The sequence below is a fragment of the Chionomys nivalis genome, chromosome 6 (genome assembly GCF_950005125.1).
Source record: "Chionomys nivalis chromosome 6, mChiNiv1.1, whole genome shotgun sequence".
In the NCBI taxonomy this organism is placed as follows: Eukaryota; Metazoa; Chordata; class Mammalia; order Rodentia; family Cricetidae; genus Chionomys; species Chionomys nivalis.
Genome location: NC_080091.1, coordinates 38,185,248 through 38,471,600, shown reverse-complemented (window position 1 = coordinate 38,471,600; position 286,353 = coordinate 38,185,248). Strand labels below are relative to the sequence as shown.

Below are 286,353 nucleotides of genomic sequence, written 5' to 3'. Positions count from 1 at the left end.
GTGTGTAAGAGCATTATCCCTCAGCATTTCCCCTTCTTCCTTTCCAAAAGAAGAACTCTGAATCTAATCTCCTTTGTTTAGCTTTTTTCCTGACCATTATCCATAACAACTGTAACCAACATTCTAAACAAAGACAAACTCCATATTCCATTTTTTGGGAATGTGGACATAGTTTTCTAGGCTACTTCCTGCTGATTGGGGGTGCTTATAATCTTATGGGGACACAAAGAAAATTTAGGATTATACTTAAATCATGACTGGAGTGTTCCATGAAACTTGATCATCTCAACCAGCAGCCTTAAAGCTACTCTGGGTACAGAGCTCAGAAGAAACTGCAACAGAGGTGCTCTGAAAGATTGGATCATCTGGGCATCCGTTCCCATTGGAGATTTTTCAGGGGGTCTTCCTTGATCAAACTTTATTTTTCTTGACCAAAATAAATCCAAAGGCTCTCATTTCTTGTGGAAACAAAAGCAAAACTTCTTCTCCAAAGTAACATATCTTTTGACTTAAAATTTTGAAGTCAAGGCATTTTCAAAATATATAGGTTGGATTAATCCAGCAGCATTTATGATCAAATGTCTTTTAGCAGTTGTTGCTCCTTCCTCTGCAGTCAAACAATTGAAAGACAATAGAGTAACACACAGTATCTAGACTGTCTGTATATTTTCCATCTTTATGTGGCTTTTTAAAAACTCTATTTCTAGGCAGGCAGATCTCTGTGAGTTTGAGACCAGCCTGGTCTACAAGAGCTAGTTCCAGGACAGGCTCCAAAACCACAGAGAAACCTGTCTCAAAAAAACAAAAACAAACAAACAAAAAACTCTACTTCTATTTTATTTTATTATTATTATTATTATTATTATTTTTTTTTTTTTTTTGGTTTTTCGAGACAGGGTTTCTCTGTGGTTTTGGAGCCTGTCCTGGAACTAGCTCTTGTAGACCAGGCTGGTCTCGAACTCACAGAGATCCACCTGCCTCTGCCTCCCAAGTGCTGGGATTAAAGGCGTGCGCCACCACCGCCCGGCTTATTATTATTTTTTTGAGACAAGGTTTCTCTGTGTATCTTAGACTGTCCTGGAACTCACTCTGTAGACCAGACTGGCTTCATACTCACTGACATCCACCTTCCTCTGTCTCCCAAGTGCTGGGGTTAAAGGCCTATGCCACCACACCCGACTACTCTATTTCTCTTTTCTTTTCTTTTTTTTTTTTAAATATTTATTTATTATGTATACAATATTCTGTCTGTTTGTATGTCTGCAGGCCAGAAGAGGGCACTAGACCTCATTACAGATGGTTGTGAGCCACCATGTGGTTGCTGGGAATTGAACTCAGGACCTTTGGAAGGGCAGGCAGTGCTCTTAACCACTGAGCCATCTCTCCAGCCCCCTCTATTTCTCTTTTCTAAGGATTTTCTCTATCCTTTTTCTTTTCTCTCTTAAGTGTATCTATATTTTTAAACACACTGTAAAGCATTTAAAGGGTTTTTTTTTGTCTAAATTTGTCTTTACTGTATGTCTCTGTCTTTTTCTGACTGCATGAGTCTTTAATCTGGTAAGCAATATGGCTAGGATTAGAGCTGTATCTTTGGCGGCTGGTTCTGCTCCATACCTTGACCTCCCTAGAGTCTAACTTGATGGCAGAGGCACTGCTAGGAGTCATATCTATTGCCACAACTCTGTAGAGTTTCTAGGTCCATGCCCCCGCCAAGAAGCATGCCAGTGGTTGCTCATAAACACCATTTACATCTTTGGTGGCAGGGTTTCTTAAAAGAGTGGCAGGGTTTTGCTGCTAATGCTGAGTCAGAAAGCCTTTCTTACAGCAAGCAGAGCCCACCCAAGAAAATGCTGCTACCAAGAAGCTGCACTTGACTGTGCTCTTTTATGTCTAGAATCCCTTCTCAAGATCTCTCAGGTTTTATGTGTTTGTAATTGCTGAACATTGGGTGCCATTTCTAGTTGGAAGTTTCTGTCCTGCCAAGTCCCAAAGAAACACACAGAGGCTGATATTAATTAGAAACTGTTTGGCCTATTATCTTAGGCTTATTATTAACTAGCTCTTACAACTTAAATTAACCCATAATTTTTATCTTTGTTTAGCCACATGAGAAATTTTTATCTTTGTTTAGCCACATGAGAAAAGGTATCTTTTCTCAGTGAGGCATTCTCATCTTGCTTCTTTTGTGTCTAGATGGTAACTGACTGCCTTTCCTTTTCCTAGAATTCTCCTAGTCTGGTCATCCCATCTCTACTTCCTGCCTATCTACTGTCCAATTAGTGTTTTATTAAACTAATAAGAGTGAAAAATCTTTCCAGGCTACAAGAACATTATCCCGTAGCACTGTCCTCTACAAGAGCACCAATCTTAATTGCTTAGTCATCTTTCCAGCCCCTTAAAAATGTTCCGAAGTGGATTTTCAGTTAATTAATCCTTTTTTGTTTGTTTGTTTTTGGGGCTTTTCCCTCCCCAGGCAGAATTTCTCTGTGTAACAGTCCTGTCTATTCTGGAATTCCATTTGTAGACCAGGTTGGCCTGGAACTCATAAAGATCTGCCTGCCTCCGAGTGTTGGGATTAATTAAAGGCACAGGCCATCACTGTCTGACTAGTTAATTAATTCTTACCTCAGTATATATTAGAAAATCAGCAGCTTACATGCAAACTTTATACATATATGAACTGCATATCATTTCATTCAGCCCAAAGATAGTAGGGTTGACATACGAATTTGTGTATTTTCAACCCTAATGCTGAGAAAAACCACTATCTCTGGCAAGATGCGGACTCTCTGACTCAAAGCTATTTTTTTGAATTATTTTTTAATTATGCGCTTGTGTGTATGGGATGTTTGAGTTGTGTATGGAGGCCGGAAGCAGGGCCTCCAGCTCGAACTGAACTTGATTTACAGGCTGTTGGGAGCCTCCAAGCGAAGTTGCTAGACACTGACCTGAAATCTACTAGGAAAGCAGGAATTGTCCTGTTTGAACACTGAACTTTTATCCAGCCTCTCACAGATCTCTTTTGTTTGTTCTTTGAGTCAGAGTCTCACTCTGTAGCTCTGACTGTTCTGGAACTCACTTTGTGTACCAGGCAGGCTTGGAACTCATAGAGATAGACGCTCCTCCTTCTCCTGCAGTTAAAGGAGTGCCCCGCCAGGCCTAGGCTCCCTCCATATATCCTATTCAGAGAAAAGCTAATTACAATTTTCCCCAAAGCCTTCATCACCTGCCAGGCCGATGAACTTTAGGAACTATAGGTGTCTAATTCTAAATCATGTCTGTGATTTGGGGCAAACTTGATTATTCTATGGACATATTTAATCCTCACAACCTTTTTTTCTCATCCTAATCTCTGTTGGACACTTCTTTTTTTTTTTTTTTTTTTTTAAATATTTATTGATTTATTATATATACAATATTCTGTCTGTGTGTATGCCTGAAGGCCAGAAAGGGCACCAGACCTCATCAAAGATGGTTGTGAGCCACCATGTGATTGCTGGGAATTGAACTCAGGACCTTGGGAAGAGCAGGCAATGCTCTTAATCTCTGAGCCATCTCTCCAGCCCCCTGTTGGACACTTCTTTAGGTGCTGTGATACAGTGCTGAAGAAGACAGGTGAAGATGAGAAGGGATAGGCAACAAGGAAGAGATGAAATGCGGTACTTTCAATGCTTAAGTGGCAAAGAAATAAAAAGGACATGTAACCAACAACTTTCCTGGTATATCATTTAGATTTAGTAGTCAGTGTGATTAGAAGAGAATGGCGTGACCTAAACCACTGACTGAAGTAGTTATTAAAAGGTCTCGTGATCTGCCAGGATGGTGGCAGTTGTCCATGTCACAGAAATGGATCTGGTCATAGCATTGGTAACAGTTGGAGACAGGAACAGGGCCAAAGGATGTCTCTTTCTTTCTTTCTTTCTTTCTTTCTTTCTTTCTTTCTTTCTTTCTTTCTTTCTTTCTTTCTTTCTCTCTCTCTCTCTCTCTCTCTCTCTCTCCCTCCCTCCCTCCCTCCCTCCCTCCCTCCCTCCCTCCCTCCCTCCCTCCCTCCCTCCCTCCCTCCCTCCCTCCCTCCCTCCCTCCCTCCCTCTCTCTTTCTTTCTTTGGTTTTGGTTTCTCTTTAGCTTCGAAGCCTGTCCTGGAAACGCGCTCTGTACACCACGCTGGCTCGAACTCACAGAAATCCTCCTGCCTCTGCCTTTCAAGGGCTGGGATTAAATGCGTGTGCAACACCCGCCAGGCTGTGTGTGTTTCTCTTTAAGAGCCAGAGCGATGGGGGCGGGGCTGAATGTGTCGGGGGCTAGCAGAGGGCGGAGGTACGGGCTGGGAAGAGCGGCCCTCCCGAGTGCGCGCGCGCGCGCCGTGTGGGGGCGGGATCAAGACCCGTCCGCATTGCTGGCTGTGGCCCCGGATGAGGAAGTGCGGTAGCTGTAGAAGCGGTGGAGGCCGGAGCGCCCTCGGGTCTCGGCTCCAGAAGATTTGGTAGAGTTGGCGTCGGCGGGGACAGCGGGCACCGAGGCAGCCGAGGCCAAGGTGGCAGCATGAGCACGGGCCGCGGAGCAGGCCACAGGGTAAGAGGCCCAGGCGGCCCCACAACGCCATGGGGATCCTCCCCCGGCCGGTGCTGACTAAGGGGGTCCTGGCCCCCAGCCTGTCGGGGCGCTGAGGGCACCAAAGCTGCGTTGTTAGTGACAGAAACACCCACAGACATCGAGTAGATCAGGCACCACCACGTCACTGGGAGAAAACAGCTTCTCGGAGTCCTGGCTTCAGGGGAAAGAGGCTCCTTTTCAACTTCCATCTGCAGAGACCCCCCCCCCCCAACTTCTCTCCTTGGAGAGGCTGGCGCCCCTCTTCAGCACACGCCTTTCTTCGGGTCAGGTCTGTTTGTCCACGAAGGGAGACCGTTTGTGGTGGTAAAGGGGAATTCTTTATTCTAAGGATTTAAGGGATTATCCCCCAAACGACCCCCACTTTTGGCAGCGTCTTCCAAGTGAAGTAGATTCTCAACTTCCCTAAAAGGTGACAGAGGTATCCTTTTTTGCAAAAAAAGGAAAAAACAAAGCAAAACAAAAGATTTGTCTTCTCTCCATTTTTCCCCTTTTTCTCAAGATAAAGAGAGGAAGGCCCAGAATTTGTGTTATTGCAAGTCCTCCTCTCTCGCCTTCCCTCAATCACGTCCAGCAAAGAAGCTTTGCTTTTTGTGTTTTTATTAGGTCTTCTACTGCTTCTCTTCCTCTTATGGAGTGTGATATTTGCAAGTTTGTGTCTCCCACTTACCATCATGACCTTGACTCTTCGCCTGGCAGTGGCAGCCCACCTCTAACCTGGTACTTTTTTTCCTCTCTCTGAATTGGCATGAGGTGCCCAGTGAACTTTTGGTCAGTTGTAATATTGGTTGGTGAAGAAAGTAAAGTCATGCTCAGAGAAGCAGGTGTTTGCATGACTCTATCCTCCATCACTAATGCTTCACCCACTCTTTCCACAAGGCTTTCCCACAATCCTATGATAAAGGATCTCTCTTTTCCTTTTGGATGCTACTGTACTCTACTCCCCAAGTTAAAGAGAGCCTTAGTGAAAATCAGAAGGAAAAAAAAAAGATTAAATTTTGTTGTTTTTCAAAACAGGGTTTCTCTGAGTAACAGCCCTGACTGTCTTCGAACTCTCTTTGTAGACTAGGCTGGCCTCAAACTCAGAAGATCCGACTGTCTCTGCCTCCTGAGTTCTGGGATTTAAATGTGTGACTAATGTTTGGAAACTTATTATTATTATTATTATTATTTGAGATCAGGTCTCAATGCAGCCCAGTGTGTACCCTAGACTGACCTCCAATCCCTAACCCTTGACAGTTCTTCTGTCTCACTCTGCAGAATGCTGCTGTTTTAGGCATGTTCCATCATGTGCCTCGTTTTCTTTTGAGACAGGGTCTCATGTAGCTCACACTGGTCCCATTTGCTATATAGCCAACTTCTGATTCTCCTATCTCCATCTCTCCAGTAAAATTCTTAAGAGGGAGGGAAGCTTGATGTCACAAGGCAGACTTTTTTTGTCCACCAAATCTTTCTAGATCTGCTTTCCCACTCCCTTCACTTGCTTTTGTGACAGGAAAAAAAAGCTTCCTTTTCTCTATATATCCTTTGCAGCCTCTGGTGATCCTAAGAGAAATAAGACTGGCCTTTCCCAGTATGGGAAGTGGTGCAGATGTTTCCTTCCCCGTTCCCTTGGATAAATCTATAAAAACTTTCCTACGTGGTCTCGTCAATAGACATAAGGGCATTTTCAGTTTTATGCCCTCTGTTGAAAGATGGACTCCCCCCACCCCCCTTGTTAGTTAAAAGGGAAAGGGAAGAAGTGCCTGAGGCCTCAGAGGCTCCCTGCACTGTTCATGTTTCAGTTTGTGTTGAGATCTTGTTTAGATACAGGGTCTAGCCGTGGAGCTGTAGCCGGCCTCACTCACAGTTTATCCAAGTCTGTCCTTGAACTCTCAGCCCTCCTCTTGCCTCAGCCTCTAAGTGTGGGGCCTCAGGTATGAGCCATTAAAGTTTCTTCATTTTCTGTTCCTCAAGAAGAGGCCTCTTCTCCAAATTCTCTCATGGAAGAACTGACTATGGGTGTCTGAATGTCCCTTCCAGAGGGACTGGCTACAGGATCTGAATCTTTGGAAAAGGTGAAAGGGGTGCTAGGAACTTCTGAGGGCCTGCTCATTCTTATATTGTTCCTTGCCACAAGCATGACAGTGCCCAGTGTTCCTTACTTCCATCCTTCTTTCCTTTATTTATTTATTTTTTTTCTGAAACGGTTTTCTCTGTATAGCCCTGGAATTCCCTCTGTAGACCAGGCTGGCCCCAAACTCACAGAGATCTGTCTGCCTCTGCCTCCCAAGTGCTGGGATTAAAGGTGTGCGCCATCACGCCCAGCTATGTGCCCACTGTTCTTAATATCTTCTTTTACATTTGAACTAAAGAGAAGGGATTATTGGGACACATAGTTTTCTGTTCTGCTCTTTGAATAATTTGTTTGATTTGTTTTTTTTCCTCCTGTGTTTTTGCTTTATTGCTGTCAAGTTTTACATCCAAAACTATTATTTGGGAAAAGTTGAATTAATTGATTAGAAGTGTTGCTCTGTAGGATTTTTGGTATTGCAAAATATCCTAATGAGACAGTTCTGATTTTGCCATCTTTTTGGGGGCGGGGGTAGGGCACAGACTTCCAGATTACCTGAAGGCACACTGAAGAAAAGCTTTCTGTCTTTTTTTGGTATGGAAAATGTTCTTAAATTGCCTTAAATGCCAATGAGTACCTACTGAAGGCATTAGTTTGAGCCCTGTACTCCTGTTGATATCTGTTGTAGTGTGTGTGCTGAAACAAAAGAGAAGTTATCCTTTTCATAGTGGGCTTTTCTTGTGATTATTTTGGCTTGTTCATTTTGCATAGAGAAAACAAGCCCAGGAAAGCTCATTCACACTGAAGATGTTCCAGGCTGTGCAGCTAGTGGGTGGAGTCTCTTGCCAGAGAGATTGAACTATTCCCTCCAGAGCTTTGCGTCTGAAACAGATAAGAGCTCAATTATTATAATATCTTTTTCCCATCTTCTTTTTGTTTTGTTTTTTGAGACAGTGTTTTTCTTTGTAACCCTGGCTGTCCTGGAACTCTGTAGACCAGGCTGGCCTCAAACTCAAAGATTCACCTGCCTCTGCTTCCTGAGTGCTAGAATTAAAGGCGTGTGCCTGACCTCTTCCTCCCTTCCTTATTTCTTTTCTTTTTTTTTCCTTTAACAAACTTGTGTTTTTTGTTTGAGACAGGGTCTTCTTGTATAGTCTACTGTGTAGACCTGGCTGACCTGGAATTTGTGTTTCCCTGGTATTGGGGTAGTAGGCTTGTGTTAAGAACTTCATCTTTTATTGGAAATATTTTAATTTATACTTTGTACAAACATTAGTCACCTTACAAATACTGAGATAAATCTGTTCCCTAAAAAATCTAATACTTATTTGTACAGATGGTGAGGGTCATTTTTTTTTAAGATTTATTTATTTATTTATTTTGGTTTTTCAAGACAGGGTTTCTCTGTGGTTTTGGAGCCTGTCCTGGAACTAGCTCTTGTAGACCAGGCTGGTCTCTAACTCACAGAGATCCACCTGCCTCTGCTTCCCGAGTGCTGGGATTAAAGGCGTGTGCCACCACCGCCCGGCTTTATTTTTGTTTTTCGAGACAGGGTTTCTCTGTAGCTTTGGAGCCTGTTCTGGAACTAGCTCTTGTAGACCACGCTAGCCTCGAACTCACAGAGATCTACCTGCCTCTGCCTCCCGAGTGCTGGGATTAAAGGCATAGGCCACCACCACCCGGCTAAGATAGATTTATTTATTTATTTATTTATTTATTTATTTATTTATTTATTTTTCCGAGACAGGGTTTCTCTGTGGTTTTGGAGCCTGTCCTGGAACTAGCTCTTGTAGACCAGGCTGGTCTCGAACTCACAGAGATCCGCCTGCCTCTGCCTCCCGAGTGCTGGGATTAAAGGCGTGTGCCACCACCGCCCGGCTTTATTTTTGTTTTTCGAGACAGGGTTTCTCTGTAGCTTTGGAGCCTGTTCTGGAACTAGCTCTTGTAGACCACGCTAGCCTCGAACTCACAGAGATCTACCTGCCTCTGCCTCCCGAGTGCTGGGATTAAAGGCGTACGCCACCACCACCCAGCTAAGATTTATTTTTAAATTTCATTTTTATCTATCTATCTATCTATCTATCTATCTATCTATCTATCTATCTAATTTTTCAAGACAACATTTCTTTGTATAGCTTTGACTGTCTTGGAACTCACTCTGTTGACCAGTTTGGCCTCTAACTAACAGATCCACCTGCCTCTGCCTCCCAAATACTGGGATTAATGGTGTGTGCTACCATCTCCCAGCTTTAAATTTTATGTATGTGAGTGTTTTGCTTGAATAAGTATATATCTGTGTACCGTGTGTGCTTGGTACCTGCAGAGGCCAGAAGGGGGCATCACATTCCCAAAGCCAGAATTATAGACAGTTGTGAGCTGACATGTGGGTGTTGGGAATCAAACCAGGTTCTCTGGAAGAGCAACAAGTACTTTTAACCATTAAGCCATCTGTCCAGCCCAGTAACAGTCATTCTTAAGTTAATAGGTTAATTTTCACTTAAACCTTAAACTAGATAATGACCTGGTATCCTTCCCTGGTAGCTTGGTTAAAAAGATGTTATGTGCTTGAGTGTTTTACCTGCAATGTCAACAGGCACCAGAAGAGAGTGTTAGATACCCGGAACTAGAGTTAGCAGAAGGTAGCTGCTATGTAGGTACTGAGAACCAAACCTGGGTCCTTTGCAAGAGCAGACAGTGCTCTGAACCACTGAGCCATCTTTCCAGCCTTAAGTTTAGAACTTTTTCTTTTACTTGCTTATTTATCTGTCTGTCTGTCTGTTTATAATGGAGACTATGTCTCACCGTATACCCCTGGGTAGCTTGGAACTCTCTGTGTAGACCACATTAGCCTCAAACTCAACCATTTGTCTCTGCCTCTCTATATTGTGCTGGTTCCCTTGGAAGGTGGTTGTGATTTACCATCTGGGTGCTGCGAACTGAACTCAGGTTCTTTGTTTTTTTTTTTTTTGTTGTTGTTGTTTTTTCGAGACAGGGTTTCTCTGGTTTTGGAGCCTGTCCTGGAACTAGCTCTTGTAGACCAGGCTGGTCTCGAACTCACAGAGATCCGCCTGCCTCTGCCTCCCAAGTGCTGGGATTAAAGGCGTGCGCCACCACTGCCGGCAACTCAGGTTCTTTGTGAGAACAGCAAGTGCCCTTAACCACTGAGCCATCATCTCTGCAGTCCCTAAACAATTGTGTTATTCCAGAAAGAAACTGCGCATTCCCTGTCATTTTGTGATGGCAGCACTCTTATCCCTAAGCAACTGCTAATACTTTACAGATTTTCCTATTCTTGATTTTCATATAAATAGAGTCTTACAATCCCTGGTTTTTCTGACAGGTTTCTTACATTTTTAGCATAGCTTTTTCGAAGTCTGTCAATTTTTTTTTTGAGACAGGGTTTCTCTGTAGCTTTTGCCCCTGTCCTGGAACTAGCACTTGTAGACCAGGCTGGCCTCAAACTCACAAAGATCCCCCTGCCTCTGCTTCCCAATTGCTGGGATTAAAGGCGTGCGCCACCACCGCCTGGCAAGTCTTTCCATTATGTAATCTCCTGGTACTTTGTTCCTTTTTCTGACTTAATAGTCCCTTGTATTAGGCAATATTTTGTTTATCTACTTATCAATGGTCATTTGTATTTTTTTCTGTTTTTTTGTCCACTGTGAATATTTGTATCCAGGTTTTTGTTGACATGTTTGCTATGTATATACCTAAGAGTGGGCTTTATGAATCAAGTAGTAAGTAACTGATAAAGGAAGAGTTTGTTGGGGTTGTTTGTTTTTGTGTTATTGTTGTATTTTTTTTCTCAGTGCTAGGGATTAGACACCCCCCATTTTTTTTTTTTTTTATTTATTTGTGTGTATCTGTGTATATACTTGTGGTAACCTCAGAGGCCAGAAAAGTTGGATCCCCTGGAGCTGAGTTAGAGCAGGTTGTGATGTACTCAAATGTGGTAGCTGGGAACCTAACTGTGGCCCTGTGGAGGAGCAGTGCTCAGTCTGAGCTGTGGAGCCATGTTTTCATCCTACGACCCAGGATCTTCCATGTTAGGCAAGCACTTCACTGAGCTACAGCCCCAGCCCACGGAGACAGAACTGGGTTTTCCTCAGCAGAGAGGCTTCAAGGAAAAGTGAAGTCATCGAGGAAATGAAACACTAGGAAGAGAGTTATGGATTAGTGTTTGAGAACACCCATATCTCCCTGGTAGGCAGGAAAGAACGAGGCCTTGCACACAAGGTGGCAGAGACCCAAGAAGTCTGTGTGCATCCGTAAACTTGGTTTTCTTTAGATGGAGAGTGCCTGTGGATCCCAGGTTGACCACAAACTCACAGTCCTTCTTGGTCAGGTGCTGCAATTGCAGTGTGTTCCTTCTCACAGAGAGATGAGATACACTTGCTTTTTTTTTTTATATTTGTGTATGTGTGTGTATGATGTGTATGAATGTGGGCCTGTGTTCACTACAATGGGTGTGTAGAGGCCAGAGGACAACTTTTTGGGGGGATTGGGTCTCTCCAGTTTGTGAGTTTCAGGGATTGCATTCAGGTCAGCAGATTAAAGGCAAGCAGGTTAACTGCTGAGCCATCTTGGTGACCCATCCTTACAGTATTTTTTTCCTGTACTTATCTAGTTTGTGTGCAGTGGGATAATTAGGAAGAGGAATCCAAACAGAGTTCAAATTGAAGTATTTCCTACTTCTTTTTGGCACCAGATAGCAATTTCAGTTTACTTCCGCTAACTTCCTCATGTACAAATGACCTAAAATACGAAATACCATCAGAAATATCCAGTAGCTAGAGAAGAAAGAAAGATTCTAACTCTAAAAGTGATAAATTAGTGTCAACATTGCTTTTTTTTTATTTTTAGTTGTTTATTTTTTATTTATTTGGTTTTTCGAGACAGGGTTTCTCTGTAGCTTTAGAGCCTGTCCTGGAACTAGCTCTTGTAGACCAGGCTGGCCTCGAACTCACAGAGATCCGCCTGCCTCTGCCTCCCAAGTGCTGGGATTAAAGACGTGCATCACCAGTGCCCGGCTTAGTTGTTTATATTTTTATTTTATATGTGTGTGTTGAGTGCATTTACATGTACCATCTATATGCAAGTGGCTATAGAGGCTGAAAGACAGTGTCAGATCCCTTGGAACTAGGTTTATATGTGGTTGTGAGGCACCACATGGGTCCTGGGAACTGAACACAGGTCCTCTGCAAGAGCAGCAAGTGCTCTTAACTGCTGAGCCATTGTTCTAGCCCCATAGCACTGTTTCTAAATGGAGAATCTATGGTTTTTGTACATGACAGTGGATCTTTCCTAGGTAATTTGGGGCTTTTTTTTCCTTGTATGTTTTTTGAAGCCAGTTTTCCCTGAGTGTCGCAGGCTGGTCTTGAATCCTAGGTTTTCCTAGCTTCAGCATCCTAAGTGCTAGGATTACTACAGTGCTTAATGATTTAGGCAATTTTTATTCATTTTTTAAAAAGTTAATGTCTGTGTGTGTGTGTCCCTGAATTAGTTCATGAGCACCACAGGCATTCAGGTGCCCTCAGAGACCAGGTGTCAGATCCCCTGCAGCTGGAGTTACAGATGTACAGATGGTAGTGCTTATCATCCATCTCTCCAGCCCTCAGTTTAGGCAATTCTGGTTTTTTGGTTTTTTGGGTTTTTTTTTTTTTTTTTTTTTTTTTGAGACAGGATTTCTCTGTAGCTTTGGAGCCTGTCCTGGAACTAGCTCTTGTAGACCAGGTTGGCCTTGGTCTCACAGAGATCCGCCTGCCTCTGCCTCCCGAGGGATTAAAGGCGTGTGCCACCTCCACCTGGCGGCAATTTTGGTTTTATTTTATTTATTTATTTACTTTTGAGACAAGGTTTCACTATATGGCTCTGACTGACCTAGAACTTGCTGTACACACCTGGCTGTTCTCAAACTCACATAGAGTTCTGTCTTCCTCTGACTCCTAAGTGTTAGTATTAAAGGTGTGTGCTACCGCTCCCATCCAAAAGCAGACATTCCCTACATTTTGTTTATATAAGTGTTTAAATTTTATGTGTTTTGCCTCTTCTGTCTTATACCGCGTCTGTGCAGTGTCCTTGGAATCCAGAAGAGGGTGTTTGGTCTCCTGGGACTGGTGTTCCAGATGATAGTAAGCCACCTTGTGACTGGTGGGAACTGAACCCAGGACCTCTTGAATAGGCAGCTCGTGCTCTGAACCACTGAGCCATAGCTCTAGTCCCTAGCCCAAGAATTTTAGAAAACCTTTTTTGTTGTTCTGTTTATTTTTTTTTTTTTTACAGAGGGTTTCTCTGTATAGCCCTGACTGTCCTGGAACTCCCTTTGTAGACCAGGGTGGCTTTGAACTCACAAAAATCCTCCTGCCTCTGCCTCTGGAGTACTGGGATTAAAGTCGTATGACACCATCTCCCGGTCAGAAAACCTTTTTAACTCTTTGTTTAAAAATTTTTAGTTTAAACCAGGTCCATGCCTTTAAACTCAGCATTCAAGATCAAGTCTTACGTGGGATCTCTAGCTTTGAGTCAGTCTATTTAGCTAGGTAACTGTTTGCTTTCTATAGTTTCTACTCTTTAAATTGGGGACAGTTTCTTAAACTATTTTTTTTTTTTTGTTTAGGATAGGAGAAACATTAAGAATTAACATAGAGGAAGTAGGAGAAATGGCTCAGTCATTAAGATCACTGGCTGCTCTTCCAGAGGACCCAGGTTCAATTCTCAGCCCCTCCATGGCAGCTCACAACTGTCTGTAACATCGGCTCCAGGGGATCTGATGCTGTCATGCAAATATACATGCAGGCAAAACACCAATGCATATGAAATAAAAAGAAATAAATTGGCTGAGCAGTGGTGGCAGATGCCTTTTATTTCAGCACTTGGGAGGCAGAGGCAGGTGGATCTCAATGAGTGTGAGGTCAGCCTGGTCTACAAAGGGAGTTCCAGGACAGCCAAACATACACAGAGAAACCCTATCTAAAAAACAAAACAAAAAACCCAAAAACAAATAAAAAAAGAATTAGCTAATCCCAGCACTTGAGAGGTAGAGGCAGGCAGACTTCTGTGAATTCGAGGCCATCCTGCTCTATAGAGTGAGTTCCAGGACAGCCAAGGCAACACAGACAAACCCTGTTTCAATAAACCAAAAAAGAAAAGAAGAAGAAAAAACAATTAGCATGTGACACAGTGTGTGTTCTCTGTGCTCTCCCCATCTTCTCTTCCCACCCCCTCTCTGTGCTTTCCCTATCTTCCTCCATCCCAGCCCCCACATTGAATTTAAGGCTTCATGCATGCCAGGCAAGCGCTCTACCACCGAGCTATATTTTCATCCTTCTTGTACTGCAAAATACTTAGGTGAAATATTTCAGCAAATAGCCTGTTTCTAGCATTCAGTACAAGAAATTTAACCATCAACACAGTGAGAGTCCTCCTGTTCTTCTCTAGTATATCATATTAGGCTTGTCATTTTCCATCTCCTTGGATGTGGTGTTAAGATCTATAACAAGAAGGTGATATTGGCTCAGTTTAGCTTACGGGATTGTTCTGTGAATTAAATGGGTGGTTGCTATAAAAACTCTTGGGAAATCTCAAGCAGCTGAATAAAAATCAAAAAGGATTCTGCTAAAGGAGTTGTGTTAGTTAGGAACTTGCACTTTTCTGGGTAGATTTCAAGTATGTTAAGGAGTGGAATTGCACTTTCCAGTATCTGTCTTCAAAGAAGAAAGGTAAATATATTAAAATTTTCAATATCCTTCAGCGTATTCACTCACCAAAGATTTATTGATAGTAGGATCTGAGTTTGATCCCTGGAACCTATATAAAAATGCCAGATGTCAGCCGGGCGGTGGTGGCGCACGCCTTTAATCCCAGCACTTGGGAGGTAGAGGCAGGCGGATCTCTGTGAGTTCAAGACCAGCCTGGTCTACAAGAGCTAGTTCCAGGACAGGCTCCAAAACCACAGAGAAACCCTGTCTTGAAACCCCCCCCCCAAAAAAAAAAAAAGCCAGATGTGTGGTGGTATCTCATGCCTTTAATTGCAACACTGTAGAGGCAGAGATGTACTGAGCCTTTCTCTGTCCTACCAGCCAGCTCCCAAATAACAACATGGAGACTTAATAATTGTGAAAGCTTGGCCTTAGTTTAGGTTTGTTTTTAACTAGCTCTCATAACTTAAGTTAGCCCATTTCTAATTATCTATGTTCTTTCTCAATGTTTTGTTACTTACTGCCCATCCTACCCATCCTACTTTCTCCATGTCTCCTTATGTCTCTCACATGCCCAGATTCCTCCTTTCTCTCTGCCCAGAAGTCCCATCTATACCTCCTGCCTATCTGTTGGCTGTTCATCTTTTTATTACACCAATCACAGCAATATACTTTTACACAGTGTACAAATATCCCACAACACAGAAGCAGGTGGATCTCTGTGAGTTTGAAGCAAGCCTGGTTTATAGAATGAGTTCTAGGTCAGCCAGGACTACACAGTGAAACCCTGTCTCAAAATAAGTAAGGCGGGAAAAAAAGCCAGGCATCATTCCTGGACAGGACAGGGAGAGATGAAGATTGATAGCTTGCTGGCTATCAGTCTAGCCTAATTGGCGAGCTCTAGGCCAGTGAGAGACTGTCTCAAAGGAGGTGGATAGTATTCCTGAGAATGACACTGAAAATTGTCCTGTACCCTCCGTGTGCACCTGTACACACACAACATACATGTAAACATACAAATCCCTACACCCTTCCTAAGGAGTGGCTAGATGTCAAGTGCCACCCTGGGACATGCCGGTGAACAGGCGTGAAGGCCATGCCTGAAGTCAGCTGGAGAAGCTCCTCTATTTTCTAGTTGGTGTCAGGACTGGCTTTAGAAGCACATTCGTATCTTACTGTGTTTGCTCAATTTTTTTTTTCCTGAATTAAAAAAAATTCTTTGAGCCAGGCAGTGGTGGTGCATGCCTTTAATCCCAGCGTTCAAAAGGCAGAGGGAGGTAGATCTATGTGAAATTGAGGCCAGAAGAGAGCGAGTTTTAGAACAGGCTCCAAAGCTGAGAAACCCAGTCTTAAAAAACCAAAGCGGGGGGGGGGGGGGGGCTTCTTTGAAAGAATTATCTTTTTATTTATTTATTTGAGAAAGGGTCTCTCCAGAGACAGAGTCCCACATTGGAGCACCAGACTACAACCTCAAGGTCCAAACCAGGAGCAGAAGGAGAGAGAGCATGAGCAAGGAACTCAGGGCCATGAGGGGTGCACTCACATACTGAGACAATGGGGATGTTCTTTCGGGAACTCACCAAGGCCAGCTGGACTGGGTCTGAAAAAGCATGGGATAATACCGGACTCACTGAACATAGCGGACAATGAGGACTGCTGAGAAGTCAAGAACAATGGCACAGGGTTTTGATCCTACTGCACGTACTGGCTTTGCGGGAGCCTAGGCTCTTTGGATGTTCACCTTAATAGACCTGGAAGGAGGTGGGAGGTCCTTGGACTCCCCACAGGGCAGGGAACCCTGACTGCTCTTAGGGCTGATGAGAGAGGGGGAGTTGATTGGGGGAGGGGGAGGAATATGGGAGGCGGTGGCGGGGAAGAGACAGAAATCTTTAATAAATAAATAAATTAAAAAAAGAAGAAAAAAAGAAAGGGTCTCTCTGTGGAGCCTGGCATGCAACTCACTCTGTAGACCAGTCTGTCCTCAAACTCACAGAGCGACCCTGTCTCTGCCTCCTGAGTAGTGGGATTGAAGGCATGTGCCACCAGACCTGGCTGTTACTTAGTATGTGTATTTGTGTATTTATATATCTCTGCAGATGAGTGTAGCTTCCTAAAGATGCTGGAGGGGTCCAGCTGCCCTGGAGCTTGAGGTACTGATAGTTTTGAACTGTTCAGCATGGGTGCAGACTCATGTGGGAACCCAACTCACGTCATCTATAGGAACAGTATACACTTTTAACCACTTAGCCATTTTGCTAGCCCACCTTCCACCACCCATATTCTTTTTTTCTTTTTTTTCCTTTTTTATTTATTATGTGTACAGTATTCTCAGTATTCTCTCTGCATGTATGCCTGCAGGCCAGAAGAGGGCACCAGATCTCATTACAGATGGTTGTAAGCCACCATGTGGTTGCCAGGAATTGAACTCAGGACCTTTGGAAGAGCAGGCAGTGCTCTTAACCGCTGAGCCATCTCTCCAGCCCCCCACCCATATTCTTGAGATGGCTCAATGTTAACCCAGCATAGCCTCGAACTCACTCTGTAGTTGAGGCTGTTCTTGCACTCTGTCAATCCTATCTCAGCCTCCTAGATAATAGGATCACAAGTGTGAGCCCCAACACCCAGTGGTAATGGTTAGTTTTGGTGGCGTTGGGGCTGAACTCAGGCTTTATATACCCTGAGTATGTGCTCTACCACTAAGCTATATTATGTGCTTCTCATTTAAGCAATATTCACAAGGCAGTATTTCAGTTAAGGTCAATGACATGCCTGCTGAAGATTAAGAGGTGTGTTTTTCTACAAATTCATTAGACATTTTGGTATCCAAGAATGCTGGCATTTGAAGTTGAATTTGTTTTTCTTTCTTTTCTTTTCTTTTTTTCTTTTCTTTCTTTTTTTTTTTTTTTTTTTTTTTTTTTGAGACAGGATTTCTCTGTGTAACAGAGCTCACTTTGTCCTGGCTATTTTCCGTATTTTAACCGTTGTGAACTGACACAGTTCTTGTGCCTGTCAAGGCTTTAAACTTGTGTCCCTTCCTCTGGTTTGTGTCAGGGTAAGCCATTGATGTAAAAGACTTCGTAATCTCCGACTGCCCTAATGCTGTCATCTGGAGTAGAGACTCAGCCAGTTCTACTTGATTCCTCCATGCCTGCTGTGGTACAGGAATTATACTCTGAACTCTCAGTAAGTGTCTCCAAAGAGCTTCATGCTGAGAAGCAGCCGAGTATGATCCCCGATGTAAAACCTGGAGCCTCAAGCGCTCATGTATGTCAGAGTAGGGCGTCACCCCTGGAGCTACAGAGGACTCACGCAGAAGGCTATTGTGAAGAAACCTTTGAGACCTTGGACTATGGGGGCAAGACTGGGTGGTGCGGACTAGTGGACCCTACAGCAAGAGGGCCTATGGCTTTTGAGATCTTAGATAGGGAAGAGAGAACCAAGAGCATGGAGCCAAAGGTCTTCAGAGAGCAAGGAGACCAGGCCGAAGTTTTCAGAGACCCCTGTGAGGGAGCAAAGGAAGAGCCATGCCAACATTCCACAGCTACTAAAGAAAAGGTCTGCCCCAGTCAGGTAAGAATGAGTCTAGATGCAGAGAGGTTGAGTGTGGGTGACAACACTGCAGAGCAGTGCTGCTCATGATAAGTTACAGGTGCTGACAGGTAGCCTTTGACCTAGCCTCGAAACAGTTTAAAAAAATAGGGATTTTGTTGTTGTTGTTGTTTTTTGTTGTTGTTTGTTTGTTTTTTGAGACAGGGTTTTTCTGCCCAGTCACCACTGCCCAGCGATTTTTGGTATTTTTTTGATGTAAGTCATGTATGTCTATGTGAGGGTGTCAGATCTTGGAGTTACAGACAGTTGTTAGCTGCCTGGTGGGTGCTAAAAGACCAAATAAACGTTGCCTAGCTGTGGTGGCACATGCCTATTATCCCAGGAGGCAGAGGCAGGTGGATCTCTGTGAGTTCAAAGCTAGTCCATTTTACATAGTGAGTTCCATGATACCGAATGTCACAAAGTGAGATCCTGTCTCAAAAATAAACCAAACAGAAAGACCATTGCAAAACAAATAAGGTGGAGATAGAAGACGCCTGACATAAACCTCTAGCTTCTGTATATGCAGGCATGGGGAAGCACACATACATGTACACACACTACACTAACACAACAAAGTGTTTAGTTAGGGTCTTGGTTACAGTTTCATAGGGTGAGTCTCTGGGCATTTTGGCAGGTAGCATGGCAGCAGCCAGGCAGGCGGACCTAGTGCTGGAGCAGTAGCTAAGAGCTTACATCTGATCCACAAGCAAGGGGCAGAGGGATAACTGGGAATTATGTGGGCTTTTGAAACCTCAAAACCTATCCCTTAGTGGCACACCTCCTCCACAAGGCCACACCTACCTCCTAATCCTTCCCAAATATTTCTGCCAATTAAGGAACAAGCTTTGCTGGGGGCCAGTCTCATTCAAATCACCACACTGTTCATATATTTAATCAATTTCTGTACTTCTGTATGTCCCAGCTTCTTGGTTTGTCTCTTTGTTGAGGCAAATTCCTTTTTGTAGTCCAGGCTGGTCCTTTAACTCCTCATGTAGCCAAGGTTGACTGTGTCCATCATTCCAAAAGAGATACTTCAAGAAAACAGACTTAACAGTTTCAGGCTGGAGGTTCAGTTCAGTTGCATCCCCTAGTGTTGCAAAATCAAACACAAAACACCTGCAGTTTGCTGGGCGGTGGTGGCGCACGCCTTTAATCCCAGCACTCGGGAGGCAGAGGCAGGCGGATCTCTGTGAGTTCGAGACCAGCCTGGTCTACAGAGCTAGTTCCAGGACAGGCTCCAAAGCCATAGAGAAACCCTGTCTTGAAAAAACAAAACAAAACAAAAAACAAAAAAACACCTGCAGTTTGAGCAGGTCACTTAGTATTAGCTTAATGGTCTCAGTGGAAGAGCATGTAGCCCTCCTGGGTTTGGTCTTCAGCACAACAGTAAACAAAACATAGAATTGGGATCTATAGAATTGCTGCTAAGAGCTGGGCAGTGATGGCACACACCTTTGATCCCAGCACGTGGGAAGCAGAGGCTTGCAGATCTCAGTGAGTTTGAGGCTAGCCTGGTCTACAGAGTGAGTTCCATGGCAGCCAAGGCTGATACACAGAGAAACCCTGTCTTGAAAAAAAGAAGTATTGCTGCCAAGAAAAGACACTTCATCTAATGATCTGATTGACAGAACTGTCTTATCTGGATCAAGAAGAATTATGCTCTGTTTTGCTGGTCAGGCTACACTAGGGTTGCACACTTCCCTCCATGTCATGTGCACTAATGCTCTCATGGACAAGAATTCACGTGGATGACAGAACCCGAAAACATACTGCTGGAAGCTAGGTTGTTGTGTGTATGACTTAAGAAACTTATGAAAGAGAAGTCAGGATTATATTGGTTTTATTCTTGGTTTTTTCCCCTAAATCTCTTAGGAGATTTGAGAAGAGCCTTCAAGCATTTGGATGGCTATCCAACAGAAGTGAACCTGCTGGGCACAGTCAGACTTATTGGGCAGCATGGGGTAGCTAATAGTTGCTAAGCATTCTCAGGTCATGACAGTCTGAACACTGCAGCCATCTGAGACAAAGAAACATGCTGTTTACACAGCATTCAGGCTTATGGAACCAGACATCCTCAAAGTAATAACCCTTTTTAAAGATAATTAGTCAATCTTATTTTATGTGCATTGATGTGAAGGTATCATATCAGATCCCCTGAAACTGGAGTAACAGACAAGTACGAGCTGCCGTGTGGGTGCTGAGAATTGAACCCCTGTCTTCTCAAAGAGCAGCTTTAACTCTTAACCACTAAGCCATCTCTCTAGCCACCGTAATAACCCTTAATAGACTGGCAGACTACCACATGGTTGAGAGCTGTAGCTAGGCTTGGTGGTAGTCTCATTATTTGAGAGGATGAGGGAGGGAAATTGCTATCTGTTAAAGAACAGCCTGGACTACATAGTAAATATCATGTCAGATAGAGCTGTATAGTAAGACCCTAACTTGAAAAAAGCAAAACCAAACAAACCAGATAAATTAAGAGAACATACTTTCAATATATAATTTATAAATACCCTGCCTTGTACAAAGAGGATTCTTTGTTTTGTTTTTTGAGACAGGGTCTCTATGTAGTACTGGATATTCTGGAGCTTGCTCTGTAGAGTAGGCTTGGCCTTGAACTCACAGAGATCATTCTGCCCCTGCCTCCCAAGTGCTGGGATTAAAGGTGGGAGCCACCATACATAGAGAATTTTTGAACTGAATTAAGAACAAAACACAGCCTGTCAGTGGTGGTTCACATCTTTAATCCCAGCACTCTGGAGGCAGAAGCATGTGGATCTCTGTGTGTTGGAGACCAGCCTGGTCTACAAGACCTAGTTCAGGACAGGTAGGATTGTTACACAGAAAAACCCTGTCTTGAAAAACAACCAAAAAGAAACAACCCAACTGGGACTTGTAGTACGTATCTTTAATTCTAGCATTCCTCTCAAAAGTTAACAATTTAAATATTTCAGTAGCCAGATAAATCTTTGAATCCTTTAGACGGTACATATATCACTCTGAGTTCAGTTTCCCAGGCTTGATGATCCCAGCATTATAGAGGGAGAGAGAGGAATAATGATGAAGGAGCTCAAGAGGAGCTTCAGGTACACAGCAAAACCAGGCCAGCCTGGTCTAGATGACATCTGGTGTGAGAAGAAACATGAGAACGTAAATTAGAAACACTTGAGTGTAAACTAACAAAAAATAATTCTTTGTTGCTTTAGAGTTGTGTCAGAAGGTATAAAATCTTGAACTAGATTTTGTTTCTTTGTTGAGGAATACTTCATTATTGGAAAAGAATTTTTTTAAAGATTATTGTTTTGAGATTATAATCTAACTACATGTTTTCCTTCCCTTTCCTACCTCTCCATTCTTCTATATACCCTCTCTTCTCTCCTGAAGCAGAACGCATCAGAACGTATCAGATGGGGAGATCTGGCCCAGCCTCTCAAAGGCCGTTGGCTGAAGGAGGTTCCCCATCGCTCTCCTTCAAATTTATGATGCTTACTTTTTACATTAAGTGTTTCCATGCATATATGTAAATATATTTATGTTCCTAAATATAGCCTGCTAAGTCTGTATAATGTTACTTGTATGTGTGTTTTCAGGGCTGACACTGGACAACCGGTTGGTGTGCTCTTCCCTGAGGAAGAACACCTTTCCTGCTTCCAGCTTTTATCAGTTGCCTTGTCTTTGTGCAGTAGATGAGGGAAAGTCCATGAGGCCTAAATAAGCCATTACACAGATTTTTTAAAAATTTATGTGTATGAATATTTTGCCTGTGTGTATGTATGTGCATGATGTGTGTGCCTGGTACCTGTGGAGGGCAGAAGAGGGCTTCATATCCTGAAACTGGAGTTACTGATAGTTGTGAGCCACCATTTGGGTGCTGGGAGCCGAACCCAGGTCCTCTGCAAGAGCAACAAATGCTCTTGACCACTGAACTATCTGTACAGTACCATGATCTTTCTTTTTCTTTTCTTTCTTGTAATTTTTGCTTTATTTATTTATTCATTTATTTGGAGTTTTTTGAGGTATGGTTTCTCTGTGTAGCCTTGCCTGTCCTGGAACTCTCTACAGACCAGGCTGGCCTCAACGCAAAGGTTCGCCTGTCTCTACCTCACAAGTGCTGGTATTAGAGACATGTGCCCTACTGCCTAGCATATAAAAGGATTTCTTGTTGGAAATAAAATTTCAGTGACTTAAAAGTGGAAACTCTGGGCACCTGAAGAGATATCTCCATCCATAAATGCTTGCTTGCTATGTAAGCATGAGAACCTGAGTTTGATCCCCAACACTCATAAGAAGCCCAAGCTGATGGCACACTTGTAATCTGAAGAGTCTCTGGGGCTCTCACTGACCAACCTAACCGATCCTTATCACTGAGAGACTGCCTCAAAAAAGGTGAGGGCTGGTTGAGATGACTCTGAAGGTAAAGTGTTTAATGTACAAGCCAGAAGACCTGAGTTTGATACCCAGAACCCATAGAAAGATGGGAGAGAACCAAGTCCACAAAATTGTCCTCCGACCTTCAGGTGTGCACAGAGGCACATGCCCTCCCTACCATCACACACACAATAATAATAAAGGAAAGGAAGAAAATTGAGGTGGATGGCTTGTGAGGAACACCATCAAAGACCAACATCTGGCCTCCACCTGTACGCATGCAAACCCATGGGTGCGTACATACACAATGGAGAAATGTTTTTATAAAGGTAGAAGCAGAATTGATGTTGATAGGCTGTTCTTGGGTCTGCAGTGCTCTGTTGTCCCTAGTTTGCTGTAGCTCTGATCTCATGCAGCAGAGCAGTATGTAAAGCATGTTGCTTAGGTGTGAAAGCTTTCTGTGACTTCACAATCGGTGCCTCACTTGAAAGCTGCAGTTTTTCTGAATTGAGATACAGAGGAAAACTCCTGTAAAATTCCTCTCTCCCTATAAAGGTGTAAGAAACTAGAAGGTCAGCCGGGCGGTGGTGGCGCACGCCTTTAATCCCAGCACTCGGGAGGCAGAGGCAGGCGGATCTCTGGGAGTTCGAGGCCAGCCTGGTCTACAAGAGCTAGTTCCAGGACAGGCTCCAAAACCACAGAGAAACCCTGTCTCGAAAAACCAAAAAAAAAAAAAAAAAAAAAAAAAAAAAGAAACTAGAAGGTCCATCTGGTGATAAATCTTTTCTTTCATTAGAGTGTTAGCACTTGAAATCAGGGCCAGTTAGGCACTGTGCCAACCAGTGCGTCTCCAGCACTATTTGTCTTTCCCAGAAAAAGTCTCAACTCAGTAGCCCAGAGGCTGGACTCTTAACATCTGCGCTTCTTCCACCTCAGCCTCTACAGAGCTTACAAATACGGGCCACCAGAGCCACATCCAGGGGTATTCTTGCTTGCTTTCTTTATTTCCTTCCTTCCTTCCTTCCTTCCTTCCTTCCTTCCTTCCTTCCTTCCTTCCTTCCTTCCTTCCTTCCTTCTTTTTAGCTTTCCTTTTTCTTTTTTTTTATTGAGCTATATATTATTCTCTGCTCCCTTCTTTCCTCTCTCCTCCCCTTCTGCCCTCTCCCATGATTCCCACGCTCCCAATTTACTCAGGAGATCTTTATTTTTTCAAGACAGTGTTTCTTCGTGTAGACCAGGCCAGCCTCGAACTCACAGAGATTTGCCTGCCTCTGCATCCTGCGTGCTGGGATTAAAGGTGTGTGTCACAGTGCATATCATATGCTTTGTTATCTTTGAGTCTGGGTTTGATTTGCAGCACCCATGTGGTTACAACCATCTGTAACTGCAGTTCCAGGGAATCTTGACACCCTCTTCTGACCTCTTCAGGTACCAGGCACACATGTACATTTGTTCAAGCAAAACATTCATACACATAAAATAAATTAAACATGAACAAAAACTGGGGACTGAAGAGTTTTCTCAGTGGTTCTAACCACTCTTAGTATTGGCTGTTCTTTAGAGGTCCCTAGTTCAATTTCCAGCACCCCCAAGGCAGCTTGTAACTTGTTTTCAGTTCTGGGAGATCCGATGCCTTCTCTGGCCTCCAAGGGCACTGCATGCAGGCAAATAGGTAAAGCACTCATGTATAAAAAGAAAATACATTTTTAAATCAAAAAGTCTTTTTAAATTTTAAAGTAATTTGATTTATATAAAATGAAAAGTTAGAACAAAAGTTTGAAGCCTCAATTTATTCGATTGAGGTTTTTTTTGTTTGTTTGTTTGTTTTTGTTTTTTTTTTGACGAGGTTTGACAATATCGTCTTGCTGGCCTGAACTTGCTATGTAGAACATACTGGCTTTGAACTTAGAGGTTTCTGTGCCTCTGCAGAGCTGGCATTCAAAGTCACAATTCAGCCATTAACCTCCCAGTTTGTTTGTTTGTTTTTCAAGACAGGGTTTCTCTGTAGCTTTGGTGCCTGTCCTGGAACTAGCTCTTGTAGACCAGGCTGGCCTCGAACTCCCAGAGATCCGCCTGCCTCTGCCTCCTGAGTGCTGGGATTAAAGGCCTCCGCCACCACTGCCCGGCCTAACCTCCCAATTTTAACCAATTTATTTGCCAGTGTCTTATAGCTGCAGTTCCTGAGATCTGGCTGGCTCCTCCTCTTCCTGTCCTTGTTCTCTCTAACCCCCTCATTAAAGTTAACTTTTCAGAGCTGCTGTGTGAGCTGCATGCCTGAGCAAAGGAGCACAGAGAACCCTTGGAAGGAGGAAAGGGGCGCTGGCCTTCCCTGTGCCGCCCATGCTTCTGTCCTGTACCTGCTTAAGCTGGCACTGCACCAAGTGCACCTGTACCCTCATTTTATTTCTTATTTTCAGAAGGCACTCAGGAGCTGATACATAGCTGTGGTCCCACCACTCAAGAGACTGAGGCAGGAGGATTATAGCTATTTGAGTCTGACCTGGGTTAAATGGTGACCCCTACCTCCAAAATCTAAAACAAAAAAAAAAAGCAAGCATTAATAAGCTTTTGTTTGCCTCTGTTTTAAGTTCAAATTCTAGAGAAGTAATACATTTTACTTATTAATCTGAATTTGAGCTTTCCTTTCTATCTCAATGCCTGTGACTGTTGGCAGTTTTCCTGGAGTCACATTGAGCTCTGAAGTAATAACTGATGTCTGTGAACTCAGGTGCCTCTGCATCAGCCATTGACTGTTGGGTTTTCTTGTTGCAGGATGTCTTCCTGATGCAATCCAACAAAGAACCTGTATGTGCTGAGTTCCCTAGAGATCTGCTAAAGAAAAAAGGTATGATACTTCTTTTTGTTTGTTTGTTTTTTGAGACAAGGTCTTTTTTATGTAGTCCTGTTTGGCTTGGGACTCATAGATATCCACCTGCCTCTGCCTCCAGAATGCTTTTTTTTTTTTTTTTTTTTTTTTTTTTTTTTTGGTTTTTCGAGACAGGGTTTCTCTGTGGTTTTGGAGCCTGTCCTGGAACTAGCTCTTGTAGACCAGGCTGGTCTCAAACTCACCGAGATCCGCCTGCCTCTGCCTCCCAAGTGCTGGGATTAAAGGCGTGCGCCACCACCGCCCGGCCAGAATGCTTTGATTAAAGCATCACACCTGTGAAGATTTTTTTTTTATACGATTCACTTACTATTTATGTGTGTGTTAGCTTAAGGAAGTGTATACCACTGTGTAGAAGCCATTGGAGGCCAAAAAAGGCTGTCAAGTCTGCTGGAACTAGGGCCACATGTGGGTACTGGGTACCCAATCGGGGACTGTTGCAAGAACAGTAAGCACTCTTAATGGCCGAGCCATGTTTCCAGCCCCCAAATTGGGGTTTATTAAGAAAAGGTTTAGTTGTCTTCTTTTGGGTGATATACTCTTAATGGGTTATCTGGTTATCATTTTTACCAGGTTGGGTTTTCTTTTGTTGTTTGTTGTGTCCAGGTTGGGAGGGGTGAATGGAGAAAGAAATAGGATACGAGAGTAAGGATGGGAACTGGTCTGCACGCTTATCTGAGGAGGTACGGCACAGGAGTGCGGGGAGAGTGCAGCCCTGTGCTTACACAGGCCTGCTGCGGCCGTGTGGAGGCTGAGCAGTCAGGCTGCAGGGCTTGTGCTCTTTCCTTCCACTCTAATCTTCTGGTTCTGCGATGAGGTCAGGACCTGGCATCTGACACACAGAGTATGTGGGTGATCTCTGGGGTCTGAAGCTAGTGCAAGCTAAGCCTCTGGGCCTGTAATTTTCTGGTCTTTTCACAGTAGAAACTTGGACTCAGTTGGTCTGCAGGCACAGCTTCTTTTTTAGGACAGGGTTTCTGTGTAGCCTGAGCTGTCCTAGAACTTGCTCTGTAGATTAGGCTGGCCTCAAACTCACTGCGCATCTTCATTCCAGGACTTTTTGTTCACATTCCACCCACCCCCAGCCCTGCCTATCTTTTGTGAGGGTCTCACTTTGTAGTCGTGACTGTCCGGGAACTCTCCGTGTAGACCTCTCCAGACCCAAGTAAGACCTGATTTCCCAGATTTCCATAGCCTCTTAGAACCTGCCCTTGGTTGGACTAGTGTTCCAACATAGAAACCTGCTGGGGACATTTCAGACAAACCATAGCAGTAGGGGCGGCTGATGCGGAGTATCTTGGAGGGGAAAGAAGTAGTTGAGTGGCTGTTTCATAAGGAGTCTGTCCTGTCAGATTCATTTAGACTGGTGCCTTCCATGTCTCTAATCTGAGCAGTGTTTATTTGTTAAAACAGGTTCTAGGTAGTCTCGGCTGACTTTGAACTTGTATGTGTAGATCAGGCTGACCTAAAACACAGAAATCCTCCTGCCTTAGCATCCTGAGTACTGGAATTAAAGGCATGGCCCAGCTTTTGTTTACTTGTTTTTTGTTTGAGGCAGTTTTCGTGTATTCCAGGGCATCCTTGATCCTGCTATGTGTAGTCAGGGGTAGTCTTGAACTCCTGATCTTTTGCCTCTGCCCACGTACTAGAATAACAGGTATGTGCCATCGCACCCAGTTTAAATTCTTAAGAGTTCATGATTTTTGTTGTTGTTCTGTTTTTTTTTTTGTTTTTGGTTTTTTTTTGGTTTTTCGAGACAGGATTTCTCTGTAGCTTTGGAGCCTGTCCTGGAACTCCCTTGTAGACCAGGCTGGTCTCGAACTTACAGAGATCCGCCTGCCTCTGCCTCCCGAGTGCTGGGATTAAAGGCGTGCGCCACCACCGCCCGGCTATGTTGTTCTGTTTTTCGAGACAGGGTTTCTCTGTGTATCCCTGGCTGTCCTTGTTCTGTAACTTGCTCTGTAGTCCAGACTGGCCTCAAACTCAGAGATCCACCTGCCTCTGTTTCTCCAGTGCTGGCATTAAAGTCGTGCTCTATCACAACCCCCACTCCCACTCATTGATTAAAAAGGAAAAAAAAAACTTGAATATTTCTGTTTAATAGAAAATTTACTCTCTCTGTTTTTGTCCTCTTTTTTATTTTTATTAGATTTTTGAGACAGGGAGACAGAGTTTCTCTGTAACAACCTGGCTGTCTTTAGAACTCACTTTGTACACCAGACTGGCCTTGAACTCAGAGATCTGCCTGTTTCTGCCTCCTGAATGCTGGGATTAAAGGTGTGCGCCACCATCATCTGGCTTTTGTTTTATTTTTTAATTGGAAGGGGTGCAGTAGCATGCTGTAGTGCATGTAGTGCATGTGTAGGGTCAGAGGATAAATTTTTTTACCATGTGAGTCTTGGAGATTGAACTCATGTTGTGAGCTTTAGGGAATGAGCCTTTAGTTGCTGAGGCTTTCAATGGCTCCCTTGTCCTCCTGCAATTTACGTTTTTAATTTCTATTTATTCATTTATATTTTGGTTTTTCAAGACAGGGTTTTTCTGTGTAACAGCCATGGCTGACCTGGAACTCACTCTGTAGACCAGGCTGGTCTCGAACTCACTGACATCAGCCTGTCTCTGCCTCCCAAATGCTGGTATTAAAGACATGTGCCACTATGGCTGCCCGGCAGTACTCACTTCTAAAGTAATCTTATAACCAGCTCCTTTGGTCTCCTGTCAACTAGTATCTTTTAGGTTCTAAATTTGCTTGTAGTGTACATTAGTAGGTATTTACCATATGTGGTCTTTTGTGACTGAATTTTCCCACTTTGCTTAAATGTTTGTTAATTTTTCTTTTATGATTTTTGAGATAAAGTCTCAGTCCAGTTTTCATTGCTACCAACAATATAGAGGGGTTATAATTTGTCTTAAATTGGTTGTTTTCTTTTTGAGATGTGGAAAGGGACTTTTTTTGTTTTGTTTTTTGAGACAGGGTATCTCTGGCTGTCCTGGAACACATTCTGTAGACCAGACTGGCCTCAAACTCACAGAGATCCCTCCTGCTTCTGCCTCCCTGGGAACTAAACCCTTTTTCTTTCTTTCTTTTTTTTTTTTCTCTTTTTCAGATTTATTTATTTATTATGTTTACAGTGTTCTGCCTGCGTGTGTCCTTGCAGACCAGAAGAGGGCACCATATCTCATGGTTGTGAGCCACCATGTGGCTGCTGGGGATTGAACTAAGAACCTCTGGAAGAGCAGTCAGTGCTCTTAACACTGAGCTATCAGAGAGGGTTTCTTAGTTCTAGCAGAAGTAACATCTCAGTGTAGCTCCCCCACCCTTGTTTTTTTTTTTTTTTTTTTTTTGTTTTTTTTTGGCCTAGTATACATAAGCAGGTTCCAGACTACCCAGGGCTATGTAGCAAGACCCTGCGTCTGTTTTTTTTTAAATTCTGTTTATTTCGTATGTGTGGGTAGATAGGTATACTGTGGTGTGCAAGTGGAAGCCAGAGGACAGCCTGCTCCTGTTCTCTCCCTCCACAATGTAAATACCAGGGGTTGAACTCTGGTCCTCAGGCTTGGTGGCAAGTGCCTTAACATGCTGAGCTATCTTATTGGCTTCTAGACCGCTTTATGTTGGTCAGACTAGCCTTGAATTTGTAGTGCTTCTGCCTGCCTGCATCTCCTCTGAGTACTGGAATTATAGGCACATGCCCTATTCCTGGCCCATTTTAGTTTTTGTATTCTCTAATGACCAATGGTATTGTGGGTTTTGTTGGGTTGGTTTTGTTTTTGTTTTTGTTTTTTAACTGTGAATGAGTGTTTTGCCTACATTTATGCCTGGTGCCAGAGAATCTAGAAGATAGGACTTAGAGATAGTTGTGAGCTGCCTGTTGGTGTGGGGAACTGAACCTGGGTCCTCTTCAGGAGCAGCCAATGAATGCTCTTAACTGCTGAGTCATCTCTGGCATTTTTATGTATTTATTTTCCAATTACATATCTTTGCTAGGATGCTTTTTGCTTTTTGGGGGGTTGAGGATTCAAGATACGATTTTTCTCTGTAGACCATGCTGTCCACAAACTTAGAGAGATCCACCTGCCTCTGCCTCCCGAGTGCTGGGATTAAAGGTGTTTACTACCACTGACTGGTGAATGCTTTTTTTTGAATTGGTGCTGAGGTATTTTAGATTCACAGAGAAGTTGAGCCTGTTCTACAGTGTGTCCATATCCCCAAAAATGTGTACATGGATAGTGTGATAGTGTGGTGGTTTGGATGATATTGGCCCTATAGGGGCTCATGTATTTAAATGCTTGGTTCCTAGTTAGTGGAACTGTTTGGGAAGGATTAGGAGATGTGACTTTCATGGAAGAGGTATGTCACCGAAGATGGACTTTGAGGTTTCAAAAACCCAGGCCCTTCCCAGTTAGCTCAGTCTCTCTCTGCCTCCTGCTAGTAGATAGGGATGTAAGGTCTCAGCTACTACTCCAGCACCATGCCCGCCTGGTGCGGGAGAATTGTCTGTAATCTGTCAATCATGTTTTAAATAAACGCTGATTGGCCAGGCAGGAAGTATAGGTGGGAAAACCAAACAGGAAGTAGAAATGATGCAAGGAGAACAGGAGAATTCTGGGAAGGAGGAAGCTGACTCCTCCCACTCCTGCCCAGACAACCAAAGCAGCAGGATGTGATCTGCCCCACTGAAAAAGATACTGAGCCACATGGCTAACATAGATCAGAAAAATGGGTTAATCAAGATGTGAGAGTTAGCCAGTGAGAGGCTAGAGCTAATGGGCCAATCAGCTTACAATTTATGGAGACCTATGTGTGATTTTCTTTGGGGCTAAACAGTTGTGGGCTACCGGGCGGGACAAAAACCCCAACAACAAGCAAGCCAGCTCTCCGCCCCCCCCCCCCCCCCCCCCCGTTCGTGTTACACCTGCCTGCCTGCTGCTGTGTTCCCAGCCATTATGGTTATGGGCTCACCCTCTGAAGCTGTAAGCCACAATAAACTCTCTTCCATATATGTTGCCTTGATTGTGGTATCTCACAGCAATAGTAAAGTAACTAAGAAAGATAATTTTGATAATTAATTTTATGGGATTTAGAATCACCATGGAAACAACTATGGGCATATCCATGAAGCATTATCTAAATTATATTAATTGAAGCAGGAAACCCCCTCTACTTGTGGTTACTACCATTCTTGGGATAGAGTCCACATCTTAATGAAAAGGAGAATGTGCCGAACTGAGTACAAGCACTTACCATTCACTGCTTCTTGACTGGATTCAGTTTGAGCAGCCACCTCCACTTTTCCTACCACACTTTCCCTTCCCACTAAGGTGGAACTGGGCACCAAAATAAGCACTCATTCCTTCCTTCTTTAAGTTGTCTGCCAGGCATTTGTCACAGCAGCAAGACAAGGTTATTAATTCAGATCTTAAGGTAATATACTATGTTTTTAGTAGTTAAAAGGCAGTATCGATAAATGATTATTAACCCTAGTCCATACTTTATTCAGATTACTGTACTGAATAACTTTTCTGTTTGAGGATCCCATTTGATCCTCATGTCATTTTAAGATTCTCCAGTTTGTGACAATGTTGGTGTTTGGGGATGATTTTAAGACTGCAGGTATATTGTAGACTGTGGGTGTAGAAGTGAAAGAGCCCATCAGTAATATCAACAGTCACCTTCAGGAGGTGCTGTGTTACTCAGTTATAGTCTCAGTCCGGAGATTGAGGCAGGAGGATTATGAACTCAATTTTAACCTAAGTGAAAATATAAAAATATATATAGTTTGTTTGTTTTGAATTTTTTTGTTGTTGTTTTTCACTTTTCAAGACAGGGGTTTCTCAGTAGCTATGGAGCCTGTCCTGGAACTGTCTCTGTAAACCAGGCTGGCCTCAAACTCACAGAGATCCACTGCCTCCCCCTTCCCAGTGCTGGGATTAAAGGCATGAGCCACTATACCTGGCATTTTTTTGTTTTGTTTTGTTTGTTTTTTGAGAACACAAAGTGTAATTTTTATTACATCTTATCAAAAAGGACACATGCTGTCAACATGCATTAGTGTTTGTTGGTTTTGGATCACTGCACAGTTATTCTCCTTCTTTTTCATGCTTTAAACTCTTAAAAACAATAAAGATGGGGGGCTGGAGAGATGGCTCAGCAGTTAAGGCCCTATTCTGGCCTACAGGCAGGATACTGTATAAATAAATAAATCTTAAAATAAAGATGGTTCAGTGATTAGGAGAACTGGCTAATCTGCAGAAGACCCAGGTGTAGTTCCCAGAACCTACACAGTGGCTGATAACCATCTATAACTCCAGTTCTAGAGGATTCCATGCTTTCTTCTGGCTTTCTCGGGCACAAAGGTATACATATATACATTTAGGCAAAACACATATGCAAAATAAACAAATAAATGTTTAAAAAAATTGTCTTCTTCTGCTTCAAAGTCTTGTGAAATCTCAAAATGTATGTGCATAAAAACAAATCACCTTAATGGGTCAGAGTATTGTTTTCTCTCTAGCTGTGCACAAACTGCTTTCCCCATGCACCTTTTGCCATTACTACTTGAAAGTCGGTGCTCCCCCACCCCTTCCTAATATTCTTGATAAAGTGGAGAATGGATGTGTTCCAGCAAATCTGAACTTCATTGCCTCACACAGAGGAAAACCTCTTCAGGTTTGGGGGTGGATGAAGAATTTCTCATTGTTCCTGGATAGATGTAATGAGGGTACAGCTACCTTGATGCTAAACATATGATTTAATGAATTGCATAGCATTCCATAGAAAGATGAAATAAAATCATGAGGAGTGCTCAGGCTGAGACACTTATGAATAGATTATTCTTTGGGATGATATGAAATTGGATTATTTCACAGTACTTAGTACTGCTTGGGAAATTGAAGGTAGCCATTGTTAGTAATTGATATTTATGTTAAACATCTGGTACATTTTTATCCATCCATGCTAGAGGTCTTGGGGTGTCGTTTAATGGCAGAGCTAATTGTGTGTGCAATTCTGGGTTCGATTGTTAGTACCCAGTTAACAAACTCATCACGCCTGCCACCTCTCTGCTAGGCGAGCCTTGTAACACCAAGTTTTCCCTGTAGCCCATACTCCTAATGTCTTTAAGTGGTGTTCTACACTTAGATGCCATTTTAACTGTCTCATGTCCTGTTAGATAAAGAATCAAAGAGAAAAGACAGGCAGTTCTCCTAATACTGCAAGTACTATACCAGGCAGTGTTTATGTGTGATAGTTAATTTCCATACAGCACTGAGGTAAGTGTATTTTCCATGCTTTCTACAAAAGAAACTGAGGCTCAGAGAAGGACACGCACGCTGGAGTTGAGGAGCTTCCTAGTTCTGGCCGGCCTTGAATTTGTGCTGGCCTCTGGCTCCCTCCTTCTGGCATCACAGGTGTGTCTGTCATTGTGTTCACATTTCGCACATAAGGTAGGTTTTTGTTGTGTGTTCCCTTGCTTTCTTACTGTCATAATGGCAGTCTTCACACTAACTCAGAACTGAAAGGAATGTACTAAACTTCCACGTTCCTGTTACTTAGCTTCAGTAATGATCAGCCCAGCCTTACAGAAAGGCAATTGGTTGTTTATTGTTTTGTTTTCTTCTTTTCTTTTTCGTTATTTGTTTTTCTAGACAGGGGTTCCTTGTAGCTGACTATCCTGGAACTCAAGAGTTCCACCTGCCTCTGCCTCAGGAGTGCTAGGATTAAAGGCGTGTGCCACTACCACCTGGTTCAGCAAGGCCATTATTATAAATCATTGGATTTTAGGACCATTCAGCTTACAGATTAACCATAAATAAAGTTCTACACATAACTGTTCTTTTTCTTTTTTCTTGTTTTTGGCCATCCAGGGGATTGAACCTGTGATTTCATTCATGCTAGGCATGAGCTCTACCACTGAGCTGCAATCCCAGCTCTGATTGTTCCTTTTCAAAGAGCAATTTTATCTATAATATATCTAATTTCAGGTAATAAAATGATCATTCAATGAAAAGATTGTTGTAATGACAGTTTACTGGAGCTATCTAGCTAGATAAGTAGTTTTATAATACCTAGCTCCTTGTGCTTGCTAGGCAAGTGCTCTACCATGGAGCTTTAGTTCTAGCCCTCTGTTCAGCCATTTTTTCCCCTCCTGTTTTTTCTTTTTTTTAGTATTTATTTATTTATTTATTTATTTATTATGTATACAATATTCTTTTTTTTTTTTTTTTTTTTTTTTTTTGGTTTTTCGAGACAGGGTTTCTCTGTAGCTTTGGTGCCTGTCCTGGAACTAGCTCTTGTAGACCAGGCTGGCCTCGAACTCCCAGAGATCCACCTGCCTCTGCCTCCCGAGTGCTGGGATTAAAGGCGTGCGCCACCACCGCCCGGCTTGTATACAATATTCTATGTGTGTATGTCTGCAGGCCAGAAGAGGGTGCCAGACATCATTACAGATGGTTGTGAGCCACCATGTGGTTGCCGGGAATTGAACTCAGGACCTTTGGAAGAGCAGGCAATGCTCTTAACCACTGAGCCATCTCTCCAGCCCCCTCCCCTCCTGTTTTTTAGACAGGGTGTCTCTCTGTATCCTGACTGTCCTAGGGAACTTGCTCTGTAGACCAGGCTGGCCTCGAACTCACAGAGATCCACCTGCCTCTGCCTCCCAAGTGCTGGGATTAAAGGCGTGGGCTGTAAAATTTTATTTTGTGTGCATTATATGAATGTCTGTGTGAGAGCATTAGATCCCCTAGAACTGGAGTTACAGACAGTTGTGAGTTGCCATGTGGGTGCTGGGGATTGAACCTAGGTCCTCTGGAAGAGCAGACAATGTTCTTAACCACTGAGCCATCTCTCCAGCCCTCTTTTCGGTTTTTTGTTTGCTTGTTTTTGTGGTGCCCGGGCTGACGTAGAACACACTTTGTGGCTCTTGACATTCAGTGGTCTTGCTGTCCTGCCTCAGCCCCTGACTAGCTGGTGTTGCAAATTTGAACTACAAGGGCCTGCTAGTGGTGTTTTAAAATCGCAACTTTTTTTTTTTTTTTTAAATAGTTTTTCAACACAGGGTTTCTCTGTTTAGCTCTGTATCAGAACTCACCCTGCAGACCAGGCTGGCCTTGAACTTGCAGATATTTGCCTGAAAATGGTGTCTGTAAGACTAATGAATCAGGCTCACATTTTCTGTTACTCAGTTATATAGTATCATCTGTGATACCAAGTAACATGTTGAGAACAGTTATTTTTCCAAAATTGGCTGCTTTTGGGGGACTCATTTTCATAGTTTGCAAAGAAGCAAAACGCTGGTATGGCTTACTGAGCTTTTTGATTATCTTTTCTGAGTTTAATTTTCTGTTGTTGCCGTTGATGCATGATGAAATTCACTTAGCTGGGACAGCTTTTTTATTTTTATTTTTCAAATTATATCTGATTTGAGTTTCTTTCTCTTCTGTAAAAGGAAATGTACACTGTACAACTGGACCTCTGCCAGAACCCATTGAAAACATACAAGGTACGAAAACCAGTGGGACTAAGGGATAATAATGAAGGACACAGTTGTGGCACTGTGAGTCAGCATCCGTCAGCTGGATAAAATCATGACCCCCATTATGCTTTCGGAAACCAGAGCTTTTGTTACCCTGGAACCTTCAGTCTCGTGGACCCTGAATTAATAAAGCGTTCTTAAAGAAAACCTTGTGGCCTTTAATCCCAGCACTTGGGAGGCAGAGGCAGGTGGATCTCTGTGAGTTCGAGACCAGCCTGGTCTACAAGAGCTAATTCCAGGACAGGCTCCAAAGCCACAGAGAAACCCTGTCTCGAAAAACAAAAAAAAAAAAAAAAAGAAAGAAAAAGAAAACCTTGTGGAACATTACTAATTGTCGTTTTTGATTGTCATTACCAGGGATCTGTGCTGTTTCCACAATGAACAAAGGAAAGAAAGAGTTGTGTAACTTAAACCTTGTTTGTGAAGCAGATGACAGTCACCAACGGATTCTCAACCACTCTAGGGAAAACCCCGGTTCTGCACAGGACAGTTCCAGCACTGTAGGAAGTGAAGAGTCTATAAAACCCGCCGAAGAAAATTCTAAAATTTTATATCTTGCATCATATTCATCTGGCCCAAAATCCTTAGAAAAATGTGTTTTTGAAAGCAATGCTTTGGTAAAGGAATCTGCTGAAAAAATAAAAGAGGTTGATCAAAGCAAGAACTTCTCTTGTGGAGAAGAAAGTAAAGAAGAGAACCAGAGGCCCAGCCGTGAAAGAGGAGGTCTCCTTTTCAGTGTCACAGAACAGGAACAGAATGGTTCTGGTGAAAAACAGACCGTGGAATCCAGTAACCACAGCAACTATTGCACTCAGGCAAGTTCCTGCACAGAGATCTGTAGTTCCATGCCTAATTCTTTTACTGAAGCCACAGAAATAATGTTTAAAAAGAGCAATCTGAAAGTGACTTTAAACTTGCAAGGTAATTTGGTAAACTCTGAGGACCATAGAAAAACTGTCACTGATGTGAACCATCCTGAGAGACACTCTGAGGAAAGCGGGTTTCCCTTGTTGGTGCACGTTGAAGAACCAGAACAAAACCCAGTAAACTCCAGTGCACTAAGTGAAAAGATTTACGGTAAAGACTCTAAGTCTGTAGTCAGCACCCAGAGAAATCTGTGTGACTCTCTGCCAACTAAAACAGCATGCAATGAATTTCTGTCTGGAAGAAAATCCCCTCAGAGTTTGATACCAGCGGATCCAGTAAGTTCTGAACATAAGGAGATATCAAAACCCAAGAAAAGTCCTGCAAAATTACCACCATGTCCAGAGTTTGTTTGCAGACCTGCTTCAGAAAAGAATGTACAGGACTTACGTGACAACATTGCCCATTTAGATGAACCAATCATTGCCTGTGAAATATGTGAACTTTCTTGTAACAGTGAACTGGTTGAACACAAACTAGAACATGAATGTGTTTTAAATCAACAAGTGTCCCTTAATTCTCAAGAGCATGTAACATTACCAACTGACTCTCTGATAAATCTAAACAGAGAGATGCCTTCAGAAACATGCAGAGATGCTCAACAGAGCTGTCATTCTCTCAAGAATGGAGCAAATTTTACCACCAATACTCAAACCATTCCTGCTGAGACAAAATTGGAAGTCACATCTGCACAAGGTGACAGCACCTGTGGGGCCTCTTCAGGCATCCACACCTTAAATCTCACAAAAAGCCCAGAAGGGAAAAAAGAAATGACTGATTCAGGTATCAAAGATCTACATTCCACTTTCCTCTCAAGTGTGAAAGAAACAGCTGGCTTTTCCTTTGTCACAGAATGTCAGAATGTTCAGTCTCAGGATATCTCCAGCTGTCAGTGCATAACAAGAAATGCATCTGAAGAGAACATGTGCTCTGCTTGTGCTGCTCTTGGACCCAGAAAAGATACCCTGAAAGCCAGCAACTGTAAAGTAAACTGTGGAAATACACGGCAGTCTAGCAGGCACTGCTTCCAAAGATCAGAATACTTGGTGGAAAATAGCACCTTCTTGGAGAGTGAACCTGCTGGGCGGAAGACTCAGAGCAGCCTTCTAGGAGGCAAAGTTACAAGCGAAATGGCAACAGGTGTGGCAGGTAGTAGAGTGTTGTTGAACACAACCACTCCCGCTACCAGCCATGTGGAACCCGGTGAGGGAGGCCTGGGTGGAAGGAAGCAGAGTAGACACAGATGCACTGCAGTTTACAGCCACAGCGCCTCTCCTTGTGATACACAGGAGCTGAGCCAATCTACAAACATTCCAAGTCCTGACACACTAGCGGACCAGTCTCTGAATGTTATTTCATCTCATTTTAAAGCCATGTACCAAGCAGCTCAAAGTCTTGACCAGAAAGCAGGTGAAGTGTCTGACTGTCAGAGAAACCAAAATAGTCCAGACAAATGCAGAAGTGAAGGTAAGACAGCTCAGGAAGGACTAAGTGGTGACCCCCGAGAAACTGTCCCTGAGGTCAGCCACAAGGAAAAGGATTTGCTAGTCAGTTCAGGCAGTGAAAACCCTGTGCTTTGTGGTAGTTTAGAGAAAAGCAATTCCAAAGGAGCCTTTGAAACTATTCCTGGCTCGGAAGCACTGGTATACAGTGTGCTAGACGTGGTGTGTCCCGACTGCACAGGTGAGCCTGCAGAGGTTGTACTGGGCGCAGCTAGTCCAGCTGGTCATTCTACAAGCCGAGATAGACTGGCATACCATGAGTCCTTAAGGAGTACCGCACCTCTTCGAGGAGAACTGAATGTTGTGTTTATAGGAACAACTGACCAGGACTCGGGACTCTCCAGTGCTGCTGCCTCTACAGTAGACTGTCCTGAAATACTGAAATCACGTGAAGAAACAATATGCAGATTTCTAAAAGACTATGAAATGGAAGAGTGTCCAGACTCTGCCACTGATCATGAAATAGAATGTGTTGCCAATCAAGAGCCAAATGTAAGAGCACTGAATAAAGGAGGTGTGTCTTTAAATTATATTCATTATGAGAATCAAGGGGAAGGAAAATCTGTGACAGAAGGACTGAGAATAGAAGCAAATTCTGAGTTTGGTGAGAAGAAAACCTTTGGATTATCCTCAAAAGACTCCAGATCTTCTAGGTGCCGAGGTTCTGTTGAGATGGCACAGTCCCGTCTTTCTTCTCAAGAACATTCACCAGCTGGTGTTCTTGGTGAAAAGCCTAAATTGAAGCATCTCTTTAAGCCCAGAGATGGTGAAATCCTTCATGAAAATATCAAGAATTCCGCAGTCCAGTCTGACATGAAGGAAGGAATATCAACGAATATAGGTAACGCTGGTGAAGGAGGTGATACATATGTCAGTGTAAACACCAGTGTTTGCAAAGCTTGTCATTCGCATGAGAATCCCATAGATAAGTGTTTGCCTTTGATAATGGTAACAGCAATTAAACAAAATAAAGAAGAAACTGAAGAACATCAGAAGGGGCCACTGGGTCACTTACCTGTTGGGGAGGGATCCGAGGAGACCATTACCAGAGACAGTCATGTTAATTTTCCTAAGAGTTATCAGACCCATTTGAAATGCCAGAGTGTGCAAGATGTTGCTAAAAGCCCACAAAGCCAGAGAGTTGAGCGTGCCATGCCAAAGGACGAAGATCCATATCAAAAGGGTACGCATGCACTGCTGGAACAGCACACGTCAGTGAACATGCTGTCAGATGAGATGCAAAGTAAGAAACCTGTGATTGGCCAGGGTGAGTCCCTCATAATGGAAGAAGTCGCCCTCAGAAAGCCAACCAGGAAAAGAATGGCTAGACAGCTTCAGAGGTTGGAAGACCCAGAAGAAGAAAGCTTATGTCACCTGTTAAAGAAAGACACCTTATGCACAGGTCCTCGGCTTCCTGGTACCTCTTGGAAAAAACAGGATCCTAGCGCTGCTGGAGGTGGTCAGATACATGGTGCCTTTGTGACTCTGTCACAGCAGCAGAGATTGCTTCCCGTAAGGAAGCAACCTCATCGAACATGTAAGAGAACTTCCTGCCCAGAGCTAGTCACTGTGCAGAGAAAAATAACTAAAGTAAGAAATTCTGACTGTGGAAAGAGTTCCTCTAATCCCATCCCCACAAAAACACACAGACTTCTCAGCCCATGTGCCGTGCCTGCCGCGCCATTGGAACCTGAAGCAGTACCTAGCAAGAGCTTGTGTAGCCACATACCAAAGCCAAAGGCTACTCTGTGCCATCCCTTGAGTCCGAGTTGTAGGAAGCCTACCAAAGAATCAGCCTTACTAAACAAGCTGTCTGTCCTTGCCTCCAAACTGGTTCTGGCTACAAAGCCCCAGAAACTCAGATATCAGCGGTATTCCTCTTCCCTTGTTCCTTTGGCTAAAAGCTACAAGCGCCTCAGATATAAAAAGCTCCTAGATGGATTTTCATATAATGCAATGCAGCTGGACCCATGCTTGGCAGCTACTGGATGGGATAGGAGGTCTAACAGTAAGCCCTTGGCACTTTATTCTCTTGAAGCTGTCAAAATGAGCTTCATAGATCTGAGCAACAAGATGCCATCACTGCTGTTTGGTACCAAAATCTTCCCATTTTCCTTCCATGTGAAATCAGCATCCAATTGCGTGGTTGAGTCCTCCAGGACTTTTCCTGAGCACTGTGCTCCGTCGAGGCTTGCCTTAGCAGAGACCTCCCAGTGCTCATCTCCACCTCCCAAGTGGACCTTTTCTTTCTTCATGTCCCACGGTTGCCCTGGGATGGCTACATTCAGGGAAGATACTGGCCTCTGTAGTCAGACACACACTCAGGCTCCTCCACAGACTGTAGCTCCTCCCCAAGACTATGGAGGCACTGCCGTAGTCCAGACTGGAGCAGACTGCTCTGTCCTTGGCCTTCACACACTTCTAGCACTTTGTTCACCAGGATGTTACCGAATCTGGACAAAAAGACGGAGCTTCACCAATCACATGCCTACCATGCAGAGGCTCTTCTTGACCCAGTTTACACAGGGCTTAAAAGGGTTAAGGTCTCCAGCCTCTCTAGCAGACAAGGTCTTCTGCTCTCTGCCCTACTCAGTGGGCCGAGTGTTGTCCATTTGGAGCCAGCATGGACCTTCCTTTACCTTCCAATTCCCTGCTCTTCATTCCACTCACAGCAAGCAGCAGGGGAGCCTGAGCATCTTGAGCAGGTAAGAGCTCGTCATCTCTTCTTTCGGTGTATTCCGTGTTTGTCTCCTGCCGATGGGAAAAGGAGAGGCGGCAGGTGCTGGGAATGCAGGGCTGTCTACTGGGGGCTTCCTATGTTTACACTTGTTATCCCTGAGAGAGTGGAACAGTAATTCTTGGCTACAGAGACCCCTAATTTGCCCATAGCATCGTCTCATATCTTGCACTATTCTTCCAGTTTTACTCCTTGTGCCATAATCTTTTTATCCCCCTTGCGACAGTGTCTCTGTGTAACTCTGCTGTTGTGGAACTCAGTATATAGACCAGTCTGATCTGCCCTTGCTTCTCAAGTGCTGGGATTAAATTTATGTACCACAGTGCCCAGTGTATGCCACCATCTTCCATTGTTGTTTATTTGTGGCACTATCTCAGGCTGGCCTGGAACTCAAGAACATCTTGGATTGCAAGTATGAGCCGTCATGCTTCAGGGGTTCACATTACATGTCCTGGGATGCTTTGGGGACTTAGTAGAATTCATAGTGAAATGGACAGAAGTTCTTATGGTTTCACTGTTGGAGATAAGGAGAATAATTTGATGATTATTATTGTATCTTCTAAATGAAAATAGGAGAGGACTAGACTGGGGTGTAGCTTAGTGGTAGAATTTATTTATTTATTTGTTTGTTTGTTTATTTAGGTTAGTATAAGACCCTAGGTTCAGTCCAGCTTAGAGAGAAAAGGGGGTAGGGACTTAAAGTTTAAAATTTTCTGTTTTGCTAGAGTTTCTAGAAGGTGAGAGTATAGCTTATGTGGAGAACATGCTTAGCATGAGTTAAGACGCTGGTTCAACCCCCTACATGAAAACAGCCTTCAAAGAATTGCCTTAGATAAATTTTTCTACTGAAATTCTTTAGATAAATAGAAACTAATTATCTCTTGCTGTTGCTACAGTTGAATTTTTTTATTTGTTTATCCATTTACTTTTGTTTTTTCTAAACAGGGATTCTCTGTGTAGCCCAGGCTGTCCTGGAACTCACTCTGTAGGCCAGGCTGACCTCGAACTCACAGAGATCCGCCTGTGTCTGCCTCCCAAATGCTGGAATTAAAGGTGTGTGCTACCACTGTCCAGCTACATTAGAAATTTTTAGCAGTAATGTTTCAGATCAAATCAAACCCATCCAAAACCTGGTATTTCAAAGCCAAGCTGCCGAGGCAAGAAGATTATAAGACCAGTTCAAGACCAGTTTGGGCTAAGGAGTGAGCTGTTGTCTTAAAAACACATTAAAGGGGCAGTTACAAGGATTCCAATTTGGTTTCTCTCAACTCCAGTCCTGTAACTCCAGTTATCAAGGATATAACTAACACCTTTGTCTGGCTTCTGTGGACACTGCATACATTTGATTCACATACATACATGTAGGCAAACACCCATATATGTAAATCAATCTTTTCTTTTTCTTTTCTTCTCCCTCCCCCGTCCCTCTCTCTCTTTCCCTCTCTCTCTTCCACTCTCTGTCCCCTCCCTCCCTCCCTCCCTTCCTCCCTCCCTCCCTCCCTCCCTTCCTTCCTTTCTTTCTGTTTTTCAAGGCAAGTTTTCTATAGCACTGGCTTTCTTGAAACTCATTCTCTATAGACCAGGCTGGCCTTGAACTCACAGATATCCGCCTGCCTCTGCCTCTCAAGGGTTGGGACTAAAGGTGTGCACCACTACAACTAGTTATGTAAAATTATTAAATTCATAAATAGATAGAGAGACAGACAGATGAACAGACAGACGGATGGGGTGCCTCCTGGCAAGATGGTCCAGTGAGTAAACCACCAAGTCTGGCAACCTGAGTTGGATTCCTAGAACCCCATAGTGAAGGAGAAAAATGAGAAGTTGTCTTTTGGCCTTTACACATATGCCATGATGTACACACAGTGAGCTCACAAATACATAGAATACAAACATTCTAAAAATTAAATAATGCTGGGCTGTGGTGCATACCTTTAATCCCAGCACTTGGGAGGCAGAGATAGGCAGATCTTTATGAATTTGAGGCCAGCCAGGTCTACAAATGAGTTCCAGGACACCCAGGGCTACACAGAGGGAACCAAAAACCAAAATAAATAAACTAAAAAAGTATCAGATTGTTTCAATTGGTGGCATACTGCTTGTATTGTTTAATATTTTGGTCTGTCGCTAGTATGTAAGTTGTCATTAATTGCTTTGTGCTATAGATCTGTGGAACACAGCTTTAATCTGTGTTGTGTCCCCTCCATCCCCATTCTTTTTCTTTCTGGTAGCTAATGATGACCTCCGCCTCGCTACAGTAGCCCCAACTCCGGATCCTCCACCTCCCAAGTGCTAGGACACAGCCTTGACCCTTCACTGTTAGTTCCTTACATACTGTGTTGGTATTCAGGATATGAGCCTTGGCTCCTTTTCCCTTCCAGAACTCTTTCTACTTCCTAAAATGGTTTTCCTCCTTGCTTTATATATGTGGCTTTTTATTTTGTGGAGTTTTATACATATGTAACCAAGAACTTGGGATGTTGTTTTATTTCAAGTGGAAGGTATATGGGTAATGTTGCTATAGACTCTACTCATTGACTCTAAAAGTGACTTAAAATCATATGCCTAAGCTCACTTAATTTTGTTTTGTTTTGTTTTTTGAGACAGGATTTCTCTGTATAGCTTTGGAACCTGTTCTGGAACTCACCTTGTAGACCAGGCTGTCCTCGAACTCACAGATCTTCTCCTGTCTCTGTCTCTCAAGTGCTGGGATTAAAGGCGTGTGCCACGACCACCCAGTTTTGTTTTTTTATTCTTTTATTAAACTTATTTATGAGCTGCACTTGGTGACACATGCTTTTAATCCCAGCACTGGGGAGGCAAAAGCAGTCAGATTAGTGAGTTCAAGGCCAGCAGCCTGGTCTACAGAGTGAGTTCCAGGACAGCCAAGGCTACACAGAGACACCTTGTCTCAAAAAAACAAAACAGAACAAAACAAACAGAGGTGATAGATGGACCACTTTTCCTTCCTGAAAAAGCAAAGCGACAAAACATTTCACGTATTGCCGGCAAAATAAATTAATAGCCCTGAAAACAATACTTAAATCAGTTTAATTTGCATAAATTATTTTCCCTACCACTGTGTGTGTGTGTGTGTGTGTGTGAGAGTGTGTGAGAGGGGGGGGGGGCGAGGAAGAGAGAGGGAGGAAGAGAGGAGAGAGAGAGTCAGAGGACAGTTTTGGTGTTAGTTTCGCTTTCTGCCTTTGTGTGTGTTCCAGAAATCAGCTTAGGCTGTCACCTTGCATTGTCAGGCAGTAGGCGCTTTTACCTGCTAAGCCATCTTGTCTGCCCATTTTTGTTGAGACAGAGTCACCTGTTGTTTAGAATGGCTTCAAACTCAGTATCTTTTTTTTTTTTTTTTTTTTTTTTTTGGTTTTTCGAGACAGGGTTTCTCTGTGGCTTTGGAGCCTGTCCTGGAACTAGCTCTGTAGACCAGGCTGGTCTCGAACTCACAGAAATCCGCCTGCCTCTGCCTCCCGAGTGCTGGGATTAAAGGCGTGCGCCACCACCGCCCGATGACCTTATAATAATATTTTTCCTTGTATAGATACTTTGTTGTTGTATTTGGTTTTATGTCTAATTTTTAGGAACGTTTGTTGTATGTGTGCGTGTATGTATGTACATGCGCCATCCATTCTTTTCTTCCACTCTGTGAGTTCCAGACTTTGAACTCAGGTGGTTAGGCTTGGCAGCAAGCCCTTCTATGTATGGAACCAACTTATGATTCCTTATGTTTGAAATTGTAAAGAATATTAACATGTGTACTTTGGGACTTCACCTTTTAATTAAGTTGGTAAGTACATTCTAGCTCCTGTCCTTTCTTTTATGGTCCTTTACTTTTCTTGATACTTTCTCCAGTTAAATTAGGAAGCACTCTTCCTGTTAGCCTTTTCCTACCCAAGGCCGAGCACATAAGCGTGGTTCTTGTTTTTTGGCTGCACCATGTTCCAGAGCCTACAGTAGCATCAGAACCTTTGTTGTTGCCCCACTCACATAACCTGCTGCTTTGTGCTTGTGCTTTTTACTTCAGCCACAACACCATACCAAATGTGCCTCTTCCGGGCATGGGAGCTGTCCACAGCACCAACAACAGTCACCTGAGGTAAGCCTTGGTACACCGGCTTCAAGTGTAGATGGGTATGTGAGAAAGGGCAGGGAGAATACATTTATTCTAGTGTTCTTAGATAGCATGGGTCAGGCATGTCACAACTCTTAACCTCTTGTCTCATTAATCTTAGTATTTATAGGTCTCAGATTAAATATTTCTGAGATTCAGTTGGTTTTATATCACATAACAAGGAATAGGGTTGTATAATTAGCACCATTTATTTACCACAGAATTCAGTAGCCAGTTTACTAGTATCTCAAGCTGTTCCAAGTCCTGCTGCTTCACCAGCCTCAGTCCTGGTCCCTGAACGGGGCTGGTCTCATCTGAGCAGCGTTCATTTGTCTGTTCACTGACTCTCTCCTCTCCAGTCTCCACTCAGTTACATATTTCTATAAAACTGCTCTAACCCCTGGAAAGGACTGACCACATTCTTATAACTTTGCACATGTGTAGAGCCAGGTTGTGTCTAGAGGTAACTGGAAAGCAGGTGGTGGCTGGGTGATAGACTTCTCAATCGGTTAGTTGCCTGCCTTGCAAGCCGTGAGAACCTGAGTTTCATCCCCCAGAACCCACATCAGTAGCCTGCATGGTAGCACACACTTGTAATTCTAGTGTAGGCAGGAAGAGATAGGCAGATCCTGAGGCTCACTGGCCAGCCAACCTAGGCTACTTGGTTAGCTTTAGGCCATTGAGAGACTCCATCTCGAACACAAGATGGATGGGACAGCCAAGGAAAGACATTGTCTTAAAGTTTCTTCCTGGCCTCTACACACACAAGGACATGCACATGTACAGAAAAACTAAGTAGAAATGCTGGAGGTAGAAAGCACACCTTACACAGATTTTATCGTCATTCTGTCTCCATGGTGCTAGGCTGGAGCCTGTGTTCCCTGCCTTGGTGCCAAAGGCTTGCCTGGTGACAGAACCAGCTGTCAGCAAGCTTCTGCTCTCAGCCTCTGAGTTCCAGGTCCCTGGGTTTGATGAGCTGGGTGATGTGTCAGCGGCATGCCCCCGACCACAGAGCAGCCCTGCAGAAGAGAAAGAGGTAAGTGCAAAGTGCCAGGGTCTTGGGTGGAGGCGGCTTTGGGATTTCCATTGTTGACTCCCATCACAGGGTTCGTGTAGACTTGACTCTGGCCTTGGCTCAGTAGCTGGGAGTTCTAAGGTAGGAATTTTCCTGCTTGGCCAGGAAAGGAGATGGTGGGTTTATGGGGTTGTTACCTTTATTTCGGTTTCTTTTCCAAGATGGTGGTTCTTACTGTTTTCTCCTTACTGCCTTTCAACTTCTGAATTCAAGTTGTCCTCCTGCTCCACCAGGCGGGAGCAGGTTATCTTAGTCTGTATTTTTTTCCAGACCCATTTTTCTCAGCAACAGCATTAAAGAGTGTTTATAGAGAGCCTTGGCCCTGAGAGTCTCCTTGTGCATTGAAGATGAGTAAATGATAGTGTCCTGTAGTTCACAGCATCGCCTGTCTCCAATGATTGAGGACTTTCATTATCTCATTTGGAACCGTACAACTCTCTGTTTAGTAACTGAAAACGCAGCTAGAGGAGGAAGGGGAATTGTCATTAGCTACTTTTCAGGCTTATCTGTAAAGTGAGGAAGCAATGTTTTGAGTATACGGGCTCTATTTTAAAATAACTTAACATTTTGCCTATTTTTATTTTAACCCTTAAAAACAGGCTGAGCCAGAGAAGAGACCAAAGAAAGTCTCACAGATTCGCATCCGGAAAACCATACCTAAACCAGATCCCAACCTTACCCCAATGGGTCTGCCTCGGCCCAAAAGGTGAGCTTCTCTAATGCAAAGTGGGTTCACTATCTTGGAAAATTGCCAAGCAAAGTATACTTGTCCCTAAAGTGATTAGTAATCCGAGCTATGTTTTTACTTCTAGGAATTTATGCCAAAGAATACCGTGATTATATGGTTAAATGTTTAAGTGCAAGATATTTTAATACAGTGATCATTTTTATTGTTCTTATGCTAAGTATTGTATGTACATAATCATAGCTTAACCATTGAGAGACCAAGGCAGGAGGAATAGCTTTGGGTACAAAGCCAACCTGAGTTACAGTGTAAGGTCCTCTCTCAAAATAAACCAAAGAAAGGTGCTGGAGTTCCATGATGAGACTCTGTCTAAAAAGAAGACAACAACAAACCCACATACAAACCAGAAAGACCAATCTATTTTAAAAAATTTCTTTAGGCTTATTGATTTTATTGGTATGTGTGTTACCTTGCATGTATGTATGTGAATCACGTGTGTGCCTGGAGCCTTTGAAGGTCAGAAAATAGCATTGATCTCTTGCGACTGGAATTATGTATAGTTTATGGGCTATTGTACTCGTATGGCTGTTGGGAACCAACCCAGGTCCTGTGTAAGACAAGTGTTTTTAACCTGAGCCATATCTCTAGTTCCCCAATATACTTTTTTGTTTTATTTTGTTCTCTGTATAACAGCTTGGCTGTCTTGAAACCTGCTTTGTAGACCAGGCTGGCCTCAAACTCACAGGGATCAGCCTGCCTCTGCCTCCTGAGTACTAGAATTAAAAGTGTGCCCCACCACGCAAAGTCCCTGCATATACTTTATATTGGGTATTTTAAGTTGAGCATTGTGGTGCCCTCCTGTGATTCCAACAGTTGGGAGATGGTAAAGGAGGAAAAAAAGTTCAAGATCATCCTCAAAGTTCTCCAAACCTCAGTTCTTATGCCCCGAGTTCTAGGGAAGTTTTCATTGGTTCCCTTAAGTAACTTAAATTAATTAACCTTCGGAGCTTCTGATAGTCTTATCTGTTGGCCAAGGACGTACCCCAGTGGGAATAGTGCTTGCTAAAGTCTCAGGACCTGCCTGACTACTCTCCCTATACAGCCCAGGTTGGCCTTGAACCCATAATTCTTCTGTCTTAGCCGCCAAATGCTGATATTACAGATATATGTAATATCTTATACTTCTTTTTTGGGGGAGGTGGTTGGGGCTTGAGACTTGGTTTCTCTGTGTAACAGCCCTAGCTGTCCTGGAACTTGCTCTGAAGAGCAGGCTGGCCTCAAACTCACAGCTTTCTGAGTGCTGGGATTAAAGACGTGCACCACCACTGCCCGGCACTATCACCTTCTTTATTGACTACCCTCTTGTGCCGCCTTGAGAAACGCTTGTGTGTCTCAGGTGCCCCACATTAAGTAGTGTTCACTATGAGAATGGCTTAACTTCTTTTACTGTTTGCCTGATCTGAAAGCCTTGTTGATAGAGGTAAGTAGTTGGGAACAGAAAGGCTTTAATGATATAATAGCCTGTCTTCGTTGTTGTTGTTGTTGTTGTTATTTTATATTTGTATATAGAGTAATGTGTCTTATCATGGCATGGTTATTTGTTTCTTTATACTTTATTAGCATTCATTCCCCTCCTGTACCCCCTCTTGTACCCAGCTGGCTCCCTGCTCCCCCAGGAAGCCCTCCTTCTGTCTTCGTATTTCATTACCCACAGTTCCTCACATTCCTCACAGTCTCATCCTCTCTCAGCATCTCCTTTTTAGTTTTATGGCCCTCGTTTGTAATGTGAAGTGTGTGTTCTGCATTCAAGGGAAAGTCTGGTATTTGTCTTTGATGTTCCGGTTTATTTTGCGTAATGAATTCCAGTTATGTTTTTTCTTTAGTCAGCTTTTTTCCTTTAGATTGCCAGCTCATAAAAAAAAAAAAAAAAACATAAAGACTTAATATTAATTATAAAAGCTTGGCCTATAGCTTAGGCTTGTTTCTAACTAGTTTTTTGTTGTTGTTGTTTGTTTGTTTGTTTGTTTGTTTGGTTGGTTGGTTGGTTGGTTGGTTTTTTAGAGACAGGGTTTCTCTGTAGTTTTGAAGCTTGCCCTGGAACTAGCTCTTGTAGACTAGGCTGGCCTCGAACTCACAGAGATTTGCCTGCCTCTCCCTTTTGAGTGCTGGAATTAAAGGTGTATGCCACCACCGCCCAGCCCTAACTAGTTTTTAAAACTTAAATTAACCCATATTTTTTAATCTACATTCTTTTACATGGTTTGGTTACCTTTACTCTGTACTGCTCATCCTGCATCCTCTGAATCTGGCTTGTGACCCTGCCTTTCTTCTTCTCCAAGTCCTCTCTGTCCCCAGAAGTCCCACCTAACCTCTTCCTGCCTAGCTAATGGCTGTTCAGCTCTTTATTAAGCCAACCACAGTGGCACATCTTCACAGTGTAAAGGAATATTCTGCAACATTTTCTTAAATAAATACATAATTTTATTTTTCTTTGCAAACAAAATTCCTTTTTGTGTGTGTATACAGCACATTTTCTTTATTATGTTAATGGACGTATAGACTGGTTATTGCTTAGCTGTTCTGAATAACACACCAGTGAACATGGATGCACAGATGTTTCTGGTGTCACTTAGACACATGCAGGTATATATCTGAAAATTCTATAGTAGGACATTTGGCATTTCGTTTTCTTTCTTTTTTTAAAAAGATTTATTTATTTTTTATGTGCATTGCCTGCATGTATATTTGTGTGAGGGTACCAGAGTCCCTAGAACTGGAGTTACAGATAGTTTTGAGCTTTCATATGGGTACTGGGAATTAAGCCTAGGTCCTCTGGAAGAGCAGCCAGTGCTTAACTGCTGAGCCATCTTTCCAGCCCTGACATATGGCATATCTATTTCAGTGTTTTGGAAAACCTCCACACTGATTTCCATGTTGCCTACAGAAGTTGGCACTTTGACCAGCAGTGCATAAGTATTTTTAAAGATTTATTATTTTTTATTTTTAATTGTGTGTGTGTGTGTGTGTGTACACAAGCACACATGAGCGCAAGTATATACAGAAGCCAGAGGGTTCTGATCCCACTGCAGCTGTAGTTAATAGCTATGGGTACAGGGAACTGAATTTTGGTCCTCTATAAGAAGAGCAAATGCTCCTAACTGATGAGCCATCTCTCTAGCCCCTGTTGTGTTTATCTTAATTCCTCACATTCTCACTTTTTGCTTCCCCATGTCTCTGTCACCTGTGGGTAATTTTTTTCAGTTGTTTTTTTCTGTAGCAAGCAATGAAGCCAGGTTCTGTCAACTGTGTGTATGACAGCATATTTTGTATTGGCATAAAGTATTTTCTCGTGCGGATGCCCCAGAAGATGTGATCTTAGTGTTCTCTCCCTTCTTGGCCGCCACTCACATTTTTTACCCTAATAAATAATGCCACTCACTCACCCCCTTTCTACCATCATCATAATTCTTATTTGGGTCTTTGAGAAAGCCTTTTTTTCTCCCATGTCATTTCTTTGGAAGATTGTGGACTCCAGGCGATTCTTCTGATATCTGAGTCCTTTTATAGTTTGAATTTTGTAGTTCCAGCTGTCTGACTCTGTCCCCTGCCAAATTGAGCAAGGACACTGGCAACCACTAACACTACTCAGGAGACGTATAGGCAATTACCAGGGTACCCAAACCTATTAGGCATGTCCAGCCTAGCATCTTTGACCGTTCTGGGAGCAAGTGGGCCAGGTTGGTCCTGTGAACATTCAAGAAAGTTATTGATCTCTATATGGTGGGGATCCCTTTTCTACAAATCTCCTGTCCTTGCCAGTCTAGAAGAAGCAGCTATTTAGCTGATAGGAGCCAGGTAGAATCCAGTAGCTCTTGAGTGTTAGGCAGGAGTATCATGGTGGTGTCAGAAATGGCTTTGAGTTCTTTGCTTATATTACTTTGGACCAGCAGACAATCCAAATGTCCTCATCTCCTTCTGTCCAGTGTGGAGTGGCTGTTGCCTTTTAGAGCTTATGAGAGGTGGATAACTGCCTAGACATGTAGACTGGGACACCCTTTGTTATGTCTTTTTGAGGAATTGCTCCTTTTATTAATTTGTAGTATTCTTTATCTCTTCTGATTCATTTTGGTTTTTGATCCACTTTATCAGACATCAAATTAACTATATCAACTTGTTTTTACTTGTTGATACATTATATTTCCACTTTTTGTTGTTTATTTTTTTTGTTTTGTTTTGTTTTTCAAGACAGTATTTCTCTGAAAGGCATAGCTATCCTTGAACTCACTCTGTAGACCAAGTTGGCCTTGAACACACAGAGATTCACCTGCCTCTGCCTCTCAAAGTCTGGGATTAAAGATGTGCGTCACCACAGCTAGGCATATTTCTGCCCTTAAAATCTTATTTTATTTTGTTTTATTTGTATGGATGTTTTGTCTTAAGTGTGTTTGTACACTGTATGTGTGCTTGTTGGCCTTAGAGTTACAGACGGTTGTGAAACACCATGTTGATGCTAGGAATCAAACCTAGGTCCTCTGCGCCAGCAACCAGTGATCTTATCCACTGAGCAATTTCTCCAGCCCCCTGGCTTTATATTTTTGACACCTTGACTGTGATGTATTAATATGATAATATGTTGCAGAGCTTTTCTCTGGTTGTGCTTATTTGGGGTTCTAAATGCCTCTTGCATTTGAATCTCTCTTTAAATTAGGAAAAATGATGCTATATTTTAATGAGCCTCTGTATACTTATGTTGTTAACAGTAGACTCACAAACTTCTGGCTCTCAAAATCCTTTTGATCCTCTTTCACAATGTTCCCAAGCCTTAGATGCAAGAATTCTGTTTTAGATGTATCTATTGGGTTTTGGTACTCCATGGTCAGTTGTTTTATGCATTTAAACCAGAACGTTTTTCTGTCATGGTCTGTCTGTTGCGAAAAGAAGTGTCTTTGGTGACTACAAGCTGCACTTGCCTATGGGTATAAGAGTATTTTGGGTGCAGTTCAGAACTGTGCTGCTTGCTGAGTGGCGGTGCCGCACGCCTTTAATCCCAGCACTCAGGAGGCAGAGGCAAGCGAATCTCTGTAAGTTCGAGGCCAGCCTGGTCAACAGAGTGAGTTCCAGGACAGGCTCCAAAGCTACAGAGAAACCCTGTCTCGAAAACAAACAAACAAACAAACAAACAAACAAACAGAAAGCCGTGTTGCTCAATGGAGTACTAGTACTACACAGCAGAAAAAAACATCTTGAATTTTGCAGGCAAATCATTTTGAGTGAGGTACCCCAGACCCATAAAGACAATTATCACATGTACTCACTCATAAGTGATTTTTAAACATAAAGCAAAGAAAACCAGCCCACCAGTCACAATCCCAGAGAACGTAGACAACAATGAGGACCCTAAGAGAGACATACATGAATCTAATCTACATGGGAAGTAGAAAAAGACAAGATCTCCTGAGTAAATTAGGAGCATGGGGACCTTGGAGAGGGTTGTGGGGGGCGGGGAGGCAGGGAGAGGAGCAGAGAAAAATGTAGAGCTCAATAAAAATCAATTTTAAAAAAAGGAAAAAGGAAAGAAAGAACTTTGCTGCTTTAGTTAAAGTGGCAGAGGTTGCTCCTCTGTGATCTCTGACCTTACTAGCCTGGGAAGTTAGGTTTCTAGTACCAAGCATGATCTCCGTCTTTTTTTTTTTTTTTTTTTTTTTTTTTGGTTTTTCGAGGCAGGGTTTCTCTGTAGCTTTGGAGCCTATCCTGGAACTCCCTTTGTAGACCAGGCTGGCCTCGAACTCACAGAGATCCGCCTGCCTCTGCCTCCCGAGTGCTGGGATTAAAGGCGTGCGCCACCACCGCCCGGCGATCTCCGTCTTTTTAAGCAGGCTTTAAGTCCAATTAGACAGCTGTTGGTTACCACCAAGATGTGAGTGCCACTATCTCACCCCTAGGGCTATCTTGCCATGCTGCAAGTTATTGTGGGTAACAGGCAGTTGGCTGTGACAGGTGGTTACTTCCTTCCCTTGGAAGCTTACAAAGCACCTTGTGGTATTATAAAAGCTAGTCCTCGGGCCTTTCAGGTCAGATCCAGCCTGGATCCTCTGAGTTCTATGTCTGCAGTGCATGGTGTCTTCAGTAATAGAACCTTAAGTTCAAACTCTGGGAAGCAGACAAGAACAGTGACAATACCCATATTGTTTTGGGTCTTTCTTGATCTCTCCTGCTCAACAGCTCGTAAGAGGGTTTCTTAAACCTATTTCTAGTCTTGGTTTTGAGTTTTCATTTTTTTAGGCAGGATCTTCGTGCCTTTAACTCATTCTATAACACAAACAGGCCTTTAACTTATGACTCTCCTACCTCAGTCTTCTACAAGAACTGGGGTTACAGACCTGTGGCATTGGGACCAACTGAAAGGTACAGGTTTTTGCTTTGGTTTGGTTTTGGTTTTGTCTTAAGATAGTGTTTCTCTGTATAGCCCTGTCTTTCTTAGAACTCAATCTGCAGACCAGGCTGGCCTCAAACTCACAGAGATCCTCCTGCCTCTGCATCCCTAGTGCTGGAATTAAAGTCAATCACCACCATTTCCCAGCTGAACAATACAGTTTTTAATAAATTTTTACCTTAAGATTCTTTTGGTTGTGGCTGGAGAGATGGTGTTGACCGAGAGCACTGGCTACTCTTGCAGATGGCCCAGGTTTCTTCCCCAGTCCCCACATGGTGATTCACACCATCCATAGCTCCAGTTACAGAGGTTCTGATGCCCTCTTCTAACCTCTGTAAGTACCAAGCAGACACATAGTGCACATACAAACATTTGGATAAAACACTCACACAAAAAATAAAATGATTAAATCAAATAAAATGTTTGGGGGGAGATTCTTTTGGGTTTTCAGATGAAATCTTTTTTTTTTTTTAAGTTTTTTTTATTTATTTATTTATTTATTTATTTATTTATTTATTTATGTGAGTGGTGTATCTGCATGTATGACTATGCCAGAAGAAGGCATCAGATCCCACTATTGATGGCTGTGAGCCACCATGTGGTTGCTGAGAATTGAACTCAGGACCTCTAGAAGAGCAGTCAGTGCTCTTAACTCCTGAGCCATCTCTACTCCCTGAGATGGGATCTCTTATTGAGCACCTTGTCCTCAAAGTAGCTATATACATTTAAAATTGTGGTCCATGTTGCCAGAGTACCCTTTCTAAACTAGAAAGTAGACAGATTTCTTATTGGAGTCAGTTTGGTTATGACCAAATTAATATACATGGGCTCACATGTATATCAAATCATGTAGTATCTTACATTTATTTATTTAGGTTTTTTTTTTTTTTTGAGACAGTCTCACTGTGTAGCCCTGGCTGACGTACAGTTTGTTATGTAGACCTGGCTGGCCTCAAACTTAGAGATCCATCTCTCTCTGATGGAATTAAAGGTGTGTGCTACCATCACCTAGCTGATCTTAAATTTTTCTTTTTTTTTTCTATTTATTTATTTATTTATTTATTTATTTATTATGGATACAATATTCTGTTTGCATATATGCCTGCAGGGTAGAAGAGGACACCAGACCTAATTACAGATGGTTGTGAGCCACCATGTGGTTGCTGGGAATTGAACTCGGGTCCTTTGGAAGAGCATGAAATGCTCTTAACCTCTGAGCCATCTCTCCAGCCCCTGATCTTAAATTTTTCAAAACAATTTTTCTAGATTTTAATCTTCATCTCTGCATCACATGCTTACCTAGAGTCCATAGAGGTCATAAGAGAGTATCGTGTCCCTAGAATTGGAATAATTGATGGTTGTGAAAGACCATGAGGGTACTGGAGAGATAAATGGCTCAGTAAAGAGCACTGGTTTTTCTTATAGAGAACCTTTGTAGGGCCCAATTCCCAGCACCCCTGTGGCAGCTCATAGCCATTTGTGCCTGTTGCTTGGGGAGGCCAGAAGAGGTAGGGTCAGATTCCCTGGAGTTCCAGACAGTTGTGAGTTGCTAGTGGCACTGGGAGTGGGAATCAGGTTCTCTGCTAGAGAAGCCAATGCTTTTATTTTAACCATTGAGCCAGCTCTTCAGCCCCCATTTTTAATTTTTTGTTTGTTTTGTTTTTTGAGACAGGATTCCTCTGTGTAACAGGCCTGGCTGTCCTAGAACTCACTCTGTAGACCAGGCTGACCCCAAACTCAAAGAATTCCGCCTGCCTCTGCTTCCCGAATACTGGGATAAAAATGACGTGTGCCAACACTTCCCGACTCCGTTTTTAATTTTTAGAGGAATCTCCATACTATTTTTGAGGAGACTGGAAAGAACAAATAAGAGCCCTTGATATGATACTCTTCTAGAGACCCTATATTTGTTCCAGCACCCATGTCAAGTGACCTCCATCTCCCTCCCCAAAGTATCTGATGCCTTATATCATACACTCACACAGACACACACATGTACACATGAATAAAAATGTTTAAGATCTTAGCAGATAAACACGCATAATACTTAGAGCAGTGCACATGCCCACCTGTCGTCAGACTCAAGGGAGGTGGTAAGGAGTTGCCTGATTTCCACTTTCTGGATTGGTGGTATTGTGGAGTTTTTTTTTTCTTTGACTTCAGCTTTCTAGGAAATTGATATTACAAATACTCCTATGTCAGGTTTTTGGAGTTTTTGATTTAATTTTCAAATGTTAGGGTGTTTTTCTTTCTTTTTTCTTTTTGCTCTTGGAGTTTGTGCGTCTTATAGAAGTTAACCCTCTCTCAGGTGTGTTATTTACAGGTACTCCTGTTCCCCTTGTCTTTGCTCCACCGGCTCTTTGTTGCACAGAGCTGTTGATGACATTGTTCACGTGTACTCTTGTGACCTGTTTGTCTGCAGTCGTACATTCAGAAACATGCTTAGTCACTTCAATGGCATGAGACGTTCCCCTGGGGCTTCTGATAGTTTCCTAGTTCCAGTCTAGTGCTGACCTATATTCCTGTCTAGAGTCTCAGCCCATGAGTCTTCCAGGTGAGGAGAGACCAGTTACCTTTTTACACCTGGAGTCAGTTTTTCCGGGACCACTTAAAGAGAGTTTGCTTTCTACACTGTGTGCCCTTGTCAACTGTGTTGAAATCATTTGGCTGTAATAGGTGTGTGAATTATTTATTTCTGTATTCTCCTCTGCTTTATTGTCTTCATACCAATACCTTGTTGTTTTGGTTGCTCCAGATTCATAGCATTTCTTAGGGTTTTTTGTTTGTTTTTGAGATAGGGTCTTGTCATGTAGTTCTAGTTGGCTTGAAACTCATATCCCAGCCTAGCCTCAATCTTGGTGCAATCCTGCTTCAGCTGTGATTATAAGCATGCGATATCATGCCTGGACTTATGCATTGTGTTTTAAAGTTGAGTATTGAAACCAGGTATGTTGGGGTGTGTACATTTAATCCCAGCAGAGGCAGGTGGTTCTCTGTATATTTGAGGCCCACCTGGCCTACATAGTGAGTTCCAAGTCAGCCAGAACTACAGAGTGACAGCTTGTCTTGAGAAACCAAAAAAAAGAAAAAAGGAAAAGAAAAAAAAGAAAGAAAAATAATTATATAAATAAATAAAATTTAAAAGTTAGATATTGTAATGCCTTCAGCTTTGTTTTTGTTTGTTTCTTTCTTTTGCCATGCTGGGGATGGAAGCCAGGGACTTACATATGCTAGGCAAGTATCATACCATAAAGCAGTACCTCCCGCTTTGTTATTGTTGTTTGTATTTTATGTTTATGTTCACTTTATCTATTGGTATGTTTGCCTTGTCTGTGTCTGTCTGTCTGTCATCTATCTATCTGTGTGTGTCTTGTCTATCTTATTTGTCTGTGTGTGTGTCTCTTTGTAAGAGGTGAGGTTGTGGGCGTGGGGTGTCCTGTCATTCTCTGCTTTTTTCATTTGGGACAGGATATTTTCTTGAACCTTGGACTCATGTACCCGGTCCTAGCCCCCTTGTCTTCAGGGTCAGCGCTTAGTCCCTTCCATGACTGCTAGGATCCACAGTCTGCTCCTCATGACTGAGGGCAGGTGCTCTATAAACCAAAGTGCCGTCCCACCAGCTCCTTTTTTCCTCAAGATCACTTTGTAACATCATCATTCTTCTCTCATGGATCTGTGTGGAGAATGAAGAAAGACAAATCAACGGCATTTTTTCATTAATATGTTGAAATAAGATTTGTCATGAAGGGCTGTTTTGAAAGACTTTATGGACATTTCTTGTGTGTCAGTTGTATAAATAAATGAAAGATTAAGACATTGATTGCCCCAAAACTGTCTTCAATAAATGTAGAAAGTCCCTGAATGAGGGTGTAAGGTTACTCTGTAGGTGTTAAGTGGCAGTTTGATTTAGCTCTTTGGATTTTTACCTTAGTATCATGTATTGGTTTGAGTACAGTCAGGATATAGAAACTATATGACATTTTAACATAATATAAAATTTCAAACTATAATAGGACAGTAAATGTAATGAGGTTTCCAAAGGGTGTGCTCAAACTGAGGAACAAAGGAAGGACATACTTGGGAGGATCACTAACTCCCCATGGTTGACATTGAGACTGTGATGACGAAGCTTTGGCCGCAACCCATTGCATGACTGGATCACAGAGGCCACAGCAGGCAAATAGGAAAGAACCACATTTTGTAGCACATATAATAAGTGGCTGACAGGCTGTAGTTGTGATTCAAGAGCTGGAGTCTGTGATGTTTATTACAGAAGGGCTACAGAAAACCCTGGACAGGTGTCTTTGAGACCTGGAGGACCTTCTCTGCAGGGTAGGGCTATTATGTTACCAAAGGACTCTTTGCTCTGGCCACATAGCTAAGGTATAGACGTTCAGGGGGTGTTCAGGTGACTTCCAATCGCCCCCATATATGTGTGTCACTAATGGACTCATGGCAGAACTAAAGGAAAGCTCTCAGAACCGGATGAGACGCACCTCATCCTGTGTTGTTCTGCTAACACCTAGCTGAGCTGAGCTTTGTATTGGTATGCAGAGGAAATGCTTCAGCAGCCCAGGAGTCCAGTGCCATAAAGCAGATCCTGATGCTCAGATTTTGAACTTAGGCAACATATTTTGATAAGGAGCACATTTCAGGCAACAGTAAAGCACTGACACATTTTCTTTCCAAGAGGTTTTTTTTTTTTTTTTGCTGGGGATGGGGTTGTGATGCCTCGGAGGTTAATTGTGATACTGATCTCACAGAGATCCCAAGTTTGGTTCTCAGATTCCATGTGAGGTGAGTCACAACCACCTGTGTTGCTCCAGCTCCAGGGGACCTGACGCCCTCTTCTGGCTTCTATGTACACCTGCACTCATAAACAGACACACACACACTTAAATAAATCTTCTTTGTATAATGAACCGGTTGTGGTGGTGCACATCGGTAGCGTTTGCTGAAGGAGGCAGAGGCAAGAGGATCACGAGTTTGAGACCAGCCTAGGTTATGCATTAAAAAAAAAGTATAATGAAATAAATAAAAGATTTGAAGAGAGCTGGAGAGATGAGACAGCAGTTAAAAGCTCAGTATGTTCTTTCAAAGGACCCAGGTTCAGGTCTTGACATCCATACGGCAGCTCTCAAACTTTAGCTCCCCTCCAGGGGACCCGACACTTTGATCCTCCCTGGGCATTGGGCACCACATAGTGCACACATAGGCATGCAGGCCAAATACCATACACATAAAATAAGTTATCTTTAAAACAAAATTATTAAAAAGATTTGAATAAATGAAAATTTATGTGTTCTGATGCAATGGTTGTATAAAAGATAAAGTAGTAATAACCAAGAAAAAAGTTTGTTTTGTTTTTTTGAGACAGGATCTCTCTATGTAGCCCTGGCTATCCTGGAATTCCTTTGTAGACCATGCCGGCCTTGAACTCACAGAGACCCATCTGTCTCTGCCTCCTGAGTGCTGAGATTAAAAGCATTTGCCATCACATCCAGGTAAGAGGAAATTTTTTAAAGGAATGAAATAAGAGTGCTAGTCTCAGAAATTTAAAATAGTAAGTCTCTGGCTGGAAAGATGGCTCAGAGGTTAAGAGCACTGACTTCTCTTTCAGAGATTCTGAGTTCAATTTTCAGCAGCCTCCTGGTAGTTCACAACCATCTATTATGGGATCTGGTGCCCTATTCTGTCATGCAGACATATATGCAGGCAAAACACATTGTACATAATAAATAAATAGATCTTCAAAAGAAAATTAAGTATCAAAAATTAACTAGAACATAAATCATAAATTGCTAAAATAATAGAAAATCTAAACATGAATACCAACCCATACATAGTGAACGTAGTGAGATTTAGTGTTTGGTGAAGATGCCTTCTTAGTTCGATGGTGGAAAGCTAAGCTCTTAAAGTAATTCTGTTGGGATGGTAGCCATTTTAAAGATAATAAAGCTGTTTCTGTATGTCTATCTCAAACATATTCTCAACTAATCAGATCTTAGTGTAAACAAAGCAATCTAAGAACATTTGAAGAAACTGTAGGAAATTTCAGGTTGGAACGGGCTAACTATAATAGAAATTTGTGAGTCATAAAAGACTGAAAAATATACTGCATAAAAATAAAGAAGCTCTAGAACCAAACCTGGTGGCACATACCTGTAACCCTAGCACTTAGGAGGTGGAGACGGCAGGATCAGGAAAGGCTAGTCTTTGCTACATAGGAAATTTGGATCCGCCTAGGCTACATGAGCCCCTGTCTCAACAAAATGAAAGAGAGTAGTGAAGTAGGTTGCGGTGGCACAGGCTTGTAATCCCAGCACTCAGGAAGATGTGGCAAGGTAGTGAATTGTAGCAAACTTGTACTGCGCAGTTGAGACATCCCCAAAAAGCAGGAGAAGCCAGCAAGGGGACTCATTGAGTAAAGGGGCTCGCTTTACAAGTTTTTGATCTGTATTCAGTCCCTAGAGCCTGTCACCTTGTTGATTTAGCATAGAAACAGTAAAGGAGACCCTGCATCACAAAGGAGGTTTAAGAACTGGGTTAAGAGTTGCACGCCTTTAATCCCAGAACTCAAGAAGCAGGGCCAGTTGGATCTCTTGTGAGTTTTAGGCTTGTCTGCTCTACATTGTAAGTTCCATGTCAGCCAAAGCAACACAGTAAAACCCTGTTTCACAAACAAAGCAAAAATAAAAATCACGGTATAAGAGCCTGGTAGTGGTGGTGCACACCTTTACTCCTAGCTCTCAGGAGGCAGAGGCAGGTAAATCTCTTGAGTTCAAGGCCAGCCTGGTCTACAGACAGGACAGCTAGGGCTATAGAGAGAAACCCCGTTTTGAAAAACCAAATAAATAAATAAAAGGTCTTTAAAAGAAAGACAGAACCAACTCCCCAAATGGTCTCTATCCTTCCCACTAGCACCATGCCATTTATGTGTCTACATACTTTTTTTTTAATATTTATTTATTTAGTTTACAATATATGCCTTCAGGCCAGAAGAGGGCACCAGATCTCATTACAGATGGTTTGAACTCAGGACCTTTGGAATAGCAGGCAGTGCTCTTAACCGCAGAGCCATCTCTCCAGCCCCTCCTTTTTTTTTGGTTTTTCGAGACAGGGTTTCTCTGTGGTTTTGGAGCCTGTCCTGGAGCTAGCTCTTGTAGACCAGGCTGGCCTCGAACTCACAGAGATCCTCCTGCCTCTGCCTCCCAAGTGCTGCATACTTTCTAAATAATACATTTTATATGTGCGTGTGTGTGTGTATGTGTGTGTGTTTGCGTGTATGTGTGTGTGTGTAGCTATGTCCCTCTTTGTTTATTGGGGCTGGTGGCATGGCTCAGCAATGTTCTTGCAGAGGACCCAAGTTCAGTCCCCAGCACCCATACGGTGGCTCACAGTTATCTGTTACTCCAGTTTCAGGGTTTTGATATTTTTTCTGACCTCCTCAGGCTCCTGCATGCATATTGTACATATACATTTAAACCGAAATGCACACAGAAAATGTAAACATTGGCATATTTTAAAGTTACTACTTTAGAGAAACCAAATATCAGCCAAGTACAGTGACATGGTTATAGTTTGTCCTACTCAGCTAAGATAGGTGGGTTGTATCAATTCAGGAGTTGAAGGCCACCTTGGGCAACATAGTGAAAGCCCAGCTCAAATAAGGAAATAATGTGTGCCATTCTCAAGTAACAGTGGTAGAACTGGTAGATTGCTCAGACCAAATAGTTGATACTGGACACAGGGTACAAAAGGAATCCCACATTTTTCCTACATATACTTAAAAATGGAGAGAACAATACCAAAGTTTGAGCATATCTGTGGAGCAGAGCACTAGAGATAGATGCACCACTGAACTCAAGGAAGTCCTGTGCCACAAGGCTTACATGGGGAGAACTAATTATTGCTAAGTCATCACAGGAAAAACATGAAAGAAATGAAATGAAAACCGAGCTGCATAAACAAATTCAACATAAAATAAATTGCACATAGTTGGGCATGGTAGCACATGATGCCTTTAATCCCAGCAGCCTTTGTGGGATCACTGAGTTCAAGGCCAACTTGCTGGGTCTACATAGTGAGTTCCAGGACTAAGAAGTGAGATCTCTCATAAAAGAGGAAAAAAAAACCAGTAGATGTGAACCAAAAATAAACATATATTTCTACCTCCCCAATGACCACGACAACATTAAAGAACATTACCCTCTCAACCCTGACAGTGAACGAAAGGGGAGGAGCTCCGAGGAGGTCAGCCATTTTTGTGGATTGGCAGCCTGGATCCATGCTACCAGGAAGGGCTGGCAACCCTAAGCTGAGGTTCTGGTTTACAGGGGTCCCAGGTTGGTTGTTTAGTGCCTTTACCTAGAGCGCTAACAGAAGAGTGCACAACCCCTCCTCACTCTGCACCTGCCAAGTGATGAGGAGCTCCTCGGAGCCCCAAGCTGCAGCCTGGACCTGGGCAGCTGGGACCACACACTGGCAACCATGGAACCTGCATCTCAGTCACTAAGGGTGATGACAAGGTCTGTAAATCTGTCCTTTCCTGAAGGCCTATGTGGCGATAACTGTGTCTGTGGCTCTTGTTCTACGCTTACATTTGGCAGAGCAGGATGACATTCTATAACCATTCTTTTTTTAACATATATTTGTATGTTTGAATGCTTTTCCTGCATATATCTGTGTATATATGCACGCCCGGTATCCAAAGAGCTCATAAGGGAGTGTTGGATGCCCTAGAACTGGATTTATGTATGGTTGTACATTATCATGTAGGTTCTGGGAATCAGACTGAGTCCTCTGCAAGAGCAGCAAGTGCTCGGAACCACTGGTGGTCATGAAAATGAGGTCAAGTGGCTTGGGCTGTACTGGCGGTGCTTGCCCACCCACAGCTAAGAGCACTTGACTCCGGAAATTAATGAAGAGGATGTGTAGTGAGTGTGACCGTGTCCTCAGCCCCATCCCCGGGATATCCATGTGAGGAGGTTTAGCCTCTGCCGGCTTTGAGAACACAGTAAAGCTCTATCAGGAGGACTTCACTGGCTAGCACCTGGTATCCTACATTAATAACTGTACGGTGTGTTTAGTGCCAGCATCTCCTAGGAAACAAACAAGGGTAGCATGCATTGCTTCTGGCTTCAGCTGGAAAAATATCAGGGTAGCATGTTGTGGGGGTTCTGCCCCAGCACCATTTGTGTCATCTAACCAGAGCCCTAGCAGTAGCTTGTGGGGATCCATCATCTGAGTGTTGGAGGTGGATTCCAGTTCAGATCTGCACCATCTCTGATAGTCTACCTGGATCAACCCATTTCCCAAGATGTCAGCTGTGTAGCCTAGAACCCACGAGAGCTAGCGTTCTGCGTTGATGATGGGGATGTAGCCTCAGGAAGTACCAGTGGCCAGAATTCTGACCAGGACTTCCAAAAAAATCGGTAAGTTTTGGTTTGACAAAAAATGCCCCAAGACTTTGCCAATTCCTGGGAGGACCTGAAAAAGCACCCTTGACTTTGATTTAACTTAATTCATTTCTGTTGAGACTTAAGAAAAGGTGTGGAACCACACGGCCATTTTCTGTTTTGTTTTGGGGGTGAATGTAGTGTTCGTTCGTTCGTTCATTCATTCATTCATTCATTCATTTTTGAAACAGTTTCTCTGTGTGGTAGCTCAAACTGTCTTGGAACTCTTTGTAGACCAGGTTGGTCTCGAACTCTCAGAGATCCGCCTGCCTCTGCCTCTTGATTACTAGGATTAAAGGCGTGCGTCACCACGCCCCGCTGAATGTAGTATGTATAATTGTGATCTATGTATGGGAGAAGGTCTGTATGTGTGCCACATCTTAGTTCATAATCACATTCAGTTTTGTTTTGTTTTTATAGTTATATTATAAATTGTCTATAATTCTTGCTTCCCCAAATTGTAGCTAATTCTTGCATTTAAGATATTTCAAAGTTGAATAAATTTTTTCTCCATAATGTCCATTTATTTAGAATAAAGGGATATCTCTTCATTCCCTTAGAGATAGAAAATATATGTAGGCTGGATGTTTTGGTGTATGCTTATAATCCTACCATTTCAATGTTAGAGATTAGAGGGGATCAGGGATTTGAAACCAGTCTAGGTACCAAATTCAAGGCCAGGCTGGGCTGTATGAATCAATGTCTCAAAAAATTAATTGGGGAGCCGAGTGGTGGTGGCGTACGCCTTTAATCCCAGCACTCGGGAAGCAGAGGCAGACGGATCTGTGTGAGTTCGAGGCCAGCCTGGTCTACAAGAGCTAGTTCCGGGACAGGAACCAAAAAAAAAAAGCTACAGAGAAACCCTGTCTCGAAAAATCCCAAAAAAAAAAAAAAAAATTTAATTAATTGGGGGCTGGAAAAATGGCTTAGTGGTTAGAGCAGTGGCTGCTCTTCCAGAGAGCTCAGGTTGCATTCTCCGCACCCACATGGCTGCTTACAGCCCTCTGTGGTTCCAGTTCCAGAGTACCTGGTACCTTCTTCTAGGCTCCATGGGCTTACATATCAGGTGCATCCACATACATTCGGACATACACATAAAATTAAAAATGCAGAAGTAAATATTAAAAACCAAATGAGAAAAGAAATGACTTCCTGAATGCAGTGCCCCATTGGGTGAAGTGCTTGCCATGCATGCCTGACAACTTGGTGTTGACTCCTGGAACCCTTGGTAAGATGGAAGGAGAAAACTGACACAGAGTTGTTCTCTGACACCCAGGTGCATGAAGTAAGCCACCCGTGCTCTTACATCACGTTACACATACAACAATTACAGCTTAATTAAAAGACACAAACCTTGCGCTGAAGAGATGGCTCAGTGGTTAAGAGGTCCTGAGTTCAAATCCCAGTAACCACATGGTGGCTCACAACATCTGTAATGAGATCTGGTGCCCTCTTCTGACCTGCAGGCAGAACACTGTATACATCCTAGCAATCAGGAGGCTGAGACAGGCAAATCTCAGTGAGTTCAAGGCCAACCTGTTCTACAAAGTAGGTTTCAGGACAGTCAGGACATGTTCGGCAGAGAAACCCTGTCTTGAAAAACCAAAACAAAACAAAAATAAATCCTGACCTTAAAGGTTGGGCAGGTAGCTGAGGTGGCTCGCCACCGCCCTAATGCTGCCACCCACAACCATGGAATCGTCTCATTGCTACTTCATAGCTGTCATTTTGCTAATGATATGAGTCATAACCTGTGAAGGAATCGTTCGATACACACTCCCAGAGGGGTTGAGAGCCACTGATGTAATCACATCTCCCCAGATTGTTTGCGGATCTGCAAGTCTATGACCCTTGCAGGGGCATCGTGATGCCAAACCAACCACTTTATGCCAACAAGAAGAAATCTTGCCAACGTAACTTAGACAAGTCTGTTTTAGCAACAATTAAAAACAAACAAGAAAAACATTTTTAAGTTCAAAGCATCTGGGCAGGCTGACATGTACCTGTAATTCATGCTCTTGGGAGGACTGAGGTAGGGGTTTGTGAATTTAAGGATAGCCAAGTATTACGTTATCACAATATAGAAATTACGATCTGTACGGTGGTGGCGCGTGCCTTCAATCCCAGAAATCAGGAGGCAGAGGGAGGTGGATCTCTCTCTGTCGGTTCGAGGCCAGCCTGGTCTACAGAGCTAGTGTCAGGACAGACTTCAGAGCTACAGAGAAACCCTGACTGGGGATGGGGGGAGAAGGAGAGTTTAAAGGGTGTTAACTTTTGTTAACAACTTACAGTAAAGTAAACAAAAGAAAGGGAAACTCAGTTCCACCTCCAAAATCACAGAATCACAGACAGCAGTCGTATCTGAAAAGACCTCAGATAGGAACCAACCAGAACGCAGTAATCACTTGAGGCAACAAAAGTGGACCAAAGCATGAACCGTGCAGTGGCAAGGAACCAGGCAGATTTCAGATGGCGCTAGCTACGTAAAATAGTTTCTTCATATGCTAGATGGAGTTGAGCCCAAACTGTCATGCATGCTAGGCATGTTCTATCTCAGCAACATGCTTTTCTGACTCCTATGTTCAGTGTTCTCTTCATGCTGCAGGAGATTTGTTTGTTGCAGTTTTGACAAAATTAGGGCTGTGTGCAACTCCACCGTGCTCCTCTTGATTTTGGGCTCTGTTTTATTCTGAAAGGCTTTGTTCAATATTTTCTGCTATTCACTCATTGTGTTTTATTCTGTTTAATCTATTATTCATATTTGGAGGGGTTTTTTGTTTTTTGTTTTTTTTTGTCTGAGACAGGATTTCTCTGTATAACCCTATCCTAGAACTAACTTTGTAAATCAGGCTGGCCTTGAACTCACAGAGATCCATCCACCTCTGCCTCCACAGAGCTGGGATTAAAGGTGTGCGAAACTTGGACTGTCTGGGGTTTTGTTTCTTACTACTATCTATAGTTTTAGAAAATTCAAACTCAGGGACAGTCTGGCATGTACTAGACCCTGGGGTTGATTTCTGCTCATAGCAGAAAGATATCCTTGCAGTCAGGAGCCAAGGAATACTACGGAGTCACACTGCGCAACAAACCTCACACAAGAGATTTATTAGGAAAGACGAGAGGGTGGATGCCTCTTCTCAGGAAAGAAGCACCAAAGAACTGAGCGGGAGGCAAGCTTTATGTAGGGTTTGGGGTGGGGTGGCCTGGGGTTGGTGGACTTTTGTGGTCTGATCTTGGGGCAAGCTCAGGGAATAGTGGTATTTCCTGGTCTGATCTTCTGCTTTTATTATTTTCCTTTCCTGCAGTGCAGAACTTGGCTGCCTGTGTCTCAAAGGGCCAGAAATGGCCTTTATGGCTGTTACAGCAGTATTGGGGTGGGCCTGTCCACTCACACATAGAGGGACTTAGGTTCCCTCCCCTTACCCCCTGCTTTTTTTTTTTTTTACTATTGATGAAAATAATCATGGGTTGGGGAAAGGGGAAGACACTATCATTAGATTACTTCCTTTTGTGTGGAAGCGTCAGAGCCCTTGGGGTAAGTTTGATTTTCACCCACAGGGTATAATTGGGAGTTATAGGCCTCTGACTCCGTAGCTGGGGGGCAGTAATCCTGTAATAGGAACTGATTAAAAGTCTGGCTAGAAAATATTGGAACCTGTTGAAGAAATCTAGAGAAGTTTCCTTGGGTTTGTTTGTTTGTTTTGTTTTTTGTTTTTTTGTTGTTTTGTTGTTGTTGTTGTTGTTTTAAGTAGATCCACTGGCCAGAGGCATCAAGCTGTTTCTTATTGTTTGTTTGTTTTTTTTTTTTTTTTTGGTTTTTCGAGACAGGGTTTCTCTGTGGCTTTGGAGCCTGTCCTGGAACTAGCTCTGTAGACCAGGCTGGTCTCGAACTCACAGAGATACGCCTGCCTCTGCTTCCCAAGTGCTGGGATTAAAGGCGTGCGCCACCACCGCCCGGCCCATTTTGTTTTTTGAGGCCATCTAGAGTTGCCCAATCTTGGTGTTTTCTATACCTGACCGGCTGACGTAGTAGCAGCGTTCCCCCTGAGGAAAAGATGAAGACCACCTCTCTCTGCTCTTAGTAAATCTCAGCCTTGCCAGTTTTGTAGCACTGTGGAGGCCAGTGAATCTGTTTGGCCCTGGAGGGTAAGGATGGTCTGAGCCACCCGTTGGAGATCCTTGATGAACTGAGACTCGGTAGCTAAGGAAGTAGTCAGTCCTGCTGCTCCAGCAGTTATACCCAGGACTGCAAGAAAGGGTGGGTCCTGAATCCTTCATTTGTCATGCCATACTCCCACAAACATGGTGATGGCAACCGATGAGTCTTCCTCACCAGGTACCACCCCTAGTTTTGGAAAAAGGAACATCAGGGTACCAAATCCCAGCCCACTCAACGTGTAGGCGGTGGTAAACTTGAGTGTTGCAGAGAATCAAGGTGTGAACGTTTGGACGTAGTGGTTGGGGGTTTAGGGTAGTATTGCAGTCTGGAATCCAGTTTGCCATAAAATGTGTTCCTTGAGGAGCAGTACCAAAGAGAAGGATGCGGGAGAGGTAAGGAGTGATACTGATATTTAATAGGCCAATGGGCAAGGCCACAATTGGTGGTCATGAATTTGACCTGGGAGGGACTAACAACCAACATTCTTCAAAGTAGCCAGGCAGTGTTATTTAGTGAGTATTATGTAGAGGTCAGGGTCTGAAACAAGAGATGGGTACATTAGGGAGGTGAGAACTGTGTCAAACGATACTCAGTGAACTGAGTTAAATGATCCTCGATACAATAGTCTGAAAGAGGGCTGGAGAGGTGGCTCAGTAGTTACAAACAGTGGCTGTTTTCCCAGAGGTTTTGAGTTCGATTCCCAGCAAGCACATAGTGGCTCACAACCATCTTTAATGAGATCTGGTGCCCTCTTCTGACTTACAGGCATACATGCAGACAGAACTCTATATCCATAATAAATCTTTTTTTTTTTTTTTTTTTTTTGGATTGTTTCTCTGTAGCTTTTGGTTCCTGCTGGAACTAGCTCTTGTAGACCAGGCTGGCCTCAAACTCACAGAGATCTGCCTGTCTCTGCCTCCCGAGTGCTCATAATAAATCTTTTTTTTTTTTTAAAAAAAGATAGTCTTAAAAGATTTCTTGAGAATAGACACAGTGAAATTGTAAGGATCTGACACTTCATATCAATGTACATAAAATAAAAAAGTTAAATAAAACCATTTTTAAAAAGGTGGGAGAATTTGTGGTATAGGGCCTTAATCCTTTTCTATTTTGAGAGTGTTTGCTTAATGAGTAGGAGACATGTACCCTGACCAAGCCATTCACCCCCACAACCTCCTGGCTGATTTAGACTGGATATAGGGAGGTAAAAGGGGTCCCATAGCGGAGTAAGAGCGATTAGCAGTTAACTAGAAGCTGCCAGTAGGCTGAAAGTAGGCACCAGGAAGGGTTGATTTGAGCAGCCTGTCACTGAGAAGGGAGAAAAGGAAACCAGGGGTGCTGAGGAGAAGACATCAGAAAGGGGAGCAATAGCCTGATGGGGCTAAAGAAACAGCAGCATTGCAGCTCTAAGGATAGGGAAACAGGCAGGGTTAGATGAAGTGGGCTAACCATAACTTTAAAAACATGGCTAGGGGTACCTCTGCCTCCAAAAGGACCAGAGGGGCACCAGATGCTCCGCAGTCACTTCCATGGTCTCAGGGAAGCTTTTACACCTGTCAGGTTGTACACCAGTTGTCACTAGTGAACGGGGTGCTGAGTGCTGAGTAAGCCGGAAAGTGAGTCTGCTAAGGGTGGACCTAAGATGACGGGTGGGTTCCCAGGGGAGCCCGGGCACCAGGAGCACCTATCCGAGTAAGTTTTAGTTACAGCTCTGAGGGGAAAGGTCCTGGAATGCCACAGTCACACCTCACGTCAGACCGCACACACGAGATCCACTGGAAAGTGTCCTGGAATGCCACAGTCACACCTCACGTCAGACCGCACACACGAGATCCACTGGAAAGTGTCCTGGAATGCCACAGTCACACCTCACGTCAGACCGCACACACGAGATCCACTGGAAAGTGTCCTGGAATGCCACAGTCACACCTCACGTCAGACCGCACACACGAGATCCACTGGAAAGTGTCCTGGAATGCCACAGTCACACCTCACATCAGACCGCACACACGAGATCCACTGGAAAGTGTCCTGGAATGCCACAGTCACACCTCACATCAGACCGCACACACGAGATCCACTGGGAAAGGTCCTGGAATGCCACAGTCACACCTCACGTCAGACCGCACACACGAGATCCACTGGGAAAGACACAGCATGGAAGCTGCCTCTTCTCAGGAGAGAACTGAGTTGGGGTGGGGGGCAGGCTTTGTGTAGTGTTTGGGGGGCTGGGACAGAGCTTTCCAGGGTGGCTTGTGATTGACAGTATTCTGTGGCCTGATCTTGGGCTTCTTTTCTCTGCAGAACAGAGCTTGGATACTGACCCTTATGGTCCTTAGAGTAGTCTGGGGTTGGGGCCTGGCTAATTGCAGTCTTGAGATTTACTGCTAGCACAGAATGTAAGAATAAATAGAAGAGGAAAAGAGACCTAGCTCACCTAATATTTGGAAAAGTAAAATCCTAACCAGCATCAACTAAAAGAACACTGTCCTGCTTTTTGTTTTTATTTGAGATAAGCCAGGGTTTCATTATGTACCTCTGACTGGCCTTGAACTTGCTATATAAATCAAACTGGCCCCAAACTTACAGAGATTTGCCTGCCTCTCTGCCTTCCAAGTGCTGGGACTAAAGGTTTATGCCGCCATGACTGGCTACATTAGATTCTTACTATAATCTGATAAATTGGGTGAAGATAGATGAAGATAGAGGGATTGCTTAGGCTCTGGGTTTACTCATCGGGGCTTCATTTTGTGCACACCTCTAATCCCAGCACAAGAGAGGTGGATAGGAGAATCAAAAATTGAGGTCTTTCTTAGGCACATAAGAAGTTAAAGGCTGAGCTGGGCAGTGGTGGCACACACCGTTAAGCCCAGCACTCGGGAGGCAGAGGCAGGCGGATCTCTGTGAGTTCGAGGCCAGCCTGGTCTACAAGAGCTAGTTCCAGGACAGGCTCCAAAGCTACAGATAAACCCTGTCTCAAAAAAAAAAAAAAAAAAAAGTTAAAGGCTGGCCTAGGCTGAAGATCATCTATAAATAGAAAAACCTATGGTGATTATTGAGGGGGTTGAAGGAAGACTTGATGTTGCCAAGACAGTACACTATCTGGGATCGGTTTTCAGATTTGCTGCAGTCTGTTAAAGAACTAACAGCTTTCCCCCCCTAGAAATTAACAGCTAGGTTGTAAAATGCCTTATGGGAAAAAAATCACCAAGAATAGTTAAAACATCTGGTCAGTGGTAACAAATGCCTTTAATCACAGTACTTGGGAGGCAGAGGTAGGCAGGTCTCTTGAGTTCAAGGCCAGCCTGGTCTACAGAGTAAATTCCAGGACAGCCAGAGTTGTTACACAGAGAAACCCTGTCTCGAAATACCTAATAAAATGAAATAAAAAAATAGTTAAAGCAGTCTTGTAGAAGAACTGATTTATTTTAAACTTATTACATATGCAGTTTACTTGGGTTAGGAAAATGCCTTGGTGGAGAAGATTGCACGCTGTTCAAGCATGAGGCCCTGAGTTTAATAACAAACACCTAAATAAAACTTGAACGTGACTACACATGCTTGTGACCCCACAGTTGGGGGTGGAGTCACTGGATAGCTGTACAGCCTACCCAAAATGGTAAGCTTCCTGTTCAGAGAAAGAGATTGTCTTTATTTTTTTCTCTTAATTATGTGTGTACATGTGTAAGTGTTTAGCCTTCATGTTTGTATGTGCACCATATGCATGCAGGGTCTGCACAGAGCAGAAGAGGGCATTAGATCCCTAGAAAGTGAAGTTAGAGACAATTGTGAGCCACCATGTGGGTGCTGGAATTGGAACTCGGGTCCTGGAAGAGCAACAAGTGCCCTTAATGACTGGTCATTTCTTTCTCCCTGAGAGACCTTGTCTGAAAGGAATAAGGTGAACAGAAATAGAGGAAGAGACTCAATTGTCCTCCTCTAGTTTCTTTTTCTTTTTTTTTTTTTTTTTGGTTTTTCGAGACAGGGTTTCTCTGTGGCTTTGGAGCCTGTCCTGGAACTAGCTCTTGTAGACCAGGCTGGCCTCGAACTCACAGAGATCCGCCTGTCTCTGCCTCCCGAGTGCTGGGATTAAAGGCGTGCGCCACCACTGCCCGGCTCCTCCTCTAGTTTCTACATGCACAAGTATGAGTATATAGCCATGCAGTCTATGTACAAATAACACACACACCAAAAATAAACAGTAAAATTTAAAATAGTTGAAATGGCCAAGCATGGTACTGGCACATGCCTATAGTCCCAGCAGAGTTTAAAGGCAGCTTGGACTATAAGGTGAGATTTTCTTTGAAAAAACAAATGCAATTTGATGGCAGATATCATGCTCTTCAGATTTTACTATAAAAATACACAAAATTGCCAGGCGGTGGTGGTGCACACCTTTAATCTCAGCACTCGGGAGGCAGAGGCAGGCTGATCTCTGTGGGATGGAGGCCAGCCCAGTCTACAAGAACTAGTTCCAGGACAGGCTTCAAAGCATCACAGAAACTCTGTCTCAAAAAACCAAAACAAAACACAAAATTAGATGAAGCTACAATAATCAAGAGAGTATGGTAGTATCCTAAAGGTAACTTTCTGAGGTGATGAGACAGAAGCCAGAAGTATACTTCTAAAATGGATGGATTTCAACAAAAGTATCATGGCCATTCAGTGTGGAAGCGAATCTTTCTAACAAGTGGTGCTGGTTGCTATGTGTAAATTTTGATTTCCATGTGTAAAAGATTTGGTTAAATCAGAATAAACCAAAGATCTAATTGTAGGTACAATAGCAATACAAACAAGCAAATACAGTTACCAATTTGCATGAATCTGGAGTAGGCTACGGCCTTTGCATACATTGAATTTCAGGAAAGTTAGCCTTTCTTTCTCTCCCATCAAATGCTACAATCAAGAAAGTGAATATCAAGTGGCTGACATTGGTGACACATGCCAGTAATCCAGTGTTTGCAAAGCTTTCAGTAGGGCTTTGTGTGAGGCTAGCCTTAGCTTTATAGCCAGACCTGGTTGATTGCTTGGTTGGTGGGAAAGTGGATAAGAATTGGGTGGCTGGAAGGAAAGCGGATGCTAAGAATTAGGTGGGTGGATGGATGGATGGATGGATGGATGGATGGATGATTTGTGGGTGGGCAGGTAGGTAGATTGGTGGATGGTTGATAGAAAATTAGAAGACTACAATCTTGGAGGAAAAAAGATGCAAAATGTACATACATTTAGTTTAAGGAATCTAAGTAAGGACTATTATCCAAAATACGCAGCTCCTCCTTCTCCCTGCCCAGTGGTGCTGGAACCAAACCCAAGCCCTACTGCATGAGCAGCAATGTCCATTCCTCTTTGTTTTTATCCTCAGGCCATAAAGAACTCAAAACTCAGTAAGAAAATGAACATCCCAATTAAAAAATGGGCAAAATTCCTGAATTGACATGGTGTCAAAGAAGAAACCAATAGGAATACACTCCTGAAAGGCCCCTGGTGTGGTGTGTCATTGGGGAGTTGCACCTTACAGTAAGGACAAATGCAGAACCAATGCTAGCTGGGCCCCAGAGCAGCAGGAACCTGACTGCGTTGCTGGGTAGCGTGTAGTGTCTTCAGAATTAAACAGACTAACCACACATTACAGCAGTCGTATTCCAGAGATTTTTGTCCACAAGTTGGGAAGGTATATACCACAAAACTTCACAGACATTTACATTGGTTTTATTTATAACTCTCTAAACCTAGATGTAAGAAGCATGTACTTTATTTAGTAGGGACTGGATAAGCTAGTACATCTAGACAATAGAGTATTTAAATCATTGATCAGGTGGTGGTTGTGGTGGCAGCACACACCTTTAATCCCAATAGTGGCAGAGGCAGGTGGATCTCTGAGTGCCAGGACAGCCAGGACTGTTACACAGAGAAACCCTGTCTCAAAAATAAGACAAAAAGATATGACTCTCTAGTGCTTATACTTGTAATTCCAGCAGTAAGTGGATGTAATCAAAAGCTTGAAGCTAGGCAGGTAGTGATAGCGCCTTTAATACCAACACTATCTCCACAAATAAATAAGTAAATAAGAGCACACTCACACTTGTGTGTAAGGCCCTGGGAGGGACCCTCATCACCGTACAGATAGAAAGGAAATCAGCTGGTGGAGTGGCATGCTCCTGTAGTTCATCCCCTTCAGAGGTGAAGGTTCAAAGGGGCTTAAGGTCACCCTGGGCAACAGAACACACTCTTGTTTCCAAGGAAAATATAACTGAAAAACTATTCTACATGTATTTATTTTGTGTATGGGCACACATGTGCTGTCGCGTGCATCTGAAATTAGAAGACCATCTCTGAGCCATTTCACCTGTTAAAAATAAAAATGTATTTAAAGACTTAGGGCCAGATTTGGTGGCTCAGACCTTTAATCCCAGCACTCAAGAGGCAGGCAGATAGTCTGTGAGTTTGAGGCCAGGATGGTTTACAGAGTGAGTTCCAGGACAGTCAGCTAAACAGAGAAACCTTAAAAAAAAAAAAAAAAAAAAAAAAAAGATCTCTTAAGGGCTGGAGAATTGACCAGTTGTTAAAAGCACTGGCAAGCCAGGCGGTGGTGGCGCACGCCTTTAGTCCCAGCACTCGGAATGCAGAGGCAGGCAGATCTCTGTGAGTTCGAGGCCAGCCTGGTCTACAAGAGCTAGTTCCAGGACAGGCACCAAAGCTACAGAGAAACCCTGTCTCGAAAAACCAAAAAAAAAAAAAAAAAAAAAAAAAGCACTGGCAAATGACTTGGCTTCCATTCTCAGCACCCACATGGATTTGTCTTGACTGCTCAGGTACCAGACAGGCACATAGTGCATAGATGTACATGCAGGCAAAACCCCACATACATAAAATTATTTTATTTTTTTGTTTTTTGAGACAGGGTTCCTCTGTAGCTTTGGAGCCTGTCCTGGAACTAGCTCTTGTAGACCAGGCTGGCCTCGAACTCATGGAGATCCACCTGCCTCTGCCTCCCGAGTGCTGGGCTTAAAGTTGTGCGCCACCACCACCCGGTCATAAAATAATTTTTTAAATAATAGAATAAAAATAAACCCAGCAAAAGTTTATTGTGTTCATTAAATTCTTGCCAGCCAGTAAAGCTTATAATTTCCAAGCCATGAAAAAGAATATTAAAAAACTGGGTGGCCAAGTCAGTGTTAGAGCTCAGCACTGCTGCTGAAGAGAAAGCAGCTGGGTGCAGGCTCTTGTCTGTAACCCCAGCACTTCAGAGGAGGAAGTGCCTCAACCCAAAATGAGCCAGAGAAAGCTGTCAGTCAATGTGCACAGCCGGGTGAAACTGTAGCCGCCCATTTGCTTTATGTGCTGTGGCCTGCCTTCCGGCTGCAGCTCTGGCCACAGGAATGGAGTGAACAGGGTTTGACTTTTCAACTTAAAGCAATGTGTAAGTGAAAGCAGGTGTGAAGAATTCTTTTTTCTCTTTGCAGGTTAAAGAAAAAAGAGTTCAGTTTAGAAGAAATATATACAAATAAGAATTACAAGTCTCCTCCTGCGAACAGGTAACTCCTGTGGCTGGGCTAAGGGGGCGGTGCTAGAATGATTGACACCTCATCTTTCGCACTCAGGCAGTCCTATTTAGCTCTGCCCAGTATTGATTGAGGTTTTGTTGTTGGGGTTCCTTTGTGAGGTACTCTCGTTGTGCAGGCTTGGCTAGTGTAAAATTCACAGATCTACCTGCCTTTGCCTTGGAAGAATTCTGGGATCAAAGGTGCCCCCAATTCTGGCCCAGTATTGGACTTTAGAAATAGCTAGAATGGGGGTTCGGGTTCCAAATCCTTGACCTGGGTCAGTGACATGATAGAAAAGAAGTCTTTGTGGGCTTTGGGCTCATAGATGTGTTTACCTTGCGTCTGTGTTTGCTGAATACACTGGCTAGCTTCATCTGTGCTGCTAATTACTGTTTCAACCGTGATTTCAAGCCCAAATACAGACAAATGTCACTTGGCCACCTTGGGATCAAAATTCAGTTTGAAGCAGTGACAGTTATTGACTGTTTTATCTGGGATAAAGGAAAAAATTCCTGGCATTTTATCCCGGTATTTATACATGGCTCTGCCTATAAGACATTCATTTTCAGGAGACTATTCATTGCAGGATTGCTGAGTGATGGGAAAACTGGAAACAACCGAAAGTGTCCGTTACTAGGATTTCCACTCAACTTTGCTCCATTTTTATTATGAAATATAATATGTGCTGTTGAAAATGAATCAGACAGTATTGTATTCAATGAAAACAAGCTTCGGGGTCTTTGATGGGTAGGAGGAGCCCCACGTGCGGCAGTGTGCTGTTTGCTGCTGTGGAGATACATGCCACCAGTTCACAGTTCTAGGCCCACTCAAAGCCTGTCCCCAAACCACGTGACCCTCCTTCCGCCTCACTGATAGTTGGGATTAGAGACTTGCATCTCCACACCTGACTTTCCTCTTTGTTGATGTTGCTGTTTGTTGGTTTTGAAACAGGGTTTCTCTGTGTAGCCCTCAATGCCCTGGAGCTGGCTCTGTAGACCAGGCTGGCTTCAAACTCAGATTTACCTGCCTCTGCTCCTCCTGAGTGCTGGGATCAAAGGAGTGCAACTCCATGACCCAACCTAACTTTTAGTTTATTTTTTATTTTTTTTTTAACAATTTTTTTAAGATTTTTTTATTTATTATGTATATGGTGTTCTGCTTGCATATATACTTGCAGGCCAGAAGAGGGCACCAGATCTCATTACAGATGGTTGTGAGCCACCATGTGGTTGCTGGGGATTGAACTCAGGACCTCTGAAGAGCAGTCAGTGCTCTTAACCTCTGAGCTATCTCTCCAGCCCCCTAGTTTATTTTTTTTAAAGACCATGCTGAAAGCTGGGTGGTGCTAGCCGCACACCTTCAATCCCAGCACTAAGGAGGCAGAGGCAGGTGGATCTCTGAGATTCTTTTTTTTTTTTGATTTTCGAGACAGGGTTTCTCCGTAGCTTTTTAGTTCCTGTCCTGGAACTAGCTCTTGTAGACCAGGCTGGCCTCGAACTCACGGAGGTCTGCCTGCCTCTGCCTCCCGAGTGCTGGGATTAAAGGCGTGCACCTCCACCACCCAGCTGGATCTCTGAGTTTAAGGCTAACTTGGTCTATAGAGCCAGTTCTAGGACATCCAGGGCTACACTGAGAAACCCTGTCTTTAAAAAACTAAAACAAAAACAAAAAACCATGTGGGGGTTGTACCCAGGCCCTCATGTGTCCTAGACAAAGACTATATCCCCAGACACCAGTTTTTATTTGTTTTATTTATTTATTTTTGGGTTTTTTTGAGATAGAGTTTTTCTGTAGCTTTGGCACCTGTCCTGGAACTAGCTCTTGTAGACCAGGCTGGCCTCAAACTCACAGAGATCCGCCTGCCTCTGCCTCATGAGTGCTGGGATTAAAGGCGTGTGCCACCACCGCCCGGCATTTTATTATTTTTATGGTTTGTGGGCTAATAGCTTTGTTCACAAAACGAAAACTCAATTTTGTGATTGAGAACCACATGGCTCGCAGAAATGAAAAGGTTTACTGTCTAGAGCCTGGCATGGTAGATCAGCATGCCTGTAATCCAGACACTTGGGAGGCAGAGGTCAGGGAGGCAGGAAATTAGGTCATCCTTAGCTACACAGGGAGTTTGAGGCCAGCCTGGGCTGTGACAAAAGGTTTGCTGTTTGCCCAGTGTCTACTATGTTACTTCAGTGTGTCTACATATTAACTTTGGAGAACATACACAAAACCAGCGGTTAGTGGTGTTATACGCACTGGAGTGAGGAGCTAGCCTTAATTGTGCTGTATACCCTCTCTTTGAACTTTTTTCACTTTGTGCACATATTTCTCATATGCATGGAAATAGCTGCTGGCCATAGGAAACAGTCGAGTTGGGAGTCAGCACAGGCAGCTTTGGTGACCAGCTGGGCTCTGTGAGTTCCCGCTGGTGATTGTGAGTTGTACTCTATCCTCAGGTGTTTAGAGACCATCTTCGAGGAACCCAAAGAACGAAATGGCACACTGGTCTCCGTCAGCCAGCAGAAAAGGAAGCGTGTTCTGGAATTCCAGGATTTTACCCTGCCCCGAAAGAGACGCGCTCGAGGGAAAGTGAAGCTGGTGGGCAGCTTCACAAGGGCCCAGAAGGCGGCTCTGCAGACTCGAGAGCTGGATGCGCTTTTGATCCAGAAGCTGCTGGAACTGGAGACTTTCTTTGCCAAGGAGGAGGCGCTGGAGCAGTCAGCGAGTTGCTGAGAACTCTGCAGCCGGGTCTCCATGCTGGATCTTTTTAGACCTCTCTGGAATAGGTTCCCTGATTTTGCCCTATGCCTAAACCACTCAACGATGCCCAGTCCGTGAATTTTTACTTATTTCAAGGTGCAGCCTTTTTAGAAGCTGGTGAAGAAGGGTCCTCTAATTCTACTGCTGAGTATAGAGCCTCAGGAATGCTCCCTTTCTCCTGGGAATGGTCTTGAATGACATCAGGACACCTCCTTCCTGTCTCCCATCACAGGTGGAAGAAACCACACATCCTAAGCAACACTAGGAATCTAAGGACTCAGTGTTTGTGCATCCACATGGAAGTTCCTCTGTTTATGGTGCTGCTCGACCAAGATGTAGAAACCCGGCCTGGGGGGCAACTGGCCAACTGGTGTGTTTCCTTATCTCTGCCCAGGATCTTTAGACTGAGAGAATGTGTGTGTTTGTGTGTTTGTGGCTTTGCCCCATCTTTTCTCCCATCTGTGAGTGTGGGTCACTAGTGCCAGAGGAGCCCAACCAGGCCCCAACGTAAGTTGCACTTTTTTAATGTAGTGTTGATAATTTTCATTTTTTTCTTTTTTGTTTTTGTATTATTATTGCTGCATGTTTGGGGTCTCTAAATGTGATTTTAAAACACTTTGTAAGACATTAAGGAGAAAGGCGATACAAGTCTTAAGAGAATATGTGACAGGCATTTGATCAGCACATGGATGGGGAGTGTCCCCATTTATGTTTCAGGCAGCCCCTCCCCGTCTCCAGCTTCTCATGTAGCTCATTCGAGGAAGCTCTTTTCATCCTCCTCCTCCGTCCTGCCCACTTAGTACACGTAGCTGTTTAGTGGCATATGTAAAAGCAGAGCTCTCAAAAAGATTAAGGTTGAGTGTGGTCTTCTGTGAAATGTTGGTATATGGCAAAGTTGGGACAGTGGTGACAGAGGCTGGCCTGGGGCATTTGCAGCTGCTTGAGTGCCTGCTTTAGGAGTAGGAGAGAGCTGATGGATAGATGAGACCCAGCGAGCCATCCCTCCAGTAAGACCCCAACATCCCAGAGCCAGTTGCCTCTGCGAGAGCCTCACATAGTCTGGTCCTTTGCCAAACCTACTGGAAATGGTTCACATGCTGGAAGTAGTGCAGTTTCTCAGTTTGTACCCAAGGAGTCTGCAGGCAGTAGGCTGCCTTGTCTGGGCAGCAGCCCCAGAGTCTTCTTCCCACTGTGCCCTCACCATGCTCTCCAAGGCTCGCCTTGTGTTTTCTCATTTCAGGATCTCACACTCTTTCCATCTACCCCACAGTTCACGTACAGATAGTTAGCATTCCTTGCCTGATGAGTAGGCTGCTCATCCCAGCCATTGGGTGCCAGTCACCTCTTGCCATGCTCCTAGCTCGGTCCAGGGACGTTTTTCTGTCTGTAGAGAAGAGTGCATGGCGCTGTGCTGAATGTTAGCCACCGCTCCTAGAATTCCTTCGTTCCCTGGCTGGGGAGAAGGGGTGCAGGCCTGCGGTCTTTACGTGCCTATCCTTTGTAGGTTGATGGGCTAGGCCACACTGGAACAGAAAAATAGACATGAGCAGAGGGAAAATGTACCATGACCTTCACCACCTCAGCTGTTAAATAAATTAGCACACAGCTGCTTGTCTGTGGAGTCTTTGAAGGTCCTGACCCCTTGGATGAGAAGAGTGTGGGCTAGTGTGTATGCTGGCCCTCAGTGTTGTGTGCAAATCCCTGTCTTAGCCATGTTGCCCAGACCGTACAGATGTGGTCTTTGTTCACCCCAACGCTTCCCTTCCTGGGGCAGGATTCTAAGGTACTCTGTGCTTCTGAGCTCTGTCATGTGACTGCAGGAAGTGGAGTGGGCTACACATTGTGCCACAAGTACATCTAAGACACTGTACATTAGACAGCTTGCAAGCTAGCAGGCAGTAAACAACCGTTGACCAGTTTCAACACCAGGGTCACTAGGGCATCCAGATCACCCAGAAGACAAAAGGTGAGGTGTACACAACTGTGGCACCGGCAGCATGACAGAGCTTCCAAATTTGCCTGTGACAAGGGTTGAACTGGCCTGGACTGTTGGCAGTACTGGAGAGACACAGCTCCACCCTAGTCCTGGGCAGTCCTAGGAGGGACACTGCAGTTCTCGGCCTTTCCTTGGCAAAGGCTCTTTACTTCAGAGCTAAGAGAAGTTTACTCACTGAGTAGGTCCCACTCGGCCACGCCTGTCTTACCATCCAGGTTCACAGTCGGCCAGTCTTGGAACCTGAGCATGATGGGAGATAACTCGTGGTGGGGATGTCACAGCCGGAACTACAGACCTGTTCTGAGCTGGGAGTTGGAATTTCTGAGGGTGGGGAGCTCCCACCCCAAGTGATAGAAACTGCCAGTAAGCACAGCTTAGTAGCGCTCAGCTCCAGAAGTTAAGGTTATGGAGAAAGGAGAGAGACCTCAGCCCCAACCAGGTTTCAGCCCATTTCCTTTGCTATGTTTTGTTTTTTAGCTGTAGCAGCCTCCTTCCCTCCCGTTAGTGCTTCTCATCTTCTCTTCCTGCTCTCTGTTCAGTCTTTCCCCTCCATTTGTCTAGATGTACCTCATCACCTGTGAAAGCAGATTGTGTGTCTTCTCTGCTGCCCCTGCTGGAAGAGCCGACTGCGAGGGAGGCGCAGTAGAAAGACGTATAGCTTTTGCCTTACTCGAGCTTTGAAGAGCTCGGAAACTCATGCTGTGAATCCTAAACTTTGTGCTCCTCCAAGAGCTGTGAAAATCATGACTTTTTTTTTTTTTTTTTTTTTCACATTTTGCCTGAAAGGGTCTTTTGTGAGGGCTCCAGAGCCAACCTGAGGTCAATTCTAGATCCTACTCCGTGGGCATCCTTCCCCTGGGGCATATCCTCTGCCCACCAGGCTAAGAACAGCAGCAAGTCTGCAGGACTGTGGCAGCAGGCCCAGGGCTGCAGTGCAGCCAAGTGGACACAGCCCTTGGTCTCCCAGGCTGGCCAGGGCTTCACCTCCTCTGTCCCATGAGCATTAAGATCTGCACAAGACAACTTAGGTCGTGATGCTTTCCTCCTGCCCCCGGGGGAGGGGAGTATGCAGCTGGTGCTTTTCTTTAGTCCCCTTGTTTTATTTCTACAGCTTTCCTCTAGTATCATGAAAAGGGCCTTTTTAATGACCACATTATGGGTGGCTGTATCCAAAGTGTAAAGAATTGGCCAGAGGTGTGGAATGACCTCCCCTGGGTTCCTGTCAGGAGAGGGCTGCTTTCCTGAACTGAACTTCTGCATAGAACTGGCTAGGAAGGGAGACTTAGTTTTGTTCAAATCACAATTAATATTCCCTTTTAGCACATGTTGAGCAGCAAAAGCTATCTTGATTGTGAAGCTGGGTTCCTCATACACCCACCATCCAGCACAGCGAGCTGAGTTCAAGGCTTGTTTTGTCCCTACAAGACTCTGGTGTTGAATTCAATTTGAATTCTCAACAAGAGGCCCCCTTGAGCTAGTATCTAAATAAGTTGCTGTCTCATGTGTTCCTCTGTTATCATGGCTAATAGTTCAGTGAAATGTGTCCATCTTTGGTAATACATGATGCCCCTACAGTTCCTTTTCTGTTCGATAGTTTGTGACTCTAAATGCCCACTGTTACATGAATTAATTTATGAAATAAATTTTTCTTGAAAACCTTTCAGATAATTGTCAAGGTTATTTTGTTCTTAGGACTTGGTAGTAGATTCAGATTCTTGTCAGTAATGATCTAAAGGTTAGGTTGTTGTTGTTGTTTTAATTTGACATTCCAGAGCCTTGTATCAAACATCCATTCCAGAGTGGCCATCCTTTCCCTGAACCTGCCCCCTATTCAGCACATGTTTGGAACTTTAGGTAGCTTCCAGAGGCTCACAACTTAGTGAAGTGGCCAGTCATCCTTTCCCCAGAGAGACTGGTACTAGAAACAGTCCTTTGGAGCAGTCATACCCAGTTAAAGTGAATCACTGACAAAGTGTTTTGGTTGTGAATTTTGTTTGTTTTTGGCAATGGGAGTGTGTTATTTGAGACAGGATCTTACTATGTAGCCTCACATACCATAAGACCAAAATAATTCTGAGTTCCAGTTAGGATTCTGCCCATCTTCTCATAGCCTTGGCTGGCCCCGAACTCACGATCTTCCCGCGTTAGCCTGTTGGGATTATAGAAAACTGCAGTGGGCTAGGTGTGGTGATTTGTTCCTGTAGTTACAGTAAGACAATGACAAGCTCAAGGCTAGCCTGGGCAGTAGAGTGAGGTCCCATCTCAAAATAAAACTAGTTAGTAGTGCATCTCACTTTCTCTCAGGACAGAAGAGCCAGTGTGCTTGTAAATTCTCGGGTGAAAATGTTTCCTATGTCAGGACTGTCTGAAGCAAGAGCGGAAATGTAGTAGGCTCCATTCATTTAGTTTTGAGACAGCCTCATCTTCTACCCTGGCCTCCTAGTTGAATGACCTGACCAGTTCATAACCGTGTGGTGAAAACATTAGCTTCCTGGGGTGCTTTCCCCTCACCAAGCAAAAGCAGTGCCTCATTTTCCTCTTGAGCTCTGAGCTTGTGCAGCAAGGAACTCCATCCATGCCGTGTTTTCAGCTAGGGAAGTGTCCTGTCTGATGGCCGTGCTGCTGCATGTCCAAGAGCTCTTACCCGCACACAGCTAATCTTCAAGTAAGGCATTGTTCATTGGTACTAACCACACCACATCATGGTTCCTGAGTTAGCGCGCCAATCCTGATGTAAGACTTCTCCAGATAAGTTTAGATGAAGAACTGTACTCCTGAAGGGGAGAAAACACACACTTGCACAGTCCTTCTGGAACTTCTCTTAAGAAGTGTTCTGGAAAAGTCCTAGTTCTCCGAGCTCCAGGACTGGAGGTGAAGTTTTCATAGCGTCTTTCTCAAGCCTCTGTGCCCCTTTGTCCTCAGCAGCCGCTGCTGCTTTCCTCACCTCTCGCAAAGTGGTGGAAACCATGTGAACTGGCTTCCACCTGGGCCTGGTGTTTGGGAGCGGCTTGGACATGCTCCCGCCTCATCAGTGTGCTTGCTGCTCCTGTGCAAGGGCCGCACCTCCCTCCCTCACATCCCTGCACGCTTGCCTCCATCCGTCATTCAGATCTTGACACTCTCAGATCCTTGATCTTGAACGTGGTCTCCTCCCATTTCATGGCCCCTACCCCACCACCCCCGTCTGTATTAACAACTGTAAGACAAGCTCTTCCATGTCAGGACCTCTTATTTTGTTGGCTCTAGTCCCTCCTGGCCTCTGGTATCTAGAACAATGTTTGATATTTACAGCTGTTTGCCACCTCAACATCATTTTGGTCAATAATAAACTGCATATTACCATAAGATAGTAATGGAGCTGAAGAATTCCTGTGGCCCATCAAGGTCACAGCTGTCATGATGTAATACGGAGTATGACTCAGGTCTTGGTGCAAACAAGCCAGCGTGTGGCAGTCATGTAAAAATGTAGCACAACTGTGTACAGTGCATACTTAATAGTGCTAATAAATGGCTTACTGATCTATGTAAGTTTTTATTGTAGTAGAGTATATTCTTGTTTTTATTTATTGATTGATTGAGAGACAGTCTCACTGTGTAGCCTTGGCTGGCCTGGAACTCACTATGTAGACCAGGCTGGTCTCAAACTCACAGAGATGTGTGAGTGAAAAGCCTACTGGACAACAGCAACAACCCCAGCATCCCATGTGTGGTGTCTCAAGAGGCCAGACGAGGTCAGGAATGTAGTTCAGTGAGAAAGCAGTTGCCTTGCATGTGTAGTGTCTCAGGTTCCATCTCCAGTTCCACCTAGGCCTCCCTCCCTCTGATATCAGCCACACTGAATGACAGGCCTCTACCATCTAGCTTTGTGTAAATGCACTGTTTTTGTTCATAATGTAGCATTTACACAAAGAAATCACCTAAACAACATCTAAGGACACATTTCTTAGAATATGTCCCTGTGCAGGACCAGGGGATGGCCCTCAGAAAAGGTTTCCCATATATCACAGCTGCCACAGACTGGCCCGAGTTCATTTGAAGACCGTTTACTCTCTCATTCCTTGTCATTCCCTGAAGAGCCTGTATAGTGGTTGTTCCTGTTCGCATAACACAGTGTCTGGCTCTGTGCAGTTCCGGAAGCAGACCTGCACTTGCAGGCTTCACCATCTGATTGGCTTGCTGGACGTGGCATCAAATTGGAGTCACCTACTTAGGTATACATGTCAGGATGGTAAAACTGGATACTTGTATAGGATTCCCCCCACCTTTCTTTTTCTTTCTTTCAGAAATACAGAATAACAAACACCCACATTTCCACCCATCCATAATTAATAGTGAGGTTGTAGAGTGTGTGCCTGCAATGTACCAGGCCCTTGGTTCAGTTCCCAGTAATACAAAAAGCCAAAAACCAAACAAACAAAAGCAAAGTCATTAGTAAGGATTGGCATTGTTCATTTGATTCCAGTCAAGTTCAGAAGAACTCAAGAATTACACCCATGCAGCACTTGGGAGGCAGAGACAGGCGGATCTCTGTGAGTTCGAGGCCAGCCTGGTCTACAAGAGCTAGTTCCAGGACAGGCTCCAAAGCTACAGAGAAACCCTGACTCGAAAAACCAAAAAAAAAAAAAAAAAAAAAAAAAAAAAAAAAAGAATTACACCCATGATCAAACCCCTACTAGGCTGTCAGGCCCTGTCATGTCTTACTGCATACATTAGCTGCCCTTCAGTACCTTATCTGCCCTCTCCCTTTTCCTCTCTCTCCCTTTTTATCACTCCACAAATAACCTACAATCCAAACACTATGCTTAACATTTAGCCTCTAGATCATGATTACTGCTGCATCTTCATTGTCCCCCAAGGCCAGAAAAGCTTGGTCTTAGCCTATGGCCCAGGGGAAGATGGCCGAACAAGCGGTAGAGCATGGAGGAAGAAGTCAGTCCCTCAAGGTGCTGTGCCCTTGAAAGGGATGTCAAGACCTGGTCTCCCTATGTCTCGGACTTCTCAGTCACCATGAGTTCAGCAGGTCTTTTCTATCATATGCTGTCACCGTGGTGTATTGTGCATACCACCACAGGTTCAAAGCAATGGCCAAGCTGAAACAACCTCAAGCCAAAGTCAATGTTCCTCTTTCTGTCTTAGACATTTGGCCATAATGACAGGAAGTTTACACATACTTGGCTTTTGAGGTGTTCCTGGGTTGGTAGACAGCTCTGGGGTAAGTCATCATAGAAATGTGATGGAGGATTGAGATGGCTCCATGGGTAAACTGCTTATAGGCAAGCATGAGTTCCTGAGGTCAGATCCCAGAAGCCACGAAACAGCTGAGGGCAGCAGGATGAATCTGTCTTTACCACTGGAGAAGTTGAGAAAGGCAGATCTTGGAGGTTAGCTAGCCAAAATTGTGATCCCCGGGTTCAATGAGAGACCCCGATTAAAAAATATATAGTGGAGAGTGATAGATCAAAGATACCAAACATTGACCTGTGACCTCCATACACTCACACACAGGAGATTGCCCACTCACATGCACACATACACCCCACACACACACTTGAAATTTGACTGGAGAATTTCTTCTCTGATAGTAATTGAGTTGATTCTTTTTTTTTTTTTTTTTTTTTTCTGGTTTTTCGAGTCAGGGTTTCTCTGTAGCTTTGGTGCCTGTCCTGGAACTAGCTCTTGTAGACCAGGCTGGCCACCATCGCCTGGCTCTTGAGTTGATTCTTTTTTTTTTTTTTTTTTTTTTTTTTTTTTTTTGGTTTTTCGAGACAGAGTTTCTCTATGGCTTTGGAGCCTGTCCTGGAACTAGCTCTGTAGACCAGGCTGGTCTCGAACTCACAGAGATCCGCCTGCCTCTGCCTCCCGAGTGCTGGGATTAAAGGCGTGCGCCACCATCGCCCGGCTGAGTTGATTCTTGAATACAGAAAGATTCAGAGTTTTCTGAAGTTAAAATTCAAATTGGATTCCTTTGGGAAATGATTTATCAAGGATTAAGCACATTGTTTAATGATTGGTGTGAGTGGGCCCAAAACCCTGTGGATGGTCACCCTGTTACCAGCTGGTCATGTTCTTTACTACAACAATGTAAGACAAACTGAGATATCCTTCAGATCATCTTTGAGTCACATATACCGTGCTTATCTCCAGAGCAGCAGTTCTCAACTCCTTTAGAGGTCACATGTCAGACATCTTGCATCTCATAAATTTATATTATGATTAATAACAGTTGCAGAATTATAGTTATGAAGTAGCAATGAAATAATTTTATGGTTGGGACTCACCATAACATGAGGAACTGTATTAAAGGGTTTCAGCATTAGGAAGGTTGGGAACCACTGCTCTAGAGTAACCATTAGAGAATGAACACAAATAATAGCTGGTGTTTTGGTTTGAAAGCAAATGGCCCCCAAAGGGAGCCATTGTGAGTTTTATCTCAATAGGTAAACTATGCACGGTGGGCCACACCTGTAGTTCTGCTACTTAGGTAACTGAGTATGAGGATCATGAGTTCAAGACCAGTCTAGTTACACACTCACCGGCCAGCCTGGGCTACCTACCATCACCCTGACTCAGAAAATAAAAATTTGAGAGTTGGAGAGATGGCTGGCTCAGCAGCTAAGAGCATGTCCTGTTCTTCCAGAAGACCTGGGTTTGATTCCTAGCACCCATATGAGGCACCTCACATAGAAACTGCAGTCCCGGGGGTATGCAGCCTCTCTGGCCTCTGTGGGCACCTGCATGCATGCCACAGACCTATACACAGACATATAATTTAAAATAATAAAAGTAAATCTTTAAAAAAATAGAGGCTGGAGAGATGGTTCAGTGGCTGAGAATACTTGGTGCTCTTACAAAGAGCCCAGGTAGTTTCCGGCACCCACAGGATGGTTCACAACTATCCATCCATAACTCTGTCTCCAAGGGATCTGGTATCTTCTCTGTGGACACCATACATGCATGTGGTGCATATACAAACATGTACTAATAATATATAGGCACATAAAATGTAAATTTGCCCTACTAATACAACTGAGAAAACATGCTTAATAGATGCAAAAAAATAGCTTTTTAATTTTGAAGTTCTGTTATCTTTTTTGTTATTGTTGTTCCCTGTGCTTTTGGTGTTATAGCCAAAAAGTCATTGTCAAATCCAGTATATAAATTTTCTTTTTTTTTTTTTTTTTTTTTTTTTTGGTTTTTTGAGACAGGGTTTCTCTGTGGTTTTGGAGTCTGTCCTGGAACTAGCTCTTGTAGACCAGGCTGGTCTCGAACTCACAGAGATCCGCCTGTCTCTGCCTCCCGAGTGCTGGGATTAAAGGCGTGCGCCACCACCGCCCAGCCTATAAATTTTCTTAAAGGTTAATCAGGCAGTGAGTGGCAGTGCATGCATTTAATCCCAGCACTCAGGAGGCAGATGTATGGGAATCTCTGTGAGTTCGAGGCCAGCCTAGTCTACAAAGTGAGTTCCAGAACAGCCAGGACTTCACAGGGAAACCCTGTCTCAAAAAACTGAAACTAAATAAATAAATAGATAAAATAAAATAAAATCTTAGGGGTTAGAGAGATAGCTGAGTGGTTAAGAGCATGGTGCTTTTCTCTTTTTTTTTGGTTTTTCGAGACAGGGTTTCTCTGTGGCTTTGGAGTCTGTCCTGGAACTAGCTCTGTAGACCAGGCTGGTCTCGAACTCACAGAGATCCGCCTGCCTCTGCCTCCCGAGTGCTGGGATTAAAGGCGTGCGCCACCATCGCCCGGCAAGCATGGTGCTTTTCAAGAGAGCTTGAGTTTGATTCCCAGCACCTACACTGAGCAGCTCAAACTCCCCAGAACTCCAATGACAAGGAATCCATTGCTTTCTTCTGGGCTCCACCACACAGGTACAGATGATGAGGATGATGTGTGTGTGTGTGTGTATACTCATGCACACACATTGTTCTAGTTTGCTTTCTGTTGCTGTGATTAAAACTATATCCTGGTCTACAAAGCAAGTGTCAAGACAGCCAGAGCTGCTACACAGAGAAAGCTTGTCTCAAAAAATCAAAATCAAGGCGTGGTGGCGCACGCCTTTAATCCCAGTACTCGGGAGGCAGAGGCAGGCAGATCTCTGTGAGTTTGAGGCCAACCTGGACTACAAGAGCTAGTTCCAAGGACAGGAACCAAAAAGCTACCAAGAAACCCTGTCTCGAAAATCAAAAAAAAAAAAAATCAAAACAAAACAACCAAACAAACAACACATGACCTTAAACAACTTGGGGAGAAGGGTTTATTACATTTTACAGGTTAGAGCCTATGATCATGAGACGTCAAGAGGAGACACCTGTAGCAGAAACCAGAGGAGTGATTTACTGGATTGCTCCCTCTGGCTTGCTCAGCTACCACCTGCCCACTGATCCAACACCACAGTGGGCTGGACCCTCTTACACCAATCAACAATCTAGAAACTGTCCCAGGAACATGCCCACAGGCCATCTGATGGAGGCTGATTCTTCAACCGAGGTTCCCTCTTCTGGAGTTCCTCTAGTCTGCCTTCAGCTGACAATAAAAACTAACCAGCACCCTTCCTGTCACGGCCTCGGAGAGCAGCAGCCATGGCCTTGCGCGACCCCATGGCCGTGGGCCTCAGCAAGGGCCACAAGGTGACTGAGAACGTCAGCAAGTTGAGGCTCAGCCGACGCCGTGGGCACCTCACAAAGCACACCAAGTTCGTGTGGTACATGATCCAGGAGGTGTGTGGCTTCGTGCCCTACGAACAGCGTGCCATGGAGATGCAAGGTCATCGAGAAGCGGGTGGGCACGTACATAGGAGCCAAGAACAGGGAGGAGCTGAGCAGTGTGCTGGCTGCCATGAGGAAGGCAGAAGCCAAGAAGGACTGATCCCCACCCCCACCCCTGCCCCCAATAAACGCTGCCGTGGCACAGAAATCCAACCAACCAACCAACTAACCAACCAACTAACCAGTACATACGGTCACATAAAATAAAAAAGTTTAGTTTTCCCTTGTAGGTTTTTAAGTTTTGCTTTCAAAAAGCGTGTGTGTGTGTGCGCACATAAATTCACACGGAACAACTTTCCAGTCAGTGTTAGTGTTTCAGTACGTGGGTCCAGGCGGTCAGGCCTGCTAACAAGGCCTTTTCCCACTAAGCCATCTCACCAGCACTCTACACAGTTTGAAGTTCAGGTCTTGGATCCTATTTTAGTATAAAGTATAAGTCAAATTCATTTTTTTTACATATGTACATTTTTTAATATTTAAATTTAATTTTTTATATGTATGGATGTTTTACCTGCATGTATGTCTGCTCTCAACTTGCATGCCTGGTGCCCTTGGAGGCCAGAGGAGGATGGGATATTCTGGAACTGAAGTTATAGACAGCTGTGAGCCACCATGTGAGTGTCGGGACTCGAACTGGGTTCGCTGAAAGAGCAACTAGTGCTCTACTGAGTCAGCTCTCCGGTCTTCACTTGTTTTTATTATAATAGTGTTTTTAGTTTTGCTCCTTTTAAAAAAAGGTGTATATAGTATATTTACTCCATGTTTTCAAAAGAATTGAAAAAAATTCAAATTATGTATACTCATTGTATGGTATAGCCACTGTGTTACATAAGGCATTTTAGAAAAGTCTATGTAGCCTTGGTTGACCTGGGATTCAGGACACTCCAGAGAACTGGGATTCCAGCATCATTTTGAAATAATTTACCTCATCCCTTTGAATTACAACACTCAATTCTATACTAACAGCAAAACCACAACATAGGAAGATGTCTCTCTTCTAATACCAAACCTGTGCCTTGCAGGTTTTTAGTGGTTGGTTTTACAACTGAATTTAAATAACTACACAGAGATAATCTCAACACTAATTAGCATATCCTTCCATGTCAAATACCCAGCGAAGACAAAGAAAACCCGGGGCTTCCATCCAACAGCTTTTGCGCCCAAGTTCAACCATTTTTCTAGGGCTTTAAAAAGAGGGGAAAAAAAATGTTCAGAAAAAAATGGTTTTCGATGTCATTGACGTAGAAATACTGGGTTTTCTATTATACAATTTGTGAGCCCTTTGCCTAATAATGCGCCCTTGAGCAACATCTTCACCGACCTCTTTAAAATGAGAGTAATATCCAAGGGCTGGTTGCAGGTCTCCAAGTAAGTGCTTAGAAAAGTGTCAGGCACCACTGAAAGATCATTTCCCCCTCACAACTGAAAAGGACAGGAGCAAGCACCATGACACCAGACAGCTTTCTGCATTCCTACAAGCCCCTCGCCCTCTAGAGCCCTGGGCAGCCAGCACAGCAGTCTAGACTCCCGGCTCCAGGGGATTCAACGCCTTCTTCTGAACTCCGCGGGCACCCGCAGACAGGTGGCACGCACACACAGAGCACAGGATGGCTCAGACTTTTGGGGTGCAGGAGCTGCTCAACCACCAGCGTCAAGCGCGTGCCAGCACACACGCCAGGGGCGCAGCACGCAGACTTCCGGGCCCAGGCCTTCGCGTTCCTGATTGGTCCGGTGACGACGCAGGCGTGCGTCCGAGGGCGGAAGGGGGCGTGTCCGACTAGGAGGAGGCGAGATGGCGGCGTCAGGGGGTCGCCGGTGTGTTCGCTCGCTACCTGGAGTCATGCTGTGGCGGAGCAGGTACGGCCTGGCGGGAGGCTGCTGGGGCGGGGGCAGCCCGGACCAAGCCAGGGTGTGGGGAGAGGAGGAGCCATGTATCGTCGCGGGCTCGCCGCGAGTAGGTCTGACAGGGACAGGAATGACACGGAGCCACCTTTACCTTTGCTCAAGAGCAGGCGCCACAGCCACCGCGTGGACTGTGAAATGAGTTCGGGTGTGGCCTAAATGCTCTCCTGGCCCTTCCAGCTAGGTGGAACAAACTGATTGTGCTGTCTGCCGGTCGCTAGAATGGAAGCGGAGCTGAACCCCCTTTTTCAGGTGTTCGCGTTCGCAGCAGGATGGTGTGTTTTGGAAGAGCACAGCACTACCAAGCGACTTCCACTCAAAGTCTTAAAGTTTTAAAGCTTTGAGGTGAAAGGTTTAGACTGGTTATCTGAAAAATCTGTGGTGGAATTGCGGGCTTTATCCTGCTGACCTCAGATGTCTATGTTTCTTAAGTTCCTAGGCTGCTACAAGACCTGAAGGATCTTGTAAATGCCATTTATTTTGTCTGTTTGAGATAGAGTTTCGTTCTTTAACCCAGGCTGGCCTTGAAGTCACAGCAATCCTCCTGTCTCATCCGCCCTCCAAGTGCTTCCCAAATGCTGGCATTACAGGCATGAGCCAGCTGTTTTTTCTTTCTGGGGGGATTGGGAGAGATGAGGAGTAAGTTCTTAACCCAGGGAGGAGTGAAGAAAGATAGTTCTCTATTTTGCTAAGTAACTCACTTCATAGCCAGCTCAGATTTGCATACATGTGATTGATTGCCTGTGTCCATAGGGCTCTCAAAATGTCCTAGAAATACCTGGGTGTATAGTTTGTGAGCCCCCTGACAAGGATGCTGGAAACCAAACTCTGGCCCTCTTAATTGCTGAGCCCTCTCTCCAGCCCCAACATTGCTCATTTTTTAAAAACTATGTATGTGTATGTATGTACACATGTATGCCTGTGTACCTGTGTGTTCCTGGTGTTCATGGAAGCCAAAAGAAGACATTTAATCCACTGGAACTGTAGATACAGGTCGTTGTGAGCTGCCATTGGGTGCTGAGAATTGAACCCAGGTCTTCTGGAAGAGCAGCTCATGCTCTTAATCGCTGAGCCCTCTCTGCAGCCCCTGATGAATTTTAAATGATGGTAAAAAGGATGTGCCTCATTCACCATTAAAAAATGGAAGGCAAAACAAGTCATCTGTTAGTGTCAGTGATAGATAGGCAAGACTGGAATTTGGTGCAAGGGTGGGAAGGGATGAGGATGTCTAGAATGCAGTTATCAAATGTGTTATATATTAAGGTATAAATAGATATACATAAGAGATAACATTTTTCTAAGTTTTAAGTAATATATTATCTAATTGTAAGAGGTAAATGAAGGTTCCATGTTGCAGGGGAGTTTTTCTTCTTTTTAAAAAAAAATTAATTTATTTTTGTGGTTTAGGTGTTTTGCCTGCAAGTATTTCTGTGCGCCGTGTCCATCCAGGGTGAGCACAGAAGCTATTGGCATTACCAGGATGGTGAGCCCAGGTGGGTGCTGGGAAATAAACCCAGGCCCTCTGGAAGAGCAGCCAGTGCTCTGTAGCTTTGGAGCCTGTCCTGGAACTAGCTCTTCTAGACCAGGCTGGTCTCGAACTCACAGAGATCTGCCTGCCTCTGCGTCCCAAGTGCTAGAATTAAAGGCGTGCGCCACCACTGCCTGACTTCAGCCCTAAAGTTTTTCAGTAATTGAGTGATGTGTGATAACAGGAGAGAAGCATCTTGGGTTATAATTTAGAGTCATACATGTTTTCTAAACGTATTTGATGAGAGTGGGTAGGGAGGTGATTCATCAGGAAAAAGCAGTAGCTGACCCACATTTGGTCCTTAGAAGTCTCGTGGACAGCTGAATTTAGTGACGTTCATCTATAATCGCAGCTTGGCTATATTGAGGGGGCAGGTGAGGACAGGATAGCTCGAGGAGCTCAGGGGCTAGTGTAACAAGACTCTGCTGCAGCAAGGTGCAATCAAGAACCAACTCCTGAAAGCTGTCCTCTGAGCGCCACATGCGTTCACAGTGTGAACTTGCGCTCTCTCTCTCTCTCTCTCTCTCTCTCTCTCTCTCTCACACACACACACACACACACACACAAGACTGGTGCTGGCTTGGTGACTAATGCTCATAATGCAAATACTTGGGAAGTGGAGACAGGAGGTTCAGAAATTCAAGGCTGTCCTTGGCTACGTTGGTAGTTACAGGCTATCCTGGGTTTTATGAGACCATGTCTCAAACATTACTACCCCAGCCTGCTAAAAACTTGGTTTGACCGAAATGTTTAGTAAAGGCAGAGATATGCAGTTATGCACCAATCTTCTGCCAGTTCCAGAAGGAGGTGGAGGTATAGGTTGGGGCTCTGACAGCTGGAGTTTTTACAAGCACTCTAGGTTGTAAGTTCAGGCAAGTCTAGACAGTCTAATGCAAAAGGAGAATACTTTACTACTACCTTGTAGAATGTGGGGTAAAGCTTTCAAGAGACCTGCAAGTTTGGCTTTAGAGCTCTCTGGCTTTTGAAAATAGGAGAGAGAAGTGAGGACTATAGTTAAAATGTTAGCACCCACGGTGATACTAAAAACATCTTGTGAGGCTGGAGAGGGTACTCAGTGGTTAAGAGCACTTGCTGTTCTTCCAGAGGACCTATGTGGTGATTCACAGCCTTCTGAAACTCCAATTCCAGGGCATTAGAAACCCTCTCTGGCCTCCATGGGCACTGCATATACATGGTGCACAGATATACACATAGGCAAAACACACACACACACACACGAGATCTTGGTAGTTTTCTGTAAAAATTAAAGATGTACAAACACTGTCTCTAAGCAGAGTGTGTTGCTTGCTCACCTGGCTGTCTTTAAACTTTGATGGAGGTGGCTGGAGAGATGGCTCAGAGGAATAGAGCACTGGCTGCTCTTCCAGAGGTCCTGAGTTCAATTCCCAGCAACCACATGGTGGCTCACAACCATCTGTAATAAGATCTGGTGTCCTCTTCTGTACTGCAGGATACATGAAGGAAGAAACCTATATACATAATAAATAAAAATCTTTAAACTTTGATGGAAATAAAACTAAAGAAAAAAAGCTTTGAGGCAAGCAGATCTTCGAGGCCAGCCTGGTCTACAAGAGCTAGTTCCAGTAAAGCTCCAAAGCTACAGAAAAACTCTGTCTCGAAAAACAAAACAAACAAAAACAAAAAAATTTTTTAAAGTCCCCCCCCCCATGGGACTGGAGAGGTGACTCAGCCCTTAAAAGCACTTATTGCTCTCACAGAGAACCTGGATTGGGTTTCCAACAGCAACTTGGTAACTCTCGTTTCAAGGGATCTGATGCCCTTTTCTCTTCTTGAGGGCACTGTACACATATATGAATCCATACAGGCAAAAAACAATATAAAAACATTTGCAACTGGGAACAGACCAGCCTGGGTGGACATTGGTAATTGGAACTTGGTATAGTCAGTAATAATTGAATTATCTTTTTTATAATAATTGATTTATTTTTTTCCTTTTGGATGTCTTGGGCTAGAGAGCTGCTTCACTGGTTAAGAACACTGGCTGTGCTGGGCTGTGGTGGTGCATGCCTTTATCCCAGCACTCGGGAGACAGAGGCAGGAGAATCTCTGTGAGTGCAAGGCTAACCTGGTCTACAGAATGAGTTTCAGGACTGGCTCCATAGCTACTGAGAAACTCTGTCTTGAAAAAACCAAAAAATAAAAAAAAAAAATTTTAAAAATTACAATTAAAACAAAACAAAATACTGGCTGTGCTGAGCAGTGGTGGCACACATCGTTAATCCCAGCACCTGGGAGGCAGAGGCAGGTGGATCTCTGAATTCAAGGCCAACTTGGTCTACAGAGCAAGTTAAAGATGGCCAGGCCTACCCATAGAAAACCCTGTCTTGAAAAGCAAAAACAACAACAACAATAACAAAATAAACACTGCTCTTAACAGAGGATCCAGGTTCAATTTCCAGAGACATATGGCAATTTACCATCTGTAATTCCAGTTGCAAGGAATCCAGTGCCCACTCTAGGGCTACTCAGGAACCATCCATGCAAGTGGTACATGCACGTACATGCAGGCAAAACAGTCATATATATAAATCTTAAATGATATTTTTAATGTCATTACTTTTAGTATTAGTATTTGTATATGTAAGTAAGTGGTAGGCCCTAGACTAAAGGTTTTACGTGGTGGACTTAGCACTAATGAGGTGGGCTCTGATTTTAAAGGTGAGGGAATTGATTACACAGGATTTGAAACAAAATTTGAGCCAAAGCCAAGTGCTTACACTCATTTTATTTTGGTTTCATGAAAGGCTCTCATTCTGGTCCTCCAGCCTCAGCCTTCCAAGTGTTGGGATTACGTGCGTGTGTCACCACACCTGGCTTTAAAATAGCCTACTTGAAGATTTGTACCCTTGTTTTTCTTTGTAAGAGACACCTGATTGAACTTATCTGTTCTTCTCTCTGGGCCTTAATTTTTTTTTTCTTTTTCCTTTTCAAAACATTTAATGTTTATCATGTTTTGTGAGCATGTATGTCTGCACCACATGCCTGGTACCCATAGATGCCAGAAGAAGGCATTGGGTCCCTTGGAACTGTAGTGAGACAGGTGGTTTGTAACTACCATGTGGACACCGGGAATCAAACCCAGGTCCTTTCTTACAAACTGTATGTTCAGCTCTTTGGCAAGGCACAAGAACTCTACCTTCACTTCTTAGTCTGCCCACTTTTCGTTGTCATTATCCAAGTCACCCCTTCTCCCACAAGAACGCCTTCAATACTAGTGTCATTGTTTGACTCTTGGCCCTCTGTTTCCTGTTTGCCACGACAGACACAATGGTCTTTTCAAAACAGAACCAAGACCATCCCTCTGTCTTGCTCCCATCTCAGGCCTCTGTTTCCCCTTTCCTCCTCACTCAATTTTCTTGCTACTCTGTGTGTACCATCTCTGGTCTTCGGCATTTGCTGTCTCTTCTACCCGCTATGTGGATTGCACCCTCTCTTAGTTAGGGTTTCTGTTGCTGTGATGGAACACCTTGACCAAAGCCTGCTTTCTTTTTCTTCTTTTTTTTTAAACCTCTCTTCATCTGAACTTGTGACTTTTTAAATATTTATTTATTTATTGTGTATACAATATTCTGTCTGTGTGTATGTCTGCAGGCCAGAGGAGGGCACCAGACCTCATTCCAGATGGTTGTGAGCCACCATGTGGTTGCCGGGAATTGAACTCAGGACCTTTGGAAGAGCAGGCAATGCTCTTAACCGCTGAGCCATCTCTCCAGACCCCCAAAGCCTACTTTCTTATAGAACCCAGGACTACAAGCCCAGGGATGGCCCCACCCACAATGAACTGGACCCACCCTAGTCAATCACTAATTAAGAAATATGCCCTACAATCTTGACTGCAGTGTGATCCTTTGGTTTTTCAAGACAGGGTTTCTTTTTTTTTTTTTTTTTTAAATATTTATTTATTTATTATGTATACAATATTCTGTCTGTGTATATGTCTGAAAGCCAGAAGAGGGCACCAGACCCCATTACGGATGGTTGTGAGCCACCATGTGGTTGCTGGGAATTGAACTCAGGACCTTTGGTAGAGCAGGCAATGCTCTTAACCTCTGAGCTATCTCTCCAGCCCCCCTCAAGACAGGGTTTCTTTGTGTAGCTTTGGCCTTCCTAGAATCTGCTCTAGACTAGGCTGGCCTTGAACTCACAGAGATCCATCTGCCTGTGCCTCCCAAGTGCTGGGATCAAAGGCATGAGCCACCACTGCCAGCTAAAAGTTCAGTCTCAACTGTGGGCTTGCATAAAATAAAAAAATAAGTTAAGTGCTTTCTTACTTCTAGAGGGAAGAACCAGAGCACCGTCACAATCTGAATAAAGCAAAACTAAACTTCGACAGTGTAAATGACTCAGTGTCCAATGTCTGGGATTCACTTGCAATCTTCTGGGCTCCTCCAAGGGGCCCGGGTCACTTGTGCAGCCCTGCCTTCTGCAGCACAGTTTGTCTTCTAATCTCTGGCTGGTTTTACTCCACTGCTGCTGCCGTTCTTGCTGTCATTTCATGGCACTGGCATCTCACCAATAGCCTTTCCTGGGCTCCCTTCAGGGACCCCAGCCCCACCACACAGTGCTAAGCCTCAGCTGCTATCCGTGACCCCTTCAGGTCTTCAAAATCAGTACCACCTGGGTGACTCCTAGACTCCCAACTTTGACTGCCAGCATGAGATACAACCTTGGATGTTTCTAGAACACAGCTTCTGTGTGCTGAACCTGAAGGAACCCTTTACAGAAGATTTCACCTCAACGATGCTGGTTTCTTCTTAATCACCCCTAGTTTCTTAGCTCTAGATAACCAGCATCAACTGTCCCAATAACACAAAGGTTCCACCTCAGTAATGCCTCTTGTTAATCATGGCTGACTAGAATGGCAGCTCTTCAGCCCCAGCTGACTGGAATGACAGGATCTTAATTCAAAATAGCAAACAGCCCTAATAGAATCTTTAAACTCCCTTCTAAACCTACAAGACAGGCCTCATATTGTCTGTCCTGCTTTAACAGTCTTGTCTCCCAAGCTCCTACAGAACAGCTCATTGAGCTCTCAGTACTCATTGTGTTGTTGTTATTTGTTTTTTATTCTTTTTTAAAGCCCGAAGTTCCAAAGTCCTTCTATAATTCTTCCCAAAAGATGGTCGGGTCTGTCATAGCAATACCCCACCGTACCAGCTTGTCTTAGTTAGGGTTTCTAACACCACAACCAAAGTATCTTTGAGAGGAAAAGGGTTTCTTCAGCTTATGTGTCCATATAACAATTCATCATCAAAGGCAGGAACTCACACAGAACAAGAACCTGGAGACAGGAGCTGATACAGAGGCCATGGAGGAGTGCTGCTTGCTCCTCATGGCTTGCTCAGCCTACTTTTTTTTTTTTTTTTTTTCGAGATAGGGTTGTTTCTCTTTGGCCCCTGTCCTGGAACTAGCTCTTGTAAACCAGGCTGGCCTCAAACTCACAGAGATCCACCTGCCTCTGCGTTCTGAGTGCTGGGGTTAAAGGTGTGCACCACTATTGCCTGGCTCAGCCTGCTTTATTATAGAGTCCAGGATCACCAGCCCAGGGGTGGCCCCACCCACAAAGGACTGCACCCTCCCCCGTCAATCATTAAGAAGTTGCCCTAGGTGCTGGTGAGATGGCTTTGCAGTGAAGAGCACTGGCTGCTGCTCTTCAATTCCCAGCACCCACACAACAGCTCACAACCATCCGTAACTAGTTCCATGGAATCCTATGCTCTTCTAGACTCTGAGAGTACCAGGTACAGACAAACATGCGGGCAAAATATCCATACATGTAACATAGAAATCTTTAAAAGTTAAAAAAAAAAGAAAGAAAAGAAAAGCTGGGCATGGTGATGCAGACCTTTAATCCCAGCACTTGGGAGGTGGAGGCAGGCGGATCTCAGTGAGTTTGACGACAGCCTGATCTACATAGCGAGTTCTAGGACAGCCAGCACTACATAAGAGATCCTGGTAGTTGTTGGTGTTATTGTTGTTATTAAGGAATTGTGGGGGATGAGGTGATGGCTCAGTGAGTAAGACAAGTGCTTACTGCCTGTCTTAGTCACTGTTTCATTGCTGTGAAGAGACACTATGACCAATTCAACATTTATAAAAGGAATCATTTTCCTGGAGGTTTGTTTACAGTTTCAGTTAGTCATTATGGCCACAAAGAGACAGTCATGGTGCTGGAGCAGTAGCTGAGAGCTTTACATCCTAATCCTCAGGCAGCAGGCTTTGCAGAGGTGGGGGGAGAGGGAGAGGGAAGGGGAGAGAGAGACAGAGAGGGAGAGAGAGACTGAACCTGTCATGGGCTTTTGAAATCTCCAAGCCCATCCCCAGTGAATACACGAGTCTATGGGGGCCATTCTCCCTCAGAACCACCACACTGCTCAAGCACGAGGTCTGGACTTAGATTCCTCACACTTAAAAGATGAGCCTGGCTGTGCCCAGGCTTGGAAATGTAGTGTTGAAGGGAGAGCAGAGACAGGAGTACTGGGGCTTGCTGGCTGCCAGCCTCACTTTGAGAGACCCTGTGTCAAAGGGGTTAGACAGGTGACAGAGTAGGGCACCAACATCCCTGTCTGTGCACATGCAAGTCCTGCCCTCGCCCACCGTGTCTTTGGTTTTTACCTATACAAGTGAGGTGGAGGAGAACGTCCTTTCCTTCATGATGAGTAAATCCAGGAGCATTTTCTGATTCTTTAAAAAAAACCTTTTGAGTACTTCTCATTGCTGGGGAAGGGATGTTCAGAAAGCCTGGCGGTGCAACTAACACAGTTGTATGTGGTAATAGTTTAAGCCACTTGAGAAGTGGAGGCAGCTGGATCACTTGTACCTGGTACCCTTCAGTTGAGAAGTGGAGGCAGCTGGATCACTTGTACCTGGTACCCTTCACTTGAGAAGTGGAGGCAGGTGGATCACTTGTATCTGGTACCTTTACTCGTTGCTACAAAGGAGGCTAGAAAATGTAGGCAATAGGCATCTAGGAAAGGAAGCAGATCTGTAAACATCTGGCCTGCTGTGACACAGTACAAAGAAAGCTCTGGGGAGAAGCCAGTTGAAAGCGTGCTACCCCAGGCCAGGAAATCTGTTTAGGATAAATTCAGTTTTAGATGATTCAGAGTAGATGGTGGGGAGCTGGTTGCGAATCTAGACATCAGGGGCTCTGGAGGCACAGTTGAAGTAGTGAGTAGCCCTTTAAAGCTATGTGCCTGGGAGCGGTTCCAGGGAGAGAGTCTGGGTTGGGGGAAAAAGTCTGTACCTGGGCATGACTGCATATCAAAGTTAGAAGGCAAAAGAGAGTCTGCAAAAAAGACTGACAAAGTCCCAGAAAGCTAGGAGGAGGACTCATGGCCCCAGAAGTCAGGTGATTCAGGGAGACAAAAAAGAAAAAAAAAGGCAAACTTTTTTGCTGCTGCCAAGAAAGAGACCTGGTTCAGTGATATTGGGAGCATGGAAGGTGCTGGCGACCTTGGCTGAAGGTGATGTGATAGGAACAAAATGTGAAGACATGATTGACAGTGAAGGCAGGCAGCCCTTCAAAGGCTGTGATGGAAGAGAAGAAAGATGGGGTGGAAACTGGAGAGAGACGTGGTGCACATCTCAGGAATTACAGTATTTATGTCATGAGAGATGCTGTGGGGGAAGGTGGGTGCATACTCAGTGTATGTATCCAGAGGTGGTTGACAAGCGGTTATGGGTTGTGTCATCCTCACCCTCCCAGACCTTTGAGTTAGGAACAGTAGAGCAGTGTCTAGAACCCTCCCCCCTCCTTTTTTGTTTTGTTTTTGTGTTATTTATTTATTTATTATGTGTACAACATTCTGTTTGTGTGTATGCCTGCAGGCCAGAAGAGGGCACCAGACCCCATTACAGACGGTTGTGAGCCACCATGTGGTTGCTGGGAATTGAACTCAGGACCTTTGGAAGAGCAGGCAATGCTCTTAACCTCTGAGCCATCTCTCCAGCCCCCTTGGTTTTGTGTTTTGAGATATTCTCTTGCTATGTTGCCCAGACTAGTCCTGAACTCTCAATCCTCCTGCATCAGTCTTCTAGCACAGTCCACTAATTCCACTTGAAAAGCAGGGATGTAGGCTCCTGTTCTCAGATGGGGCAGTGCCCAGTTCTGTTAACGGCTGTCCATAGGCTGAGACGCCCCATTCTTCACATAGAGGAGGAGCCAGGTCCGTCACAGTAGCCACATCGGCACCACGTGGGGAGAGTGTTTTCAAGTTAAGTTTTTTGAGAAAAACAAAATACTGAAACCTGATAATGTTTATGTTTATAGGAATTAATTACTAAATACCATAAGGTAAATAATATGTACAAATATGTATAAATGCATTTCTGTTTTTCACAAAAAAAATCAATTTGGATGCTTATAATAGTGAAAGTTACTTTTTTTTTTTTTTTTTTTTTTTTTTGGTTTTTCGAGACAGGGTTTCTCTGTAGCTTTGGAGCCTGTCCTGGAACTCCCTTTGTAGACCAGGCTGGCCTCGAACTCACAGAGATCCACCTGCCTCTGCCTCCCGAGTGCTGGGATTAAAGGCGTGCGCCACCACCGCCCGGCTGAAAGTTACTTTTTATATTATAAAGTGCTTCAAAGAAGAAAGAAACATTTACTGGTAAGGATATAGTTTCTCTATTTAGATTTCAGATCAGTATTTTGGAAACTGAAGCATGGTATGATGGTGCACACCTTTAATCCTACAACCCAGGAGGCAGAGGCCAGAGTATCTCTGCAAGTTCAGAACTAGGCTAGCCTAAATAGTGAGTTCTAGGCTAGTCAGGGCTACATACTGAGACCTTGCCTCCAAACAAACAAAAAAAACACCTGTATATGTGAGTGCTTACACATGATGTATGTGTATCATATAAGTACCTGGTGCCCAAACAGACATTTCAGAAACTAGGGTGTTACCTAAATTGAAACTCAAAGCATTGGAGGTTTGCTCTTTGATGAGCAAATTCTAGCGGCTAACCAGAGGTCAGTGCTCTGCGTCTCAGTGCAATCATTTACCACCACTGGTATGTATCTGATTTCCCCAGGGGAAGTGGGCTTCTCAGATCACGCCTCTTAGAGTAGGTAAATGGTCCTTTACGTCTGCTCACTCTCTCGCTGGGTAGAGTAGCCACAAAAGACAGTTAAAACATTGCACACCAGAGTCACCATGGTAGTGCACAAACATTATCCCAGCGCTAGTGAGCAGCACAGGAAAGGGGAACATTCAAGGCCAGCCTGAGCTACATGGTGAGACATTTCACTGGAGGGGAAGGGAAGGAGGGAGAAAAAGAAAGAAAACATTCACACTGGCAGAGCCAGTGAGACTAGCTCAGTGTAGTATGTTGGTGGCCACTCCTTCCAATTCGTCCTTCAGTATAAATATTTGAAGCATTGAATTTTTCAGCTTCTGGCATATAGGTAGGTTCAAGGGGCACGGCTCAGTGTATACAGATCTGTGCAGCTCTTTGTTCATGTGCAGAAACACATACAGAAAAGCTAGACTTTGAGACCTTGTTTCCCTGCTTGTTAAGATCTCACATTAATAATGAAAAATTTTTATTGTATAGTAGTTTCAAACTTAGACAAGTTATTAAAAATAGTGGCTAGAAATCCCAGATATGCTTACTCAGACTCTGTAAACTTTATGTTGTTTGTATTCTCTTTTCCTGTATGGATCCTTAGGGCATTTCTTTCAGTGTGGTGTGGTAGTTAAAGCCATGAAGCTCACATTAATACAATATTGTAGAATCTCCAGATTGTATTATTGTTGCCAAGCTAGGCTTGGTAACCCACACCTGTAATCCCAGCACTCAGGAAATGGAGGCAGGAGGACGAGGAGTTCAGGGTTATCCTCAGCTACATAGTAAGCTTAAGGTCACAACCTTGGCTGCAGGGGGAATTGCCAGTTAGTGGGGCTGGGAGAGATGGCTCAGTAGTGAAGAGTGTATAGTGCTGCTCTTCGAGATGACCCACATTCAGTTCCCAGCACCTGTTGGGCCACTCCAGCCTCTGCAGTTGGATCTGACTCCTTCCCCTGGCCTCCACAGGCACCTGTCCTCATTGTGCATATACTCACATAGAGACACATGCACAGAGCTAAAAAATAATTTACATTTTTTAAGTTGCCAACTGATACATCGGTTTTATTTTATTTTTGCAATGTGTCTTAGAGGCTTCCCTCCCATCTGTGAGCTTTTAGCAGGCAGTGCGTACTTTTATTGGTTCATCCACAGTGCATTCTCCATCAGCTGGACAGTGTGCCTTTTGTGGAGTCACTCTAAGTATCAGGCACCAGAATAGCCCACATTCTCTTCAAGGAAAGTCAGTAGGTCAAATAAGTCAATTCTGTTTCTAAATAGAATCAAAAATTTGATGTTTAATAATTCGTTTTTCTTGGTTGTAGCCCCTGCCACTATGAATACGCCCCCATGTGCCATTTCCTGGGGTCCTTACGGAAGCTGCCTCTTCAAACCTTTAACACAGGTAAGGAGCAAGTGAAGCTGTTGCCGGCTCACCATCTATTCATGCAACTGGAAGCTGAGAAAGCATAGGGTTGTCAGAATTAAATCCTGTCTCCGGGCATGTCATCACTGGAGCCTCAGCGACTACTTCATTGTCTGAGTAGCCCTCTTATGTGGCTGCCATCCTTGTTCGAGATTTGTTTCTAGCTTTTTCTGCCACAGAAAGTCCTGTAGTACTAATACCTTTGTCGTTTCCAGGATAACTGTGAAGAGGTAGAGGGTCTCTGTAAGCTTGGCATGGTGGTGCATAACTATAATGCCAGCTGTCAGTAGATTGAGACAGAAAGATAATAGGTTTGGAAACAGCTGGAGCTATGGTGAGACTCTGTAGAAAGTTTATGTATTTGCACTTTAGTATTGAGGCGAAATTGCTCCTCAGAGAGTCTGTTCCAGTTGAGACCCACGAGTAGAAAGTGCTGTGGTGAGGACTTGGTGGTCTGATAAGAGAAGATTGTGTTGTCTTTATTACCTACATATCGTTTTGTTTACTGTGTTGAATACTGTTTTTGTTTGTTTGTTTGTTTGTTTTGGTTTTTCGAGACAGGGTTTCTCTGTAGCTTTGGAGCCTGTCCTGGAACTAGCTCTTGTAGACCAGGCTGGTCTCGAACTCACAGAGATCCGCCTGCCTCTGCCTCCCAAGTGCTGGGATTAAAGGCGTGCACCACCACCGCCCAGCCATAAGTTTCATTTGACAAGATGAGGCATAATTGTGTAGCTGGGGTCTATGCAGCAGAACCTTTTTACCAGAATCGTGTAGAAACCCTCTTAGCAGTGCCTTACCAGAAGAGATGCTTCTGCCTGTGTGCCTGCTGTAGTGTCCTGTGGAGGGGACAATATGGGTCCAACCTGAGGAAAATCTAGGTTCCTCTGCTGAAGTCACGACTAATTTACATTTTAAAAGAGAAGTATCTTTTTAAATAGCGTTATACAGCAATGTCCGTGGGGTCATGGTTTTGATATCTTTTGGTTCCCTCTCCCCCCAATAGGAATTCTCTTTGTAGCCCTGGCTGACCTGGAACTCACCCTGTAGATCAGGCTAGCCTTGAACTGAGGGATACACTGGTCTCTGCCTCCTGAGTGCTGGTATGAAAAGCTTGTACCACCATTGCTCAGCTCATTTTGCTGTCTTGACTAATTCCCCAAACCTGTGAGTTTGACTACAGGGTATCTGGCCGGGACTAAAGGTATACGTTTTGTTTTTTTTATTTTCAAGATAATGCTTCTTTGTGCAACAGCTCTGATTGCCCTGGATCTCCATTTGTGGACCAGGCTGGCCTTGAACTCACTGAGATCTGCCTGCCTTTGCCTCCTGAGTGTTGTGATTAAAGACTTTCGCCGAGACCGCCCGGCTGAGAGTAAATATGAGAAGACATAGCATATCATATTACAGCTGAGAAGTGCTCTTCTAGGAACAGATAGTGTTATCAGGAAGAGAAATAGAATATCCAAATAATATCTCATATGGTTAGCATAGTGCCTCATCCTTTTAAACCTGGCTATACTTTTCTGCTGGGTGTTGAAGACTATGTAGGTGGCCAAATTTAATTTTTCCTTGTTTATTTTCATTTTTTGGTCAAGGCCAGTTGAAGATCTGGTCCTCCAGGGTTACTTGGGCTTAGGAAAGGCCTCAGTCTCCTCGAGTCTTTCTTTTGTGAGTTAATCTCCCTGTGAGGATAGGTCAGAGGCCTGACTTGACCATTGCTTCATTTGGGAATGTGGAAGCATTTTTTGTTGTCTTTGTTGACCCTCTTCTTTGCAGGGTTGGCACTGGCCAGAGTCCACTCCTCCCTCAACAAGAGAACAAATGATTTTTTCACAGTTATAGTACAGGATATTTTGAGAGATGCCCCATGGTTTCTTGGGATTTAGCTGACCTTGGAGGTCAAGGAGGAATATAGTCTCCCTTTTAGTTCCTCTGACCACATCAGTATATACTTCCAAATATGGTTATTGAACATCCAGAGGTTTGTTTTGTTTTGTTTTGTTTCTCAAGACAGGGTTTCTCTGTGTAGTCCTGACTATCCTGAAACTCATTTTGTAGTCCAAGCTGGCCTTGAACTCAGAGATCCGTCTGCCTCTGCCTCCCAAGTGCTGGAATTGAAGGTCTGCACTGCCACTACTGCCTGGCTCAGTTTGGTATTTATAACCAATGTGTAATATTTAGGTGAAGCCTGAATGGAAATTAAGCACTTTAAAATAAACGTTGATTAGACATACCTAAGTTTACTACATCTAGAATCTGTGGGTCCATCCTGTAATATTTAGCAATATCTGGGTGATCCTGCACGTAAAAGAAAATTTGGACATAGAAAGTTTTAGGGGAATTTTCCTTCTGTTTACGGAATAGTTATAATTGAAGGATGGCTTTATAATTAAGAGTTGCCTCTGGGAGCCACTTTTAGTTTTTCTTAGAGGGTGTGTAGGCCATGCATTGGTTGAGAGAAAGTCTAAAGCTTTCTTTTAAGCAACTGAGGGTCTAACCTGCTCCAGTTGTCCAGGAGACAAGTAGGAAAGAAACTTGAAGGAATCTTGGAGGATTTCGTTCCCATATGTAAAGTGAAAACGAAGTTGAGAGAGGTGGGTGGAGGCTAGGTTCCCCTAATCCTCCTCAAGTCTCTTAGACCAGCATCTAGAGAAGGCAATATCTTGCCAATTGCAGGGTGCCTGCACACCCAAGGCTGGTTCCCAGTGTGGGACTGAGTTGCACGTATCCATGCCTGCAGTTCCACATATACCCTAAACACCATTATTGGTTGTTTTAGTTTCCTTCAAACCTCTTCCATAGGACAGATCAAAGAAAGCCCGGCTACAACACGGCTTTCTGAGAGACAGAACTTTTGGGTTTTTATTTGTTTTCCTGGGATCTAAATAATGACCTGTTTTGTGATGTAAGCTGACCTTACATCCTACTCCTGCAAAGGGGAGTAGGACCCCAGTGAATCTGAAGGGGATCACGTGTTCTGTGTTCGGGTCTGCCTAATCTCATGTCCATTTTTGTTTTGAGCTTTAAATTTTTCTTGTTATTATCTTTTTAAATCTAGATAGAAAGCAAGCATGATAAATACCTGTGATCTCTCTGTCTACCTATCATCAGTCAGTCTGTCTGTCTATCTGTCCATCCATCCATCTATCCAAATATAAGTGTTCACAACCGAACCACCAAACAAGACCACTCCATGGGTAGAAAAGAAGTTTATTGGAGAACAGACTGCCCAGCTGTCTCACAGGATAGAGAACAGCAGCCTAGCCTGGGAGTGCAAGGGCCTTCACAGGGTTACTGAAGGCTTGGGATTTTTTTTTTTTTTTTTGTCTTGGGTAAAACAGGATACCCCAGCTGAGCCCACCAGAAGGAGCCTGTAGTCAGGTCGTTTTATGGGTAGAAGGTGTCTCTTGAGGTGAATGGCCTTTTAGGGAGGAATGAGAAAGCTGCACTTGTCTGATGAGCAAGGTCCCCGAGTCACTGGGTTTTCTGAGAAATGCTGAGGGTTAGGTTTCTGTTTTCTCATGACTATCTGCCCCAGGTAAGTTTGGGTAGCCATTGCAGGGCACCAGCAACTATGCCAATATCTTAGGGGGCCCAATTTGTCCTCACCCTAAATTAGGAGGATTTTTACAATTCATCTTATGAAAATTGGGTTGAAGTCCCTGTAATTTAAAGGATGGTAAACATAGAACAAAAAGTGTAAAAGAACTCAGAAAGTGGCCATATTAGATTGTTTCTTTTTTTTTTTTTGGTTTTGGTTTTTCGAGACAGGGTTTCTCTGGTTTTGGAGCCTGTCCTGGAAATAGCTCCAAATAACATGGTGGTGCATGTCTTTAATCCCAGCACTGGAAGTCAAAGGCAGGTGGATCTCTGTGAGCTTGAGGCCAGCCTGGTCTACAGAGTGAGTTCCAAGACAACCAAGGCTAGATAGAGAAACCCTGTCTTAAAAAAATAAAAGGGAAAAAATAATTTGTTTTTATTATTTTTAGCCTTGTGTACTTGTGTGTTTTTGTGTGGGGGTATGTGCATGTGAGTGTAGATGCCTTCAGAAGCCAAAGGTATTGGATCTCCTTGAAGCAGGCATTGCAGGTGGTTGTGAGCCACCTGACCTGAGTTCTGGGAACTGTGGCTGAGCGCTTTCTCTGTCCTACCAGCCAGCTCCCAAATAGTGACACAGAGACTTCTTATTAATTATAAAAGCTTGGCCTTTAGCTTATGTTTGTCCGACTAGCTCTTTTACTTAATTTAACCTGTTTCTAATCATCTACATTTTGCCTTGGGGTTTTTTACCTTTCTTTTATTCTGTATATCCTGGTATCTTGCTTCCATGTCTGTCTTGCCCCTGGCATCCCCCGTGCCTGAGATTCTTCCTCTTACTTATTCTCCCTGCCTGCAAGTTCCACCTATACCTCCTATCTCACTATTGGTTGTTCAGCTTTTTATTAGACCAATCAGGTGCCTTAGGCAGGCAGGGTAAAACAACAACACATCTTTGCATAACAAATGCAGCCCATCTTTGCATAGTTAAACAAACATTCCGCTGTAACAGGGAATCAGATTGGGTCCTCTGGAAGACCTTAATTGGTGAGCCAACTCTCTAGGTTCTAGACTTTCCTCTTTACAACTAAATGATATGCCATTCTAGATACATAAGATTTTAAATATGTCCATCTACTGAGATAACTCACATACTATAAACTTCATTTCTGTAAGTATACAATTCAGCAGAGTATTGTTTTGGAGAGAAAAGATCTCACTTTGTATTTTTGGCTGGCCTTGAACTCATAGAGATTCATGTGCCTCTGTCTCCAGAGTAGTAGCTGTTTGAGCAGTTTATAGTATTTTCACTGTTATATAAACATCATTTGTCTCCTCAACAAAAAACACCTGTTACGCTGTTTTTGTTTTTTTGAGCCAGGGTCTCTCTCTATATCCCTGGCTGTCCTGGACCTCACTATGTAGACTAGGCTGGCTTGGATTTACAGAGATCCATCTGCCTCTGCCTCCCAAGTGTTGGGATCAAAGGCATCTTATGTGCCACCAAGCCCAGTAAACTTTTTTTGGTTTTTCAAGACAGGGTTTCTCTGTGTAACAGCCCTAGCTACCCTGGAACTAGCTCTGTAGACCAGACTAGCCTCTGCCTCTCATGCAGGCAGAACCCTGTGCACATACATAAACTATCAAAACTACCTCTACCTCAACATCCCCTCCCCCCCACCATACCATTTCCACCTTTTTGTGTGTGTGTGTGGGGGGGGGGGTTGAGACAGGTTTCTCTGTGTTACAGTCCTGACTGTCCTTGAGCTAACTTTATAGACCAGGCTGGCCTCAAACGCTCTAAGATTCACCTGTCTCTGCCTCCCACGTGTGCCACCATTGCCTGGTGTTGTGTTCTTACTTTTTTTTTAATGAGTCTACATCTTTTTTTTTTAATTTTTATATTTTTTTAAAAATTTATTTATTAATTGTGTATACAGCATCTGCCTGCTTCCCTGCAGGCCAGAAGAGGGCACCAGATCTCATTATAGATGGTTGTGAGCTACCATGTGGTTGCTGGGAATTGAACTCAGGACCTCTGGAAGAACAGTCAGTGCTCTTAACCATCTCTCAGCCCTTGTGTTCCTACTTTTAAAACCACTTTGTGTTTCCAGTATGTGCATGGGTGAAGGGCTGTCTATGAGAGCTTCAGTTGTCACTCAGGAACTGCATCACCAAACAACAAAAACTGACTCTCCCTCTCCCAGGAGCCATCAGTTACCTATAGCTACTCAGGTAGGGGTGGGACTTTGTCACTTCTGAAGACAAAATTCTGTTGGGGTTTTGGCTGGCTTGCTCTCACAGGTTCGTGCATACAGTCCCATCTGTTGTGAAATGGTGTGTCCGCTAGCCCGTCGTGTCTAGAAACAGTTTTGCTGCAGTCACCCACTTCTGCTGGCTCTTGCATTCTTTCTGCCTTCTCTTCCCTAGGGATCCCTGAGCCTTGGAAGGAAGGGGTGTGATACAGATGTCTCATTTAGCACAAGCATCCCACAATCTCTTTATTTTCTTCATGTTCACTAGTTGTAGGTCTTTGTATTTATTGCTATCAATTGCAAAAATCAGCTTCTTTGATGAGGGTTGAGAGGTGTGTTGTATTAGGAGCGGCAGGGCTGCGTCTCCGGCACCCGGCCGCCCGCAATGGCTAGCTTATGCCCCGAAATAATTACACGGAAACTGTATTCTTTTAATCACTGCCTGGCCCATTAGTTCCGGCCTCTTATTGGCTAGCTCTTACATATTGATCTAACCCATTTCTAATATTCTGTGTAGCCCCACAAGCTGGCTTACCAGGGAGATCTTAACCTGCGTCTGTCTGGAGTGGGAGAATCATGGTGACTCCTGACTCGGCTTCTTTTTCCCAGCATTCTATCTGTTTACTCCACCCACCTAATTTTCTGTCCTATTAAAGGGGCCAAGGCAGTTTCTTTATTACTTAACCAATGAAACAACAGATAGAAAGATGACCCACCTCCATCATTTCCCCTTTTTCTGTTTAAACAAAAAAGAAAGGCTTTCACTTTAACATAGTAAGATTACATATAACAAAACAGTTATCAAGCAAGAATTACAGTTACAATATTTATATCTATTTTATCTTTTATCATAACTAAAGAAAACTATAACTAACCATTCTTCAACTCCATCAAAGACTCCAGAAGGATATAATATTACCTAAGTAAACAAGAAATAAGAAACTTCAAACTTTAGAAATGACAGAGACATCTCGCTGCCTGGACAGTCACCTAAAGTTCTTTTGTACCGTTGGGGCATCCATCTTCGGCCTACAGGCCCATAGTATCCAGCAGACACATTTTCATGAAGCAGGAAATTCCAAAGACAGTTCAGTCATTTTCTGCTGTGTCCTGCAGAATGTCTCGCAGACTCTTTCATGAGTCAGGAACCCCGAAAGATCATCTCACCTTTAGGCAAGTTCAGCAGTCCTCTTTCTGCGGGTTCTCTGTGTCCAGTTTATGCAACAGTCCAGGCAAGAGCAGTTTCTTGCCCAAATGGCTATCAAACTCCATAAAGAGCCTCTTCAGTGCCCATCTTCCTCTTGAAGTAGATTGGTGCTGCCAGGAGCAGATGTGTCTCATTATCATGAAAAGCCCTAAGTTATTAAAATATTAAATGCCATATTCTGCAGTCTTTGAAAGATATGAAGAATGCCTATCTAGCTGAAATATATCTATGCACATCTAGAAAATCTAACTAACATGACTAAAGGCTTGACAATTATTGATGATTATCCATTAACAACCTATATACATTACATTTTTAAATGAACTATACAATCACAGTACCTTAATCAAGATTAGAAATATGCATATACATATAACAAAATTGACCTTCAAATCCACACCAATGCAAATTATTCATATCTATATCATATCCCCCTTTAAATGTAAAAGAACATTTATAAACCATATTTAGGAACATGGGCGCAGTTTTTCTCTCCAAACTGCTTCATGCTGAATGGGGGCGCTGTTATTCAGATCTTTCATGGTGTAACCTGTGTGTCAGGGTCATCTCAGTCGGCAGTTGAGTGAAGTAATTTTCTGAAGGTGTTCACAGTAACCTTTCAGGAGGGTGTGGTCTATCATACCATATTGGGATAGAAGAAATCCACAGAGTCTCATCCTCTGTGAAAACAAAAGAAGACCCTCTCCAAAGCATCATATCCTTAGACCCATATTCTGAAATCATAATACCCTTGTATCCATTCTGGTTTAGCTTGGCAGCCCATATAATGAAATGTCTCTCTGCACTTAGCTCCTTCACAGTCAAAAATTTTAAAGAAAACACAATAATACAAAGAATCCAGACTCTCTGTGAATTTTCCATTTTTACGTGGCTTATTTTTCTTTATTTCTTTTAATCTATAACTATCTGTACTCTGTCTCTTTAAAGACTTTACCCTTTTTTAAGACATTAACTTTATTCTTTATATATATTTTTTTCTCTCTCTCAAGCCTTCGTACATTCATCCAACAGTGTCTGAATCAGTTCTATTGTGAATCTGTAATTTTTTTAGTATCCAGGAGCACTTTGTTTTGCGCTTTTAAATCGCTAAGCACTTAAGAATCTAAGCTGTGACATTCCTAGGTCAAAAACAGGTACTGCCTGCTTGCCCCGCCCAGTCCAACATGGCGGAGCCGCTCGTGCCTCTGATCCTTGCACATTGCACCAGTAGCATGGTGGAGCTGCTTGTGCCTCTGAGCCGCAGCACAAAATGACTTCCTTTTAGGCACACAGTGAGTCTAGTTGCCATCAAACAAATCGTAGCACTTTACTCCAAATGCTCCGTTTAAAAGCTCTGTCTCCCGCAGGAGCCAGACAGAGATCGCAATGGCGGCACAGCCCAGAAAGCCGGCATTTTAAAACAGCCAGTTTTTTCCTGCTGCTGAGTCAGGACAATTTCTTTGCGGCACGCAACCCACAAACAGCAAAAAGCTTTCTTAAATTCTCTCTCTCTCCTTTTTAAGCCCTCTCAGGTTTTACGTGGAGTTCATTAGCACGTTGGGTGCCACTCTGTAGTAATAAGAGCGGCAGGGCTGCGTCTCCGGCACCCGGCCGCCCGCAATGGCTAGCTTATGCCCCGAAATAATTACACGGAAACTGTATTCTTTTAATCACTGCCTGGCCCATTAGTTCCGGCCTCTTATTGGCTAGCTCTTACATATTGATCTAACCCATTTCTAATATTCTGTGTAGCCCCACAAGCTGGCTTACCAGGGAGATCTTAACCTGCGTCTGTCTGGAGTGGGAGAATCATGGCGACTGACTGACTCGGCTTCTTTTTCCCAGCATTCTATCTGTTTACTCCACCCACCTAATTTTCTGTCCTATTAAAGGGGCCAAGGCAGTTTCTTTATTACTTAACCAATGAAACAACAGATAGAAAGATGACCCACCTCCATCAGAGGTGCACTAATAATCTATGAGTATTAAAATAAGTACTTAAGGGCAGTTTAATACCTGTCCGTCCAGCAGAATCATAGATGTTCCCCACAGTCTGTGAGCCATCCAGCTTGAGTTTACGACGCAGTTAGCAGTGCCAGTTTGTCTTGTGAGCAGCCTCACCACCAACCAGAAAATAGTGGGTTACTCCTTTAACATTCATGTCAACAACGTGTGCCACTATTGTAGTTTACAGAGCTCATAGGTGGTTCAGAATATTGATTACTTTTCTCCCTGGTTGCATGCATAGGATCTTCCAACACTATAAAAGCTAGTCAGTAGGGTTGAAACTTCCAGGTCAATACTAGCTTTATTTCTTCATGTTCTGTGACTCGTGTGTGATGTCTTTTTTGTTTGTTTTTTTTTTTTTTTTTTTTTTTTTTTTCTGGATAGGCTCTCACTGTGTACCCCTGGCCAGTCTGGAACTCACCATATAGACTAGGCTTACTTCAAATTCACAGAGCTCTGCCTGCCCCAGGTGTGCGCCACTGTGCCCAGCCAGCAGACATTAACATCAAGTTCCAGAGGATAACCCAGAACAATGTAATGTTTGTAATGTTTGGGGGGTCACAAAAGTACCCCATACTTCTCAGTGGGCTTTTATTTAATAAAATTTAAAGGCGTGCGCCACCACCGCCCGGCTGGAATGCTAGCATTGTAGGGTTCATTACCAACCTGATATTGTTTATTAATTTATCAGTTGATGATCATTTGGATTGTTCTGTTTCCTGGTTGTAAACTGTGCTGCTGTTGACCATTCAGGGGTTGTAGCACGAGGGCCTGCTTGTTGGGGTTTCTGTCCTGCCCAGTTCCCACAGCTTGTAAATCCCAAAGAAATCACGCAGAGGTCTGCATAAGTTATAGACTGATTGGCCCATTAGCTCAGGCTTCTTATTAACCATTATAACTTATATTAGCCCCTTATTTTTGTCTATACTAGCCACATGGCTCAGTACCTTATTCAGCGGGGCAGGTCACATCTTCCTTCTTCGGTGTCTGGACAGGACTGGGGAGGAATGGGCTTCCTCCTTCCCAGAATTCTCCTGTTCTCATTGACCCACCTCTACTCTATTTCCTGTCTGGTTGTCCCACCTATACTTCCTGCCTGTCTATTGGCCAATCAGCATTTTTTTAAAACATAATTCAAGCCGGGCGATGGTGGCGCACGCCTTTAATCCCAGCACTCGGGAGGCAGAGGCAGGCGTATCTCTGTGAGTTCGAGACCAGCCTGGTCTACAGAGCTAGTTCCAGGACAGGCTCCAAAGCCACAGAGAAACCCTTTTTCGAAAAACCAAAATAAATAAATAAATAAAACATAATTCACAGAATACAGAATTGTCCCACACCAAGGGGTAAGGTTTTTTCTTTTCTTCCTTTTATTTTACTTTACTTACTTTTTAAAAAAAAAATTTATTTCCACTAGGGAGTGGTGGCTCACACCTTTAATCCCAGCAAGGCTCCAAAGCTACAGAGAAACCCTGTCTCAGAAATAAATAAATAAATAAATAAATAAATAAATAAATAAATAAAAATATTTATTTCCATTTTATATGCATTGATGTCTCCCTGCATATGTGTCTGTGTGTCTGAATGAGGGTGTCTGATCCCTTGTAACTAGAGTTACAAACAGTTGTGAGCTGCCATATAGGTGCTGGGTCTTGAACCCAGGTCCTCTGGAAGAGCAGCCAGTGCTCTCAACAGCTGAGCCATCTCTCCAGCCCCAGGGATAAGTTTGAGTCACCTAAGTTTTAGTGCCTTCAGACATATTACCTGTTGGGGTCTGTGGTGACTGGCTGGTTTTGGTTTTTGGTTATTGTCAAGATCAAGTCTCAAAGTTTGTGTAACATTTTGAGGAATTGCCAAGCTTCAATGTAGGTACCCCATTTTTACATTCAGACTTCCAATTTCTTTGCCCTTTCTGACACTTACCTTTTTAATTTAATTTCTGACACTTACCATATTGATAGGTGTGAGGTGTATCTCACTGTGGTTTTGATTTATATTTCCTTGACCAATAGTGATAGCAGCTTGATCTGCTAAGGCTGTAACAAATGCCAAAAACTATGACTGTAGAAGGTAGACACCTGCGTGCCGTGAGGGAGCATCCACTGCAGGCCTCTTGCCTAGCTTTCAGGGGCAGCTTCTGGCTTTTCTTGCTTAGAGATGGGTCGCTGATCTCCACCTCGTGTTAGTGCTATTCTCCCAGTGTGCATGTGTGTACCATTGCCACAGTTCATCAGGCTCCCAGTCCTGTTGAATTTAGAACCACCCTGACAACCCACTTTGCTTGCAACCTCTGTAAAGACCCTGTCTCCCCGTAAGGACTGAGGTTAGAGCCTTAGCACAGGATTTTTGGGGGAGTCTCAGTTCAATCCATAACAAATGAACACATCTTTTCATGTGTTTATTGGTCCATTTGTTTGTGACCAAATTTTAATTTTTTGTTTACTTTTATTGTGACAGGGTCTTACTATGTAGCATGCCATCCTGCCTCACCTTTCTAAGGACGAGGACCTGTAGTCAATAAGCCTAGCTGGTTTAATTGTTGTTAGGTTTTCTCTCTAGACGAGGCTGGCCTTGCACTCATAGAGATCCGCCTGCCTCTGCCTCCTGAGTGCTGGGATTAAAGGCGTGCGCCACCACCGCCCGGCTTGTTTTTGTTTTTTTAATTTTATGTGTCTACATGTTTGCCTGCATATATGCATGTGCACTGTATGTGATCCTGGTCTCCATGGAGGCCAGAAGAGGGCATCGGATCAGAACTGGAGTTAGAGACTGTTGTGAGCCTCATGTGCATGCTGGGAACTGAACCTCGACCTTCTTCAAGAAGAGTTAGTGCATTTAGCCACTGAGCCACCTCTCCAGCCCTCCTCCTCTTTATTTTATTGGTGTTTTGCTTTATGTATGTCTGTGTGAGGATGTTAGATTCTGGAGTTACAGACAGTTGTGAACTGCTGTGTGGGTGTTGGGAATTGAACCCGGGTGCTCTTTGAGAGCAGTCAATGCTCTTAACCACTGAGCCATCTCTCCAGGCCTTCTCCAGGTCCTTTTAAAGTATTTTCAGGTGGCTTGTTGGTCAGTGTGTCTGTGAGTGTGGTACTGGGAATTGACTCCAAGGCCTCGCACACGCTGGGTGGGCACTGCACTACTGGCAGCTGTCACTCACCTCGGGCTGTCGTCTTTGTTGTTACTGAATTGTCCGGAGCGTACGATTTATACATTCTAGAATTGTGCATCATCACATCTAACTTCCAAGAGAAGAGCCCAGGGTGAGAGCTGGTACCTGGAAGTTGGTAGACAGCTGTGTCTACCTTGATTAGTTTCTGAATCGCTTTGAGACTGTCTTTCTCTCTGTTCCTCCTATCTTCATTTATTTGTGAGTTTGTTTTGTTTTGGTTTTGATTCTGTATGACATGGTCTCACTGTGTAGCTCTGATTGGCCTAGAATTGAACATGTGTTCCAGGCTGACCTTGAACTCACAGAGATTGACCTGCCTCTGCCGAGGCAGTGCGGAGACTAAAGGTGTGGGCCACCACACCCGACCTTCCTTCATTTTTTTATGGTGCCAAGGGTGGATCATAGGGTTTTGTACATGCCAGGCAGGTTCTCTCTCACTGAGCTAGATCACTAGGCCTGTTTTAACCTTTTGTTTTGAGATAGGGCCTCCCTGAGTTACCCAGCCTGGCCTCAGGAGTAGCTGGGATCATAGGCCTACATAATGAAGCCCAGCTTGGTTTGGAGTTTTTGTTTTCTGTCCATGACCGGTTCCATAGCCAAGATGCCTATCCTCCACTAAGTGGTGCGATTGGAGAAGGGCCTCAGGATCTGTGCCTTGGTACCTGTCCGGCCCATTCCCCTTCACTGAGGATTTCTTTCTGTCTCTTGTGGAAGCGGGATTGCATTCTTTGTTTTTAATTCTGTCTCCCAGGCTCAGAATCTCCTTGGTTTTTGTTGTTACAGGTGCCAGAAAAATGCATACTGCTCCTGTCCGATCCTTGTTCCTGTTGCGCCCTGTGCCCATCCTGTTGGCAACAGGTGGTGGGTACGTGGGGTACCGGCAGTATGAGAAGTACAGGGATCAGAAACTTGAGAAGCTGGGATTGGAGATTCCGCCCAAACTTGCTAGTCACTGGGAGGTAGGAATGAGTGGGCGTGACCTGCTCTCATCTCAGACAGCTGTCGTTTTCTACATTGCCCCACTGAAATTGTTTGAACAAATCACATCTGCTTTCCTGGGGCTCACGTCTCTGGTGGCTTTTGAACTATCGTGGGAGTCACACCTTTGCTGTCCTGTCAAGCTTGTCTTCTGTTCAAAGACCTGCTGCTGTTTCCCCGTGCACTGAGTAGAAAGTGCTTGCTGTTGGGTTATTTCTCGTGCTGGCATTGCCACCAGCCCTCTTGGCTCTTGTTTTGGGCTGAGGAGGTGGCTTGTTGGCTTCTGTGATATGGATTCATTCTCACCAGGAACCAGACTGTTGTAATCAAATCTCTTTATTATTATTATTATTATTATTATTAGTGCTCAGAATGCTGCACACCAATTTTCACATGGTAGGGACAGGGCAGCTACACGATTCCTGAACCATGCATCTTGCATATTGGAGTACCTTATCTACCTATGCTTCCTCTGGCCCAAGCCATTCAGTAACTGAATGAATGTTGAAATGTGATGTAAAGATGTAATTTTACGGCCTGGGAATTGGCTCATCAAGTAAGGGCATCAACTGTCCAAGCTTGAGGATCTGAGTTCAGGTCACCAGCCGCAACTACAAGCTGGATGTGGTCATGTGACTTGCAACTTAACTTCACTGTTGTGGGAGGGGCAGAAACAGCAAGATTGCTGGGGCTTGCTGCCTTTAACCTAGGTCGAGGTTCATTGAGATGCCCTGCTGTAAGGACAGGGTAGAGGCTGGTAGAGCAGGACACCTGACGTCTACCTCTGGGCTCTGCTCCAGTAGCCGCACATACATGTCATGTGTTACACACTCATACATATTTGCAAAACCCCACAAGACTGTCTTCTCTTCATCCTAATTTAACAAAAGAAAAATGTGTGCCGGGCGGTGTGGCGCACACCTTTAATCCCAGCACTCGGGAGGCAGAGACAGGCAGATCTCTGTGAGTTCGAGGCCAGCCTGATCTACAAGAGCTAGTTCCAGGACAGGAACCAAAAGCTACGGAGTAACCCTGTCTCAAAAAATCCAAAAAAAAAAAAAAAAAGAAAAGAAAAAGAAAAGAAAAAAGAAAAATGTGATTCGTCAAGGGACCAGTGACGCATAAATCTAACTAAACTATCAATAAAAAACAGGAGTCAGATACCAGGGTAAGAACCTGAAATACCAGTGAAGCAGTGGGAGCACACACCAGTGACTTCCTATCTCTTCTGTTCTTCCATCCAAAAAGGCCTAGATCCTCTTTCTGTCCTGCCTTGTCATTTCCTGTCTCATTTCTGTACAGACCTCCGACCACTATGGTTAACTAGTAGCTGCCTCTGTCCACTGACTACAAGCAGGCTTTATTTGTTTTTCGTTGTTGTTGTTTTTTTTTTTTTTTTGGTTTTTCGAGACAGGGTTTCTCTGCAGCTTTGGAGCCTGTCCTGGAACTAGCTCTTGTAGACCAGGCTGGTCTCGAACTCACAGAGATCCGCCTGCCTCTGCCTCTGCCTCCCGAGTGCTGGGATTAAAGGCGTGCGCCACCACCGCCCGGCTGCAGGCTTTATTTGTTAACACAAACAAAATATCATACATTTCCCACCTAAACTGTCATTGTAAACGAAAGAGATTTTCCCAGTTGTGACTATTAGTTATTGCGGAACTTTAGAGGTGATGAATTCAGGGAGCTGGCACGTGGCTTCATAGGTGATAGTGGTTGCTGTGCAAGGACGAAGACCCGAGTACAAATTGCACCCACATAAAAACTGGTGGCTGCTGTTATATTGAGCTCCTAAGTCACCAGCACAGCTGAGGGATAGGATGATATTGTTTTACTAAAAATGGCACTTTTTTGGCATTTCAGAAGATGAGCATGGGGGAGTAGTCAGTAGCTTTCCCCATGTAAATCGTTCCTGTTAACTAATACCTGTTAGTGTGCCAGCCTCCAGGCTTTGTTCTTTTTACATTCTAAGATTCTCTCCAGAAAAACATTTTCTCATCTTTCATATCAGACAGCGTCTCACTGCCGCGGACTGATCTAGAGCCTCTCAAGTGCTGGCTTACAGGCCTGAGCCAGTATGCCTGGCTCTGGAGTCAGACATCTGAAGACTGTGGTTATAATACCAGTGGTGGTTTGGATAAGAATGGTCCCCATATATTTTAATGCTTTGTCATCAGGGAGTGGAAGTACTTGAGAAGATTAGGAGGTGTGGCCTTGTTGGAGGAAGTGTGTCACTGGAGTGAGTGGTAGTGCTTTGAGGTTTCAAAAGTCTAAGCCAGGCCATGCCTTTGTCTTCCTGCTCCCTATGAATCTGGGTGTAGAACTCTGAGCTACTCCTTCAGCTCCATGTCTGCCTGCTTGCTGTCATGATGATAATGGACTAAACCTCTGAAACTGTACACAAGCCCCAATTAAATGATTTATAGGAGTTGCCATGGCTTTTCTGTCTCTTCACCGCAGAAGAGCACTGAGACATTTGCTGTCCTCTTTTTTAGTGACTGTTGTGTCCTAGTCAGCAACTGCAACTCCGCCGTTGCCGACAGTGGCTAGGACACTAGAGCTGCCGCCTGAGGAAATTCTGTTCCCTCGGCACTGACCAACTCTTTCAATGCTACTAGGAGAATTTAACTAAATCTCTGTCCAGCTAAAGAACTCAAGATTCAAAGGTTGAGGTAGAGTCCTGCTTCCCAGAGAGGCTAAATAGCAAGCATCTCGTCTAGCTCACCGCCTCGTGTCTCCCAAGAAATCCTTGTGCTTTTTCTCACCCCTCCTTATGAACCCTTATCCACCTGCTTCCTCCCTACTACTTCCTGAGTAGCTGACTCAGCCTCCGAACTGCAGTTGACTTTTATTTAACCAGACATACCTTTGCACCATTAAACAAATGTTCCAGAGCATAAACAAAAATAACGCACCTTAGAATAATATTCTACAACAAACAGTACCTTAGGTTCCATCAGTACCTTGTGTAATTCTGTTAAGACTTCACAATAGCTCACTGAAGGAGGAAGGGCAAACATATTAACAATTTTATGAAGAATTACGCAGGTCAAATATGGTAGCATGCAATGCCTGTGTTTCCAGCATTCAGGAGACAGAGGCAGGAAGATTGCAGATTCAAGGCTAGTCTAGTCCGGCATAACTATTTTCCAGCCAATCAGGGTTACATAGCCAGACCCTGTTTGTTTAAAAAAACAAAAACCCAATGGATTTTGAGCAGAGAGAACTTATTTCCAGAACTGATCTAGAGCAGTAGGCTGTTCTTCCTGAGGTGGAAGACCGGGAGGTGAAAAGCTGAGGAAAATAGAAAAGCGGGGTCAAGAGATCTTACACAAGCCGTGTCTTCTGCCAAGCAAGTTTATTAAGAAACTATTTTAGGGCCGGGTGGTGGTGGCGCACGCCTTTAATCCCAGCACTCAGGAGGCAGAGGCAGGTGGATCTCTGTGAGTTTAAGGCCAGCCTGGTCTACAAGAGCTAATTTCAGGACAGCTAGGACTGTTACACAGGGAAACCCTATCTCAAACAAACAAACAAACAAACAAACACAAAACAAGAAAGAAAGAAAGAAAGAAAGAAAGAAAGAAAGAAAGAAAGAAAGAAAGAAAGAAAGAAAAGAGGAAACTATCTTAGCCAGGCGGTGGTGACATACGCCTTAATCCCAGCACTGAGATTTTCAGGACAGCCAGGGCTACATGGAGAAACTCTGTCTTGAAAAACTGAGAAAGAGAGCAAGCGCAAGCACATACAGCTTGTCATTTAGGCTCAGGCTGTCCCAACCTCCTCTTGGCTTTTCTGTTCTTCTTTTTTTTTTTTTTTAATGGGAGGGGGTTGCTCAAGACAGGATTTCTCCATGTAACAGTCCTAGCTGTCCTGGAACTAGATTTGTAGACCAGGCTGGCCTCGAACTCACATAGGCCTGCCTTTGCCTCCTAAGTACTGGGATTAAAGGTGTGTGCACCTGGCGACTACTCTATTCTTGATGACTCTCCCTTGGTAGTGACCTCTCCAGAATGCTGAGGTCTTCACTGCAAATGGGCTGCTCTTTCACCAGTAGACTCTCTTGGGCTCTCTTCAGGGACTCCAGCCCTACCACACAGTCCTATGACATGACTGCTCTCATGACCCCTTCATGCCTTAAAAACCCTACCACCTGACTTACACTACCAAGTTCAGCTGCTTGCACAAGGTGCAGCCTTGGCCACTTCTGGAACACAGCTTCTGTGTGCTGACCTTGAGGAAACACTTCCCAGAAGACTCCAGGGATGCTAGCCTCTTGTCACAGCTGTCTTCAGCCCCAGCTGACCAGTACCCGTTGTCCCTGTAAAGAAAGATTTTACTACAGTGGTGCTGGTCTCTTGTTAGTCACTGCTGATTTGTCAGCACTAGCTGACCAGAACCAGAGTCTTAAATCAAAATATTAAATGGGCCGGGCGGTGGTGGCGCACGCCTTTAATCCCAGCCCAGCAATTGGGAGGCAGAGGCAGGCGGATCTCTGTGAGTTCGAGACCAGCCTGGTCTACAAGAGCTAGTTCCAGGACAGGCTCCAAAACCACAGAGAAACCCTGTCTCGAAAAAACCAAAAAAAACCAAAACAAACAAACAAAATATTAAATGGTCCTGATAGAGCCTTTGCTTCTTTCTAATGTTACAGAGTTTGAGACCCCCGAGGGAAGACCACAGACTCAATACAGATTATAATTAGCCAAGTGTATTATAACAGCAGGGCCACAGTCTCCAAAGCCAGACATGCCACACCGAAGCGTGTGGAGGAAAGGTGAACACCACAATTACTCCACTTAAGCAGAATTTACAACTATGTGAGGAACTGCCTCATTCCCCTGCCCACAGCAGTAAGAGAGTCTGCAGACACCAGGGCAAGTGGTTAATTTCACAGCAGTTACACAAGTCTGAGTTTTCAGGAATTTAGGTCACAGGCCAATGACTAAAGTGGATGGGTGTTTGAAAATGGTGTTTCCTTAGCCATCATAGTCCACCCAGGCTTAGGTCATAGGAATCGAAGCATTGATTCCTGCAGAGGTGCAGGTTGATGCGAGCTTGTAGGGCTAGTATTTTCACAGAGTTGATCTTTTAATGTATGTTAGCAATCAATTTAAAATGCAAGGGTTGGGGCTGAAGAGATGACTCAGCAATTAAGAACACCCTACTGCTTTTCCAGAAGACCAGGGTTCAGTTCCCAGCACCCACATGGTAGCTCACAACTCTCTGTGACTCCAGTCCAGGGGACCCAACACTCATGGCAAAACACCAGTGCACATAAAATAATAAATGAGTAAGTAAGTAAATATATAAATAAATAAAATGCAAGGCTTGATTATAGTAAGGGGCAGTAAGTCCAGCCAAGGCAGTTAAAAGGATGTTGAGTCATGGGGACCAAGAGAAAAGGGACTGGTGCCCATTAGAGGCCGCAGAACACTCCTTTGCTTTTGCATCTAAGTTTTTCTGGACATGGTTTAATGTTTCTTCAGGATAATTCCTGAGTTGGTATAAAAACAGCATTTTTTGCCTAGGGTAACACAAAGGCCTTCCTTTAGGAATAACAAATTTAATTCTTTTTTTTTTTTTTTTTTTTTTTTTTTGGTTTTTTTTTTTCGAGACAGGGTTTCTCTGTAGCTTTGGAACCTGTCCTGGAACTCCCTTTGTAGACCAGGCTGGCCTCGAACTCACAGAGATCCACCTGCCTCTGCCTCCCGAGTGCTGGGATTAAAGGCGTGCGCCACCAACGCCCGGCCAACAAATTTAATTCTTGACAGTTTTGCAAAACCATTTCTGCTAGGGATCCACTTCTTTTTAAAGTTGTCCTATGGAATCTTTGAGACATTGTATGTCCTGGTCTACTCCTTAGAGGTTTGATGTTCTGGTCTTGAATAACGAAAGCTGAGGTTCCCAAGGCAGCTGTTCCTGCAGTTCCTGTGTCTTGAGTCCAGCTCTGCTGACTTCCTCCTAGTGGTTAGATTGCCACCACGTGGGGACTCAGGAAATTTCTAGTCTAAAAGGTACAGAATGAACTCACACACGTGCTGCTTGAATCACTCTTTATTCTTCTCTGTTCTAATTCTCCTGTCCTAATTCTAATCCGTCTTAGCTTCTCTCCTCTTCTCTAAACTCTCTCTCACAGGAGCCTTGAAGTGATAAAGAAATTAGAAGTTACCTATCATTGGTCAAAAACATATTCCTAGGGTAAGCGAAAGGGAGCTGAGCCATTGCCATGGCAACACAAGGTTCTAAGGTTACAGGGGTAAGTCCATGAGCAAATGGTGGGGACACAGTACCTAGTGACAGACTTTGAGACATAGGTCTGTTGTCAGCAGACTAGCAAGCAAAGAATTGGCATGCTTTCCTTAGGGTGCTTTGTGTTGCAACCTTGGTTGGACATCTGCAACTTTGGCCTTGTGAATAACTGTAAAGTTTTAAACTTACCTATTTATAAAAAAAAAATTTAATCTAATTTGAACTTGCTCTGAGGTGAAAGTGAGCTAATTGTATGCAGTTAGTCCTTATGGAATCATATAGATCTAGTTATGAAGCATGTGTTCTATATATCAAAATTATATAGCTACATGAAAACTCTTCTTCCTGACCACCCATAGATATATTTGCCCGTAAGATTGAGATGCAATCATGAGATTACACACTACAGTGCAGGTATTGGGGAGACACTAAGCTGCTTTAGCAAAAGTGAGCAGCAGTTTCCAGTTGATGGTCCTGCAGGCCTCGCCTTGATGGGACCAGTCACTCTGTGGTGGGTGGATATCTAAGTTATCAACTGCCATATATATATATATATTCACGGCCTTCAACACTGAAGGAGGGGTATATCTGCAGCTGAGATTGCTATTTTTCTTCTTCAACAAGGCTCTGGGCCTCATAGTTGTAGTGTCTACTATATATAGGCAGACCTCGTCTACTCTCTCCAGTACACACGTCTGCTTGGGGGAAGGACATAGAATAGAATACACAGACCCCCCCTCCCCCCAATTCCAGATGTTCACCTGCTACATATCTAGCAAGGCCAAATGCACAGGAGCCCTAAACTACACTGATATATTTAGTACCTCATCCGAGTTTACTTCTTGAGTGGTGTTCCAAGCATAGGATTTGGTTCTGTGACCCCTTGGATGGTAATTCTTTTCTTAGTGAGGGGACTAAGGGGTTGGGTCAGCACTGAATGGACTGCATCCATATCCACTAGGAACCAGAGAATTTCCCCCTACTTTTCCTGTGACCGTGGGCTCCTGGGGGCTCACTGGTATGGATCCCTAGCCCTGTCAATCTGTGCCTGTGCTGTGGGCACTCATTCTTCCAGTGTCCTTTTCATTTACGGTATGCACATTGGTCCTTCTCTAACCTGCCCGAGGCTGACTTGGTCTCCTAGGTACTCTTGGTTTCTGTCAGGATCCCTATTGTAACTGTGGCCTGTTCGATCTCTTATACCCTTCTAATTTCTGTAACTTCCTGCAGATATTTGGGGCTGTGTAACAAAAGCCATATTAATAGCCTGCTGGGTTTCTGGGGTAAAGTACCTGTAAACCTCCCAGAGGTGCTCTAGGAATCCAGCAGGAAATTCTGGATCTCCTGAATTGCCTCAGATACCATTGAGAGATCAGGAGGGCCTGACTCTGGTGTCTAGTGCCCACTTACCTTGGTCAGTGTTGGAATACCATTTTGGTAGGATAGAGGGCAATATTTGGTCAGCGTTTCTGTCTACATCCATCTTGGTTGCTCTTCTTGGCTTCAGTCATGATTCAGCTCCTCTCCTCAGCAGTGAAATATGGGTACCTAGAAGCTGCTTACCGTACTAGGCTTTTTCTTTTGGGCCCGCCAACCAGCTCCCAAATCATGCCACAGAGTTATTTTTAGTTTTGAATGTTCAGCCTTAGCTTAGGCATGTTTCTGGCTAGCTCTTTTAACCTAAATTAATCTGCTTCTCTTTCTCTACCTTTGCCTCAGGGTTTTTACTTTGCTTTCTTTCTGTGTATCTTGCTTTCACTGCTTCTCTATGTCTCGCTGGCTGGCGTCTGCCTGGCTTCTAGCCCTGAGTGTCTCTTGTTCTCTCCTCTTCCTTCTCTTGGTCTTTCTTCTCTCAAGCCTAGCTTTCCCCTCCCTGTTTATTTTCTCTTCCTGCCAGTCCCGCCTATCCCGCTCCTGCCTAGCTAGTGGCTCAGCTTTTTATTAAACCAATCAGGTGCCTTAGGTAGGCAAGGTGAGACAAATGAAACATATCTTTACATAGTTAAACAATTGCAACATAAACAAAAATAACACACTATTGCACAGTTAAAACAATATTCTGCAGCATAAATAAATGTAATACATCTTTACGTAGTTAATATTCTACAATACTTACAGTTAGCCTAGGTTGGTTCATGGGTAAGGAAATCAGTTTCCAACAGACTGATAGGCCTGAGGTTTCTCTGCAAAGGGAGTTCTGGGTTTTCCAGTTATAGACCACCAGTTGGCAGAGAGGCTAGGAGAAGAAAGGAAAAGGGAGGAGGGAGGAAAGGGGAGGGGAGAGAGAAAGAATTTGTCTTAACATCACAAATGTCAGCCGGGCGGTGGTGGCGCACGCCTTTAATCCCAGCACTTGGGAGGCAGAGGCAGGCGGATCTCTGTGAGTTCGAGACCAGCCTGGTCTACAAGAGCTAGTTCCAGGACAGGTACCAAAAAACCACAGAGAAACCCTGTCTCGAAAAACCAAAAAAAAAAAAAAACATCACAAATGTCAATAGTTTATTTCTGTTTCCTACCAGGTAGGGCAGATGTTCCTCCACTTAGGATGGACGACTTTCCTGACAGACCCATTACAGACTAAAAGTATTTTAAGAGTGGGCGATAGTGGCACACGCCTTTAAACCCTGCACTTGGGAGGCAAAGGCAGGTGGATCTCAGTGAGTTCGAGGCCAGCCTGGTCTACAGACTGAGTTCCAGGACAGACTCTAAAACTACACAGAGAAACTCTGTCTCTAAAAAAAAAAAAAATCAAATATATATATTTATGTATACATAAAATTTTTAAGTAAAACATGTATTTAATGTCGCAAGCCTGCTGAGCGTCATAGCTCAGCAGCACAGCACACTGTAGAATGTGGCTGTTTGCCTTGTGTTTCCATGGCCCTCTGGATGAGGTGGTTCCCTGCCACTGCACAGCCTCTCTAGGTGTTATTGTCATGCGTGCCATTAGCCCAGGAAAAGATCACAGTACCAATTTTGAAGTGTGGCTTGTTTTAATCTGACATTTGTCTCCAAACGCAAGTTCCCAAATAACCACTCAGAGACTGAGTATGAGTTATAAACGCTCATCCAATAGTTGAGGCTTGTAGCTAGCTAATTCTTGAATTTTAAATTAACTCATATCCCTTATTTATGGTCTACCATGTAGTGTTACCTCTATCAGCATGGCATGTTCATCTATCTCCTGTTCCCTCTGCATCTGGCTGGCGTCTGCTGACTTCTGCCCTTCTCCTTCCCATCATCCTTAGTTTGGTTACCCCTCCTATACCTCCTGCCTGGCTACTGGCCAATCAGCATTTTATTAAACCAATTCATGTGACAAATCTTTACAGTGTACAAGAGGATTACCCACAGCAGGCTGTAATGACTGCATGAACTTCTGCACCATGGTAAAGTTAAACCAGAATTGGAGAGTGTATGTTGTGGTCTGTATTTTTATTTTTTCTAATTTGCTTATTTTATATATGTGAGCGTTTTGCCTGTAGGCATGTGTACATGTGTTCCTTGTCCCTTGAAAGTCAGAAGAGGATGTCAGGTCCTCTGGAACTGGAATTACAAATGGCCATGAGTCGGGTATGGTTCTAGGAATCGCAGCCATTACTCCAGCTCCTCTATTCTCTTATGGTACTTAAAAATAAAGTCACTTGGTCATTTACTAAGTATATGTTTAACCTTATAAGAAATTCTCATTTATAAGAAATTTGTTTTGTTTTTGTTTTTTTGGCTGGGGGAGGTTTCGAGACAGGGTTTCTCTGTGTAGCTCTTGTCCTAGAACTCACGCTGTAGCCCCAGCCGGCCTTGAACTCACTAAGATTCGCCTGCCTCTGCCTTCACCTGAGTGCTGGGTGCCATGCACCACCATCGCTACCATCGCCACCCAGCTAGGAAATTGTCCTCAGTTTGACCAGGACTGAGAGCCTTTTTGTAGGAGAATATGGATATTGAACAAAAACAAACAGATAAATTTGTAGGAGAATATGGATACTGAATGAAAATAAATAAAAGAATGAATAAACAAATGAAAGGAAGGGACATGGCGGATCCTTGGTATGGTGGAAAAGAAAGTTTATTGTGTGTGTGTGTGTGAGAGAGAGAGAGAGAGAGAGAGAGAGAGAGAGAGAGAGAGAGAGAGAGAGAGCGCACAGCCAGAGAGCCACATCTGGGAGAGTCCAGAGTGGACATGACCAGGCTGAGCTGGGCTATATGGCAGAGGGGGAGAAGAAGGGGAGGGGAGAGATGCAAATCAAATATAGCAGCCAGGAGACCCAAAGGTACAAAGAGAGCAGGCAACCTAAATGGCTGGGTTATGCAGGGAAGAACAGCCCAGCCCCCTGGAGTTCAGGGTAGGATGCTGGATATGCCTGCCAGCAGGGCTGTGGCACATGCTGGTGGCTCACAACTATAATTCGAGTTCCGGAGAATCTGAAACCCTCTTTTGAATTCTGTGGCATAAGCATGCATATGGTATACATACATGCATGCCTAACACATAAAAAATAATTTTTTGTTTTTTCAAGGCAGGGTTTTTATGCAAAGGGAGCCGCCCTGGCTCTTGCTCTATAGACCAGACTGGCTTCAAATTCAGAGATCTGTTTGCTTCTACTTCCTGAGTGCTGGGATTAAGGGGCCAGGAGTGCATGCCTTTAGTCCTAGGCAGAAGTAGGTAAATCTCTGAATTCAAGGCTAGCATGATCTACATAGAGAAACCGGTCTTGAAAAACAATAAAAAAATGTGTGTCATCAGTCGGTTCAATTTTTTTTTTAACTAAAATGGATGGCTTTTGGGACACAGCATTCATACAAAATAAAAAAGGAGGGGGTCTTAATTACTGTGCTGTTTGTGAGAGGTGGGAGGGAGTCCTCTGAATCTGTACAGCACACACCCAGACACCAAGTTCTCATTACAAAGGAGATTTATTGCCCTAGGGGTGTGTGTGGTGGTGGGAATCCGCCCAGGATCCACCAAAGGCGGTCAGCAGGCTTCAGGTGTTTTCTGCAGGAGTGGATTTTTAAGGAGAAAAGGGGGAAGTCTGTGCTAGGCAGAGTAGGATGAGTTGCTAAGACAGGTTAGCCAGGGTAGCCGATGAATTTTGATTGTTGAACTTTGGTGATTAGTCTCAGGAATAAGTCAGTGGCCAAATAAGGGAATGGACCTTAGGAACTCATCTGTTTAGCAAGGAGGCGGGGGTGTGTGTGTGCAAAACCTGTTGGTGCCGTGTTTGCCGTGCTCGGGTCTGTATATGCCATGCTTGGGCTTGCTTGAAGAGCCCTTCACTATTGCTCTAAAGAGACGCCATGACCAAGGCAACTCTTCTAGGGGGCTTTGTTTACAGTTTCCTAGGTAGTCCATGAGCATCATGGTGAGAAGCAGACAGGCCTGGCTCTGGAGCATCAGGAGCTCCGAGCTTTATATCCAGATCCATGAGTTGTGGGTTGGGGAACACAGCACTGGGCACCTCCTCCAAGATAGCCACACCTACCAATCCTTCTAAGCAGTTATCAGTTTGGGACAAAGCATGCCTATGAAGGGCATTCTCATTCGGAGCACCACAGGAGGGTAGACAGGAACGTTTTTCAAAGTGCTACAGTTGTTTTTATTTTTGAGACATTGTCACTGTGTAGCCAGGCTGGCTTCAAATTCATGATCCACCTGCCTCAACTTCCATCATAACACATGTGGACCTCCTGTGAGCTCTCCACTCCCCCTCTTTCCCTGAGACAAGGTCTTCCTATGTAGCCCCTTCTTTCCTGGAACTTGTTCTCTTGCTCTCTGTACTCCAGGCTGGCTTCAAATCAGAGATCCGCCTGCCTCTGCTTCCTGAGTGCTAGGATGAAAGGCAGAGCCACCACCATCCAGCTAATAAACTCTTCTAATGTGTATATGTGTATTCGTGTGCATGTTTTGGGGTAGGGACAGGTGCATGTGCGGGTGTAGGTAATGACATGTGGAGATCCAAAGACAGCCTCAAGTGTCAGTCCCTGGGCTCCTTTCACTGTGGGTTCGAGACAGTCCCCTCTCATCTCGCTGTCACGGGGTGCAGGTGCCTTCCAGCATGCTTGGTTCTTGTGTTTTCCCCACACTAGGCTTTGTTCATGAGGATTCTAGGGATCTAAACTCAGAACCTCATGCTTGTGAGGCATCAGCCCAACCCCGTGAACAGTTTTATATGGAGTACAAAAGTTAAGAAAATCAGTTTCCATAGGGAATGCTTCTGTCCAGTGGTTATTAATATTTATATTTGCTTTATCTCCATGAGTTGTATTTTATTTTTCACTAAGTCCTTTTCAAGTACATTGCATTATGAATTCTTGTCTTAAAATACTTCTTTGTACACCTGAGAAAAATAAACAAGGATGTTCCTTTGGACCCGATTTTGGGCTTTTATATAAGCATGCTCTGAGGAGCTGCTGGGCCAGCTGTGCAGAGGTCACGCCTCAGCCAGGGGAAGCTGGGCTGGTCAACAACACCAACTTAGCACTGCTACCTAACTTTTAGCCTCATCTTAGAATTCGTTTAAAATGTGTGCTCTAAGCTTACCATTGAGGGAAGGAGTGAAGGGCAGACTATAATCTGACCATTCGCCCACTGTCCAGCTCAAGCGGGCAGCAAGCCCCTGTGAAGTGCCCCACACCCGCGAGCACTGCCAGCTGAGCACGTCACACCCTGTGCCTCTGTGTGTGCTGCTGTGACGTCAGGTCTGTAGCTCTGCTGTACTTGGAAGCCTGGCTGCTGTTGACTCCTGCAGTTGTTGAATGAGGCTGTGTGTGCAGGCAAGCAGTGCCTAAGACGCGTTGAGAAAACATCTGCGTGTGTTTACGTGGGCAGATCGTCAGTGGGAACCTGGGCAAAGCCTGCCGACCCGCTCAGCTTCCGTGTCCTCAGAGAACTGTGGGCTCTAGAGGAAGAAGGACTCCAAGTCTCCAGGCACTACCTTTGCTGCTCCTGTGAGGGGCGATGGCTCTGAGACATGCAGCCTCTGCTCCAGGTGGTTCAGGCTATGCTGCCATATGGCCAGCCCCCCAACCCCTACTCCAGTTTTACTTCTGTCCCTGCCTCCCTCAGCCTAGACACAGCCACTGGGAGATTGCCCCCCTGGCATTGAGTTGATAATATGTAGAAAAGCTGAGATTAAAGATGTGCAATTTAAAAACAAAGCCAGCTGCCAGCTGATGGTGACGTCTTTAGTCCCAGAACTCAGGAGGCAGAGCCAGGTGGATCTCTGAGTTTGAGGCCAGCCTGGTTTACAGAGCAAGTTCCAGGACAGCCAGGACTACACAAAGAAACCTTGTTTCGGGCTGGAGAGATGGCTCAGAGCATTGCCTGCTCTTCGAAAGGTCCTGAGTTCAATTCCCAGTAACTACATGGTGGCTCACAACCATCTGTAATGGGGTCTGGTGCCCTCTTCTGGCCTGCAGGCATACACACAGACAGAATATTGTATACATAATAAATAAATAAATATTTTTTTTAAAAAAGAAACTTTGTTTCACAAAACAAAATAAAAAACAAGACCAGGAAGTTGAGGCACCATATCAACGCACTTGGGGCCTAATTGGTGAGTTGCAGGCTAACCTGGCTATGAATGAGACTCTAGCTATCTTGAAGGCAGTAGAATAAGATGGGATAGCATAGAATAAAACTGAAAAGAAAAACAAGGCCAGTCTCCTAGGCTGGTGGATGATGGAGGCCTGGGATGCTTTCTATTGGGCTTATTCTACCCTAAACAGGCCATCTCTCGGTGTTGGTGTAGGGCCCTCAAGTTATGGCTGAATGGCTCTGCATGAGCCAGGGGGCTTTCTAGAAACTGTGTAAGGGGTGAGGTTCCTAAGAAACATTTTTGGACAAAAAAGAGGAATTGGGCATGGCTGGGAGAATCTTCATGCTTGCCCCAGGCTTCCTAGCTGTCCATATGGAAAATGAACCTGCCTGTGACTTCTTGTGCCACCCAGGGATACCAGCCGTATTCACGGTTTCTCTGGATCCCTGGAGAGTAAGAAGTGACTGTGACCACCGCCCTCCTTGTTCCTCAGCCCTTTCATCCCTGACACAGGACACTATCTAGTGTACAGGCAAGGAATGCATGAAATTCACATACCCACCCGGGGTCTAACCTGTGCTCAAAGGGGCTCCAGATCCCTTGCCTTTGGGTGCTGGCAACTAAGTAGTCTTTTTTTTTAATATTTATTTATTTATTATGTATGCAATATTCTGTCTGTGTGTATGTCTGCAGGCCAGAAGAGGGCACCAGACCCCATTACAGATGGTTGTGAGCCACCATGTGGTTGCTGGGAATTGAACTCAGGACCTTTGGTAGAGCAGGCAATGCTCTTAACCTCTGAGCCATCTCTCCAGCCCCAACTAAGTAGTCTTGAAGCTTTCAGAATCTCCTAGGGGCACTAGGTGGCAGTCTGAACCAGAAGCCCAGGAGATTAGAGAGAATGGGAATTAGGGACATGAGCGGCCCACAGGAAATTCTGTGTAGTGAACTAAGCTTATAGGTGGGGGTGGGGTACCCCAGAAAGAAATTCAGCTATTAACTATTGTTTGAAATCTAAAGGTGTTTCCTTATAGAAAAGGCGAGTGGTGTCTAGCCTCCCGGAGATCAAACTCAGGTCTCTTGCTTGCAAAGCAAGTGGTTTACTCACTGAGCCGCGTTCACCAGGCTCCAGACAGTCTTCCATGAGAAGGGTCTGGAGTCTTCGGGAACTCAGCAAGATCGGAGACTAATTAGTAGTGTCTGCTGGGTGCACAGGCCCCGTGAACAGAGGCGGCCTGTGTGTCTCTGTCTCCCCGCTTTGCTTGTGGTGTGGTATGGGTGTGGAATATCATGGGAGTCTCAGAGGATAGCTCTCTAGGTGTCTGCTCGCCCCTGCTACAGCAGCCTGATCCAGGTGAGGAGGGCAGGTGTGTGCGGCTGTGTCTGAACAATATCAGTGTTTTTTCAGTGTAAGGAACCGAAGGTGTACCCTTTACAGTAGCCTCACATGAAAAGATAAGCTTTGCAAGGCCACGCAGCTGTTGCTGGGTTGACCCCAGACGTGAATGAGACTCATGAGTGTTGATCCCCTGTAATCTCCCACTTTCCCTGGAAAATGTTAGGCCCTTTCATTTTCTTTTATGTTAGTTGGGTGCCAACTGGGCAAGCCTGGCATTCTGTAGGTATAGGGTGATCTGCTGATTGTAGCCTGGGACCTTCCCATCCGGTGGGGTAGAAAGACCCACCCCACAGGGCATCTCCAGCTGGAAAGCACTGCATGTTCTTGTCTGTGGGTGAGTGGTCCGTGTTCACCCATCCACACTGTTCTTCGGTCTGGGTTTTGTCTGTCAGAGGTTTGCTGGTGTGTGTTATAATTGAAGTTGGGAGGGGTAACCTTGTGTCTTCATGGTCCAGTGTGGGGGAAAAAATGTAAGGTTTTCCATATCTTTAGAATTTCTGGAGTTAAAAGGGATGCCGGAAGTGACTTTGTGATCAGCCCAGTGAAGAAGACTGTCTTACTGTCTTCATGAGGCCTGTCTTGCAGAGTTGGTGGAGGGTAATAGCTCAGAAGCCAGCCAGAGGCTAAGGATTCAGGGTCCCTGAAGTCCAAGTGTCTGAAGCAGTCAGTTTTTTTTTTTGGTGTCGTTGGAGGGGTCGTAATTTTTGGTCCGCCGTTAGAGACTATGACTGGGTGGGGCTAGGGCCCCTGCCGGCGTCTTCCTCTTTTCTCCAGGTTGTAGCCCCTCCTCTTAAAGGGCCCTCAGGGCTTCTCGTGCTTAACTGGTGCTCAGAGGGTGTGGTGACTTTAATAGTGTCTGGTGTTGCTCCTCCTGCCCCCCCGCTCTCAGCAGGAACCAGAATCCTGCCTGCTCTGAGACTCTGAGGCTTCAGAACCTAGCCAAAGCTGGAGGAGTTGAAGACCAGGGCGCAGAAACTGGATTGGGACTGTCCTCGTGAGTGAGTGAGTTGATAGAGGCCATAAGTGCGACCAGCCGCAGCGGGCGAGCTTTTCAAGGAGCCCCCCTCCGCTCTCCATGAGGCTGGGAGGGCCGGGTGGGCGCGCCTCCCAGCGCTTTGCTGCTGCCTTCTAGTAGCTCTTTTACAGCTCCGGGAGCCGAGGGTTCTCTTTGGACGAGGGATCTCTTTGGACCGGCTTGCTCTCCTGCCCCCGAGGCAGTTGGGCTGTTTGAGCTCACTTCCTCCACGTCCTGTCGCTGTTCTTGTCCCCAAAAGGCTGAGCAGGAAGTGAGCAAGATGCTGGGAGGTGTGGGAAGTACAGGCTTTGGGGGCGGCTCTGGGCTCCCAGTGTGCTTTTCTCTGTGCTGCCTGGGGAAAAGGGAAGCATCATTGTAGATTGAAGAGAGCTGGAGTCATACATACTACAGTCTCTGCCTTGGGACCCAGGAGCCATACATAGATTGTCTGAAAGAAGATTCCTTTATTTATTTGTTTGTTTGTTTATTTATTTGAGAAGTTGAGAAAGAATTTTCTTTTTCTCCCACTTCAGTGACTGACTTGATTACAGGCCATTCAGCCCTTCTCTTTGTCCCCTCTTCCTTTGCTAGTGACTTCCCAGAAGAATTGCTGGGTTTGCCTAGGGAGGCTCCATTTTCCTGCCCTCTACTTGTGAAGTTTTGTCTACTTCCAGCCTAGAAATGTAGAGCAGGAGTTGGCTGCCTCCCTGGACACACCTGCCGGGTGGTCTTGCCTCAGGGAGCTGGGGAAGAAATGGCCTAAGCCCTCCGGGTGGGAAAGTGAGTGGTGGCTGCTATGGGGCTTTGGAGTTCTCTGGTTCAGGAAGAAGAGTCTGCCTGCTTTTATCGCCTGCCCAAGTGAGGGACTAGGAAGTGCGCACAAACCCCAGAGCATACCTATACCACCCACCCCGCAAGAACAGATGCTCACTTAACACAGCCACTGCTCACACCCACTCACACCTATAACTGCTAACTGGTCTGGCCCATTTGTCGACTGAGTTGGGATGTTCCATTCCATTGGGGACCAGGTCCTAAGCAGGAGTGGACAGAGGAGGACATGGTATGAACCCCAGAACTAACCCTGCATGTCCTTGCAGAACTAACCCTGTCCCCATGTTTACATCAGCTTAAACTTCCTACTTACAAGACAGAACTGACTCATATTTTGGGCTCCCCTTTCAGAGTTGCCCCCCCCCCTGCCTTCTCATAATGTGTTTCCTTTGCTGGAAAGGGAGGTAAGAGTTGGGGAGCCACTGGGTTGAGATAGGAGTTAGGTTTATAAGATTATTCTGACCTTGCTTGTAACCTGTTGTGAATCTCAAGGGAAGTGTGCAGATGGAGAAACCGGCAGGGAGTGCAGCAGTGGTCACCAAGGCCTTGACCAGCTCTCAGGATTGCAGTGATCAGATCAATGCTCACCAAAGATCCCTCCGAGTTTTCAGGTAGCAGGTGACTGACTCTCAGGCTTTAAAGTCTGGCTGATGAGTCTGAACTAGCCTCCTCAGATTGTGCTTGACTCTCAGGAGGGACAGAAGGTGTCAGCACTCACCTGTCTCAGGGCTCCTTCTTGGCCAGGACTTACCCAAAGCCTTGAGCACTCAGAGGCTAGGGAGAGTCAGAAGGGCTTTGGGTCGAAGGGGTTTAGCAGGCAAAGGTGGTGGAGGTCTGTGAAGCGGCAAGGATGGGGGCATTGCTGTTGAAGTAGCTCAGCTTTGGAGGTGAAAAGGCAGACTGGATGTCCTTATTGCTTTTAACTGGACATATAGGACTCATTCTATTTCTTGGGGAGGAGCTAAATTCATTCTGTTTCCTGGGGACTCTGCGGGATCCCAGGCCCTAGTCCTTGGATGGGGTGGGGCTCCTACGTGTACTGATCTCGTGCTAGCATCTTTTAAGAGAGGAGGTTTGAGGATATTCATGTGCTAGGGTAGGCCAGTCCTCCTTTTCCTCAGCCACAGGGAGACATCTGTGTCTTGATGGCTTTGTTATTTACCCCTTCTAGAGGCCACTAGCATACTTGGGATTCAGTGGTTTTTGCAGCAGGTGCCAGGGCTGGAATTTTTACCTCTTTGGCTGAAATGAACTTAGCAGTGCACAAACACTTGTGTAGATACAGTGACAGAAGTTGTCACCGTGTGGTGCCTAATTTGTTCTTGCCTGAGTTTGTTATGCTCAGGCATTAGTTCTTTTGTTTGTTTTTTGTTTCTCAAGCCAGGATTTCTCTGTGTAACAACCCTGACTGTCCTGGAACTCACTGTGTATATCAGGCTGGCCTTGAACTCAGAGATCCACCTGCCACTGCCTCTCTAGTGTTGGGATTAAAGGCGTGCGTTGCCGCCAGAGGCTACAGGTAATAACTCTTGAGGCCAGCATTTCTTCATCGGAAAGCAGTGACAGGTGCTGACTCCTTCCGGGGCTGTGATTGAGGCTGGAGAGCAGGTGTATGGGCTTCCCCTTTGCCCCTATGAGCTTTCTTCCTCCCCAGGACCTTGAGGACCCTAATTGCTTTGGGCTGAGATAGCCACGGTTGTGGAATGCTTGTTCTTCCTGTTATCTGTACTGTGGGGAGGCTGTGAGCAGGGGGTGGGCCCTGAAGATTGCCAGGGAATGGCCTAGTCAGAGAGCCTTTTTGAGGGAAGATTGGAAGACAGGATAGGAAGGTTTGGACTTCGGTGTTGGCTGCTGCCCAACCCCAGGTTGGTTTTCTCTGAGATAGCCCAGGTGTTACAGTTTATGAGGATGCTTGGACTACACCGAGCCAGGTACTGGAGGCTTCTAGGCCAAGAGGAGTTACAGCATGTTACAGTGCTCAGGTGCACACCGCGATGCCTGCCTGGATGTCCTGGCTGGCTGCCCCTCTGTCATTCCTCAGATGCTACTTTGTAACCTGAATGGAAAATGGGTCAGGTCCTCTGAGGGAGGGACCATCAGTCTGGAGCACAGGGCTCAGATTCCCGCCTTGTGCTTTTGGAACCCAGTGGCGCCTAGAAGTCGTGGCAGTGTCTGGCCACCTCTCTATCAGAGCTGGCTGGAGCAGACAGCCCCAAGGCTTTACCCACCTTCGGCTTTCCAGCAGAGCAGGGAAAATTGTGCTGGGCAGCTGGCAGGGACAAGACAAGTGACCAAACCTGGGTGATAGAGCTGGCCCAGTACAGGAGCTTCTGTCCTGGCAGCAAAGCCTGAGCAGATGACGTGAGCGGGAGTCTGAGCAGCTGTGTGACTGGTACCTGTCTGTCTGCAATAGTGGGGTCCTCTCACCTGTACCCATGAGCCACCACGAGTAAGCAGAGACTAGAAGCATTGCCATCAACAACTGGAGCAGTGACCACACTGGAGTTCCTCTGGCGAGGGGGAAGGGGATGAAGGAGAAAAACAAAGGCCAGTGAGCGAGCACGCGAGCACACTCTTGTGGAGGCTCACAACACCCTCCCTGTGCCTACCCACAATGTGTCAGTCAGAGAAGCCGCAAGGACCAGAGCTCCAAGCAGCAGCGAAATGGTGAGATGCTGCCCGCTGAAACCTAACCCAGTGTGCCCTGGCACAATCTCAGGAAGGTCAGAGGTCAAGTCCAGTGGCCCTGATGTGGAGGTGGCAATAGGAGCTCCGGGAGTGATCCCCCTCAGCTGGAGGGGCCTGGAGAAGGGATCCTGAGTGTTCTGAGTAGTAGGAGAGCCTACTTCAGATACCTGTAGTTCTGCCTGGGAGGAGGGCCCAGTCGGGGGAGACAGGAATGGGCTTCTGTCCTGTCTTAGTCCTTAGCAAGGGCATCCAGGCCCCCCTCCCACTCCAGACCCCGGCTTCCTACACTTGGGAGAGGATCAGCCCCCCTTCCCCCAGCATTTCAGCATTGGTCTCAGCTCTTCTGCAGTGACTTGGGCAGGAGAACAGTGATTTGTCTTTGCTTGGTCCCTGCCACCTCCCCTTGTGTTTTAAAAACATGATGGAGTGGGGTGGAAGAGAGAAAAGGAATGCAGGACAGTTGGTGTGCTGTGCTTCAGCCCTCCTCTCCCATCATGGTGGACTGCCAGCTACTCGCCCATTACCTGCAGAAATCTTTTGTTCCTTAGTTTGCTCAGTTTCTGGGAGACAGAGAACTCAGCTTCTCTTGAGAGCAAGCACAGTTGCAGATGGCAGCCTTGCTTGTTTAATCAAATCCCTGGGGCCGTTCTCAGAGTGGGTGGCAGTATGGTCTTGTGATGGCTACATTGAGGCCTCAGGGCTATTAATTTTCTAGGACCTGACGTGTGGCAGGGAACTTAGTCGCATTCAGGAAGCTGAGGTTACAGCACCTTTGCAAACTGGCTGTATAGAAGACAATGAACTTTTAAAAGTGGTGGATCCTATGGGTTATATGTCTTGCTCTAGCAGAGTAGAAAGGCGGCTTTGGAACTAGGTGCTGGCTGTCCTACTAACTCTGTGGGTAAGGCTTGGAGAGCCTGACCCAGAGACATAGGTAGATGGAGCCACACTTATGTCCTATCATTTAGCAGAAGAGGAAGCAAAAGATCTGAAGGTTTACCCAGGTGCCACAATGATGTGGTCCAGCTGGCTAGGCTCATGGCGCTTCAGTCTTGTGCCCTGCTTCGAATAGACTCAGTCTTTCTGGCACCTGTGAGGACAGAACTATCCTTGGGTCCCAACCGTCCTTAGCATAGGAGGCTGCAGGTATCAGGCGGATTCTCTTGCCTTCCCATTCTGGGTCCCCAAGGCCTTTGCTGGGGCTGCTGCTGTACTTGGAGGGGGCTCTACCTTAGAGGTATCCAGGAGTTGGGCCTGAACTTCCTTTGTCCTGTTGGTACCCACTCAATCAGCTGGTAGGTGGGAGACACTGGAAAATGAGCCCACAAGTCAGGTAGCCAGGTCCCCAACTCAGAACTGGGGTTGGTTGGAATGAAACGGGCACTGAATGCCTGCTGGAACTCTTTGGCTCTGTTGGAGAGGCAGCGTACTGGGGATGGGGAGGCAGGAATGGCACTGGCTGAGGGGCTTACTCCTCAGATTCTCTCAGACTTAGGCATTGACCCAGGCCATGTGTGAACATGTGTCCTGCAGGTTGCACTTCCCCCAGCTGGCCCTACGGCGGAGGCTAGGCCAGCTTAGCTGCATGTCCAGACCTGCTCTGAAACTGCGCTCCTGGCCCCTGACCATCCTCTACTACCTCCTGCCCTTCGGTGCCCTCGGGCCCTTCAGCCGGGTGGGATGGAGGCCCGTGAGCAGGGTAAGTGTGAATAGGCTTCTTGGCCATGGCCCTCCCTTACAGGCACCGGGAAGACAGAGAAAGTTCTCAGAAGTAGAAGCAGTGGCCGCACTCTTGGGTAGATGTGTGTAAGAAGGCTGTTTGATGGTGACCATGTGACAGTCTACAGCGTCACTGGTGTCATTGGGAGCCCTGGTTTTGGAAGGAACTTACACATTGGTCAGTCAGAAAATGATGTCACTCTTACAGGCAGAAGCAAACAGAGAGGTGATTGTAAGAAAATCCATGTAAAATCCAGACACCAGCAGGCAGTTTAGGAAGACTGTGGCTAGGCTGGGCCTGCTCATGTGAATACGCGCTGGAGACGCTCCCTCAGGACTGCACAGGTGGCTTCCCCGTGCAGGACCTAGCCAACCAATGCCTGGAGGGCTCTTGCTCTCAGCTTCCCGACAGGCTGACCCCAAGGAGGCGGCCCTGCTTCTTGGTCACTGGTAGTCTAGGTAGGCGTCACAGGAGTCCAGGCGAGTATACTAGACACTAGAGCACAGCCTGGGCACATGGCAGTGTTGCTCTGTCCAAGTGGTTGAGCATCAGCCAGGAGACACTAGTGTGGGGGAGGACTGCCGGAAGTTGGTACTCTGCTGTGTTTGGATACACAGAGGTGGCAGCAGAAGCTCAAGAGTTCTGCAGTACCCTCTGGCCCAGCAGTGGGACTGGTACTTATCTCCTGGGGCTCCATACAAGTCTCCTGCCTTTTTGAGAGCCCACAGGCTTGCTCAGGTGCAGATAGATGTGTCAAGGTGATGTTGCAGATCTAGGAGTGAGAACACCATCCTTCCTCCCTATGAAAAGGATGCTCCGGATTATAGGCCTACCCCTTGCTCTTGAGAGCCTCCTGCTGGCTTCTTGAGTAGTATGGAACGTGAGCAGTCAGCTCGGACAAAGGTAGCATGCCTTATGATAGACTTTCAGGCTTGTACTGGGTTCATTTCTTTCCCCCATCTTTAAGAACCAATACTGTTTGATCCAGTCTCTACCTCTGGGACTAAGGCATCTACTCTTGACCTTTTCATGAAATAGCAAAAAATGAGCTAGGCTGTATGCATATCTAGCCCTTGTTTGAGTATTTGGTGAACAGAGTCTGGTTCCTTCTGAGAAACAGTCACTTCACAAACAAGCCTGAACACTTGGGCCTTTGTGGTGGCCTCTCTAGGTGTTCTCTTTTTTTCTCTCTCTCATGCGGGGGGTGGGTGGGTGGGGTGGGGGTGTGGGATAGTTCTCAGTTTGTGACCAACTCAGCCTCCTGCATTGTGGCCTGCAGGTGGCTCTGTACAAGTCGGTGCCAACACGTTTGCTGTCACGTGCCTGGGGTCGCCTGAACCAGGTGGAACTTCCATACTGGCTGCGGAGGCCAGTGTACAGCCTGTATATCTGGACCTTTGGGGTGAACATGACAGAGGCTGCTGTGGAGGACCTGCACCACTACCGAAACCTCAGCGAGTTCTTCCGGCGTAAGCTGAAGCCTCAGGCTCGGCCTGTCTGTGGCTTGCACAGTGTGGTAAGGCCTGGCTGGCCCTGTCTCCATTCTTCATTAGGAAATGAGACCTTTGTTTAAGCCAGGCTTGGCAGCCCTTTATTAGCTCTGGCCTTCTGGGGTGCTCCCTCCTGTCTTGTAGTTCACCAGTGTCAGCATGTCCTGGCCTGGGGCTCCCTAGGTCCTTGGCAGGTCCAGTGTCAAGGGAGCCACTGAAGGTGTGGACTAAGCTTCCCACTTAGTATCATGCCTCTCTGTTCCCTCCAGATCAGCCCATCAGATGGCAAGATCCTCACCTTTGGGCAGGTGAAGAATTGTGAAGTGGAGCAGGTAAAGGGCGTAACCTACTCTCTGGAGTCATTCCTGGGCCCTCGGGCCTATGCAGAGGACCTGCCCTTCCCTCCAGGTGGGTCACTGCTTAGTTGGGGTTAGAGCCAGGGTAGACATCAGAGGCTAACAAAGGGCATCCGGGACCCAGGGAATACAAAGGCCGGGAAAGCTTTGGGGCAGTAGACTGGCATGCAGCCAGGAGTCCTCACTGGAGCCTTCAGGTACCAGCTGCTCACTGTGGGATGAATGGCACCTGGAACTCATCAAAGAGCCAGGTTTTCTTTCTGCCCCACCCCACAGCCTCCTCCCGTGACTCCTTCAGGAACCAGTTGGTCACCCGGGAAGGGAATGAGCTCTACCACTGTGTCATCTACCTGGCCCCTGGAGACTACCACTGCTTCCACTCCCCTACCGACTGGACTGTCTCACATCGGCGTCACTTCCCAGGTAGGCTCAGGGCTGGCTGAAGGTGAGAGCTGCTTCTGTGGGTATTAGAGGTCCTTGGCCTCGTGACTTGAAAGGACTGGGGTCTAGGCTGTTGTCACGGCCAAGAGATGGCTACTTGAGGCTAGCTGGCTATGGGCAAGGATACCTGGGGTCATGCTTGGAATTTGGAATGACAATTAGCCTGTGAGTCCCTGTGACTTTTAGTCACTCTGACATGAACACACCAGAAAGTAGCTTGTTTTCCTATCTCCATAGGTTCCTTGATGTCAGTGAACCCTGGCATGGCCCGATGGATCAAAGAGCTCTTCTGTCACAATGAGCGTGTGGTCCTGACTGGCGACTGGAAACATGGGTTCTTCTCATTGACGGCAGTGGGAGCCACCAATGTGGGCTCTATCCGCATCTACTTTGACCGAGTGAGCAGAACCTACAGACCAAACATCTTGGGTGCAACCATTCCATTTGTTGTGCAGCCAGATCTTTGGGGAGGGATATTCCAGCTCTGGCCAGGCCTGGCTCTGCTGAGCAGCTGCTCTGAAGGCATCCTTGCCAGCTCAGTCTCTTAGCCTCCCTCTTCCTGTTGCCATTCACTTCCATGGAGATGGCTGAAGAGGTGAGAGACCCAACCTCACTCCTGATATGTATGCTACTTTTGCCAGGAGCCATGGTCAGAGGCAAAGATGGAACATGCAGAATGTAGAATTGGTTTAGATGAGAAAATCTGGTACCCTCCCCACTCCGCCTTTTTTGGTGCTATGACTGCTGCTGCTGCCAGCCTTGCACCATTTGTGCTTGGACAGAGTTGGGTCTGACCCTCCTCCCCGGCCTCTCCTAGTCTAGGTCTCAGCAGATGCTGGGACTATTGATTGGTGATAGGCCTTTGCCCTAGGATGCCATCTTTGCTCCCTTCTCTGAGCTGGGCGGGGTTGAGAACAGGCAACAACAAGGCTAATTAACCTTTTCCTTCTTGCCCCCAGGACCTGCACACTAACAGCCCCAGATACAGCAAGGGTTCCTACAATGACTTGAGCTTTGTAACACATGCCAACAAGGAGGGCGTTCCCATGCGGAAGGGCGAGCACCTAGGCGAGTTCAACTTGGGCTCTACTATTGTGCTCATCTTTGAGGCACCCAAGGACTTCAACTTCAGACTGAAGGCAGGGCAGAAGATCCGCTTTGGGGAAGCTCTGGGCTCCCTCTAGTCTTCTTGGTTGTGACTGCCAAGGGATCTTTTCGACACAGGAGCATGAGGGTCTTCAGAGGCACCCCAGGCTGTCCGGGTGAGGCACTGTGGGGCTGACCTGGTAGGACCTGAATGATTTGTTCCTGCTTGTCCAGGGTGCAGAGGACAGGTTTGGGATCTGTCAGGACCTAGGCCCCTTTACAGAGAGCGGGTATGATTTGACCTCACAATCACTTTGAGGTTTTTTTGTTTGTTTGCTTGTTTAATTTTGTATAAGTTGGAGATTTTACATCTCTGGCCGAGTATTGTGAGAACGGTTATGTGCTACAACATCCTAGCTGCTCCTCCCACCTGTCTCAGGGCCTTCTTCTGTCACCCCTTTGTTCTTTCTGATTTAGATTCCTTGGCACAGGCTGTGGATCCACCCTCTTCCTAGAGCAGGCCACATGGCCTTCACAACTGCTTTCTGTTCCCAAACCCACCCCTCTGCTGCTGAAGTAAAACCATTTCTGTGTTGCTGAATGTGTTGACCTAGCCTCTGCCAGTTCTTCTGAGGACAGTGACTAATGATTCTGACTTTCCAGAGCTGGCTGAGTCCTTCTGCTGGTAGGCAAGACCGATTACTGACTTGCCTGGCTGTGTACAGAGTAAGGGGGGAGGTAGAGGCCCAGCCCTGCAAGAAGTAGGGACATGCTGCTATTGGTCTAGGGGCTGTGTTGGAGGCAAAGGGTATGGTGGTCAGTGCCTAGAAAACCTCTTCCAAGTAGCTGCCAGGTATGCAACCCATGGGGAAGCCAGTGGTAGAGACAAGGCCAGATTTCATGTTGATCTTAGGGACACCATGAATTTCTCCTGCAGGAGAAATCATTGAACTTTTCAACTGTATCAGTAGTACAATGTTTTGTATGAAAAGTAGGAGACTTCTGAACAGTAATTCATTTAATTGCAAGACATTTTGAAATAAAAAAAATCCCCAAACCATTGTAACTTTGTATTCTGTTATTGAATGGGGGTGAGGGTGTCTATGGCCTTGTGAAGGTCAGCACTTGTTCCCCAGGGGCAAGCCCACTAGAACAGAGCCTGTCTCAGGGCCCGAACACGAGCAATGCATGTACCAATGGGCTGGCGCTGGGCCTGGAGCTCCTCAGCCAACTGCTGGATCTGTAGTTCCACCTGGGGGCCGGGGAGGACAAGGCAGCTGGAAGGAAGCGGGGAGGGGGGGGAGCTGTCCCTGGGGCTGACCTGGGTCTTACCTCTTCCAGTTCTTTTTTCACCTGCTGTTCTAGATCCCAGTCCTCTGGCCTGGGCTCTTCCTGGCTTAGCTCCAGCCACCTACGCAGGCTGTTGGCTTGTCGCTGGCACGACCTGGGGATGAGGACACCTGCTGCCTGTCAGGCCAGGTTCTTGGCATAACCTCAAGAGAGCCCCTTCTGGATTGAAGAGGCATACTGGCTAATACTAAGGGCTAGGGTGGACACAGTGTGGAAGGCCCTACTTAGGCTGCCCGCAGTGGCTGAGGAGAGCAATACTTCTGTTTTCCCAGCAAACAGCAACTCGGGTAGGCCCATGTAAAAATGACCCTTCCTGTCCCTTTCTAGGGGACCAGACTTTTTCACTCATTTCTCTGAAAGTTGCTGTGTGCTATCAGGCCCCAGAGCACTGGGTGTAGCTAGAACCCAGGCTTGTGCTGTCTGTACCTTGTCAGTATTACAATCATGGTTGTTGGGTGGGTAACAGAATAAGCAAGTCTTGCTTTCTTTACGTATCTTCCAAATGGAAAGCAGGGCTTCCAACCCTAGGTGAGGCCAAGTTGGCCCTTCCTGGAAAGGATAATGGGGCCACATGACACTCACTTCAACGCCCTGGAGTGAGTTAGAATACAGGGGGTCCCAGGACCTGCTGGGAGAAGTGGAACCCCCTGCCTTTCCAAGCCTTCCCATGTCTATTCACATAGACAGGTCCCAGGGCAGCCGGTGGGCCTCACCGAAGGTTTTGCTTGGTGGTCTGGTAGTGCTGTAACTGCTGCTGGATCCCCTCCAGCTCAGCCTCAAGCTCTGTGTGGCCTGCAGCAACAGGAAGATGAGTTTGACCTTGCTCACCATCCTCTTTAGAACCACCAGGGAGACTGGTAGGACTTTGGTGGGAGGGTGGCCCCAGTGCCTTGACCTACTCACCTGCAACCTCGGAACCATAACCAGGTCCAGTCCTGGTGCTTGTGAAATCCCCAGGGAGGAAGAGATGGGGCTTGGGCCCTCTGGTTAGGGACGGGCACGCCAGAGGTTGAGGTCTGGGAATGGTGGGCTTTGCTGACACCTGTAGAGGAAGAAAGGGCGAATGTTGAGCGACAAAGCTAGTAGGGACCCTTCCCAAGGTGAGTCCCATCTCCAGTTCATTGCCCACAGTGCCTTGTAGTGATAGGGTGATTGGCCAGCACACACAAAGCCCGGCTCTACCTGTTTTGGAAGGTGATACACTGGGAAGTCCCACAGGCAATCTCTACTGTTGAGTGCCATTCTTGTGTAAGGGGACTTTTAGTGCTACCCCAGGAACAGAGACAGTTTCTGCCCTTGCTCAGCCTTTCACCCCACTAAGCTAAGCTACCAAGCTAAGCTTGGCCTCAGTGCGGCAGCTTTCCCAATCCAACACTCCAGCACCCCAAGTCTTCTCTTCTGTGGAGAGTGGGCATGCCAATATTTAAGTTTTTGTTTGTTTACTTATTTACTAACACAGATGAGTCTTGCTGTATAGCATAGGCTGATTTTGAGCTCTCTGTCCTCCTGCCTCTACCTCCTAAGTGTTGGGATTAGATGTGTGTCACTTCTATTACCAGCCATTTATCACCAGAAACTGCCTCCTTCCTGTCTGCACCCCTCCCCAGTCAGCATCACCTTCTTAGGAGCTGACTCGGTACTGCCACCTGTCTCAGGAGCACACCCTTGTGTGCTGCCTGTGCCCTCCTGGGTGACACCTTTGCCCTGCACTGTGGACACTCATAGCCTTGAAGACAACCAAGTGCTGGTCTCTATCACATCTGGTAAGTAACAGGGACTAACTGTCTCACCAGACGCTGGGCCCCACCCATTTCCTTTAGTGAAAGAGTTCTTCCCTAAGTGTTCCTGGACTCCTTTTCCTCTCTCCACTCTGTCCCCAGCAGATTGTCATCCCACAGTGAGGAGCCCACTAGCATGTCTTTGTGGGTGCCCCCACTTGGTGCTCTGAGTCCATGCTCCAGGCCAGACACGGTACCCTGGAACAGACCCTCAAGTTCTTCCTCTTCTCACTCAAGCTTCCACAGTCCACCTGTCCCCCAAGACCAGAGGCCCTGCTAGGAGTCTGCCTGTAAGCGTCTTCTGGTTGTCCGACTGCAAGACATTTCTCAAGGGCTGGGGTGTTAGCAGACTGGCCACTGTTTTAGGCCTGGAGTGTAGGGTCCCCAAGCTTGTCAAGTGACCAAGATACTCTAGAAAGAAGGTAACAAGAAGAGCAAATGAAGGCCCAGTGGAGGACTCACCCTGGCAGTGTCTCCCACCCCATGGGGCATGAAGGAAGAAGGAGGCAACAGCTCCAGGCCTGGACTTGAAGTAGGGGACAGCTTTGAACCAGGGGCATTTGGCAGGACCATGGGTAGGAAGGGCCTCGTCAGCGGAAGGCCTCCTGGTGGAGCCGTGCTTTGACCATTTTCCAGAAGCCTCTCTAACCTGAGTGGAAGGAAGGCAGGAGCTGGTTACACCATGAAACCTTTCTCCGGATTAAAGAGGCCACATATTCAACAAAATATAGTGCCTTTGGGGACTCACAACCATTTAACTTACTGCTGCTCCCCAAGGGTGCACCAGCCTGGGGACCTCTGGCTCCGCAAACGGTCGAGCAGGAAGGATGGACGTCGTGGCTGTTTCCGTGATAAGCGGGCCTCATTGCTGGGGAGAAATAATCTGTTCATGGACTGACAAGGTCTGCAAGAGGACCTGAGATCTCGATGAGCTTCAGACCTTGTCATTTTACAGGGAGACCAGAGGCCAGGCAAAACAAGGCTCTGGCCAAGGGCCAGAATGAGCATGGAGGTAGACCTGAGCCTAGACAAACGGCGTAACCCTGGCAGTCAGACTGATCCCCACCTGGGTGCTGGAGTTGCACCTCTTTCTTTTGACCTGAGTAATGAGACTCAGTGCTAGTTACTCTGGGAATGGCAGCTGCCTCAACAAGGGTGGTATGCATAGGACTGAGAGAAGCCATCCAAAGAGGTGGGAAAAGAGCAGGTCACTGCAGGCCTAAGGCAAGGCATGAAGGCTTGACAGTCTAGTAAGTACCATAAGACAAGGAGAAGCAGACGTCACGGGGGATGGACAACAGTCTCTTTTCTGCAAAGAAGCTGGGAAATCCCACTGCCCTGACAAGGCTGTGGCTGTCTCACCTGGTCCTTCCCAGGGTGCTTGTCCCTCATGTATGCTCCCAGTCTTTGCTCTAGGGCTAGAGGCAGAGGTGAGGCACAGGCCACTTACAGCGTTAGGTGGCAGGGCTCTCCAGCAGCTACTGCCAAGCTGCCCAGGGTTCCCTGAGACGGAGGAGCTTGCAACTTCTTGGTCTCCAGGGTGGTGTCCCCAGCCTCACCAGTAACTCCAGAGAGAAAGGAATCCTTAAATGTCACTCTTCTGCTGAATGTGATGGGTGCTGGTGCCTGAGACATCCTGCCTGGACCAAGTACCTTCTTTTTCCAGAGCTCAGCACAGCGGCGGACTGCACAGTGGAGGCTGTGGGCTGCCTGCAACACAATTTCTCATTAGTTCCTGCCCTGCTCTGCCAGCTCCTCACCAGCAGCCCCAGCTTACCTGGATTTCCTGCCGGGCCTGTAGCTGCTGCCGGAAGGTCTTCACACCAGTTGCAAAGCGCAGAAGCCGTGTGGCACCCTCCTGCAGGAGCTGCTGGTGGTACGCTTGCACAGCTCGTTCCAGCCGTGCCTTCTTCCTCCTCCTCTCAAGTATGAAGCCCAGCCATGCAGTCCATACCTTGTAGAAGAGACGGCAAGAGATGAGACTCAGGCTTCCATTTGGACTCCCATGACCCAAACCACAGAGCTGCCCCTGAAGGCAGGAGCAACCAGGGAGCTGTAGAACCATTACCTTTGCCTGCAGTGAGAAGGCCCAGAACCATAGGGCCCGGGCTGTACTCCACTGCTCTTGCTTCCTGACTGCCAGCTGTTGGCCAGAAAGACAGGGTTATTCAGAGGAATGCATAAGCAATACAGCCATGGCCAGTCCTAGCTCACCAGTCTCTAGCTAAAGCATCGACCCTCCTGGGAAAGGTTCAGGTCCTGGCCTCATCCTGAGATATTCAGTATGTTCAGAGTCTATGGACTGAAAAAATGACAGTAGAAAAGGAATGCAAAGAACAGTCAGAAGGGGTGAATGGAAGGAGCCAGCAGGGTTCACAGAGGGATGCTATGGAGCTAGGAGCAGAGCTGGGAGGCTCTCCAGCCTAGAGCAAGAGTGGCCTATGAACTTGGTTTTACTGAGCAGAATGTGTATGTGTGTGACCTTTTGAGATTTTTTTGTTGTTTTGGTTTGATTTGGGATTTTTTTGGTTTTTTCAGACAGGGTTTCTCTGTGTAACAGCTCTGGCTGTCCTGGAACTCACCTCTGTAGACCAGGCTGGCCTCGAACTCAGATATCCACCTGCCTCTGCCTCCCGAGTGCTGGGATTAAAGGCGTGTGCCACCACCGCCAACTTTTTTTTTTTTTTAAATCAAGACCACAACAAAGACTGAAATTCATTTCACATTAATTTTTGGATATTATTCCAATGCGTTTAAGATGACACCACTGTAAGAGAAACCTGGATTGAAGAGACTGATCGTCTATAAATGGTGTGTGAATGAAGCTGATAGTGAGGGGGGCACAAGGATGGAGCCCTGGGACAAAAACAGTATTAAAGACCCATCTAAGAGTGGGGCTGAGATGGCTGCAGGGAAGAAGCCTGCAGCAGGTTCCTCCTACCTGCTTCCTCCACTGGCAGAAGCAGGCCCGACAGAGTCTCTGGACCAGGAGTTGGGCAGCTCGCCTCTGAAGGAGCTGGGGAGAGTAAACACACAGGGGTCAGACTCCATTTTATCTGGTCTAGCCCAGCCGCAGGGGCAGCTGCACGCTGAGGCTCCACCCAAGTGGACATGCCCCTGCCGAGAGCTGTTCCAGACCCAAAGGCTCCTATGTAGGTGAGGAGGTCCTAATGGTTCCATACTTTGCCCAGATCTGAAAAGCTAGGGGTCAGAAGAAAGCAGATTTCTCTTCTAAGCCAGTTTCTCCTGACGCACAATTGATCTAAGGATGGCCACTCCTGCCTTCAGTAGTTGCTCAGAATTGCTCCCGCAGACTTGTTCCCACAGAATCTCAGGGCACCAGCATGCATGCTAGCTGCCTAGAGTTTTGTCTGGAGACCCCTCCGAAAGACACTCTGACTCAGGCAGAGCTTGGAAAGTACTACCACCTGCCCCACCTTTTTCCTGACACACCGCAGATGGTACGCCTTCCACCGAGCCATCCCTTCCTTCAGCAGCTGCTGGCGGTGATGCTGAGCCGCCCTTTCCAGCTGGAATCTCTGCTGGGCCTCCCTCTGGCTGCACAACTGCCAGCGCTGAAACCAGTCACGGAGCCGACCTGAAGCAGACTTAAAGTAGCTGACAACTGTAGAGAATTTTCATTGCTAAGTGACTTTGTAGCAGGGAAGGACTAGACAGTTGGAGAGGTTATGTGAGGTGACATCCAGCCTTCTGTGAGAAAAAAACACCACAGGCTCCATGTCCACTGTGTAAGGCCAAGTCAGGTCATCTTTGCGCTCTGGGAACTGGAACCAGGACGTTTTGCTGCTGCATCCCCAAGCGCTGTCGCAGAGTTGCATACCTGTGCACAGTCACCAAAGGTGTGCCAGGCCCCACAGAGCCACGCCAAGGGCTAACAGGCATGTGTCTGACAGGCATGTGGAAGGAGCAGACCCACCGTCCCTAAAGAGAACTTCCTCCCAGAGCCGAAGCCTGGAGAGGGTACAGCTTCCTCTCATGAAGCAGGAAACAAAGTTCAGAGAGAGAAGTCAAACGAGACCGAGACATGACCAGGACGATGATAAAATGATCTGGCCGTGTTGACTCTCTGGGCCACTGTGTAGACCTTGTTGATTCAGGAGGTACTTCTTGACCCATGCACAGTCAGAGAAGGGAAGGCAGCACCCATGAGCTGGAGACCAGTCATTTTACCATGTCCTGGATACAGCTTTAAGTGCACCTATCTCCCTAACTACAACTATACCATCCCTAAGTAACAACTTCAACAAGGGGGTACTACAGCCCCATTTTATAGATGAAAAAACAATACTGAAGCAGCGGGAACCCCTCTGTCCTCTGAAGTCAGACGAGGCAGTGTGGTGACTTTTGGTCTGTAATTTTTTTTTTTTACCTTAAAAAGTAAAGGATCTCACCCCCATCCAAGGAAACTTCTCGCAACAGATGGAACACACTCCCATACCTAAGGCCCCAGAACATTTTGGAAGAGGGGGAGAAAAGACTCTAAGAACCAACTGATGAGGGAGTTTGCTGTGTGCCTGTCTCCTAGTCTTATCAGAAGCTACCAACATGACTGCCCAAATGTGAGCTGAACAAAGGACACCAATAGATATGCCAATGTGAATGGGAAAAGCCGTGAAGCTTCAACCCTATACAAAGAACAACAAAAAACTAAGAAACGCTAACAGTGGGAGACAGAGTCTTCCCCAGGGAAGAGCACACCAATTTGTTATCCAATACCAAGTGGTCAGCCCTGGAAACAAGTTACAAGTAGCATTCTACAGACTGAGCAGGTTATATTTAGCGAGTGCTTATGCTTGTGCACACGTGCATGTGTGCATGCACGTGCTAACAATGGAAAAAGAGGGCAGGATTTGAAAGAGAGCAGTGTTTTGGAGGGAGGAAAGAAAGGGAAGGGAGAAATTATATAATTATAATCGTAAAAGAAAAGAAATGGGGGGAGTAAGGGTTCTAATTATGTGATTCAGGCTGGCCTCAAACTCCTTGTCCAGCATTCCTCCTTCCTGCCTTCCGCGTGCTGGGACTATGAGCCTGTACGCCGTAAAATCCTATACCTGGGTCTTAGGATGTCTTCCCTTGAGCTCTAACAAAGTGTGGCAGAGATTCTGAGGTCTTAAGATAAGACAAGACAATGAGCACATGTCTTTAGCCCCAGCGCTCCAGTGGCAGAGGCAAGATGACCTCTTTGAGTTCAAGATCATACTAGTCTACATAGTGAGTTCCAGGACAGCCAGGACTACAGAGAAACCCTTCTCCAAAACAAGACACTGAATCCCAAATGTTACTGCATCCCTCCCACAGATGGTACTTTGTGCTCAGCCTCCTACGTCCCTGTTCCCAGGACCCCCTTTTAGAGCAAATCTTTCAGAGACTTGCTACTGCTTCTGCTTCTAGGTTCTTCACTCACAGCAAAATCAGCATTTTCACCTTTTCATGGACTAGGGATAAGCAGTTCTCAAGGAACTTGCTGGGCTCCCAACACCAGATGGACCTACTGAGGCTCACCACCTTGTAGGATGCATAACCACCTTGTTTTCTGCCCCACCCCAGTAAGACACAGCTATTCTGGGCTGACTGGCTATTGAGGCCTAGCCTCAAGGATGAGTACTAGATTCTCAGCATCTCAGGAATGACTTAGATAATAGTATTATCTTTTTCTTTTTTTCTAAGACAGAGTTTCTCTGCAGCTTTGGAGCCTGTCCTGGAACTCACTTTGTAGACCAAGCTAGCCTCGAACTCATGGAGATCTGCCTGTCTCTGCCTCCCAAGTCCTGGGATTAAAGGTGTGTTCCACCACCACCCAGTTGGATACTATTTATTATCTTAAAGCTCACTTAGTAAATGTATATGATATATAATATATATCTCACCATGGAGGACCAAGAAGGGCAACAACCAGAAGGTAGAAGAACCCAGGAGAGATTCTCCCCCAGAGCCTCTGGCCTCCAACACTGAGAATATCAGGTTTTCTTTGAAGTCTCCTAGCCATGAGAGTGTCAGGGAACCAACATACACAGACAGAGCACATGGATCCTTGGGAAATCCTATGTTCATACTCTTTCTGGCAGTGTTTGTTCCCACAGGTCTCTCTTACCCCTGGCCAGTGCTTTCCGGGCCTCCCTGAGGGCAGCTGCCTCCTTTTCTCGGTAATATATCTGCATTGATGTAACCTCCCGCCACTGCACCAGGACCTATGGACAGGCAGGGAAAGAGAGGTGATCAGTTCACGTTCTGAGGTCAAGGACACACTGTGACCAGTGTGTGTGGGTCCTTGTGAGGTACGACTGAGGAGTTAACATTTGGCTCTCACAGCCAGCCACCCATACAGGTCTGGGTTGGGACTTCAGGTCTCTCACAGGAAGCCTGACATTTTCCTGTCAGGAGAATTTAAACTTTGTACTGTGCCACAACAAGTGAAGTTATTACATAGATTATAATCCTATTATTATTTGCTATGCATTATATTAATTCTTTCTTACACAGGAAATCCAGTAACAAAACCCTTTGTGGGGCGGTGTGAGCTGGTGCATACCTTTAACCCCAGCATTTGGGAAGCAAAGACAAGTGGATCTCTGTGTGTTTGAGACCTGCCTGGTCTACACAATGAGTTCTAGGCCAGCCAAGGCTACATAGTGAGAGCCTATCTCAAAAGAAAACACAGAACTCTGTGTGTGGAGGGGTGTTGTATGCATATGAGCATATGTGTGGGTGTAGAAGACCCATGAATCCAGTGTGTTCCTCACATTCTCCGTCTCGTTCCCATCAGACGCTCTCTGGGGCTGTCTGGACAATGAGCTCTCAGGACCTCTTGTTTACTCCAGCTCTAGGACAGGGGCTACAGACACACACAGCCATACTCAACTTTATTTGGGAGCTTGGGATTTGAACTCAGGTTGTACTCTGGGATTTGAACAGCATGTATTTTTAACCACTGAGCCATCTCCCCAGCACCACTAAACACATTTAAAGAAGTCAGGAAGCCAGATGAAGCTTCATAGTCATAATACCCCACTCCCAGCTGAGTGGCCTCTCTCTTTGGACCATTAAACCCAACTAGATCTGATCATCTCCTCCCAAGGTAGGGGCCAACTAGGCTCTCTTGAGCATTTCTTTTTTTTTTTTTTTTTTTTTTTTTTTTTGGTTTTTCGAGACAGGGTTTCTCTGTGGTTTTGGAGCCTGTCCTGGAACTAGCTCTTGTAGACCAGGCTGGTCTCGAACTCACAGAGATCCACCTGCCTCTGCCTCCCGAGTGCTGGGATTAAAGGCGTGCGCCACCACCGCCCGGCTTCTCTTGAGCATTTCTAAGAGGCCAGCCTTCACCAAATGCAGTTGCTGCCTCCTCAGGGAACTACATGGCCACCAGCAGGTAGACCTAAGCCACTCAAAAGCTTCCAGCAATCTGCTTTCTTCTGAACAGTCATGACCCATGGCCTGCCTCTGCTACTGTTTCTGTCTGAACCACTTCTTTGTATTATGTTCCAACACCATGCTCACCCATAGCATGGAGCCAACAGGGTATTCCCATACATCACCACAGCCAAGGCAGCGAGGTGGTCTGAGTCATTTCAAACTATGGGTGACCAGGAACTTCTTGGGATGCTCCATGCTTTCTAGCAAGCCTCCAGGGCCAGTCAGTAAGATCTGGTACTCTTCCAACAAGGACACCGAATCTCAGTGGCCTTGAGGCTTTATCAACGTTTAATGTTGTGCAGGCGTGGTAAGTGCTGGCTCTGGCAAGAACTAGTTTGGTTTCTATATGATGTTATTTTTATTTTAAAGAACAGTGATTCCGAATTCAGTAAAAACAAACATACAGTACCTACAGACATGCATGTCACTCTGAGTTCCTTATTAAGTGCCAACACTACATGCTGCTGGAATGTGACTCCCAAGCTTCCTGGTGACCAGTTTGTACCTCACCTTGAAGCACAGGGTCCTGTTGTACTGGGCTCTTGCTTGGGAGGTTTTTTCGGCCATATCCAAACGGGCCATGGTGTTTTCCCTCCAACAATGTAATGCCCACCTGCGAAGATATGGGCCAGGTGAGAACAGTGACCCCAGTTTGGAGGTCTGGGAGGCTTCTGTGAATCACCGTTACTCCTCTCCTGGGTAAGGACTCTGCCTGAAAGCACCTGTTCCATTGTCCCTCGGGCTCATGCTCTTGTCTCCACCCAACAACAGGTGCTCAGTGTCTGCTCTGTGCTAGGTACTAGGCAGGACTAGGCACCAGCAGTACACCAGGCCATCACTGAGTCTTCAGGAGTTCTCGAGATAAAGATAACAACAGCTGTAACCAAATGGCAACAATTCAGGTGATTCACATCGAGATAAGAGGCATATGAACCCTAGTGCCTACTTGCCAGAGGCCTGCTCTCTCATTCTGGTCTATCTGAGGGACTACATGGAGCTTTGTGGGACTGCACAGGAGTGGCAGTGTTAAAGTCCACAAGGTTCAAGCCTACACTCAGCCAGAACAGCATGTGCGAAGCAAATGCAGAGAGAAAGGGAACGGGTTGTCCACCTGGAAAAGAGAGAGTTCAGAGCTTGGGTTATAGGACCCTCCAGTGGTGAGAGGTAGAGATGGTCCTCACGGGGTAACTCTAGAGGGGCAGCTGGAAGGGACTGTCTGGGAGCTGACAGAGGACTGCAGACCCCACACTGGAGTGGGCACAAAATAATGCCTCAAGAGGCACAAGATATTAGGTGTGAGACAGGGACAAAAGAATGCTCAGAGGAACAGGACAAGTGGGGTCCATGTGGGCCTCGGGTGAGGTGTCTCAGTGTCTCAGCTGTCTTCCAAGGTTACCCTGCACATGGGAGACCAGGATATGCTGAGGTGAGCCAGAAAATGCAGAAGTTGTGGCAAGAAAGCCAGAGCTCCCACTAGAGCAGACTAGGCAGTTGTCTGCATGGCCTGAGGCAGAACTGCCCCCACCCTACCTGACTCAGCACTGGGGACTCACCTCAGCAGCTGCCTGTTGTGCCACCTCTCCCTGGCTGCCACCTCCTGTAGCACATTCCTCACCCTGTCCTGGTAAGTCTGTGGGAGATGAAGAAGTCACTGGAGGCCACCCTTCAGCCATACTTCTCCTCGTACAAGTCAGCCTCAGAGGTGCATTGACCACAGTGGCTACCATGCCCAGAGCTCTCAAAGAGTAGGGAGAGGTTGAAAGGCCCCATCCCAAGGCCAGTATAATGTCCCACAAGGCCCAACTCCGAGCTAGACTCATATAGAAATCAGCTTTCCAGGAAGGCTGGTACCCCAGGCAGCACTTTTTGGGTACTGTTCTGTTTGAGCCTTGCCAGATGACAGGAGGGACATGAACAAAGAACACTGCCAAAAACTCCCGCCCCCAAGCAGGGAGACCTGGAAGAAAGCGCTGGCTCCTACCAGCCACTTCTGCAGAGTCCTGTGAAGCAGGGTGTGCTGACTGTGAAGAGCTGCACGCCTCAGCTTTTGCTGCTCTTCTGTCCTCAGAGCCAGGCACTGTGCACAGGAAAGAGTGGGTGCTGTGGGCCCTGGGGCTGGGGGAGGTTCACTGCAGCACTGTCTCTATGTTACTTTCTGAGAGCTCACATAAGGGGGATATACTAACTGAGCCTCAGTCTCATCCATCCATCCATCCATCCATCCATCCATCCATCCATCCATCCATCCCCCAAGTGGTTGGTGGGTATCAAATGAGCAAGTGTCCAACAGGAAATGCTGGACAGGGGCTGGCTTCAATGTTACACCCTTAGCAGAGTTTATGTGAATGCCAGGCCAGGATCTTTACAGTAAGTTCAGATAAGAGCAGCCAGACACATTAAGGACAAGAAACCTTGAGTCAATCCCTCACAAAGTGAGCTTGCACTGCCCCACTGTGCCTTTGACCAGAGGAACTGTGGAGGAGCCTATCTGCTTGCTCTGAGTCATGCAAACAAACAGCTCCACCTGTCCAAAAGCCACACTCAGGCCGTGCCCATGCCGAAACCGTACCTTGTTCCACATGCTCCAGGACCAACGCAGGAGCCTTGCTGAGTGGAAGCGTGCAGCCAGTGTCCTGCCCATCCTCCTATGGGGAAACAGAAGAAGCTCAGCAAGGTCTAGAGCACAGGGGCCTCGACTCCCCTCTGCAGCCCTGCAAGTGAGAGCTGTCTAATGACCTGGGCCTTTCTAGGAAAGGGCACAGCAATTCAAAATTTTGCAAGCAACCTCATGGCTTCAAGGCCAGACATCTCTGCCTTAGACACATAGGCTGTAAGCATTCCCCACTATAGTCTTGTGGTCTGGTAAAAATTGTAACAACCTGCCCACCAGTCAGATGTCAGCCGCCTGATGGGCTCATTACTCTACAAGCCGCCACTGAGCGCAGTCACTCTCCATGGACTCCGACAGGAAACAGGGTGCAGCTTCTGAGCATGAGAGCACAAGGATGGAGCCCAAGGTGCTGCCCCTCTTTCAGGCTGAATTTCTGGGACACATGACTATGGGTGGACACTTGAAGCCGCTGCCAAAGCTGGCCCGAGATGGGAGGGCTCTGTAGTAGAATGCTGCTCACTCTTTTCTCAATCCTTGGGCACTTTCCCTCCAGACGCAGAAAGCCTTCCTGAGCAGCCTGCTGTGGTGGTGAGCACAGGCCATGGTTTGCCGCTCCCGCTCTTGGTGACATGCTGCTGCCTGCTGGTGCCACATGAACCAGGACTTCCGCAAAAGCTGCTGCTCTGCCTGCAGTATAGCCTGAGGCAGGACAGGAGGAAACAGAAACAGTCCAGTCCAGAAGGAGAGCAGATCAGAGGCTAAGGGAGAATCTGTGACCAGTAAAGAACTGCTTCCCCAGGCTGCCTGTGAATGTCCAGATCCTCCCAGGCTCAGGAGCACCAGGCAGGAGCCTGGCAGAGTAGGCTGGAGTTTGTGCAGCTTCCTGAAGAACAGCCCAGGACAAGTGCTTAAATGGATCCTGCCCGCAAGAACCCACACAAAGAGAGAGCTACACACCATTCTCTCAGCCAAGCGGTTTTCTCGATGTTGAGACATCTGCTGCTGCCAGATAGCAAATACTTGCTTCTCTAATGTTTCCCTAAACACACGAAAATGAGAAAAACTGACTAAAAGTAAAGCACTTACAAAGAAAGATAAACAGATCTAATCGAGGCTGGTTTGGCTCCTTGACCTTTATTACTCTGTGCATGACTATGGGTCTAAGACAGTGGCTCTCAGCCTTCCCAATGCTGCCACTCTTTAACACAGTTCCTCATGTTGTGGTGACCCCAACTATAGTTATTTTTGTTGCTACTTCATAACTATAATTTTGCTACTGTTATGAATTGTAATTTAAATCCCTGTGTTTGCTGATGGTCTTGGGTGACCTCTGTGAAAGGGTCATATTTGACCCCTTCAGTGGGTCACAACCCACAGGTTGAGAACCACTGTTCTTAGACTCCAAAAGACCATATCTTACAGAATAGGAGCGCAATACTTTAGGGAAATTACACAATGTGAAGCTCCATCAAAGTTCTCATCACAGCACGAACAGCAAACTCAGACAGTGCTCAAGAGACAAGCGCAGAGGCAGACACAAGCTGCTTCGTAATAAAGATGGACGAATGTCTTCCCAGGGTAAGTCTGACTGATTTTTCCTGCTACATGAGGTCAAAAGGGTCTCATTACTGAAAGCCAGAGGAACCAGGGACTGGGGGTTGGGAAACCAGTGAAGCGAAGCCAAGGCATTATAGAGTTTGCAGAGTTGGAGTTCTCTGTCCCAGACAGAAACTAACTGCATAGCGTACCTGTGAAAACGCACTGCTCTTGTGTGCAGGACTCGACTGCGCTGGCGCCATCGCCAAAGTCTGTACCACATATGGAAGGCAGCAGGCAGTGCTCTTTGCTGGAAATGGCCATCTGCTCTGGCCTGTAGTAGCTAAAACAAAATGACAAATGGCCTTTGTGATTTACTTTTTTCAAATGAATGTTCAGAGTCACACTCTACTGAGATAAAATTTGCTTCTCATACAAGTAAGAAATGTCATGTTTGATCTTTGCCAATTCGCTAGGTGAAAAATGTACCATGAGCTGGGTGTGGTGGCGCACCCCTTTAATCCCAGCACTCAGGACAAAGAGACAGGTAGATCTCTTTGAGTTTGAGACCAGCCTGATCTACATAGTGAGTTCCAGGACAGCCAAGACTACATAGAGAGATAGGCTTGAGTTGATCTGAACCTCACTAATCCAAAGGCCCTTAAACTTGGCAGCAATCCTCTACCCCTTGGGTGCTAGTATTACAGGTGTGTGTCACCACACCCAGCTTCCAGATAAGCCCCAGAAGTATTCTGATGTGGTCAAAGACAGCTCATCCATGCAAATGAATCAACACTCATCTGGTGAGCACTGTGCTGGGCTAAGACAGGCAGGCCATACCCTTAAGAAGCTAAGGCTAAAAGTTCTACCAAGGAACTTCTACAACTCATAAACACTTTCAGCAATGTAGAAGGATACAAGATTAACTCAAAAAAAAAAAATCAGTAGCCCTCCTGTACACAGATGATAAAAGGGCTGGAGAAGAAATCAGAGAATCAACACCCTTCACAATAGCCACAAATAGCATAAAATATCTCAGAGTAACTCTAACCAAGCAAGTGGAAGACTTGTATGACAAGAACTTTAAATCTTGCCGGGTGGTGGTGGCGCACGCCTTTAATCCCAGGACTTGGGAGGCAGAGGCAGGCGGATCTCTGTGAGTTCGAGGCCAGCCTGGTCTACAAGAGCTAGTTCCAGGACAGACTCCAAAACCACAGAGAAACCCTGTCTCGAAAAACCAAAAAAAAAAAAAAAAAAACCAAAAAAAAAAAAAAAAAGAACTTTAAATCTTTGAAGAAAGAAATTGAAGAAGACAACAGAAAGTGGAAAGATATCCCAGTTTGGGTAGGCAGAATTAACAAGTAAAAATGGCAATCTTACCAAAAATAATCTACAGATTCAACGCAATGCCCAGCAAAATTCTTCAAAGACCTTGAAAGAACGGTACTCAACTTCATACGGAAAAGCAAAAAATTCAGGATAGCCAAAACAATCCTGAGCAATAAAAGAACTTCTGGAGGCATCACAATCCCTGACTTCAAACTCTACTAAAGAGCTACAAGTACTGAAAACAGCCTGGTACTGGCATAAGAACAGACAGGACTAATAGAACTGAATAGAAGACTCGAATAACAATCCACACATCTTCAAACACCTGATCTTTGGTAAAGAAGCAAAAAATATCAAATGGAAAAAAAGAAAGCATATTTAACAAGTGGTGCTGGCATAATTGGATATCAACATGTAGAAGAATGAAAATAGACCCATATCTATCACCATACACAAAACTCAAGTCCAAATGGATCAAAGACCTCAACATAAAGTCAGCCACAATGAACCTTATAGAAGAGAAAGTGGGAAGTACACCTGAACGCATTGGCACAGGGAACCACTTCCTAAATATAACCCCAGCAGCACAGACACTGAGAGAAACAATAAATGGGACCTCCTGAAACTGAAAAGCTTCTGTAAAGCAAAGGACATGGTCAACAAGACAAAATGACATCCTACAGAATGGGAAAAGATCTTCACTATACCCACATCAGACAGAGGTCTGATCTCCAAGAAAACTCAAGAAATTGGACACCAAAAGATTACGTAATCCAATAAAAAAAAATGGAGTACAGACCTAAACAGAACTCTCAACAGAGCAATCTAAAATGACTGAAAGACACTTAAGGAAATGTTCAATATCCTTAGTCATCAGAGAAATGCAAATCAAAACAATTCTGAGATTCTATGTAAGAATGGCCAAAATCAAAAACACTGATGACAACTTATGCTGGAGAGGTTGTGGGGAAAAGGGAACACTTCTGCACTGCTGGTGGAAATGCAAGCTGGTACAACCCCTTTGGATGTCAGTGTGGCGATTTCTCAGAAAATTAGGAAACAACCTTCCTCAAGACCCAGCAAGGCTGAGCGGCGGTGGCGCATGCCTTTAATCCCAGCACTTGGGAGGCAGAGGCAGGCGGATCTCTGCGAGTTCAAGACCAGCCTGGTCAACAAGAGCTAGTTCCAGGACAGGCTCCAAAACCACAGAGAAACCCTGTCTCGAAAAACCAAAAAAAAAAAAAAAAAAAAAAAAAAAAAAAAAAAAGACCCAGCAATACCACTTTTGGGTATATATACAAAGGATGCTCCGTTGTGTCACAAGGACATGTTCTCAACTATGTTCATAGCAGCATTGTTTGTCATAGCCAGAACCTGGAAACAACCTAAATGCCCCTCGACTGAAGAATGAATAAGGAAAATGTGGTACATTTACACAATGGAGTACTACACAGCAGAAAAAAATAACGACATCTTGAATTTTGCAGAAAAATGGATGGAGCTAGAAAACATTATTTTGAGTGAGGTAACCCAGACACAGAAAGACAATGATCACATTTACTCACTCATAGGTGGTTTTTAAACATAAAGCAAAGAAAGCCAGCCTACAAACCACAATCCCAGAGAACTTAGACAACAATGTGGACACTAAGAGAGACTTACATAGATCTAATCGACATGGGAAGTAGAAAGTAGAGAAAGACAAGATCTCCTGAGTAAATTGGGAGCATGGGGACTTTGGGGGAGGATTGAAGGGAGAAGGGAAGAGGCAGGGAGGGGAGCAGAGAAATGTAGAGCTCAATAAATATCAATTTAAAAAAAGAAGCTAAGGCTAGTCAGGTGTGATTGTGCATGCCTTTAAGCCCAGCACTCAGGAAGCAGAGGCAGGTGGATCTCTGTGATTCCAAGGCCGGCCTGGTCTATAGACTAAGTTCCAGGACAGCCAGGGCTACACAAAGAGACCCTGTCTCAGAAAAGAAAAAAACAAAAAAAAAACAAAAACAAAAAAAAAAAAACAAAAGAAGCAGCGGCTATAGGTTAACTGAAAAGAGAAGTTAGCACAGAGCTATGTTAATGCAGAGTGACAAGCAAGGGTTCAAGAGAGCACCTAAGCTGGCAGGGTTGTGAGCTACAGAGAACTACAGGTACAGCAAGGAGCAGAAGCACACAGTCAGGAATGACAGAAAGCAGCAATGGAGACAGAAGAGCTAAGAAGCATCTGTGTCCTTAGCTCCCATTCCCATTCTATCCACAAATGTGCCAGTCTGATGGTGGCAGCAGATGATGTTGACGGGGGAAGGAGGACAGTGCCAAAACAACTGAGGGAGTGTAGCTTGTGTCATCCTCTCACCCACTGCCAAGGACGGATCATCATCAAATGCACCAACATCTCACTTTGTAGACCAAGCTAGCCTCGAACTCACAGAGATACGCCTGCCTGTGCCTCTGAAGAGCTGGGATTAAAGGTGTGCACCACCACTGCCCAACTCACACACATTTTTTACAAAGTCTTCATTTAGCATTCCAGACACCTGTGCCCAACTGTCCGAAATGACCTGCAAGTCACACTTCCCTGCTACCCTAGCTTATGGCTGAGGAGCAAGAATTCTACTATACCCTTAATAAAAGCACAGTCTAAGGCAAAGCAGGTATGCAGTAGGCATCTCTTCCGTGGGGGGCAGGCAGGGTGGCACACTCCATAATACCAGCGTTAGGGGAATGGGACAGGTGGGTACATAAAACAAAGGGAAGTGAGTGAAGACGTAAAAGCCTGGGAGGAGCCACTCCTTACCCCTAACAGCGTCTATGTCTTCCAGCAATGAAGGAATGGGACTTGGGCTGGAGGAAACAACTCCATGGTTTTACAGTTCCCTCCAAATACAGTAACCCCAAAAGCAGAACCAGGTCTCCTGGCATAGCCTTTCCCAAGCATCTTCCCAAAGTCAGAAAATCCCATTAGTAGGTGCTGAACTGCCTGCTTTGGTGTGCTCTGTACCTGCAGGCATCTTCTCTGGTGCACATGTCGTAACCACACTCTGACACACTTGCGTAGGACTGTCATCCTGGAAGAAAACACAAGAAAACCAGAGAACTGCGTACTGTCAGGTGTCGAGCTGTAAGAGTATACTGTTTATAAGGCAGCTGCTTCTAGGTACAGTTACTTCCTGAGGGTTCAGGGCACCCCAGGGCTTACTGCTTACTGGTTACATCCTCGGAGAGAGGAAAGTGAAGAACTTACTAACATGAAGTCATCGTCTCCTGACCTTGGGCTTTGGCTGGTTTTAAACTTCCAGCATTTTCTTGAGGTCTGTTTCGTTGATTTTTTGCAGGACTTCACCTATGCCAAGCAAGTACCCACTGCTGAACTACACTCTAACCCCTGGCAGCTCACTGGGAACCTAATTAGACCACCAAGCACAGTGTGTCTGGGACTTAAGAGAGGACTCCTGTCACAGCACCCTTGAGGGTTTGTCAGGACTCTCGGCACACAGAGGTACTGAATGCGATGATGCATGCTTGGCCTTGTATGCCAGGACTTAGAATAATGACAACTCTGAGTCAGGCTTTTTTTTTTTTGTCTTTTTAAATTTTATGTGTACTTTTAAAACCACAGGCCATAGATGTATCTCAGTGGTGGAGACCTTGCCTAGCATGTATGAGGAACTAGGTTCAATCCCAGCGCAGAAAAAAGAGAGAGAGATAAGTCTTATGTGTGTAAGTGTTTACCTGCATGTATGTATGTGCACCACGTGTGTCTGGTGCCCATACAGAGCACTGGGTCCCCTGGAACTAGAGTTACAGATGGTTGTAGCCACCATGTACATTCTGGGAACTGATCTAGGTCCTCTGGAAAAGCAGCCAGTGCTCTCCAGTACTGAGCCATCTCTCCAGTCCCAAATATTAGGATTCTTTTTTAAAAAATATTTATTTATTTATTTATTTATTATGTATACAATATTCTGTCTCTGTGTATGCCTGCAGGCCAGACGAGGGCACCAGACCCCTCTACAGATGGTTGTGAGCCACCATGTGGTTGCTGGGAATTGAACTCAGGACCTTTGGAAGAGCAGGCAATGCTCTTAACCTCTGAGCCATCTCTCCAGCTCCCCAAATATTAGGATTCTTATTGACTCATTAAAGATATGCTCTGAAGCTGGGGATACAGTTTTGTGGTAGAACACATGCTTAGCATGTGAAAAGTGCTGGGCTGGATCCCTAAAACAATAAGTAAATAAATAGTAAAAAGAAAAAAAAAATTGGACCAGTAGCTGCAAGTTACACTAATAACACTGGAGGTGAAGGTCGAGACATTACTTAACATGATGAACGTCTCTGCAGCAAGAGTCCGGGCTAAGGGGCTGGAGGAAGACAGCCTCACAACTTTTATTTCCATTTCTATATATTTTTAATTTTTCTCCATAGATATTTACTTAAAAATAAATGTATTTATTAGGCAGAGGCAGCACACTTCTTTAATCCTAGCACTCAGGAGGCACAGGCAGGTGGATCTCTGTGAGTTCAAGGCTAGTCTGATCTACAGAGCAAGTTCCAGGATAGCCATGGCTACATAGGGAAACCCTGTCTTAAAAAACAAAAATAATAAAATAAAAAGATGTATTTAACAGAATGACTGGCTCTAAACAATCAAGGATATTCCTTATTTCCAGGAAGACCTAGCCCCAAATATCATCCTAACCTGACCTTTAACATTAAAAATCTTTCGCTGCAGTGCAGGAGCTCAAACTCACCTTGCCTATGCTAAGCAAGCACTTTGCACTGAGCTACATCACCAGTCACAATGGACAAGTACCAAAGGCCTGCAGAAGAATGGAGGCAGTGGTAGTGATCAAATACAGAGGTGGACAAGATCCAGTGCAAATTGCATCATCTCACCTCCCACGTGACCTGCGAAAAGCAACCACACCCAGGAGCCATTACTTTATAGTGTGAACTTCACAAAGATAAACAAACCCCTTACGTTTTTTGTTTGTTTGCATGCTTGTTTGTTTTTTGTTTTGTTCTAGGTGACAGTCCTGTGCACAAGAGAAGATGCAAGCAAAAGTACACACAGGTCTCACTGTGCATCCCTGACTGCCCTAAATCCTGCTATGTAGACCAAACTGGTCTTGAACACACAGAAATCCACCTGTTGCTGTCTCATGAGTACTAAGATTAGGGGCCTAGTCCACACCTGGCTAAAAGGCCTTTCTGAGTTGAGAAGCTAACTCATGCCAGAGTAGTCACTTCCTCCTGGAAAACCCTGTCAGAATTGCCCGGGGTCCCTAGAGAGCCCACGGCTGAGCTGAGCTCCTACCTGTAGTGGGTCCAGCCTGCAAGCAGTGAGGAAAGCTGCATTCTCTCTTCCCTCTGCTCAAGTTGACACTGCCAGAGGTTCCAGAACCTGCGAAGCAGCTGCAGAATGACAGGAAGAAAACAAGTGTATCATAGTGAGAAGTGGGAGGAGGCCTCTGAGTGTAAGTGCCACCCCCCAGCACACTGTGACCCCACAGGGAGCAGCCCAGTCACACTGCTGGCCGAGGGAGCCAGGCTCTGGGCTAGTATAAATGGCTCTTCAAGTAGACAGCCACATGAAAACAAATCTGGGTGTTATAGAAGAATTTTTTTTTTTTTTTTTTTTTTGGAAACAGGATCTCATTATGTAGCCCAGGCTTAAACACATGATTCCCTTGTCTCCATCTCTCAAGCGCTATGATTATAGACACTGTACTATGCTGCTCAGCAGACAGTACCATTTTTTTTATTTTAAATGAATCTCTATTTATTATGTATGCAGTGTTCTGCCTGCAAGTATGCTCAAACACCAGAAGAGGACACCAGATTCCATGATTGACGGTTATGAGCCACCATGTGGTTGCTGGGAATTGAACTCAGGACCTCTGAAGAAACAGCCAGTGCTTTTAATCTCTGAGGCATCTCTCAGGCCCTGTAATACCATTTTTCAAAGTCATTTTAAAAATTAAAATTCTTGGGCTGGAGAGATGGCTCAGAGGATAAGAGCACTGGCTGCTCTTCCAGAGGTTGTGTGATGGAGGAAGGTCATTTGTCAATAAACTTGGCCCATTTGATAGGCCATCCCTTAGGTGGGTGGAGTAGACAGAATAGAATGCTGGGAGGAAGAGGAAGTGAGCTAAGATATAGGGCAGCTCCTCTGAGAGACAGACGCCATGCTCTCCTCTCAGAGGCAGACACGATGAAGCTCTGACCCAGGATGGACGTAGGCTAGAATCTTCCCGGTAAACGCACCTTGGGGTGCTACACACATGAACAGAAATGGGCCAAGCAGTGTTTAAATGAATAGAGTTTGTGTGTTGTTATTTTGGGTCATAAGCTAGCCATGCGACCGGGAGCTGGGGTGGCATGAACACAGCCAGCAGCTCCCCACTACAGTCGTGAGTTCAATTCCCAGCAACCACATGGTGGCTCACAACCATCTGTAATGAGATCTGTCACCCTCTTCTGGGATGCAGGCATACATGGAGGCAGAATGTTGTATACATAATAAATAAATCTTTAAAAAAATAATAAAAAATAAAACTCCTTACATATTGGCGCTTAGGAAGTTGCTTTCAAAGTGTTTAACTTCCATGTCTAACCCTCTAGGTCTACTGTCTCATTTATAAGAACTACACAGATACAGGAAAATTAAGTGATATAAAAAAGGAAACAACAAGCTAGGCATGGTAGCACATACTTTTAATCCCAGCACTCGGCAGACAGAGGCAGGCAGGTCTCTGTGAGTCTAGCCTACAGAGCAAGTTCCAGGACAGCCAGGGCTGTTACACAGAGAAACACTGTCTCAAAAATAAAAAATCAAAACAACAACAACAACAAAAACAAAAAAGAACAGACATATTGAGAATGAGGATATAATAAAAACAACTAAGCTGGGCGTGGTGGCGCACGCCTTTAATCCCAGCACTCGGGAGGCAGAGGCAGGCGGATCTCTGGGAGTTCGAGACCAGCCTGGTTTACAAGAGCTAGTTCCAGGACAGGCTCCAAAACCACAGAAAAACCCTGTCTCGAAAAAAAAAAAAAAAAATTACAACTTTCATTATGTGTGTTGCTACAATTCAAAAACATAAGAACCAGGGACTGGAGAGACAACTCAGCAGTTAAGGTTCTTGCTGATGTTTTAAAAGACCAGAGTTTGGTTCCTAGCACCGATATCAGGTGGCTCACAACAGCCTGAAACTCTAGCTTTGGAGAATGTTGCTCTAGATTTGGTGCTGAGGAGACAAGACCATGGAAGCACAGTCATGGGTTCCCGTGGCAGAGGAGGGAGGGCAGGAAGATGGAAAATGGAGACAGTTCCAGGTTATACGGAAAGGCTGTCTTCAGACAGACAAATGAGTAATGAGTATTTGTTAATGTACCACGTGAGCCCTGACTGAATCCTAAAGTGAAAAGACAATCTGAGGGACAATTGTGGAAATCTGAAAATGACCTGGATGGCAGTAGAAGACTGCGGTTAATTTTGTTAGAAATTATAAAGATCTGTGGTATCTAAAAAAATTGCTTGTTTGGGGTTGATGCATGCTGAAGTATTTAAGTGTTTTTATAACTTACTTTGAAATTGTTTGCCAGGCGGTGGTGGCACACTCCTTTAATCCCAGCACTTGGGAGGCAGAGGCAGGAGGATCTCTGTGAGTTCGAGGCCAGCCTGGTCTACAGAGCTACTTCCAGGACAGGCTCCAAAACCACAGAGAAACCCTGTCTCGAAAAACCAAAAAAAAAAAAAAAAGAAAAAAAGAAATTGTTTGGAAGAAAATTTGAAGCAAATATTAATGAATACTGAGTCTAAGCAGTATACAGACCATTATACTAGTTATTTCTGTTTTACTATGTGCTTAATCATTAAAAAAAAAAAAAAGGAAGAAACCTACACCTAGAAACAAAACCAACGAAGAGAGTTATTGCCCTTGGTGAACACACACAGGGCTCAGCAGTTTATATTACCTGGGGTGCTCTGGACAGGGTGAAAAGCCTAATCATCTGGGCCGAGTACTGATTTTCTCTCTCTCTCTCTCTCTCTCTCTCTCTCTCTCTCTCTCTCCTCTCCTCTCCTCTCCTCTCCTTCCTTCCTTCCTTTCATTTTTGTTTGTTTGTTTGTTTTGTTTTTTGAGACAGTTTTTCTGTGCAGTGCTGTCTATCCTGGAACTCACTTTGTAGACCAAGCTGGCCTTGAACTCTCAGAGGTCCACCTGCCTCTGCCTCCTGAGTATGGGGATCAAAGGCATGTGCCACCACTACCTGGCAAGTACTGATTTTCTTAGTAGACTGAAGTGAGGTGGGGTGAGTGGGGAGCCCTAAAAAAGGCTAAAACGAATTTCTCTATTAGCAGATGCAGATTAACAAAGAAAATAGGCATTGCTATTTTGGAGTCTAAAGTTTAAATGAAGTGCCATGCACAGTAGTACACACATATAATTACAGGACTCCGGAGTACTGTGAACTCAAGACCAGTTCGAGTTTGAGGCTGGCCTGAGCTAACCACACAGCAAGGCCCTGTCTGGGAGGGGCAAGTCTCACCGTAGTATCACGCAGCTGGTGAGCAAGGTTCCTTCTTATTCGCCAGAGACGGGCCTGGGTCACGTTATCTTTTAAGGCTCTGAAGCAAGAATGCTGCACACAGAAATGACACGGATTGAAAAGAAGAATCAATGTCTGCAGACGTGTGAACAAGGAAAGCAGCATCGGAAGCCTCTACGGTTCAGGACCACTCCCTTTCTCTGGAGTTTCTCTACCTTGCACCTAATAGAACCGAACATACCTAGCTCTCAGTAATACTGGCTTCACACAAAAACACGCCCTCTGTTCAGTTACCTCTGAACAGGAGACTGACTCCCCATGATCCATAGGAAAAATAATTCTAAAAAGGTTGAACACTGGGTGGGTATGGCACCTATGCTGTTAGTCCCAGACTTGGGAACCCCCTAGAGTTAATGTGTATATTCATTTGCATAACTATAAATGTGGCTTGTCAGAATAAACTGAGTCTGTGATGAAAGGTACCCATTGTCAACTTCTTGGCAGCTAGGACCCGGTGGGATCAGGCCTCTGGCCCCGCCTACTAAGGACCGGTTCGCAGAAGTGTGCAGACCCACCTCACTCCTGGCTGGGATCCAGGGCTGCACGCACAGAGAAAGGCAGCTGAGCAACTTAACCAGCTGTTTTAAGCTCCTGCTGCCTTGACAGACTGTACCTTCAACTGTGTGCTTACATGAATTCTTGTCATCTCTGACTTGCTTACTGGGATATTTTATCACAGAAACAAAAGACACTAGGACAGAACCCTTGGGTCCACATTCCCTATTCTGTCACTACCTAAGCAAAGCACCAGAGGGAAGAGGCTGGATTGGGTCAGGGATTTCCCAATTGTGTTCTGTGGAGCAGCAGAGGCTCCTAAAGTCTCCGAAGGCCAGCTCCTGAGGTGGGGGCAGCCCACAGGACAGGACCCAACTCTCCAGACCTTGATTCAGGCTTAGGATCAGGACTTCTGTCTGTGTTATACATTGGGTCTCTGCCACTCAAAAGAGGCCGACTGTAAAGCCCCAGAATCATATCCCCTCTGAGGTCCCTTAACAACTCCACATCCCTGACTCTTTTTCAAAATGTGAACACAGACTACAGCCACTCAGAACTGGCTGCACACAGGGGCTAGTATCAGGGGAGTGCTAAGCGGATGCCACCACGGCTACCCCAGACCCTGGTACTCTTATTACCAGGAGGTAGTGCCGGTGGTGTTCTTCTGCCGCTGCATGCTGGGCAACCCCTTCTGCCTGCAGCAGCATGTCTGCAGGAATTCCGTTAAGGCCTCCAGTCTCACAAGGCTCCTGGCCCGACACAATAAGAATGCTTCCTATGAGCCACCTAAAGGGCAGGTTCTAGCATAACAGGCCTGCTAGGCAGGCTGATAACCACCTGTCTCCTCCTGGCGATTCAGGAAAGCACAGAGGAGTGCTAACAAAGAGCCAGGTCATGCCTCCACCCTCTTGACACCCATCCAAAGAAAGGCAGAGTCTGAGGTAACCTGCCACCAAGTTCAACAACCATTTGGAATCATCACCGAGCCAGCAGCCTTGATAGTTTGGCATCATGGTCCGGTAAGATGATTGAGCTGGGAGCGTTAGATATTTTCATATCTGTTCTAGTCTCGTAATCCTCACATACTCAGCTAAACAACCCATGTGCTCTGCTCCTGAACCTCTCTCATGGCCTGCTTCTCTTCTGCCCAGCGCCTGACTTGTCCCTCACATGAGTCCTCACAAAGCTGGGCTCTCTGGGCAGCCTCTCTCCTCTAATCCAGGCCCATATTCTCTTTTTAAAAACTTCATGTACGGCAGGTGTCGCGCATGCCCTTAATCCCAGCACTTGGGAGACAGAGGCAGGTGGATCTCTATGAGTTCGAGGTCAGCCTGGTCTACAGAGTGAGTTCCTGGACAGACAAAACTACACAGAGGAAAAGAAAAAAAAAAAAAAAAAACCTGTCTTAAAAACCAAACAAAACAAAACAAGATAAAAATAAATAAAAAACCCAAAACGTCAGATTACATTCATCTGTGTTTGCATGCATGGATGTGCCACGGTGAAGGCCAGAGGACAACTTGCAGCCATCTGTTCTTTCCTTCTGCCAAGTGGGCTCCAAGGCGCAAGCTCAGGTTATGAGGCTCGGCAGCAAGCTATCTCACTGGTTCTAGGAACATCTTGGCTAAAGCACAAATTCAAGGGCAATGATTTTTATGGAAAACTCCCCAGGATAAGGAGTAAATCCCTGAGTGTGGCACACAGGGCTCTATGAGAGGTCCCCAGACCACAATGACTGTCCCATGAGCCATACTCACCACATATTTTTTTTTTCTGAGACAGGTTCTCACTATGTAGCCTTGGCTGGCCTGGAACTCATTATGTTGACCACGTTGGGCTCAAACTCAGAGATCTGCCTGCCTCTGCCCAAGTGCTGAGATTCAAAGTGTGTGCCATCATGCCTCACCAGTAAACCTGTGCAAATACCCAGCCTCTGCCAAAATTTATGGTCACCTAGGACTTACATTCAGTTCAGATGTGTCTTCCTTACCTGAACCTCCTGGGAGGCCAGAAATCTTTTACTTTATTATTATTATTGTTGGTTTCTTTAGAGAGAGGGTTTCTCCAGGCAGCTTTGGAGCCTGTCCTGGAACTCACTCTGTAGACCAGGCCTCAAACTCAGAGATCCACCCACCTCTGCCTCCCGAGTGCTGGGATTAAAGGTGTGAGACACTACCATTGGGTGCTTTTTACTTTAAAATACAAAACAAAAAAAGTCAGAGATAGAGTCTGGATGTGCAGTCAGGCTGGTCTAGATTTAAGATCCTTCTGCCTCACTGTTCCTGAGTGCTGGGTACACAGGCATAGTTCTGGGTCAAGCCCTCTGTCACTGTCAAGACCATTTTCATATCTCTTTTCCCACTGGACAAGGAGTGCTGTGAGTCTTTCGTTTCCCTCAGGTGCTTAGTTTGTCTGTAAATTTGGCCCAGCCAGAATCACTTGGGAAAAGGGACTCTATCTGGGAAAACACCTCCATCAGATTAGCCTGTAGGCAAGTCTATGGGACATTTTCTTGATTAATGACTGATGTGGTAGGGCCCAGCCCGTGAGTGGTGCCAATGCTGGGCAGGTGGTCCTGGGTTGTTTAAGAAGCAGGCTGAGGGCCAAGTAGGGGTGGCACACACCTTTAATCCCAGCACTTGGAAGGCAGAGGAAGGAGAAGGAGGAGAAGGAGAAGGAGAAGGAGAAGGAGAAGGAGAAGGAGAAGGAGAAGGAGAAGAAGAAGAAGAAGAAGAAGAAGAAGAAGAAGAAGAAGAAGAAGAAGAAGAAGAAGAAGAAGAAGAAGAAGAAGAAGAAGAAGAAGAAGAAGGTTGAGCAAGTCTTACAGAGCAAACCAGTGAGCATCGTTCCTCTCCTTCAGTTTCTACCCCAACTTCTCTTCATGATGGACTGTGAGCTGTCAGATGAAACAAACCCTTTCCTCTCCACTTAGCTGTTGGTCATAAAGTCTATCACAGCAACAGAAACCTACCCAAGACACCAAATACAAGAACTTAAGTTGGAGTTCAACATGAATCAAGACTTGGATGGACAAATGTAAGGATGTGTAGCTGAGGTATCCAGATCCTCACACTGTGGACATTCTGGGGGAGGAGGGAAGCAGGATGATGAACAGGCCAGTGCAAAGGATACAGTGCTTCCAGTGTGCAAAGGCCCTCCGCAGGGCCATCTTCTGGGCCAGTTTCTCCACCAAGGCCTGGTGGGCAGACAAGCTCTGCCTCCACTCCCAGGCCCACTGCCAGTCACAGAAATGAAACTGGAGCACAGTGACACGATGGAATTGTGCAGCCATTTCTGCAAGAGAGAAATAACTCCTAGTTAGGTACTGCTCCCCACAGCAGGGAAATGACACGAAGGCTGGACCCTACTATTGACAAAGAGCAGGGATTCAAGAGCACTCCCATGAAGAATCCTTATTACAGGTTGACAATGTAGCAGAGAGAAAGTGTGTGCTTTAAATGCAAGGCTCCTTGGGTCAACCCCAAACACCACACACAGAAGAGTTGTCTAGACACTAGAAGGTTATTGAACCTCTAGAATTACTTCTCATTCCAAGAAAAAAGGGCTGCAGTTATAGGAAGTGTGATGGCTAATCCTGGTTGCCAACTTCACACATCTGGGAAGACAGATCGGTTCACTATCTCATCAAACTGGACTGTGGCATGTCTGTGACGCCACTGGTTTTTTTTTTTTTTTTTTTTTTGGTTTTTCGAGACAAGGTTTCTCTGTGGTTTTGGAGCCTGTCCTGGAACTAGCTCTTGTAGACCAGGCTGGTCTCAAACTCACAGAGATCCGCCTGCCTCTGCCTCCCGAGTGGCCACTGGTTATTTTTTGTTGTTTTTTTTCGCTAGTATAGGAGGGCCCAATCCATTGTGGACGGTACCATCCCTGAACAGGAGAAATATATTTTCTCCCCAAGGGCAGAGGCTGCTAGTTAGCTGCTGATATGTAAGAATGATAACCAACACTTTCAAAAATACTGTCTGATTTTTGTCTCTACTTAGAGGGTTCTGGATAGGCTCAGTCTCCAAGGAAACAACATACCACTCCAGTGATTTTATGCTGGCAAAGGACTCCTGAGCTTTCAGCCATACTGACCCTAGCTGTCGGATACACGTCCTTCCAACACTAATCAGCTGACAGCTGGTAAACTGAGCCCTCCAAAGTAGGCTGTTGTTTGAGGCTGTGATTGAAGACCATCATGCTGAAGAGCCTAACAGCCTTTGCTCTCCAGTCTTGGGCAGCTGTGGAGCTGGGCTAGCTCCACTATGCTCTATGAGCCAATGGTGGTAGTCTAGGAGGTAAATAGGATTCACTTGGACAAGAGCCTGAGCGCCTAACCTAGGGGTACAGTGTTTGATTTGCTTCTGTGTAAACTCAACAAGCTTGCTTATAAAAAGCATCACAGATCATGCTCCTAGGGTGACCTGGACCAGCAGGCTGTTCTCAGTGACAGGGTCCTAAGGGGAGGAGGCCAGGAGATGAGAAGATAAAGACAACAGGAAAGCTGTGGTCAGGAGGTCTTACATAAGTTGTCTTATTCCAAGCAGATTCCTGGTTTTCAAGAAGGAAAGCCTTGGGTCGATCTAATCCTTAACACTAGGTGTTATTAACCCTAAAACTGTTTGGGAAACCAAACCACAATGATGGCACCAATAAGAATCCCACATGCCAAACTTGTAATATGTTTATTTTTTTCTTTCCTTTTCATTTAAACTTAAAATGTTTTAAAGAACATTTCAATATCATGCTGGATGGTGATGGTCCTAGTTCTCAGGTGGCAGAAGTAGGTGGATCTCTGTGAGTTCGAGGCCAGCCTGGTCTACAGAGCAAGTTCCAGGACAGTCAGAGCTACACAGAGAGATCCTGTCTCCAAAAACCAAGATAAAAAATTTCAATACACAAATTATATGTATTTGCATAAGGGAGGACAAATTCAAATAATACAAGTATATGTTGAGGGCTGGGCTGATCCAAGGCTTTCCCTGAGGCTGTAAGATGTGGAGAAGGAACGCATTTTTAGCCCCTTGTCTAAAATCAGAAACATGGAGACAGAGCCAGTTAGCCTGGGGTTAGGGCCTTGTGGGAGCTGTGGCTTCAGATCCACCATAGCTGTGGTCAGCAATACCAGGCCACTGTGTGTTGTAAAATAGTAGTTAAAGATGCATTACATTTGTTTGTGCTGTGCAACATTTGTTTCATGATGCAAAGATGTGTTGCATTTTTTTATGTTGCATTTGCTTAACTCTGTGAAGTTGTGTTATTCTGCCTGGCTAAAACACCTGATGGTCCAATAAAGAATGAATGGCCAATAGCAAGGCAGGAGAAAGGATAGTAGAGCTAGCAGGCAGAGAGAATAAAAAGGAGAAGAAATCTGGGAAGAAAAGATCGAGGAGCAAGAAAGAAGAGGAGAGGAAGACTCCAGGGGCCAGCTACATAGCAAGCCACAGAGAGAGAAGTAAAACAAGGTACATAGTCTGTCTGAAAATGTACCCACTCCTGAACTCAGCTATGAAGTTAATCACTAGCTGAAGTGCTGCTCAAACAGAGACACTGAAGAATGAGAGCCTTGGTTTGGCGGTCTCAGATCTCACTCTTACTCATGCTAGCTACAGCTTCCAAACCAGTGCCATTTCAAGGGACATCAGCGCAGCAGCCAGGTTCATTAGGGCTGGCCTGACAGTTGGGATGGTTGGCTCTGAGCTGAACTGGGTCTATTTGGGGAGTCTCGTCACTGGGTACGCCAGAAACCTGGGGGCTCTTTTGCCTAAAGGTGGCCTCATCATTGTCAACATACAAAGGTGCTGTCCCGACCCCACCTGACATAGCCCTTTCTCCCATGTCTCCTCTATTGTGTATGTCCCTTTTCCTGTACCGTCCCAGGATGTCTGGGAAAGTAATTGGCACAGGATTTGACAGAGAGAAAGATGATAAACACTGTATTAATAAGACAAAGAAGGCTAGTCATTCTAAAAATACAAGTAATCATTAAAACTGGCATTCTTGATAAAGAAGAAATACAATGTAAAAACAAGCACAATAAAAAACTATAGATATGATCATACCCATCACAATATGAAAAGTTAGCATTTGAAATTAAATATAAAAGAATCAATACATTAAGACTATTTGAATATAAGTTAGGCATGTGAGGGAAAGCCAAAAGGAAATAAATGAGAACCAAGGGTGATGTACTTTTCTAAATTTCCTGCTGTTCAAATTGTGGTGTAAGGTATTCGGTTTCCTCTTCATGGAGGGCCACAGGCAGTGGGGAGATTGCTCCAACCAGACCAGGCTTGGAAGCCCACGCTTCCTACTCACCGTTCTGCCATCTTTTTACCCTGCAGATGTGGAGGTACTGAAGCCAAGCCTTCAAAGATCTCTGCTTCTGCCAGCGCTGATGGTGTCGCACAGCAGTGACCACCTTCCCTCTTTCTTGCTGGCTATTTAGGAGCTGCTCTTGCCATCGTGACCATGCCTGAAAAGACCAGATCAATGTCATTCTCAGCCACACAGTGGGTTTGAGGTCAGCCTGGGCTATGTGAGATCCTGCCTCAAAGAAAACAAAACAAACTTGGGGGAACAAAGAAGTTACAAACAAAAAAGAGAAGCTGTAAAAAGTAACTTTCAAGCCGGGCGATGGTGGCGCACGCCTTTAATCCCAGCACTCGGAAGGCAGAGGCAGGCGGATCTCTGTGAGTTCGAGACCAGCCTGGTCTACAGAGCTAGTTCCAGGACAGGCTCCAAAGCCACAGAGAAACCCTGTCTCGAAAAACCAAAAAAAAAAAAAAAAAAAAAAGTAACTTTCAGCCAGGTAGGGGAGCACACACCCCACTCAGGAGGATCTCTGAGTTCCTGTGCTCCCAGCACCCACTCAGGAGGATCTCTGAGTTCCAGCAAGCCTAGTCTGCAGAGCAAGTTCCATGACAGCCAGAGCTACAAGGAGGTGGGGTGGGGGAGGAGGAGAAGAAAGTAGCAAGTACATGATGGGTTTAGGGTGAAGTTTCTGAGCTCAGCTGCCCTGGTGACTTGGCTGAGGGAAGACATGGAGCTGGCCTACCTACACAAGGGATGAAGACATAGATGCTAGGGAGCTGTGAAGGAAATGGATCCAATAGAACAAATGCTGATGTCAGCAGCTATGCTGTGTGCAATTTCTATGATAGTTCCATGCAACCACAGATAATAAAAATTTTGTGCTAAAAAAGGCATAATGGGGTAGGGGTAGGGACAGAAAGATAGCTCAATGGTTGTTGCTCTTACAGAGGACTCAGATCCAGTTTCCAGCACCCACAGGTGGCTCAAAACCATCTGTAACTCCAGCTCCAGAGAATCTGTCACCCTCTTCTGTCCTCTGAGGTGCCAGGCAAATACATGATGTACAGACATACATACAAATTTATACACACACACACACACACACACACACACGGAATAATGAAACTAAATGACACCCTGGGTGTAATATATAGTAAATCCAAGTTTACGATGAATGCAGGTCTGTCTTTTCCTTGGAAGTGGTACTGGGGATGCCGTTCTCTTACATTTCAGGAAAGGGAGCCTGTAAAAGGTGAGAGTGGACAACAGGATTCCCTTAAAATTATTCAAAATGTGGACCTATGAGGTTTCACATATAGGCAAAGATAACTCATGCCCTAGTTTGAATATAGAGATTCTTTTTATCTATTTCTAAATCTGTTATACTTCTTACTTCCCTCCTCTTAGGTAAATACCATTCTTCCAAGTCCCCCCAAAAATGAGGCAGGGGGCTAGAGATATGAGTCAGTGATTAAGAGGGAGTACGGTTCTTGCAAAGGACCGGAGTTCAGCTGCCAGCACCCATGTTGGGTGTCTCACAACCACTTGTAACTACCGCTCTAGGAGAACTGGTGCCCCTCTGGCTTCTGTGAGCACCCACACACACATGTATGTGTACATGTAAACACACACACGCACATACATGCATAAAAAAATAATTTTAAAAAGGCAATCGAGAATTTTCTGCAGGCTGCACCAGGTAACTAAATCTGCCTGCCCCAGCTCTAGTCAAACTGGCCAAGCTCCAGTCAAAGGTCACCCTCACTATGGCTGCATGCCATCTTCTCTTGCCTTCTCAAGTGTACCACCGGAAATGCGAACCTCTCCTATACCTTCGGCCTTCACTTTCTACTAGATTTGAGAAACCAGTGGATAAATGTGCTATTCTCCCACTCTATTTTGTTTGTTTGTTTGTTTTTAAATATTTATTTATTTATTTATTTATTATGTATACAATATTCTGTCTGTGTGTATACCTGCTGGCCAGAAGAGGGCACCAGACCCCATTACAGATGGTTGTGAGCCACCATGTGGTTGCTGGGAATTGAACTCAGGACCTTTGGTAGAGCAGGCAATGCTCTTAACCTCTGAGCCATCTCTCCAGCCCTTGTTTGTTTGTTTTAAAGGCAGGATTTCTCTGTGTAGCTCTGGATCTCCTGGAACTTGCTTAGTAGATCAGGCTGGCCTCGAACTCACAGAGGTCCTCCTGCCTCTGCCTCCCGAGTCCTGGGATTAAAGGCGCCATCACAAGACAACTTTTATTTTTCTAAAATAAATTTTTAAAAAAATGCCCTTCATAACCTGGAGAGATGGCTCAGAGGTTAAGAGCACTGGCTGCTCTTCCAGAGGACCTGAGCTCATTTCCCAGCACCCACATGGTGGCTCACAACCATCTGTAATGGGATCTGATTTTCTCTTCTGTGTGCATGAACAGAGTGCACATATATATAAAATAAATACACCTTTTAAAAAATGCCCTTCAGGATGAGATAATCAGAAACAGGTGACTAGCCAGGTGGTGATGGTGGCACATGCCTTTAATCCCAGCACTCGGGAGGCAGAGGCAGGTGTACCTCTGTTGAGTTCAGGGCCAGCCTGGTTTACACAGTGAGTTCCAGGACAGCCAGGGCTGTTACACAGAAAAACCTTGTCTTAAAAAACAACAAAAAGGGGAGGGGGGGCTGGAGAGATGGCTAAGAGGTTAAGAGCAATGGCTGCTCTTCCAGAGGTCCTGAGTTCAATTCCCAGCAACCACATGGTGACTCACAACCATCGGTAATGAGATCTAGTGCCCTTTCTAGCATGCAGGTAATGCAGGTAGAACACTATATACATAGTAAATAAGTAAGCCTTTGAAAAACAGGGCTGAAGAGATGGCTCAGTGGTTGAGAGCACTGACTGTTCTTCCAGAAGATCCAGGTTCAATTCCCACCACCAACATGGTGGTTCAGAACTGTCTGTAACTCCAGTTCCAGGGAACCAACACCTTCACACAGACATACATACGGGCAAAACACCAATGCAGTAAAAATAAAATTAAAAAAAAGAAACAAAACAACAAAAAAATCAAACAGGTGACTTTGCATTGGGCTCTGTATCAGACATAAAATTGTACTGTATGGTTTTATTTTTTTCCATTTCTTTTTAAAAGCTTTGTGTGTACATGCACAGGTATACTCAGAGGCCAGAAGCATTGGATCACCTGGAGTTGAAGTTACAGGTGGCTGAGTCACCTTAACATGGACACTGGGAATGGAACTTGGTCCTTTGGAAGAGCACACTTTTTTTTATATTTATTAATTTATTATATATACAGTGTTCTCACTGCATATATGTCAGCAGGGCAGAAGAGGGCATTGTATCAAAATGTACTGAGGGTGAATGTTACATCTACAACTTTCAAGTGGCTCAGAAAAACTAAGTACAAGCCAGGCCCAGGGCACATGCCATCCGCACGAGGTAGAAGCAAGGGGCCCACGTGTTCAAGGCCAGGAGGGGACCTGAGACTCTGTCCAAAAACAAACAAAAAAATCATCAAGAGAGAACTATATTCAGGCCAGGCGGTGGTGGCGCACGCCTTTAATCCCAGCACTCAGGAGGCAGAGACAGGTGGATCTCTATGAGTTTAAGGCCAACCTGGTCTACGAGAGTTAGTTCCAGGACAGGCTCTAAAACTACAGTGAAACCCTGTCTCAAAAAACCAAAATAAATAAATAAATAGATAAATAAATAAATGAATAATTAAATAAAAGAGAGAACTATATCTTAAACTGGGTACGGGAGCTGCTTGTAATCTCAGGATTACTTAAGAGGCTGAGGCAGGAGGATCAGGAGTTAGAGTTCAGCAGGTCTTTTTTATTTTTTTTAAAGATTTATTTACTACGTATAAAGTGTTCTGCCTGAATGTATCCCTGCAGGCCAGAAGAGAGCACCAGATCCCACTGTAGATGGTTGTGAGCCACCATGTGGGAACTGAACTCAGGACCTCTCAAAGGGCAGTCAGCACTCTTAACCTCTAAGCCCCCACAGCATGGTCTTAACAACACTCTGAACACTGAAGTGAGAGATGCCTCACATTTTTAACCCCAGCATTCGGGAGTCAGGGGCAGGAGGATCTCTGAGTTTGAGGCCAGCCTGGTCTGCAGAGAGAGTTCCAAGACAGCCAAGTCTACAGAGAGAAACACTGTCTTGAAAAAAGAAAAATTAAACAAACAAATAACCCTGAATTTTTATTATTTTTTAATTTTATTGTTTTTAATTATATATGTGGTATGTGCGTATGTTGTGTGGGTATATGCATGTGTGTGCAGGTGTCTGAAAACCAGAGGAATTGGATCCCCTGGAGATGGAGTTACAGATGATTGTGAGCCATCTGTATGGTGCTGGAAATTGAACTCTGGTCCAGGCTCCCTCCCTGCTTTTCCTGAATATTTAAAAAGGAATAAAAAGTACATTTGCATGGTTGCTAACACAGGAAGAATGGCTGAGCATGGTGGTTCACACCTTTAATCCCAGCACTCAAGAGGCAGAGTCAAGTGGATTTCTGTGAATTAGAGGCCAGTCTGGTCTATGTAATGAGTTCCAAGACAGTCAAGGCTACATAGTGAGACCCTGTCTCAAAAAAACAAAAAACACACATAAATCCCAGCACTCAGGGAGGCAGAGGCAGGTGGATCTCTGTGAGTTCGAGGCCAGCCTGGCCTACAAAGCAAGTTCCAGGACAGCCAGAGATACACAGAGAAACCCTGTCTCGAAAAATCATAACAAAAAAAACAAAACACAAACCCCATGGAAAATAGGATAAACTGGGTGAAAGTGTACGTATTACCCCCCTTTTTTCTTTTTTTTTTTTCTTTTTCTTTTTTTTTTTTTTTGGTTTTTCGAGACAGGGTTTCTCTGTGGCTTTGGAGCCTGTCCTGGAACTAGCTCTGTAGACCAGGCTGGTCTCGAACTCACAGAGATCCGCCTGCCTCTACCTCCCAAGTGCTGGGATTAAAGGCGTGCGCCACCACCGCCCGGCTACCCCCCTTTTTTCTCCAATTCAGTATTTGCAGACACAACCCTTTAGCACCCTGAGCCCTGCGGCTGACACGAGCTCACCATTTTGTAACTTCTCCCTAGCAGGCTTTCTTGAAAGCACTCCCTTGTGCTCACAGAAACTGCTTATCAAGGCTGTCAACCATTTCCACGTGGCTCAGCCCAAGGGTCAAGTCTGTCCTCACCCTGCCTGACCTGGCAGAATGGCATCTGGCATGGCAGACAACACCTTCTCTGCTGGATCCCTGCAGGTCCTCAGTGTTCCTGCTGCCGACTTCACAGTGCCTGTTCCACAGCCTCTCCTGTCACTCTCCTTCACCACTTACTCCTCCCTCAGCTGCAAATGCCATCTTCATTCAAGGACTCCCAAGGGTAGGGTCCTACCTGGAACCTTCCCCGGTATTTCAGGTGTTACAGAAGCATCGGTACCTCTCTCTCTGTGGAGACTCAGGGAGTACCAGGCTCAACATTCCAAGTGAAGAGCACAGCTTCCTCCAATCCTTCCCCACAGGCTGCTTCTCCTTCAGAAGTCCCATGTCAGTAAAGGGCAACTCCACTGTTGCAAGTGCTCAACCAAAACCAGGAGTCACCACAGGATTCCTTCCCTGATTTAATCTCCCCATGAGTAAATCCTATTAGTCACTTTCAAAATAGTTAGAACCTGAGTCTGGAGAGATACCTGCTCTTTCAGAGGACTCGGGTTTAGATTCCCAGGACCCACATAACAGCTCACATCCATCTGTAACTCTAGTTCCAGGTGATACTCTCTTCTGCCCCCTGTTGGCACCAGACACACACATGGTACACTGACATAAATACATGCAGGGAGAAATTTACACATGTAAAATGAATAAATCATAAACACATACAAACACACACTCCAACTACCATCTTGCCAAAAATCTCACTTGAAAATTTCTTTCTTTCTTCTTCATCTTTTTGTTGTTGTTGTTATTGTTGGGTTTTATGTTTTGTTTTTTCGAGACAGGGTTTCTCTGTGGTTTTGAACTTTGAAGCCTGTCCTGGAACTAACTCTTAGACCAGGCTGGCCTTGAACTCACAGAGATCCACCTGCCTCTGCCTCCCAAGTGCTGGAATTAAAGGCATGTGTGTGCCACCACTGCCCAGCATTGTTGTTTTGTTATTGTTGTTGTTTTGTGTTGTGTTGTGTTTTTGAGACAAGATTTCTCTGTGCAGTGCTGGCTGTCCTAGAACTCACTCTGTAGTTCAGGCTGGCCTCAAACTCACAGAAATCCACCTGCCTCTGACTCCTGAGGGTTGGGATTTATGTGTATGTGTGTGTCTGTGTGCAGGTAGGTATATATACCTAAGTTCAGGTACCTGAAAAGGCCAGAAGGCATCATAGCCCCTGGAGTTGGAGTTATAGGTGGTTGTGAGCTGCCTAATGTGGTTTCTGGAAGCCAAACTCAAGTCCTCTACAAGAGAGTATGTGCTCTTAGCCACTAAATCATTTTTTTCAGTTTGCAAGACAGTTGATTCCATTTTATGCTATGGGCATATGTCTGTGCAGGTAACCTCAGAGGCCAGGTGGGTTTTATTAACATATATTCATGCACGGAGTGGTGAGTTTCAGTCCGTGAGTACAGTCCTGCCACTGGGAGGCAAGAGGATTAAAAGATCATCCACTGCTACATAGCAAGTTCAAGGCCAGCCTAGACCACATGAGACTGATTCAAAAACCAGAAACCAAACACCTTGTAAGGGCAAAGCAGAAAGGTTGTTTTCTTTTCAGTCTTTGTTTCTACCTGCATTATTTTCTCATTTGCTGTAGAAAAACAACAATGAACAGATAAGAACATATTTTAAACAGTTTCTAACAAACTTTGTGACCTTGGCTCTGCATGGAAATTTTAGAGAGCAGGTACACATTCCTAGAGCAGCGCCTATCTGGCACAGCCCCGCCTTCTTCTGCACTGCTCTCCCACCCCATCTCCCCAGAAGCACTCCCAACAAGAAACAGCAGTGAGAAGCCTTCCTGTTAATTACATAGTTAATTACCAAAACTTGAGTGTGCCAGACAGACCTGCAGCTGGAGGCTCTGGGCTCTATGCTTCAAAGCTGCTGTGTGGAGAGCATGGTCCGCTTGGGCTTGTGCTAGTTGCCACCTCCACTTGTTCCACCAGAAACTGAAAGAGCAAACCAAAGGAGTTAGTGTGGGGGAGGGGGGAGTCACAGAAAAGACAAGGACCATTAGGGCTGTGCTTCTGTTCAGCCCAAGTCTCTCCCTCAGTGTACCATCTTTAACTGATGCCTGCTAGACCCACTGCTGCAAAGAAAAACAAAAATCAAGAGTAGTCCAGGGAATGAAGAGGTGGTTTATTGAGAAAAGGTGCTTGCCACCAAGTCTGATAACCTGAGTTCAATCCCAGGGACCTGTAGTGATATTTCATTTGTATTTTAATAAATAAAGCTTGCCTGAAGTTCAGAGAGTAAAACAGCCACACTGGTCAGTCTTACAGTGGTGACACACACCTTTAATCCCAGTAGCCATACTAGTTTGCCATAGAAATCAGGCTGTAGTGGTGCACTCTTTAATTCCAGCACTAGAGAAGAATATAAGACGGGAGGAGACAGCTCTTGGCTCAGTCTCATCCTGAGATTCCTGGAGACAGGATCGCCATTTCAGACTGAGGTAGAGATAAGAGCCAGTGGCTGGCTGTTTTGCTTTTCTGACCTTCAAGCTGAACCCTAATTTCTGTCTCTGAGTTTTTATTAATTATGCTACAGGGACCCACCATGGTAGGAGAGAACTGACTTGTATAAGTTTTTTCTGACCTTCACATGCATCATCCTTTTCTCACATATTAAATAACATATAGTGTTAAAAAGTTGAAGGAACAGAAACTAACATCAGAGCCAGTCTTAAGTACTATAAATTATCACCCACTCATTTGTTTGTTTACAGTACTGGAGCCGGGGTGGTGGTGGCGCACGCCTACAGTACTGGAGATGAACTCAGGGCTGTGTGTGCCAGGCAAGCTACCAACCGAGCAACAGCTGCAACCATTTGGTGCTCTGTAGTGAGGAGTGGCGGGCTGCGTCCCACCACCCGGCTAGCTTTACCCCGGAAATAGTTACACGGAAACTGTATTCTTTTAAACACTGCTTGGCCCATTAGCTCTAGCCTCTTACTGGCTAACTCTCACATCTTGATTAACCCATTTCTAATAATCTGTGTAGTACCACAAGGTGGTGGCTTACTGGAAAGGATCTTAGCCTGCGTCCATCTTGGAGAGGAAAGCTATATCGTCTGCCTGACTCGGCTTCTTTCTCCCAGCATTCTGTTCAGTCTACTCCACCTACCTAATTTTCTGTCCTATTAAAGGCCAAGGCAGTTTCTTTATTAACCAATGAAATTAACACATAGACAGAAGACCCACCTCCATCAGCGCTTTCTAGATCTTACCTACACAACTAGGCAACAGCCCTAACCATTTGGCGCTCTCTAAATCTCACCTACACAACTGAGCAACAGCTGCAACCATTTGGTGCTCTCTAGAGCTTACCTACACAACTAGGCAACAGCACCAACCTTTTGTGCTCTAGATCTCACCTCTACAACTAGGCAACAGCCCTAACCCTTTGGCGCGCTCTAGACCTTACCTATACAATTTAGTCTTCAAAAATGGTAGTGCCTACTATTAAAACTCAGATTTCATGAGAAAACTTGAAGGAAAAACAAAAGTGGTTTTCAGGTTTCCAATCCTGTGGGATGTCTCCTTCCTCCCTTCCCACCTCTTGTAGCCACATCTTTATCTTAGCCCTAGTCGTCTCTTTCTTTCTTTCTTTCTTTCTTTCTTTCTTTCTTTCTTTCTTTCTTTCTTTCTCCTTCTTCCTCTTCTTTTTTCTCTTCCTCTTCTTTTTTTCCCCCTTTTTGGATTTTGGAGACAAGGTTTCTCTGTGTAGCCCTGGCTGTCCTTTAAGTCACTCTGTAGACCAGGCTGGCCTTGAGATCTGCCTGCCTCTGCCTCCGAAGTGCTGGGATTAAAGGCATGTGCCACCACTGCCCAGCCCTAAATCATATTTTAAGGCTGAGATGGCTCTGATAGCAAGGTGCTTGCTGTGCAATCATGAGAACCTGAGTTTGTATCTCTAGCACCTACATAAAAACCCAGGTTCAGTGACAAGCATCTATAATCTCCATGCTACAGGGAGAGTGTCAAGATGGCTCCCTGGAAGCTCGGTGGTTGGCCAGCCAATTTAGCTGAATTAGTGAGAGATCCTTTCTTTTTTTTTTTTTTAATATTTATTTATTTATTATGTATACAATATTCTGTCTGTGTGTATGCCTGCAGGTCAGAAGAGGGCACCAGACCCCATTATAGATGGTTGTGAGCCACCATATGGTTGCTGGGAATTGAACTTAGGACCTTTGGAAGAACAGACAATGCTCTTAACCTGTGAGCCATCTCTCCAGCCCCCGAGAGATACTTTCTTAAAAAGTAAAGTAGAGCCTGGCGTGGTGGTGGTGGTGGTGGTGGTGAACTTGGAAGGCAGAGGAAGGAGGATTTTTATGAGTTTGAGGTTAATCGGGCCTACATATTAAGACCCTGTCTCAAAAAAACAACACAAAAAAGGGTAATGGTGGCACATGCCTTTAATCCCAGTTAAGGAGGCAAAGGAAGGTGGATCTCTGAGTTTGACACTAGCCTAGTCTACATAGTGAGTTCCAGGACAGCCAGGGCTACACAAAGAAAACTTGTCTCAAAATTACAAAGGTAGAAAGTGAGGAAGAAACCAATCTTTGTATACATGTGAAATCACGTACATACATCATATACATGCATATACACATAAATAAAAGTTCTTTCTGTCCAAAGATGTCCTGGATACAGCTAACTACTTCAGAGGTATCAATTCCCAATAATCTAGAAAGATAATTGGTGATAAACCCATTTCACAGAAGAGAACAAGGAATCACGGAGAGGTGAAATGACCAGTGACATGTTGGGCCAGGACTCAGATCCGTGTGAGTGCAGTGGGAAGGCTAGCAGGCTGTCTCTATGCCTGCCTCTCCTGAGTGTTCAGAGCACTCAGATCCGTGTGAGTGCAGCAGGAAGGCTACCAGGCTGTCTCTATGCCTGCCTCTCCTGAGTGTTCAGAGCACTCCATTCAGGACCAGTCACGGAGCAGCTCTGTTACACGTGTCAAGAGACTCAAGGTGGATTGTCCTGTGTGTGCAGTGCTGTTAAGATGCAGTGCAGAGCAGTGGCAGCGGCAGAGCGTGAGCCCTCTTCTTGGTTTTTTCTTTTGTTTTGTTTTTTACAATGTACAAAACTTCAGACAAGTCCTTGACTTTCCGGAGCCTTACTGGACATGATGATGTACAGACTAATGTATTTACGTTTTATGCCAAGGAGTAAATGAAATACTTTACATTATAACACATACAGAGCCCCACCTAGTGGTGCAGACCTATAACCCCAACTCTCCGGCTGAGTCAGGAGGGTGGAAGGTCTAGAACTAGATTGGGCTACAGAGAGAGTCCAAGGTCAGACTATTCAAAATAAAAAGGAAATGGACATGGCTTAGTGGTAGAGTATTTGTCAACCATGAAATAGACCCTAAGCTCACTCCCCTGGACCACCCTGTCCTAGCTAGGGTTTCTATTGCTGTGATGAAACACCATGACCAAAATCAACTTGGAAAAGAAAGAGCTTATTTGGCTTACACTTCCATATCACATTGTTCATCACTGAAAGGAGTCAGGACAGAAACTCAAGCAGGGCTGGACCCTGGAGGCAGGAGCTGATGTAGAAGTCATGGAGGGTGGCTGCTTACTAGCTTGCTCCCCATGGACTGCTTAGCTGGCTTTCTTTTTTTTTTTTTTTTTTTTTGGTTTTTTGAGACAGGGTTTCTCTGTGGCTTTGGAGCCTGTCCTGGAACTAGCTCTTGTAGACCAGGCTGGTCTTGAACTCACAGAGATCCGCCTGCCTCTGCCTCCCAAGTGCTGGGATTAAAGGCGTGCGCCACCACCGCCCAGCCTTAGCTGGCTTTCTTATAGAACCTAGAACCATCTCACCAGGAATGGCACCACCCACAATGGACGAGGCCCACATCAATCACTAATTAAGGAAATGCTTGCCTGCAGCCCAGTCTTATACAGGCATTTTCTCTCTGAGGTTCCCTCCTTTCAGATAACTCTACACTAGGTCAAGCTGACAAAAATAGCCTGCTCATAGCCCTACCACCAAACATTCTGTACACAAAGTTAACACAGGCTTGGGACACTGTAAGTACTTAATTAGAATTAATCATGTTTATATGAACAATCAATATTACAGCTGGATATCATTAAGGGGTATTTATAGGTGTCCACTGTGTTCTAAGCACAGGTGAATTAAAGCCTCATCCCAGTGCTGAGGTGAAACAACAGCAGCCGTGCACACACTCACCGTAAGATGCTCCGCCGCCTGAATTCTAGAGCAGTGGTCTGCATGTGAAGTTTGGTCCTACGAGCAACCATGTATATCAGCCAGGACTTCCAGGCGTGGCGCACCTTTTGCTTTCTATCTAAAGACATCAAAGAGAGACCTTTTTTAAAGGGCAGAAACTGAACTGGAGAGATGGCTCAGCAGTTAAGAGCATCCACTGCTTTACACAGGTCCAGTTCAGTTCATCACATCCACACTGGGCAGCTCACAACCTCCTGGGACTCCAGTTCCAGGACAATTACAGAGATCTGATGCCTTTCCTCTAGCCTCTGCAGGCACCTGCACATGTCTACACACTGACATATGCACATAAACATAATTAAAAATAAAATCAGGCCGGTAGTGGTGGCGCACGCCGGTAGGATTTGCTGAAGGAGGCAGAGGCAGGAGGATCACGAGTTCGAGGCCAGCCTGGGCTACACATTTTGCCGGGCGGTGGTGGCGCACGCCTTTAATCCCAGCACTTGGGAGGCAGAGGCAAGCGGATCTCTGTGAGTTCGAGACCAGCCTGGTCTACAAGAGCTAGTTCCGGGACAGGCTCCAAAACCACAGAGAAACCCTGTCTCGAAAAACCAAAAAATAAATAAATAAATAAATAAATAAATAAATAAATAAATAAAATCAGACACTAAGAAAGACTTACATAGATCTAATCTACATGGGAAGTAGAAAAAGACAAGATCTCCTGAGTAAATTGGGAGCATGGGAACCTTGGGAGACGGTTAGAGGAGGAAGGGGAGAGGCAGGGAGATGAGCAGTGAAAAATGTAGAGCTCAATAAAAATCAATAAAAATAAAAAATAAACCCAGATGCCAGGCAGTGACGGTGCATGCCTTTAATCCCAGCACTCGGAGGCAGAGGCACGTGGATCTCTGTGGGTTCGAGGCCAGCCTGATCTACAAAGCAAGTTACAGGACAACCAAGACTGTTAAACACAGTGAAATTCTGTCTGGGAAAAAAAAAACAACAAAAAACCCAAAATAAATAAATAAAAAGGACCCTGTCTCAACAGAACAAAGCCAACAACAATAAGAAGGGTAGAGAGGGTCAGTGAGATGACTCCGTGGTGGCCTGAATTTAATCCCTGGAGCTCAGTCACACAGAAGGAGGAGAGAACTGACTCTTGTGAGCTGTCTTCTGACCTCTCATGAGCACTATGGTATACAGGAGTCCTCACACATTTAAACCAGCAAATGTAGGAAAACAAGTATTTCAGGTTGTCACACCAGCTCAAGGACTTCCTGTACTTCTCGTCTCTAGCCTCCAAGCGCTTTCTGCTGGAAACACTGTGTAGTGTTACAAATTAAAAAAGAATCGAAGCCGGGCGTTGGTGGCGCCCGCCTTTAATCCCAGCACTCGGGAGGCAGAGGCAGGCGGATCTCTGGGAGTTCGAGGCCAGCCTGGTCTACAAGAGCTAGTTCCGGGAATCGAGACAGTACAGGTGACAAGTGTGGTGGTCACAAGCATTTAAATGAAACTTAAATGTGCAAGGCAAGCCCTCTGCCAACTGTGTTGAACTGGAGCCCCTTCAGCTTTTGTTTTTCTGTTTTGTTTTGTATTTTGGCTTGGCCTTATTTTTTTTTTTAAAGATTTTTATTTATTATGTATATAGATTTCTTCCTTCATGTATCCTGCAGTACAGAAGAGGACACCAGATCTTATTACAGATGGTTGTGAGCCACCATGTGGTTGCTGGGAATTGAACTCAGGACCTCTGGAAGAGCAGCCAGTGCTCTATTCCTCTGAGCTATCTCTCCAGCCACCTTGGCCTTATTTTTTAAGACGGAGTTTTTCAGTAAACTTGGAGCTCATCTATTAAACTAAACTGTTTCAAACAAAACAAAAGAACCCAGAAGCAGCCTGGTAGTGGAGGTATATACCTTTAATTCCAGCACTCAGGAGGCAGAGGCAGGTAGATCTCTATGACACACATGCAGGGCAAAACATTCAAAGATTAAAAAAAAAAAAATTATTTTTTTTTTTGGGCTGGAGAGATGGCTCAGTGGTTAAGAGCATTGACTGTTCTTCCAGAGGACCTGAGTTCAATTCCCAGCAACCACATGGTGGCTCTCAACCATCTATAATGAGATCTGGCACCCTCTTCTGGTGTGCAGGCATACATGGAGGCAGAATGTTGTATACATAATAAATAAATAAACATTTTTAAAAAAAAATTTTTTTTTTAAAAAGGACTTCCAACACACACAAAAAATATACAAAAATGCCGGCCAATCTAGGTTGTCAGCTTAACTACAACTGGAATTAACTAAACCCAAATAGCTGGGCAGACCTGTGAAGAACGTTTCTTGACTAAATCATGAGGTGGAAGAATCACACTAAATTTGGGCATGTCTTCTGGTGGTGGCCTGCATAAAAGGACATGGAAATAGGAAGCCTTGGCTGTTCGCCTGCTTGTCCTCACTTTCCTTGGCAACTTCATCTACCCTGTCCCTGAGATACTCCTTTGCTGGGGTTAGAACCTACATTTTCTGAATTCCAAACAGACTGAAGACCAGCAGCTCTCAAGGACTTCCCTGGGACTCTAGTACCAGATTGACTAGTTGAGACATCCAGATTGTGAACTGAATAACTACCAGATCCTTGGCCTTTCCATCAAGAGACCATTATTGTCCTACTTGTACCATAGCCTGTAAGCCACTCTCACAAATTCCTTTTAATGTATATAATATGTATTATTAACAGAATCAATTATGTATTAATATGATACATAATATACATATGTATATAGACACATATTAGTTAATTCTATCAGTTCTGTTCCTTTAGAGAACCCTAACTAATACACTGATATAGACAGACAGATAGATGATAGATATGTGTGCATATGTGGAAGTGCATATACATTAATAGTAAGAACGAGAAAAGATACCATTATTAATTATTAGAGAAAGGCAAAGTAAAACCAAAATAAAATATCTGAACTATCTATATAGATAACTCAGATAACTATTTGTAGGGATCAATTATTATTATTTCGTAGGAGGTTTTAGTTTCTTTTGTTTCTTTGAGGCATGGTTTCACTATGCAGCCCTGGCTGGCCTGAACTATGTAGATTAGGTTACTCTATGAACTCAGAGAGATTCACCTGCCTCTCGAGTGCTGGTAGTAAAAGCATGTATGCTCAACTGATTTTTTTTTTTTTTTTTTTTTGTTTTTTTTTCGAGACAAGGTTTCTCTGTGGTTTTGGAGCCTGTCCTGGAACTAGCTCTTGTAGACCAGGCTGGTCTCGAACTCACAGAGATCCGCCTGCCTCTGCCTCCCGAGTGCTGGGATTAAAGGCGTGCGCCACCACCGCCCGGCCTGATTTTATTTTTTGAAACAGGAGCTGAGTGTGCAACCACAGCCAGCTATCTGCTTGCTCCCTCGCCTCTCCAGTGTGGTGACTGCAGGCATGCACCAGCATAGCTGTCCCATTTCTAAAATAGACATTTGTGTTTCTGTATACAAAAATGACTCTGGATTTGCCATAATCATAGAATTGTACACCAAAAAAAAAAAACAAAAACAAAAAAAAAACCTCTTACTGTATGAGAATTAGAAACAACAACAACAAAAATAAACCATTAGCTACTTACAGATTAAATACAGAAACTGTCTCATATTAAACTAAAAACCCAACATCCTGGGGAGAGGGGAGAAAGCTAGACAGGGACGGTAACATTCATCACTTATTTAGTTATTTTTGTGACCTAGCTGAGGCTAGACTTGAACTTTCTACGTAGCCCCAACTAGTCTGAAATTTTCCATTTTCCTTCCTCCACCTCTTGAGTGTTGAGATTACAGGCATGTATCAACACACCTAGCTTAGGAAGGTAACACTCCAAATGCAACTGAATCAAGGCTGGAGAAATGACTCCCCAGTTAAGAGCACTCACTGCTCTTCCAGAGGACCCAGGTTCAATTCCCAGCTTACAACAAACTGAAAGTCCAGTTCCAGGGGATCAAATGCTCTCTTCTGGCCTCTGCATGCACATAGCACAAAGACACATTTAAAAAAAATTAATTAGCCGGGTGGTGGTGGTGCACACCTTTAATCCCAGCACTTGGGAGGCAGAGGCAGGCGAATCTCTGTGAGTTTGAAGCCAGCCTGGTCTACAAGAGCTAGTTCTAGGACAACTAGGGCTGTTACACAGGGAAACCCTGTCTCAAAAAAACCAATAATAATAATAATAAACCAATAAATGAAAATGAGCCTGAAACTTTTGGATCTCGAGGAAAGGTAAGTAGTGCACATTCAGTGTGGTCAAGGCTAGGGGGAGAGAACAGGGAAAACCATGAATGTCACACCGAAGTGTTGAGTTCACTAAGAGAGGCCAAGTGAAGTTGCAGGGTGGCATGGTCTAATCTTCGTCCAAGCACTCTTACAGCTATGTGTACAAGGAAAACAGAGGGAATAAGTTCAAAGAGGTGATGAAGAAGTACCAACATCATCAGAAGGTGAGGATCACTGTCAGGAAGTGGTCCCTTCAGAAGGCTCTCCTAACACCAGATAAATGCTTCTGAAGCATGAGGAACAGAACCAACCTAAGCAAGGTTTGTCATCTACAGGGAAAGGAGGAAGTGCAGGTCCACACTGTGGGGGTGCAGCTGTGCTGTGTTCAGTTTAAGCGCACCAGCAGGCCAGGTACAGTCTGCTCACATCTGCCCAAGGAGCTTCAAGTGAACAAGCTATGCCATACAGAGACACACGATCTGACCATGACAGGGGATTCAACTAGATCACACTCTGTGAACAAGAAAGGAAGTCAGTCAAGCATGTCTTCTCTCTCACCAGAACTCTCCCCTCTCTCACCATGACGCTCAGCTCTGTGGAGCCCCTTCCTCATCTCCCGTCTCTGTTGCACGAAGGTCTTCCAGTTCTGGAACATCAGGTTGTATAAATAGTATCTGAGGAGCCAAAATGCAAAGGGTGCTTATGGTAAGACAAAGGAACTCTACCCATAAAACCCAGTCACTTTTATACTTAGGGGCATGCTAGAAGGGGAAAACCTGTAGTTGATAAAGAATTGAACAGCAGGGGCTGGAGAGATGGCTCAGAGGTTAAGAGCAAGGGCTGCTCTTCCAGAGGTCCTGAGTTCGATTCCCAGCAACCATATGGTGGCTCACAACCATCTGTAATTTGATCAGGATCCCTCTTCTGGCATGCAGACAGAATACTGTATACATAATAAATAAATAAAGAAATATTTAAAAAAAAGAATTGAGCAGCAGACATTGGGGTCGTGTGGAAAGAGGATGCTACCTAGGATAAGCAAATGGAAATCCTAAGTAATGGGCTGTTCTGACTCCTGACAGCAGAATCATCTTAAAATAATAACTGGAGCTAGAGAGATAGCTCCATGTTTAACAACACTGGTTGCTTTTCCAGAGGACCTGGGTTAGGCTCCCAGCACCAACATGGCAGGCAGCTCACACCACCTGTAAGTCCAATTCCAGGGCCAACACCCTCTTCTGGCTTCTGCGGGCATTTCATGTCCACAGTGCACAGACATACATGCAGGCAAAGTCCCCAGACACACAAAATAACAAAATGCCACCATCCCTCCTCTCTACAGCACAATGAATTTTCCCCCTTTGTGTTCCAGAGTGTAAGTTTTGAGGTCCTATCTCAAAAAAGCAAAACAAAGAATTTAGCTATTGTATTTATTGTGTGTGTAGGAGAGTGTGGGTCACAGCAAAAGTGTGGGGGTCAGAGGACAATGTTCAGGAAGGAGCTGGCTCTCTCCTATGTGGGTTTTGGGAAGCCAACTTGGCTTACCAAGTAGCAGCAGTGCCTTTACCTGCTGAGTTAGAGCACCTACCCTAAAAATGGGCATTTGATGTACTTTTTAGCTTTTTCTCCATTTACTCCTTGCAATATGAATGGCAAGGATTAAAAGGTTCTTCTCCCATATTCTGGTTTTAACTGTGTTTCGGTGCCAGGGATTAAACCCAGTGCAGGCTCACCACTTGCTCTCCCACTCAGCTCCGACTCGGCCTCGCTATTTTCCCAATGTCCCATGTGGGACACACCCTTTCTTGATCATAATCAGTATGCCAGGACTAATGTTTTGTTTCTTTTTTCGAGACAGGGTTTCTCTGTGGCTTTGAAGCCTGTCCTGGAACTAGCTCTGTAGACCAGGCTGGCCACGAACTCAGAGATCACCTGCCACTGCCTCCCGAGTGCTGGAATTAAACGCGTGCGCCACCACCACCCGGTGCCAGGACTAATTTCTTTTTTGTTTGTCTGTTTTTTGTTTTTCTTTTTTTTAATACACATTTCTTTTTATTTATTTTATTGATTTTTATTGAGCTCTACATTTTTCTCTGCTCCCCTCCCCTTCAACCCTCTCCCAATGTCACCATGCTCCCAATTTACTCAGGAGATCTTGTCTTTTTCTACTTCCCATGTAGATTAGATCTATATAAGTCTCTCTTAGTGTCCTCATTGTTGTCTAAGTTCTCTGGGATTTTAATTTGTAGGCTCGTTTTCTTTGCTTTATGTTTACAAACCACTTATGACTGAGTGCATGTGATAATTGTCTTTCTGTGTCTGTGTTACCTCACTCAAAATGATGTTGTCTAGCTCTATCCATTTTTTTGCAAAATTCAAGATGTCATTTTTTGTTTGTTTTTCAAGACAGGGTTCCTTTGTGTAGCCTATCCTAAAACTACCTCTGTAGACCAGGCTGGCCCTGAACTCACAGAGATCCACCTGCCTCTGTCTCCAAAGTGATGGGATTAAAGGTGTGCACCACCACCACCCAGTTTAGAACTAATTATTTTAAAAAACAAACCTCTCAGATTTAAAAATACCTGGAAGTGAGTAAACCTCACTTTCAGCATAGCTTTCTGACTCAGAGGAACACACACATGTGTGTGCATGAACAAGGATGTAACTGCAAATAAGTATGGATTCACTCATTCCAAAAAGGATTTCTAAAGTCCAGGAAAAACCCAAAACTTAGCTCCTTTGGAAGAGAAGCATGACATTGGGTAGCCAGTGCAGTGTAAAATCTGTTTCAGCAAGCATAAGTGATGAGACACCTGTAATGGCAGTCAGCTCGAAGACAGAGTTTCCACTCCCTCTGGGAGACCCACCATTCTTCCCTCCACTCTCCAAAGACCTTCTGTAGTATTCTCCGCTCATGGAAAAACCTAGGGAGAAGGCAGAACATCAGAAAGCTGAGGGGAAGCGGCAGGGCCGAGGTCTCTGCCCAGGCTGCTTCACAGTGCCCTTACCTTCTCGGTTAAGACACCACAGTGTGGAAAGAAGCACATTGAGTCGCATCACAAGTTCAGTGCTACACACACTAGGAACAGGACAATCAATTGCACCAAGGACTCCAACAGTTACAGACACTAAGGAAATCTTCACACACTGTGAGGGAATCAAAACTACAATTCTGGGGAGTAGGTGTGATGACCCAGTAGATAAAGCCACAGAAACCTGAGGACTTAAGCTTGATCTCAGCGCCATGAAAGGTAGAAAGAGAGAAGTGACCCCACAAAGTGACCTCTATACATGTATTGTGGCATATGCACACCCCACACACCATATACAAACACAATAGAAAAATTAAAATCTATTACAATTTTCAGCACTTTAAATAAGAAACTCTTTATTCCCTCTTAATATGTAAGGAGAAGCACTGCAGTGTCGGTTGCAGAGACTGAGCTCAAGCCCTGGAGCTTGACAGCAAGCACTGCTCTTGTTTCTGTTGTCAAGACAGGCTCCCTACAAAGCCCTGGCTGTCATGAGTCTCACTCTGTAGACCAGGCTGGCCTCAAACTCAGAGATCCTTCTGCCTCTACCTCCTGAGTCCTGGGATTAAAGGTGTGCGCCACCATTCCAGGCACAGCAAGCACCTTTACCCTCCGAGCCATCTCCCAGGCCATGTTTTGTTTTCCTTAAACACAGTTTACCTTGGCCTTAAACTCCTAATTCCTGGCTTTGCCTGCCAAATGCTGGGGATATAGATATGTGCACCATGCCCAGTCCTAAAACATGTTTCTAGTTCAAAAAGTGGCAATTACATTTAATTTCTAGAAGGTTACAGTGACAAAGCAAACCAGTGAGTACTTAATGGGAACACAGATGCTAATTTAATTGGAATCTGGAGAGGACAATTATAACTACAGCAAGTGATAAGAGAAAATAGAAACTAAAGTATTGAGAAAGAAAATGCCTACAGGACAGTGGTGGCGTGTGCCTTTAATCTCAGCACTTGGAAGGTAGAGGCAGGTGGATCTCTGTGAGTTTGAGGTCAGCCTGGTCTACAGAGTGAGTTCCAGGAAAAGCAGGGCTACAGAGAAATCCTGTCTCCAAAAACAACAGCAACAACAACAAAAAGGCCAACTATGGTGGTACTTTTTTTGGGTGGGGGAGGGCAGGGGTATTGAGACAGGGTTAACAGTTCTAGCTGTCCTGGAACTAGGTCTTGTAGACCAGGCTGGCCTCGAAATCACAGGGATTCACCTGCCTCTGCTCCCGAGTGCTGGGATTAAAGACTTGCGCCACCATGGCCCAGCGGTTTTAGGTACTTTCAATCCCAGCACTGGGAGGCAAAGGCAGGATCTCAGTAAAGTTGAGTCTAAACTGGTCTTCACAAGCCAGCCAGGGCTACAGAGGAAGACCCTGTCAGAAAAAAGATAACAAAAGTGAGTCAGTGCTATGTTAAAAATGCTGTCAAAGTAAGTCATAAAAGCTGGGCCTGTCAATTACATTTTAAATTGTTGGGTTTTTTTTTTTCATAATTCTGCATGTTACTGATATTTTCCCCCTCCTAACACTCACTGTTGCTTTTAACAACTGGTTTAAGGAGCACAACAGCATCTTTGGGGTTCCTTGTCTCTCAATGTTATGTCAGAGCTCTTTTTTTTTTTCTAAATTTATTACTAACTTTTGATTGTCTTTGTTTTTTCTAAACAGGGTTTCTCTGTATAATGGTTATGGCTGACCTGGAATTTGCTTTTAAGACCAGGCTGGCCTTGAACTCACAGAGATTGGCCTGCCTCTACCTCTGCCTCAGGAGTGTTGGGACTAAAGGTATATGCCATCATATGTGGGACAGGGATGGGGAGGAGGTCCATACAGATTTTAAGAGCCACAGAGGGCTGGAGAAATGGCTCAGTGGTTAAGAGCATTGCCCGCTCTTCCAAAGGTCCTGAGTTCAATTCCCAGCAACCACATGGTGGCTCACAACCATCTATAATGAGGTCTGGTGCCCTCTTCTGGCCTGCATATATACACACAGACAGAATATTGTATACATAATAAATAAATATTTAAAAAAAAAAAAGAGCCACAGAGACAAGTATGAAACTCGGTTCAGACTTTGGGAGTCTGATGTCAGGTCCTTTGTTTTAGCCATATTTGAGCACAGTACAATTCTGGAAGGTTTTTGATAACAATTAATTCAGTCCTGGGAGTATAGCAAAGTTTAAGACATGTTTATATTGAAATTCTTTATAAAGTCCATCTGGCTTCTTTCACAAAGATGGGTACTGCTGACTCTAAGATAATGCCCAAGATTTAGGATCTGCAGACAATGATGGAGGTGCTGACTCTAAGATAGTGCCCAGGATTTAGGATCTGCAGACAATGATGGAGGTGCTGACTCTAAGATAGTGCCCAGGATTTAGGATCTGCAGACAATGACGGAGGTAAACAGAATGTGGATGTTGGGATTGCCCTGGCCCTAAAACAATACAGAAGTCACTTAGGCTGTTGTTAAGAACAAATGAAATCACTCATAAGGATGGGTTTATGGCCTAGAAAGAATGCTCAAGATTTAGGGGAAAGGGTCAAGAATAAGTGAAACAAATTCTGGAGGTGTGGTGATTTGAATAGGAATGGCCCCCAAAGACTCATGTGTGGGGGCTCATTGGGAGTGGCACTATTAGGTGTGGCCTTGTTGAACGTGTGTCAGTGTGGAGGCGGGCTTTGAGGTTTTATAAGTTCAAGCCTGGCCAGGGGGACACAGGCTCCTTCTGTGGCCTGTGGATCAAGATGTAGAGCTCTCAGCTCCTCTGCAGCACCATGTCTGCACTCCAGCATATCCCGCCATGATGACAATGGACGACCCTCTGAAAGCCAGCCACAATTAAATGTTTTCTTTTATAAGAATTGCCGTGGTCATGGTGTCTCTTCACAGCACTAGAATCCCTATCTAAGATGGGGATACAGGTAAAGCCTGGCCCTACAGATAGCAAAGGGTCACCAGGTTTTAAACTACATTATCCCCCAGAATTTTAGGAGAACAGGTAAAATTCTCTTCCCTTATGTTTAACTTTTCCTGGCTTCTCGAGGGCTTATCTGTATGCACAAGGACTGTTTGTCCTCTAAAACCATATCCACCTTATTTTTTATTAATCCTATTTTATTTACATATTTTTCCCTTCTTTTTACCCTACAGGTCCTTTGGATATATATATATTATGGCTTCGAATTTACTGTTTTTATGGGATTCCTGAGTGTGTGAATGACTGAGTCTCTTTCTTGTGCCTTCTCTTGGGCTATTTCCTTCTGTTTGTCTGTTTTGTTCAATTCTGACATGTTTGTTTTTGTTTTATCTTTTTTTTAAAAAATATTTATTTAGCCGGGCGGTGGTGGTGCACGCCTTTAATCTCAGCACTTGGGAGGTAGAGGCAGACGGATCTCTGTGAGTTCGAGACCAGCCTGGTCTACAAGAGCTAGTTCCAGGACAGGCTCCAAAACCACAGAGAAACCCTGTCTCGAAAAACCAAAAAAAAAAAAAAAAAAAAAAAAAATTATTTATTTATTATGTATGCAATATTCTTTCTGTGTGTATGCCTGAAGGCCAGAAGAGGGCACCAGACCTCATTACAGATGGTTGTGAGCCAGCATATGGTTGCTAAGAATTGAACTCAGGACCTTTGGAAGAGCAGGCAATGCTCTTAACCGCTGAGCCATCTCTCCAGCCCGTTTTTGTTTTATCTTATATTTTATTTTATTATCCCTTAGAAGCCTGCTTGTTAGCCTTAGTAATCCAGGCCTTTAATCCTTTAATCCTGTTTTAAAAACAAAAACAAACAAAAATAATAATGAAGTGGTGGGCATAGTGGTACACATGTATTTGCTGAGCTGGGGGCCAGCCTAGCCAACATAGTGAGTTCTACGCCAGCTAGAAATACAAAATGAGACCCTATCTTTATTTTATTTTTGGTTTTTTTTTCGAGACAGGGTTTCTCTGTGGCTTTGGAGCCTGTCCTGGAACTAGCTCTGTAGACCAGGCTGGTCTCGAACTCACAGAGATCCACCTGCCTCTGCCTCCCGAGTGCTGGGATTAAAGGCATGCGCCACCATCGCCCAGCCTTTTATTTTTGGTTTTTCGAGACAGGGTTTCTCTGTAGCTTTGGAGCATGTCCTGGAACTAGCTCTTGTAGACCAGGCTGGTGGTCTCAAACTCACAGAGCTCTGCCAGCCTCTGCCTCCCAAGGATTAAAAATGCGCCACCGCCACCCGGCTGACCCTATCTTTAAAAAAAAATATATAGATTAGGCAGGTGGTGGTGGCGCATGCCTTTAATCCCTGTATTTGGAAGGCAGAGGCAAGGGAATCTCTTTGGGACCAGTCTAGTTTACAAAGCGAATTCCAGGACAGCCAGACTGTTACACAAAAACCCTGTCTCAAAAAAAACAAAAATAAATAAATAAAATTACACAGAGAGAGAGAGAGAGGATGATGATAATGTTGATGAGGTAAGGGGAGAAGAGATATAATTATAATTTAATTGAAAATTTTTGTTTTTTGGGTTGTTTTTGTTTTTTGGGTTTTTTTTTTTTTTGTGGGTGGTGGTTCGAGACAGGGTTTGTCTATAGCTTTGGAGCCTGTCCTGAAACTCACTCTGTAGACCAGGCTGGTCTTGAACTCACAGAGATCCGCCTGCCTCTGCCTCCTGAGTGCTGGGATTAAAGCCATGCACCACCACCACCCGGCCGAAATTTTTTTTTTTTTTTTTTGGTTTTTCGAGACAGGGTTTCTCTGTGGCTTTGGAGTCTGTCCTGGAATTAGCTCTTGTAGACCAGGCTGGTCTCGAACTCACAGAGATCCGCCTGCCTCTGCCTCCCGAGTGCTGGGATTAAAGGCGTGCGCCACCACTGCCCGGCCAGGCTGAAAATTTTTTAAATAAAATAACAGAAACAGAAGAAGCCCAACAGCAGCTCACTTTCCTGAACTAACAATACCTGGCTCTGGAGGGAGTTACTCTTCCAAAAGTCATTCGAATCCACAAATACAAGAACTTTCTGGCCACACACCTGAAAGAAAAGAAAGACACACCCATCTGAACACTCAACCTAGCTAACAGGAGTTTTCTGGAAAAGAGATGGAATCTTTGAGGAATCAAGGAGAGGGACCACAGTCTGCATCAAAAGATACCATAGCTAATCTTACATCAAACAAAAATGGTTTGTAAAACTAAAATTAACCTGGGTGTTGGTGGTGCATTCCTTTGATCCCACCACTGGGGAGGTAGAGGTGGATCTCTTGAGTTCGAGGCCAGCCTGGTCTACAAGGTTGTAGAACAGCCAAGGTTACACAGAGAAACCTTGTCTTGAAAAACAAAACAAAAAACTAGGCCGGGCGGTGGTGGCGCACGCCTTTAATCCCAGCACTTGGAAGACAGAGGCAGGCGGATCTCTGTGAGTTCGAGACCAGCCTGGTCTACAAGAGCTAGTTCCAGGACAGGCTCCAAAACCACAGAGAAACCCTGTCTCGAAAAACCAAAAAAAAAAAAAAAACAAACAAACAAACAAAAAAAAACAAAAACAAAAAAACTACTATCAAGAAGATTGTTTTTAAACACTTTCCCGGGCCGGGCGGTGGTGGCGCACGCCTTTAATCCCAGCACTCGGGAGGCAGAGGCAGGCGGATCTCTGTGAGTTCGAGGCCAGCCGGGTCTACAAAGGGAGTTCCAGGACAGGCTCCAAAGCTACAGAGAAATCTGTCTCGAAAAACCTAAAAAATAAATAAATAAATAAATAAATAAATAATTAACACTTTCCCTTTGACTTCAGGGTTTTGCTTTATTATCTAGCTCCAGTTGGCCTGGAATTCACAGAAACCCACATTTCTCTGCCTCCTATGTGCTAAGATTAAAAGCATGCCACACCTTACCACTCAAGTTCATGTTATTTTTGTTAATATTTACTTAGTTAATTAATTAATTAATTAATTTATTTATTTATTATGTGTACAATGTTCTGTCTGTGTGTATCCCTGCAGGCCAGGAGAGGGCACCAGACCTCATTACAGGTGATTGTGAGCCACCATGTGGTTGCTGGGAATTGAACTCAGGACCTTTGGAAGAGCAGGCAATGCCCTTAACTGCTGAGCCATCTCTCCAGCCCCTCATGTTATTTTTTTTATTTTACAAATCCAGTAAAGAAAATGTATGAATAAGGAAAGTTTGGCCTTTATCAATTTCTACAGTGCAGTCATCTTCCCAGACAATGCTGTGTGTATTTGTGCATCAGTTTCTCCACTGGAGTCATCTCCTCCCCACCCCTTGTGTTTGTGAATGATACCCAAGGCCTCTCACAGTTTAAGCAGGCATTCTACCACTAACTTGCAAACCCAAACACTTTTAAAACAGGCATCGCTGTAATAACACTCAGAGAGTATAAGTCTCAAAGGTTGCAGAGAGTTGGGTCCTACACAGTTTAACAGGCACCAAGATTAGCTGCAAGAATTTTTCTGGGCCGGGCAGTGGTGGTGCACGCCTTTAATCCCAGCACTTGGGAGGCAGAGGCAGGTGAATCTCTGTGAGTTCAAGACCAGCATGGTCTACAAGAGCTAGTTCCAGGACAGGCTCCAAACCCACAGAGAAACCCTGTCTCGAAAAAACCAAAAAAAAAAAAAAAGAATTTTTCTGTGCCCGACTATGGGAGCTTAGACCCAGCAATAGCAGAACTCAATACAAGGGCATATAAACATTATCTTTTTAGAATCCCATAGATTTTATCCGGTGGACCAAGAGAAGACTCACACTGGAGCACATGCCCTATTTTCCTTTGTCATTATTTTAGAAAAGTTAGGACAGTTTTTGGGTTGTTTTTTTTTTAAAGATGTCACTTGTCACCCAGAATAGCTTTGACCTGCCATATTCTTGCTTTATCTGCCACATGGCTGGGATCACAGGCCTGTGTCACTATTCCTGACTCATTTAAAGACGACGACACAAAACACCTTCAATACAAAGTATTTTGTCAATAAAGAGATGGAGACATCAGATTTGTGGGGAATAACTCTTTTCTCATTTTTCTTCCTGTTTAAAATCCCTGGCAAAGATCCATGTACCTGGCCTTTCCCGAACACTGTGTGAGGAGTAGTGACCACTCAGTGCTCTCTACACAAACCCCTGTGCAACGCTGTGCCACTGCCAGTCATCAGCGCAGGATGTCTGCCATCCCCTTGTGACTGTGCTGAAAGCACGGCCTGCTGCTGGCACGCTCACTTTCACACTCGCATGCACTCATTCTTGTCAATCTCTGGGCTCAGCCTGAAACCCTCTTCTTCCTACCTTTTGTCTAAGTCTTACACGATTCTTCAGGACTCAGCCAATTGTATAAGCCACAACTGGAGACCATAGATGAAAACTTGATGATGCAGACTGTATCAGAGGTTTCCTAAATATTCTTTTTTTTTTTTTTTTAAGACAAAGTCACGAGCTATGTAACCCTGGTTGGCCTGGAGCTCTCTGTGTAGAACAGGCTTCTCTCAGACTCACAGACGTCTGTCTGCCTCTGCTTCCTAAGTGCTTGGATTAAAGCCAAGCACCATCAAAGGTGGCCCTAAATATTCTTTTTATCTGACTATTCCACTCTGAAGAGTTCTCCAACCAACTGGAAAAGGAAAAATAAGAATTATACCTTCAATTTGGGGAAGAAGAGAAAAACAAAAAGTCTCACCTGCTGCGCAGCTCTCTTAATTGGTGTTGAACCCAATTTTGTGAGGCATGAGAATACAAAGGATGACAGCTTCTAGGTAACTCCCTCTGGATCACAGAGAGGGCAGCAGACTTTTTGAGGGGCAGTGCCTTTGGGGAACAAGGATTCTTAACCACACCACCCCTAAAAGACCTTAAATTTGAACAGAGAGAAAAGGAGAGAAAAAAACCTCTTCATAAAATATATTAACACTCAACAAAGCTCTGCTTTTAAGCTCATGGAGACGGATGCTGACCATGCCCACACAGAAAGCACCCCCCCCCCACTGAAACATCATACTTTATAATCAAACATTGTATTTCCAACATCAGCCAGGTGTGTTAGCACAGGCCCATGATCCAGCAATTGAACCATAACTTTGGCTGTCACTCTTGCCCTATCGTGCACCTGGAGTCGATCTTCTTCTCCATTCCGCTGGACCCTTCTGATGGAAATTCAGCCAGCGGTTGATATGGACTTTTGTGACTGGATGAGTGATGAACCAACGCCTTTGTCTTCCTCTTATAACTGCAGGAAAGGGAAAGAAGGGAGTGAACTGTTTGCACACTCCCGGGGGTCACACTTGTAAATAGCTGTCTGCCAACTCTGAGGTCTCTGCCCTCTACTTCTTTTTTTTGTTTTGTTTTTGTTTTTGTTTTTTTTTTTGTTTTTCGAGACAGGGTTTCTCGTGGTTTTGGAGCCTGTCCTGGAACTAGCTCTTGTAGACCAGGCTGGTCTCGAACTCACAGAGATCCGCCTGCCTCTGCCTCCCAAGTGCTGGGATTAAAGGCGTGCGCCACCACTGCCTGGCTGGTGTAATGTTTTCTAAATTGCTTTTTTGACAGTAAAGTTTTTATTGTTATTATTGTTGTTTTATTTTCTGAAACAGGGTCTCACTATGTAAGCCTAGCTACCCTGGAACTGCCTATATAGACCAGGCTGGCCTCAAACCCTCAAACCTCCCTCTGCCTCCTGAATGCTGGGATTAACAGCATGTGTCATCACACCTAGCTATAATACTTTAAACTTTAAAAAAAAGGGGGGGGAGGAGCTAGAGAGATGGCTCAGAGGTTAAGAGCATTGCCGGCTTTTCCTAAGGTCCTGAGTTCAATTCCCAGCAACCACTGGTGGCTCACAACCATCTGTAATGGGGTTTGCTGCCCTCTTCTGGCCCGCAGGCATACACACAGACAGACTATTGTATACATAATAAATAAATATTTAAAAATTTTTCCAGGCTCATTCTTCCAGTGTCTTCAATTTCCCTTCACAACTAGATCATTAGCAGTCAAGAGTCTTAATCTTCCCAGATTAATTTTTTGGTTGTCAATGTTACTATAAGAATCTTTATGCAGTTTAAATTTTTTTATTTTTAAAAATTACATTTATTTATTTGCTTGTTTATTTGTGACTGGAAGCTAGGGAACACCCAGGATTTTGGCAATTCCAAAATCTAAGAGAAAGTATAGAAGAGATCTTCCCTAAACCTTCTGACAGAGGATGCCTCCTTAACTTCATATTTCTGGTCTCCAGAGCTGTGAGAGAACAAGAGTGGCATTGTTTGAAATGATCAACTTGGTGGCAGCTGGTTACAAAACTGTAGGAAACAAATATAAACAATAAGAGGTAAGACAATACACAGTGGAGGCAAGCAGACAGAGTGAACGTGACGTCTACTGAACAGCTGTGATGTACTTATAGTGATACTCTAAAAAGGTAAAATCATCATCATAATTAAGACCATAGTTCTGGGGGCTGGAGAGATGGCTCAGTGGTTAAGAGCATTAGCTGCTCTTCCAGAGGTCGTGAGTTCAATTCCCAGCAACCACATGGTGGCTCACAACCATCTGTAATGAGATCTGGCGCCCTTTTCTGGCGTGTGGTACATGGAGGCAGAATGTTGTATACATAATAAATAAATAAATCTTAAAAAAAAAAAAACCACACAGTTCAAGGAAAATGAGTAATAAATGAACTGTAAAAGACCATATCCGGTGCTGGAGAGATGGCTCAGCGGTTAAGAGCATTGTCTGCTCTTCCAAAGGTCCTGAGTTCAATTCCCAGCAACCACATGGTGGTTCACAAAACCATCTGTAATGAGGTCTGATGCCCTCTTCTGGCCTTCAGGCATACACAGAGAGAATATTATATACATAATAAATAAATAAATATTTAAAAAAAAAAAAGACCATATCCGTGCCAGGTGAACTTTTTAGTGATGTTAGGGCTGATTTTTAGTGCTTTCCTGCCATGAAAAGTGCTCTAGGTTCAATCAGCAGCAGGAAATAAACTGAGCAGGGTGCCACATAGCTGTAATCCAAAGAAAGGAGGAGCTCTGCAAGCTTTCCTCTTTTTTAAACTTTTATTTATAACCAGGCGGTGGTGGTGCACGCCTTACCAGCACTCGTGAGGCAGAGGCAGGTGGATCTCTGTGAGTTTCAGGCCAACCTGGTCTACAGAGCTAGTTCCAGGACAGTTAGGGCTGCACAGAGATAAACCAGTCTATACCCCCCACCCAGAAATAATCACATTTATTTATTCTGTGAATATGAATGCTGTGTGTGCATGTATGTCCATGTACCACCTGAGTCCCTAGTTTCCTTGGCGGTCACAAGAGGGTGTCAGATTCCCTGGGAACTGGAGATCTGTAATGAGATCTGGTGCCCTCTTCTGTCATAAAGGCAGAATACTGTACACATAATAAATAAATAAACAAGTAAATAAATAAAAAAGAACAAGTGTTCTTAAGTGCTGAGCCCCAAATCATTGCAAGTTTGAAGCCAACATGTAGCAAGACCCTGTCTCAAAACAAACAAATAAATAAATAAAATAAATCTCTGGGGCTGGGCTGGGCGGTGGTGGCACGCGCCTTTATTCCCAGGACTCAGGAGTCAGGGGCAGGTATAGTTCTGTGAGCTCCAGACTAGCCTGGTCTACAAAACAAGTTCCAGGACAATCAAGGCTACACTGAGAAACCCCCATCTCAAAAAAAACAAAATAAGTCACTGAAGGGATGGCTCAGAGGTTAAAAGCACTGGATGCTCTTCCAGAGGTCCTGAGTTCAATTCTCAACAACCATATGGTGGTTCACAACTATCTATCATGAGATCTGGTGCCTCTTCTGGCACACAGGCATACCTGCAGGCAGAACATTGTATGTAAAATAAATCTTTTTTTTTTTTTAAAAAAAAAGCCTAAATACATAAATTTGTTTCTAAGTTGTAATATACATACATGATGTTAATTACAAAGACAGCCCAAGATAAAACATGATTGCTAGACACTGGCTCTCAGTTGCACATGAAGACTGATCTCCTGAGATGATAATAAAGGACAAACTAATCCAGAAATTCCATTACTACCCATACACCAAAGAAAACTCAAACTATGTCTATATACAAGCTTATACAAGAATGCTCAGGGTCAAGCATGGTGGCACACATCCTCATTATTAGCACATGGGAGGCAGAGGCAGGTAGGTCTCTGAATTTAAGAACACTCTGTGATTCTAGGACAGCAAGGGCTACAAAATAAAATAAGTCAGTCGCAGGAGTCCATATATTATGATTTCACTTTGGGGGTGTGTGTTTGTGTGTGTGTTGAAATAGGGTCTCTCTATGTCTCTCTGAATGTCCTGGAACTCACTATGTAGACCAGGCTGTCCTCAAACTAACTGACAGAGAAGCGCCTGCTTTTACGTCCAGAGTACTTCAACTAAAGGCATGTGCCACCATATCTCATTTAAATGATTTCACTTAAATGAAATGTCCAGAAAGGCAAAACTTTATAGTAAGAAAGCAAACTGGTAGTTGCCTCAGGGCAAGGTTTCTTAACTATTTCCTACTGTTGACCAATTTCACATATATTTTTTCTGGGTTTTTTTTTTTGTTGTTGTTTTGTTTTGAGACAGGGCTTTTCAGTGTATCTCTGGCTGTCCTGGAATTTGCTCTGTAGACCAGGGTGGCCTCGAACTCACAGAGATCTGCCTGCCTCTGCTTCCCGAGTGCTGGGATTAAAGGTGTGCGCCACCACTGCCCGGCTAATATATTAATACACTTAGCTACAGTATTGTACAATTTTTTTTTTTTTAAAATAAAAGATGCTATAAAAAAAAAGAGGACATTTATATATCAAGCACCTGAGTGAGCTTCAAATACTGCTTCCAGGAAGCCTTCCCATAAAATCCTACTTGCTCAACACTTGGTAATTACCACACCATCTAAGGGACTCGGATCACAATTAAGGTGACATTTACAGCGCAGGTTCCACGCTTTCTCCTAAGCACTTTCCACGCACGACCCACTTTAACACGGTCATCTCAGCAGGTGCTTATTGTCCTTAATCAGGTGGGTGCTCAAGGTCATTGTTAACAGGTGGTAGAGCCGCCACTGGCGTTCCGGCCTCTACACACTTTCAGGAACTACACCAAATGAGGACTTCCGGTACAAACGGCTCGGTCACTTGAGATCAGTGTACACAACGAGCCCCTCGCCCAGGCACACCCCTGAATCGAATCTGGATCTGCCCTGGCTAATAAGCTTCGTGAGGGCGGGAGAATCACCCTGAGGCGCTCTCCAGCAGGGGGAGGAGGATGCAGAGGCCCTGCAAAGGCAGCACGAGCCGAGCGGACTCCGAACAACCTCACGCACGCTCCGCTCGCACTTCCACGCACGGACCGAAGCCTTGTGGGTAGGCAGCACCTCCTGCATTTGTACAGGAGAAAGAGCCGTCGCAGGGCCCAGCTCCTGGGCACCCGCGCTCTGCCGCCTTTAAAGCAGGGGGACGAGCCATTCGAGGACTCGGGGCATAAGGCCTGGCCTCGTACCTGAGGGAGCCGACTCCTCAGCGGGACGCCGGGAAGATGTAGAGGGGAAGGCCAGAGGCCCAGGGTTTCGCGCCTTCCTCCGGCGCCCCGCCCCCCGTCTCCACGGCAACGCGGCCCGCGCCGGAAGCTGCTCTGTCGTATTTAGTGCGCGCAGCTTCCCCGGAAACTGAATCTTCTGGCTTCTCTGTGAGCTCGGCTTCCGATTGGTCTCTTGGCCGGAAGTAAGGACGCTTCTTGGCTGCGGGTCTCCAGTAACGCTTCCTGCATGAATTAGCGTGGGACAGACAGGTGTCAGACATGGGCATGGTGGTGCGCACGTCGGTAATCTCCGTATCAGATCGGCCAATTAGTGGTGTATCTTTAAAGACATAACTTTGAGAAAAGACTAGGAGATTTCATATTAAAAACAAGGAAAACTAGCAATTGGTTGGGTGTGTGACGATTAGAACCAAGAGGCGGGAGACATGACTCAGAAGTTAAGAGCAATTTTTGTTCATCCAGCGTCCACATGGTGGATTATTCCAAGTCGCTCTCTCTTTTGACCCATATGCAGGGGAAACACTCATACACAAAATAAATATTTTTTAAAAAGTTTAAACTCAAGTAATACTTCCCGCCCCCTTCTTGCAAATGGTGACTTTGTAATTCAAAGTATTTAAAACAATTTATTGGTGGCAACCATCGTGAGAGGCTGAGGCAGGAGAATCACTGCAGTTTCAAAACAATCGTACCTATTTAGTGAGTTCCAGTATAGCTTGGGCTAGAGTGAGACTCTATATGAATAGCAAGCAAATAAATAATGTTTAGATAGAGTTGGCTGAATTGTCAAGATGGCTCAGCAGGTAAAGGCACCTGTCACTAAGCCACGGGAGCGAAGCTCAATCCCCTGGACTTCTGTAGTGGGAGAGAACTCACTCCTTTGACCTCTGGCCACAAGCCATGCCCATGCACACAAACAAGTAAATAAATAAAAGGCAATAGGAAATGAGTATATCTGGCCTGCTAGTGCATGTACTCCCTAGCTACTCAGGAGGCTGAGGCAGGAAAAATTACCAATTTTAAGACTACTTTCGGAAATTTGGATAGAGCTTGTCTCAAAAACGAAATAGCTGGCCAGGTGTGACGGCACATACCTTTAATCCCAAACTGGAGAGGCAACGGGTGAACATAAATTCCATGCTAGTCTGGTCTACATAGAGAATTCCAGGCAAGTCAAGGCTACAAAGGAAGACTTTGTTCTATAGAGTCAACAAAAGGGCTGTAGAGATGGCTCAGTGGTTAAGAGCACTGACTGCTCTTCCAGAAGACCCAGGTTCAATTCCCAGCAACCACATGGCAGTTTACAACTGTCTGTTAACTCCAGTTCCAGGGGATCCTACAACCATGGCAAAACACTAATGCACATTAAAAAGAAAAAAGAAAAAAGCCTGCCAGCACTCGGGAGGCAGAGGTAGGTGGATCTCTGTGAGTTCGAGACCAGCCTGGTCTACAAGAGCTAGTTCCAGGACAGGCTCCAAAACCACAGAGAGGGCTGGAGAGATGGCTCAGCGGTTAAGAGCATTGCCTGCTCTTCCAAAGGTCCTGAGTTCAATTCCCAGCAACTACATGGTGGCTCACAACCATCTGTAATGAGATCTGGTGCCCTCTTCTGGCCTGCAGACATACACACAGACAGAATATTGTATACATAATAAATAAATAAATATTTAAAAAAAAAAAAAACAAAACCACAGAGAAACCCTGTCTCGAAAAACCAAAAAATAAAATAAAATAAATAAAAAATAAAAAAGCCTGGTGAGCAGTGGTAGTGCATACCTTTAATCCCAGCACTCTGGGGGTTGAGGCAGGAAGATTTCTGTGAGTTTGAGGCCAGCTTGGTCTACAAAGCAAGTTCCAGGACAGTCAGAGCTGTTGCACAGAGAAACCCTGTCTTGGAAAACAAACACAAACAAACAAAAAAAACCAACAAAATAAAGTCATATTTTATAGAATACCAGCCAGCCTTTTGGTGATAACTCATCTGAAGTTACATCTTCAAGTATTGTTAAGGTAATTAGACTAATTCAGTCAAAATAATGGAACCATTTTTCAATTTACTATAAACTAGCCTTACAAGTATCTTTACATAAATTTTATAAATATATCCAGAATAAGAAATGAGTACATTTTTTCTTTTTTGTTGTTGTTTTGTTTGTTTGTTGGTTGGTTGGTTTTTGGAGATGGTTTCTCTGTAACTTTGGGGCCTGTCCTGGAACTAGCTCTTGTAGACCAGGCTGGCCTCGAAGTCAGAGATCCACCTGCCTCTGCCTCCCGAGTGCTGGAATTAAAGCTGTGCGCCACCACTGCCCAGCTAAGTACGTTTTTTTAATGCCTGGTTTTAATTATGTATATGTGTGCATGTGTCTGGTAGGGAAATGTTCGAGTGTGTGCAGGGAGCCTGGAAATTCAAGGCACTGGGTACCCTGGAGCTGGAGTCATAGGTGGTTATGAGCTGCTCAGCATGGGTGCTGGGAATCAAGCGTGAGTCATCTGCAAGCGCAGTGAGTGCTGAGCAATCTCTCCAGCCCCTAAGCATGCTGTCTGGATTTGATCTGATTTGCTGATGCTTCATTCCCGTTGTGTGCATTCATCACTCTTGGCTTTGACAAACTCAGGAAAGGAAAAGAAGTATTTCCATGTGAGTTACAGGAAGAAGCTTGAGCGTATGTTACTTCTCTATTGCTGCGTTAACACTGTGGGGAGACCACTACCCAAGGCTTTTTAGACGCCCTGATGAAAGGATGCAGAGAATCCAGTTCTGTGTCCTTGTCCAGGAGCAGACTTGCAAGGCCTGTCTGATGCCTCTTAAGAGGCAAGGTTCTGCCCACATGGCAGCTCACAACTATCTGTAACTCTGTTCCAGGGGATCCGATGTCAATGCACATAAAATAAAGTTAAATAAATTTTAGCTGGGTGGTTGTGGCCCATGTCATTAATCCCAGCACTTGGGAGGCAGAGGCAGGTGGATCTCTGTGAGTTCAAGGCTAGCCAGGTCTACAAGAACTAGTTCCAGGACAGGCACCAAAGCTCCAGAGGACCCAAGTTCAGTTCCTAACAAACACATGGTTGCTCAAAAACACTGTAGCTCCAGTTACAGGGGATCTGATACCCTCCTCTGACCTCTGAGGGCACCACACATACATGTGGTACACATGCAAAATAAAAGGCCATGTAGGGATGGGAGAGACGGCTCAGCAGTTCTTGCAGAGGACTGGGGTGTGCTCCCAGCACCCACATTGACTCCATCTGCAATTCCAGTTCCAGGCATGTGCCATACATACACGAAAGACACTCAAAATACACAGAAAATAAAAACTTTTAAAAATTAAAAAGGAGGCGTGCAGTGGTGGCGCTAACCTTTAAGCCTAGCACTTGGGAGACAGAAGCAGGCAGACCTCTGCGAGTTTGAGGCTAGCATGGTCTAAAAGAGCTAGTTCCAGGACTGGCTCCAGAGCAACACAGAGTAACCCTCTCTCAAAAACAAAACAAAACAAAACAAAATTAAAAAGGACATGCATTAAAGCCCCAGTAGCCCCAGCTGACAGCACCTTCAATTCCCATGCACGTGAATAAAGGATCCTTTAAGGAGTCTTAGTGCCTGGCCTTTAAGCCACCATCAGGTGATGCTGAATGAATCAGAACAGCTGTTGGTACCCACCCAATTTATAAAGTTGGGAGTCAAATGCAGGCTCAATCCTCTGGTTTCGTGGTTGCTAGGGATTAAACTGAGGACCTTGCACATGTTAAGTTTATACTCTACCTCTGAGCTATATCCTCAGTCCTATTCTTATGTTTTATTGTTGTTGCTTTTTAAGATTTATGTGTACTGGTGGTTTACCTGTATGTAGTGCACTAACACGCATGCCTAGTGTCTTCAGAGGCCAGGTGTCGCTCCTGGAACTGGAGTTACTGGAGTTACCTGTAGTGCTAGGAATCCTCAGCAACAGCAGCTTTTAAAAAAGATTTATGTATACCATGTTTTGCCTGCATGTATGCCTGCATGCCAGAAGATGGCACTGGATCTCATTATGGATGGTTGTGAGTCACCATGCAGGTTGCTGGGAATTGAACTCAGGACATTTAGAAGAGCAGCCAGTGCTCTTAACCTCTCCAGCCCTTTTTTTTTTTTTTTTTTTTTTTTTTTTTTTTGGTTTTTCGAGACAGGGTTTCTCTGTGGTTTTGGAGCCTGTCCTGGAACTAGCTCTTGTAGACCAGGCTGGTCTCGAACTCACAGAGATCCGCCTGCCTCTGCCTCCCAAGTGCTGGGATTAAAGGCATGCGCCACCACCGCCTGGCCACCTTATTTTTTTTTTTTAAAAATTTATTTATCTATTTATTATGTATACAATGGTCTGCCTGCATGTATACCTACAGACAAGTTGTCACCAGATCTTATTACCGTTGGTTGTGAGCCACATACGGTTGCTGGGAATTGAACTCAGGACCTCTGGAAGAGCAGTCAATGCTCTTAACCACTGAGCCATCTCTCCAGCCCCAGCCTGGGCTCTTAACTACTGAACCATTTCTCCAAGTCCTGCATTTATTTTATTTTAGTTTTTTTGGGACAGGATTTCTCTGTGTAGCTTTGGAGCCTGTCCTGGAACTAGCTCTTGTAGACCAGGCTGGCCTCGGACTCACAGAGATCCGCCTGCCTCTGCCTCCTGAGTGCTGGGATGAAAGGCGTGTGTCACCAGTACCCAGCTCCTGCCTTTTAGAGACAGGGTCTCACTATGTAGCCCTAGCTGGCCTAGAACTCACTATGTAGAACATGCTATCCTTGAGTTCATAGATTTCTTGTCTCCTGAACATTGCAATTACAGACTTGTGTCGCCATGTTCTGCCCCAGCTCCAGCTCATTTTAATGTTACTTCTAATTACTTCTACAAGACAGAGAAGTACATACTTTGATTCGTATCCGACAGATGAGACTGATGTTTAGAGTAGTGAAATACACTAAGATTTCATTAAGTGACACTTGGTAGCTTTTAGAAAATAATTTATTGGGCTAGGAATGTTGCTCAGTTTTAAAGAGTACCTTCCTAGCACTTATTAGAATGTAAGGTTGAGCCGGGCGGTGGTGCACGCCTTTAATCCCAGCACTTGGGAGGCAGAGGCAGGCGGATTTCTGTGAGTTCTAGACCAGCCTGGTCTACAAGAGCTAGTTCCAGGACAGGCTCCAAAACCACAGAGAAACCCTGTCTCGAAAAACCAAGAAAAAAAAAATGTAAAGTTGACTCCAAATACTGAACAACCCAGGTAGAGTCCTGGCACCTAGCATGCCTGAGCTCTGGGTCTCTAACTCAGCATCTGTGAGTGGGTGCCTTCTGTACTCCATAACGAAAGGATTACTCCTATTTTTCTCAGCTTTAAGAATCTAGATCTCAGACTGATAGTGGTGGCACAAGCCTTTAACCCAGCACAGGAGGCAGAGGCAGCGGATCTCAGTTCTGTGAGGCCAGCCTGGTCTACAGAGCAAATTCCAGGACAGCCAACATTACACAGAGAAACAAGGGGAAACAAGAAAGAAAAGGGACCACTATTGATTCTCCAATGTGTCTTCGCATAGACTTTATTATTTTTTTCTTTCAGTTGGGTTTGGAGCACGTTTTTTTTTTTTTTTTTTTTCTTTTTTTCACCACTATACTAACGAGGATTGGAGCACGTCTTTAATCCCAGCACTTGGAAGAGGTAGCAGCTAAATTTGAGGCTTGCCTGATCTACAGAGTTACAGGACAGTCAGGGCTGTTACAAAAAGAAACCCTATCCTGAAAAAAAAAAAATCTTTTTCAAAGAATCTTTATGTAAATTAGCTAAGGCTTCCACACACACACACCCGCCCCGCGATCTTCACTACTGCTATTCCCATCTGGCAAAACAAGCTAAAGACAATACACTCCTAACTATCCAGCCTACACTGCAGTGGAGATGCAGGCAGACGTTCCTGTCTCTCATCTGCAGTTCTCGAGGCACACACTGGTAATCCCAGGCCTTCCGAGGCCAGCCAGGATTACATAGTGAAACCCTGTCACAAAAGATAGCTTGGGAGAGAGACTGTATAAATAACTCCAAAGAGGAAAGATTACTTTTATTGCCATGGCTCACAGAGAGAAGCCAGGTAATTTCCCAAGTAAAATAAATGTTCAAATGCCATGTTGCCCACGTTGGCTTTGAACTGCCGGTCCCAAACTCCGCAAAACTAAGATTATATGCATAGGCCAACATCATCAACCTCAATGTTCTTTAGAGAAAAGCAAAACAAAAACGAATTAACTAAGTCTCCCTCCATGCCAAAGAAATACCAACTAAGGGCAGTCCCACCGTGCAGAAACAGCTCAGCAATCAACTGCAGACCAGCTTCACAAGCCGCCTTCCCAGAGCAGCAGTTCTTGGGTTATTTACTTATATGCATATCTGCATCCTCCGTCAACTTGAGTGTCGGCACTCGGGTAAAAGCTAAGCACCCGATACCGGCCATTTAATTTCTCCCAGATACAAAACTATTCCCTTCCCGTGCAGGGTAAGGCAAGATCCAGACTATTCACTCGAAGATACTTCAATTAATTTGTCAATTTCCTTCATATAGGGTCAAGAATAATTGCGACAAACTTGCTTATTAATGCACCAGCCCTTGCGGCTAATCGATTCTCTTAGTAAGGGTCATGGGGAAGGGGCGAAAAAATCAGGGCGCTCAGACCTTTATCCTAGCCACGCCAATAGTGAACACAGAACACCGCTAAGTCCTTCTAACTGGCTCCTGCTGCCCAAGCCCCAGGTGTGGCCCAGCCTGGTGACCGCCAGCGACCGGACAAAAAATCAGACCCACCCAGGGCACCACGCTCGCGCCGGCGTGGCGCGGGTCCGGGACAGCGCGCTACTGGCTCCGCCCTTCCCGACGCGTGGGAACGCGGCGCGCTTCCTTGAGTTGTCCACAGCGGCCGCCTGAGCGCTCGGGCGCCGACTCCCGCAGCTCCGGTCGTGACCACTTCCCCGCAGCCACCGTGCTTGTCCGGCTATTGTGCTCCCGTCGTCCGCCCCACGCAGAGCTCAGCGCGGCGGAGCGCGCGGCCCAATGCGACTTTTCCGACAGGCACCGCCACAGACACCCCAGGTCCTGCGCGCTGCGAGGGCGGTGCCTGGGTCCGCGGTGCGCGACGGGGGTTATTAGGGGGAGGGGGCGGAGAGCTGCGCCGGAGGGCCGGGCCGCGGTTACGGCGGCTGAGGAGAGCCAGCCCGAGCGGGTGGGGGGGTGGGGGCGCAAGCGCAGGCCGCAGGCGGAGGCGCCGGGCCTGGAGCGGGCGCGGGGGGGACGCGGCGGCCAACGCGCGGGGCCGCCCGGCGGCGGGCGCTCCGAACAAGGGTACGGCGAGAGCGGGGCCCCGGCCTGCGGGCGTGGACAGCGCGCTGCCCCGGGAGCGCGGGCGGCAGGGCGCGCGCAGGGGGCGGCGGAGGCGCGAGGCGCGCGGGCGGCCGGCGGGCGGGCAGCAGGCGGGCCTGCGCCGGCTGTACGCGGCCGGCCCGTGGACTTAGTCCCTGCTCCCTCCGGCCCGCCTCCCTCCGTGAGAATCGTCCCCGCCCTTCTTCCTTAGGAGGCCTCTGGCCCGGGGCTTGCGTGAGGGGCCGGGGGTTGATTCAAGGAGCGGAGTTTTCCCCGAGGAGGCCCGCGGCGGCCCTTTCCTCGCCGCGGACGCCCCTCACATGGCCACAGGTGTGGCCGGCTGAGAGAGGTGCGCTCGGGCCGGTTCCCCAACCTCTTACACTGGGGTAATGAGGGGCAGCTGGTGCCATCCATTGACAAGTGACAGGCACTTTCCAGCAGCCTGACTTCCCGGATTGGCAGCCCAACCAGTCCTGCCTCTACTCCGGGAAACTTCACCAGCACCGCCTGGTCGGTTCTCGTGGGTGGCAGCGACTATTTTGGTTTCTCTTTGTATTAACGATAATTAAAGGTTGTACTCTGAGTTGGGCCCCTTCCACTTCTGCTTTCTTTACGCTGTGGATACTTAATACTTAAGGTGGTCCCTTTTCCAATTCAGTTCTGGTTCATACCATGATTTTTGGGGTGGATTTCTTTACACAACTATTTAGATTTTTACGCCCTCAAAGTTAAAGTTTCATAAGCAACTAAGTCTTCTGAATATTTACTCTTCCTTTTGACAGTTTTGTGCTGAAATTTATCTTCCCAGGTGCAAAAGAAAATTGTACACCAAGAAGCCATGGAGAAGAGAAGTGTGGATGAAACAGAAAATGGAGATGTGTTCCTTGACCTAAAGAAATCGCCGCATCGCTATACAAAGGTAAGTCTTGTTACTAAAGAAGTAATGTGTAACTTTCATTGGTGGTGTTTGAAGTGGTAGCCTTGTTCCGATTCACTGGGGACTAAATACATTTAGTAAAGTGTCAGTTTGGTCATTTTTCTGGACGTGTGACTACTGGGTTTAAACTGTAGGTTTCAGGTGAAAGCTGTTCCCTCAGACCCTGTGTGACATTTGTAGATAAGTTCTTGTTTGCACCCAGATGTTCTGTAGCAGTTGTGCGATTGGGTGGCATAGGACCAGGCGAGGATTCCGGCTCTGGCATGCTTCACAGAATCAGTGTCTCTTGTATCGTTTCCTTGAGAGTCCAGTCCCTGTAGGAGTGACTTGGTCAGGAGTAATTGTGGATTTTTTTTAATCCTTTTTTTTTTCTTTTTGTTACAAATTGGGTATGGACTCACAAAAGCAAGTCTTTAGTCATATTTTGTTACTTAAGAATACATAATGAGTTTAAGCTTCCTATTTTTGTTTTTGGAGACATGGTTTGCCTGTAGTATTCTCTGGCTTCACCCTTCAGAGTGAATTTAGAGGCGTGCACTACTACAGGTGGTTTCAAATTGGTTGTCTGCTATCTTCCCTAGCTCAGCAACCACGTCAAGGTTTTGTACTTAGTAAAGATAATTGCATCTGTGTCATATTGGCTGCTGAGTGTTTCTGAACAGATTAACAAGTTGCGGTGAACTATAAGTTCATTTCTGGCTTTCTAAACTGCCTTGGGCTAGAGTATATAAAATGTTCCTAAAGTGGAAAGTTTTTGGTTTTTTTGAGACAGGGTTGTTTTTCTGTGTAACAGCACTAGATGTCCTGGAACTAGATCTAGATGAGGCTGGCCTCGGAGGTCTGCCTGCCCCTGCCTCCTGAGTGCTGGGATTAAAGGCGTGTCACCACCACCTGGCTAGTGGAAAGTCTTGAAATGGCCAGTGACAGGGATTATACCCTACTTGAGCCCAAGTCCATATTTCCTTAGTATGAACAGTGTCCTGAACTCCAGCATGCGTATTGTCCCTGGCCTTCTAGGACACTTATGAAAGCTGGGCCTTGGTTGTGTACTGCCTTTACTTTTCCCTGATTCGTAAGGTGTCAAGCAGTAATTTTCAGCATTAAAGGAAGAGAGAATGAATGAATGAAGAAATGAATGATTAAGTATGCCTGGAAGGGAGTGTTTAATGTGAATTCTTGATTGAGTGCTTTCCTACCAGTCAATTGTAGACCAGGCACCTTTGCCTCCCTGTGCTGGGATTAACATTTGCCAGAAATCTTTTTGGACTGTGCTTCAGATTTTATCTTCCAAATATAAAGGCTCTCATGCTTGAGCAGTATGCCACAACTTAAACTCATTGCCTAAAATGTTGACAGGTGAATTCTGAAGGGAAATGGCTTTGAACTACTTACAAGCTTATGTGATTCTAAATTTCCTAGTTCTTGTTTGGCTTTTTTGAAGTAGTCTCTTCTGTGGAAGACTGACAAATGGTGTTTTTCAGGTGACTGAGATATATAGCTGTTCCCTAAGGTTCAGAGTGGCCTCTGCTATGCTTCCAAGTATAGGCATTCTGGTTAGAGTCACATGGTATCTTCCCACCAATGTTTGCGCCTTTGTGACAGTTAAGCAGGATATTATGAATGGGTTGATCGTGTGTTCCTGTCATTCTGAGGGTTTTAAGTCATTAATATTTAATTTCTGATCTGTTTTGCTAAACCTTATTCCCAAGAACTAGAAGTTTTGCTGTAAATACAGTGGCACACATATTTAACCATAGCTCTCAGAGGCAGAGGCTGGTGGGTGTATGTGAGTTTGAGGCCAGCCTGATCTTCATAGTGAGTTTCAGGACAGCCAGAGCTACATGGTGAGACCCTGTCTTGGGGAAAAAATAAATAAAAAAGAAAAGAAAGAAAAAGAAAAGAAGGAAAGTGAGCCTCAGAGAAGAGTAAGGTTTATTTGTTTTGTTTTGTTAGAGAAGAATAAGATTTAAATTCCAGGTAGGAGTCAGGAATCAGATGATCTGTTTCCTCTAAAAAAATCATCTTTGCTAATTTTATACATATCTTCCACAAACTGACTTAAGTACTAACCTCTAATAGGTGGCATTTCAGTGTTGTGCTTAAGCTAGCATACAAATAAGGATGCCTGTTTTGCGTAAGGCAGAGTTAGGGTGTGAAAAATCATTACCAATCTTTTTTTTTCTTTTTATATTTATTTGTTATGTGTACAGTATTCTGCTTGCAGCACCAGAAGAGGGCCCCAGATCTCACTACAAATGGTTGGGGGTCCCCATGTGGTTGCTGGGAATTGAACTCAGGACCTTTAGAAGAGCAGTCAGTGCTCTTAACCTCTGAGCCATCTCTCCAGCCCTCATTACCAATCTTAATATGTCACCTGTCCAGAATATGTAACTAACTGGAAGTTCTTGGTTGGTTGGGTTCTGACTGTTGTTTCCTGCCTTTTCCATTTTAACTTAAAAAGTTGGGACTTAGGTTCTTCGACCCCATGAGTGTGCTTCTTGCCCAGCAACGTAGGAACTTTAGCTAGATAAGAAGCTAGTCATTAGCCGGGCGGTGGTGGCGCACGCCTTTAATCCCAGCACTCGGGAGGCAGAGGCAGGCGGATCTCTGTGAGTTCGAGACCAGCCTGGTCTACAAGAGCTAGTTCCAGGACAGGCTCCAAAACCACAGAGAAACCCTGTCTCGAAAAACCAAAAAAAAAAAAAAAAAAAAAAAAGAAGCTAGTCATTGCATGTAGAAATTTGTAGAAGGAACCTTTAATTCAAAAAAAGTGTGCTATAATAGGATGCTGGGCTTGAGGACAACCTACCCAAGAAGTTTGGCTGAGAGTTCCCAGTGGTCCAACCAGACAGGAGCAAGTCTGTTAATTAGTGACACAGCTTGAGAAAGGGGTGATGCATCTTCCTGTCCATGCAAGCTTTGGAGAAGAAAGGCACTAAAGATTGTTGAGCACCGCTGATGGAGTGGATGACTAGATTACTGCTTTACCTTTAATCTGTGTGACCTTCAGTCTTACACTTAGCTTTAGCTCCTCTCCTTTTTTTTTTTTATTATTTATTTGTTTTTGTTTTTTGAGATAGACAGGGTTTCTCTGTGTAGCCCTGACTGTCCTAGAACTCCCTCCAGAGACCAGGCTGGCCTCAAACACAGATCCACTGCTTCCTGAATGCAGGGATTAAAGGCATGCACCAACACACCCGGCCATTTAGGTTCTCTTAATCTCATTCTTTTCCTCTAGAAAGTGAAGATAGAATACAGCTGATCTTTTTTTTTTTTTTAAATATTTATTTATTTATTATGTATACAATATTCTGTCTGTGTGTATGCCTGCAGGCCAGAAGAGGGCACCAGACCTCATTACAGATGGTTGTGAGCCACCATGTGGTTGCTGGGAATTGAACTCAGGACCTTTGGAAGAGCAGGCAATGCTCTTAACCTCTGAGCCATCTCTCCAACCCGAATACAGCTGATCTTGCAGGAGCTTTTATGGTGAATAAATGGGAAAGTGCAGGTCCAGTGCCTGCTACACAGCAAATGCTGAAAACTAGATGATAAACAGGCTTCTTACTCAAAGATGACCGTCCTATAAATACCAGCTTTAGAATCAAGGCAATGACTTTCTAAATAGCAGTGAGTAACCTTCTTTTGCTGTTATTTTGGCTGAGCAGGGAGCCTGCATAGCCTAATTGCTTCTTTGAATACCCTCTGTACCTAAGCTGTGCTGCCCACCTTCATCTCCATTCTAACACTGAAGCAGATTGCTCTAAAAATAACTTTAATGTTTTAGGTTTCCTTCTAATATTTATCAACCTTTTTTTTGCAGTTTTACATTATTTTAATCAGTTATATTGACTACTTAAAAGGCAAGGATTGCTTTTATTACATTGAACAGGCGCACAGGGGGAAAATCTTGAACAAGAAAACCAGGTTTTCTGATTTTTTTTTCTGGTAGTGTTTTCATAGTTTAGTATGCATTCTTCACTAGAAAAGTGTCTATGTCAGGTCAACCACTGTTAGGTTAGAGTGATTTCACTCAGTGTGGTGCTAACCTAACAATCTGCAAGAACTATTCTCGGGTCCCTTTTAGTACCTCACTTCATGAATGACATTGGCCTGATCGCCAGCTACAGATGCTTTTATCCCAGTGTATTTGTGTGTGTGTAGGTAGTGATGCCCATGTGTGCATATGCAGAGGTCAAGTCAGGATGTGATTGTCTTCTCTATTGCTATCTACATTATCCTTAGATACAGTCCCTCACTGAATCAGAAGCTCACTTTTTGGCAAGCCTGGATGACCAGCAACTTTTGGAGTTCACCTTTCTCCATTCTCCATACTGGGGTACAGCCATACTCTGCTTTTTAGATGGGTGCTGAGGATTTAAACTCAGGTTCTTCAGTTTGTTGGGCGACTCCCTTTATCAAGGCATCTCCCCAGCTGCCATTACTTTTTTTGGGGGGGGGGGGGGTTTATTTATTTATTTGTTTTGGGTTTTTTTATATTTTCGAGACAGGGTTTTTTTGTAGTTTTTGGTGCCTGTCCTGGAACTAGCTCTTTTAGACCAGGATGGCCTCGAACTCATGGAAATCAGCTTCTGCCTCCCCAGTGCTGGGAGTAAAGGCATGTGCCATCACTGCCTGGCTTTTTTTTTTTTTTTTTTTTTTGAGACAGAATTCTCTGTAGCTTTGGAGCCTATTCTGGGATTCGCTCTATAGACTAGGCTGGCTTTGAACTCACAGAGATCTGCCTGCCTCTGTCTCCCAAGTGCTAGGATTAAAGGTGTGTGTCACACTCCCCAGCTGATTTTTGTGTTTTTTTTTTTTAGATGGTTTCTCCGTGTTTAGCCCTGGTTGTCCTGGAACTTACTCTATAGAGCAGCCTGGCCTTGAACTCAGAGGCCACCTACTTCTGCCTCAGCCTCCAAAGTACTGGTATTAAAGGAGTGTGCCACCATGGCTCAGCTGTCAAGTTTTGTTTTGTCTTTTTTTTTTTCCCGAGACAGGGTTTCTCTGTGGTTTTGGAGCCTGTCCTGGAACTAGCTCTTGTAGACCAGGCTGGTCTCGAACTCACAGAGATCCGCCTGCCTCTGCCTCCCGAGTGCTGGGATTAAAGGTGTGTGCCACCACTGCCCGGCTGTCAAGTTTTTTTTTTTTTTTTTTTTTTCGGTTTTTTTTTTTTTTTTTTGGTTTTTTTTTTTTTTGGTTTTTCGAGACAGGGTTTCTCTGTGGTTTTGGAGCCTGTCCTGGAACTAGCTCTTGTAGACCAGGCTGGTCTCGAACTCACAGAGATCCGCCTGCCTCTGCCTCCCAAGTGCTGGGATTAAAGGCGTGCGCCACCACTGCCCGGCTGTCAAGTTTTTTTTTTAAGGGAGACTGATACAGCTTCCTTGGGTGTGTGGTTCTTGAGCAATTAGTAGCTTGTTTTTGCCTGGTCAGGTTTTAGTGACCTGTGCAAAAAGTGAAAAGAAAGTATTAAAGCCTTTAGTATCTGTGGGATGATTCCAGAGGTTAGGCCCACAGTCTATAAAGTCTACAAGAGTGCTCACATTCTATTGAAATGCTTGAGAGGACTTTCCAAGGATTTTGTATTTGGCTAAAATAAAGTTTTCTTTGAAAATATCTTTAAAAGGGGTCTCTTTTGAGGAATAATTGACATTAAGGACTCTTGATGTTATGGTAACTTTTAGAACATCTATCTCTCTTGAGTAACTGACAGAAATACAAAGACAAGGAAAGTGCTCTGTATATAGTTAAAGAGCAAGCTGTTAGTGTAATATTTTCCAGGCTCATTCTTAATTCATATTTTCTCCCCATGTTACTTAATATTTCATTGCATTCTGTGTATTGTAACTTTGCCCTTTTTATTGCCAAGTATTTCACTGTGTGACTATAAAACGTTTTGTGTTCTGCATGTAAGTAGTCTTTCTCTGTCCTGCCTGCCAGCTCCTAAATAAGCACACAGAGACTTATTATTTATGAAAGCTCGGCTGACAGCTTAGACTTTTTTTTTTTTTTTTGGTTTTTTTTTGGTTTTTTTTTTTCGAGACAGGGTTTCTCTGTGGTTTTGGAGCCTGTCCTGGAACTCCCTTTGTAGACCAGGCTGGCCTCGAACTCACAGAGATCCGCCTGCCTCTGCCTCCCGAGTGCTGGGATTAAAGGCGTGCGCCACCACCGCCTGGCTCTTAGACTTTTTCTTAACTAGCTCTTATAACTTAGATTAACCCATATTTTTATTAATCTACGTTCTACCACATGACTTTTACCTATATCCTATTTTGTGTGTCCAATTCATTCTGCATCTGTCTGGTTTCTCCTGCATCCCTGCCCTTTTCTTCCCAGCATCTTCTTTGCCCTAAAAATACTGCCTAGCTATTGCCCATTCAGCTTTTTATTAAACCAGTCCAAGTGTTAAATCCTCACAGTGTACAAAAAGATTATTCCACAGCAGTGTACTCATTAATAGACACAAGTTGCTTTTATTCTTTGTTATTATGAGCTGCCACTATGAGCATCTGTACACACAGTACGTTTTGGGATGGACCGTTTTATTTGTCTTCTGTATCTATTGAGGAGTGGAATTGCTTGCTGTTGTTTTAACTTTTCTGAGGAATTGTGAATGTATTCCACAGCAGCCACAACACCTTACATTCCTATCTAGTTTTTCCCACTTGCTAAGCAAAAACTTTTGAGTTACAACCCCTACCCTTTGATGCATTTTTAGTTAATACTTGTATACATAGAGGCTTCCTATATGCCCCTCGCTTCATTTTCTCTAGTATCTTCGTAGTATATAATACATTTGTTATACTTAATGAGCCGATGTTTGCTGTTAACTGAAGTCTGTATTACATGTGTTTTTTAAAACTAATACCCTACTTGAAGGTTACCATATTATATCAGTTTTTTTTTGATGGTTACTCTTTTTTTTAATTGGTATTTATTGAGCTCTACATTTTTCTCTGCTTCCCTCCCTGCCTCTCCCCTCTATCCTTCAATCCTCTCAAAAGGTCCCCATTCTCCCAATTTACTCAGGAGATCTTGTCTTTTTATACTTTCTACTTCCCATGTCGATTAGATCTATGTAAATCTCTCTTAGTGTCCACATTGTTGTCTAAGTTCTCTGGGATTGTGGTTTGTGGGTTGGCTTTGTTTGCTTTGTGTTTAAAAACCACCTATGAGTGAGTACATGTAATAATTATCTTTCTGGGTCTGGGTTACCTCACTCAAAATAATGTTTTCTAGCTCTGTCCATTTGCCTGCAAAATTCAAGATGTCATTTTTTTTTTTTCTGCTGTGCAGTACTCTATTGTGTAAATGTACCACATTTTTCTTCTCCATTCTTCCATCGAGGGGCATTTAGGTTGTTTCCAGGTTCTGGCTATGACAAACAGCTGCTATGAACATAGTTGAGCACATGTCCTTGTGGCGCGATTGAGCATCCTTTGGATATATACCCAAAAGTGGTATTACTGGGTCTTGAGGAAGGTTGTTTCCTAATTTTCTGAGAAATTGCCACACTGACACCCAAAGGGGTTGTACCAGCTTACATTCCCACCAGCAATGCAGAAGTGTTCCCTTTTCCCCACAACCTCTCCAGCATAAGTTGTCATCAGTTTCTGATCTTGACCATTCTTACAGGTGTAAGATGGAATCTCAGAGTTGTTTTGATTTTCATTTTTCTGAAATGATGTTGAACATTTCCTTAAGTGTCTTTTAGCCATTTTAGATTCCTCTGTTGAGAGTTCTCTGTTTAGGTCTGTACTCCATTTTTTTTTATTGGATTATGTGATCTTTTGGTGTCCAATTTCTTGGTTCTTTGTATATTTTGGAGATCAGACCTCTGTCTGATGTGGGGTTAATGAAGATCTTTTCCCATTCTGTAGGCTGTCGTTTTGTCTTGTTGACCATGTCCTTTGCTTTACAGAAGCTTTTCAGTTTCAGGAGGTCCCATTTATTAAGTGTTTCTCTCAGTGTCTGTGCTGCTGGGGTTATATTTAGGAAGTGGTTCCCTGTGCCAATGCATTCAAGTGTACGTCTCACTTTCTCTTCTATAAGGTTCAGTGTGGCTGGCTTTATGTTGAGGTCTTGATCCATTTGGACTTGAGTTTTGTGTATGGTAATAGATATGGGTCTATTTTCATTCTTCTACATGTTGATATCCAGTTATGCCAGCACCACTTGTTAAATATGCTTTCTTTTTTCCATTTGATATTTTTTGCCTCTTTATCAAAGATCAGGTGTTCGAAAATGTGTGGATTAATATCCGGGTATTCTGTTCGGTTCTATTGGTCCTCCTATCTGTTCTTACGCCAATACCAGGCTGTTTTCAGTACTGTAGCGCTGTAGTGAGAGTTTGAAGTCAGGGATTGTGATGCCTCCAGAAGTTCTTTTATTGCTCAGGATTGTTTTGGCTATCCTGGGTTTTTTGCTTTTCCAAATGAAGTTGAGTACCGTTCTTTTGAAGTCTTTGAAGAATTTTGCTGGGATTTTGATGGGCATTGCGTTGAATCTGTGTTGTACGTACCTTTAACCCCAGAACTCAGAGAAAGCAGGGACAAGCCGTTCCTCTGTGAATTTAAGGCCAGCCTTGTCTACAGAATAAGTTCCAGGACCGCCAGGGCTACACAAAGAAACCTTCTTTCACGGGGGAACAAAAAGATAGAAAGGCAAAATATGTTCTGTAAAATCAAATTCTTAGGAAATTAGGTAAAAGTTGTTTTTAAAAAATGCTCATTCATGGGATGGAGAGATGACTCAGCGGTTAAGAGCATTGCCTGCTATTCCAAAGGTCCTGAGTTCAATTCCCAGCAACCACTTGATGGCTCACAATCACCTGTAATGAGGTCTGGTTCCCTCTTCTGGCCTGCAGGCATATACAAAGACAGAATATTGTATGTATAATAAATAAATAAATATATTTTTTTAAAAAAATGCTCATTCTTAGTGCTAGAAAGAAAGAGGGTTCAGGAATTAAGAGCTTATGTTGGTCTTACAGAAGAGTTCAGTTCTCAGCATCCACTTCAGTCAACTGACAGCTGCCTATAACTCCTGCTCCAGGAGATGTGATGCCCTCTTCTAGTCTCTTCAGGCCCCCCATACACGCATGTATGTACACATAAATAAAAGTAAAATAAATCTTAAGAGAATATCCTCATTCTTTAGAAACGAACACTACAATGTCTGAGTAAGGGAACATAATTTAAGCTACTCCCTCTTGAGTGGTTAAAAAAAAACTAAAGGGAGGGGCTCAAGAGATGGCTCAGTGGTTAAGAGCACTGGCTGCTCTTCCAGATGTCCTGAGAAGAACTGCCTCTGCCTCCCAAGTGCTCGGATTAAAGCTGTGCACCACCACTACTCAGTTCCCACCACCCCTAGACAGGGTTTTTTCTCTGTGTAGCTAGCAGTCCTGACTGTTCTGGAAATTGCTCTGTAGATCAGACTAGCCAACCTTTTGTTTTATTTATTTATTTATTTATTTATTTATTTATTTATTTATTTATTTATTTTGGTTTTTGGTTTTTCGAGACAGGGTTTCTCTGTGGTTTTGGAGCCTGTCCTGGAACTAGCTCTTGTAGACCAGGCTGGTCTCGAACTCACAGAGATCCGCCTGCCTCTGCCTCCCAAGTGCTGGGATTAAAGGCGTGCGCCACCATCGCCCGGCTTGTTTTTGTTTTTAAGTGAAGCATATTGTGAAGATTGAGAAGTCACTCTAGTCTAGTACTTGGCCTCCATATCTACCTGCAAACACATGTACACTCACATACAAGTGGCCACACATGAATGTACACTACATACACACACGCGTACGTAGTAAATGTGTAGGGGCTGGAGGACTAGTTTAGCAGTTAAGAGCATTTGTTGTGCAGTCATGAAGACCAGAGTTTCCCAGCACCCGCAACAATCTTGAGTACCTTATAAACACATCCATAACTCCAGCTCTGAGGGATCTGAAGTTCTTTTCTGGTTTCTGAAGATGCATGGTGCATGTTCCTGTACAATATGTACATGTACATTCTCATACATAAACATGTACGTGCATGCGTACACGTGAATAAATGAAAGTTTTTTCTCTTAAGTACGTGGGTGGTTTTTCTGCTTTTTTTTTTTCATTCTTGCAAATTATTATAATGTGGAGAGGAGAAACCTATCCTTAGACTGGAGAAAATGGATCAGTGGTTAAGGGCACTGACTGTTCTTCTAGAGGACCTAGGTTTAATTCTCAGCATCTATAAGGCAATTCACAACTGTTTGTACCTCTCTCTAGTTTTAATGATTCTGACACCCTCTTCTTGCCTCTGCAGGCACCAAGCTCATGTGGTGCACAAACATGCAGGCAAACACCCACATAAAATAATTTTTAAAAGTGACTTAACTGTGTTTCCTTTAAGGCTGCATTTCCATGCCTTTCTCAGCATTCAGTGTTTTTACTTTGTTGTTGGACAAGAAGGTATGGGAAAACGTATTTCAGAAACCACTTATAGCAGTCTTTACTGTTTGTTAAACTTGTTTGAGCTTTCTGATTTGGTTCTAGTCTTTTTGGAATTTCAAGTCCAAAATTGTAAGAATCGTGTGGAAACAACACCTGTGATCCCAGCACTCTTGGAGTAGAGGTTGGAGAATTAGTTCAAGGCTAGTCTTGAGGGGCTGGAGAGATGGCTCAGTGGTTGGGAGTACTGACTGCTCTTCCAGAGGACCCAGGTTCAGTTCCCAGCACCCACATGGCAGCTCACTACTGTCTGAAGATCCAGTTGCAGAGGATCTGACACCTTCATACCAATGCACATAAAATAAAGTTAAATAAACCATTAAAAAAAAAGGCTAGTTTTGAGCTTGTCTCATCTCCCTCCCAAAAAATTATGTGAAATGCTTAAAGAAGACACACAGAAGGGAAATAAATTGGAAGTATGTTGCCTGAGAAATGTGATTCAAAGTCCTCGTGTGATTTCTCTCTTTAGGAGGAGCTCTTGGATATAAAAGAACGTCCCTACTCCAAACAGAGGCCGTCATGCCTCTCTGAAAAATATGACAGGTATGTTAAGAATTGCATTGGGGCTAGAGTTAAGAATTATTAATTAAGAATTGTTGGGGTGGGGCTGGAGAAATGGCTCAGACGTTAAGGACACTGACTGCTCTTCCAGAGGTCCTGAGTTCAATTCCCAGCAACCACATGGTGACTCACAACCATCTACAATGAGATTTGGCGCCCTCTTCTGGCATGCAGTCATACATGGAGGAAGAACACTTTATTGTATACATAATAAATAAAATCTTAAAAAAAAGAATTGTTGGGGTGCTGGGCGGTGATGGCACACGCATTTAATCCCAGCACTTGGGAGTCAGAGGCAGGTGGATCTCTGAGTTCGAGACCAGCCTATTCAGAGTAAATGCCAGATCAGGCTTCAAAGCTACACAAAGAAACCCTTTCCCCTTTCTCAGGGAAAAAAAGTGAGAGAGAGAGAGAGACACACACAAACACACACACACACACACACACACTTGTTGGGGCTAGAGTGATGGCTCAGCAGCAGTTAAGCATCTTTCCTGTTGTTTCCATGGACCTGGGTTGAATTCTTTACACCCACATCAAGATCCTAACCACCTGTAAACTCCAGCTCCAGGGGCATCCAACACCCCGGCTGATGTAGACACTTGCATTCATGTGCACGTACATACACAAATGCACACACGGAAATAATATAAATAAGTTAATATACTATAAATAAATTTTAAAATTAAATAAAATTTATTTAAACAAAAAGAATTATGTGGTTGGAATGCTGCTGTTATGGTAGGGTTATGACTGAGGGAAGTATTTCAAGAGTTAATAGCATGGCCACAACTAACTTGTACTAAAACTAAACTACAGAGTGACTCAGTTACAGTCACAGGGCATATTTAAGCCTAGGAGGAGTCTTAGTTCTGGGGTCCTTTCATGCTTCGGCCAGGGCAGTTCTTTGGGGATGCTAAAGTGGGGCTCTAAGATCTTTATCAAAGAGCCATTCAGATTAGCCTATTGTGCCCTTAAGAAAAGGTAAAGGGCTTTTTTTTTTTTTTTTGGTTTGAAGAAGCTAGAGAAAAATGGTTTGAAAATGTACAGTAACCCTGTATTTTATTTATATGTATTTATATAACTATATTTGCTTATATGAATTATATAAATATATTTGCTTATCTATATTCATATGAATATATACTTATTTATATAAATGTATATTTGCATGCATATGTGTGTGCGTGTGTGTGTATGTGTGTATGGTTTTTCAAGACAGGATTTCTTTGTTTAGCCTTGTCTGTTCTGGAATATATTTCTTTTTTTTTTTTTTTTTTTTTTCCTTTGGTTTTTCGAGACAGGGTTTCTCTGTGGTTTTGAAGTCTGTCCTGGAACTAGCTCTTGTAGACCAGGCTGGTCTCGAACTCACAGAGATCCTCTTGCCTCTGCCTCCCGAGTGCTGGGATTAAAGGCGTGCACCACCACCGCCCGGCTTGGAATATATTTCTTACGGTTATCTTAGTTATTTGTTGTTGTTGTTGTTGTTGTTGTTGTTGTTGTTGTTGTGGGGTTTTTGTCTGAGACAAGATCTTTTTACATAGTCCTGGATGTCTTGGAACTCACTGTCGACCAGGCCTTGAGCTCACAGAGATCCACCTCTCTATACCTTCCAAGTGCGGGGATCAAAGGCATGCACCACCATGCCTGGCAGTCTTACTATCGTGTGGTTCTGTATTTCTTTTTCCAACATAAAATTTTTATTGGTTAATTGGGAATTTCACATCATGCACCCCAATTACACCAATTTTCCCAATCCTCCCAGGTTAGCCCCCACCCACCCTTGTGAGTGACTCGCGCCCCCCCAGAAAAAAAAAAGAAGAAAAGTTCAATTTGTGATGCCCATATACTCACTGGCATGGTTCAGCTCCCAGTGGACAGCCCCTTAAAGAAAACTGAGTCTCTCCCCATCTCTGCCCCAGCCAGAATGCTACACTTAAGCATTCTTACCATAATTTTTAAGAGTTCTCTTCAAGACTCCTTTTATATCCCTGTGAGTCTCAACTATGAGTCTGCAGTCATTTTTTACTTATAAAGTATCACGTTTAATTTTCTTGGTTCATTGTGTCACATACCCTCATCCCCAGTGCTAGGGATGGAACCCAAAGCCTTACTGATGTTAGTTGAATTTTTTTTTAATATTTATTTATTATGTATACAATATTCTGTCTGTGTGCATGTATCCAGGCCAGAAGAGGGCACCAGACCTTTTTACAGATGGTTGTGAGCCACCATGTGGTTGCCAGGAATTGAACTCAGGACCTTTGGAAGAGCAGGCAATGCTCTTAACCACTGAGCCATCTCTCCAGCCCCTTAAAATATTTATTTATTAAAAAAAAATATTTATTTATTATGTATACAATATTCTGTCTGCGTGTATGCCTGCAGACCAGAAGAGGGCACCAGACCCCATTACAGATGGTTGTGAGCCACCATGTGGTTGCTGGGAATTGAACTCAGGACCTTTGGAAGAGCAGGCAATGCTCTTAACCTCTGAACCATCTGTCCAGCCCCTAGTTGAATGTTTTTATCACTACACTTCATCTTTAGTCTAGACAGACTTTCAAAACCTATATATGGACTGTTGAATCTAGAGGAATCACCACATTCTCCTGATGGTAATGATAGCAGAATAGTGGCCATTTTGATTGGCTAGGATTTTTCATGGGCTTGTTTGTGTTTAAAATGTAAAGTCTTTGCATACTTGAAATTTTATTATTAAAACTTTTTTCTTTGTATAAAACAAAATTATCCTGAGCAAGTATATTAGCTTTCATGCTAAATTGAGTATTGTGCCTAGTGACAATACTAAAGGTAAGATAGGGAAGAGCTGCTTCTGTCACGTCTCTTCTCATTTGAGAGTGAGCATTTGTTGGACTCTTCACAGAGACCCTAGAAGGTAGGTAATATCTCCCTGTTGTGAGAGGTGGGTGATGTTGACTCACTCTTTCAAGCAGCTTTCATGGCTAAGAGTGTAAAGCAGGTAGAGCATAGTGGGGCTGAGGGAAAAAAAGAAAACAAATTTAAGAGCTGTCGTACTTGAAAAAAACTGAGACTACATATAGAGATTATAGCCCAGTGTGGTGGCGTATGCTTTAATCCTAGCACTCAGGGTCGGGGGCAGGAGGATCTTTGTAAATTTGAAGCCAGTCTGCTCTACATAGCAAGTTCCAGTCCCACTAGGGCTATATAGTGAGACTCTTTCTCAAAATAACAACAAACCTAAATAAGCTAAGAAAATTCTAGAATACTTTGTAGCAGCTACTTCTGGTAAAGAGTTGGAGCTGTCTCTGCAGCACTGGAGAAAATCTTGGTGTGAAACAGTTATGTATTTGCAGATAGGGCCCATGGTTTATGGACTTAGTTTCATTTGTGTAGACTCGTGTTCAAGTACCAGTTGGTGCTAGGAATTATTGAAGTAATAACTGTTTGTTTTCATCTTGAATAGGGTAATCATTCTGAAGGAAATGAAGGTTTCCTTGTAACCTGAAGTTTAGAAATTGGGACCTATTAGAATTAACCTGCAAACACTAACTAATGCTATCCTTTAACCTATAGTGATGGTGTCTGGGACCCTGAGAAGTGGCATGCCTCTCTCTACCCTGCTTCAGGGAGGAGCTCACCAGTGGAAAGTCTGAAGAAAGAGCCAGAATCAGACCGTCCTTCCCTGGTGCGCAGAATAGCAGGCAAGTATGCAGATGTTTATAAATAGTGTGATTTGGGGAACATGGTCCTGGCTGTTGGTTTCATTTTTCACCCCTCACCTGAAACAGGGTTTCTCTGTGTTACAGCTCTGGCTGTTCTGAAGCTCACTCTGTAGACCAGGCTGGCCTCAAACTCAGAGATATCCTCCAGCCTCTACCTCCTGAGTGCTGGGATTAAAGGTGTGCACCACCACCTCCCTGCATGCTGGTTTCATTCTTTTTTTTTTTTTTTTTTTTTTTTTTTGGTGTTTTCGAGACAGGGTTTCTCTGTAGCTTTGGAACCTGTCCTGGAACTCCCTTTGTAGACCAGGCTGGCCTCGAACTCACAGAGATCCACCTGCCTCTGCCTCCCGAGTGCTGGGATTAAAGGCGTGCGCCACCAACACCCGGCATCTGGTTTCATTCTTATTCCCCAGAATTTTACTTATTGAAATGTCATGAGAAAATTGATTTAAGAGTTGTATTTTTCATAATAAGAGAGTAAAATCATAGTAATAGTCTTCTTATAACAGTGCCATGTTAGGCTGTGTGCTTTTGAATTATAAAGTACCACCGTCTTTGCTGGTGTGATTAACAACTTGATATATGTGGAGTTGCCTAGGAGGCTAGCCCCAAGACACTTCCAGGAGTTAGTTAAGCTCTGTTCATGCCTGTGTTGGATTGTCTTCATTAGGTTAACTGATAGGGAGAACCCATTTTAACTGTGGGTGTGACCATTCTCTATTGAGATCCTGGACTTTATAAAATGGAGAAAGTGAGCAGAGTTTAGCATTCATTCATCCATGTCTGCTTCTTGGTTATGTATTAAATGTGACCAGCTGTTTGAAGCTATTGCTTCCTTGACTTCCTTGCCATTATGGGCTATATCCTTGAACTAGGAACTAGAATAAACCTTTCTCCTTTAAGTTTTTCAGTGCTTTTTAGCACAGCACCAGGAAAGGAAACTAAGACAGTTGAGGCTATAACTTACATGGTCACCTTGTATTCATGACGGCCTTTGTTTAATTCCTAGCACTGAATGAATTAGACACCGTAGTGCAATCCCTAATCCCAGTCTTGGATATCTAAACAGTGTCTTCAAAGAACAGTATTAATCTCAGAGCAAACCTTGCTTAACAGGCTGCCTTAATGGATGACACTCTTGTTGCTGTGCCTCAAAAAACATTTTGCCTAATTGTAGGAGCCTGCTCCTACACCTAACCACAGCAAAGATGTTCTCTTTTGGGGCTGGAGAGATGGCTCAGAGGTTAAGAGCATTGCCTGCTCTTCCAAAGGTCCTGAGTTCAATTCCCAGCAACCACATGGTGGCTCACAACCATCTGTAATGGGGTCTGGTGCCCTCTTCTGGCCTGCAGGCATACACACAGACAGAATATTGCATACATAATTAATAAATAAAATTAAAAAAAAAAAGATGTTCTCTTTCACTTTAGGTTTCACTCTTGATGCATTTAAATTAAATATTGAATATGAAATCCAGTTTAAAGTTATCTGTTTTGAAACAGTGTCTTATTCTAACTGTCTTATTCTAACTCAGGCTGGGTTTGAACTCAGGAATTCTTCTGCTTCAGCATCACAAGTGCTGGGGTTACAGGCTGACAAATTGAATGTAAAGTGTGAGGTTTTTTTGTTTGTTTGTTTGGTTTGGTTTTATAAGACAGGATTTTTTGTGTGGCCTTGGCTGTCTTGAAACTCACACTCAGTAGACGAGACTGACTTTGAACTCATAGTATGTTCCATCCACCACCACCATCTGGCTGTTTACTATTTTTAGGCATTTTATTTTTTTCAAATACTGACATGACATTTTATTAATGGACAATAGATTAGCTAAAAATTGTATACATAAAAATCTTAGTCTTAGTCTCTGGGAAAAAAAAGTCTTAGTCATAGTCAACTGGAAAAAAGCCAGTTGGTGGTGGCACCTGCCTTTAATCCCAGCAAAGACAGGGGGACCTCTGTGAGAGTTCAGGCCAGCCTGGTCTACAAAGTGAGTTCCTGGACTGGCTCCGTAGCTACTGAGAAACCCTGCCCCAAAATAAACAAACAAACATCTTAGTCTTCGGCTGGAGGGATGGCTCAGCAGTTAAGAGTACTGGCTGCTCTTCCAGAGGACCTGGGTTCAATTCCCAGCACTTACATGGCATCTTATAACAGTCTGTAATTCCAGATCTTCACACACAAAAAAACATGAATGCACATGTATTAAAAAATAAATTATTTAAAAAATCTTAGTCATAGTCATAGAAAGTCATTATGAAATAGATCTTTTTCTGAGGAGAAAAAAGGACTAAATATTTTTTAAAAATTTTAAGTTTAATGTAAAAAAATAATTATAAAGGGCCAGTGAGATGACTCAACAGACACTTGCTGCTAAGCCTAACAATCTGAGTTCAGTCCTCAATGACCAAGTTTTAAAAATCCAATGACTATGTACTTGTTATTTTAATCTGTTGATAAGCCCAATTTTAGAATTGTCTCCTTTCTGACATTTTCTGTCCTCCTGCCAGCTGTGGACACGGTTTCTAGAGATGTTGGTTTGCTTACCTTTTTTTATGGCGTCTTTTCAGATCCACGAGAGCGTGTGAAAGAAGAGGACTTAGATGTTGTCCTCAGCCCACAGAGACGAAGCTTTGGAGGTGGCTGCCATGTGACAGCTGCTGTTAGCTCCCGTCGCTCTGGAAGTCCCTTGGAGAAAGACAGTGATGGGCTTCGCTTGCTTGGTGGACGAAGAATTGGCAGTGGGAGGATAATCTCTGCCCGGGCTTTTGAGAAGGATCACCGTCTCAGTGAGAAGGACCTACGGGACCTGAGAGACAGAGACAGAGAGAGGGACTACAAGGACAAGCGTTTCAGGGTGTGTGCCCGGCCCGCTAGTTCTCAAGTGCCTGGAATTTGATGCTCGCCTCTTTATACTGCATTGCTCTTTTCATGATGGTACAGAGTCAAAACCAGAGCCACACATTTGTGACTGGTGCCCTAGCTCTGAGTTGCATCCTCCTAGCCCAGCCAGTTACTTGGAGAAACTAGGGTTCACAGCCCACTCCTGTGCTAGTCAAGGAGAAATCAGGGGCGGTACAAGAGTGGTAATGTCCTTCAATTTTCCATCACAGCATCTGCAGTTTCTAGTATTAATTCTTTTAAGACTGACTACAATGTTTCTACTAGCATTTTAGTTTTTCATTCTTGTTTTTTTTTTTTTTTAAATTTTTCAGAGGGAGTTTGGAGATAGTAAACGTGTCTTTGGTGAGCGTAGAAGAAATGATTCGTACACTGAGGAAGAACCAGAATGGTTTTCAGCTGGACCCACAAGTCAGTCTGAAACCATTGAACTGACTGGCTTCGATGATAAGATACTAGAGGAAGATCACAAAGGGAGAAAAAGAACAAGGCGACGGACTGCCTCTGTGAAGGAAGGTCAGTAGGAACTGTGAATTGTTTTAAAATAATATGTGGTGATTACTGCTTTAATTGCACATCTAACTGTGAGTGCTAGTTAATAGCAAGTTTTTAGTGTTTCAGTTCCATTTTGCTTTGTTTCTGTGACAGGGTCTGTAAAGAAGTGCTTTGACAGTACGTGACTTTTGCGTGTGTACTTATATCTAAAGGCACAGAGTGAGACTGGAGTGTGTACTTCAATAGGTGCTCTCTGTCCTGGTTTTATTTTCAGGCATACTGGAATGTAATGGAGGGGTGGCTGAAGAGGACGAGGTTGAAGTCATCCTGGCCCAGGAGCCCTCTGCTGATCAGGAAGTCCCAAGGGATGTTGTCCTACCTGAGCAGTCCCCAGGAGAATTTGACTTTAATGAGTTCTTTAACCTTGACAAGGTGCCATGCTTGGCTTCGGTGAGTGTAACAGCATTCGCAAATATACATGGAGGGTTACAGAGAAATCTTAGTAGATAAAGCCCTTGCTGTGCAAGTGTGAGGACTAAATGAAATTGAAATTTCTAGAACCCAAGTAAACGTTGGTGCAATGTGGTGGCCCTCCTGTAAACCCAGTACACAGGAAGTGAAGATAGGATTGTTGAAACAAGCTGACTAACAGAGCTACCTGTGTTTCTCAGCTGTGAGTTCAAATGAGATACCCTGGCTCAGTTTATAAAGTAGGAGTAATTAAGGAAGATGCCGGACATCAATCTCCACTTGCACATGTGCATATGCACACAAACACATGTGTGCACCTATACACAGGAACATCCTTATACATACCACACACATAAAATAAAAATAAACATGTATGAGCCAGGCAGTGATAGCACCTGCCTTTAATCCAGCACTCAGGAGGCAGAGACAGGCAGATCTCTGAGCTTGAGGACAGCCTGGTCTACAAAGTGAGTTCTAGGACAGCCAGGGCTACACAGAGAAACCTTGTCTCGAAAAATAAAAATTAAAAAAAATTTTTTTTTAATTAACATGTATGGAATTTGGGTGCACACATGTAATTTTAGTACTTGGGAGGCTGAGACAAGAGAAGTTTAAGTTAACTGGAGCTACATAGTCATTTCAAGGCCAGCCTGACTGCATGGTGAAACCTGCCTCAACTTTTTTTTTTTAATTAATTTATTTATTTATTATGTATACAACATTCTGCCTTGATGTATGCCTGCAGGCCAGAGGAGGGCGCCAGACCTCATTACAGATGGTTGTGAGCCACCATGTGGTTGCTGGGAATTGAACTCAGGACCTCTGGAAGAGCAGCTAGTGCTCTTAACCTCTGAGCCATCTCTCCAGCCCCTCAACTTTTTTTTTTATTTTCTTAGTTCAAAAAAAGAAAAAATGCCGTGCATGCCTTTAATTCTAGCACTCAGATGGCAGAGGCAGGCAGATCCCTGTCAGATTGAGGTCAGCCTGGTCTACAGAGAGAGCTCCAATGTTACACAGAGAAACCCTGTCTTGAAAAACAACAACAACAACAAAAAAGAATGAAAGAAAGAAAAACAACATAATATGAAACAGCTAATTATGGTTAAATTTGACTTAGTGTTTTTTCTCTCTCTTTTTTTCCAGGGAAGGGTATCTTTTGTTTTGTTTTGAGACAGTGACTCACTATGTAGCCTTAGCTGGCCTGAAACACAAGAGATTCACGTATCTTTGCTTCACGAGTGCCAACATTAAAGGCATGTACCACCACTCCCCAAATGTGTGTGTGTGTATATATATATTGAGAAGACGCAGTTAAAAACAAAACAAAAAAAAAAAAAACCTCTACTAGGTACAGCTGAAATATCATAGCTCCCAGCTCCTTCATCATCTGGTAGTGAAGGATATAGTGAAGGGTGTCCCAATTCAGAAGTCAGCTGTGTCTATTTCCTGTACAGGATGAGGTTCTGCTGTCCGAGTCCCTGCTTTGTCGTGTCTTAAAAATGACCAAACTTTTAGTCCGAAAGGATTTGGACTCAAGCACCTTGTTTTTTTGAGATGAGTATCTCTACAAATGTGTCTAAGAGCAAGTTTGTTTCTACTCTTTTCTTTTAAAATTTAACAACACTAATTTAGCGGCTGTAGAGAAGACTCAGTGATTGAGAGCACTGTCTGCTCTTGTAGAGGGCCTGGGTTTGATTTCCGGTATTCACATGGCAGCCATAACTGTCTCTTAACCCCAGTTCCAGGTTATCTAATGCACTGATACATGGTGCAAAGACATACACACAGGCAAAAACATCCATAATGTATTAAATAATAAAATATAATTTAAAAAAGAGCTGCACATTGGTGTCACTTGTCTTTAATACCAGCACTCAGGAGGCAGAGGCAGGCAGATCTATGTGAGTTTGAGGACCGCCAGGGATACTATAGAGAAACCCTCTCTCAAAAAACCATAACATAGGCCGGGCGGTGGTGGCGCACACCTTTAATCCCAGCACTCGGGAGGCAGAGGCAGGCGGATCTCTGTGAGTTCGAGACCAGCCTGGTCTACAAGAGCTAGTTCCAGGACAGGCTCCAAAACCACAGAGAAACCCTGTCTCGAAAAAAAAAACCAAAAAAAAAACCATAACATAAGTGGTCAGTGGTGGACAGTGCCTTTAATCCTAGCCCTTGTGTGTGTGTGTTGGGGGTGGCAGCAGAGGCCTCTGAGTTCAAAGCCAATCTGGTCTACAGAGTGAGTTCCGGTACAGCTAGGCGTACATAGAGAAACCCTGTCTCAAGAAAAGAAAACAAGAAAAAGGAAGCAAAGTCTAACTGAGCAAAACAGAAATTACTTTTCTCGCCTGGTGATGGTTGTACACATCTTTAATTCCAGCATTGGGGAGGCAGAGGCAGAGGCAGACAAATCTCTGATATCTAGGCCAACCTGGTCTACAAAGTGAATTACAGGACAGCTGAGCTACACGAAAAAACCCTGTGTGGGGCAGGGAGGAGAAAGTGTTTTTTCAGTATTTACTTAATTTTTTTAGAAAATGCCCAGATACTTTATGTCCTTTATTTTTGTCTTTGACTTTTCCTTTTTAGTAAGATTATGATAGAAACATTAAAATGCAAAGTCATCATTTTTGTAAATTAAAACTTTTTGAATAGATTAAGTAATTTACCTTTAAAATGTATTACTTTAGCCGGGCGGTGGTGGCGCACGCCTTTAATCCCAGCAGCACTCAGGAGGCAGAGACAGGTGGATCTCTGTGAGTTCGAGGCCAGCCTGGTCTGCAAGAGCTAGTTCCAGGACAGGAACCAAAAAAGCTATGGAGAAAACCTGTCTCGAAAAATCCAAAATAAATAAATAAATAAATAAATAAAATGTATTATTTTTAGTAAGGGTGAGTGCACACGTGTGATACAGTGCTTATGTGGAGGTCAGAAGCCAGCTTTTTAGAGTTGGTTCTTATGTGGATTCAGGTCATCAGGCTTGTACCATAGGTGCGTTTACCTGCTGAGCCATGTCACCAGCCCTAAAGTTTCTCATTTTTAAACATTGAAATAGTAACTACCTTCCAGGGTGTTTGTTTGTTTGGGGTTTTAGTGGATTTTGAGTTTTTGTTTTAATAAAATTCCTGCTAACACTAAATTGTATTTTGCCTGCACTCACTTGTTCCACTGAGATATATCATTTATGATACTTTTATATCCACTTTCTACACTTCGACTGGAGTTGTTATTCTCCTGTGTGTTTTTCTTCTTGATGCTTACTTTTTGAGATAGAGCATCAGTGTGTGACCCAAGCTGACCTCAACCCTTCCAAGTGCTTGGATTACCTGTGTTGCACCTCCCTTGGCTGGAATAATGATCTTTTTTTATTTTTTTCCCGATCTTTTCTTTTTTTGTTTGTTTGTTTTTTTGAGACAGGGTTTCACTGTGTAGCCCTGGCCCATACTAAAACTCACTCTGTAGACCAGGCTAGCCTTGAACTCAGAGATCTGACTACCTCTACCTCCCAAATTCTTGGACTAGAGATGTGTGCCCACCTACTGGCTATAGTGATCATTTCTTAGCTCTACGTTTCTATATCTTGGCTTCTTGAATTTGTCAGCGTTGAATATCATAATATTCCTTTCAATCCCGAGACAACCAGTTTAGAGCCAGGGATTTTCTTTAATCATTTCTTCATAAACAATCTCACTGAAGCCATCAGCATGGTGTCAGAGTACTTCACTCTGGTACGTATTGTGGTTTTGAAACTGAATCTCCTAAGATACCTTTTTTAATGGGGCAAACGGTAGAGAACTCTTAAGTAACATAGAGACTATGTTGTATATGCTTAGAAGGTCTGTGTTTTTTTGTTTTGATTTTGTTTATTGTTTATTTGTTTTAATGCCCAAATTTGAGTTGCTTAGGAAAGATCCGAAAGGGGAAGAAAAAGGCTCAACTCCTAAGTTCTGAAAGTGATTTGGGGTCAGCAGTGTCAAAGGAAGTTTCAGAGTCTTTGTCTTAACATTGAACCTTCATGTCCTTTTCACCTGGATCCTGTCACCTTAACCCCTCTGTCTCTCTTGTCAGATGATAGAAGATGTTCTGGGAGAAGGGTCAGTCTCTGCCAGCCGCTTCAGTAGGTGGTTCTCTAACCCAAGCCGGTCAGGGAGCAGATCTAGTAGCCTTGGATCTACACCACATGAGGAGCTTGAGAGACTCGCAGGTAAGAGAGCTTCACATTCTAGCCTTGTATGTGAATTGAGCCTCCCCTGGCGTGGTTCATTTTGTCCTTTACTCAGTGGTCCATTAGGGTTAAAGGAGTTTTGGATACTGAAAACCCTTCAGTTACTGCTCTTTTTATGTTGTTGAAGGGAAGTATGTATGTTCAATACCAACTGTGGGTATGTTTATTTACAAAATCAGGTCTGGATCAAGCCGTCCTCTCTCCTGGACAGAACTCGGGGAATTATTTTGCTCCTATTCCATCGGAAGACCATGCTGAAAATAAAGTGGACATTTTAGAAATGCTACAGAAAGCCAAAGTGGATTTAAAACCTCTTCTTTCTAGCCTTTCTGCAAATAAAGAAAAGCTTAAGGAGAGCTGTAAGTGTTTTTTGTTTAGCTATGTAAAGTTCCCATTCTTTTTTTTTTTTTTTGGTTTTTTTGAGACAGGGTTTCTCTGTAGCTTTGGTGCCTGTCCCGGAACTAGCTCTTGTAGACCAGGCTGGCCTTGAACTCCCAGAGATCCACTTGTCTCTGCCTCCCGAATGCCGGGATTAAAAGCGTGCGCCACCACCGCCCGGCAAAGTTCCCATTCTTAAGCAGTGGTTCTTATGTACTGCTTCTCATCAATTCAGAAGCATGGTGGGGATTAATTGAGGTTTTTCGAAAAGACTCAGTGTGTTGCCACACAACCTTGTGTCTTTTAAGCCCTGGCTGGCCTTAGAACTTGCTGTGTAAGCCAGGTTGGTCTATAACTCACAGAGAAGCTCTGGCCTCTGTCTCTACAGTGCTGGTATTAAAGGTATACACGATACCCAGCCTCCCTCCGATTTTTACTTAGGGTCCAGTGGTAACAACCCAGGACTGTTTCTTTTCTTTTTTTTTTTTTTTTTTAATTTATTTATTTATTTATTTATTATGTGTACAACATTCTTCTTCCATGTTTGCCCACACACTGGAAGAGGGCGCCAGGTCTCATTACAGATGGTTGTGAGCCATCATGTGGTTGCTTGGAATTGAACTCAGGACCTCTGGAAGAGCAGTCAGTGCTCTTAACCTCTGAGCCATCTCTCCAGCCCCCCTAGGACTGTTTCTGTCCTCCCAAGCATAGCTTGCCTATTCCTCACTACTGTGCCTCCATTTACAATGTTCTCACTTAGGCAACGAGTCCTTAGCATCAGTTAGCGCTGTGAGACCACAGCACAGGTTAGTTGCCGTTGAGCTGTCTGGGTTCTTACCCTGGTAGCAAAGTCTGGAGAGAGTTATTATAAGGTATCTTTCTGCCTGACACACAGGGTCTTGTCAATTTTTTTTGGTTTTGTTTGTTCTTGTTTGTTTGTTTGCGGGGGATGGGGGTTCTCTGTGTCATTTTGGCTGTCCTGGAACTCACTATATAAGATCTTACCAAGTTTTGAAAACTCCTACTCCATAGTTCTGCCCTCCCAGTTTCTAGCATTTAAATATTTTTGGTGTAGTTTATTCTGTTTCTTTTATTTTTATTATTATTTATGTGAATGTGTGTCTGTGTATGTGCTCAAGGTACAGGTTCTTTGGAACTGGAGTTCCAGTAAGTTCAGTTGTGAGCTGTCTGGTGTGAATGCTGGTAATTGAACTCAGGTCCTGTAAGAACAAATATGTGTTCTTAACCACTGAGCCATTTTTTTCCAGGTGTGTTCCCCTATCCGTTCGTTTTTTGAGTCAGGGTCTTTGTAGTCCTTGCTGTCCTGGAACTCTGTATGTACAGTGTACCTCAAACTCCCTTTGATCTGTCTGCCTGTGCCTCCTTAGTGCTGGGATTAAAGGTGTGTGCCACCTTGCCCATCCGTGTCTTTCTGTGTACATAATTATAGCCTTATTCCTACTAAAATACTATGATTTTAAGTGTTCAGTTTGTCTGTTTTCATTGGCAGCCTTTTTGACAGCCTCACTTCAGTTATGAAATAATTGTCATGACAGCCAATGAGAATTCCTACCAAATACCCCTTTGCTTGGTGTAACCAGAGCTTTCTCAACTTCTCAGCACATTCAGGGGTTGTACTTTCAGTTGAAGAGGTAGAAGCAGGGCTCAAAGGCTTGAAGGTGGACCAGCAAATGAAGAATTCAACTCCCTTCATGGCGGAACATTTAGAAGAGACACTGAGTGCTGTAACTAGCAATCGACAGCTCAAGAAAGATGGAGATATGACTGCATTCAACAAACTAGTGAGCACCATGAAGGCAAGTGGAACTTTGCCTACTCAGCCCAAAGTCAGTGTAAGTATTCAGAAAACCTCACCCAGTCTCTTTTCCTGTTTCGGTATGACCTCCCACTGCAATAATAAATGGTATTTTGAGTAGATTGGAAATTTCTTTAGAAGTTGTTTGGTCTTTGGTGTTTATTTGTTCCTTGATTATGGATATGCTATTTGTTAGTAGAAAAAAGCATATCTGTGGATAATGTATATGTCTGGTACAATAGGATGATTGAATAATTCAGTTTAACTCATTTCTACATAACTTTATGAAGTCCTTTCCTAAGAAATAAAAGTAACTGAGTTGTGGATATAGCCCAGTGGGAGAAACACAACCTAATATGTAGGATCACCATTGCAAAAGAGAAACTTGTCCCTCGAGCTGAACTGAACATAGTGATGTATGTCTGTTTTTTTGTTGTTTTTTTTTTTTTTTTTTTTTTTTTGTGGTTTTTCGAGACAGGGTTTCTCTGTGGTTTTGGAGCCTGTCCTGGAACTAGCTCTGTAGACCAGTTTGGTCTCGAACTCACAGAGATCCGCCTGCCTCTGCCTCCCGAGTGCTGGGATTAAAGGCGTGCGCCACCACTGCCCTGCTTAGTGATGTATGTCTGTAGTCCTAGTATCTGAGAGGATCAGGAGCTCAGGGACAGCCAGGCCCAGTGATGATCAAGTCAGGTATGCTGACACATGCTTTAACCCCAGCACTCAGGAAAAGGGAGGTATATCTCTTGAGTTCAAAGCCAGTCTCAGCTACATAGTGACACCCTATCTCAAACGTAAATAAATATGCTGGGCGGTGATGGCACATGACTTTAATCTCAGCACATGGGCAATATCAAAAAAAAAAAACTGTCAAACCAAAGGGAAAAAAAGTAAAGAAATATATATATATATATGTAAAGATGCTATGTTTTTAGAGGTGCTCGATGGAAATTTTCTAGTTATCCAGCTGTTAATACGAGATTTTTCTGTTTGTTCTGCTTTTCAAGATAAGGTTTCTCTGTGTAGCTCTGACTCTCCTGGAACTTGCTCTGTAGACCAGGCTGGCCTCAAACTTAGAGTTCTACCTGTCTCTGCCTCCCAAGTGCTGGAATTAAAGACATAAGCCACAAACACCCTACAAGATTTTATAGTAAAATTTTTTAAAGATTTATTTAATTTTTTTATATATTAGCATTTTGTCTGTGTACTGCTTGCATGCCTGGTACACACAAAGGCCAGAAAAGAGTGTCAGACCCTCCTGGCACTGGACTTTCAGATGATTGAGTCACAATGTGGGTTCTGGGAACTGAACCTAGGTCCTCTGGAAGGGCCGCAAAGTGTGCTTAACCACTGAGCAATCTCTCCAGCCCCCTAATGTAAAATCTTTATTTTCGCACTTTGTATTCCTTGTATCTGTCTGGATTACCTGTGTTCTTGATTAAACAGTCACACAGATTTATTGACATACCAAAAATGGAGGTGAGCATGATAGGGCAGGTTGGTGGTCCCATCACTACTTGGAAAGTGGTTGTAGGATAAGCACAAGCTCAAAGGGTCTAGAAAGACCCTATCTCCTTTTTTAAAAGTACATATCAAATATCATAGCAGTTTTTAAAGCGTGAGTTTCAGCCATAGTCTTCATCTTACACTCTTCCTTTATGATACTAAGTAACAGGGAGACAGGGTAGATCTGAAGAACGAAGTCTAGTCTTAGTTACTATGTTATATCAGATCTGCCAAATTGAATTTACCTCTTTTTCTTCAATCCTTTTTGCCTAGCAACTACAAGTAGCTAAATGATTAACTGTGATGATGGTAGCTGGTAGCGCACACCTTTAATCCCAGCTTAGGCAGAGGCAGGTGAATATCTGTGAGTTCAAGTTCCAGGAAAGCCAGAACTGTTATACAGAAAAACCTTGTCTCAAAAAACCAACCCCTCCACACAAAAAAATGTATTAAAGATATTTTGTGTGCATGTATGTGTTTTTGTGGGCATATTTGTCCCCCAACATGTGGAGGTTAGAAAACAACCTGAGAGAGTCAGTTTTCTCTTTGCACTTTGTGAGTCCTGGAATTGAATTTGGGTTGTCATGCAACACATACTTTTCCTGTTGATTCATCTCTCCAGCCCTGATTGTTTTTATACCCAGTGAAGGGGATGATTTTTCAGTTTTTCTTACCTGATCAACAGTTAAGGTCAAACAGAGGTGCCGTCCTCTTGCCCACTTGAAGGACATTTCAGGCTATAACATAAAATTCAAAGGGAATGATCCTATAAACTGCTTCAGAGTTAACTTCCACATAATAGGTATAAATGCTATAAAATGAGGGACACACATGTTTCTAGCCATGGCATACATCCTGTATTGGGGGATTTAAGGTAGAATGATTATAAGTTGAAGGCCAACCTGAGTTTTTGCTATCATGAGCTACATACAGAACAAGTCCTGGCTCATAAAACCAAGGGCTGTGCATGGAATTCCCTGCCCCCACCTTGGTATTTCAGAACTAACTTGTTTTGTCATTTGAATCTTTTTTTTTTTTTTTTTTTTTTGGTTTTTCGAGACAGGGTTTCTCTGTGGTTTTGGAGCCTGTCCTGGAACTAGCTCTTGTAGACCAGGCTGGTCTAGAACTCACAGAGATCCGCCTGCCTCTGCCTCCCGAGTGCTGGGATTAAAGGCGTGCGCCACCATCGCCCGGCTTTGTCATTTGAATCTTGTAGGATTTCTTTTTCCTTTAGTGTGAATATCCAAACAAGTGGAGACAAAGCAGCTGGGAGCAGTTGGGAGGAGGAAGCAGGGGGAGAATGGCAGGTTTGAGACCAGCCTGGGCTACATAAACAGACTGTGTCTTGAGAGGGAAAGAAGGGAACTCAGTATTTCATGTCTCAACCTTTTATTTTATTGCACAATATTGACCCTGAGTCGTGAGTGCACTTGGTTTGATGTTGGAGTTTCAAGTGCTCTTACGTACATCTAGTTTCAGCTATGGTGAGGGAATGAACCTCAGACCCCTGCTAACAAGATTGAGATATAAAGTGGATAGATTGATATTTACACCAACTTAGAATATATCATGTTGCTCGGTTTGCATGTGAGGTCCTGGTCTGCTACTAAAGTCAGTGTCTTCAGTCATTACTGCTGAATAATAGTTCTCATCTGCCACTGTCTTTCTAAGTAATGAAGTTCACTCTCAAACTGTATTTCTTGGAATTGCAGATTATGCTGCAAATATGCTAAGCCATGTAGTAAGTTACCTACTCTTAAAATCATCTGCATTTAGCCTCAGTTCCAAAGCCAACAATAAAAGTCTTTGAACCTGCTGTAGACTTGACAGCTCCCTCTAAAGGAAGGGGAATTGCAACAGAAAGTACTGCTGACTAAGCTCAAGGGCCACACAGTACTCAGACATGCAGTAGGGTGCAGGTTAATTGTACAAAGCAAAAGAACATTGACATATTAAAAGCAGAGATTGAACTTTGTTCTGCATATGAGAAACATTTTTAAGAACTTAATTTGAAATAGTAATGTAGTCGTAATAATAATAATAGTTCCAGGGTTTGGGTGTTGTTTTGAGACAGGGTCTCTTTATGTCACCCTGGCTGTCCTGGAACTCACCATGTAGACCAGGATAGCCTGGAACTCAGATCTACCTGCCTCTGTCTCAAGTGATTGGATCTAAAGGCATGTGCTACCACTCCTGGCTGAAACTCTGAAACATTAACAATTCTGGCCAAATTTGGAATGTTATTATTTTTGTTTTAGTTTTGTGACTCTTAGCATCATGTTCAGGCCTCTCATGCTTTCTAGACAAAGGCTGTGCTTCTTGCCTATCTCCTGGCTATATTTCATGCGGCCCAAGCTTCTCAAATTCCTATTTGTTCCGCCTCACCCACCAGAGTGCTAGAAAGAATAGTGTGCATCACTGTCGTACCTAGCCTGTTGTGCTGCTGTTTTTAGTTGTTGTCTGGTTGGTTCTGGTTTGGGGTTTGTTTTTTTTTTTTCTGTTTGTTTTGTTTTTTGAGACAAGGTTTCTCTGTATAACTTTGGAGCTTGTTGAGGAATTCTCTCAGACTTGGACTCAAAGATCTGCCTGCCTCTGCCTCCCAAATACTGGCTTTCTGGTCTGTTTTTAAAGTTTTATTTAGTTTTGTTTTAGGTGTATGATTATTTATCTGCGTGTATATATGTGCATGTCTTATGTCTATGGATTTTAGAATATGTGTGGTCCCCTGGAACTAGAGTAATAGATGGTTGTGAGCCATAAAGATGGTACTGGCCATAAAGCCCAGGTTGTACCTTTGGAAGAGCAGCCAGTGCTCTTAACTACTGAACCATCTCTCCAGCTCCTTGTGTTTTGGTTTTTTTTTTTAAATATTTATTCATTTATTTGTTATGCATACAATATTCTGTCTGTGTATGCCTGCAGGCCAGAAGAGGGCACCAGACCCCATTACAGATGGTTGTGAGCCACCATGTGGTTGTCGGGAATTGAATTCAGGACCTTTGGAAGAGCAGGCAATGTTCTTAACCACTGAGCCATCTCTCCAGCCCCCTCCAGCTCCTTGTTTTTAATACTCTCTTTCATCAGTAAATCTTCTTATTGATAATGATCAGTAAAGGTTTCTTCAAAGATGGACTACTGCTGGCTTAGAGAGTCTTTCCTAATACCTCTTCGTGTACATGGGAAGTCTGTTGAGACACATGCGGCGAGAGTAGGGGTGAGCTGGTTGAACTCCGTTCTCTGTGACTTGAGCATCATTTTGCTGTTAACTGTCAACTCCCTTGGGAATATTTGCTGTTTTTTATGTGGTCCCCAATAAAATTTGTCTTAAAGTTATAACCAGTTTTCTTCCTTTCTTTTTTAGCGAAACCTTGAAAGTCACTTGTTGGCTCCGGCTGAAGTTCCAGGCCAGCCTGTCCCTAAAAACATCCTACAGGTATGTTACAGTCTTAGACTAATCCCTCAGAGTGACCTTTGTGTGGCAGTCAGGGATGTACTATTGCTACCTAACATCATTTGCTATGTTGCTAATCCAAGTGGGTGGGCTGTGATGCTTTAAATGGTTCTGGTTTGCCAGTCTGCAGTTTCTGTGGAATTTGAGAACCTGATCTGTTTTTCTAGCACTAACTTAAGGCAAATGTTGGTAGCTAAAACATTTGGGGAAATGTCCTACATGTGCAGATGCCAGCTCCTCAGTGGTGCATGAGAGACATTGACTGACTTCCAAAAATGGACTCCTCTTTCAATACTTTGGACTAGAAAGAAGTAGATTTGTTCACAGGGATCTGGCATTTCTGCCTATAGGAACTCCTTGGTCAACCGGTTCAGAGACCTGCTTCTTCCAATCTTCTCAGTGGCCTTATGGGGAGCTTGGAACCTACTGCATCTTTATTGAGCCAAAGAGCGCCCTCTCCTCCTATGTCACAGGTGTTTCAAACTCGAGCAGCGTCAGCAGACTATCTTCATCCAAGGATACCATCACCAATTGGTAACTAGCTCCTTACTGCTGGGGATTGAACCCTGCGCCTCATATCTACCAGTTAAGCACTCCACCATTGACTAGGTTCCCATCTCAGTACCTGCTCTTACATGTCCAAGAAGGTTAGACTTCTTCCCTGGACTTGGCAGTCTTTGAAGAATTTGAAAGGAAATGAGTCCTTCCTTTCAGTTCATGTAGAAAGTGTAAAGTCAGAGTAGAAGAGAGTTTTTTTTTTTTTTTGAGCTCCCCTTTTTAATAAATATGTTCATAGTAAACGAGTATAGCTCTTTAGTTTTCTTGTTAAGAGAATTCAGCTGAAAAGTTAATTTGGATTCTTAGGTCTGTTTTTGATTTGAGGAAAGCCAGGAAGTGATGATACACTCCTTTAATCTCAGCACTTGGGATGATGAAGCAGGAGGATCTCAAGTTTTAAGGCCATGCTGGGCTACATAGTGAGTTTGAAACTACATGAAGGAGCCAGTCACAGAGTAATGACTTTCTGGACGAGCAGTTGAAGTTGGTTCACAGTGAACTGTGAAATCCTTTGTTGCTTCAGTATGTGCCTAAAACAAGCACTTTCAGAAAGCTGTGTTAGTGTCTTTGCCATCAAACCACTGGAGACTGCCGGCTCCTTGCCTTTGCCAATCAGATACCTTAATATTTGCTTGCAATCATATAGAGTTGTGTGGGAACTGACCCTCAGAGCTCTGGACTCTACTTTAGTGCCAGCTAGCTTGTCAAGCATGGCCAGATTGCTGAAGAGAAAATTTGTGAGCCGGAGAGCTCCCAGCTCTGAAAAGGACAAAGGTGACAGCTTAATGGGAAGAAGGTTACACCAGCAGTTGAGGCCAGAATAACTCTGCTTAAGGTCCACATATACACTGTGGGAGGAGAGACGAAAGGGGATGTTTTATCGGCCAAAGAATCAACACTTCCCCGTTAAGCAAGCACAACAGGGTGGGGGTGCTTACGTTGTCCTTGGCACTAATGCTTGACAGTTATTGATTCTGGAAATTTTCTGGCAGGTTTCCCATCAGGACCCCAGCAGCTACTTGGAGATCCATTCCAAGGCATGCGCAAGCCTATGAGCCCTGTCACAGCCCAGGTCAGGCTGAGCTCTTTCTCAGACCTAGTCTCCTTGCCTTTTCACACTTGCTGTTGCTTGTAGGGTGGAGATTGATATGCAACAATGAAATACATAGTTTGTTCTGCAATGATACTTTACTTCAAGTTCATTCATAGGAGAAAATTGCTGAGTGATGAGTACTATATAAATTAAAAAAAAAATTAGATTTATGTATATGAATACTTTGTTTATGTTTGTGTACCACATGTGTGCTCATTGCCCAGAGAGTTTTCAAGAAGTCATCAAATCCCCTGGAACTAGAGTTATGACATTTGTGTACTGCCATGTGGGTGCTGGGAATTGAACCTCTGGATACTCAGCAATAGCAATAAATATTCTTAACCACTGAGCCATCTCTCACCCCACTATTTAAATTTTAAAAATATTATTTAGTGGACAGCAGCATAACTTAAATATTTGTCATATTGTTTTCTTAGCTACCTTTTAAACCATGAGACAGACCATTGTGGAAAATTGAACTTCTTCATTTTTTCATTCATTGTCCCCTGCCATTCTGTTGAGCAGATGAGCCAGCTAGAATTGCAGCAGGCTGCCTTGGAGGGGCTGGCCCTCCCACATGACCTTGCAGTACAGGCAGCATCCTTCTATCAGCCTGGTTATAACAAACCACAAGTGGATAGAACCAGAGATGGACTGAGAAACAGGTAAACTTCTAATGCTACTTATGCAGATTTGGGTACTGATTTATAAGTAGCCTTCTGAAGTTGGTAAATCATATATATGGTTGTATATGCTGATCCAATGTAAGATGGGCATTCCATCCCACTACAGATTCTATTTATAGAGAAAATTCAGTTGAATTGTACAGAATCCTGCTATGTGCCGTGTTGATATTATCAGTTTGCCCCCCTCTGAAGTGCCCACTGTCTAGCCTCTAAAAATAAGCACTACCTTAATTTTCTTATTCTATATATTTTGTATCTTAATTTTAATTGATTTTTTTTGAGTTTCAGTTAACTAATTCATCATGATAGTCTCATAATTTTATATTACAGTTTAATTTGCTACAAGAAAATATATTTTAAAATTTACAATGCTTCTACTGGTTAATTTCTTTTATTTTTACTGTGCCAGGGATTGAACTCAGGGCCTTGGATATACTAGACTCTTTCACGCCCCCACCACTAGCCCTTGTTTCTGTTTTATTTTGTTGCTTTTTAGGCAATGCCCTTGCATTTCCCCCACGCTGTTCAGACCCAAATAATCACACAGAAACTATATTGATATTTTAATATATTAATAGTTTAATATTAATAAACACTGCTTGAATTATTAACTCGGGTTCTTATTAAATAACTCTTACATCTTAAATTAACCCATTTTTATTAATCTGTGTATCATCACAAGGCTGTGGCCTACCGGTATCGGTTCTAGCTGCTGGCTGATGTCTGTCTCCTTCGGCAGCTACATGGCGTCTCCTTGATTCTGCCTACTTTCTCTCTATATCTCTGTTCGGATTTCCCACCTGGCTTTACTAAGCCATTGGCTGAAACAGCTTCTTTATTTTATTATTATTTTATTACCCTGGTAATAAAACATATTCATAGCATACACAGAGGAATCCCACATCATTGCTTAGTTTTGTTTTTTTTGGGGGGGTTTTGTCGTTTTTGCTTTTCAAGACAGGGTTTCTCTGTTTAACAACTCTGGCTGTCCTTGAATTCACTTCATAGACCAAGCTGATCTCGAACTTACAGAAATCCTCATGCCTCTGCCTCCTGAGTGCTGGGATTAAAGGCTCCAGGACAGCCAGGGTGATTACACAGAGAAATACTGTCTCAAAACGCCCTCTGGAAAAAGGAAAAAAAGAAACAAAACATAAAAGGGGTAAATGATAAATTGTGTGAAACCCCCATGTACACTTAAGATACATTGCCTAGTTTATGAACACTGATTGGAAAGCTTATAGATTGAGGATCCCATCATTGCCTGAGATTCAGAGGGTTTCAGTCACTAACAATTGGTATAAGTGCAGGGAGTACACATAGTCTATTCCTCAACCTGTTTCCCATTTTCCTCCAGGCTAAGGGAGAATAAGTAGAATAGCTTGGGATAGTGCCTCCCAGCAGACGCAGGAGAACATCTGCATTCAAGACCAGCATGGTCTACATAGTGAGTTTCAGAGTAGACAAGACTATGTAGAGAGACCCTATCTTAAAAAAAAAAAAAAAAAAAAAAGATTTTTTTTCACTGGCCAGTGATGGTGCATGCCTTTAATCCCAGTACTCAGGAGGTAGTGAAAACTGGATCTCTGTGAGTTCAAGGCCTGCCTGGTCTACTGAACGAGTTTCAGGACAGGCTCCAAAGCTATATAGAAACCTTGTCTAGAAACCAAAAAAAGGAATTAAGCTGGATAAGTGAAAGGTGTGCTAAGTTCCTGGAGTGTTATTGAATTACATGGTTTTAGACTTGGCATTAAGTAGTTGAGAACTGACACTGTTAATGGATCTGTTCCCAGGCAACAGCGAGTCTCAAAGTCACCAGCACCCATGCACCGAGGAAATTCCTCTTCCCCAGCTCCTGCTGCCTCCATCACAAGCATGGTCAGTGACTTTTGGTAACTGAATGGCTCTAAGATTTCTTCATCTGGTTATCTGTTATGCCAGTGTGCTCCCTGTGTCTCTGAATGCCTTCCACAGGATTATTGACTTTTTATGCCTATTTATTTATTATGTCTTCCCTCCCCTAACTTATTATTCTACTAAAGTCCCTACATTGAAAAGTATGCTCTAGGAGATAGACAAACTTGTGCCAGGATACAGTAAGACATCACTGCTTAAAATAAAGCTGGGCCAGGCCTGGTAACATACACTTAATGGCATCACTTAGGAGGCAGAGAGGCAAATGGATCTCTGAGTGGAAGGCCAACCTGTGCCTAGGGAGAACCTTTCTAAAAAACAAACTAGAATAGCTGGTGTGGGGAAGTAAAGGACAGAGGTGAGGCAGGAGATCAGAAGAGTGACTTGTTCAGTGAGCATGCTGGCAGGTCCACAGATTGTTCTGTTCTATCGTGGGTTTGTTATTTGAGGTGCTAATCTAGCTTTACCACTGCCTTTTTTTTAAATATTTATTTATTCATTATGTATACAATATTCTGTGTTATGCCTGCAGGCCAGAAGAGGGCACCAGACCCCATTACAGATGGTTGTGAGCCACCATGTGGTTGCTGGGAATTGAACTCAGGACCTTTGGAAGAGCAGCCAGTGCTCTTAACCTCTGAGCCATCTCTCCAGCCCCCTGCCTTTTTTTTTTTTAATAGTTTTTAATTTCACCTCTACAGACCTGTATCATCCTATCAAAGCTGATAGACAAGGGGGAAAAAACAATTGTTTTGTGGTTCAAGACTCCACATGGGTCTCTGCACTAAGCACCTCAAAGCTTTTGTTTTAGAGAGATTCTGGAAGCTTTATCAGTTAGATCTTGTCTCCTGCCTTTCAAATTTTGGGCACATGCATAATAAAAATCATTAAAAAAATAACAGAAACAAGAACAAAGGACCCTCAATGGTAAGTGAGGAAAGCTTTAAGATAATTGGATTTTCTTACACACAATATTTTTAAAAGAAAAATACCAGGAACAAGGAGTATCATATGTTCTGAGGTTGTCTTTGAAGCATCCCTTCTGTGTTTACTAAGGTACAGTTCCAGCTATGCCCTTCTCTTCTTCCCCATCCTATCCCAGGCTTGATAAGCATGAGAAGAGAGACATTTTTACAGGTGAACAAGGGCTGAAGCTCTTGCCTCTTTGTGTTTTCTTCCAATGTCTATAGACCAGACCATTAGAGTTGCTAGAGTTCCCTCTGCCTACACAGACAAAATGGGGACTCTTCCCTCTGTGGAATGGCTTCACCGGTGAAGCCAGGCCCAAGGTGGGTGCTGCATACATAGTGGTCAAGTACTTCCAAGCATTTGTAAGATCCTAGGTTTAAATCCCAGTATTCAAAACCAAAAAATCCTGGCTTAATATTACAGAAAGGCACTTGAGTATGCTAATTCTGCCTCTCTTCTCTGCAGCTTTCTCCTTCCTTCACCCCTACCTCAGTGATTCGGAAGATGTATGAAAGCAGAGAGAAAAGCAAGGAAGACATAACACCTGGAACAGTGGTTCCTGGAGATTCTAAAGAAGATACTCAGAAGGCCAGTGAAGGTACTACTAACCTGTATCAGAACATAGGCATGCATGACTGCAATGTCAGGGAGGTGGGTTGGGTGAGCTCACAGTCAAACTTGCTCACTTGATATTCTGTCCAGCTGGGATAACAGGTGTGCTCTAGCTTAGGACTCCTATTAGTCTACCAGGTTGAATGATAGATTCATTTAGCATATTAATACACTTCAGTTCTTATTAACATTTTTATGTTTTTGTATGCATTGTCTCGAGGTATGTCTCCACAAGAGGGCATCAGATATTCTGGGCCCAGAGTTATAGGTGGTTATGAGCATACATGTAGGTGCTGGAAATGAACTTAGGTCTTCAAGAGCATCCAGAGCTTTTAACTGCTGATCTGTATCTCTAACCCCACCTCTTCATATGAACCAAAGATACTGTTTGCTCCACCATTGGTGTAGAGCAAGACACTTAACTAAATTGGGCTGTTTTTGTGGTCTGGTTTTACTAATAGCTGTCCTTTGGCTGAAGGGAGTATAGAATAGACACGGGCTTCCTTTTTTTGTTACAGGTTTTTGGTTGATTGGTTGTTTCATTTGAGACAGAATCTCACTGTGTAATCCTAACCTCACAAAGTCCTGGGATCTAAGAAACTACCTCCTAAGCCTGGCAATTAGTGCCATTTGTTTTTATATGAGTCTCTTTAAGTTCTTTTGTGTTGTATCAAAAATTCGTTATGCACTGGGAATGTAGCTCAGTGTTAGAACACTTGCTTAGTATGTGCAAGACCATGGGTTCATGTCTAATACCCTTAAAGAAAGGAAAATGAAAAAGCAAAACAAAAATTCCAGCATGGAATTGGAAGACCTTAAAACTTGGCATCTACAGGCCGGAGATACGGCTGAGAGCACTGGTTGCTTTTATACGACCTGGGTTCAATTCCCAGCACCCATGTGGCTGTTCACAACCATCTGTCACTTCAGCCCTGTTGTATCCAGCAGCTTCACATGACGCACAGACATACATACAGGCAGAACACCTATCCATACATGGAAAATAAAAATAAAACAAATTTTAGCATCTAGTCCTAGCTCAAGGCCTTAACTACTCCATGACCCTAACTCAACTCTCCTAGGCTTTTGGAGAGTTGCAGGTATGTATGTCTACATTTAAGGCAAATGGCGTTCCATGATATCATCTAAACTGCTGAATCAGAATCAAATAAGAATTGCCAGCTTTTTAAAAAAGTTTGCTAGTCTGTTGGGGATTGAAATAAGTTGGGAACTGGTGTCAGTACCAAAATGTTCTATGACTGAATCCTTACAGAGAACCTGCTGTCATCTAATTCCATGCCCAATAATGATCAAGACTCTTCTCCTACGACAAATCCTAAACTCTCGACATCACAGTGGTCTTCGTGCTCCACTCCTCTGTCCCAGAACAACCGTTATACCAAAGAGCAAGATTACCGACCTAAAGCAGCCGGGAGAAAAACACCCACCTTAGCACCCCCAGGTCCAGGAACACCTTTTCTTCGCCCTCCCCACCAAGTTCCCCTGGTCCCTCATGTTCCTATTGTTCGGCCTGCTCACCAGCTTCACCCAGGGTTAGTCCAAAGGTTGATAGCCCAAGGAATACATCCACAGCATCTTCCAAGTTTGCTCCAAGCTGGTGAGTTTCTGACTGGGTGCGGGTGGTCAGTAATGTTGCATCATGGTAGGTAGGTATACATAGGGGTCTGCTCCCTTTAGATCATTAAGATTAGGGAGCCTGGCTTTGGTGTTCATTTAAAATTGTCTCTTGTGTGTACACTTGTGTGTCCTGACACATGTATGGAGGCAGAGGCAGGCGGATCTCTGAGTTTGAGGCCAGCCTGGTATATAGAGCTAATTTTAGGACAGCCAAGGCTACACAGAAGCCCTGTCTTGAAAAATAAAATGAAGTGGCATTTTATAATTTTTCAGTACCCTAAAAAAACTAGTGTGCCACAATATCCAACACTCTTAAGTTTCCAAATCAGCAAAAATTTGTGGTAAAACTTGAAATTTTTAGGTACATTCGACACAACTTCTCAGAAATTTCTTTTACTCTCCATCAGGTGTGCTTCCCCCTGGGATAGACATGGCTCCTTTACAGGGAATATCTGGCCCACTTCTGGGACAACCCTTGTACCCTTTCTCTGCTGCTAGTCACCCTCTCCTAAATCCTCGCCCTGGAACCCCTCTGCACCTGGCAATGATGCAGCAGCAGCTGCAGCGCTCAGGTAAGGTTCAGCAATGAGCCAGGCTAGCTGACCACACTGACGTTTCTGAGATACTTCCAGTAGCAGTCACTTATCAGCAACTCCTTGTCCCTTAGCTGGTTCTAGTAGGTACGGGTGTCCCTAGAGAAACGGGTGAAGGGGACTGATCATGCCATCTATGGCTGCGAGGACCATGGGAGCTAGGAATGCTTTGGCGTTCGTTTCACCCCTTTGAAGGCAGATAATCCTGACTACGTCAGGTCATCCTTGGTGGGTTTATAGCACTGGCTTCCAAGTGCATTAGCTTTTCCTATATAAAGTCATCTAGCATTCTGCATTTTTTTAGGAAACCCTGCAGTAAATCCTTTGGTAGACACCCCACCCCTGAAAGTAACAGGAAACTATTGCAGCAAAGTAGGTCATAAAGTACTATCAATAGTATTTGGGAGTGAGTATCCAAGGGCCCTCTTATTAGACCTGTAAATATAGAAATGAGTGGAGTGTGAGCAGTTTCCTTGCTACAGCACCAGGTGACACTCTTCTCTCCATAGTTCTGCATCCTCCAGGCTCTGGTTCCCAGGCAGCAGCTATCAACGTTCAGACTCCTCCTAATGTGCCCAGCAGATCAGGCCTGCCCCACATGCACTCCCAGATGGAGCATCGTACCAGCCAAAGGAGCAGCTCTCCTGTGGGCCTTGCAAAATGGTTTGGCTCAGATGTGCTACAGCAGCCTCTGCCCTCTATGCCCACCAAAGTCATCAGTGTAGATGAACTGGAGTACAGACAGTGAGCAGGGCAGACAGACAAGCTTACCCATCTGGAACTATGGTAGCATCCTGGCCATGATGCTCATTCCCTATCTTTATTTATGGGCTTTTACATTGGAGCACATTGTGTGAAGGGACCCACATACCTACCGTGATCTACATTATGAGATTGTTAACCAATCAAATGGAGCTTACATGGTCCAAATACAAGGGACACAATATTATCAGTCCTTGAAATCTTTCTTTTATAAAATATGTGAATGAAGTGTAGGTGTCTTCTAGAGGTGACACCTAAGGGTTCTGGAAAAAAAAATGTATAGACCCTTATGTACAGACCTGTGTATAAACTTTTGTACATACGTATCGGATAGCTTTTTTGAACTTATACAGCTGTACATAAAGTAGCTATTAGGCCTGTGTCAACTGTTTGGAATTTTTTTCACTTGTATATTTGGGACTTTTTCTTTTGATTTATTAAAAGTTGCATATGCCACGTGTGTGAACAAAATGACTGGTTCTGTGTTTATTTCCTCCATGAGTCTCTTGTTTCTAACACTTCACTGTCACATCCTTAGGTTTCTCTTGCACATTTTGACTTACAAGTTCTATACTTTTCATGCATGTAAAGTTCCCATCGCATTAGTTTAAGTTGGGCTAAACCTCAAGGATATCAATATTTACCCTTTTCAAAATCAAATTGACCACATGAAAATCTGTTGGGGAAATCATGTATATGATAGTTTTCTGAAACTTACTATTCCACCTTGTTAATTCAGTTTAACTCAATTTTGACCTGTTAATGTCCTATCTTTCCCTTGCCTCTGCTGTTAGCTCCTCCTATACTGTATCTAATCTTTCCACACAAAATTTTTACTTAGAATCTAAAGTATTATATAAATTTTAGGAAAAACATTCTGAAGGATAGTGTTATCCTGATGGTTTTTCAGTCCTAAATTTTTTTTTTAAATATTTATGTATTATGTATACAATTATGCCTATAGGTCAGAAGAGGGCACTAGATCTCATTACAGATGGTTGTGAGCCATCATGTGGTTGCTGGGAATTGAACTCAGTACCTCTGGAAGAGCAGTCAGTGCTCTTAACCTCTGAGCCATGTCTCCAGCCCCTAAAATTACGATATAGACTGTGGCTCTCAACTCTGTTAGATTTTGTCTAATACAGCCTGTGGCTCCCAAGTCTTGAGTCTCAGTGATATTGATTATAATCCTTCAACTGCCTACTCTGCCTTACTCTTGGAGGACAAGAAAGTGGTCGCCTTTCAACAAAACCTGGATGTGAATTAAGCGTGAGGGCAATCTGCTACTTCTAAATTAGGTACCCTCACCGACTGAGAAACTCGGTGTGTAGACAGACATGTGAGCCAGGAGTGGTGGGGTGAGGTAAGGAAGAACTGCCCACAGGGAATTACTCTGCAGGCTAAAGCTGCTGGAACAGATGAGACAAATGAAGGCAGAGACTAACTGGCACAGTAAAAGCCCACAGGGAACAAGCAAGATTCAAAGTATAAAGTGAGATAGACAGCCGTTAACACTATATTAACTGGAGAAAAGTGGGAAAATCGCAAGAATTTAAAATAAGCTCTTAGGTAGTGAGGTTCAAGGCCAGTTTTGCCCACCTGAAATGTAGTCTCAAAAAATGGAAAAAAAGCCGGGCGGTGGTGGCGCACGCCTTTAATCCCAGCTTAATCCCAGCACTCGGGAGGCAGAGGCAGGTGGATCTCTGGGAGTTCGAGGCCAGCCTGGTCTACAAGAGCTAGTTCCAGGACAGGCATCAAAGCTACAGAGAAACCCTGTCTCGAAAATAAAAAAAAAAAAGAAAAAAAAAGGGCTGGAGAGATGGCTCAGTGGTTAAGAGCACTGCCTGCTCTGCCAAAGGTCCTGAGTTCAATTCCCAGCAACCACATGGTGGCTCACAACCATCTGTAATAAGGTCTGGTGCCCTCTTCTGGCCTGCAGGCATTCACACAGATAGACTACTATATACATAACAAATATTTTTTAAAAATGGAGAAAAAAAAGTCTTCTAGCAGGTAAGAGCCTTAGAGAAAAGTAGGCAGAAATGCATGGGCCAAAAGAGATCAGATATCTTAGCCAGAAGTATGTCTCATACATGCAACCCAATTACTCCATAAGGTTGAAATGAGGGATTATCTGTAGCTCAAGGTAGACATCCAGAGATTCCAGTTGGGGAAGAGTCTTTGGAGCAACAATGTGGTCATCTGGCATGCATAAACTGACTTTAGAAGCATTTGGGACTAGGAAGATGTGGAAAAGGTTTGAGAAGCTAAAAGTGTGAGAGAAGCACACTAACCTACCTTCAGGCCTGGAGGGATGGCTCAACATAAGGACCATTATCTGCTCCCCCAGGGGATTCAGGTTCCATTTCAAGCACCCACATGATGGTTCTCATCCGCAATTAACTCCAGTTCCGGGGCATAGGACACCCTCTTCTGGCTTCTGCAGTCACCAGGCACACATGTGGTGCACAGACATACACAAAGGTAAAATACCCATATACATATTGAAAGATGAAAACCAAGATTGAGAGGGCAAGTGAGGTGAGGAGAATAACAGTTGTTTCCCAAAATAAGCTGAGGAACAAGGGGTCCTTGGGAAGGCAGCAGGGATAAGAAGTGGCCAGGCCTTGCCCCTCTATTAACGTGTCCATTTACAAAGAGGCTAGTCATGCTAGTCAAAGATGGACACTAGCCTCTTTGTGAGTTATACATACAAATGAGACAAAGATCACTTACAGGAATACATTTCTTGGGCTGGAGAGATGGCTCTGGTTAAGAGCACTAGCTGCTCTTCTCTTCCAGAGGTCGTGAGTTCAATTCCCAGCAACCACATGGTGGCTCACAACCATCTGTAATGAGATCTGGCACCCTCTTCTGGCATGTGGGCATACATGGAGGCAGAATGTTGTATACATAATAAATAAATCTTAAAAAAAAAAAGTTCAGTTCTAGTCCCTTCAACAATTTAATGAAACAAACTGATTGATAGTCTTAAGAGCTACACTAGTGAGAGCCTGTCTCAAACAAAATCACTGTACCCCCTGCATGATGTTCAACTCAAGGCTCTAGCATTTTTTGATTTGGGGTAGCCAGCTGCCCAAAAAAGCCACCAAGCTGTAGTGAATAGAGTAGGTGAGAGACCTAATGAAGGCATGACTTCTATGAAAATGCCCTTTCAATGATTACCCTAGCACTTCAGTCTTAAATGGTGCTTTAGCAGCCTAACTAAAAAAATGGTGCAGAATAGTGGGTCTGCTTAGCTATACTAAAGCCAGGAAAACAAAATGGGAAATTAAACCCATGTCATGAGTAACTCACACCTCCAGTCTCTTTGAGACCTCAGGAGGAAGGTCTTTGGCTCTAAGAATGCACCTCACTGGGTGTGGTGGGTTATATACATTTAATCTCTGCACTTGGGATGCAGAGGCAGGAAGGAGGCTTTCTCTAAATTTGAGGTCAACCAGTTACATACCCCCCCCCCCCCCGACAAGGTTTCTCTGTGTAGCCCTGTGTATCCTTGAACTCAACTCTGTAGATCAGGTTGGCTTCAAACTCACAGAAACCTGCCTCTGCCTCCCAAGTGCTAGGATTTTTTTCTTTTTTCTTTTCTTTTTTTTTTTGTTTTTTTGAGACAGGGTTTCTCTGTAGCTTTGGTGCCTGTCCTGGAACTAGCTCTTGTAGACCAGGCTGGCCTCGAACTCCCAGAGATCCGCCTGCCTCTGCCTCCCGAGTGCTGGGATTAAAGGAGTGCGCCACCACCACCAGGCTCCAAGTGCTGGGATTAAAGGCAAGTAACACCACACCACTGCTGGCTGAGACTGTCTCAAAACTGGAGAAAAAAAAAAAAAGTACAAAAAAAAGTACACCTCTCCAGCAGACTGAGGCCGTAAAGCCTGAGAGTTTAACCTGAGACCCTATTTGGTTTAGGTCATGCCTATCTTGTGATAATGTACTTGGTAGCCTAGTTTCTTAACCACACATACTATGCAAAAAAAAAAAAAAAAAAAACCCTAGCTACCCCAAAACCCCTTTCAAACCCTCATCTGAATCAGGATATACATGTTCCCATCTCTGAACAATGATATGGATTTGTCCATAGTTAGTAACTGACTCCTACTGTTTATGAATAGATGGCTGGTTTGGTCTAATCTGGTTCTGGGTGCATATGCAATAATGCAACTAAACTGTCTTCTAAATAACTATTAGAGAAAATCTAATATACTTATTCATGATTGGTCATACAGATGGCTAGAATCAGGTATAATTTGGGAAGTGACATACACAATAGGAAAGATTGAATATACAATCTATAAATGAAATGGAGAACCCCAAAGTCAGATATGGTGGCACTTGCCTTGAATTTTGCACTTTGTCAGGTAGAAGTAGTACGATAGTGTCTCAGTTCAAGACCAGCCTGGTCTACAAAGCTAGTTTCAGAACAGTCAAGGACTGCAGAGACCTTGTCTCAAAACAAACTAGATAGAGAACCCCAAACCCTCCTTTTTTGTTTATTTTTATTTATTAAAAATTTCCACCTCCTCCCATTTCCCTCCCACAGCCCTCCTTTTTTTTAAGACACCGTGAGAGCCTAGGCTGTAACCTTGGGTCCTTGAGTACTCCTGACAGTGTATCCCTCGATAAGCTACACTATTGCTTTGCTCCAAATGGAGTTACCTTGAAGTGCAAATCCCTGGAAGGCCTTAGTTTCAATTCTTTGGATAAGAGGCCAAGAACCTGGCAACACCTGACCCAGATGCCAACCATGGGCAGCACTTTCCCAGCCAGTGTCCTGACACTAGTTACCTCTTCTCTTCAGACCATCAAGTCTAAGTCCCAAAGGGGAAAGGTAAGCTCATGTTTGTTTTGGGGGATGGAGACAGCATTTCTCCATAGTTAAAGCTAGCTTTAACTATGCATGTCATTAAGCATGACCTCAAATTGCTAACCCTTCTGCTTCTATCCAAACAACATTATAGGCATTTGCCACACCAGCCTAAAGGACAACTTCTCAAGGTGTGTGGGGCTGGCAACTGGGGGAGGGGTAACTAAGGCCTCGCAAAAGATTGGGACTGTCCTCTCGTCAGCATCCTGAACATGTTTAAGCAAAGTGAATCTTGCTTTGCTTGAGGAGTCTCTTACTGGAGAACAAACCTAGCTAGAAATCCCCTAGCCCTGAAAGTCAATTCTTTCTTGTTGTGTTTGGTAGGCTTTCGGTTATACCCATCAGTGACTATCCAGTGACAGACACCAGTCTGTGTTCTGAAGAGTGATTGGCCTGGGACAGGTGAGCCGACCTGCACCAGAGGACAGTGCTGAACCCAAAGAAAGGAAAGAGTCCATTCTAGGGCAGCAGGAGAGTATGCCTGAGCAAAGGGGAGTTCGTGGGAGGCCACACCTTCACTCAGATTGATAAAGGTTCTAGCTCATCTCCCTTGAAGACAAGCCTGTTCTTGTTTTTCTCAAGGCCTCCTCTACCGTCCCTGCAGATCACATTAAAATAATCTTCCAGACAAGTGATTCAGTAAGAATTCTCTGTACCTATTGCCTACCTTCTCACTAAGCCATGATGCGATTATTGCCAACCATCAAAAGATAATTAGGACAATCAACTGACATTCTCGTCTTCCCAGGCCCGCATGTGCTCTCGCCAGTAATGTTTTGTTATTGTTGCTTTTTGTTGTTTGTCGAGACAGGATTTCTCTGTGAAACAGTCCTGGCTGTCCAGGCAGTCACTGTAGACCAGGCTGGTCTCAAACTCACAGAGCTCTGCCTGCCTCTGCTTCCCAAGTACTGGGATTAAAGGTTCCCACCATCAATCAGCTCTCCAGTAGTCTGAATGAACCTCCCCTCCCATTCCAGGGATGTGTATCCACACGCCTATCCTGGTAAGAGCAGCCACCTCACTTCTCATGTCCCCTGCCTTCATCCAAGTTACATGATCAACAAGAGGTTGCCAAAGGATTAAAGTCAAAGTCTTAGCTTGGAGGTCCTGGTGACATGACTGTGATAATACATACCTGTGCTAAGTCTATGGCAGGCAATGAGCCCAGCTTAAAAAAAAACAAACAACTGAGCAACAACAGGAACCAAAATATACTGAGTATTTTTATAAGATTGACACTGTGCTAAGCAACTTCCAAAACCCACCCCTAATACCAGCACCACAACCTTAACAGTTAATGCCATTATCCCTGTATTACATGATGAAATGGAGGCTTACAAAGGCTGAGTAATCTCTTTAGGTTCCTATACAACTCAAACCCTACTCTGCTCCCAGATCACTCAACTGCTATCTTCCGTAACAGATCAGCACTGGAGGAAATAAGCAGATAACTTCAGGATATCCTTTCCCTCACCAATGTCCTAAGAACACCTGAAGGCAAAGAGGCCACACCAGGTGAAAGAGCCTCTCATTACTGTCCATCACACAGGACAGCACGTTATCTGGTTCCCTCTCTGCAGCCGCCTCCATGTACATACAGCTGTTTTCTCATTCGGCTGGACCCACAGCAAATCTGACAATGACACACAGCCAATGGGCCCACCAGGGTTTTTATACAGTTCAAGACGTGACACCAAGGTAAGAAAGGCAATGTTGCTCAGATGCTGGTACACACTGGCAAGCCCAGCACTTGGGAGATGGAAACTGATGGATAAAGAACTCTAGGTGAGACTCAGCTACAGAGTTCAAGGCCAGACTGAAATAAATGGGACCCTACCCCTGCCCCCAACAAAAACAAATGATGTTCTACTTTGGAGTCTTCATCTCCATTCCTGTACCCCAATTCAATGGCTGCCAAATACAGAAGGTTGAGAAGGGTACTTGGTGCTAAGGAACATTGCTGTGGCTGGCCAGCAGAAGGGGAAGGCAGGTTCACTTCTTCACAATCTGAATGACGTCCTCATCTTCCAATGTATGGTCTTTACCCACTTTCTGAGGATTATGCTTCACAGAGAGACCCCAGACCAAAGCACTGTAGCAAAAGGAATGAAGGCAGTCAGTGGCAGTAACAACCAGCTTTAGCTCTAGTTGCCTAGGTTCCAGTCTTATCAGATTGAGCATCCTAGCTCTTAAGACACAGACCTACCTACAAGAGACAAAAGCCTTCTTCCAAACTGGGACACTCAAAGCTACTTCCACAGCAGTGTCGTGCACTGGGACTTCATACACCAAGACAATGCTTTCAGAACTGCTCTCATTCCATAGTCAATTGAAGAAAGGCAAAACAGTGGGGGGGCTGAATCCTGAATCAAGAGTGGTGGCGCACACCTTTAATCCTAGTACTTGGCAGGCAGATCTGAGTGCGTTCAAGCCCAGCCTGGTCTACAGAGTGAGTTCTAGGACAGCTAGGACTACACAGAGAAACCCTGTCTTGAAAAACAAAACAAAAGGGCTGGAGAGATGGCTCAGTGGTTAAGAGCATTGCCTGCTCTTCCAAAGGTCCTGAGTTCAATTCCCAGCAACCACATGGTGGCTCACAACCATCTGTAAAGAGGTCTGGCGCCCTCTTCTGGCCTTCAGTCATACAGACAGAATATTGTATACATAATAAATAATATTTAAAAAAACAAAACAAAACAAAAATCGAAACAAACAAAGAGATGGCTGAGCAGTTAAGTGCACTCCAGAAGACCCAGGGAAGCTTCCAGCACCCTGTTTCTAACCAATAATGCTGGGCTTACAGGCAACTGGGGCCAAACAGTTTTTATGTGAGAGCAAGGGATTTGAACCCAGGTCTTCTTGCTTTCAATGCATGCATTCTTATCCACTAAGCCACTGGCCATGTCCTAAAATCAATATCTGCCAAATGGAAGGTGAGTGAGGGAGGGCCAGGCAGGAAACTGAGTCCCAGCAAACACTCCTTAGCTAAAGAGGCTTCTGGAACTCTCTTGCTCCAGTTAGGTAGGCTTGGCTTTAAGGAGACACTGAGAGGGGGCTGGCTCAGAGGTTATAAGTATATGCTGCTCTTTCAGAGAACCCAAGCTTGATTCCTTGGAATTCCAAGTGATCTGATAATGCCTTCTAGGCTCTGCACAATGTGGTACACATACATACTAAGGCATATACACATACACATGAAATAAAAATAAACATCAAGAGGGAAGGCGGTCATGTTGGCACAAGCCTATAATCCCAGTTGTCAGGAAGCAGAGGCCAGCCAGGAATACATAGTACATACAAATTATTTTTAAAAAAAGGGGGTAGGGAATTCCTTCAAGAAATCCCTTCAGCGGCATCTTTGTTACCTGGTTTCTGTAATCCTCCTCTAAGAATTACTACTACTATTAGTGAAACCAGTAACTCACAAGGAAGTACCACATGTCATGATACTTACTATTTAAATTCTTTGATAAGATTTTTGTGAATCTTCATGCAGAAATCTTCCACCGTGGTCCTGGAGTATGGCAGCACCACCGGGGAGGTGTAATCTGGCAGCTGGCCTTTGGGCTTGGTGTAACTGCAACAGAGGAAAGACAGGCTGCCATGTGTTGAATATACACGACCCTCTACCACCTCTGCCAGCAGGCCAGGTGACCTCCAATCTCCTCAAGAGGCAGCAGGCTGCTTCTACCTCTGAAACAGACACATTCTGTTAAGGAGCCCGACACCACCATTGGGACTCACATTCTCACTAGTTTCAGATAGTCCCAGATCTTCTCCAACAGATCATCAAAATTCCAGCGGTGATGGGCAGAAATGGGTACACAGTGAGGCACCTTATAGATAATATCCAATTCCTCAATGGAGATCTGATCAATCTTATTCAATACATAGATACAGGGGATATAAACTCTACAGAGGAGAAGAAGAAGAAAAGTTATTAACTTGGAGCTGCAGATAAAACAGCCTGAATACTTAGTACTCCCCCACCTGAGGCCCTGTCAGAGGCCCTCAAAAGCCATCAGCACCGTTCATTTACAGGAAGTAGCAGGCAAAGCACCTTCCAGCAAACCTGAACCCAGGATGATCCTAGAACTCACTAAGGTGCAAGGAGAGAACAAACTTCACAAAGTGTCCTCCGACCTCCAAGTAGGGACCATGACACACACTCAAGAATACCACCCCCCCAGACACACACAGACACACACACCACTACAAATATAAACCCACAGTATGCATGATGCTGAGCAGACAGGAGCCCTGGCTCTCCCAGAGGACTCAGTGGTTCCCAGCACCCACACTGCATAGCTCACTACTTCCTGTAGTCCAGTGGGTGGACACCCTCTTCTGGCCTGCTCGGGCACTTGCACACTGGTGCAGACACATACACATAAAAGTTCAAAAACTGAATTATAGATTGTAAAATAACAAAAAACTCAGGCCCCAGTTTCAAACACAATGCCAGTCCCTGGAATTAATTTTTTTCTTTGTTTCTAAAGAAGACAAAGCATAGTGGCACATGCCTGCCATTCTAGCACTGGAAGGCAGAGGAAGGGGCATCACCAAAAGTTAGGGGGAAGCTTGATGATCGACTCAGAGTTCCAGGACAGACAGTGAGCTACTGTCTCAACCCCTCCACCCAAAGATAAACCCATGATTCCTTCCTTCCCTCCTTCCTCCCTCCCTTTCTTTCTTCTTTTTGTTTTTATTTTTTTCTTTGACACAGGGTTTCTCTGTGTGCCTTAGAGATCCACCTGTCTCTGCTGAAACTAAAGGTGTGTTGCCACCACCCATGCTCAGCATATATATCTGTAATTTCTATGTTCTTTACAGCCAGTGCTGGACTTTGTGCATGGTAGGAGAGACTGAATCATATGTCCAGCTCAGGACAGTTTTTAAACACTAAACTTTTTTTTTTTTTTTTTGGTTTTTCGAGACAGGGTTTCTCTGTGGTTTTGGAGCCTGTCCTGGAACTAGCTCTTGTAGACCAGGCTGGTCTCGAACTCACAGAGATCCGCCTGCCTCTGCCTCCCAAGTGCTGGGATTAAAGGCGTGCGCCACCACCACCCGGCTAAACTTTTTTTTTTTTTTGAGACAGGGATTCTCTGTGTAGCTTTTTGGAGCCTATCTTGGAACTCTGTAGACCAGGCTGGCCTCAAACTGAGATCCACCTGTCTCTGCCTCCCAAGTGCTGGGATAAAAGGCGTGACCACCGCCATCTGGCTTTAAGTAGAGCATATAGCACTATTATAGTCCTAGTGTCCAATCAGTGCGACAGTTAAGATCACTAGTAGTCACGCAAGCTGAAGCTTCCCAGATTCAGGTGATTCACTCGTAAACTGTCCAACTGCATTCATTTGTTTCCATTTGACTTAAATTCTTCAAATAAAAAAATAAGAAGATTCTGTGTTAATGGTAGGAATAACTTCAACAAAGTGGTTTAAATTACTCAAGTGCTTACAGTAGCAGTGTTTCATAGAACAAGTTTTCAGCCACATACAGTTAGGATGCATGGAAGAGACACATTTTGGTGCTCTGATCTGTGCAAGGTGGCCTATATGATGGCTCAGGTAATCGTAACTGGAGAGAGTGGACTGACCTGACCGGCTCCCTCTCTTCAACTACTGCTGACAGAAGAGCTTAAGCAGCACAGGTCCCAGCAAATAACCCGAGCAGGGAACAACACCATCATTAATCAAACAGCAGAGCAAGGAAGAAGTCAGAAATGAACTTCAACCCGCATGTGCCACTCAATTCCTACCTAACCACCATCTCCTTCTAACTTCAACCCAGCCACAACACACCAAGTACCTGTTTCCTTCTACCACATCAATGAGGTCATCCGCTGTGGCATCACTCCGCAATGTCACATCAGCATTGTGAATTTTGTATTCAGCCAGAATGCTCTTCACTGTTTCAGCATCTAGTTCACTCTGAGGGCACTGAATGGAGAGAAAAAAAAAAAGACCAATCAGGGAGGATGGGGGATCATGTACTCTTCTTTATCGGGAGACGGGGTCTTACTATGTAGCTCTGCCTATTGTCCTGGAACTCAAAGAGATCAACCTGTCTCTGTGTGGGTGCTGGAATTAAAGTCAGGTACCATCATATCCAATCTCTCTGTACTTTTCTCTTTTTGACTGCTTTCAAACAAAGGATGATCTTGATACTCCTAAGTATAACTAACTCCCAAGTGCTTGGATCACAGACATGCAATACCAGGCTCTGTCAATGTGGTACTGTGAACTAAACAAGGCTTTGTGCATGCTAGGCAAGCATCCTACCTACTGAGCTACATCCCAGCCCTGTGCCTGAAAACTTCTAGCCAAAATGTAAACTCACTACATTGCCCTGACGAGAGTAACTAACTTACAGTAGAACTAAAAAGCTTCCTAAACTCAGGCAGGTGTAAAATGTGCCGTGTCCTGCACACAGCCCAGTCCCCATAATTCATACACTCAAGTCTTATGTTACAATCATTGATGACACCATCTTTAAGAAGATAATTAGAACAGGATATTAAGGTAAAGTCCTAACTCAATATCAATCTAGCAATCACCTTTGTCCGTCAAGCCACCAGATAGCTATGAACAAGTTATAGCACACTAATTCAAAGAACTCTCAAGGTCAGGTATCACGGCAAAATAAACAGGAAGATTTTTCAGAAAAGAGAGCTTAAACCTATTTTAATCTGAACTCTGAGGAAATTCTAAGACCTTAAAATTCACTGACCAAAACAGCAGCAACGGATAAAGCTGCTCGCTCGCATTCTGTCAGAAAGACTGTCTTTACTGGATCTCCGACAGTCTGATTTTCTCCAGTTTTCCTTCTCCCACTTTGTCTTAAACCGTTTTCTTTTCTTTCTTACCAAGGTAGTCTCGAACTCACAGAGAAGTGCCTGCCTCAACCTCCCACATGCTGGGATTAAAGGTGTGCGCTGTGCGCCACCACTGTCCACGATACACATAATTTTAAAAAATAAAATGCTGTTTTCAGGGTCAGTAAGATGCTCAGTAGGTAAAGGGGCCTGCTGCCATTCTGAGGACCCACATGGCTGAGAGAACAGACTTCTGCAGCCTCTCCTCCGACCTTCAACCGCCACAAAACACACGGTGTGTATTGCCCACCCCACCCCACCTCACCACTCCTACCTGACCCTCCCCTCCTTTTTATTTTTTTAAAGAAGTTATTGCTTAGCTTGTCCTTTAAGGACAGAATCGACAGGCAGCAAAAGGCAGGACTCTCTGAGTTCGAGGTCAATGTGGTCTCCACAGAGACTTCCAGGGCAGCTACAGCTTCGTAGTGTGATGCTGCCCAAAGAACCCTCCTCTGGCCTCTAAGCACCAGGCACACAGCAGGGCATAATATATCAGGCAGGCAAGGCAGCCATATGCATAAAATGATGAAAAAAGAAACCCTCTCTTTGTTTTTTGTTTTTCAAGACAGGGTTTCTCTGTGAAGCTTTGACTGTCCTAGAACTTAAGAGATCTGCCTTCCTCTGCCTCCTGGGTGCTGGCATTAAAGGTGAGCCATGAAGCTGGGAAAAGCCTTTTGTTTTTGAGACAGGGTTTTGGTATGTGGCCCACTCTGATCTGAAACTCACAACTGCTGTGTCTCAACTTCCAAACTGCTAAGATGACAGGAAGATGACAGCACACTCCACGCCATCAGCTCTTCACAGGAGTACTGGAATAACCTCTTAAACCAATTCAACACAAAAGCTAGAGTCTGCTGTAGAGCATGTGCCTGCTACTCTAACATTTAAGAAGTGGAGGGAGGATCAAAAGTTTTATATAAGGCCAGCCTGGTATATAAAAGACCTTGTCTCAAAACACTAAAAATCATAAAATTTAAACATGGGGCTAGAGAGATGGCCCAGTAGTTAAGAGCATTTGCTGCTCTTATGGAAGCCCCAGTTTCAGCCCCCAGCTCCCACAGAGCAGCTCACAACTGTCTGTAATTTCAGGTATTTGATGCCCTCTCTCAGTCTTCAGTGCTGTGGAATATTAGTGTAAGATGTGTTACATCCGTCTATGCTGTGGAACATTTGTTTAATGATGTGTTGCCTTTTTTAAATGTTGCATTTGTTTAACACTGTGAAGCTGTATTACGTTGCTTATCTAAAACACCTGATTGCCCTAATAAAGAGCAATAGTAAGGCAGGAGAAAGGACAGGAGGGCTGGCAAGCAGAGAGAATAAATAGAAGGAGAAATCTGCTCTGAAAGGACAGATCAGAGGAGCACGAGAAGGGAGAGGACTTCAGGGGCCAGCCACCCAGTTACACAAATAGACATGGAATAAGAAAGAAAGAAAAGATGTTCAGAACAGTAAAACAGAGAACAGTAAAACAGAGAATAGTAAACAGAGAACAATAAAAGCCCAGAGGCAAAAAGTAGATGAGATAATTTAAGAAAAGCTGGCTAGAAACAAGCTAAGCTAAGGGCGGACATTCACAAGTTATTCTTAAGTCTCCGTGTGTGATTATTTGGGGCTGGGTGGTGCCCCCCTCCAAAAGAGTAAAGAATAAAAACAACAAAAGCATCTTAGGCACCACACATATATGATATGCACATATGCAGGCAAAACACTTGAAACAAAAATGAAAAAAAAAAAAGACTTCAGAGAAACCAAAAACAAAACAAAAGGTAGTCAAGGTAATTCCACGGGTCAAAATAATATTATGCAAGGAGCTCATTTCTAGCTTGTTCATTCTGCTGCTTTCATGTTTCAATCTCAGGAACTTACACTTGGCTCTCCTCTCCAACACACATCCTCCCCAAGATATTCACTGGCTGCCACTCTCATGTCACCTCAGCCAGTGTTCCTGTCAACTTAGAAAGGTAACCCTGTGGGTCATAGTAGCTTAAGTCTTTAATCCAGCACTCAGGAGGCAGAGGCAGGCAGATCTTAAGTTCTAGACCAGCCTGGTCTACAGAGTGAGTTCCAGGACAGCCAGGGTTGTTACACAGAGAAACCCTGTTTGGGGGGAAGGAGAAAAGTAGCCCTAGAGTCTGGGGCTGTAATTAAGCGGTAGAATGCTTACCTAGGATGCACAAAGCCCTGGATTCAATCCCAAGAAACCCCAGAAACCAAGCATGCTGGGAAACATCTGTCCTCCCAGCTCTCAGGAGGCAGAAGCAGGAGTATAAGAAGTTCAAGATTATTCCCAGCTACATTGTAAATTTGAGGCCACCCTGAGATACATGAAACACAGTCGGGGGAGGTGGGGAACACACAGCTTCCTCACCTTTCCCTGCTTTATCAATCTAACACACTGCATCTTTCTCATTAATTGTTCATTTACCCAAAAATGAGGGTTCTAGACTATTCCATGCCTTCCTCGTGCCACTTCCAGAGCGTAACCTAATGCTTGGTCTCTGGTCAGGGCTGTGTAAGTCAACGATAAACGAAAGCACAGGGCCCTGGGAGCTACTTCATGGGAATATTGTTCCAAATGCTTGAAAAAGTCAGTCTGAGGATGACTCCTGTCTAGACCTTGTTTTTATCTTTTAATACAAGGTCACTGAATTATCTCAATGAGAACAGAAAAAGAGGAGAACAGTTTCAAGTTATCAATTTCTGCACATTTGAATCCCCTTTCACACCAACCCTCCAGTCGGTACTCTACCCATGTCATCTTCCCCACTTACAGTGGCTGTGAGATTAATGCCTCCCTTGTCTTTCTTCTTAAAGCCAATGTTTGGGGGCTTGCTGTTCAAGCGAATTCCAAAGCCTTCCAACTCATTTTCAATTATCTTCTTATGTCCCAAGGGTTTTAGGACATCCAGAACAATCAAGATCAAATTACATGTTCGGGCCACTGGGGGTAAAAATGACACCCTAAGTTGAATGCATACAGCCTTTACCAACCCAAAAACTCAAATTGAGGTGTTTTCTATCTAACCCCAGATTGAGATTTTTTTTCTTGCTCTTATATACAGATAAAATGTGAAAGTTACCAAAGATTTATACTAGCTATCAATTTGTAGTGCATGACTTAAAGTTGTCAAACCATCCCCCGAAAAGTGGCCTGTCTTTAACATAAGTAAGACAGTCACACTAAAGATATCAGCTGAGGGATAAACTACCAAGAAACTTAGAAATGTTTTTAAAATACAAACTCATTTAAAATAAAAAACCTTAAAATCCACACTCTAAAATAAAATCCAGACTACATTATCTGTATTACATGAGCACAGTCATGTATTTGGTTTGGTTTTGATTTGGTGTTGAGTGTTTGCCCGAATATCCCACAAAGGCCAGAAGATCCCCTGAAATTGGAGACAGAGGGTTGTAAGTTACCATGTGGGTGTTCAGAATCAAACTTGGATCCTCTGTTAGGCCAGTCAGTGCTCGTAACCACTGAATCATCTCTCCAGTCCCCAAGTAACATACATTTAATCTGCCTTATCAAACTACACTTTACAAAAACAGACTGAGTCTGTTTAGCAGATGATTTAATGATATCAGCACACTTGTCAAGATACAGTGTCAAGATAGTCAAGACAGGTGTGGTGGTGGACACTTGCAATCCCAGCATGAAGATCAGGACAACTAGACTATGGGAGACCCTGTCAAAAATAAGTCAGTCAAAACATACAGAACATTCAAATCACCCTGGAAAGTTACACCAGTTTTAGACAACTTCCTTGCCAAGCACTTTCTAGCATCATAGGAAGTTTTACTTTTTAAAATTCCACATAAATAGAGTAAAATAAAAATGTCCTCTTTTCTCCTTAAATCTTTTCTTCTAGCACTTCTTAATATTCAAGCACATTGTGCTTGTTATCAGTAAACTTGTCTCTTATAACTGAGTAGTAAACTATTACCTGCTAGTCACCTATGGAGGAATATATATATATATATATATATATATATATATATATATATCATTTTCAATTTGAAAGCATAATTTGAGTCTGCTATAAACAGTCATATATTTGGGAGGCAGAGGCAAGCAGATCTCTGTGAGTTCAAGGCCAACCTGCTTTACAAAGCAAATTCTGGCGCACTTAGAGCTGTTCCGCTGAGAGACCCTGGGGTGGGGAGGGGAGAATGGTCACGTCCAAGTCTTTCTGTTGTTATGTTTTCATTTTTCCTAGATAGACACCAGTGAAACTGTTGCACATCAGTTTATATTCCCACTAGCAGAGTACGTCACACACCCTTCCCGCAGGCAGTGGTGTTCCTAACCAGTACTGAATCTTTCTGTGTACTCACTGGTCATTTACACCCCTCATCCTCTTTACCTCCTTCCACCTCTCTTCTGACCAATGTAAGCTCTGTTTGGTCCTCCCTGACATGCTGGACTGACATCTCTGAAACAGCAAATCAAAATCAATATTCCCTTCTTCTAACGTGACATAATCTGTTACAGCACCAAACGCATCATAAATCTAAGTTTGGGCCAGAGAGATGACTCAATGGTTGAGAATACACGCTGCTCTTGCCAAGGACCTAGATTTGGTTCCTGGCATTCAGAATCATCCATAATCCCAGTTCCAAGGGATCCAATGTGCTCTCTTCAGACCTCCATGGTCACTGAGCTACACACACAGACAAAGCACACACAAAAATAAAAATGAACAAAACTAAGGAGGTATGGATTTATAAAATATCTTCAAGGCTGGGGGGATAGTTCAGTAGGTGAAGTGCTTGTATCAGGACCTGAGTTTGATCCCAGAATTCATGCACAAAAAAAAACAAAAACAAATCAGCAAGAAACAAAACCGGGCTAGGCATGGTGGCAGGCACTTATATACTTCAGTTCAAGAGGATACAACCACCTCCCCAGCCTCCCCAGGGACATGGCAGACATGTGGGGAACACACATACAATGCAGGCTAAGCACTACTTATGAACAATACATATAAAATAAACCTAAAAAGGTTTTGCCTTCTCTTTTTTTAAGGTTTATTTATTTATTTATACAGTATCATGCCTGTAGGCCAGAAGAGGGCACCAGATCTCATTATAGGTGGTGGTGAGCTAACATGTGGTTGCTGGGAATTGAACTCAAAACCTCTGGAAGAGCAGTCAGTGCTCTTAAACGCTGAGCCATCTCTCCAGCCCCCCTAAAAAGGTTTTAAAGGCAAATTAGAATCTATCAAAATTAAAGATTTCTACTGAACAAAAAAAAACCCACACTGGAAAAAAACCAATAAAGATGACATCTGAAACGTCCAGAACTTACAGGGGTGAATAACTAGACCATTGCTCTCCAAAGAAGCTACCTGGAGTATCTGCAAACGGCAGCGCCAGACCACTCACCTGCAATGACTTGACGACCTCTGCCTTTCCCATCCTTGGCACCTTCAATAATACCTGGGAGATCCAATAGCTGCAAGATTAAGAACAGGGAAAAGGAACTGGTTATAAATCTGAATGGATCAATCATACTGACAAGTATCCTCTTTTGGACACCTCTATTTCTCTGGTCTCCAAAATTTATGAGACCCAAATCCAACCTTTAATTGTGCTGGGAGCACAGAGATCCTTGTGCTCACAGATATCACTAGGGATACCAGGAATGTTAAACACACAGGGCTGTCTTTCTAAAGGAAAAGATGTTTTCTGCCCAGAAGGCTGGGGAAAGAGGCGGCTAGGAGCCTGGGGATCTTTGCACTATCTGTAGGGCCTGGTCATCCCAAACTCCCACAGGTAGGACCAGAGGTGGCTGATAGCCCAGATGACCAGATCACAGCAGATCTTCCCCGCCCTTAAGATAATACAGGCAGCCTACCTCCAGAATCCATCTTATGAGTGAAGTGCCGCGCGTACATTGGGAAGACTTTTGATGTAATATGCCTCCGTGTGCACAAGGAACTACGTTACATCAGAAAACGTTTTTCCAAACGGTACTGTTTAATTATGCTTAATATAAATCACTCAGTGTGAAACTCTAGATGTTTGAACCAGGGGCTCAGTGGTTATAAGCACTGGCTGCTTTTTCAGAGGTTGTGAGTTCAATTCCTATCACCCACATGGTGGCAGCTCATAACCGTCTATATCTGTAGTCTCAGAGGAACCAATGCCCCCTTCTGATGTGCAAAAGTACATGCAGACAAAACATCCACATACATAAAATATATAATAAATCTTTAAATTAAAAAAAAGTTTGAACACCAGCTCTTAAGTGTTGAACTGCAATTTCTTCTTCTTTTACCAAAACAGGGTTTCTCTGTGTAGCACTGGCTACACACACTGTAGACCAGGCTGGCCTCTAACTCCCTGTCTCTGCATCCCAAGTGCTGGGGTTAAAGGTGTGCACCACCACAGGCCAGATTTCCTTTTTGCTTCATTCGAATCCTTACTTTCCTAGGCTTGGTGGTCACAGACATACCCCCCCCCCCCCAATATTTGAGATCCCAGAGTATTATGGAATCCCAGTTGTTCCTGAAATCAGTAAGTACCTGAGATGACCTTGAACTTCTGGACCTTCCATACCTCCACCCACTTTCTAAGTTCTGGAACTGCAAGTATCAAAACACCCATTTTATCAAATCCAATCTTCCTCACTAGTAAGTGACTGCGGGAATGCTATTTCCCTTAGCATATACTAAAGGTCAGCTACAGGCTACTTCCCACTGCAAGCTGATTAGCTGAATGGGAAGCTCTGAGTTCGAGTAAAAGACCCGCCTTGATATATAAGGGGGAGAATGAATGGCGAAGATACCTGTCCTCCATACACACATGCCCACAAACAAGCGTATATACACACACATCACACCATGCATATACATGCAAACTACATAAAATAAACAACTGGACAGTACTACATGACTAGGTGAAATAAGAGTAAGCAGGGCTGGAGAGATGGCTCAGAGGTTAAGAGCACTGACTGCTCTTCCAGAGGTCCTGAGTTCAATTCCCAGCAACCACATGGTGGCTCATAGCCACCTGTAATGATATCTGGCGCCCTCTTCTGGCCTGCAGGCATACATGCAGACAAATACTGAGAATACTGTATACATAATAAATAAATAAATCTTCAAAAAAAAAAAAAGAGTAAGCAAGCATGCATTACATCATCTTGACCATGACATCCTTTTGCACCTTTTCTTGTGATTTTCAACAAATTGCACTACAATCCCAGCACACAAGAGGCAAAGGCAAAGCAGGCTTGTGGCCAGCTTACCCTACCTAGAAAACCACATCCCCATAGAAAAAGGAAACAAGGAGAGGGCTTATGTAAAAAACATAAGGAGACAACAAAAGGAATTTTCTAATGGTCAAAGCTGGTAAAACTTAAGTAATAATAGTACTGTATTTTGGGTGTGGGTTAAGACAGGGTTTCTCTGTGTAGCCCTGACTATCCTGGAAATCACTCTGTAGACCAGGTTGGCCTCAAACTCAGAGATCTGCCTCCTCTGCCTCCCAAAGTGTTAGGATTTAAGGCATGCACCACCATTTACCAGCTAATAGTACTGAATTATAACACATAAAATAAAATATCCACAATCCCACATTGTCATAAATTATTGAATAAAAGAAGGGCAGCTCTTTCATACAGAAATCCAATTAACAAATGTAATGGAAAGAACTGAATGTCACCATTAGGCAAAGTGATATAACAGCAACAATTGTTGCAAAAACAGACGCCACAATGAGTAGACAAAAGTTTAAGGAATGCGCTTGATTCACAGGATATACAAACATTGTAACAATACAGAGATGGTTAGGCAGTTAGAGAACTTGCTTTTTTTTTTAAAGATTTATTTATTTATTATGTATGCAACATTTTGCCTCCATGTATGCCCACATGCCAGAAGAGGGCACCAGATCTCATTACAGATGCTTGTGAGCCACCATGTGGTTGCTGGGAATTGAACTCAGGACCTCTGATGAGCAGCCAATACTCTTAACCTCTGAGCCATCTCTCCAGCACCGAGAACTTGCTCTTGCAGAGGACACAGGTTCATTTTCCAGCACCCCCATGGTGGCTCGAAACCATCTGTAACTCCACTTCCAGGGACCCCAACAACCCCTTATGATTCTTCAGGCAACAGACATGCAAGTGGTACGTAGGCACACAAGCAGGAAACCACATGAAAAAAACAATTAAATAATTTTAATAATAGAATGAAAGCATGAGAATCAGAATTGGAATGTGGATTTTTCGCAGAGTATCTTCCCTGAACTAGTAACTAGATTTGTAAAGAAAACATCTCTGTTCAGAAGCTCTGCAAACACCATCTATCACTTGCCCTTTTTCCTTATGGTTGTTTCAGACAGGGTCCCTTGCTGTTCTTGTATGGTAAAAGAGACAACTAGAGCAGGAAACCAACCAATCACTGAGCACCCTGACTCTGAACCCAGGACTAAAGACACATGCCCTGACTCTGAAACTAGTGTCAAACACACTGTCCCCAGAATCAGAGCCACTGAAAGAAATATGTATGCCCTGGTCCTAAGATTGGAGTCAAAAGCTAAAAAGGACCGGTGAAAGAAACACAGTTTGGCCATAAAGTCAGGGCCATCTCTGCCCTGACCAACTAAGCTAAGCAATCCCTGAGCAGGTTAAAACTAACCAATCCCTCTTCTCTCTGGGAAAACTCCGCCCCCTAAGAAGCCCTATATAAGCTGCTCTGCCCCCTTCAGTTAGGGGCCACCACTCTCCTGGACTCCTTCCCAAATAAATCTCTTTCCCAGAACAGTCTCGGATGACCTTCATTCGCTAGACAGACTAGAAGAACCATTCTTATGGGACTGAGCTGAAAAACCTTGTTGAGAAGCTTCCCTAGAGGGCCTGAGCAAGGCGGAGCAGAGCAGAAGAACCTTGCTAGGACGCTCCTTAAGGGGGCTGAGCAAGGCCGATCAGAAAAAAGTAACAACTTTTCAACAGAGCAGGAGGAGATTGCTACAGTTCTTCAGGGGCTTCCCCTTTAGCAGAGTGTTAGCAAAGAAGAAACATCTTTGGCTGGAGAAAAAGCAGATAGCTCTGCTAGGACACTCCCTTAAGTGAACAGAGCAGAGGTCAGCTGTACTGGCTCTGCAGAAGAGCAGGATCCCAATATCCTGCAGGGAGACCATCCCCCACTGCACCCTATATTCAGGTAGCCTGGCTTCCCAATAGTCAAGACACCTTCCCTCCAGGGCTGAGCCGTAATAGGACATATTAAAGCTCCAGCCTCCAGAGCTGTCGTCCTACTGGGGCTCTACCCCTCCAGAGCTGTCATATTGGGGCTCTAAGTATAACCTGGCTTCCCTGTAAGTCAGGATATCTCTGCAACACTACAACTGTAACACATTCCCCTACAGTCCTGGAACTCACTCTGTAGACCAGACTGGCCTGGAACTCACAGAGATCTACCTACCTCTGCCTGAGTGCTAGGATTAAAAGTGTGAGCCACCACTGACCAGCTGCAAACACCATCTTAATGAACTCACATAAATTAACATCAAACCAGTTAGAGCTCCCACTACAGATGCAAAGACAGAATCTTAAGCTCAAAATCAGGTTGAGGGGCTGGAGAGATGGCTCAGAGGTTAAGAGCACTGCCTGTTCTTCCAAAGGTCCTGAGTTCAATTCCCAGCAACCACATGGTGGCTCACAACCATCTGTAATGAGGCCTGGTGCCCTCTTCTGGCCTGCAGGCATACACACAGACAGAATATTGTATAAATAATAATAATAATAATAATAATAATAATAATAATAATAATAATAATAATAAACAAAGCCAGGTTGATCTGCATAGAAGGAATATGTCTGAAAACAAAAAATAGTGATGGGGGTTTGATTGGCTACAGATCTCTTTGATTTAAAAAAAAAAAAAGCAAGAGAACCTGCATTCAGATCCCCAGAATCCACATGAAAACAAGGCAAAGAGGTATGCACATATAACATCAGGTCGGTGGGGGTGGAAATTCCCAGGGCTCAATAGACAAGGGCTCGTCTAGCAAGAACAACCAGATCCAGGTTCAGTGAGAAACCGTCTCAAAAAGTTAAAGCAGAAAGCAATAAAGGAAGACATTCTGATATCAATCTCTGATCTCTACATGCACACACAAGTAAGTGCACACACATATAAACACAGAGCAGTATATACATACACATAATGTTAACATCACTAACATTGTAAGCCCCATGATAAGGACGAAGACACAACATAATTTCTGCAGTATTCCTGCAAAACTAATAAGACCCTTTCTCAAAAAGACTCACTTCCAGCCTGGTAGTGGTGGTGCACGCCTGGAATCCCAGCACTCAGGACACAGAGGCAGGCAGATCTCTGAGTTCCAGGCCAGCCTGGTCTACAGAGAAACCTGGCCAAGACAAAAAAAAAAAAAAATTTAAGATTAAGGGAAGCAAATCAGCAATATAAGAGAATTGTGTGTAATACTTTTTAACTTTAAAATTATTTTTAAAATAAAAAATTAATATAAAATAGGAAAGGTCTGGAGAGATGTCTCAGAAGTCAAGAGCACTGGCTGCTCTTCCAGGTCCTGAGTTCAATTCCCAGCAAACACATGATGTCTCACAACATCTGTAATGAGATCTGGTGCCCTCTTCTGGCCTGCAGGGATACATGCAGACAGAACACTATAATAAACAAACAAAAAAACAAATCTTTAAAAAAGAGGGAGAAAAAAACGCTATAAGGGTTAGAGAACAACTTGCAAGAGTCAATTCTCTCCTTCTACTATGTGGGTCCTAGGGATCAAATGCAAGACATCAGCCTTGGTAGCAAGCGCCTTAACCATCTCAGTAGCCCTTACACACTTTCTCAGTTACATAAAATTCTAACTATGTAAACTAATTTGCAGTGGAAAAAACTGACTAGTGATCACTCACTAATGGAAGAGGCAAAAAAGAAGGGGCATAAGAAAACTCTGAAAAGTCACATGACAGATGTCCTTCAATATGTGTAGAAGACTGGTGCCAAAATCAGCCTCCCAAAACACATACGCACCCATATATCTGTGGATACAAAGATCAAGAGGTGCTCTAATCCTTTATATAAAAATATGACAGGCTGGAGAGATGGTTCAGTGGTAAAGAGCACTGGCTGCTCTTCCAGAGTTCCTGAGTTCAAGTTCCAGCGCTTAGATGGCTTCTCACAACCAACTATATAACTTTAGTCTCATGGAATCCAATGATGTCTTCTGGTGTGCAGACAAAACACATAAATAATGCTGGGCGGTGGTGGCGTATGCCTTTAAGCCCAGCACTTTGGAGGCAAGGGCAGGTGGGATCTCTATGAGTTCAGGCCAGCCTGGTCTACAGAGCTAGTTCCAGGACAGCCTCCAAAGCTACACAGAGAAACCCTGTCTCAAAAAAATAAAACACACACACACACACAAATTAAATCTTTGGCAGAGTGGAAGGCAGAGGCAGGCAAGATCTCTTGAGTTCAAGGCCAGTCTAGTCTATAAAGTATGTTCCAGGATAGCCAGGGCTACACAATAAAAACTGTCTTGAACAACAACAACAAAAAGAGAAAAACAACAACAAAATATGATAGTTGTATATAACCTATATGTATCCTTCCACATACCAGTAAACAATCGATAGGTTAGCCGGGCGGTGGTGGCGCACGCCTTTAATCCCAGCACTTGGGAGGCAGAGGCAGGCGGATCTTTGTGAGTTCGAGACCAGCCTGGTCTACAAGAGCTAGTTCCAGGACAGGCTCCAAAACCACAGAGAAACCCTGTCTCAAAAAACCAAAAAAAAAAAAAAAAAAAAAAAACAATCGATAGGTTACATTTAATACTAACACAAAGTAAATACTATATAAACAATATATACACCAATTTCTTTCCTAGATATACTCAATCCATGGTCGAATCCTTGAATGTAGAACCTATAAATACAAAGGGCTGACTACATACAGTCACTATGCTGATTGTAGTGGCAGTTTCGTGTGTGTGTGTGTGTGTGTGTGTGTGTGTGAGAGAGAGAGAGAGAGAGAGAGAGAGAGAGAGAGAGAGAGAGAGAGAGAGAGAAAGAGAGAAACTCTCAAATTAGGGTGAGACAGTCAGCATGAACGAAGTCCTCAGTTCAATTCCCAAGGACATAAAAACAAAACAAAAAAAAATCTGGGCAGTGTAGGCACATGCCTTTAATCCCAGCATATGGGAGTCAGAGAGAGACAGATCTCCTGAGTCCACAGCCTGCTTGGTATAGAATGTATTTCAAGACAATCAGGGCTACACAGAGAAATATTGTCACAGGAAAAAAAAAGCTTCAGATATACACACTATATACTTTATTGAAAATCAGAGTCAGGTACAGTGGCACAGGCCTATGACCACAGCACTTCAGAGGTAGAGGCAGGAGGATCAGGAGTTATACAAGGTCATCAGTAGCTACAAACTGAATGTGAGATCAATCTGGCTATATGAAAACTTGTAGTAAAAAAACACAAGTTAAAACAAAAAGTTCACGACCACTTAGTATAAATTAACAAGTAAAGCTAGGCGTGATGGCACATGCTTTAATCCCAGTAGAGCCAGGCAAATCCTTAACTGTAGGCCAACCTGGTCTACAAAGTGAGTTTAACAGCCAGAGCTATACAGAGACTCCCTGTCTCAAAAATAAATATATAAGTAAATAAATAATAAAGTAGCTAGCAAGTGATGAGTAAGTCTTCAGCACTTCTAATATTTCTTTAAGTCATCCAATGAATCTATCAACTATTTCTATCGATTAATAAATCCTTTATTACTAAAATATATAAATATATGCTGTACTATTCATTCACAATTAACCAAAGCAGCAGCCTATGTGTCTGTTCATCACAGATAAACATGTAAAAATGTGAAATATATTATGCAAAACAGGGTATTATGCAGTCATGAAATTAGGACACTGGCAGGAAAATGGATGCAACTGGAAAATATTAAGAGATCAAAACAAATACCTCATGTTTTCTCTCATATAGAGTTTAGATTTAAAATTGTGTGTATGTATGTGTTATATAGGAGGGGAGTCACAAAACTAGAAAGGAGACTGTGAGACGAGGGGAAGGGGTAGGAAACAGAAGGCAACAGAATCCACAAAGTAAATAAAAGCAGGAATCAGGATTAACTAAGGAGGAAAGGAAAGGAGCAGGGGAGGGGACAGAGGAGAACAAAGCATAATTGCATGCACCTATGATGATTCAAGAACAAAACCCATTATTTTTTTACATTAAACTGAAAAAAGAAAATTAAAGCCAGGTGGTGGCAGTGCACACCTTTAACCTCAGCACTGGGGAGGAGCACGCAGAGGCTAAAGGATCTCTAAGGAACTCTTGTTCAAGGTCAGCCTGGTTTACAGAGCAAGATCCAGGATAGCCAAGGCTACAGAAACTCAGGTGCCTTTAGAGTAATGTTCAAGTCTTATACAGATAAAGGTCAGCTTCCTTAGCATATACAAAGACCCTATATAAATTCAATCTCAACCTACCTTTAAGATACCTGATAGCTAATCACTATAAGATGTACCAGTACCATTGTTTTTTATTGGTTTGTCTGTTTTTAATTCTTTTTCTTTGGAGACAGAGTCTTTCTACCTAGTCCTGGCTGTCCTGGAACTCAGTATGTAGGTCAGGCTGGCCTTGAACTCACAGAAGATTTGTTTGCCTCTGCCTCCAGAGTGCTGGGATTAAAGGCGTGTGATAGAGTTATCTGAAAGGAGGGCATCTGAACTGAGAAAATCAGGCTATTAGTAAGCCCATAGGACATTCTCTTCTTTAGTAATCAATAGGGAGAGCCCAGCCCACTGTAGGTGGTTCCATCCCTGGGCTGGTGGTCCTAGCTTCTGTAAGAAAACAGGCTGAGAAAGCCAAGGAGAGCAAAACAGTAGGCAGCACCCCTCCATGACCTCTGTATCAGCTCCTGCCTCCAGGATCCTGCCCTGTGTGAGTTCCTGTCCTGACTTCTTTCGAAGATGAACAGTGATATGGAAGTGCAAGCCAAATAAAGTCTTTCCTCCCCAACTTGCCTTTTGGTCATGGTGTTTTATCACAAAAATAGAAAAACATACGCTAACTTCAAGACATCCCGCCAACCAGGTGTTGTGTCAAACACTTATAATTCTAGCACCTCACAGGCTAAAACAAGGACAAACCTGGAGTTCAAGCCAGCCTTGACTATATAAGATCTTTTCTCAAAAGACTCACTTCTGGGGCTGCAGAAATAGTTCAGTGGTTAAGAACACTGGGTGCTCCTCTACGGGACCTGAATACAATTCCTAGCATCCACATGGCAGCTCAGGACTGTCTGTTCCAGGGGATTTATGCACCAGTCATGCACATGGTGCACATATATACATATATGCACATAGGCAAAATACCCATACACATAAAATCTTAAAAATATACTTCCAAAAGTCACTTTGTACTTTGTCTCAGAAGTTCTTCCCCCATTATCAGATTTTAAAAGTAGTCCCGTTTTTTAATGTATCTTCATAGGCCCTTCTTCATTGTATTACACTATTGTTAAACCATTTAATGTAGCAACTGTTAAGAGATGAGGGGCCAGTTGGGCAGCGATGGCAAACACCTTTAATCCCAGCACTCAAGAGGCAGGTGGATCTCTGAGTTCAAGGCCAGCCTGGTCTAAAAAGTGAGTTCCAGGACAGGTTCCAAAGCTACATAGAGAAACCCTGTCTTGAAAAACCAAGAGGCCTAGGAAATACACCTGACACACTGTGGATCACTAATAAAGAGCTCCTGAAATGCATGAAAAAAATGGATTTCTTTCCTTTCTTGGGCCACGAATCTTACTCACCTGGATCTTGGCACCTTTATATCTGATGACACCAGGCACAGTGGTCAAAGTAGTGAATTCATACGCTGCCACTTCAGAGTACACTCCTGCTAGATTGCTTAGCAGGGTTGACTTCCCCACAGATGGGAAACCCACAAACCCAATTCGAGCATCACCTGTCTTAGCCACATCAAAACCTGAAACATTAACAAACATCAGAAGACAGCAGTTATCCTTGGATGCATTACCACCCACCTAAGTCCTTACACATTTTTGTTAGTGTTTCTCTAACTTTCTGAGGCTTACTTCTGAAACAGAACTCAAGCATAAAATTTACAATTCAATTTAATACAGTACTTAATTAAAACAAGGTATTCCTTTATTAAATTATAATTATTATAATTTATGTTATAATTAAATTATAATAATTATTAAATTATTTTTGATATAATATTTAAATAATGAAGGTTAGCCAGGTATGGTGATGTATACCTGTAATCCCAATGGTTGGGAGGTAAAAAGCAGAAGGATCCCAAGTTTGGAGGCCAGGCTGGAATATCTAAGGTCATCTCTCAAAACCACAATATGCTGTTGCTGGAGCACTAACTGCTCTTGCAGAGGCCCAGACTCAATCCTCAGCACTCACAAGGCAGCCCTCAATGATCTGTAACTCCAGTCCCAGAGGATCCAATGGATCTGATATGCTTGCTCTTCTGGCCTCCAGGGACACTTCACACACAGAGTACATAGCTATATATAAACATTCAGGCAAAACACCCAACCACTCACCCAACAAAATAACATAGGAGTTAGAGATGGCTCTTTGCTGCTCTTATAAAAACCCAGGCTTGGTTCTTAACACGCACATCAAGCAGCTTTAAGTGCAGTTCCAAGAGATTTGATTCTTTCTTATGGCCTCTGAAAGCACCGGTGCACATACATACAAGTAACTACACAGACAGACAGACAGACAGACAGACAGACACAGACACACACTTTTTGTTTTGTTTTTTTGAGATAGGATCTTACTATACATATCTTGCTATTCTGGAAGTCACAGAGATCTATCTGCCTCTCCTTCCAAGTCCTGGGACCAAAGGTGTGCACCACTACGCCAAGCACATACATAAATTTAAAGTATCATCTGGGTAGTGGTGGTGCATGCATTTAATCCCTGAACTCAGGAGGCAGAGTAGGCAGATCCCTGTGAACGAGGCCTGTATGGTCTATAGAGTGAGTTCCAGGACAGTCAAGGCTAACAGAGAAACCCTGTTTAGAAAAAAACAAAAACAAACAAAAATTTAAAATATCAAAATAAATAAAGACAGGCATAGTGTTACATAGTGTTAATCCCAGCAATTCAGAGGCTGAAGCAAGGTGGCACTCTGAAAGGTCAATTCCAACTTGGCCTACATAGAGACCCTGTCTCAAACAAAACAAAAACACAAAAAACACCTGGGTGTGGACTTGGAGCTCTACGTTTAACTCTGGTTTGGATTTTATCTTATATCTGAGAATAGTGTAATCATGTTTTTGATAAGGATATACTTAAGTAGTCTAGGTTACACTAGAACTTGCAATCCTCCTGCCTCTAGTACCAAGTACTGTGTTACCAGCTTTTGGGATTTTGTGTGTCTATGCCTGTGTTCTTAAGCCTGTGATGTGTAAGCCAGAGGCTGACATCAGATGTCATCCTGGATCAAATTCTTTTTTTTTGTTTGTTTGTTTTTGTTTTTCTAGACAGGGTTTCTCTGTGGTTTTGGAGCCTGTCCTGGAACTAGCTCTTGTAGACCAGGCTGGTCTTGAACTCACAGAGATCCTGGATCAATTTCTACTTTACCTGTAAAGACCTGGAACTCACCTTCAGCTAGACTGTTGGCCAGAAAACCCCAGGAACCCTACCTCTACCTTTCTAGCACTGGGAGTAGAAGACCATTTTCCATGGGACTGGGATCTGAACTCAGGTCCTCACACCTGCACAGCAAGCACTGAACCAACTAAGGCCTTCCTTGTATTTTAACAATAGCTGCAACTAAATTCAGAGCTGTTGGTGGGTCTTTCTAGCAAGAATGCAAAATATACCGCATTCCTTTGAGTCCTAATCACAGCTTTCTCCAATTTACTATTTCTGCTTTCATAGTCCAGCCTCTTTGCACCAACTTCTTACTTCAACCTCACTAAAGCAGCAGATGTATCCATTTCAATAAATCTATTTTTGGGGGCATGAGATATAAATAAAACTACTGTTTACTTGCATTATATTCAGTTGTCTTTGAAACCAGATAACTAAAATAAAAAAATATATAATTCAGGATTTAAGGCTTAAGGACTTGACACGTAGTTCAGCGGTAGAAGACCTGCCCAACATGCACAAGGCCCCTAGGATCAAATCTCAGTACCGCAATAATATATAAATAAACAAAACTTTAGGCTTCAGAGCTGGGAACAGTAATAAAACATCTGCCTAGCATGTATGAGGTACTGGGTTTGATCCCCAATACTAACAAAATATGTCAAGCTTAGAAAATCAGAAATAGACTTTAATAATTTGGGTTTTTGTTGTTGTTGTTTGAGACAGGGTTTCTCTGTGTAGCCCTGGCTGCCCTAGAACTTGTGTTGTAGACCAAGCTGGTCTTGAACTCACAGAGATCCACCAACCTCTGCCTGGGATTAAAGGCTTGCACCACAAACTGCCCTGCTAAAAGTATTAAATACACAAAATAAATTTTAAATGTTTAAAAATAATGGGGCTAAGGAGATGATTTAGAAGTCAGTGTGCTTGACACACAAGCATGAGGACCTGACTGTGGATTCTCAGCACCCATGTAAAAAAGCCTAGCAACAGCTACACACACCTGACTCCTAACAACAGCTTCACACACCTGTGACACCTAGCAACAGCTACACACACCTGTAACCCATTGCTGGCTTACAGGCAGCTCTTCAGAACTTGACAAATAGTCTAGCTGAACTGGTGAGTTCCAGAATCAGTAAGATCTACCTCAATTGGAAAAAAAAAAAAAAAAGGCAAATAAGTAAAAATAAAGTAGCCAGACATGGTGGTGGCCTTTAATTCCAGCACCTGGGAGGTAGAGCCCGGCAGATCTCTGTGAGTTCTAGGCCAACCTGGTCTACAGAGTGGCGTTCCAGGAAAGTCAGAGCTGTTACAGAGAACACAAAAACAAAAAGCATTCACAGAAACCAGGTGTACTGGTGCATGTTTTTAATTCCAGCACTTGGGAGGTAGAGGCAGGTGGATCTCTGTGAGTTTGAGGCCAGCCTTGTCTACATAGTGAGTTCCAGCCAAGACGGCCAAGAGCCATACAATGAGACTCTATCTCAAAAGAAACATAAATAATTCACAGGCATATGAATACATACATTCATGCATATACACACACCTCTGACATATTAGTTTAATAGAAACTACACACACACAAACAATATACGGAATCACAAACCTTCTCCTGGCCCACCACCACCGCCACCTTTCGGAGTGATGAGCTCTCTTCGAAGCTTGGCAAGGCGAGCCTTAAGCAGCCCAAGGTGATGTGCTGTAGCCTTGTTCTTTTGAGTCCGAGCCATCTAATAAGGGAAGAATCACAGCCATAAACCTGCAGCACTTCAGAAAAAAGTATCCCGAATCTTCCCAAACGCTGAGAGCATGATCTTTTATTTTTCGAGGTCCTACTAATGTCAGAGTGCCCATTTCATTTCATTTATTTGTGGATTTTTGGATAGTCTCTCTATGTAGTCCTGAGGGTCCTGGAACTCCCTATGTAAACCAGGTTGGCATTGAATTTACAGTTTCACCTGCCTCTACTTCTGCCTCCTAAGCACTGCCTAAATATTTTTTAAAAAAGAAAAATCCAAGACTGACTAATGCCAGCAGTCTGGAGGCAGAAGTGTCTCTTTCTCTGTCTCTCTGTGTGTCTCTCTCTGTGTGTCTCCCTCTCTCTCTATCTCTTGTTCAAGGCCAGTCCCATTTGCATAACATCCAGGGCTTATGTAGAGAGATCTTGTCTCCAAAAAAAGAGGGGAGGCGAAAACCCAGGTTCAACTAGAAAAAAATGAGAGCCCATGTGATAGCACCACGTCACTCCAATTCCTATCCACAGATGGAACACCCACCTACAGGATTCGTTTCTATTGGACCCGGTCAAAAACAGGATCACCATTTTACCAACTTTAAAAAGCCCCGAACTTCGTTGGGTGGTGGTGGTGCACGCCTTTAACCCCAGAACTCTGGAGGCAGAAGAAGACTTTAATCCCAAAATTCAGGAGGCAGAAGCAGGAGATCTCTGTGAGTTCGAGGCCAGCCTGGTCTTCAAAGAGTGCTCCAGGTAAAGCTCCAAAGCTAAACAGAGAAACCCTATCTCAAAAACAAAACAAATCAAAAAGCCCTGAACTTCTCAGGCATCACAAATTATCCAGGTAGAATCGATTTACTTTAGATTTTTTTTTTTTTTTACCGCCACCATCCATGACGTGCAAAAGGGGGGGGATCATCGGGATTAGAGGGGCGGGTAGACAAGGAATCACAAGGCAAGACTTTACGTGATCACGTCACGGAGTCTGGAAGAGATCGGTGTAAAAGCAAGAAAAACAGAAATAGCAAGACATACGCTGAATACCGGATAGGGTACCTGCCAAGGACTAGGTGTGGGGCCAGGAGGTGGAAGAGGGAGCTCCTAATGTTAGCTGAGGGGCAAGGACCACAGGCGCTCAGGGAGGGGGCAAGGAGCCAAGGCGGTGCAAGCTTGGGCTGAGGGAGCGGGAGGGAGTTGGTGGCAGGCACTGGGGCGACGCCGTCGACGGTACATAGGAGCAGCGGCACCGCCTGGGAAGGGAGGCGCCCAGCGCGCCCTTTACCTCGGCTTCGATCTCCGCGATCTTCGCTAAGGTCCCGCTCATGGTGACCACAGGTCGAGGCGGCGCTGGCCTTCACACCACCTAGACCCCTTCACTCGCCGACCGCGCCACAGGCCACCGCCGCAGTGCGCAAGCGCGGGACTTGCTGCTTCTCGCGACGGGGTTCCGCGAGAGCTCCGCGCCGAGACTCATGGTGCCCGACAGTCTCCGCCTTCCCCGCCGACTCCGCCCCGTTCCGACAGCCTGTGCGGAGTCATAGAGCCCGCGGCCGTGGTGACCAGAGCGGTCGCTCGGGCTGGACTCCCGGAGCGCGCCGAGGGTCGCGCGCAGCTCGGCCCCACCCCGCCGGATCTGCGCTCGCCGGATCTGCCGGTGCGGAGCGTGCGGGCCGCCAAAGACCCAGACCCGGCGCCCAGCTAAGTGTCTGCAGATACTTTCGGTCTCCAGTGACCTGGGCTTCCTAGGTTGTCGAGAGCCCAATTTTCAACCTCTCGGGGGAAAAACAATATTAACAACAACAACAACAAAAAAGAGTTTGAGGAATCCTTTGTTTGCCGGACATCCTGAGGAGAGAGGGTGGCATTCGATGAGCCACGGCTCATGCGTGGATTGAATGAGGAACTCCAGAGAGAATCGTTACTTACAATAGCTGTAACACTAAAAAAAATTGGAAATTATGTTAACACTCATTAGAAGGGAAGAGATAAATAAAAAGGCACCTGTATCCTGTAAAATATAATTACAGCCGCTGAAATGTGCACATGTAGTCTGCCTGGAAGACTGTTCCGGGTTTGTTAGATGGACGGACAGACAACTGCGCCCTGTAGTGATGCCTCCGTGCTGCTTGTTAGAAGTTTACTTAGGCGTAGTTAGACAAGTACGGAAACATTCTGTTTCAGGTGCCAAGGATGGAACCTAGAGTCCTGTGTGTTCAAGGCAAGCACTTGAGTACCACACACCAGGCTAAAAAGTATATTCTTGGAAAAAAAAAATAAAAGAATCAATCCTAAAGCAAGGTTCTTGTTTCCTGTAATGCCAACCACTCAGGAAACTTAAGCCTGGAGGGTTCCTTGGACCCAGAAGTTGAACACAAACCTGTAAAGGAAAGTGCTTAGCCTCCTATCAGCAGGATGAGACAAAGGGAGCCTTTTGCCTTATTATTTAGTTGGGCTGGGGTTTTTTTTTTGGGGGGGGTGTCTTTCATTTTCTTTTTATGAGACAGTGTCTCATTTGTGTGTAGTTTTGGATGACCTGAAACTCATTATGTAGACCAGGCTGACCTGGAACTCACCCAGATCCTGTCTCTTGCCTGCTGGGACTGTAGGAGCATACCACCATTCCTGACCCACCTTTCACTTTTGATTCGATTTTTTTTTCTTTTTAGCTAATTTTGCTTGGTTCTGTTTGTCTCTAAATTTTTCCCCAAGACAGCCTTTCTCCGTAGCTTTGGAGCCTGTCCTGGAATTCACTCTGTAGACCAGGTTGGCCTTGAACTAACTCACAGAGATCTACCTATCTATAACTCCAGAGGGCTGGGATTAAAGGCAGTGCCTCCACCGACCGGCTTCTAAATTTTTTTGAAAATTAGATATTTTACTTAGAGCATGTCATGTCCCTGGAGATTCTTTTTATATACAATTTATTTTGTTTTATGTGCATTGTTGTGAGGGTGTCAGATCCCCTGGAACTGAAATCACAGACAGGTCTGAGCTGCCATGTGGGTGCTGTGAATTGCACCTGGGTCCTCTGGAAGAACACCCCATGCTCTTAACCACTGAGCTATCTCTCCAACCCTGTGTCTAGAGCTTGGTGCTCATGTGGAGGTCATAAGACAGCGTGGGTGTCAGGGATCAGCTTGGACCTCAGGCTTGGCAGGAGGCCCTCCACATAGTTCTGTGTTTCCATTTTATCCAGAGTGATTCAAATTACTGTGCAATAATACAATTTAAAATTTAAAAACCTTCTCTCCCTCAAGTGTTTTGTGGCAAAGTAGCCAGCTTGCCCAGGATTGTTGTGCTTTTCTGAAAGCAGCTTGCTCCGTGTGAGTGAGTTCCTGTTGATAGATTAATCCACTGGGAATTGACAGACCAGACTTAGCCCATACAGATGGCCTCCACCCAGCCAGAGCAAGGTTTATTTATATAAGTTTGTAAATAAAAACTATTCCAGCTTGCCAGGGATAACGATGAGAAATTGTATCTGGCTCAAGGGAGGGGACAGGGGAAAGAAAAGCTTTTACAGAAAGTTCCCGAAAGACACAGGGGTTTGCTTCTTCTCTTTAACCTCAGCCTTTTCATAAATAAATTAAGGAATAATGAGGTAACTCGATCCAGCACCATTAGTAATGGAGAAGGGAAGACTAGGCAAGGAAGTCCAGCTGGAGTGGGGCATGATCAAAAAATGAGTCTTAAAAGACAGATAAAATCAAATCAGCAGCCCTTACCAACCTGGAGTGCTCGCTCGTGGAATTAATTGGATGACAATTTCAAGGCATCACTGCTCTGCGAGGAGGGTGCTCCTTAACAAATCTGTCACATAAGGTCTGCAGCTAAGTTAACCATTTTGTTATCCATAGTGTTCCAAAGGGTAATATTCGTCTTCAGAGTGTTGGTGGCCACTGTATTCATCCAATAATCGTTTACTGAGCTCTGATGGTACCTGGCTCTGTGACAGGTCTGGGACAACAGAGAGTGTGATACTGTCCTTAGTGTTAGTAAGTATGCATATCAGGAACAAGTCTAGGCACTTAAATTCAGCTCTTTACAACCATAGCCCAGGTCCCGTTGGTATCAGCTGCTGGTGACAGGGAGATCCTGTTTTCCAGAGAACAAGAATAAGCCGGTGGAGCCGACTGTGGTGGCTCTCACCGTAATTCCAGCACTTGGGAGGCTGACGTAGATTGCTGTGGGTTTGGTGCTAGTTAGGATACACGGTGGGTTCCAGAATAGATTAACTCAAATAAATAAGTAAAACATTAATGTCAGATGTGGTACACATCTGTAATTTCAAACCTTGAGATATGGAGGCAGGAGAATGGTGAGTTCAAAGGCTGCCTATGCTACATGGGTCCTCATCTCAAGAAAAAAAACCTAAAGCAGAAGCCTCCTTCCTCTCTTGCCAGATTTTACCCATTGTAAACGAACTGCAGTGTTTTAGATGTCTCCGCTTTCTTGAGCACTTGTGTGTTTTGAATGATTTGAAACAGGGTCTTACGTGTAGTCCAGGCGCAGCACATGCTTACATGCTCAACAATGTTTTCTCTGACCGTGCCATTTCATCAGGCCTATCTGATTAGCCTCATAGTTGTCTGATCCTTATGGTCTCTGAGAAACATTCCTTGGTAGTCAAGGCTGGGTAGGGGCTCTAATCTTTGGTTTCCCCAGTAGCATGCATGTTTTTTTGTTCCTTTTTTTTTTTCTTAAAAAAAAAAAAAAAAAAAAAAGGCTCCAAAACCACAGAGAAACCCTGTTTCGAAAAACCAAAAAAAAAAAAACGGGGCGGGGGCGGTGTGGAGCAATGACTCAGCAGTTAGGAGCCCTTGCTGCTCTTACAGAGGATCCTAATTTGGTTCCCAGCCCTGCATGAGGGCTCATGATACTGTAACTCCAATCCCAAGGGACCTAACCAACGCTCTCTTCTGGCCCTAAGGAGACCAGACATGCATGAAACACAAAGACACGCACACAGGCAGAACGCTCATGTACATGAAATTAAATAAATCGAATTTGCCGGGCTTTAATCCCAGCACTCGGGAGGCAGAGGCAGGCGGATCTCTGTGAGTTTGAGACCAGCCTGGTATACAGAGCTACTTCCAGGACAGACTCCAAAGCCACAGAGAAACCCTGTCTCGAAAAACCAAAAATAAATGAATGAATAAATAAATAAATAAATAAATAAAATAAATAAATAAATCGAACTTTAAACATCTATGTATGTCTGTGTGTGTACAAGCAAATATGGGCTTGTGGAGGTCAGAGGACAGCTCCTTCTCCTCCCACGGTGAGACCCAGGCTGGAACTCCTGTCATCAGGTTTGAGCAGAAAGCGCTTTTGTCAAATGAACCATCTGCCAGCCTTTCAGTGGGGTTGGGGTAGAGGGGTAGCAAGGTCTCATGTAGCCCAGGCTGACCTTTGTTAGATTTTGAAGCACAGAATACAGAGACAAAAGGCAGGAAAGAACCCAGAGTCTGACCTCCTCAGATAAGACTGTGTTTATTAGCACACACAGTGAGGGACAAGAGCCTTCTCCAGGGATGGGGGTTCTACCAAGGGGAGGAGCATATTTGGAGTTTATCTGGAGACTAAGGGAATGAGGAAGCAGGCAGCTATAGGGCTCTACTGTGGATCTGAGCTGTCTGTTCAATCTCAGCAAACATTCCCCTCCAGGTTGGGGCTGACCAATAACGGCTGAGCAAGGCCAGCTGTAATATCACAGGAATCCTGTTTTTACAAGCAAGGCACTCTGTCAACTTTCAAATTGGTATGTGACTAAGAGTGCTGACCAACAGGCATGTGCCATCATGCCTGGGTTTATGTACTAGTTCCACTGAGCACAGGGTTTTGTGTGTGCTAGGCAAGCACTGTATTTTTCCTTTTCCTTTTTTTCCAGACAGGGTCTTGCTACATAACCCAGGGTTTCAAACACTCCATATTCCTCCCTCCATGTTCCCCAGTGCTGGGACTGCAGGCATGGGCTACAATGCCTAGTTTAAAAAAAACATTTAGCTGGGCATGGTGTCGCACACCTTTAATCCTAGCACTCAGGGCAGAGGCAGGTGGATCTCTGTGAGTTCAGGGCTAGTTTACATCAGGCTGATTTATATAGTGAGTTCCAGAACAGCCAGAACTATGAAGAGAGACCCTGTCCTTCCCGCCAAAACTAAACCAAATAAACAAAATTAAAGAGCCTACAGAATGGCTCAACGAACAAAGGTTCTTGCTTCCTAACAATGTGAGTTTGGTCCCCCATAGTCACATAAAGTAGAAGGTGAGAACTGACCCCACTAAGTTGTCTTCTAACCTCCACACTCAGGCTACAGCATGTTCAACACCCCATACACGATATTTGTTTAATGCTGGTGAGAGTACGGAGAGACAGCTCAGCGGTTAAGAACACTGGCTGCTTTTCCAGAGGACATGAGTTCAATTTCCAGTGTCCATATGGCAGCTCACAACTGTCTAACTCCATTTCCAGGGGGATCTGATGCCCTCTTCTAACTTCTGCAGGTACTTCATGCATGTGGTGACTAGACATACATGCAAGCAAGTAACCATCCATCCAAATGAAGAGAATTTTATTTTAAGTTTTTAAGCATGGTCTGGAGAGATGGTTCAGCAGCTCATACTGCTCTTGCAGAGAACCCAACTCAGTTCCCAGCACTAGCATCAATCAGGTTACAACCCACTGTAACTCCAGCTCCAGAAGACCCAACACTTCTGGCCTCAAGTGCACATCCACCTGGCAGTTTACAAGACTTCTGAAAGAATGTGTGGCAAAGGCAGGCATTGGACTAATGAATATAGGTCAATGAGGACTATTCAAGGTAATCCTTTGCCATTGGAGAAACTCCATGAGGGTCCTCTCACTGGCCCCTATGCCAAATCCAGTTCAGTTGTTTCCTGTCATCGTAGAGGAACCTCCTTCGCAGAGCAATTAAAGAACCTAATGCTATTGTAAGAAACCGTACTGCTCTGGATAAAAGAACAGTTATAAGACCGAGCCAAAAAAAAAAAAAATTAGGAGAAACCATAAAGCTAGTATTTTGGCAAACTTCTATAAATGAACAAAGACCAAAATTAAAAATATAAAAATTATGTCATTGAAGGTCTGGTAGACACAGATGCAGATGTAACAATAATTTCATTAGAAACTCGGCATATAAATTAGCCTCTTCAGGAGGTAAATATTCAGTTTTTAGGGATCAAAACTTTATCTCAGAAAAAGCAGAGCACAAGACAGATTGAATGTATAGGGCCATAAGGACAGAGAGAAATATTAGAACCATATGAGGCTAACATAGCAATGAATTTGTGGGGGAATTGTGATTTGTTATAGTAACAGAATACTCAGATTAACATTTCCCCAATCTTAGAAACAAACCATAAATTGATATATGTTTCTGTGCCGAGTGGTGGTACTTCACACCTTTAATCCCAGCACTCAATAAGCAGAGGCAGGCAGATCTCTGTGAGTTTGAGGC

At 44.4% G+C, this 286,353-nt stretch overlaps 5 protein-coding genes and 1 pseudogene across 18 annotated transcripts; 4 read left to right on the top strand and 2 right to left on the bottom strand.

Annotated features, from left to right (window-relative positions):
- Positions 1-17,456: 17,456 nt before the first annotated feature.
- Positions 17,457-81,612, top strand: Prr14l (proline rich 14 like). Its single transcript, XM_057771592.1, has 9 exons — positions 17,457-17,930; positions 25,092-25,164; positions 34,650-34,703; positions 35,094-39,867; positions 43,930-44,001; positions 44,881-45,052; positions 45,691-45,797; positions 73,290-73,361; positions 75,821-81,612. Exons 1-9 carry the CDS (start codon positions 17,457-17,459, stop codon positions 76,095-76,097), a joined length of 6,075 nt encoding a protein of 2,024 aa, XP_057627575.1. The 3' UTR covers positions 76,098-81,612.
- A 5,090-nt stretch (positions 81,613-86,702) lies between these two features.
- LOC130876492 (60S ribosomal protein L36-like) lies at positions 86,703-86,988 on the top strand (annotated as a pseudogene).
- Positions 86,989-88,652: 1,664 nt separating this feature from the next.
- Positions 88,653-139,876, top strand: Pisd (phosphatidylserine decarboxylase). Of its 8 annotated transcripts, none has more exons than XM_057771167.1 (9): positions 88,653-88,745; positions 100,752-100,831; positions 113,811-113,986; positions 135,259-135,424; positions 136,725-136,961; positions 137,205-137,343; positions 137,568-137,714; positions 137,970-138,130; positions 138,692-139,876. In XM_057771167.1, exons 2-9 carry the CDS (start codon positions 100,763-100,765, stop codon positions 138,914-138,916), a joined length of 1,320 nt encoding a protein of 439 aa, XP_057627150.1. In that variant the 5' UTR covers positions 88,653-88,745; positions 100,752-100,762; the 3' UTR covers positions 138,917-139,876. The 8 variants fall into 8 exon arrangements, with proteins under 8 accessions (XP_057627150.1, XP_057627151.1, XP_057627152.1 ...); XM_057771168.1 differs by having other exon boundaries at positions 88,655-88,745; positions 113,811-113,892; XM_057771169.1 differs by lacking the exon at positions 135,259-135,424 and having other exon boundaries at positions 88,655-88,745; positions 138,692-139,875.
- Positions 139,832-208,426, bottom strand: Sfi1 (SFI1 centrin binding protein). Of its 5 annotated transcripts, none has more exons than XM_057771162.1 (34): positions 208,405-208,426; positions 201,543-201,803; positions 197,126-197,245; positions 196,700-196,870; positions 193,976-194,047; positions 188,813-188,923; positions 186,558-186,673; positions 181,727-181,844; positions 177,355-177,457; positions 170,277-170,433; positions 167,088-167,249; positions 164,594-164,664; positions 163,401-163,493; positions 160,165-160,262; positions 157,846-157,912; positions 153,734-153,864; positions 152,943-153,024; positions 152,506-152,684; positions 151,944-152,019; positions 151,356-151,451; positions 150,928-151,004; positions 149,885-149,987; positions 148,059-148,155; positions 145,384-145,544; positions 144,888-144,962; positions 144,015-144,089; positions 143,724-143,900; positions 143,397-143,656; positions 142,710-142,814; positions 142,409-142,595; positions 141,072-141,210; positions 140,882-140,960; positions 140,151-140,262; positions 139,832-140,070 (listed from the first exon to the last, which is right to left on the bottom strand). In XM_057771162.1, exons 3-34 carry the CDS (start codon positions 197,146-197,148, stop codon positions 139,966-139,968), a joined length of 3,678 nt encoding a protein of 1,225 aa, XP_057627145.1. In that variant the 5' UTR covers positions 197,149-197,245; positions 201,543-201,803; positions 208,405-208,426; the 3' UTR covers positions 139,832-139,965. The 5 variants fall into 5 exon arrangements, with proteins under 5 accessions (XP_057627145.1, XP_057627146.1, XP_057627147.1 ...); XM_057771163.1 differs by having other exon boundaries at positions 186,579-186,673; XM_057771164.1 differs by lacking the exon at positions 193,976-194,047 and having other exon boundaries at positions 186,579-186,673.
- Positions 208,427-208,835: 409 nt separating this feature from the next.
- On the top strand, positions 208,836-249,394 carry Eif4enif1 (eukaryotic translation initiation factor 4E nuclear import factor 1). 3 transcript variants are annotated; one of them, XM_057771431.1, is made up of 19 exons: positions 208,836-208,938; positions 209,765-209,875; positions 220,846-220,919; positions 224,496-224,623; positions 227,212-227,498; positions 227,857-228,058; positions 228,312-228,487; positions 232,574-232,709; positions 232,910-233,089; positions 234,729-234,961; positions 239,789-239,860; positions 240,352-240,412; positions 241,429-241,508; positions 242,055-242,194; positions 244,009-244,093; positions 245,564-245,696; positions 246,984-247,328; positions 247,756-247,920; positions 248,451-249,394. In XM_057771431.1, the coding sequence occupies exons 2-19, from the start codon at positions 209,795-209,797 to the stop codon at positions 248,687-248,689; spliced, it is 2,817 nt and encodes a 938-aa protein (XP_057627414.1). In that variant the 5' UTR covers positions 208,836-208,938; positions 209,765-209,794; the 3' UTR covers positions 248,690-249,394. The 3 variants fall into 3 exon arrangements, with proteins under 3 accessions (XP_057627414.1, XP_057627412.1, XP_057627413.1); XM_057771429.1 differs by having other exon boundaries at positions 240,229-240,412; positions 248,451-249,393; XM_057771430.1 differs by lacking the exon at positions 208,836-208,938 and adding an exon at positions 209,140-209,305 and having other exon boundaries at positions 240,229-240,412; positions 248,451-249,393.
- Positions 249,395-255,239: 5,845 nt separating this feature from the next.
- Positions 255,240-280,328, bottom strand: Drg1 (developmentally regulated GTP binding protein 1). Its single transcript, XM_057772639.1, has 9 exons — positions 280,155-280,328; positions 278,744-278,867; positions 275,304-275,479; positions 265,857-265,926; positions 263,237-263,406; positions 259,397-259,527; positions 257,330-257,497; positions 257,040-257,162; positions 255,240-255,677 (listed from the first exon to the last, which is right to left on the bottom strand). The coding sequence occupies exons 1-9, from the start codon at positions 280,194-280,196 to the stop codon at positions 255,578-255,580; spliced, it is 1,104 nt and encodes a 367-aa protein (XP_057628622.1). The 5' UTR covers positions 280,197-280,328; the 3' UTR covers positions 255,240-255,577.
- Between the last annotated feature and the right edge of the window lie 6,025 nt (positions 280,329-286,353).

Bases quoted from the DNA above. Each gene is read 5' to 3' on its own strand.
- Prr14l (XM_057771592.1), top strand. From the start codon at position 17,457: ATGCTGTCATCTGGAGTAGAGACTCAGCCAGTTCTACTTGATTCCTCC. The intron at 34,704-35,093 runs GTACGAAAACCA...TGTCATTACCAG, and splicing joins ACCCATTGAAAACATACAAG to GGATCTGTGCTGTTTCCACA. The intron at 73,362-75,820 runs GTAACTCCTGTG...CTCTATCCTCAG, and splicing joins AAGTCTCCTCCTGCGAACAG to GTGTTTAGAGACCATCTTCG.
- Pisd (XM_057771167.1), top strand. From the start codon at position 100,763: ATGAATACGCCCCCATGTGCCATTTCCTGGGGTCCTTACGGAAGCTGC. The intron at 136,962-137,204 runs GTAAGGCCTGGC...TGTTCCCTCCAG, and splicing joins TCTGTGGCTTGCACAGTGTG to ATCAGCCCATCAGATGGCAA. The intron at 137,344-137,567 runs GTGGGTCACTGC...CCCACCCCACAG, and splicing joins GGACCTGCCCTTCCCTCCAG to CCTCCTCCCGTGACTCCTTC.
- Sfi1 (XM_057771162.1), bottom strand. From the start codon at position 197,148: ATGGAGAAGAAGATCGACTCCAG. The intron at 186,674-188,812 runs GTGTCTCATCAC...TTGGCTCCTCAG, and splicing joins CGAGCTGACTGCCATTACAG to ATACTATTTATACAACCTGA. The intron at 181,845-186,557 runs GTGAGAGAGAAG...TGATGTCTTTAG, and splicing joins TGAGAGAGGGGAGAGTTCTG to ATAGAAAGCAAAAGGTGCGC.
- Eif4enif1 (XM_057771429.1), top strand. From the start codon at position 209,795: ATGGAGAAGAGAAGTGTGGATGAAACAGAAAATGGAGATGTGTTCCTT. The intron at 224,624-227,211 runs GCAAGTATGCAG...GCGTCTTTTCAG, and splicing joins CCTGGTGCGCAGAATAGCAG to ATCCACGAGAGCGTGTGAAA. The intron at 228,059-228,311 runs GTCAGTAGGAAC...TTTTATTTTCAG, and splicing joins GACTGCCTCTGTGAAGGAAG to GCATACTGGAATGTAATGGA.
- Drg1 (XM_057772639.1), bottom strand. From the start codon at position 280,196: ATGAGCGGGACCTTAGCGAAGATCGCGGAGATCGAAGCCGAG. The intron at 278,868-280,154 runs GTAAAGGGCGCG...TTCCCTTATTAG, and splicing joins TCGCGGAGATCGAAGCCGAG to ATGGCTCGGACTCAAAAGAA. The intron at 257,163-257,329 runs GTGAGTCCCAAT...CCTCTGTTGCAG, and splicing joins TATCTGAAACTAGTGAGAAT to TTACACCAAGCCCAAAGGCC.